This window comes from Poecile atricapillus, chromosome 4 (genome assembly GCF_030490865.1).
Source record: "Poecile atricapillus isolate bPoeAtr1 chromosome 4, bPoeAtr1.hap1, whole genome shotgun sequence".
NCBI lineage: Eukaryota > Metazoa > Chordata > Aves > Passeriformes > Paridae > Poecile > Poecile atricapillus.
The window spans coordinates 9,765,597-10,053,954 of record NC_081252.1 but is presented as its reverse complement, the minus strand read 5'-3'; the positions used below and the strand labels follow the sequence as shown (position 1 = coordinate 10,053,954).

At 42.0% G+C, this 288,358-nt stretch overlaps 1 protein-coding gene across 1 annotated transcript; it reads right to left on the bottom strand.

Moving 5' to 3' along the window:
• Positions 1 to 82,207: 82,207 nt before the first annotated feature.
• Positions 82,208 to 205,626, bottom strand: FAT4 (FAT atypical cadherin 4). The gene is made up of 17 exons (XM_058838096.1): positions 200,210 to 205,626; positions 142,984 to 143,115; positions 139,997 to 140,258; positions 137,968 to 138,318; positions 132,914 to 133,836; positions 132,019 to 132,193; positions 117,957 to 118,137; positions 114,389 to 114,639; positions 107,707 to 112,056; positions 102,507 to 102,611; positions 100,597 to 100,904; positions 96,331 to 96,416; positions 95,093 to 95,272; positions 93,910 to 94,034; positions 92,563 to 92,780; positions 87,669 to 87,930; positions 82,208 to 85,657 (listed from the first exon to the last, which is right to left on the bottom strand). The coding sequence occupies exons 1-17, from the start codon at positions 205,475 to 205,477 to the stop codon at positions 83,778 to 83,780; spliced, it is 15,057 nt and encodes a 5,018-aa protein (XP_058694079.1). The 5' UTR covers positions 205,478 to 205,626; the 3' UTR covers positions 82,208 to 83,777.
• Between the last annotated feature and the right edge of the window lie 82,732 nt (positions 205,627 to 288,358).

The window sequence follows — 288,358 nt, the reverse complement described above, 5'->3', positions numbered from 1 at the left end:
TATTGTTGATCTAATAGCGCCATGTCGTCCCAAGCAGACGGTGTAAGGACTGTGTGAGGTTCAATGTCAACAAGCCATAGGCTCAGAAAGACCGAGTTTACTATTTTATTTTATGTTTAAATGTTGTGCTGCAATGAGAGTGGAATTAGATGAAATTCAAGAGCAAATATACAGTTTGAACCCTAATTCATTTAGTCAGTTTAAGAAAAGGGAGAAATAAATATCAGCCCACTCAGTACAGCAGGCTGAGCTGGACAGTTCAACATCCACAGAGAGCATCAGCTGGCTGGGGAACTTGTCCTTTGGAGTTCACTTTGGTTTTCAGAAGGGACCTGAAAAACTAAATTAAAAGCAACAGAGCAATCCCAATTCAGTTCTTCATTAGCCACCTCTAGAGATGAAGCAGTTTATTGTTTGGTTTTTGAAAACCTGACAAAAATTGGGCTGTCTAGGTGTTTGTTTGTGGATTATAAGGTCTAACGTGTGGCAATGGAAGTATCACTTAGGATCCTTTCTCTTCCAAATAAACATAATTCAAAGCATCAACAAAAAACAAACTCAGGAAGGCATTTTGACCATGGCCAAAATGATGATTATCTCCAGTGTGACAGTGTGTTCTGTGGAACAGGCAGCTCAGTCACAGCTTTCCACTTGCCATACGTTTATTCAGTGGTCCTGAGAAAATATCTGGGGGGTATTCAGCATCAAAGACCTGTGTGAGAGTAATGTGGTCTAGCTGAAGATGTCCCTGCTCATTTCAGTGAGGTTGGACTGCATTACCTCCAGTGGTTCCTTCCAACCCAAACCATTCCGTGATCAGTGAGAACAAATGAGGACTTTGCAGTCTCCTGAGACAGCTTCATAAACTGCCAGTACATACTTCTATTTCCAAATTTACACATACATACATATATTAATATGCTGCTGCTGACAAACTAAAACCTATTTGTTGCTGCCAAAGCTGATTCCACACTGCACATACAGAGTTATACAAACCACTCACACGTCTAGGGCTTGTGGAATGTGTAGGAGGGCAGGAGTGCAGCCAGCTCTCCCACCCGGCCCAGCACACATGTGGAAAACACCCAAGGGACTCTTTGATTTGCACATTACCCGGGGAAAAAAATATTGAATTAGGGTGACAAATGGGATGAGTGTGTCTGAGCTGTTCCCCCTCCTTCTCATGTTAAGGGAACAAAGCAAAGCAAAACACAGGGAGGGCAGCCTCTACAATGCCCCAAATGCCTCTTGCCTGGAAGGATGTTTCTTCCCTCCAGCTTTTCCAGCCTGGCCCTTTTCCATCTCATGTGGAACAAATGTCAGAATAATCCTGACACAGAAACCTCTTAACCATGCTCTAAAATCTGTCTGCACATGGTGGGGAAAAAAACGCAAATATCTGATACCTGAATCAATATGGGTGTTCCCTAATGGAGAGAAATCTGTGGATCAGTGCTCTGCCCTGCCAGGAGTGCCATGCCCAACCCTTTGCTACCAATGTGACACGCTGCCTGCTATCAAAATCTATCTAACATGCCCCTTTTCCCTCTTCATATTTATTAATACTCAGAGCCCATAATCTTTTACTAAGAAGAATTTTTGTAAGAAATAACAGAAAAGTGCTTCCTAAGCCCATTTTATAGGGAAACTTACTTTTTTGTTTCCAATCGTTGCATATCTTTATCCCCTCCGGAATGATTTCTCAGTGATGTATGGTGCTAGATGCTCTTTACCATCAGTTTCTTGGCATAGAATTCCACTTACTTTAGTTTCTGACACATCCGGTTGAACAATAAAGTTCTTGGAAAAATTTGAGCCCTGACACACAGGAGCTGTACATAAATTTCCTTTAATGTTCCTAACGGCATCTTTTGCATTCAGGAGACCATTTAATATCAACAGGATTTTTTTGTTGTTGTTTTTTTGACTCTTCTGCCTTCTCCTTTTTTGGACCAGGTCCACAAGAGGAGCAGAAACCGTGGTAAATCTCTGGGTTACATTTCCTATAATGCCCTTGCAAACTAAAAATTTTAAAATGTTGTTATCTGAATAGGGAAATGGCCTCAAATATAGCTTAGAAAGCTGGGTTTAATCTTTATCCTTTGGTTTAAAAGTCATGGATTTAGTCCTGTTTTAGGAACAATTGCTGATTCATGTAACCTTGGGAATGACCTGAAATTTCACTCAAAGTAATATTTTCAAGTCTGATTACAATTTCAGTGTATCTCAATCTAGAACCTGCCATATTTGATGAATTTTGACAGAGAAATTAATTAGGCTAACCCTAGTTCAGCCCAAGCACTTGACCTAACAGCACAGGGCAAGCCTCTGAGCCAGATCCAGCTCCCACCTGGAAGATGTTCAATCATGGAAGATGTTCTTCTCACATGGCATTTTGCTCTTCTCTGGACAGCTGGCACCATGTCTTCCCCCTGCACACTGAATATTTTTAATATCAAAGATCCCCTCCTCCTTGTGAGATGTTGAACCGCGCAAAAGCCTACATTTGCTACGCACACTTCTAATGCATAATTTGAAAAGGATAAGCTAGCATGTTGCCCGTGAGCTGTAATTAAATCAGTAATTCCTTGTGGAGTTCTCATTAACCAGTAACAGTAGGAACAGCCATAGCCCGAGGTAGTCCTTCCTGCATGCAGTTTTATTTTGTTTCTCTGCACATCTGCTTCCTATTGTGCCTTTTAGTGCGAACACCTTGAGCATGAATGGCTCCCCTAGGCTTTCTGGCTGGCCACCTTGTGATTGTTTTTCTCCTTTAAAAAATGATAGTGAAAATAAAAATAAAAATTAAAAAAAAAATAAAAACCCCTGACCTAAATGATTCCGTTCTCCACAGAGCAGTACTGTCTTCACTGAATCGCTTTGATAGGTCATATCTACATAGTTAATCCTTAATGATGGCAGCTCAGCATTTCCTCATGAGTATTGCTGCACATCATACAAGAAATACAACCCAAGATTTTATTTTTTTTTTATGTATAAACTAAATTTTCTCATCTAAGATCCTCTGTGTGTGTAAATGCAGGAAGGTCCAGCAATAAAAGATGATTCCCAGAGATCTGGGCTCAGTTCTCTGCCCCAACACGGATCTTACTGGAAGGCAGAATGGCAGAATTTGCCTTTTTCACATGTTTAGGTCTGTATTCCCTGGGAAGGGCTAAGCTGAATTTTGGCACTGGTGGCTCAGCAATGAGAAGATGGAGACTGGTACTTCCCAGGGCATGCACAGGACCCAGCCCTCGGGGATGGCCAAAAAGGATCTGATGACCAAGGACACATCTGAGCAGCTTCCTCCAAAACTGGTGTCCAGACTGGACTGTAGGGAGGTGTTCAATGTATTAAATCAATTTCTACCAGAGATTCCCAACCTATCTGACCATCCACACTCTTCAGCAGTGGATAAGAAGGTAGTTCTGCATGAAGGTGGGTACGTTCCAAGGCAAAGCTCTCAGCAATTTCCCAGCATGTTGAAGATCCTCTGGCTGATGCTGTCCGAGCTCATATCAGATGTCCAGATGTTTTTGCTAACACCAAGAAATCGGCTGCTGGGCTTTCTTCACCTTACTATTGAGCAGTTTTTCGTGATAAGAAAGGTTTGTACCCAGAAAAGAGAGTAAGACTTGATAGTAAGGCTTGTGCCTCAAAGCACACTCACTAGAGAGACTAGAGTCATGAACAGTAGTTGTTACCCTAAGAAGTGTTTACATTTTAACTGAGAATTTAATGGAAAAATACATTGACCTGGTTTAAGTGCTTCTGCACCCATGTGTTAGATAAAAATAAGGCAACTTTGTATGTCCTTTCCCTTTTGCAGGAAATTCTGGTTTGCTTGTTAATTAAAAAAAAAAAAAAAATTATCTCAAGTCACTCTTCACATTTTTAATTTTGGCAGAGTTTGCACTACAGAGAGAGAACTTTCAGAATTTGCGAATAGCATTTCATAGCAACAACCAAAGCCAAAAAGGCTTTGCACTGTTCAGAAACTATTTATATTTTACAGATATGGTTTTCACACACTTACTACTTAATTGCATTATAAAAGGATTCCTCTTCTGTCAGGGCTGGTTGAAAAGCAGGCAGTACCCAGATGTTCTGCTCTCTGCCAGACTGTGATGCTTATGTGAGTGAAGCAGAGAAGCGCTTCACTTCCAGACAGGCACAAATTGCATCTGTCTTGTCTTTGTTTTTATGAGGTCTACTATATCAAACAGGATATGTCGGGGGCCCCAATTCAAGTACACAACTCACTTTATGCAAATGTTTATGAGCATGACTGAGTAGGAATGGCTTTGCCATATTAGGAGCTAGGAAAAGGGAATAGTTGGAAAAGTATATGTCCAAAATAATGAAGATTTAACTACAGATGTCTCAGCAAAACTCTTGAAAGGAAAACAAAAGTCCAGATAGGAGCAACGTTGTTTATCGATAAAGTTCATGAACTCATTTGTGCCTTAAAGGGAGACAAAAATAAAAAGGGTCAAAATATATTTAAGGGGGAAAATCTTTTACTTTAAGATCACAGTTGTCAGATTATGTGAAGTTTAGTAAGTGAGGCCCACACAATAATGTTTTTCATAAAAGGATAGAGTCTTTCTGACAAAGTGTCTCCTATAGCAGCTGGTTTCTTTTTCCGTCATAAATTCCTGGTAAATTTAAGCAGGCAAGATCTTACAGACAGTGTGGCTACCCAACACCAAGGCTTTCAAAATGGTGCCAGAAGTGCATGGCTTTCCAGGCTCCCTTTCCCCTTTGTTTGCCACTTCCTTCCCCACTGTCCTCTTCGATCTCCATGAGGTGCCAGAGCTTTGTGCATTCCACAACCAGCAATGCTGTGAGGAGATGGATAAAGCACAAACCCATGAAAGCAGCTCTCAGCTGCTTTATAACATTTTCTTGTGAAACATTTCTTGGTCAAGAAAGAGCTTTTCCTTGGTTAAACAGAGAAAGAAGTCAGGCTGTAAAACAGAATTCAAAATACACCTCACTTCCTAAAAGAATATCTTTTACATGTCCCTCCCTCTGTCAAAGTAAGAGACAAAGTGCCAAGGTTATGAAACCTTTGTTCAGAACACCTTGAGTCTGGCTGGTTTCCATTTGCAAATCACAATACAACCCTTGCAAGAAAGAAAGGGCCAACACGCTCAAAAATTAGAGCTGGAAGCTGCTAGGCAGTGAGTTCTGGTCCCAGTGGTTTTTGAGCACTAATCCAATAGTTCTTCCTTTTCTTTCCACCCCATTCCCAATTGCTTACTGCTTCCTCCCATCTGTTTAGTTTTGAAAACTAAACATCACCCACCATCTCTAGCAATTTAGCCCTCAACACTTTCTGCCTAACAGGCCATTCCTCAAATTCTCCATATTATGCAAATTCTCCAAAGCTCTTTATCTGACCGACAATTCCAGATTCTTACAAAATATCTTCTAAGAGATATTTGGCCTCTTCAGTGCTGCCAGCTCTTGTTTCTCTGAAGCTATTTTATTTAGTTTTATTTCCAATGCACTTTTTGAAATCTTTTAGTTACAGAAACTTCAGAGTTTTCCCGTTATGTTTGGTATTCAAGCCCCCAGGCCTACAAGTAAAACAATACATGAAGACATATTCAGATGTTTCCAGACTTAAATTCTTGTACAATTTCCTTCAGTTTAGAGCAAAAAATTATTTTACATACTTTCCTTCATTAATTTCTTGAATCAGCAGCTTGGCTACTGATTCAAGAAACTGTACAAGTGTTTCCCAGCAGTCTAATTTGTTTTATCACTTAAACTTGGTGAGTCACTATATAATTCTCTGTGAAATAAAGTAAAAGAAACCTACTCTGTAAATATGGCCCATAATGTGTACCTTGTTCTTTAGGAATCTCACAAACATTAATTATTCTGCATCGACCATACCACACTGGAGAAATAAAAACATTGTTCCAAGATTTTATTCCTAAGGCTTTCTGATTGTTTTAGGCATCCACAAATCATGTGACAGCTCTGAAGTCCTTCAAAGTCTCTCAAGAAGACATGTCAAAAGAACTGTAAAAAGTGAGGCTTCAGAAAACATCTCATTCAATGTCTTTTCATTTCACTCCTTATTCTTCAACTGGCCAAGACATCCTTAAAGGATGAAAACTGAAGATCAACCCCTTTTTCTTCCTCTGACTCTTTTCTAAAAACAGCACTGTAGTGTAAGCAATTTGGGGATGTTACACATGCTTCCCTTAAACTTTCTGCCAGAAAATAAATTTAGAAGTTATAAATAGCACATGTGTATATCAAAAGGAGCTTACACTATAGGATATGCTATGTACAATTTAAGTTTTTTTCCGTGTTTTGTGTGCAGTAGAAATCAAGTTCCACGCAGCGTGTGGCTGATATCCTCAGCTCTGATAATGTATGAGGAAACAGCACTAAATCATTTTTATTTGCTGAAATATCAAAAAGCTGACACAACATCAGGGAGGAAAGGCTCTCAGTGAGTTAAAAGGTACCATTCTCATGGAAGGATGGCAGAGATGAGAAGCTCTTTGCCTCCCTCACACTGCTTTCATTTTCCTCAGCTGCCTGACAAGGCACTTTTGTTCAGCTGGATGTGGACGGGGAAAGCTTGCAGGCTTGCAGAAAGAGTTGCAGACTTGCAAGCTTTCAGTGGGGATCAAGCAGCAGCGAGTGCTCAGCAGCACACACGCCTGGATGCTGACCTCAATCAAACTGCCTCCTCACAGGCAGCCCCCAGAATTTGGCAAGCCCTGCTTCCAGGCGCTAATTAAAGAGGAGCCCAGCCAAATGTGTTTGCACAAGTGTCACGGTCACACTTCTGTCTTCATGCTCGTTATGTGATCAGCATCAGAACTGCTCATTAGAAAGGCTGCTCGAAATGCTCCAGGAACCCAGTTCTGGCAATCTGGGAGACAGCTACTTCAGCTGCGTGCGCAATTAAGGGATGCACAAATGAGTAGGCGGCTGATTAATTTTCTGCGTGCCTGTGAAAGCAACGCTAACCAAGCAGATGATGGATGCCGAAGGAAAGTGACACCCACTGTTTATGTATTTCTGTCAGGATGAAAGATAACACTTCACAAATGCCATGACAGGTCTTGTTTTGAAAATCAGTCCTTAATTACGTTCCTGATGCTACAAACAACCGCAGATAGGCAGAGTCAACGTGCTGTACAAGAGGAGATCTTCAAAGAAGTGTTGCTCCAATGACTATCCCATGAAGACTTTGCAGGGGCTGAGGCCCACCAAGAAGGGTCTTGGCTATGCTAGATGTTCAATACCAGCAAGAGAAAATGACTCTGCGTCTAGTTTAGTAGCAGAAGAGTGGAGGTCCAGGTTGTAAGAAAGGTTTCTTGGAGCCTCCTGCCTGCCCCAGGTAATTTCACCTAACAGATGAAGTGTGAAATAAATGCCTAAATGATAAAGGGCATTATAAAATGTCACATCATTCTTATTTTCAGAAGTATTATGACTGGACTTGGATTTTAGTTGCAGATATCGTGAATTTCACTTACATTTCTTCACTAGTGTCTGCAACTGCTGCCTCTGTGCAGGGCACTTTGGGCAATTTCATTTTAAAGAAAGGCATTTCTGTGAATTACAAAAATCAAACCTTCATCTTTGTGACAGGCTTGTAAAGAGCTGACACCTAGCTGTGTGAGGAGGCTTGAAAGAAGCTCACTTCTTGCCACTGGAAAATGTGGAAAGGTGGATGGGTCACTGGTTGTCCAGTCCCATCTGACACCTCTTACATTAAAGCATATTGCAAGTAGAAACTGCATTTGATACCAAGATTTAAAAGCTGAAGGTAAATCTGTTGAAAGAGAAAACTACATGATAAATGCCTATTTTTGCTACACTAAGAGTGCAGACAGTTTCCTGATGGTCCTTACAAAGGTGAAAATTAAACTTCTACAACTCATCAGTTCTAATGAAGAAACAGTTAGGACACTGACCACCAGACAGCTCTGGGAAGAACAAACACGCCTTCCATCCATCCATCCATCCATCCATCCATCCATCCATCCATCCATCCATCCATCCAGCCATTCATCCATCCATCCATCATTAGAATTGCTAATTATTACACCACTGGAGATGGATAACTCTGACAATTGGAAATAAGGGGGGAGAGTAAAAGGAAATGAGTGATCAAAAGACAAAACAGCTCAAGGTTTTTTACTCCTTGCAGTGAATTTTGTGATTCTGTGGATCTCATGGCCAAAAAAAAAAGATTTACTGTGATCTTCACCTGAACCCCACACTTTTGAATAGCCAGATTTATGAAAAGATTTCCAGTAAGTACTTCTGTTGTCTCAAAATAACCTTGGAATGGGCACTTTATGCACTGTGGAATGGGAGAACAGCTTAAAAATACTTTTTGGTAGAATCTGTGAAGTTGCTCTGAAGAGTAGACATCCACAAGGAGTTTGTACGAACTGGCTAAAACAACTGCCAGTAAAACTGAAAGCAAATGAGATCACTCTGCCTTCTGTATATGGCACTTATTTTATAGAACCCTTATTTTGGATGTTCCTTAGAGAACTCAAAATACATTTTATAGGCTCCTGCTCTCCATCCTTCTTTTGTGAAGTCCTGCACCAGAAAACCATATGAACAGACTTCAGAAAAACACACAGAGCTGACGTGAACAAGCCCCCTTTCCAAGAAGTACTTAGTAATTAGGAGCACCACTGCACGGATCATTAGAACAATGATTGAGATTGCAAAGAACGATCATGGAAAGACCCAAACTATGTGGATGAGAACCAGGTCAGGATGTAACACATTCCTAGCACTGAAAGCAATGGCTTGTTGGATCCGAAACCTGTAATAAACCCAGCGCCAACTGTTGCAGCAGACTCCAATCTGGAGCAATACATTTATCTTAAATAAATACCTTGTGTGGGAGGGGGCAACGCATGTGTTTTGGTTATTTTTCCAAGGCAGCTGTTGTTAGACAGAGTCTCTGAGTGTCCTGAGAAGTATCCTGGTGCAAAAATATTTTGTAGGTGAAGAGGTCAAAAGTGGGGTGCCCTTTAACAGAGGAGGGCTCAGTTTATCAAGTGACCCTGCAATTTGTCACAGTGACATCACTACCCCATTATATCTGTCTCAAACCCTGACATACTGTATATAACACATCTACATGCAGTGATTTTTCCTCCCCCCAGGATTTTGTACTGTATGTGCATGTTTATAAACTTGAAGACAGACTTGCAAGGAGCAGTCTGCTCTTTCTCTCTTTCATTCTTCAGAATCACTCCCATCAAGCACACAACAGGCACTGGCAATGTTTGTGTATAGATCCAGTTGGAACACCAAGAAATTAAGTAAATTGATTGTCATTTCACAGTATTCTTAGATTGCCTGAGGCCATGAACGTTTCTCCTGGTTTGTATTGAAGCATCCGTGTCCACAAGCATAACTGGAACTGAGATTCTCCTTTTGGCTCTTTGTCTCAGGCGTCTAAGACTGAGAAGCCAATTTTCCCCATAAAATATCTCAGATCATCACAGAATCACAAAATTCCCTGGGCTGAAAGGGACCTTAAAGATCACCTACTTCCAACCCCCTGCCATGTGAAGGGACACCTTCTGCTGGACCAGGTTTCTCAGACCTCCATCCAATTTGGCCTTAAACACTTCCAGGGATGTGTAATTGTGGATTGATAATGCCTGCTTACCGCAGGAAATTCCAAGAGAGGGGACTTTGAAAGGAAAATGGCTCTTTCAGCTCTCGGTGACTTTGCCGACTTGCTGAATGTGCTTTTCTTTTATGAAGCAAATGGACAATAATAAGAAATTACCAGATGCCACCGAGTCACATAAAACCCACTAACCCAAAGAAACATTGGAAGACGTTATTTTCATTTCATTTGATTACAGGGTGAACTTTAAAATGTGATCTGCACAGAGAAAAGTCGTCGCTAGCCAGACGATCACGGACGAGTGAGAATGTTTGCTTCAGAAATCTGAACCCAACAGAGCCCTCTGAGAGGACATTTTGGCCTTTAAATAAATGTAATTTGTGGATCGATGATAACTAGGCACAGCACTGACATGAGCTCCCAGACACTGCTAGACAATAGGAAAGTACAGGAAATCCATAAGTCAGATCTTTCTCCTTGGGGGCTACACTTTGTCTGACCTGGAAACCACACACTCAGCCCTGTCCAAAAAGGAAAATATTAGTCACTGCTAGGTGGGCTCTCAACCCTACCTTGCAGGAGCCTGATGACAGCCTGTCAAGGATGGGTCCTTGTCTAGAGGGACTTGGCTTCAAAATAAAATACTACAGTGGCAACATTACCATTTGAGCTCCTTCATGCTTTCATTCTAAAAGCAAGACCACATACTCAGGCAGGATGAAGAATTGGCATCAGTGGAAGCAACATTCCCCACTTTAGCCATTAGTATGTGACTGCAAATTTGATGATCTTAGTAATCTATACCTCATCACATTCTCATTAACACTGAATCTGAGAAATGGAGAAATAATAACTGGCCACAAAATTACTGTGAACTCCTAAGTGCTATGCATTTGTAGTGTCTACTTTGCCTCTTCCAAGTTTCCTGTTAATGGAGAAGAAAATCCATCAATGCATTAACCGGGTTAGCTCAGTCCCCAGATTTTTCCACTTTGGCTGTGTTTGTGTAGTATGGTTTGGAGTTAATAAAAGTAGTTATTCTTTGAATTTCTGGTCATCTCTTTATGCTGGGTACATACCACTGGCCTCAAAAACTTCCAGTATCACTGCTTCAGCTTCATTGCAGGAGGGAAGCATCAACACACTTTGGGAAGATCAAACCATTTTTGGTTTTTTGGGGTTTTTTTTGCTACACAAGGCTTCTCTGCTCCTCACCTATATTTCCCAGCTATTCCCTCTGCTCATACACATTCTCCATCCCACAGCACAGTAGTCCCAACTCTGCATAGCCAAGCAAAGAGGCTTTTGGGGGTCAGAGTACTGTGCAAGAGAATCCAGTGTACTGCAGTGACAGCAGTGAAAGCTCCAGCACAAAGGAGCCCTGACAAGCAGTGCTCTCCCATGACACCCCTCGTTCTGAGGTCACTCACCCACAACCCTGTGCCAGAGGGGCAGCCAAAGGCATGGGGTGTTAATAAAGTTAATTACCAGCCCATGTCCTGGTGCAAGTGGCTCCTCATCCAAAATTCTCTCATCGAGCAGGGTTAAGACAACCACTGAGACTTAAAATGGCAACTTGGGTTTCTCCTCTGAGATGTTCATGGATTTTATAGCAGTTTTCAACCACCACTTCTCCTTTACTGGAGTTTTCCTGTTTCTCACTGCTGGCTTTCACACTTTCTTCTGTGCTTTGGCCCATGAGCTCTTTTAAAGGGACTGAATAACATTTCCCACATGACGAATTGGCAGCACTGGATCATTATTATTCTTTAGGTTAAACAAACAGTTTGGGTAGGGAACAGGTCTAGGTTAACTGAGGTAACAAGAGGAAGGAACAGAGCTGCTGCTGAGACCAAACACTTGGTGGGTGGCATTTGCTTGCTTCACTATTGCCGCTCCGAATTGCATGGAATTGGCAAACCAAGTGTTTTGCAATCAGCAATCAGGACCAAAATTCTGTGCAGTTTTGGCACTGAGGCCACAAGTTAGAGTTTGGATTGGTTTTTTTTTTTATTGCTTTCCTCCTTAGATAGGAGATCTAGCAACTTATTTCTGCTTTTTGTTTTTCTTTCTTAAGTGGATCTGCTTTTCTGACAAACCTTTGGCTTTGCAAGTCAGAGCTTGTACAGAAACACCCACTGCAGATGACCTGTGATGCCACCAAATGTCCCAATCTGCTCTGAAGGGGCCTTTCCACTTGGCAACTTGGATAGATCTCCATGGAAGGATGAGCCATTGCCTTGTTTTCAGGACTGCTCTGATCTCACCATCTGCTTATTTGGGGGAATCTCACAGGATTCATCCCAGTTATTGCTTTGCACAGGGACCAGTTAATAAAAGGTATAGCTCTCATATTAAGCAAATCTTGGTGTGTGGTATGAGACCTGCTGCAGTGTCTGGACTGGAAGGCAAAATTTCATCTTAGTCAGGCTTTTCCAAGAGACAGGTAAGTCCCTTGGTAACTGCAAGGGGGAATGGTTGGATTTCATTGTTTGTGCAGAAGCCCATACCCACACTTTTAAAGTAAACCAACCTAGATCCCCACAGGGTCCCTCAGACTGTTTACCTTTAAACTCCTGGAAAATTTGGGATGGCAGTTTAATTGACTTGTTACCTTACTCTCCTGGCAGCTCCCTCTGTACCTTTATTCACTATAGCGCTGCAAAAAGGAAAACAGGAAAGAAAAGGAGGGGGAAAAAAAAGGGGGGAAAAAAAAAAGAAAAATTCAATCCCATAAAGATAACACAATAAATGTTGCATCAGCAGTTTTCTAAAAGGATTTTGTTGTTACCAAAACTGGCAGACATTAAACAGACAGTCTCAGAATAATTGATATGGGCAAGGGGGTAAGCATTTAGTCTCCCGGTAGGCCAGCCACCTGTGCAAACAGCACTTCCAACTTCTATTTCGCCTCCTGGCTCCTGAACAGTCAATTATTTAGGGCTTTCCAGAGATTTCAGTGGTAGAGCAAAAAAAAATATGCAGGCTTGTGTTTGAAAGGTAGCTTTATCAGCATAGCTCGGTTGTGCAATTACAGCCTGTCTTTGTCCCTCTGTAGGTGACCGCAGGTTCCAGCCAGACCACTCTCTTTTGTTTAATTTTTGGGGAGCAGTGACAGCACCATCCATAATGTTCCCATGTTCCTCATACCCTGCACGGTCCTGTCTACCTGCAGTCTCCCTGCACACACTGCAGAACAGGATGGATTCGGTGAGACACAAAGCGTTTTAGTGCTTCCTTTCCTCCCAAGAAGAGATAAAAATTCCTGAATAACTTCTGGGTGGTTTCAGTAATGACTAAATACCATGGAAAACAAACTCCTTGGAAAGACCTTTTCCTGTAGTTGAAGCTTTCCTGAGACATCCTTCAACAATGCACAATTAAAAAGTGAAAAAGATGAACAGGTTTATCTCACTCATCTGGATTAGACATTGGTGTACATTATACATATTCTAAGGTAGGGATAATAATAATAATAATAATAACAATGAACTAAAAGGAGCTACATATCATCCTGTTTTGGGGAGAAGTAGAACCTCTGACTGCTAAATTTTACATTAGTTAACCTGGTTTATGATTTCCTAAGTGTCTGTTGTAAGGTTTCTTGTACACATGGCAAGGGAGGATATTTGATTTCAGAAACCTTTGATGATCTACATCGTGCCTTGTTGTGCACTCCCATGGGGATTTTGGAAGAAACTGTGCTACTTTTATTTAATGAAATGAACCCTTTTCCACAAACATAAAATAATACATGTGGGAAAAACACATTCCTAAAGTGATGTATAAAATATTTGGCTCTGATCTGCTCATTAACACCCAGGAACAAGGTTTAACAGTCAGTGCTGACAGCTCAGTTTTCAGTAGTGGTCAGGAGATGAAATATCAAATCATCATATATGCTCATGCAGGCAAATATTTTCCCTGTGTATTCTTCCCCTTCAAGTGTTTATAAGCCATGTATTTGTAATTCTACCTTCAGCTTTTTATTTGCTGTCTCTCAGAATGAATTGCTCCAAATTCTTCAAGTGGTTAATACACTGATGCCCAGGACCCAGCATTGCTTGTTTCCTTCCTGTTTTATTTGCCCAGTAAGGTACATGCACAGCCCCTTTATGTCCTACAAAGTTAATATTTTCTTGCCAAGCTTTTGACTGCAATCACAAAGTTTCCTTAATGAGTATTTTGGGATCAAAACTGATGGCAGTTTTGACCAGCCGGCATCCTATTACCCTTCCACTATATTCCTTAGCAGATTATTCACAGCTCACTTAACAAAAGAGATTTATCATTTTGTCTTCCTATTAGGCTCCATATCCTATTCCTTATTTCATCCTGTTATTCCCAGTAACATTTCTGTCAAATGGCTATGTGCCATGTTCTTCTGGCAACGTGGCATTTACAAGTTTGGTCTTAAGGCATCTCCTGTTATCACCAATGAAAGAGATCACGCTGCGTTATGCAAGCAAAGTTTACACAATAATGAGAAGTTTAAACGTCATTTAGCCACCTGAAATTCGCTTGTTTTTTTTAATTGAAGTATTTTTCCCTTGAAACACTGAATCCCTCCCAGCCTAGGGATGTTTCTGCACCCTGGATGTATTTCCAGTCTCCAGGGGTCCTACCCAAAATTCTGCTGGGATGTCCTCCTCTCTCCTGGAGGTCTCACCAATTCCTTCTGCTCCGTGCCCCATCTGTGTAAGCAGTACACACAAAGGACCTGTGGTTCTCCAGCTTCCCAAACATTTCCCTCTCAACAGGGGTCTCAAGAGGTCTGTGCTAGCCACCGTGGCTGCTCTTCTGGGGGCTGTCAGGCCCAGGTGAAGTGCTGATGGACACACAGCCACGACGGCAGGCAAGGAGCTGCGAAACACCACGAGGGAGTTAAACTCCGACTTTCTGCTTAAACTCAGCACAGTTGTTTTCAATAAGCAAGGAAAGCATCAGCTGAAATATCTGTTTTCTGCTAAGAGAGTAAACTAAGATAAAGCCTTTCCAGCCAAACTAACCATTATCCACAAAAGTAAAGGGAGGCCAAAGTGCATCGGCTTTGTTTGCTTCATATGTCTTTTTTTTTGGGGGGGTGGGAGGTTTGGAACATCAGGCAAATGCTAAAATATTCACAAAGCCCAGTGTTAATAGACATTTGGCATCCATCCTGCATCAGCTGGACTTGTAATCACCGAAGAGATTTACATGGGCCAATCTGCCTGGCTTTGATTGGTCAACATCAATCTTAATACAGGGTGCTGGTTTCTACAAAGTGTCACTCGTCCCTAAAGTACACGGTTCTAGGGCAGATATGCTAGGAAAAATCACAGTAAGATGAAGATCGGAAATGCTGTTTAAAAAAGAAATAAAAAATCGCCAGTGCAATGAGATTCAGTCTCATTTAGATTCTTCATCTCATCACTGCTATTGCCCCTCATAAAATGACAGATATTTTAATCACTTTATTGATAACATTTCTGTGGTGCTTTGCATTTGTCTGCTGGGTAAACAAGTAGTCCCCTATTCACTCCCTGATGTTTTTGTAAGGGCCTTTTTATGCGTTGATGTATGTTGTAAACTTAGACAGCCTGGCCCATTTTAAGCTGTGTAGTGAAAACACCATGGGTTCATTTCAGAGGCTACCAAATGGAAAGTACAGCTTTACAACAGATTTTATCTTACACCCTACATTTCTTTTACCCCCTCTTAAAATTTTATTTTAATTTCAAGACTTCGTGTCCCTTTGTTGATTTTAAAGACAGGGTGTGTCACCTCTTACTCAAAACTCTTCTTCTTACTCAAAACTCACTTTCATGAAGATCCAAAATAATATTTGCCATTGTACAATTTGTTTTCCTTTATACCACCAAAACAATTACAAAAAAAATTAAAGCCTGATGAAGATGAACCAGTTTTGCATCTGTCTTGTCAATGGCAAAACTGAGAAATTCACATTAGTGATGCGTACAGTTTTCTAATTACTGGAAAATAAAATGGTAAAAAGCATGGGAAAGAAGGTTCATATGTGGAAGGATTAATTTCTATATGTGCCAAAGTATTTGATTATACAAAATTGCTGATATCCTACTCCATATAATGCTGGCAGATGATAAAAGCCTTGTGTTTCTCGTAGTAAATGGGACCCTTTGTCTCAGGTGTACAAGACTTCCAGCCCTTCTTCCAAAAAATGGAATGGAGGACCTTAAAAGACTTTTCAGGATATTTGCTCTCAAGCTTTTTGTGTCTTATGTGAACGCTGACTGGGAACTGATGTTCCCAATTCAATCAAAATGTCCTCCTCAGAGGACTCCAAGTGCATATGCAGAAGCCTTTGTGTCCCCAATAATTACACAGAGAGACCAGGCATTCAAATTAGACTTTGAGAATTAGACTTCATGGAAATCCTTAGCTCCCAGATAAATATTACAAAATAAACAGATTTCTACCCCCCCCGCCCCCTCCCCCCACCCCATGCCCCAGCTGAAAAATTTATTAATTCGTCTTCTTCCATTTGGTAGGCAAGACTCACTCTTTCAGCTTTATACACATTCCTCTGCCACATCAGGAGAAAAAGACATTAGAATCGCCATTCTGTCATGATTTCCTGTGAGAGATATTTTAATTGGATTTAATTGTCATAGTATATTCACTGTGCCCCCAATCTGAAATGGGGGGCTTAGCCCCTCCCCCAGGTAGCTAAAGTTAATAAAATAAGCAATCCTTTTCTGCATCCTTATCTGCCATCTGGGCATTGCTAGGGTCAGTAATTCCCTGTACCAGTGGAAGCACAGATGGATTTGGGGAATTAGAGCTTCACACAGATTGTGATGTAGATTCCCTCAAAATGGGAGCTTTTGTTTTTAAACAAATTAAGAACCTCCTTCTCTGCTTGGTTACAAAGGCTCTTTTCCAATATCCAATCACAGATCCCTGTAATCCTTTTGTTATTTCAGCCTCAGTAACTACCTCACAGGGAGAAATTAAAGCAAACCTCTGTCTAGAAATGGTGGGCAGCTTCACCAACTCACTGAAACACCAGGCTGGGAGCCTTTTGTGCAGTATCTGACTTGGGATACAACACCCAAAAAGACCACAGATGCAGTATTTGCACTATTTCTACCTTTCTGCCATTATTTCCTCATCATTTTTCCCACTTTGCCTCCTTCCCTGAGTCTCTGGAAAGTGGTTGAACCTGGGAAGGGCTTTTGGAGCAAGATGACCATGACAGAAAATTAATCCTTTGCCAGTCCTTCAGCTGGCAGCTGTTTGCCATCAGTTCAGCTTGCACACCTTTGAGTGGCCTTTTTCTTTGTGTTCCTTCACCACGGAGCTCCTGAGTCCAGGGAATGTCACTGGGAATGTTGTGTTCCTAAGGGGCTGATTTCAGCCAGTGTGTGATATTTGCATGGTTTCCAGAAAACACATGGAACAGAAAGTTAGCCATCTTTTCCCTGATGATTTAGAGCTGCTATTAAATTCCACTTCCATTTCTAATGAATGCTGAAAAAAATCAGCCTTTTTAAAACTTTTTTCTTTATATTTTTAAATTGTTATTTATGACATCCATGGAACAGAACATAAGCCCACCAGACCAGAAACAATCTCATAGTCTTCATTCAGGTTACAAGTTTAATAGCCAAAATGTATTAAAGTCATTAGAAAGCTCGGTAAACTGTTTTTACAGTAAGCTAAAAAAGGTTACAGTCCCCAAAGTTTGCCTTGTTTAAACTACATTCATCACCAGTTTGGAGACAAACATGCATTTAGACACTTTGTCTGGCTGCAGAAGTATTTTCCAGCATCTATTATTTTCTGTCAGCTGACAGGACTGAATCTTCTCCAAGTATTGAATTTAATGCTGGAAGTAGAAGCACTATTCCTGCTTTCCTTTTGCTGTCCCAGTGCACCCTCCAGGCTCCAGCCATGCTACTAATCCTGGGCTGGGATTCCAGTTGGTGTCTTGGGCAGTGCTGGAGCCCCAGGGAAGGGAAGGTGGTCACTCAGATGCTTGTGTTTCTAAATAATATTGGTCTCCTGCCCCAGATGGCTCCTCGGTTGGTATGACAGCAAATTTAATTTTCACCAGGCCACAACGAGGCAAGGAAGTGAGCAAAGAGGTCATCTGTGATGTCCTGGCCTTGAACTCTGCAGACATTCAGATCTGGGTGAGCATTGCTATGGTGATCCAATTGCAACTTATAAAGTTAAATGCTGCAAATTATTTAGCCCTACTGTCTGATCTATTCCTAGAAATCTTATTCAGTATTCTGGGAAGTAGGGTTTGGGGTTTTATTTGCCTTTTTTATGCTTTTCCATTACCTGCTGAGTAAGGAAAGGATTACAGTAATGTCAGATTCCTCACATTTATTTCTATTGCAGAAGGCTGAGAAAGAAAACTCACCATAGGTTTTTAAGAAAAAAATCCTGAAAGATACCTGTGAAGCAGAAGTCCAGGCTTCAGCCATGGGAGATGATAACTTTTTTTTGTTGTTGCTGCTATATTTGAAATATATAAATGAAACATTTTTTTGTATAATTGAAACCCCTTGATTGAGAATGCAAGGCTGAAATTTAGATTACCCTGATAGTCATCCACTTTAAGAGGTGGGGGAGCAAACCTGTACAGGCATTCCCTAAGAGGGATGCTTTAGGTGGTGGTAAACTGGAAATTTAAGAGGATGGTTCCTCTCTGTACATGTCTGTGCAACAACTGTGACTGAATCTTGTTCATGAGAGCTCCCTGCTGAGGCTGAGAATTATTTTTGCTTGGGGAATGAACCTGCTTTGTCCATCCTTCCCCAGCATCAGCAGCAGACAGCAGTAGGGGACGAGGTGCTGGGCCCAGGGGCCAGGGTGCCCTGCCATCACAGAGAAATCCCCTCATTCCACTGAACATTCCATGCCTCTCTCTGGACCCCACCTGCCTGGGGACAGAACAAACTTTCCTACCAGAGATGGGGAAAGATTTCTGGCTTTCAGGTTTCCCTACAGCATGAGGGTGGAAGAAAACCCTGCAGAGGACCCCTGTAGCCATCCAGTCATCCTCCCAGCGGGGTCTTTGCCTGCAGAGTCATGCTTTATGCTTTGGACACCAACACACAGACTGACTGAAGCCTTTGGTCTCGACACAGAATACTTGACAGATGCCTAATGGTGTGTTTTACAAGTCTGTGCATGGCGATCTTTTGATCTCTCCTTGGCCTAAGGAGCAAATATTTAGGTATGAAAACCCAGTGACTCCCCAACACATACCTCCTCCAGCGGCCTACGTGCTGTGAGCAGAAATACCCCAGGCTCTTACTCTTTATGAGCCTTCCAGCAATTTGCAAACATCACCTACACGGTTTTTCCAATCTTTACAAAGAGTTTGAACCCAAAAAAAGAGGCAAGGGGATCGTTACTGGAAAATAAAGCAGGCGGTGCTTTATGTAACCGCAAGGTACGCGGTACCGCTGCTCTTCAGCTGCGCGGTAATTGCTGACTGCTCACGCTCATGGAAAATGTTTGGAGCCAAGCTGCATGAACATCTCGTGTTTTTGAGAGGCATCCATGCCAGTGCTTTCACTTGCTCTACAGCAGCATGGGTGTTTCAGCATGGTCTCCTCTGCCCCAGTGGCAGCCCCAGTGGAGAAGCACTGCACGTTTAAAAACATGTGGAATGCTAAATGTGGAAGGCTGGCACACGAGCATGTTCACATGGAATCCGTTTCAAACACTGAAATAGGATGCCCTTTCCACTTATTTTTCTGTAAGGAGCTTGGATTCTAAGGGATTAGGGTGCAGCAAATATATTCATCAACTCAGCCATTTGATTGGGCTCCTCACATGATCACCAAGTGTGCTTTCCCTACGAATAATGAGAGAAAATCACTTTTAAAGTGAGCGTGAGTGTATCTAGTATAAACCTCAAAAAATGAAGTCTGTTTCCCCAGTCTTAACATGCAATGAATTTGCCTTTTCTTTTTGAAAATGCTTTAATTATTTGTCTTTCCCTCCCCACCCCCTCCCCAAAATTAAAACTTGGCAACTTGATTTGAAAACTCCTAATATCCTCTCCTTTTTCACAAAGATGTCCATGAAATTACAGGAGTTATTTCTGCCTACTTGGTGCCCTCAAATGATTTCTGTTTGATTCCCATGAGCAGTTTCAGCTGCTAGCTCTAGTGTGTAAATATCCACCCTTTCAGTCAGAGCAGAGGGAAAGCAGTGCAAAGTAGAAATGATGTTTGAGGTCTGTATGATTTTCTCTACTACCTAAGGAGCAGTGAGAAACAAGAATGATACTTTTATGCCCATTAATTACTCAAATGCTCCAATATTTTCATTCAGGCTAGGTTCACTACACGCTGATGCAGTCTAATAATATCAACTGGAAAAGGAAGGCTTGTAAATCATATGCCTTTTTTCAGCTTAAAAAACTTCTTGATTTAATATGAAAAACCTACAGAGGGCCATGCTTTCAAAAACAGCATCTTAGATTTACATGGGTATAATTTAACAGATTTTAGCCAGGAATTGCAGCATACAAATGCAGAGTCACAATTCAGTTACCTACTCTATGCCCACAAACGCTCTTTGTCCGCTACAAACACTTAATTTTTAATGTAAGTGTACAGACAGAATGGTGTTTGGAAGGTGAACTGATATTTCTTTTCAGTTTTTTCACCCAGCTGACATGGGTGACATTTCAAGATGATACAGATGACCTCTTCAGTGAACTGCAGGAAGGTTTTTTTTCAGGTTAGGTTTCAGATACTGTGTGAAATGCTGGTCTGGGGCCATTTTCTTTATCTGACACAGCTCAAGCCCATGCAGAAAGGTCAAGTAACTTGCCCTAAGTGACAGAGTGACTGAGTGGCTCCTAGACCTCTGCTCCCAGCTCCTAGACCTCCCACGCTCCTCAGCCACGCCACACAGAAATTCAACAGCCTGTGCCTAAAGTGTTTCTGCCTCAAGTCATGCCTTGCTGAAACCATGTCTGGAGGGGGAAGTCAGTATCTAAAAGTGTAGAAAAGCATGACTTTTGCCCTCATCAACAAGCCTGCAAATGCCTGTTTTCCCCCTGTTTTCCCCCTGTCCCACCTGGTCCAACAGCCATCAGTGCATCTCCCCTCCCCTCCCCTGCATCAGCACCTTTCTGAAGAGGGCAGACTGCAGAACACACTCCTGCTGAGGGGCTTATTTCTCCTCAGTCATAACCTCCTGACTTATTTAATAGACTAAGTATCTGGGATGGAGCCCAAAACTTTGTAGCTGGATTCTGTTTTCTGTCCCTTAGGGCAATTCAGTCCTCCAAGCAGTGTGAGCTTGAGACCCCTCTATAGTGTTGCCTGCTTGATCCAGGCGAGGACACTGAAAATGAAAGAAAAAACCCAGTCTGTTGAACCCAGCTTATGTTCCCGGCAAAATACTGTCGCTTTGTTTTAAAAAATGCTCTTAAAAGACCTGCACATATGAAATAAAGCAGTCAGCCATCCAGCCCCAGACTTGAAGTGTGTCATACAGACAGGTTGGCCACAGAGCTCCCATTGACTTTAATGGGAGTTTTGATACAAGATCTGTTTGCTGGGTATTGGTAATCTGTACATTCACTGCCACTGGAGAAAGTTTTAGAGAAGTAAAATGTCTTGGGCGGTTCAAGCTAATGGAAAAACTCCGTGATGTCATGACAGCATGGCTCAGATCTTATTTTACTCTTGAGTGTCTGAGTGGATTGGTGATGCCATGATTGCAGAGCTCTGGTATGAGGTTTTACATGCTGTCTTATTTCCACATGTCTGAAGAGCCCTGAAGTTTCCCCTGCAGTATATCACAAGTCTTTGTAAATACAAGGATACAGGAGAAAAAATTCCTTCTTCTCTCTGGAGCTAAAATGCTACTTTTTAAATTAAAGCTTTCTTTGAGGGGATTTTAACTTTTAATATTATTAACTTCTAATAAGTTTATATGTTTGCCACATATAGATAGAGGCTGTTATTTTTCTAAACCCCCTGAATATTTAGTATTCCACCAGAGGTATTTTTTTTATTGGCTTGTGCCATAAATCTCAGTGTCATGGGTCTTTTGTGCATACTAAAAAGTTAAAGAGGTTCACCAACTCAGCAAAACCACGCATAACTGCAAAGCTACAAAAACAGATTGTTTCTGAGATTTTAGGCAGAGGAAAAAAAAAAAAAAAAAGGAAAAAAAAAAAAAGGAAAAAAAAAAAAAAAAAAAAAAAAGAAAGCCCAGAATTATGGCTTGATGGGATAAATCTACAAGGAAACAACTGCATTAGCAGTGAATACAAGGTATGCCTGTTAGAATGATCCTATGGAAGCCAAACATATTGCAGTGCACCTCTTTTTCTCTCAGAGGATTTGTACCTTAATTTTGGACCTGACACTTTGAGTGGATCAGCTCAAAGAGCACATAACTTTTCTCACTGAGAACATTTTAGCAGCACCACTGTTCTTCCTATTGCCCTCATTCCCTCTGATTTTGGTGATACTAAAAAAGCAGTAAGTTTTTCTGTCAGTGCTCTTGAAAGAGAGGGGAATCAGTGAGTGAACTGAATTTAGAAACCATTTCAAGCAGTCTGTCACCCTCAGACAATTATGAAGAAGTTGCTGTACAAGGAAGGCAGTCAGCTATACCATGTCAGTCTAGATTGCATAAGAGACAAGAGAGGTAGCTGAAATTTGATAGTGTGTGAAAAAAGAGCTCGTAGATTTCTTCAAAATGTGGAGCAAAGTGGCTACACAAAAGTAGGGAGAATAATTTTAACAGATGGTTCTTCAGGAAGGCTCTAAAAAGAGAAGGTCACAAATATCAGAGTGGGAGATGCCCAGGAGATAAATAGATTAAATGGAAAGAGAATATGGAATTTGCTGCTCTGTAAAAAAAGCAATGAAAAAATAGTCTGTGTCATGTAGGAGCGGTGAACAAAAAAAGCAGATGTCAAATGGGATCATCTGGGAAGAGTGGAGTCCGTTCTAAACACTTGGGAGTAAATAAAAAATATATATATGGTTTATATGTCTGTGTCTAAACAACTGATATAAGGAGCAGACTTCCCCAAGATTCTGTTCACTGATTATCTGGACAGGAGACCTGGCCAAAATGTACTGTACTGAGTACAATACTTTTTGGCCAGTATTTCTGCACTTAGTTCCATGGAAACTATGGAACGGACAGGTAGGAGGAAAAGACCTCAAGTGCACATCCAGATCCCATCCCAGCATAGATCTGGGATGTGTCCAGGACCTGCACTTGGATCCAGAAGCCAGCAAGCACTGCCAAATCCCCCAGTATTCACATTGTCTGAGCAGAGCACAGGAGGATCGTGAAACCATCAGTGTGATGCAGCTGGGAAAGAGGCAAAGCACCCTCCAGGGATGGAGCAGAGGAGGGATTTCCAGCGGAGATAAGGAAGCATTAATGCCTTAGAAGGCCCTTGTCTGGCACAGTGTACTCAGTGTCCTCCACTTTGGAGGAAAACTGACTTGTGCAGGAAGATGCGGAGTCAGGAGCTGCTTGGGGAAAAGAGAGACTGACACTGAATAAATCAGTGAAAGACAGAGCTGGGTGGTTTATTTTCCTCGCAAAAGAGAAATAATCACTATATTTTGACACACGGGGACATAAGTGCCAGCTAATTCCCATCCACTTACTCCTCAGAGCTTTCCAGCATTGCCTGCTTTGCCCATCTGGAGGGTGACAGCATCACCACCGGTGACAGCTGTAGCTTGCTGCTGCTCTCCCCTCCATGCCACAGCTGCTGTTAAGGAGGAGCAGAACTTTAAGTTTTCCCCAGGTGGAAGCATTGCTGTCTGTCCAAAATAGCTGTGTTTTTCAGGCCCATATTGCTTGCTCTCTCCATAAATTCAGCTACTTGACCGTGGGTTTGGTTTTAATTTTATTTCTTTTTTTTTTTTTTCTGGCACATGGCATTTGGTCCCACAACACACCCAGTGGCTCGGGCCAAGAATGACACTTAATTTTCGAGCAGCCTTATTGATGGTATTATAGCTAATATAAATTATACTGAAATATTTAAAATAGCAGCAAGTTCATTTTGTTGCACAAAAATAGTATATGAAGGGCTTTGTGTTTTCTTTTAATCATTTTCGTTCAACAGATAAACACTTTGCAAGCAATTGTTTCTAATGCAAAGCCAAGTCAGGTATTAGATAGCAGGGGTAATTAAATATTTGAGTTTGGGAACACTGAAACACTGAGAAATGCTATGTTTTCACTCAAAAAAAGAGGCAAACCGGCCAAAACCACCCCTCTCTAATGAGCCTGACAAGAGGTAGACAGTTTTTAGGAGGAGGCACATCTGGGGCAAGATCATTGATTTGGGCACCCAGCCCAGGCTCACTCGGGGGCCTCCAAATTTGCCCATCTGTGCACACTCTCTGTGAAGCATTTGCCCTGCACAGAGAGCCTTCAGCATAGAAACCACCATCCAAATTCCACTTAAATCCTCAAAACACAGCCCAGAAACAGACTTAAGTGACACAGATCCATGTGCAAACCCTTTGTGGAGGAGTAAACTGGGTCATTTTTCAGGCATTGACACCTGGGTGCACAGCTGATAGATTCTCACACCTGGCTAAACAGATGATTGGATTTGCACCTGGAAAATCCATTTTAGAAATGATTTTTGCATGTATAAACTGTATGATGTTACAGCCTCTATAGGAGCTTATGCTTGGAAAAGACCATGCATAAGGGCTGGTAATTTGAGGTAAAAGTTGCCTCTCAATGCAGAGAACAAAAGAGAAAAAAATGGGGATAAGAAGCAGAATTCTTATCCTGTGCTCCTCAACTGTTATTAAAAAAAAGTCTGGAAGCATGTTTTCCCTCCTTAATTCCATCAATACTTGAAAACCACTTAAGGCTACAGCCTAGCACAGGAATGCATTAACCTCTCTGTCTCTTCCAGGCTTTGCCAAAGTTTTTAGAGTCTTTGCACCCTCCAGTTTTGTATCTCAGATTTCTCAGTCTGAGTGGAGCAGACAAAATTACAAGCACTCTGGTCCCTTGCATCCTTCCCCTGACTGAGCAGCCCCAATTCTTCCCCCCCAGATCAATGAGCAAAAGTCAAATGGGCAGCAATCCTGTGGCCTGCCTTCCCTGCTGCTGCTGGCAGCAGAGAGCTGTGATGGGATGCACAGGCACATCCCCAAAGTGGCTGAGCTGCTGGGATGGAAAACTAATCTCACAAACACCAATCCCAAAGGTACTAACTTAATAATCATCATCCATGTGCTGTGCCCATGGGCCACGGTGAGGAACCATGCCTACTCCCAGCTTGGATCAGAGCACCCAGAACATCCTCCTCTTACTTTGGAGCCATTCTTTTCCTCATCTTCACCACAGAAGATGAGGAAATTTATATTTCCATCTGTCAACAATGCAGTGCAGATAATACCAGATGCCTGCAGGATTTGCACTGAATAACTTTGAACTTGAAAACACTATCCAGAACATGCTGCTGGCAGCAACGCCTGTAAATAGCCCATGCAGGAGGTCCAAATAAAGCTGGTGACATGTCAGAAGAAGGAATCGATGTGTTTCTGCCATCACTGTTGCTATAAGAACAGTAGGAATTAAACAGAAATGCAACAGAGCAATCAAAGGCTGTGGCAGACAAGGGGTGGCCTGGAAAGGCAGCGAGCAGTGCCTCCAAGAATAATTGGTAAGTGAGATGACTATGCCACACTGGAGAGCTGTCACCATCCAGGACCTTGCTCAGCAAGCTAGGAAATGCCTGGGTGCAAGCATCAGTTTGGAAATGTCGATGGAATTTTGCTCAAGCAAGACAAAATAGGACTGACCCGTTAGGTGTGAGAATTGGCAGCCCAGCTGCACGGAAAATGTGGAGCTGGTGGAGGCTGAGGATGAAACAGAAGTTTCTCTGCTGTGCCAATCAATCATTTAACACCTTTGTCAGTTTGTGCTGCCCACATAACTTTGGTGGGATATTCAAGCACAGGGGCTAAATATACATTTACAGGAAAATGTGATGCCGTGTTCAGCGATGTGTCACTTGGGTCTGGATAGATCCCTCATTTCCAGAGCTCTTCCATCTAGTTACTTCCCAAAATAACTGTGATCATGACAAAGGATGAAATAGCAGAGAAGCTGGAAGAAATGGAAGAACACAGAAGAAGGAAAAGAAAAATGTTTTGTCATTTTTTGGTTGCAACCACAGGAAGACAAACAGAGCTCCTTTGTCTACCTGTGAGCCTCATGCCCAAATTCCTAGAGACTGCAAAAAGTACAGTGAAAGACTGAAAGAAAGAGACAGAAAGGAGTTTGATTCCTTTTATTTCACTACATGAAATGATTGTACAGATCTGTGGTTTGAGGGGAAAGCAGAAAAACAAAAGAACCACCATATCCAGGCCTGATACAAAACCAAAATATGTATTACTCTGAAAAGTGACTGCAAATGGAGTGAGTGCCTTGCGAGTAAGCATTGCACTCAAAACTGTTTCTATCTGCCATTCATTACTGTGTCAAAATTGCTGATTTCTGGAGCAGTACCTCCTGTCAGTCCCGAGATGCATCCAGAAGTTTCAAAGCAAAGCTGAGTTTATTTTCTCTAGTGAGTGCAGCAGACTAAATTAAGTCTCCAGTGGATTTGCAGAAGGATAGCTTACTCACATCTGTAAGTGGCTTTATTGGTATTCAGAAGAATTAGAATCATCTCCCCTGCTTTTCAGCAAAATCCGCAAGGCTGTAGGGGAATAAATGTCACACCTCCCTCCCCCAAAAGCCAGCAGCTGATTTTGAACAAAACCCAGGAACAATTCTGCTGACAGAAGTCTCAGTGAAGCTCAGGGTGTTTACATTTGCAACTAGATTTGTGTCTGAAAACAGTAGTTACACTTCACTGAGGTGCACTCTCCGTGCCCTGCCCCTTGAACACTGAGCCTTCTACACAAGATCTGCACCACATCTGCATCAACTCACACCTTGACCCCTCTCTGGGGCAGGAGAGATCATCACAGTATTTCCCAAACAGCCCATCAAACCTGAGTCCTCTGCAACCTCACAGCACTCAAACCAGAGGGATCCCGTGACTCCACAGTTCCAGTGTTTGCTTTATCTAAAGACGGGAACGTCACTGGCTTTGCCAATGACAGTGGAGGCAAGAGGCTGGGAACATTCTTCTCCCACCCCCTTATTACCCTTCCCCCAGCACCTCGCTCGGTTTTGGCATCAGAGAATCCGACTGCATCATCAGCTTATTACACTTGACCCCTTGATTTTTAAAAGTCCACAAACATGAAGGGCTGCTGAAGTTTTTCCAGCTTAGCATCTGTGCCCATCAGCTCCTGTGTTTCTTTGTAATAAAGTTATTAAAACTGTGTGTTTTTGTTCTGTGGATTTATTACTTGGATGCTTTTCAAAGTCTTAATCTTGGGGGTTTTTGAGACCTTAAAATGTTTGAGAGTTTGGGTTAATCTTTTTGCCTTTTATATTCTCATCATTTTGGTGCACTAAAAACAAAGTATAAATAACTGGCTTTACTCCTATCTGCTCTGCTTAAAGTTTTGATAACTTAAATGCAGGCAAATTCTTCTTTGAAGACAATTAAACTGAAGACTTCTTTAAAGAACAGGATGTGAAGTGGAAAAAAACAGATATCATATATAAAATAATGCAGGATTCCATTCCTTTTACCACAATAATAGCCTTGAAGGGTTTGCTTTCACAAATAATTCAACTCCAGTGAAAGTGATATAAGTCAGCTGAAAACAGAGGAGCAGCCCTGAACTTTGATTCACTGTTTTGCTCAAATAGTTTAAACTTTCAGCGACGTGTGATTTAATAAAGACAAAATGGAACCGTCTACCCTAGCTGCTACCAAGTAATTTAATACACCCTCTTCTCAGCTGTAGATAAACAGAAAATACCATGACAGGGCTACATCAGCTATGGAAATATTCACTTGGGAAGGAGACTGATCTTGGAAGTCCTTCTGAAATAAAGTGAGTGCTGTTGCTCCCATGAGCTCATCCTGGCCAGCTGCAGGGCCAGGAGGAGGTGTAGGATCAGCTGTGGGGACCGGAGGGACACAGGGACATGCCAGCCAGGAGTGTGCCATTAGTTCTGTTGGAAATGTCTGTGGCAAAGTATGTGGCTCAAAATATAGGAGGAGAATAAATAAAACAATACAAGAACGGAAGGAGCTGAAATATTAATATTTAGATATCTCCGAACTATTGATATGCGGTTTATCCCTCTGTGTTTATTTGAAGCTCAGCAGACAGCTAGAGCACACTGACATGCCTTATTCCCAGGTTTTATACCCAAGGCTGACTTACTTGGGAATTGTGATGTCTCTCAGTCCTTCTGCTCAGTCAGTTCCAGGCTGGTGCAGAAAAACCTGGAATAAATACAATTTTTTTCTTTCCTCGGTGCTGGTTTGGTTTTCAGAGTTGTGCAACAGTTTCTGTGCCTTTTCCATTTCAGAGAGTAACTGATGCAAGCAAAGGGCTGGTTATAAGTTTATATTTGATATTCTAGGTATAAAACACTGCCTTCTCACATGCCCACTGCTAGAAATCAGACCTTAGGTGTTAATAATGAAAGAGCCAACACCTTGGGGCAAACCAGACATTACCAGGAATAAGACGTGAACTTTCTAGGAATTTTCAATTTGAAAATGCCAGCAGTAACAGAGGGACTATTAAATACACCACACTTTCTCCCTTGCTGCTGCCTTTACTCAAAGAGAAATTCTAGAGGTATTTGGAGAAATTAAATTTAGTTTTGGGTTTTGAATATTAAATTTGCATGTTAGTTTTAAGAATGTGCATACACAGGCATTCTGGTCAGCAAATCCAATAACCAGTCATTTTATATTTCATTCAAAGGCATACCATTCATATCAGAAATATTAAAACCAAGAAATAAGTTATTCTTTTTATTCTGGGCTCTGTCAGCAAAATTAATTGATTGATTTTGATGGACTTATGGTTGGCACAGGAAACATCAGAATCAACCCTTAATTCATTTTGTTTTTCAGCATATGCCTTTATTGGTTATTTATAGCTGACAAAACTACATATCTATAGTCATTTATTAAACAAGTGTCAGAACTCATATGAGGCAATTCCTAGGAAATGGCACAGGGGAGAGAGGAGTCCTTCAAAGGGCAGATAAAAATAACCAGTAGGCAATCCCAACTGTGATAATAAAATTGTGCAGAAGATTCTTCAAAGAGCAGTATTATTAAAGGTTTCTCCTAAATGACCAGAAGCAAGACCCGGCCATTAAGACTGCAATTATTGCTGAGATAATTAGCTCCTAGAAAGCTTCTTGGAGTCCATGTAACTTCCTTCCTTCTAAGGAGAAATAACATTATTTCCTCTCAGAAATTAACTTCATTTGCCTCCTTTACATTAGGGCCAAAGTAAATATATAAGAAACCTTGGGGCCAAATAATATTTTGTATTATAAAAGAATACAAAGGAAAAAAAGACCCTGTTACTTTAATGGACTTTTTTTTGCATTTAAGACCATATAATTCACCATGTTCTACTCATGGACAAAGAGGTTCTATCTAAGCAGAGGGGGTAGAAGTTGCAGAACCATATTTTCTTCTACTGCTTTTAGAAGACATATTCAAAGACATTCTTCAGACCTCAAGTTCATTAAAGGGTTGAGTCAAGTAAGAGAGAAATGAAGTTTTACTTAGATATTAGGACAGTACCTGGGAGAGAGGAATTCCTCCTCAGCCCCAATCCCTATTTTAAGTTCAATTTGTTCCTTTTACCCACTAAATGTGGAAGATATGTAGGTAAATATTTGCACACTCACTCAGGCACGGTAATTTAAGGAAAAGGGGTTTCAAATACTTGCAAGGTGAAATCAGAACAGGAGCTTCCAAAACCAAAGTACATCTGGATTGCAGAGGTTTAAAGGGCTGTTAAGCAGTCAAGTCTCTTTTTGGAAGGCTGCAATTTCAGGTTTGGCTACTAAGTCATGCTTTTATCTGGATGCACACATCTTCTCTCTACCTGGAAATGTTACTTCAGTGCATGGGCGTTAAGCTGGCACTCAAGCCTTAAGAGAGACATTCTATTTCAGAGTCCTTTACTTAATTTTCCTTGTCTTGTGTGAGGATGTTTCTCCATTTCAATCCCTCTAGGGCTGGTTCACCCGGGGTTATTTGCTCTCCAAACTCTCTGCTTGGAGAAGGTTGTCCAAATCCCTGTCTCTGGCACGCTCCTCCTCAACCACCTCCCAGCTGTTGAGGAAGCTGAAATCAAGGAGAAGCTTTTGCCTGAATGTCACCAGAGGAAAAGTGAAAAATTATGTAGATGTTAAGGGTGAGGAAAGGCAAAAATACTGGGGAAGAGGGGCTAAGTCAAACTGCAGGGAAATGAACAAGACAGCCACCTCTGACCACTCAGCTTTTCCTGTGGTGAGCCACAGGCAATGCTTGAGGCTCTTCAGAGCAAGAACAAGCCTCAGATTGTCCTTAATTTTCATTTCTCACCTCTCTCATTTCTTTTTAAATCTATATTTATGTTTTTGTAAGGGGTGAGTGCAAGGAACAGGCAATCAATTGATAATTAATCTCCCATCTTAGTGTCAGGAAGGAAAAACAATCTTTCGGCAGTTAATTTAATTATTTTTATGGGAGATTTAAATATCATTAAGAGCATTATTTAGTAACAGTGAATCCCCAGGAGTGGAGGCACTGGAAGGCAAAACTAAGACTGTTTTCACATGAGCATTCTTGACCTTCTCTGAGCAGGACTTGCACAGCCACTGCCACTTCCAGGGACAAAAATCATGCCAGATGAAGGAAAAAAGAATGGGGTGCTTGAAAACGAAGCAGCAGAAAGTGGATGTAATTTAACAGCCATGTTACAAGTTTGTCTGCCTGATATCAACTAAATTTGCTTTGTCTGGATGAATCCATGGGCTCACTTGTATGGGTTTTCCAGGTGCTACAACCCTGTCTAAAAGCCCAAGTGCCTGTTGAGGTCCACGTACGTGCAGAAGACAACGAAGAATCTGCAAGTTCTGGGCTGCTGGGAGTCCTGGAAACACAGAAGTGATGACATCCTCCAGTCTTCCAAGGGAGTCCTGACATGGACACCCATATCTGCGTCCTCTGAACATTTGCACTGAGAGGATGAAGAGTGTGGGGAAGGCACGAGGGCAGTGGGGAAGCACGGCTGCATCCTGTTAGGATCTGGTGGCCAAGTGCTGAAAAGCAGAGACATAAAACAAGGAGTAATGTGCATGAACAAACCAAACCCTTCTGGAGGAACAAAGGAACCTCTGCCTGGAATCTGGCCCTTATAACAAATCTTTAATCCATAATGCTTGCCTCAGCCGTGTTCCAGAGCTGGGTTTATTGACCTGAAACTCTAGGCACATGCGAGAGCGTTTAAGAGAGGCATGTGCTTCATGTCACACTTATCTTTCAGAACAGGAAAAGGAGGACAATTGGTTTTCCTCCATGTTTCAGTTTCAGCCAAAACCTGAAAGGAATAATAGGCTAGTATAGAGGTCTGCGCCTTTAGGCAGTTTTTATGCTAGATAAAATTCAAACCAGAAACTGTCCTACCATAAAAACAAATGCAGAAAGATAAAAACTTTGTAGCAGAAAGTGGAAAATGAGGGTAATACACTGGATTTTCCTGTAGCTGTTTGAGTATCGGTAGGAAAGTCATGAACAGAAAGAAATTGAGCTGTAACATTTGGATCTGGATCGACTGCACTGAAAGTTTAGATTCGGGCCCCGAAATTCTGGGTTGCTAATAAAGGATATTTTGAGAAAATCTCACACTGAAAGAATGTGTGATCAGGTCAGTGAGGGAACATTTCCTCACATGGCACGAAAGGTTGAATCTGGAGGCATTAACCAATTCAAACACAGAGATGAAGTGGGGCTAACATCAAAGCCAAACGTGTCCTCTTCAAAACTAGTTGCCACGCTGAAGCTTTCTGTTCACTATTTTTAATATGAAGAAACTAAGCTGAAATCCAGAGCTATGATGTTTGGTTTATCAATTTACTCTGCTTTACTCAGCCTCATATGTCAGGAATCTCAGAGCATCACCAGGAGTACAGATGTCAGCAGTTGGCAGCCAGTGATTTCTGGCTGCTCAGAGGTAATTTTTCTCTTGGATTCCCCCTGTGAAAGGTTTCAAATTCACCATTAAACAATATCACATTTCATGCCTGCTTGCTACTTCGGGCCCAGGAACCAAATTTCTTCTGAACAGTGTAACAGTAAAAGCCAGAGAGGCTGTTCTCTTTTTGATGTTGGATGTTTGTAGGTATGACTGCAGTGCCATAAACTGTTTGTACCTGTGATCAGATCACACATTGTAAAATAGCCAACACACACTTCTATCCACAAATGCATCAGAAAAAGGGAAAAAAATAAAAAAATTGAACAACACAGTTTTTTTTTTTTTTATCAAAATAGGAGAATAATGAAAAAATATTTATTGATTTTAGATTTCATTTCTCCATAGTATTTTGTGGTGATTTTATTTTTGATAGCAAACACAGGGTTGCTGGATATTCCCAACGAAATCTTTTTCATCCCTGTATTATCACTTCATTACATTTATGTACTTGGAGCTTAGCTTGAATGGGCAGGATTGAACAGCAGTAATGGTACTCTCTGTTCCACATTTCAGCCTAGCTATAAAGTTAGGACATTCTGGATTTGAAGGGAGTGAATCTGGCTTATGAGACAAAAGGAAAGTTGGACAGAAAAAATATCCTGCTACACATTGAATAATTTGCAAAAGATGAGCAGTTCGTGCCACAGACATGGAAAGTTGAAAGGTCTTGTTTGTGCTGCTTTAATAGCAAGCAGTGATAAGGCAAGAACATGCACAAAAATTGTTAAACTTTGTTTTACAAAGGAAAAGGAAAATTGTGCTTTTAGCAGGAGACGTACTGCCTTTCCTAAAGTGCTGCTACTGGAAAACCCAGCCTTTTGAGAAGATCCCACTGCATGTCAGTGCCACAAAACCAAGAAATATAAAATAAAATGTTATACATTAAGTAGGCCTGTGTGTCTAAATATCAGGAATGACCCTCAGCTCCTGATATAAAGTTCTTTTCACTCTGAAAATCTGCTAGCAGGCATGCATTGAGTGCACCAGAGGTCTGTGATATCACCCAGACAGAAATGCAATGGCCACTTTTCATCTGTTCTGGAGACATGTAAAAGAGCAACATTATAATTATGAATTTTTTTATTATTTTTTTTTTCCAAAGGGTGGGATAATCCACAGTCACTTTTCTGACATTTAACCAATGAGTTCATTGTGCAGATGAGCTGAATAGTATGGGGCTAGGAGCTGATCATCTGAGTTATTATTGCTGATGAGCACATTCTACGATCAACAGTAATTAATCAGTTTCATTAAAAGAGTTGGTGTACAGTTAGTCAGTATACAGTGGGCTTCACCTCCAATAAATCAAGCTGTATGAAAGCATAAACACACAAGAGAATGTTTACAGATGGAAACTCTGACCCAAGGCTTTAAACAGGCTCAGACCACCGGAGTTTTGTCCTCTTAGGGGTTCACATGCCCCATGCAAAGAGCTGCCTGCATGGCACTTGGGAAGCCTTGGAGCAAATCCCAAGCAAAGCCCTCTGTGTCAGGAATCTCCAGCAAGGAGAGTGGCATCCAATGTGGCAGTGATGAGCCTCGTGTCAGCCAGGGAAATTTTGGACTCCAAAGGGCAGTGCTGCTCAGTAGGTGCCAGAGGTAAGTGCTTGTGGGTGGTTGCACAGGCAAATGCCCACAACTGATCTCTCAGCAGCAGCACTCATCCCAGCAGATGTTTTTAACTGAAAGAAAAACAACAATAAAATAAAATAAAAAAAAGCAATGGAGCATTTTTCCTACTGCTATTTGTTGGGTCGTTATTAGGGATGAATGGAGGAGGAAAATGAGGGTAAGGCCTGTAGCAATCAACTAAACTGAGCTGCTGAAGTCAGAGTAGACATTATTGCAGGGGGGAAAAAGCTTCCATCCAAGCAACACAAAACCGCTTTGCAATTTAAGTAACACAAAATGCACAAAAGAGCAGCAAAATGTGATAATTTTCTCAACTTCCTTTGCAGAAGGACAATTAATCCCCCTGAAGGAGAGGACAAGCTCAGCATACCCGACCTTAAGCATTGCATTAATGGGAAGAGAAGGGGAAGGAGAGGTGAGGTGAAGCTGATGAGTCCATTTACTATTTCAAAATGCCACGACTGCATTTTAAGAAGGTGTATGTTTGCATTTCTCACTGGAGAATGGCTTATACAGCAAGTTTCAAGACACACTTCCATCAAGGCAAAGCAAATATAAAAATATTTTTAAAATCTGAAATAAAATAATATATAAAATAAGTATTAAATAAAAAATAAAATAAGAATTAAATTTAAAAATGAAATGAAATGAAATGAAATAAAATAAAATAAAATAAAATAAAATAAAATAAAATAAAATAAAATAAAATAAAATAAAATAAAATAAAATAAAATAAAATAAAATAAAATAAAATAAAATAAAATAAAATAATAAAATAAAATAGTATATTTAAAATACTGTTAAAAAGAAAAGGAATGGTAATTCCACAGATGACAAGCTACCTCAGTGCAAAGTGAAAGTATTCTATATTCATTCATTCATTATGCAATAAGTGTCTCTATATGATCTTATGTTTTCTCAGTGGGCCTTCTACCATAACCTGTATTACACAGGCTTTCTAATAATGATCTATATTATCATATACTCTAATAATAACATATGGGATTTCTAATAATAATCACCTATATTATTAATTCATTGCAGAATCATTCCATGATTCTATAATATGTTTTCTCAATGGGCCTGTCAGCCTGTTAATGCAAATTTTCACATCAAGTGTCTCACCGTGCCACTGAAGCCACAAAAATCCATTCCCACCAGGTTTGGCTTAGAGTGGACTGGTTAGATGGGCAGCACTCCAGGGGAGGATGGCTGCATCCAGGGGACCCTCCATGGGCTCTTGGAGCAGGGTGACACCAGCCATCATCTTGCTGCTGATGGCAGAGGCAGTGGCACAGGCACCTGCCCACACACACCTGACTGCAGTGCCAGACACAGCACGAATCACCAGCTAATTCTTTTCCCCTCTGGTCCATTTATAGAAACATAGATAGGTGATTACAGGCCCAGTAAAAGCTGTTTACATGGCTTTCATGACTTTGGTTTTTAATGGAAATGGTATATTCTGTCATTTTGGCCAAAAAAGCTCAAACATTTACTTTGGAAAGAAATCATAAAGAGCCAGAGCTGCCACTGAAATGCAACAAAGATAAACATTATATTATTATAATTAATTGATATGACAGATTTAAAAAGTTTAAAACAAAACAAAAAAAAAGTCTTGCAAGCCTGAGGTAATTTTAACTTATTTCTCTGCCATGAATTACCTCTTTATCCTTTGCACAGAGAGAGAATAAGTGGATTCTTTTTTGGTCTCTGGCACAAACACATGTTATAAACACTACTTTTTTACAGTCTTTTTAGCTCATTAAGGTATCAAAAGTCTCCCTCAGCTTCCTTCAGTGTAGGATGCTGGGCACTGTTGGAGATGGGATACTTGGCAGAGCCTTCACGTGTTTTACTTGCCAAACCTCTAATGCCCAAGTTTGCCTTTGAAGTCTTTGCCTGCTTGCCCGAGGACCACTCTGTCCTGTGGTAATCCCATTTCCAACCAAAAAGCTTAACCATGAAAAGGTTCTTTGACCCATCTAATTCTTGGAGGCAGAGATTTTGTAGCCATATGTCAAGGAAAAATAGTCCCCAATATGTCTTTGATTAATCTGATACCTGTGCTGGGGAATGGGTGGGTTGCTGCTCTTCCAGCAGCTGTGGAAAACAGTTCTAAACCAATTGCTGACATGAATTTACTTTGTTCCTGCTGATCTGAAAAAGGAGCAAGTGAGAGATCCAGGTTCATAGCTACACCCTAGAAAAATCTAGCAAGACTTTAATTACAGGGAGGCATGTTCATACAGTCATGACAGAGCACTGAAATGAGGATCTTGGAATCATGCTCAGTGGACAAACATGGATTACAACTTGGAAATTTTTTTTTTTTATATTTTTCAAGGAAAATCTTTTCATTAGGTTATTCACAACTAAGTTTCAAATATTCGTGGCCTAGAAATGAGCAGTGGTATTTCATACTTAGCCAAAAGCTGGGGGAAAGCAGTTGGTCTTTGCGCGTGCTGCGAAGACATCCAGGAAGGTTTTTGTAAAGGTTTGTGCTTGAGACCCAACAGGAAACCCTTGGTGATCCAGACTAGGGGCTAAAACACCATGATGTTGCCTGAACAAAACTCACATGCCAGCTCATTTCAAGGAAGTCCATGTCAGGTGTGTCTACTGACTATGTTAAGAACAATTGCCCTGCTGGTTTGTGCTGGAGATCTGGGCCACTGCTCATGTCAGACCTCAGGAGCTGCAGCCCAGGAAGAGTGGACTGCAGTTATCCAAGAAAAAGAAAGAAATGTGCTATCCTGTGGGACCATCTGAAAGCCTTTAACTAGCATAATTGAACTTTTAACTAAAAACTGTTAAATTGAATTTATGAACTGATTATTCCTTCTCTATTCTGGTTGGCCTTACACATAAATTTTACCTGCCTCCTCTAATCATCTCTACTTATTTCTTCTGTTGCCCTCCTTTCAGTTCATTATAAAGCCATCTCATCCTTTTTTTTTTTTCTTTTTCCCAACACTTTAGATCCCATTCTTTCTGCAACATACAAACCTGGCTTGATTTACTAAATATGAATATCCACTTATTTTTATGCTTCTGGGTAATCTCATGCTGAAGCTTACTGAAGATCCATCCTGTTTCTGTGTGAGATTGTTTCACCTGTGTTTATGATTTTTACTTTCACAGTATTTGAAGGCTCTAGCAAAAAATCACATTTGTAACAAATAAGACTTATTCAGAATTACTGAACAATGGAAGGTAAAGACTCCACTGTTTTAAACTGTGAGATTTCCCTTGAATTAGCAAAAGATTTTGTGCACTGCAACTTGAGGGACTTTGCCATGATCTTTTTTCCCAAGGTGTTGAGTATGGAGCCTTTGTGTATTTTCTTTTTGAACATACTCTGAGGCCTCTAAAGAATTTATCTTTTAAAGACTTCAGGCTTCTGCTGTCCTGATCCCTCTCTTTGAGAACAGAGCAAGCATTAGCAAACTTCTCTTTAAAGCTTTATGTCAGTGAAACCTGAAGAAATTGATTTAAATCATATTCATGGGAACGACGTATTTCAAATGGAATTTCACCAAATTAAAGACCAAACGTTAATAAAAGTCACATGAAACTGCAGAATCAAGAACATTTTGCTCTCCTATTCATAGAGGGGATAACAGAAAAATAAAAATAGAAGAATAAAGGTTAAAATAAAAAAACCAAAGGTTTTGTTTGCTCTCAAATTAGTGCACAGATTGATGCACAAATTTGTATGAAATCACGAATATATATATATATATATATGTACACACACACACATACATACATATCTATATATAGTGTCCTCAAAAGCTATGGGAAAGCTGTACTATAATTATTATGCTTCTCATGTAGCAGTTAACCTTTTTCTGTTTCACAGACAGTTAAACTTGCAGTTACTTCTCAGTCATCACATTAACATTACTGTTCCTTCAGAGCTTTTCCTCTGGCTCCATACACTTCATGCTCCAGATACTGCAGCTCCCAGTACTTACAAATGATTTACACAGATTACACAATGCTTCATTTATGTATAAAAATTATACAAATGCACTGGAGTATGAATTGGCAAAACAGAGTCAGCTTTATGCAGTACATTTTCCAGTTTCCATCGTGTTTTCCTAATTCTGTCAAGTTAATTCACGTACTGCGAGACACTTCACTTTAAAACAGACTCTGATTGTTGGTTCCAGAGCATCATAATGAATGTTATTTGTTCCCCTTCATTATTATGCATTTGTAAATGCCAGTAATTATATTCCACCAAAGGAAAAGAGTTTCCTACCATAGGAGAACCCTGTTTCTTTCCCTCAAATCAATTAATTTACTTCATGAAGACAAGCCCCATAAAACTTAACCATAAGATGGCACCAACACATACCATGGAATTTCTTACACTGGCCCTGATGCTATTGTTGATACACATTTTTATTCTTCTGTCATATCTTTTTTGCAAATCCTTTCCTACTCTTCCATTTCACCTCCTACCAGAGTGGGTTTTATATTGCTGCCAGATGGTATTTCAGTTTAAATCACTGAACTAGCCAAAGATTTGACCATCCAGGTCATGCTGAAAAATACCAGAGGCTGTGGTTCACTGGGATAAATAATCACTGAGAGCTGCACCCCAGTATGCAAAGTAACAACCAGCAAAGGTCTTGGCAGCTGCCAGCCCTGAAAAGAAAAAAAAAAAAAAAATTGGAAGCATATCCAAACTATTGTTAACAGAATCTGAGTATTTTCCAGCTTTTCTTGAGCGATTGTTGCAAAACTGAATATTTTCCTGAGTGATTATTATAAAACTGACACGTCCCTGGGTATTTCTGCCCCCTCTTCCTCCTCTGGTACACCAGGAGCAGCAAGATGCTCACCTGGCCACCAAAGCACCACACCCTGAACAGCATCAGGACCAGAATATTCCTCTTTCTCCAAAGGTTTGGCATTCCCTGTCTGCTAAAGGCAGCTGAAGATCAGGGTTGGTGGTTTCACCACAGCTTTTGCCCCAGCTTCTCATTAGCTGCCCTCTCCATTGGTCCTTAACTATGTTCACTGGTTCCATCTGTGGAAAAGCACCCTGGGTGCATTTTAAAGCATTAGAGGAGTATTTGGATGAAAATATTAGCAGTGACCTTTTTTTTTTTCCTCTCTCTAATGGGTGCTATATGCTATTTGCACTTTTAAAGCAAAGGCTATTTCAACTTTTTTCCATTATATAATTCTCCCCCCCCAATGGTTTATAACTGTGCAATAAAAATTCACTCAGTTTGAATCTTGGCAAAAAAGGTTTTAAGTTGGAAAAAATGTCACTAAAGCCAAGTTGGAGTTTAAAGAGTGGAGGGGACTGAATTTCCTTAGATACATTTTTGTGCTTACACAAATGAAAAACAGATTAATTTTTTTATATTTATTGAATTGATTGCCATACGCAAAATAAGTTCACTGTTGAGGGTGTTTTTCTTGGTCCAAAAATGCAGGCATGTTAGGTACATTATTTATTGACAGACTATGAAAAGGAGAAAGGTGGTACCTGGAAAAGAAAAATAATCATGTATAATTAACCTAAGCTTGAAATAAAGCTCATAATATGAGGTTTTCCCGAGGTTGTCTACTTAAGTAATGAGGCAAAACATTCATTTAAATGCAATGCAAACTATGTACCAGTCTCAAAAACTCTGGGGCCCATTTTAACTCACCATGGACAATGTGTCATATTTTTATCTGATTTTTATTCATCACTAGGATTCCTTCAAGGAATCTACTGGAAGAAAATACTCTGATACATCTCTTGGTTTTATTAGACTTTTGAGATTGGTGACACAGACTGAAAACATCCAACAGCTCTGGATGAGTGCAACAGAATACTCAGAACAGCAGTGTAACTAAAAGGAAACCTGGAATACTTCATGCTGTTCACAAAACCTTACTTTGTTGTGACTAAACGAACCCCTTATCGATACCGTGAAAGGCAGAGTAATTATTTTATTATTGATTTATTTATTTAATTTATTATTGTTTTATAATTATTTTGATCTCAGTGAGGGAAGGTGCTGTTACCAGAAAAGCATCTCAAAGTGCCCAGAACCTTGTCACTCAGCTGTGTGGAACAGGTGAGTGATGTTTTCAAAGCCAAGTAGATAAAAAGGAGTCTCAGTTTGAAAACACATGAAAGGCGTCTCATTTGATATCCTTCCACAGTGATTTTTCTTGTTTAAGCACAAGGAGCTATGAGCTCTGGAATAATACCTGAAAGGATTTTAGTTGCAGTCATTGTAAAAAAGTGCCAGAGCAGGGGCTTAATTAGAATGAAAATAGATTACATAATTATAAAGCATTTAGTTCTAATAACCTTCATATATGAAAATAAAAGTGCCTGAGAAGAAAGATGAGAATAAACAGGAGCAGAAAGCCAAGATCCTAAGCGAATCCAATGGTGACAGGTCCCATACTGAACTCCAGAAGTATTTCTCTTGTGAAAGATGCTCTGACCTCTCCTCTGAGTGCAACAAGTTCTCCTCTGCCCAGTCAAATGCCAAAGACATAAAAGATTCCCCACCCATTCATTTTCTCGCCTTTATCAACTAGTTATATATGTATCTGGTGATTATATGGTTCTTTCAATCAAAATACCTCAGACTTGGGAAGCAGAAAAAGACTTCCTTAATGTAGTTTGATTATGTATTTCCTCCCCAGAACAATGCCCATGTAGAATTGAAAACTAGCACTTAATGGTTGGAATAAAGGTCCAAGAGTCACAGTTTCTGATTTTTATTGCTAATGTTTCCACCCAGTTTTTCTCTGGCTTCGGCAAGTCATTTACTTAGTTTCTCCTGATTTCTAACATTACATTGATGCAAGATGTATAACATATCTAATAGATATTATGCAGCAGATATTATATACTTTCTAAGAATAGACTAAATGAACACACAAGGCAGACATTGTCAAGAGCTCTGAAGACCTTCAGTAGAGGTACATAAATGACATATTTAACAACCACAATTTCAATAGCTCATCAATGTATTTCAATGCATTGAGTGCCATGGATAAAGGAGAATTAAAGGACTACAGTAAAATTTCTCAAGAGCTGCAATCTCATATAGAGATCTCATAGGTTTGGTTTAGCTGCACCAAGGATAAGCTGGTGGAATATAGTCTGTACTTCTCTTCGGAGATTAGTATTCATAAGAAACTAAGAAATGTATTTCATTTTGTGCTGTTTCCCACAACATTCTGACACAAAATATATTAGGAGAACTTTGGCAAGCGTCTGATATCATAAAATATTCAGTTTACAAAGCAGAAAGTGTGCCCCGCGCTCTTCCATAAATCTACTATAATAGGCACTTGTGGCAAAAAATACATTTCTGAACACATAGAAAACACAGATTACCGCATAATCATGATGTAATTGGTTGAAAGCCACCACGGCTGTTTTCTGCTGCAAGCCATATAAAAGCTTTTTGACTATTTTAAGTTCAGGGCGGAATGAAGTGAGAGGAAGCCTCTGCAGATTTGACTTTGCTGGAAGTCACATGAGCAGATGAAATGAGATCAACTTGTAAAGAGGAGGCAAGCTGTGGCTGGAAAGGTTTCCTCATGGCTGCTGTGTTTGTAAGCTCAGAGGAGAGCTAAAGCCATGTGGACCATTACTGTGTAGTCAGTGAGCACATCATCCTCATTTTCTACCGTGCTGCCCTCTAACTCCAAGTTAATAAGGTATGGATGGGCTCCTTCGCTGATCAGCACAGCAAAGGTAAGCCTGAAATGTCCAAAATGCCCCCACACAAGTTCCCAACGAGTCCTGTACATCTGGCTCTTTCTGTGAGCAAACAAGGGGATTTTCTTCCAGGAAGAAGTATTGGAAATCACTCACAAATGTGCTGCATCGATCCAAAACATTTATAATCATTTGACTTTGGGTTTTGGGCACATGATTTACATTTGCACTTGAACACAGGCAGACAGATCCTCCCTGTCTCCCTCCCTCTCATGCTCTCCTATAAAAGCAGTTGCTATTTCCTGACTGGCTTCCTTCCAAATTTGTGAACTAATTTAATTTGGCACCTTTTAACTCACTCTATTATGCCCACCACAAACCTTGCCTAGGGGAAAAAAAAAAAACAGAAAAAGAAAAAAGGGAAAACCCCATGGGATCAAAGAAATGAAGTGGACAGAGAAGAAAACTGGATGACCAGGGAGCCAAGTGTGTCAAGGCTGGTGCATGAAACATATGGGACTACCAAAATTGTGCATCCTTTGTGCCACGTGCTTTTCAGAGCCCAAGGTGTGAGCTAGGAATGAGAAAGTCTGCAAGCTTCCCAGTCTGAGCCCAACGTGGCACCTGTGTGAGATTACTGATTTAGATGCCAAGTCAGCATCTGCACACAACCCTCTCCAGGACTGACTCCAGCCTCTCCAAGCATGGTTTTGTGGGGCGGATAAATCCCCCGCCAGGAGACTGTCCACACCGCTATGGGACACTGCCATGCTCCTGTGTGAATGGGTGGGAAATCCTGGCACTTTCTGGAGGTTTCCAGGTGCTGTGGGGAGGCAGAGGCACACACACACCTCTCTGCCAGGTGACGGCATCCCCCTGAGAGCAGTGAGGAAACGACAAGCAAAGTGTGGCTGTCACAGCTGGGCTCCGGCGCCGGTGCACAGCTGTGCGCTCCCCCCTCCCCACAGCCCAGCTGTGTGAGAGAAGTGTCCCAGCATCGCCATCGAGGAAATGTGTGTGTGGCTGCACTGAACACACACTGGGCTTCTTCCCCAGGAGCTCTCAGAGCACTCCTCCAAAAGGTGTAAGGCATTTGGTAACTGCTATGAATAGCGCAAATTTTTCTCATACTACCAGGAAGAAAATAACTCAGCTTCTAATTCTTGACTGTGTAAAATCACCTCAAGAGAAAGATTCAAAATACTTAAATCAACTCAACTGCATCCTCTCCAGCTAGTGAAGGGTCAGGATCCCTCATGCAGCAGATGCACAGTTTATGTGGAACATCCACAGATATTTTATTCACCTCCAGGGTTGCTGATGCCAGCTCCTTCCCTGGGCAGCCTATTCCAGTGCTCAGCAATCCTTTCAGTGACGAGATTTTTCCTAATATCCAATCCCAACCTTTCTGGTGAAGTCTGAGGCTGTTTCCTCTTGTCCTGTCACTTGTTACTTGAAGGAAGAGACCTCTCCCCTCTCAGGGAAGTCTGGGACCCAATTAGGTGGGTAGTATTTGGTTTCTCAGAGCTACTACAGCTCTGCACTGAATTTTCTGCACAGTTAATGGCTTTGGGGTCAGGAGTGGAGTCACTTAGTGTGCCACATGGCAAACTCAGGATTTGCAGCTGAAGTGGCAAAAATAACTGGTCCACCCAGCAGAAAGTGAGGCTTACATGAAATTGGCCACGAGCCCCCACCAGGATGAGGCCAGTAAAGTGTGCACGGCTGCGGAGGGGGTAACAAGAGTCCTGATGTCCTGCAACAAGATTATCTTGTATAAACAGTCACTTGAGCTTCATCTCTGCATGTTATCACTGTCAGTCTTGTCAGAAGCAGTGTCTGAAGACTACAGTGATGTTATACAGGACTTGCACATTTTCACAGTTCCAAGAATTCGCCTCTCTCACAAGGATAGCTCCTAAAGGAACTAAGATTGTTGTCACAGTAAACCAATAAAAAAACCTAAACAAAACTCCCCAAATTACCTCTGCCTTGCAACCAGAATTTCCCAGCATTACCTATCAACATAGGGGATGGAAAAACATGGAAGATTTTTTTCTTCTCCATACTGTGCTAAAGAAAGGTGGGAACGGTCCCACCTCACCTGCTGAGCATACAGCCATCCCACCTCCTGGTGCATCAGCCTGACAAGAGTGTTTATCCTTCTTAAAATGAGGTCTTCTTTCTGTTTCTATGAATTATTTTAATGAATTTTTATTTTTATGAATTCAGACTAACAGAGTGGACAGGCAAAATATCTCAGGAAAGACAGTGCAGCCTCTCTGAGAACACATTTTCCTGCTTAGAATATTGAGAGTTGGAGAATGTTGGTGAGAGTAGGAGTGTAGGAAAATGGTTTTCCACTCACCCAGGAGAAAAAGAATTCACCTTTCAGTCAAATACAGTACTGACACCACTATAACTAAAAGCAAAAGCTTTGCTAATTGTTGACTATAATTTTTTCAAAATCTTGATTAAGCTCGATTGTCAGATCATCATTCATTGAATCCTAAGCCTGTGTAGGTTATCTAAGAAGGGAATTTCATACCCACTTGCAGGAAAACAAAAACAAGTGGAAAACTCATGATGCCTTACTAGCAAAGATAAACAAATTTTTATTTTTTTTTTCATTGTCTATCTGTAAATCTTAAACTCACTTAAAAGACATCCTCTTTAGGGAAGTAATCTGAAGCTTACAGAATTTTCTGATTTGCTTTCCTCTGGAATGCCTCTCTGAAAAACAGACTAAATAGAAGCTCAATAGAATCTCTAAATAATGTGTTGGTTAGAAAAACCAGTTGGATAATTTTGCTAACTAAGCACACTAACACTTTCATGAGAAGAATTTTCTCTTTCTTACCTACACTGACATCTCTCCACTTTAGCAACACATAATTCTTAAACTTGAAAAAGAAATCCCAATTCTAAAATGTCTCTTCAATAAAGCAAAACCCACCATATGTCTTAGGCATCTCTTCCAGTCACCAGCTCACAGTTGTCTGAGTCCACTGTAACCAACTCCTTCCATTAACCCAGTGATCCTGGTTTAAATGTCATCATCAGGAAAACTTTGATTTTTATCCTTAGAAGGCAAATTTTAGAAACAAAAGAATTACAAAAAAATTTACTGTTAAAGTAATATGTTACTACAGTGCTATCATCTATCAGTTTTAAATTGTATCTTGTATGACTGTGATATACAGAGGTACCTCCTGATAAATTTGTTAGAGGTAAATAATAATCATAAAAGAATGCCCATCTGTACATAAGTACACAAACCAGACAGCCTTCTCCTTTTCCTCCACTTGCCAATGCCTTTCCAAGCCTTGTGTCCAAAGGAAAACCTCTATACAGAGTATCTTCATAATGTTATATGACTAATAAACTTTTTCTGCCAATTTTGACATGTAAATAAATTTAAACTGGATTTCACACATGCATGTCTCCCTTTGAAATGAAAACTGAAATTTATTCCTCTCCACTTTATGATGAAACTATATATTTTTTTATTATTATTATTTTTACTGTGTCTAGAAACAATTCTACTTGAAACATACAAAGCACAAGGCTGTTTTCAATAGATTGCTTTGGGGGGAATTCTCTGCCTTTACTGAAGCCTGGTAGGGCTGGCAAAAGAAATTAGGAGCAGCTGCATAAACTACTAGTGCAAAAAAGAGGCAATGCACCCTAGAACAGGGAGGCAAATACCCCCTCAACTTGTCAAAGTTGAGAAAAGGCACCAATTCAGCCACACCTCCTCCAGACCAGCTCTGAGAGAGGTGCGAGGGCATCACACGGACACAAGGGAGATGGGAGACATGAGGTTATAAAAGGGAGGCATGATCACTTTTCTCTCTAGTCTGAGTAAAGTCTCAAGGTGTTTGGTTACAGCAAAGAACGTGCCAAATCATCAGAGGGAACAGACTATGATGAGAGCCATAAATCTATTTAGATTAACTGAAATTTTCACCATTTGGCTTCAAGTAGAAGAACTAAATATTTTTTTCTTGCAACTAATCTGTTTTGACTCTATGAAAAACATTTTCATTGCAACGAAGTTATTAAAGTCTTAGCACTTACTGTTTTGTATTTAATATAGGAACTTTTTTCTCCCTGCCTGCTAGTTCCTCTGCAATAAATTTCTTTGCACAGGTCGGCTCTTCACTCTACTTCTCTTATTACTTCATTTAAGAGAATGATTTATTTTAAACCCCAAACCAAACATAGGATTGAAGAGTAGAGGTTAAGAAATGAAATAAAAAGAAAACAGACCTTCACCTTTCATTACGCTTGTCTTAAGTATCCGCTTTATTAAACTTACTCAGTGTTTAAGTCTGGTTTATTAAAAACCATCACTGTTTAGCTTATGCTATTTTTGAATCCGTCTGCACTGAGTAGTGTTTAACAGGCTATCCAAAACCAGATTTTTGCTGTTGTTGTTTGAAAAGCAAACAAATTTAGAATGCTCCAAGATATCCATTTGTATAATGCAGTTAGCAGTCACAAAAGCTTGACCAATATCAAATAAGTTAATTTTATAAACCTAAATCTGAAGTGTGTTTATTGCATCTTGTAGGGCTACTCATTAAAGATATAATCTGGTTCCCTTTTGGAAATCTAAGCACAGATTCACACACAAGTGTTTATCCAGGCTCTTTACCCATATGAAAATCTCTTTACACTCTCAAGAGCATGCAAAAAATCACTTGTTAGTAGGAACCTGATTTTCTGTCTCACCCCTAATGCATCAAGAATTACTTAGAATCAGCTGCATTTTACTATTTATAATACATATAAAATATAATTATGTATATATTGCACGTGGTGCAATCAGCAGGAACTCCATTCAGGATCAAGCTGAAAGGAGGGTTGATGTACAGTGAATTTAGATGCAGGATCCAGTTGCAGACAATACATTTAAGATGTTATGTCTGAGCCGCTGCTCCCATGATGTCCACAGGGAATTCTGCCAAAATAAGGGACAAGATAAGACTGCTTAAAACATGGCAAGAGCAGCTCTACATGATACAAGCAGCGTCAACCACAGCTGAAACCTGTATCCACAGGAGCCAGACAGCTCCTCCTGCCCTGGACACGCGTCCCTCCTCAGCCTCTTTGGCCTCTCAAGAGACAGCCAACAGTGTCACCAAGGACACCATGGTCCACTGTCCTTTCCTGTAAGGAATGAAGCACAGCTCACTGAAAGGCCCCTTCTCATACCCAGTAGAAATATATCGGTGTTTTGCAAAAGCAAATGAAAAGCCCCAAACTTTGCTCAGTGTCAGAATGAAAAGTGGACATTTTTTAATTCCCAGTAGATAAGGCTGTGTTTAAGCAAACCCAAATTGCTGGACCTCACAAGCTGCCACACAGCAGAGCTGTTGTTGCCTTTCAGTCAGCTCTAATTATGAACTTAATTGAATGAGCTTTTGCCTCAGACATTTCTGCGAACAGCCTTGAACTACAGAGTCACAGCCAAACATCTTCATTTAAAAGGCTGCTCCTGCCTCTAAACTCAGATGTATTGCACACCCCTTTGGAATGCTCTGGAAAGCAGGTAAATAACTCAAAATTTGTGGCTCTCCAGCTTATCCCAAATCTAATGTCCAGCACCTTATAGAAATAACAGTGAAAGGAAATAAATGCAACAGAGAGAGAAGACATAAAAACAAAGCTCTAGGAGGTTCCCATGTAAGGTCACCAGAAGAGCTGAGGGGGTTGTTTTTCTTCTCCCTAATAGAGGAGCCTAAATTTAATTTCTCTTCTAATTTTCTACTTTACTCTCCTCTTTTCCTCTCAATCTCTGTCCTACTCCTCCTCCTTTCTTCTCCTCCAGTCTGAAATTCCATTCCAAGCCATATGTTTCTCATTGTGATCCACCTTCCATTTTTGGTCATACAGCAGAATGTGGTTTGAAGATCCAACAAAGTCAGAGCGTGTTGACACAAGGACTCTGGATTCTAGGTTTTGTCAACACTGAGCTGAAGAGCTTTGGGCCTTGAATCAATTTTAGCCTCCTTGACCAAGGAAACCCTGCAGAGAGTCAGACTAAGATCAACGAGAACAGATTTCCAAGTGAACAGAGCCATATAAGTATATCTTATTTTCCCTATGATCTGCCCTTGCTCCAATATTAAATTCAAACACTACTCAATTTTTCTTGGCATGCAGCTCCTTGCAATGAGACACTAAAGTTTTCTTGCAGGTGATATACAGTAATGAGAACCCTAAGACAAACGTGAACTTCGAACATCGGATAGATTTCTTCTAGAAACTGAGGTACATAATAAACCCAAAACTACTCTGAGGTCCCACTGTGATCTATTCCAAAAGCAAGTGATGGAGAGTCCCACTCTTTTCCCAGATGACCTGGGGGATTTCCTGCTAAATTCCTGTGCTTCCAGACGTCTGGGCATGTGAAGTGGGTCCACCAGCTAAAAAGCCATCCCCGACCTTGGGCCTTGACTAAAAACATGTGTATAGGGCTGGGTAATGGAAGAGAGTGTAAGGGAAGGAGAATTAAACTGATGTTGACATTATTTGAAATGCGCTTTAATTCATGCTCTGCCAGATAGCTGAAGATTAATCTCAAACTGTTTATTTTAATGTATCGTATTTCTGACTTGCAGCTAGCTATCAGCTGGTGTAATATAAGCTTTAATTTTGGCACCAACGAGTCATCATTGTGTTTACATTTTCACTCACACTTTCTTTGGTTTTATCATAAGCAATTTCATGATTTAATGGCACTTACTTTCCTGAATAAAAACTGGTGTAGTTAATTTTTGGTGATGGGAGAGAGATTTTTCATAAACTACCAATTTTCCTTGTGTAGTTGCTTGTAACAACAAGGTCTTGAAAGATCTCTTAGTTACACAGCCATTTCTGAGGGAAAATGAAAGCAAAACAGGATAACCTGTTTTTAAATTCTGGATTAAGGCTCAGGCTGATCTGAATAAATCGGGAAAGTTTTAGTCATTTTTCTAGCTAACACTCCAAACTCCACATTGAAAATATCATGGTTTCACTGAGCCCAAACAGAGCTATATTATAATCCAGAAATAACCAGGAAAATGCTGTCTGTATAAAATCATAGCAACTAGAAAAAACAGCTAGGTATTTTGCTGAACAGAGTTACACTCGCACAACCCAGTCTGGGAAAGAACTTGCATTAATTTATTTGATCCAAATATTCTTAACCACTTAAAAATGTTGCTTCTTTAAACTAATGTAAACTTGGACAGGCAGACACTTGCAGATCCTGATGGCCACGGACAGGAAAAGGCTCACTGGATGTGTAGTCAAGAGTTGCATTCCCATCTTCCCTAGGACAGGACTGGGTTCTTGTTCCCTTCCTCCTACCAAAGGACAACCCAACTCCGTACTAAATTTACAATGGGTGGTCTGCTTTTAGGATCTTTGGCAGGTTACAGGATGACATAGTGGGGTGCTCAGATGCCTCCAATGAGCGGCAGTGACACGTCTGAGAGGAATTTTTATAAAACACATGGATATGAAGCTCAAGGATTCATGCTTTACATGAGGCAGCGCAGTCTGAAGAGTCAGCCTTTATAACTGAGAAATGCCGAATAGTCCCAAGCTATGCTCCAAGTATTACAACTTGCAAAACACTGCAAGACCTCACAAGTGTGGAGAAACACAAGCAGGAGGCGAAATACATCATGACTTGTAGCCAGATTTCTTGGCTTGAGAAAATTTCCCAGAGAGAGAAAGTTCCTCTGATTCTGGTGCACTCTAGAGAAATTCAAACAGGAACCATACATCTTGAAGATGCATAAAACTGTGAAAGCAAAGACAAGATTTTTGTACCTGTATCTGCAGATTTTGTCCTCTTGGGACAAAATCTGCATATAGCCTCTCTGGGAGAAAATGGACTGTGGAGGGGTAGCAAGAACAGAGAATGAGAAATTATAAAGAAGGCAATAAAAAGAAAAGAATAGGAGACGACTCCTAGACCTCACACAGCCTCTGTTAAACAATGGGGAGAAAATCTTCCAGGAATTCAGTAAGACCTGAGAAGAAATAGAGGGACTGCTGGAACAAATGGCTGCTGGCTCCAGTTCCACTGAATGACCTTGACTGTGCACATTAGAGCTAGCTGTTACATCAGGCACTGAAATAGAGAACAGACCATAAAAAACTCTGAACATTTCCTCCCATAAGATTCCTTTGTTATAGGACTCTTTTGTAGCATTTAGTAATAATTTCCTCTCTGACAAATGTTCTTGTGCAAATTATAATGCCATTATGCTCTGATGCGAGCTTTTCCCTCATTTCTTAGTTAATTCATCTTTATGGAAGTTCTTCAGCTGCCAGCCAGTACTGGAAAGTTATTAATTCCAAGTGACTTTAATAATGCATGGGAGCTGAGGAGAAGTTTAGCAAACTCTCAAAATATTTCTTTACCAACATTTAACTGAATATTATATTTGCCCTCAAATTTCTTTTTCTTTGCTGGAAGACCTTCAACTGGATCTCTGCCATGGTTCATGGTTTTTCCAGCTCTGACAAGGTGGGTTGCCAGTAGGAAGAACAGGAAAGATGGGAAGCGAATCATCTCTTTATTCCCCATTTAGGTGGTGGGTTGATCATAGAGTTTCTGTAAAACCTCTCTTCTGTTCCTTTCTGCACAAAATGTGAATTTTGCTACACACAGAGCAGAGCCAGGGAAGTCAGACAGAGCACGTGAGAAACAGAGCTGCTCAGACTATTCCTTCCTGTGTGGCTGGCCACAGACAGCCATCAAGGCAAAGGTGTTTCAAGACACCATGGACTTATTGCTCAACCATTAATCCTCTTCTGATTGTTCACATTTTCTTCCTCTATACTCAAGTATGTCCAGAAGCCCTAATGAGCCCCCTAATTTGCACTTCAGTGGCGCCAAAACCTTCACAAATTATTATTTTCTCTGCTTCACTAGCAGGTAACCTATGCTCAGTCTGATTAAAAACTTGGCAAAAGATGTAAAACGACTGATGCACCAGAAAGATTGACCTCGGGAATTCGTCTAAAGCTCACACAAAAAGGCGTTAAAAAGACATTTATAAAATAATTTGCAGGAAACTCAGATTGCAGGAGGTACCACAGTTTTGCTTTAGTGACATTCAGTACCTGGCAGCCACTCAGCTGATCAAGGAGAAAGATACTCTCTTGTTCTGAACAACCTCAGAGGAACCCCACAAATGGGAGCTGACTCATCCTAAAGAATTTTTTCTGGGGAAGGTAATATTTCACCCCTTTGTAAGTTTCCAGAAGGATTCTTCTGACTGGCTGTGAAAATCAGCATGATCTCTCTTTTCTTCTGTTTAGCTTTGTTGAAGTTTAACACAAACAGCTTAAATTCTGTGTGGTTACTGGAACAAAATATACTGCCAAGGACTGAAACTATTAAATCTTTTCTTTTATCTGTTCCTCATGGATATCACATGCCCAGACAAATTAGACTGTTCATAACAGACTGAGCTTAATAATATTTTCCCCATTAAAAGGGAAGTCCTTGTGATAATATATGCAGAGATGAACTTCTCCACAGTGATTTTATTGTATTTTTTTCTCAATGAGGCTAATGAAACAGATTCATAAAGCTGAGTACTTTCAGTGTTGCAAGACAGAGGCATTTGCAGTCATGCTGTGTTTAGAAGCTTGCTCACATTTGCAGTCATGCTGTGTTTAGAAGCTTTCTCAAAGTCTTCACATCATAAAATTATGTACCTTCTTTTTAAGAAGCACCATGGGACAGTTTTGGTAGAATTCAGGTAAAAATACAGTATCTAAATGACCAGTTTTGATGAGGAAACCAGGAAGGGAGAGGGAGGAAACTGAAATGAGAAAGCTTGAAATAAAATAGGTACAAGCCACTGAAAAACATTATGGGTAGTTCATATGGAATACCAAAAGCTCAAAGTTTGCCTCTTAGCTGAATTATAGTTCAGTCTGACTGACTAAAGCCACCTTCTGCATACAATTACTCCTTGACTACTATTCATAAGACATTATCATGATCTTGAAAACCTAAAGGAAAAATAATTGCCTTTAGCATTTTCTCTATTAAAAAGCTAATTATTCAGATTCTTTTTAAGACTTGTCACTCCAGCCAAGCAACTTGTTTTTGCTGTTATTTGTGCAGACATGAAAGCCATCAAAGCCTCACAAAAAGCTGTAGCCCTTAATCATCAGTCAAACCACAGCTGAACTGTATCCTGACACACTGATCTCCTCTTTCCTCGCTCTAAACTGTGATTAGAAAGGACCATCTTGCTGTTTCTTGCTGTTTCTCTTTCTGTGCCAGGAAAAAAAAAATCCTACCATCTAACCTGCTCTCTGCTGGCAATCCAAGAGTGGAACAGACCTCTTCCTAGCAGGACAGCTGTCGTTTTTAACAAGGAAAAATCAAAGTGCAAATCTGACTGCTCTGAAGCCACAGCCGAACAGAAAGTCTGTTTATGGTATTTTCTGTGTTACATAAGCGAATTCAGGCAATCCTCAAATGTATTTGCAAGTACCCTGAAACCTTGTGTCACCCAAGGTTCGACTTGGTGTCATAATAATGGTGTCAGCTCCTGTGCCTGGATTCCTCTGAATTTTATCATGCCATTGTAGAGCCAGAAAATCATTCCAACATGCTGAGCCATCCCTCCAAGAGGTCAAGGCAATAAAATATTGGGGTGTGGCCACACAGAGGAGGGAGGGGCAAATCTGCTGATGAAGGAGATACTAAACTGCCCCCTCTTACCCCAAATTACACCAACATCTGGAGCCCTGCTAGTCACCCCTGTGCTAAAAAGGACATATTTTGAAAACCTGAGCTCTGCCTTTCGATGGTGAAGTTGCTGACTTGGATCATTTTAGGCTGAACTTTGTGGAGCAGAGAGAATATCTGCTGTCCTTGTTTAATTTTGTAGCATTTGGGTTTTTTGCATTAAAGCTTTAACTTTACAGATCTTAACATGTATAATTTGATATTTATAGGGTGTTTCATTAACATTTCTTAAAGACCACTGACATTTGCTTGCACAAATTAGTATGAAATTCATTAGCCTTTCCTAAAATGGTGAAAAAAATCAGAGTTAAATTACATGAAATAACAGTTAAGTTACTACCTATCCCCAGAATTACACTTTCCTAAAGAAAAGTGTGTTTACCAGAGCAAACACTAACTCCTTTTGAGAAAAAACTAGTAAGAACAACAAAAGAGATTGATGTAAATATTTTAATAGCAGTAGTATTGTTGCAGCTGTAACAGTCTAAAGGCATAGGAATCACTAGTATGAAGATTCAATATTTTTTTATTAGACTGACTGACACAGCAGTAAAACACTGGGAAATAATGGACAAAGCTGAGAAGAAAAAGAAAGCCCAGAAGTACAGTAAATCAAACATAGATGTCCCCATGCCTCATAAAGGACATCTTCAGACAGAGCTCCATTGAGGCTTCCAGCACCGTAAGGTTTCATTCCTGCTGGGGTTCAGACATTGCACAGAAAATGTGACAGCAGGGACCTAACTAAATACAGCTGTACCTGGGCATGCTTATCAGCTTAAAAGAAACATATTGATATGTCTGTTAGAGAAGGTTATACATCACCAGAGGCAGGACAATGAACTCCAGGGAACAGGCTAAGAGATGTCACTCAACGTGATTTGTTCTCCTGGAATTTTATTTATGACTGCTGCACTTAAAAACACACTGAAGTGCTGGCCAAAGAAAGACTTAAATTTAAATTTGGATTAACCCTGACTAAAGTTTATCCTGAAGAGGATGAATTTATATTTATATCCAAGGCTCAAGTAAACTGTTTTCTCTCTCATCCTATTACTGCACTTGAGCTACATGGAAAAGAAAATGAAGTTTGCTCCTCTACTAAGGAAGGAAAAGATTTGCAATGATTTACAATCAGACAGTCCTGTTAACTTGTAATGAAATGTAGGTGCTTATTACTGACACAAAATTTAAAACCTGAAACTGAGATTAAAAAAACACTAGGGCACATCCAACAGCTCAAGCAGCTTGTACACTAAATCAAGATGCCACGCTACAAAACAGTGGCCAAAATCAGGATTCACTGTGGAAGAAAAATGTGGTGAGGGATCTCTAGTCCATCAATTCTGTCTAACATTACAAAAAGTCTATCTTTGAGTTCCATTGGCCTCTCCTTCCTACACGTGACTCCAGCAGGACCCAGCTTGCAGCTCCCAGGAGTTTTCCAGTCAGTTTGACATACATAAGCCAAAACACTCACAGTATAAAATCAGATGTGTCTAAACATAAAAACCCCCAACTTTCAGTCAGTCACATATTCATAGCAATTTGTTAATTTTGCTATCTCTACATACATAGGTTCAAAAACCCTGCCCCACTTCACTGAATTATACGGGCCCAGATGCTCTGGTGCTTCTACATTTCTGCCTTTAATTCTGGCAAAGATGACAGAAGAAACAAAAGAAGATGAAAGACTATTCTCCTTTCGAAGATCCAAATGAAAGAAATGCCTCTGAATACCAGGATTAATTTAACCCTAATTGTTTGAAATGCTCTTCCCAAGCATCACGTTGTCCCCAAAGAAACAAACGGAATTGGGATGCTGCCCTGAAGCACTTTATTTTCCAGCTTACAAAACCAGAAGTTACTGAATGCAATTGAATGTGTAACTGGTCACCAGGAAGACAATGGAAACCTAAAACCAGGCTAGAAATGGAGAATTCAGCTGGGGAATTCCCCAACCACCCATTTCCATACAAGAAGGGAGGCTTCAGAAAGGTTTTTGTTAAAATATAGGCTAGATTTGGCCTCAGTGTAAAGAATTCTTTTAAAAACATATTCCTACATTTCTTGTTGAATCCGTGAAGACTGTGTTGAATAAGAACAGTGCCCAGGAATTTACCACACCTCTAGGAATACCAGGTGTTAATAGGTATTGAGATCAAGGCATCTTTTCAGACTACTTTACACCATGAGCGCTGAGAAATGGCAGAATATTAAGTTTATGATTTTTTTAATAGTCTTGGGTTTTGCTTGTTTTTTTCCCAAGCTGAACAGAGAATAGGAAAAAAAAAAAAAATATTGTTAGAGATGAAAATAAAGCATTTCCCTCTGTCTGAGAATTTTCAAGCAACATATCTGACTGAAGCATTTAGATTCATGCTTTTTTGTGCGTTGCAGTGGCCATTCCATGGAAGATAAATGAGTTTTTTGCTTTGTCAAATCATCAAAAATTTTGAAGTTTTTCTCAAAAAGGAGTGTATCACAGTAAGAAACTTTGTTGTTTTCTCTCTCTTGCCTTAAACAAGTTTAAGTAAATCACAAATTTTCTTGTTTTATTATAGCCTCCTGTATCAAGGAGGGAAAACAACAGAGGATAAACAAAAAAAATTCTCATTTTTGTATTCACAGGTGGGTTTATATTTCAGCTGTAATATACATTAATGTAGTTTCTGTGGAACAACATATTAACAGAACTTTTCTAACAGTCTTTTCTGTCAAAGAACTACAGCTGTAGCAACTTTAGGTTTTATTGTTCGTGACTATGCAAAATATGACTGACCATCCGATAAATCTTCCTTTCTAAACCTCTGAGTTACAAAAGAATTGTTTAACTCTGTTACCTTCCTCTTTCCTACTGAATGTGTTATAAAATGCTTAAAAAAGAATTACTGTGTAAATTCTCAGGCTGAAGTTTTTATGTAAATAGTCCACGCACAATTTATAGCATTCTTGTTTGTGTAACAGTCTAGCTTATTGGCATTTGTCCTATGAATATACTGTTTTGGAAATTAGGCACTAGGGTTATAAAACATTGTTTTCCCAATCCACCATTTTAAGAAAAAAGAAATAATAAAAATCAGCCTTGAAAGACTTGTCTGGTAAAATATTTTAAATTTAAAGATCAGGGTGAATATGTACTTTCATGAGGCAAGGAAAGAGTAGCTCATTATTAGAGTAATGGCCTCTGCAATTGTTCACATGGCTTTGGGACAGGACTGGGTATTATTTATAACACAGAGACCTTGGAAGTGCTGACCAGCTCATACTGACAGCAAGAACAGCCATGCCCTGAATAAACAGATTCCAAGGCAGGAAAAAATGGGTGGTATTGAAGGAACCATCCTCAGGGTGCTCTCTGTGAAAAGCAGAAAACTTCTTCATTCATATAATGATTTTTTTTTTCTTTAATCCCTCAATCATCCTTTCTTTGTATTCCCTCAAGTGCATCCCAGGCCCCAGAAAGATGAAAAATACCAGCAGACAGCCACACCTTCCCTCAGGAGCAGAAGGTTGAAAGGGAAAGAAAGGAGAAGCCCCTATACTAACTCAAACCTGTACAAAAAGTGATAAGAATGAAATTATTCCATATACACAGAATAACAGGGACCCATTTTTGCTCTGTTAGGTTGAGATTTGGCCACAGACTCCAACTGGACTGACAAGAGGTAATGTTTTATCTCCCCAGTATATTAAAAACACATGTATCAGACTTAAAAGCACACAAATCAACTCCAAAAAAACAAGCTAAATAGTGGATGAAAAAGAAGTAAATGAGGGAGAACAGCAAAAAAAAGGCTCAACTAAACTTTACAGTAATTATAAAGGCCATTGCTATATAAAAATAATTTGTCAGTTTCAAAGTCATATCAATCTCATGATTATTAATATAAAGTTTAAAAATATAAATTATGTGGTGTCTGTAATTTCCATTTGTTGGTTGTTTATTATTTTGCATTTGACTCCTGCTTTAAGTGCTCAGTATGTTCTTGATTCTGCAACAGCAACAGCAAAATAAACAGAGAGACTTTCTCATTCTTTGCTGATTCCCTCCCACCTCTGCACTCCACTGGAGATGGAAGATGTCAATTTGGATAAGGTGTTTTCCCCCAGAAAATATAAATTTCATCTGGACACCGGAGAACCCTATAAAACCACGAAACCATTGAAACATGTCGTGCTCCAGATCCTCACTAATGCCATGGAACTTAAACAACCCAGGCAGAATCTGAGTGGTGCTACAAGTCATGTGCTGAACACATCTTAAGCCCCCTTGGCTTCAGTGACACTCCTCCATCTGCACCAGGCTGGGAGGGAGCAGGATTTAATTAGGAGTGCAGCACACATCGAGCCGGCATCACAAAAGCATTCGGGCCCCAGGCTCCCTTCGATCACCTTTTCCCCCTCCAAATCTAAGCCTTATGTCTTGAACTTCCCAAGTACTGACACTGCATTTTCCACATCCCATAGCCTGTTGTGGTCTCTTCACATAATTGCTTACCTGAAGTTCATAAGGGAGAGCTGCCAACAGGATGTTGAGTGAATGAAAGAGAATTCCATGATCGTGTAATGAAGGAATTATGACAGACAGGCATAGGAGGAAGAGTGTGATTTAGATCATTACCCCAAAACAGTAATTTGTGTTTCCTGACAGGTTTCGTGCTGCAGTTGAGAAAGAAAACCTTGATAACACCAACAGACTACATGTAAACAAGTAAGACTTGGAAAATCAAGTAGATTTTCTTTACAGAATAACAGACTGCTTCTGATCTCAATAGTGAGGGAAAAGTGTTTTGTCTTGTACCCCAAATCAGAATTTCTTTGGGATTAGGTCTGCAGTTTAGGTAAGAACCTTCAGTTTTAATCTAGCCTAGCTTGCTGCATCCATTTGCACTCAAAATGGATGGTACTTGGTGCTCTTAAAAATTTCCTCAAACTTCTCCAGTTTCTATTGATCAACTATTTATTGCTTCAGTACTAGCTGGGATTTCACATCCATCTGATATTCTGAGTGGTGAAACATTAACTCTACCTTCTGAGCAAACCAGAGTCATCAAAGTGTCCCCAGTACTAAATTACTCTAGGAAGTCAATTTAAAGTGTCACCATCAGATCTCTTTTTGCAGCCTACCATATCCATAAATTCTCATTCCTCCCTGGATCTCTGGGATATTCTCCTACACTGTGACCATCACTTCCCATCACTTTCAGTGTGGCTCTGTGCCTGTAGCATGGAGCAACTGGCTGCCAGCTCTGGAAAGAAATTATTTTAGATAATTTCTCTGAGATAATCCTCACCTTGAGCTAAGCCTGACCTACTGTGGCCTGACTTGTGTCTGCCTTCACTTTCCTGGGTAAAACACATTTTTCAGCTCATACTCTTCACAAATATCAAGAAACACAGAATGGTTTGGGTTGGAAGGGACCATAAAGATCATCTCATTCCACCCCCCTGCTATGGACAGGGACACCTTCTTCTAGGCTGAGTTCCTCAGGGCCCCATCCAGCCTGGCCTTGGATACTCCAGGGATGGGGCATCCACAGCTTCTCTGGGCATCCTTTCAAATATAAACTTTGAAGAAGTGGCTTTAAAAACCCTTCCCCAGCAGGCAGGGGATTAGGCACGGGAGGAAGGCAGGCAGACAGCAGCACGCCAGGCATGGCACAGCACAGCTCTGATCAGCAGGCGTGTTACAGACATCTGCTCAAAGGCTTCTGCCTGAAAAGAGAGCCACAAACTGGGTTTTTCTCTCTTTCAAAGTCAGCTGTTCCTACTGAATCCAGACTTCATGGCCTTATGCTCTTTGTGAGTTTTCTGACTGATGTGATGAGGCAATGTGGTGCCTTCTCTGTTCACCTCTCAGAGCTTAACGTCTGAATAATCAAATTGAAGAAGTCATCATTCTTCCCAGACATCAGACAAAATGATATCACCTCCAGCCCATGTATAAACAGATTTTTTAAATCTATTCAGAAATTAATCAGCGTCAGCAAACACTTAATTTCCTTCCTCTAGGAAAGCCCCCTATCTCAGACTATGCTATTTGCAATGGGAAAGGCAGCCAAACATTTTCTTGGGTTTAGCTTTTGTACTATTTTGTCTATCCAAAGGCTATCTGGAGAGTTTGCTCTCTCCCAGCTCAGGAACAGCAGCTCTGGCAACAACCACAGCCCTCAGCAGCAGATTAGAGACAGCCAGTGCTCCTGCTACAGCAGCACATTGCTGCCTCTGTGGCCTGATTCCTCAGACACAAGGTGAAGGCTTTGAGGCAAGTGTCTGATGTGTTTGTGAGCTCCTGCTCCAGAGATTCAAGTGCAGGGCCTCATCAGCACCTTTGCTTGAATTGATCAAGGCACACCAACCTTGGTAGCTAAGATTAAAAATAAGCTTAGCTTAAGTCAGGCACTGTGAAAGACTGTATTTATGCTCTCCTTCAAATACCCCCTTGTCCAAGGTACAGAGGTAAAAATCCTTTTATTTTAACCTGTTACTTAAAAAAAAACCAAAAAAACAAAAGGAATTCTGGAAGGGAAGAAATGAGGAGGAAAGGTGCTGGAGCTCAAGAAAATTCCTAAAGTGGAAATAAGCAAGAGATACATATATGTAAAGAAGAAATAATAACAGTAACAATAACAATAATAATTTAATAATGATAATAACAATAATAAAGCCTCCTTCTTTGTAAAAGCTTAAGCATGAGCCTCTCCCTGACTCCTCCTGACTCAGCTTCAGAATCTCCATGGAGGTGCAGCTTTTTGACTCTTCTCAGAAGAGCCACTTTCCTTCATCACCCCTTCCCTCCCATGCTGATGGGCTGCAGGTGGGTCTCCTCCCTGCAACAAAACAGGCAGCTGTTGCAAGGGGACTTTTCCTGGGAAGCGCTCATTTCTTAACCCTGTCCCTGCCAGATCCTTCTGCAAAGGAATTTGACCCACCACTTCCTTAGAAGCCATGTAGAGCCCTTAAAGGGGAGGCAGAAACTTCAGTCAAGTACCTTTCAGTGTTTGTGCTGCTCTCCTCAGTGGCAAGGCCATAAAATGACAAAAAATTACCCCAAAAAATGGCTTTCAACTGAAAGGGGGTGGGTTTAGATTAGATATTTGGAGAAATTCTTTACTGTGAAGTGCCAGAACAGTTTGTCCTGAGAAGCTGGGGATGCCCCACCCCTGGAAGTGCTCAATACCAAGGTTGGGCAGGGCTTGGAACAACATGGTCTCCTCCCTTGGGACACTCAGGGACAGCAGGGTCCAGCTGGCTGGGGGTGTCAGCAGGATTTATTTCTCTCCACCCCTAACTTTATGGATTGGTTTTAAATTTGGCCATGCCACGTACCATCACTTGGGCATATCTGACCAGGACTCTTTATTCACTAAAGCGCAAAGCTGTTTCCATCCTGTTACAATTCCTAGGTTTGGGCTGGCTCCTACAGGGGTGAATAAAGCCAAGGTATTTTTAATTTAGAGAAAAAAGGCAGCTGTGCCCACTTTCCCTTTCCTCAATTAACTGAGGAGCTCCCATCCAGCTTATGAAACACCTAGACAAATTTAGTCTTCTCCTTTCCTGATTCCGGAAAGAGACTTTTTGGTAACACCCAGCACTTCAAATCTGGTTCCTCACAGTCAGCAGTGATGGTAGAACTGATGAGGAATAGTCAGGAATCAGCTGAACATGTACATCACCAGGCATCTCAATTCTTGCATCCCAATATTCTTCCCACAGTCCCATAAACTCATCTGCAAAAGCTTATCTGACAGCAGTGCTTTCACACTGAGCCACTGGAAATCAAAATAGAACAAGGCCCTTCCACTTGACATGAAATTAATTGTACCACCAGAGGATGGAGTGCGGCTCCATGAGGCAGGTGTCATGGTAGATCAAGGCAATTCAATCCCTTAATCCAGCAATTATTATTATTTTTATTGTATTCAAAATTTATAGGGAGAGCTATGCTGGAACAGGAGCTCCTGACTGGGCATAAGAGAAAATCAGTGTGTGTTATCAGGACTGCAGTGACTGGTCATGCTTGCAAGCATCATTTCAAGTATATTGGGAATTTAAGCCTCTGAAAATCAAATGAAATTTTCAAAACTCTACTCAAGGTGGGTTAAAAATCCACTTTTATTTTTTTTTATAAAGCAAGTGATTTTACGAAACTGGGCTCTTGGCAATGGTATTTCTCTGCAGGTTTGGAATATGTTTGGTCTGGAGTAATTTGGAGGATCATGCAGCCCACAGCAAAGTCCCTGCCACTTGTTTGCACCATTGCTGTACAGGTGCTCCAGGACAAGTGGAGAAGGAGGCTCATACCTGAAAATCAGTATTGCCTCAAGGGGTCTGCTCAGGCTGTGGAAGTCATTCCTAATATAAACCCCAGTGCCTCTGGAATTGCAGGGAATGGGACCAAACTCTGGGAACCTTGGCTAGAGCTGATTGCTCACGTAGGTTCCTCCCACTCTCATCCAAACCAGGAGAGTGGAGAGTGGGAGAAACATCTGAAATATAAGCATAGAAATTTCCATACTGATTCAGAGGAGTGATCCACGTTATCCTTTCTCTCAGAAGAGAGACCGCAAAAGGAGAATAAAAGTGGAAAAAAGGTCCCCATGGAAAACACTGTGAGTAGTTGGTTTATCTCACAAAGCATGAAAATCTCTTATTCTTTTTTTCTTTTCATTCCCACAGTACTGTTTAATCCTGCACATTACAGATGGGAATTTAAATAAATGTCTCAATTCCTGTTAGATCCTTTATATCGGGAAATGACTTCTGAGAATGACATTCACACATTTCTCACACCCTGCCAATACATATAAGAGTATGTTTGTGTGTGCATATTTTCTAAGTCTTTTAAGTGCTGTCATTGTGTTCTGTAGATTCTGTTAAATAAGCCAAGAGAAACAGAGATAGCAGCAACCAGCTATTTAAGGACAGAACATGAAAAAACACCGTCAATATATAAATTTGGAAAACAAGGGGAAAGGATTTATGGTTTTATGCTGCTATTTACAGAGCCATACACCTTGGAGGGAATATAAATATTAACACCATTCTTTCAGCAGTAAACTATCTCTCCCTTTACCATTCCTCTGGTGACTGATCAGCCATCTCTTCTCCCTGCACTCTTTTAAAACTTGGGTAGAGTGGACATAGCCAGAACTACAGAAAATTACCTGCATTTACTTTTCACCTCTCAAATTCTGAGGAAGAAAAGCAGGAATTTAGCTGGGCTCTTTCTCAACACTCCTAAGGGAGCACAACACCAAAATCTCTGTTTCTGAATAGGTGTCCCTGTCTGGAGAGAATTCCTGCCTGCCATTCCTGAGCAGTGGCTGAAGCCTGGCACATCAGCATATTATCAGTTTAAAAGTATTTCAAGGCTTACTTTCTCTAAGGCTTTAGGGGGATTGTTACTGAAAAATCCTTTGCCAGGTTAAATATTTGTGTTTGGCTTTGTGAGGCCAGAGACCAAACTTGCTAATGTTTTATACTGATCCAACTCCCATAACCAAACAGAGATTAGATTGGGACACTCTCACAGAAATATCACTAAAAATTTTCTGGTTTCTCCTTTCTTCTGTTATCTTTAAGGATAACTTTTCCCATACAAATGAAGGCTACAAAAAAAAAAAAAAAAGAAAAAAAAGAAAAAGAAAAAAACAACAAAAAACCCCCCCCCAAACTCACCCAAATTCACTTGAATTTGCTGTGCTTGAATAATTCCTATAGAATGAGCATCCATCAGAGAGCTCCGACAGGACTGGCAACAGCCACTGCTCTCCTCCCACTGGGAAGTTAATGCCAGATGAAAACTTCTCTTTATCCAAAACTCAGATGTTCAGCTAAATCATTACATATGTACTTTATATTACCTATTACACACGACACAAAATATTTGCCTGATTTTAATTAGACCTATGTTATTTGACCATCAGGGGGAAACCAGAGTGAGATCAGAGGACAAAAAAAGAACAGGTAGCATTTAAGTAATATCAGTGTGGCTGTGCTGTGGCTGAAGTGTCTGTCACAGTGGCAGTGCAAAGATCCACCCTTAATATCTTCCAGCAATTTTTACATTAAGTTTCCTTGCTCTAAAGAGGCAACAGTTAAAAAATAAGCTACCAAACTGCTTCTAAAATGGACCTGGACGTGCTCAAGAAAGATATACTGATAACCCAACCTTATGACAGACCATCCCACAGTTTGAGGTGGTCCCATAGCCTGGCTTTGCCAAAATCAATGGGCTAGCTAAAGTCACAGCAGGAAAAAAATGGCCACATACTTTCTCTAATTGCCAGGTTTTCAAACTGTCCAGCAGCAGCTCCGTTTCTGGAATCAGGCACTGATTATTGAAATTTTATTAATATATATTCATGCTGTGAATTAATTACTTATTCAGTACCTTCCACGAGGGAAGCACCTTTCTTTTTGTTTTTACTGCTCTGGTGCCTTGTCTTCCAAATCAGGAAGACACAGCTAGGATGAATTTACTTAACAGTAAGCAATTCTCAGTGGAATTTCAGCCCATTCTGAACTTGACAAGCACAGAGACTTTCATCCAACAATTGCCAAATTTATCTCATCCAGCAATTGCAAAATTCTGATTTGCAATTACCAGAAAAATATGTTCCCAGACCTTCCTGCGTACTTCAGTGATTCCTCCTGGATTGGATGTAGGATGTGCTTTCCTTTTCGCCTACAGGTTACAGTCACTTTTATTCTGTTTAGAATTGAAGCACTGACCTGCAGTTAAGTGCTAAACAATAAAGGATTATTTTTGTTAGGCTTGAGATTCACAGATAATTGTTTTACACTGATCTGTGGAAAGCCATAATGGAAGATGAGCTGACTGGGAAGGAAGTGCATCAGCATGAGGAGCGTTTGGACTGTTGACAGCTTTTGTCTCTTCTCTCCTACTTTCTCACTCTTTTTCCACTTGCTTTAAAGCTCCTTCTGCAGACGATCAAAACACCAGCAGCTGAAATTATGTTAATGGGTTGGGTCACAATTTAAAAAAAAAAACCAACTGAAAGCTTTACTTTGTTTGTTTGTTTGTTTTTTCCCCTCAGAAGAGAGCCCAGATGAAAATGTATTTGACACTATTAGCAGAAATTCCATCTGCTTTCCTAGCAAACCCACTTTAATATTTGTCAAATGTCCACCAAACACCTCATTACACAATATCCTTGAAACTATTGCAAAGTGGGTAGTCCAAAGCTGGGAGTTTCCACAGGATTAAAGTAACATTGGAGACATAGGGAGTTGGTGCCCAAATCCATCTGTAACCCTCCATCCCCAGAGCCCCTCCACCAGGAACAGCCAGGCCAACCCCCAGCTCCCATTTCCTGCTTTTTTTCCTGCATTCTTTCTTAGGCTATAAGCCATCAGGTGATGTTTCTCACGTCTGATCCTGATGGACAAAGCCCAGTCTGGAGAGAGAAGCCGGGCTGAGCGGAGCAGGGAAGGCGCTCGGGGTCAGGAGGCGTACGAGGAACAGCTGGATCGCACACGCAGGACAGGCTGAGACTGAGCTCAGGCAGCTGAGCCCGGGGCTGGGCAGCTCTGGGGCTGCCCAAAATGCCACTGCAAACAAACCCTCTCCACTCCCAGCTGGATCACAGCTGTGTGCGTGGAGAATGTGGGAGAAATACGAGGGACTGCACCAAAATGAGCGGCTTGGGTCATGAAATCGCTGCAGCATTTCTGGATTCCCCCTCCAGGGCAGAGCACCTTGGCCCTGCATCCAGATCTATTGCACATGCAGTGGGGTAAACCTTCAAGTGATTTGTCAAAGGTTTAGGGTTTACATTTGTTTATAGAAATGGGTAAATGCTGGAAAGTTGGGAAATTCTTTCCAGTCTTATCTGAAACATCATAAACTTCCTTAAAAGGTAAGTTTGGGACTACACTTTCATGATGGATTCCTGGGATTTTGAAGATCTTATTCTGCTTGGAAAGGTCCAACAGCTTCAGGCCTTACTGAAACATGGCTTTTCTCACTGTATTTTCAAGTATTTTCAGTAAGTTCAAGTAATTTCAAGCGATGCTGTCATGCCAGAACCTTAAATCACTGCAAATGTTAAAGAAGCAAACCCATGCTTGTTCAGAGTGCATATATATACAGGTAAATGTACAGATATTTGGTTTTATAACATATCTGCCTATTGAGCAAAAGCAGATTTTCAAAATAAAATAACTTTTGGTATTCTGGTTTTAAAACATTTATAACTCGTTATTCCATTCAAATTATCTGTTTTCTTCCCATGACATTGAATGAGCACAAACTGAATAAGCAAAACAGCACAAATTTTACCTGTAGCCTAACTAAAGGTTTTTGAATTACATTCATAGCTGCACTAGTGCAACTATTTTTATTTCACTTTTAATTTTTAAATCAGATTCTGCTCCTGGTTACCTCTGAGCATGTCTGAGATAGCACAGCCTGACACAGAACTGTAGAGGGACAGGTTTAAGCAAAGCTCACACTGTGAAAATTTGGCTGCCAGCTGAGAGATTTTGGAGCTGCCACGGAGCTGCCTGTCTTGCTGTGACACGCTGGCTCTATCAGGTTTCATTTCTTCTGCCTCCTCAGATTCTGCCGGTTTTCTCTCTGATTAAAATGCAATCAGTGAGGTATCAGAAAAAAACTAGAAAAAAAAAATGAAAATAAGGAATGGCAAAACCTCAGTAGTGTTTGGTCATGTTTAACTGGTACTGACTGAGAGGAGTCAGTGAATCTCTGCAGAGTAAATGCTGTAGTGAAAAAAACGTTGGAGGGAGAAACTGAGCCTCTGTCACTTCAAATGTTATTAATTATGAGCAGAAGCTTGGCTGCTGAGTGAAGATGCCATTTGGAGAAACAGGGCTTGCAGGAGCAGCAGTGCAGCTTGTGCAGAGCAGAGAGACTGAAACAAGTACAAATAACCATGGCAATGCCGGCCTTCAGCACCTTCATCACAAACTATTCATCAGCAAACTGCATTTAGCTGAATGAGCAGTTTCTCTTCTGGGTAGAAGACCTCCCAAAGCACAGATTAATTCTGCTGATGGACCTTCCTCACCTCTGTGAAAAAGGCATCGTGTGCTTGATGGTGATGTCCAGCAAACCAAGGGATGATGCAAAATCACGTGTGAGTGCTTTGCCTCTCTCTTGTGGGCAGGGTACCGTGCTGGTGCTGGACAGTGCTGCCAGGCAGCCCAGCAAACCACAGCATCCTCCAGGCTATTTTCACAGATGTCACACAACTGAACACACACACAAAAAAAAAGTTTCAATGCATTTTGCATCTGATTCTGATCTCAGTTATCTGGGTGTCAATCAGAAATAACTCCTGTGAAGCCAATACAATTTAAAACTAATGAGAACGGAGACTCGAGCTGAGCTCTCACTCTGCCTTGTTTTTTGCCAATTACTGTCTTCCATTGGGGCATAGTTTTCCATATGAGGATACATTGAGGTGGATTCCATCCACCAGCAGTGTTTCATCACTGAGAGCACCAGTGTGGCTCTGCAGCCATGGCCCCATCACTCCTGCCCACTGCACCAAGGTGCTCTCAGCCAGGGGACACCTGGAAATGGATGCTCTCAGCTGGGAAGCATCTAGAAATCGATACCACCTCACACCATCCAGATAACTCAGCCCAAGAAGAAAACCTGCAAGCACATTTTCCAAAGCACTGGGGTCTGGGTAGGTAGTAGATCGTTCCCTTCACTCAGTGCCAGTATCAGTTTGTCTTTCTGAAAAGGATTTTTTCACTTCTGTTTGCATTTCAGGACTATAGAAATGCAAGGCAATTTGGGATGATTTTAGCTTGATTATCTCCCTCCCTCATAAAAAATGCAACCAAGTGTTCTGTGGCCCGACATGATGCCAACAGATGCAACATGGGTTAAGAAAAATAAAGGAAAGGACATAGGAGAGGAGAAAGTCACAAAAAACAAGGGAAAATGGAAAAGAAAGGGACCATCTGAACAAACTCACTGCAGCTTGGTAGTTCCTCGAGAGACAAAAACAGCTTCAGCAAATACTGTTTTGGATGGTTCAGTGCTGTTTTCTCTCAGCAGCATTTTGTGGAATGGCTCTAGCAGAGTTTTGCTGGTCAGACTGTCAATATATACAATGCTAATACAATAATAAACATCCAGAGTCATGACTCCAGAGCCAGGCTGTTGATAGAGGAAAGCTTTGGAAACACAATGCTTTACTGAGGGTAGTCCCCCTTCCTCCCCAGTCCCAGCAAGCTTATTTATTTTTTCAGGGTCTTCTTATCATGGAATATTAAAAACAACCCTTCCCCTCCAAATAAAAGAGCCACCCAGCAACACAAAGAGGAGTGTTCTTGTAAAGACAATGTGCAGATAACAAGAATAATATTGCTATTTTTTTCTGCTTTAAGGTCGAGTCTTTGCTCCCACTTAATCCATAATAAGTCTATCTTTATTTCAATGAACTCATTCACCGTATAAATGCCGGCAGACTCTTCCAACAGTATTTACGGAAATGAGCCACTTTGACAATGCTCTGCTACACTTCCTGTTATTATGAAAGCAAACTAAAGTAATTAGGTCTTGATAACTTCATACTCTGGAATCACTGGATGCTGAGCTAAGTTTTTTTTTTTTATTTTATAGAAGAAAGTTCAGCCAGGAATGGTATAGCCAGTAAGACATGGAAGGGCCCTGCTGTATGCACAAAGCTGTGGATGCCCCATTCCTGGAAGTGTTCAAGGTCAGGCTGGATGGGGCTCTGAGCAACCTGGTCAACTGAAAGGTGTCCCTGCCTAAGGGGGTTGGGATGAGATGGTATTTAAGGTCCCTTCCAACCCAAACCATTCTGTGATTCTCTACGGGGTCCATGTGGACAGAGCACAGGGTTCACGTGGGGCTGCACTGAGAGGGTTACATTTTAGTTTGGCCATCCCTCCATCAGCACTTTGGCAAGTGCTGATGTTCTCTGAAGTTTTCCCTGGATTTACGGCTTCTGGTTATAACTGATCATCCTTATATAGAGCACATAAACTGCTAAAAGAAGTGTGATATTAGCATAGGGGAAAAGTCGTGCCAGGCCAGGAAAGTCTGAACAACAAAATGTAAATCAATTACCCCAGTTCTGTGCAGACTGTAGCACCAGGAAATGGGCCTAAATGCTACCCACACATCACTGCTTATACCCATGATTTGGAGGATAATTCTTTAATTTGAGGAGAAACCAGAAGGATATCCCAAAAGGGTGCCATAGCCTGAGTTCTTCTAGATGAAACTTGCTTTGGCAAAGGCTGCTACATCCTCCTGATGTATTACTAAGATGAGACTCAAGCAAAGAAGCTTTGGTAGCTTTTTAAGCATCAGGAACTAGTGATTCCCTTTGCTTTGGGAATGGAGTTTTCAGCAAGAATGTAGCACTTTTAAGTAGGGAGAGGAGAGGAGGAGAGGAAAAACCACAGCTGGTGTCCTCAGAGGAAAAAAAAAACAGAGTGGCAAGTCTGCAGTGGGGAACTCCTCAAAAGGGTCTTTCATGTGGTTCTGCATCAGACAAACTCATTTACTGAGCTATTTCAGCATTTTTGGTTAGTGGGTGACCAGGTCATTAGGGTGTAAAACATTGCTTATATATTTGTTTCTCTTTGTTCTTTATTCTTGACCCCAAATCCCCACGGGCCCTGGAGAAAGCTAATTAGATATATTGGTGAAGGTTACTGCAATATTTTTGTGTACAACTTAAAGAGGGGAAAGTTTCAGTGCTATAAGCTGCATCCTACTGCTTAACTCAAATCACTTCTTGTGTGCTTCCAATTCAGCCTAAGAACTTCTGTAGGTTCTCTTGTCTCGGGGAGGATGTCTCAGCACTTATAAGTGATTCACCTATCAACACTACCATGGGAATGCATCTCTGTTTTCTGTGCCCAAGAAACATCACAGGGTTTCTGATGGGGATTAGAGCTGCTGCCCACGGCAAAGACCCCCAGCCACTACAGCAGACCCCAGAGAGGCAGACCTTGGTAGAGCAGGCACTGGTTTGTGCAATAATCCGAATTTCCATTAAGGTAAAAGGCAATGGCATCTGGATTATTTTTAATAAACAAAGCACAGGTTCACCTCTGCCTGTTTTGCACGTGCATGCTGTCTTCATGCACACAAACCTGGAGCACAGCATTCGACTGAGCTCTTTTTATTGCAGCTGCTCATGGAGGAATAGCACCAAATGAAAAGCAGCCCTCAAAGACACCCATCAGCCTGTTCTGCAAGGCTGAGCGTCCAAAAGAGACATTTTCTAAGCGTGGTGTGTCTTTCAGCACAAGCCATGTGGAAACATTAAAGCCAGGATCAGCAACTGCCATAAACACGTTCCTTAAAGCATCCCAAGACCAGCAGTGTGTTTGCTGTCACTCCCAATGCTGGAAGGCCTTCCACAGACACCACTTTTGGGATAGCAGACAACCCATAACTTCAGGAACCTCGTGTGGTGTCTTGTCCTGAATGAGATCCCCGTGGAGGCTGACTGCGTGTGCACCTCCCTTAGGTGGTTTCAGTGCCTTATCACGCTCCAGCCTCACCTCTGCTTTATTTCTCACCTTGTTCTGCTCTGGTTGCACCCAGCAGTGATGCCTCTGCTGTGCTGTGGCTCTCCCATTAATACAGCCTGCCTCTTCCCACCAACCTGGCACCCTTTGCACGGCTCTGAGGTTGGATACGGCTCTGGGCAGCTCGGGTCTGGGAACGAGGAGCCCTGCTGGTTCTAGTCTGTGAGCTCCACTAAACACCCAGGGTTGTTCAAGAAGCCAGGTCTGATTCTCTTCTGCCTGATTTGATCCTGGGAAGTCAGCTGGGATATGGGGATGCAGTCATGTAAATCAGCTCCAAGTGGGCTGCAAACACAAAAGTCCTGCCCTGGCTCCAAAGCATCACAGAGGCTCTAGATTGCCGGACTCAAAATGTCAGGGATAGCCTAAAACACCTGACTGACTCATGGAAGTTCTAAACATTTGGGATCAACATCGTTTGGAAATGACCTGATTTTATAAGAACAACAGAACATCCTCAAAACACAGCATGGCCTTACCAGATCCTCAGCAGCAGGAGACCTCACAACTTGGCTTGTGCTTATTGTATTATTACTTTCATTATTACTCCTATTAATTGCATTGCCATTACCTTTATTATTATTACCCTTATGATTATTCCCTTTAATTCTGTGGTGAGCAAGTACATTTGGAGTGCTAGTTTAAAATGTCCAGCTGAAGAGCTGCAAGGTGATCCCCAAGCCCCAGGAGCACCCAGTCGCACTCTGAAGGGCCATTTCCTCACTATAAATGCCAGAAAACAGGAATAAAGAGGAAGGAATTTGTCCTACCGCAGCCGCTCCCAGGGCAGCAATCCTCAGTGATGTATGGAGTGGAAAATATGTCAGAGCAGTTTAGCAGGAACGAAAAAAAAAATCGTGATGAAGAGAAGGGCGGCTGAGTGACAAAAGAGTCATGAAGCAAACATCCAACCACAAATAATTTGTTGGTTTTATTTGTTCACATTATCCTGCTGACACGGCATGTTTTCCCCTGCTGACTGTGCTTGCCATATCGGCACTGAGGCCTGGCAAGCTTGGAGGCTGCTTGCTCCAGAACAAAATGATCCTAATCCATAGGCAACTCCTTGTGTGTCACTCATGTCTACACATCAGATCAGCATAACCAAGGAGAAGGGACCCCAGGATGAAGTAAAAGGATGAAACAGAAGAGATCTGTGTGACGATGGATTATTTCAGCAGCAAATTTGGCCTAGAAGAAAGGAAAGCAAAAGGAAAGCTCATGCTGGAAGCTGCACCCTTGTGCCTTCTCAAAGGTGGACAAGGACTTCTCTCCTTCATGTGGGTTATGTCAGTGTGGAAGGTCATCTGCAAGTCACATGTGACCCTCCTGATCCTTAATCCTCAATAAGCAGAGCAAAGAGCCCACGAGAACCAAAAGAAAGTAAAGCACAACCGAGCAGTTAAGACCATAAAGGGCCACTTAGAAGGAACCTTAAAAGTTTTGTTCCACAGAACCCTTAAGAGTTTCGGAAAATGTAAAGGACCCCTTGAAAACATTAGGTTGCCTGCTGCTTTTTGTTTAGCAATCTCCATCCAGCCGTCACAGGAAAGATACACAGGCTCTTGGACGTTTCCCTAACAGTTCTCATTTTAGGTAATGTAAATAACATTTTTTACATTAACATCTTATTTATGTAGGATCTTCTGTCTCAGCAGATGTCCTACAGCTGTAGGTGTATAAAATAGAAAGCAGGGCTGGGGGTGGCAGGGGAGGATTAATCTCTTCCTTGTACTCAGGCAGCTGAGGAGGCAATCCAGTGGTGCCATGGAAGTGTTGCCAGCTAATAGCACACAAGTTGGATATCAAGCCACAGCTGACTAAAACACAGGCTGTCTCATCCCTTGATGTCCCACATACTGTCTTTTTAAGTCAAAGATGTAGAAGAAGTGTAATTCTTTCTAGAGAAGCAGTTTCTATTCTTAGGTAGAAAAGAGTAGGTAGAATAGAATCACAGAATCACAGAATCACAGAACAGTTTGGGTTGGAAGGGACCTTGAAGACCGACTCATTCCAACCTCCCTGCCATGGGCAGGGACACCTTCCACTATCCCAGCTTACTCAGAGCCCCATCCAACCTGGCCTTGAACACTTCCAGGGATGGGGCAGCCACAGCTGCTCTGGGCAACATGTGCCAGGGCCTCACCACCCTCTGAGGAAAGAATTTTTTCTATTAATGCAGATTTCCCCTACTGCAACTACTCACAGATGTCTGTGGACCTGTGCTGCTGTTCTTAACTAACCAGAAAGAACCAGCTCTTCAGCTGCTATTAACCAGCCAAATGCCCTGTTTTCAGGAAAAGGACGCTAGTTTTGCACTAGGACTAAAAACCCTTCAGAGCAAAAAACACCATGAGCAGGCTAGACCCAGGACTCTGCAGTATTTAATCCCATTAAAACCATTTATCAAAGGCAGATTTTAGCTTCACAACCTGTTGCCTGTTGTTCAGGAACCCCGTGTTTCTGCCCATTGCCTTTGTCTTCCAGGCACTATAAAGTCTGCAGATTTGTTTTCCACCAAGGGAATGTCTCCTGCCAAAGGGCAGGGAAGTGCTGATCAGACAAATTGGAAAAGGTTCTCTTAGTTGTCTATACCACAGCTTTTCTCTTGTCACTGACATTTTCCAGATTAAAAACTCTCAGGGTTCTAAAAGATTCATTTCCAAGTGTAAAAAAATATTAAAAAAATAAATAATCTCAAAACTAGCTACAGAGAAACCCTATTAAAAACCCAGGACATGGTGTACTGCATGAGCAGTACAGTTAGATATGTACATGCCTGGCTATTTCATGGATGGAAAAAGAAAAATTGACCCAATTACAGACTTGTCATACTCCACTTCTCTCTTCAGAGTATTGAATGTCACTTAAACCAAAGCAAACAGCCAAACTCATTTCCCGTGACAAACATCCAGGGACATCTTAAAGTCAAAACAGAAGCAACCAAAATGAGAAGGCAGAGGAAACTTTGACAAAGCTTCAGAACCTCGTCAGATGTAATTATTCAGTGACTGCACTCAAATCAATGAAAAAGAAGGGCCCCCTCTGCCACAGAAATCATTGAAAAGTTTCAGGGGGATGCTATTTGCAGCATTAGCTTCATAAAAAGCTGCTGTCGGTTCTAAGGCTGAGAACAGGTGAATAAAACCAGCACTGAGAAAACCAAATGGGGTACAGAACAACAAGCTACAACAGAATTTCTGGTAACAGCGGGAAAAGGGTCAAAGTGAACAGAATTTAATATAACATCCCTCGTAATAAACACCCACCTTACTGTAATTAAAAACTTCAATCAAAAATCAGTTCTGTCGAAGTAACAACAACACTTCTCACCTCGTTCATACGACTCGAGCTGCAAACTACTTTAGAGAAAAAAATTGATCAAATCCCTAAACATAACAGGATTAGAAAAGCTCCAAGTGATACCCATACCTAGTGCATGATTTGCCCCAGCTGGAACGGAATTTCCTAATCAAATGAAGGCTACAATTTTCAAGCATCACTGGCACTTACCAGGAATGACCTCCCTCAGGAGTACTAGAGAGCAATTGTCATCCTCAGGGACCTATTTGTTCCATCAGGATCTCTTTTCTACTTGTGCTTTGAGTAATTGCATGGTGCTGTAAGTGCAGGCAGGGCACTGGAGACTCTGTGGGTAATTTTAACAGAAGTGTATTTGACATGGATAAAATAATCTGGTTATTTGGATTTTCTGTGGCATTTCTGGGAAGCCAGAGTTTTACGCAATTCCATAAAACAATTGTTGAAGGGGTGCTCCATTAGATTAGATACACTAATTTTTGGCTTTCAAAGGATTGCATTCTTATTTCTTGCTGTTACTTTTGAGTGCTTTCAGCTTTGATAAAATAACAAAAAAGCCCCCCTCCCCCGTCCCCCTCCTCCCCAGTTTCCAGTCTATGTTGCCTATATGGGCTCTAATTCAAAACCAGAACAGGAGTTAGATGAAACCATACAGGGGTGATATTGTGGATGTCCCAACCCTGGAAGCCAGGTTGGATTGGGCTAGGAGCAACCTGGTCTACTGGAAAATGTCCCTGCCCTCGGCAGGGGGGCTGGAACTGGATGATTCTTCAGGCCCCTCCTAAACTAAAGCTTTTGCCTGTCCTTTTTCCTGGTGACAATAATGGGCTCAGACTGAAATACCAATCAATTTCCCCTCACAAAAGCATTTCATCCATTTCAAAAGAGCATTTAGGCAGAAATTCACAGGCAGTCAGGAATGTTGTCCTGGCAATATCAAAAGCCATGGCTGCCTTGGGACACCAGCATGGTCCAAGCATTCCGAGGCTGAGGGTGGGTTTTCTTTATCAGAACTTGTTGCTATATTTTATATATTAGTAAAGGCCTGTATGCACAAACCAGCCTTTGAAATAAGTCGTGATATTAAGGGCTAAAGTCCTTGAAACCTTCATGCAGAAGAGAGAGTAAAGTAAAACAATATCCCTGTGTGTAAGAGAAAAAATGTAAACTGTGTGTGTTAGCCAATAGTAGCTCGTTCTGCTCGCAAACCCTGTAGAACCCTATAAAGGTGTGCTAAAGATAGAAATAAACTGGCATTCACGATTACTTCTGTGAAGAGTGGTGAACAGCTCGGGGGTCTTCTCAATATTTGGCGCACCGACCAGAGACACCCTGCGGGCAGAAGGACTCTGGAGTCATCGGAGTGGATCTGGGCTCTACGTCGAGGGCTTGGATCGGCACCAAATAGGCAGCCTGAGCGCGGTGAGACGCGGAGCGGTTGGACGTGGAAGTAGGGCTGCTGGGGGGGGGCCCAGAAGGCAAGGGCGTGTGTAGAAGGGTCGCAACCTTCCCTCTTGCGGGTGCTGTCAGCATGGATGTGAATTTGCGGCAGTAAATCAACTGCTTCTCAGCATCCTCGTTAAACGAGGCGAAGCAGCCCAGGAAAGGGACCTGGATATGCTCATTATATGGGCTAATTGTCGTGAGCATTTGCAGTGCTCACTGCTTCTTGCGGGGCAAGAACGGACTGATATCTCGGCTCTGATATGGGAAACGGCAATTACGGAAAAGAGCAAGGACACTGTGCTTCTCGGTCGAACTTGGCAGATTGTAATTAATACCTTAAAAAACAGAAAAGTGAGATATGCTGAGGATGTGAGCCCTGTAATTCTACCTGCGTCACAGTGGCAGATGCCTTTACCTCCCACTGCTGGGCAAGCTCTCCTATCTATATTGCCCATGGAGAGAGGGAGAGAGAGTTAGGAAAAAAAAAATAATGAGAAAAAAGTTCCACAGGGAACGCTGAAACAACGAACAGAATCTGTTCAGTTATGGCAGGATGTGATACATCCAGAACTATTTGCTTCATTTTTGGAGTCACTTTTAGCACTACAACCTTATTTAAGTTCCATCTTTACCACCCTGGAAGAAAAGAAGCCAAATTTAAATTGGTTTCCACCCAAACCAGGAAGATATGAGGGAGCGAGGTGAGCGCAAAGAACAAAGGTACCCTGGGGGTAGAAGCAGCGCAAGAAAAGTTCCAAGGCCTCTGATCGCCGTTGTTAGCACCTGGCCGTGAGAGACTTTTCGTGTAAAATCGCCTGCTTTTGCATAATCGTGCCCTTTTTTCCTCTATCAGCAAACAACAAGAGAGATTGAGAGAAAAAACTGCATTTGTTAAAGTTAACTTTGTGAGGCTTTTTTTTTCCTTTCTCTCCGTTTTTCCTCGCTGCGAGAGTATGTGGAGAATGTGAAGAAAGATAAGAGCAGAGCTGCAGCAGCAGCAGAGTGGGCCGTCCACCCCCCCGCTCCCTCTCTCGGGGGGGGGCACTGGGATGGTGCCTGGTTTGTTGCCGGTCGTGATTTATTGAGTTTTCAAAATGTTTTTATATACCATTGTAGAGTTAATTTTGTGTTTTAAGTAATTATGAGTTTATGCAATTGCAGTTTTTAGAGTTTTACTAGAGAAATTATTGTGGTTCTTTGAAAGTTAAGAAAAGAAAAGAAAAAAAAAAAAAAAAAAAAAAGTGTTTAAGGTGAATACTAACAGAAGTTGCCTTGCAATAACTGGTTTTAGAATCCAAGGTTAAAATATGGTGTGATTTACAGCTTTTAGGAAAACCTTCTTCCAATTAGTGTTATCTACAGAAGAGATTTGTGGTTTAAAAAATAATTAGTCAAGAGAATTTTACTGTATAAAACAAAGTTAAGTTAAAGTATATATTATCCATTTGCTCTTTTTTTCCACAATTTTAATAAGGAATTTATGTTATTGTTATATTGTGTTTAAAAGGTATATATTAAACTTTTAGTTGCTTTTTTGTAGTAACAGAATAAGATTAAGTTATGTTTTCATTTAATATAGATTAAGTGCCAATAGAATTAAGGATAGTCAAGTTTTATAATGTTTAGGCTTGAATGTTTTTAGGTTAAGTTTTCTAACTTAGATATTCTTTTAAGGTTAAGTTTGTTATTTCCTTTTGTCATATATAATTATTGTGGAGTTTAGAACAGTTTGCTATGCTGTAAGCATCTCATAGCTGCTACTATTGAGAACCTTGTTTTAGAAATGAGTTAAGAGGCATCTTTCCAGTTTAAAGCCTAAGGCCCTGGCCAAGCCTTGACTTTACCTGGACAGAATGTTTGCCGACAGATCCAGATATTTTCTGTCCCAAATCAGTAATTGAGTCACTTTTTGACTCAGCAATTTGACCCTATTAATATGACAGCTGGATCAGTTTTGAAGTGGGCTTGGAGAGTCATTTTCCGGAGGTGATGATCCAATCCTTCACTGATTTTTGTTTCTGTTTGTTTGCTAACTATGGGATGCTAGTGCAGTGTTTTAGTAATTAATAGCAGTTTTATATTATATATGTTATTAATAATGTTTAAGATTTAATTGATTTTTAACTAGTATAAGTTCTTATTAATTGTGTATATGGTTTTGTGTTAATGTTGAACAGAAATGCATCTCATTTTTATTTTTTTTTTAAGAAAAAACGGGGGAAAATGGATGCCCCACAAGCATTTAATTAGTGTAATTCATTAACTTCAAGGAGAGAAGTGTCCGTGTTTTGTTGGCAGGTTCAAAAAGGTCACCTGTCCATCTGACCAGACTGTGTGCCTCTGAACACATGAGATCCAGTGAACAGAGAAGTCATCACACAGCCGTGGTACTCCAGCCATGGATCAGAAGTGGACCTGTCAGGACACAGTTGTGTCTGAACACTATATAGACAGTTGCCAACAGAAATTCTATGTTGTTATTATGATGTTGTGTCTCTACCAATTTTTCAGGTATCCTTTGTTTTAAGATTTAGAAGGATCTGAAGAACAACTTGAACATCAAAGCCCTCAGTCACCGATCAACTGCCAGCTGACATCACAGGAGCAGTGAACGTTCCAGGACTGAATCGTGCTGGAGAAATTCTGTAGAAGATCTAAGAAGTGTAGAGACTCCATTTAATTGTATATAAAGCAAATTGTAGTTGTGTGTTTACCCTTTCAGCAAATTGCTTTCATGCTTAGACTACATATATACCAGAGCACGTGTGTTAAAAGTAGTTAGACAATAGTTTAAGTGTTTAGCTTGTGTAGTAATTGTTATGTTAGTATAAAGTATAAGCATTCCCTCTTTAAGAGGTAGTGTAACCATCTTTGAAAGTTCATTTAACGATTGAAGTTCTAGCTATGAGTTTGCAAATATGGTGTCATTTACATGGTAAAATGCTTATGGTAATTGTGTTGTGTATAGTCATGACCAACTGTCTGCTAACTAACATCCAAAAGTGACAGAACATATGGGTCACTCTGGCACATTGAACTGGCCAAAGGTCAATGTGTTTGAGCCTAGCCACCCCTGGAGATCCTTTCGCACCTGTCTCCCAGGAGTCCCTGAATGGGATCCTCAAGCATTTAAAAGTTTAATTAATAACGAGACTTGACTGAATCGATTGGCAATGTTGCAAGAGTGCAGTCGCACTGCTGGCTTCACATTAAGACAACTTGAAGCCTGTTAGCAAGCAAAAATTACCAAAGTTCTTAATGTTACAACCCTCAGAAGAATTGGATTTGTTATGTTCCACCAATACCTCGGGTGGATGGATAATGTTTGAACCCCCGACAAAAAGTCATTCTAACAAAGTAATACAGCACTGGGTTGCAGTCAGCCCTATAGCTGATCTCGTTACTACCATTGAAAGTAAAGCCTTTATTCGTGGTGCAATCTCACAGGACAATTACCAAAGCGATTACCTAGTTCCATATTCCTAATCTGTGGAGATAGAGGATGGAATTAGATTCCTGCTAATCCACATGGAAGACCCTGTTATCTTGGGAAACTCACTTTGTTCCACCCAAGCTTACATCTATTGTTGAATATAGCTAGCAAAATGAAGAACATCAAACAGTCAAAGCGAAGCCTGAATGAATTAAAGTTTAGCCACTCTAAAAAGGCTCGCTTGCTAGACTAGGAAAGAATTAAACTTAACATCCACAATGTTAAGTGAGCTTTCAGCCGATGTGAGTAGTGTATATCACGCAGTACTATGAAATCAAGTTGCAATTGACCTTTTGCTCTTAGCACAAGGACATGGTTGTGGAGAGTTTGCAGGCATGTGCTGCTTGGATCTTGCTGATCATTCAGCTTCCATCCATGAGCAACTACAACAGCTACAGGATGGGTTGCATGCCCTGAAAGAAGATAGTGATCCCATTGGAAGTTGGTTCGCCAGCTGGGGCATCACTGGATGGTTGAGGTCTCTTATGCTAGAAGGGGGACGGACTTTACTTATAATGTTAATTGGGATGACAGTCTAAGTTGTATGTTATCTTATCCAAAGCCTGGTTTGTGCAAAAGAGAAAGGAGGATTTGTTGCTATATTTTATATATTAGTAAAGGCCTGTATGCACAAACCAGCCTTTGAAATAAGTCGTGATATTAAGGGCTAAAGTCCTTGAAACCTTCATGCAGAAGAGAGAGTAAAGTAAAACAATATCCCTGTGTGTAAGAGAAAAAATGTAAACTGTGTGTGTTAGCCAATAGTAGCTCGTTCTGCTCGCAAACCCTGTAGAACCCTATAAAGGTGTGCTAAAGATAGAAATAAACTGGCATTCACGATTACTTCTGTGAAGAGTGGTGAACAGCTCGGGGGTCTTCTCAATAAGAACTCACTGCTCTCCCTCAAAACTAGCAGGCTGCCTCTGGCAGGAGTTCAGAATAACATGTCATGTTGATTACAGCTCCTCCTGCAAAGCAGGGAGGTGTTGCCATCACAGAAAAGGCATTCCCTGCCACATGGGGTTACACATATCTACAAAGTCCAGCCTGTTCTGATGATTGTGATAAATTCTACAGGTGTAAAAAAACATTAAAACATTACACATTTTCCTTTTTAATATGCTTTAATATGATGTTTTTAAAACATGAGTTGTTTTAAGGCAGACAAACCATTCCAGCTCTCACTTAGCTTTCTATGGACTACAAGGAATTCTTGTAAAACGATGCTGTCACATAGTTTCTTTGCCAAGGTTTAACAAATTGTTTTAATAAAGACTTGCATTATTGAATGAGAGTTGTATTTTAAAGGAAATTACAATGCTTATTTGTAAGGATTCTAGATTATTGCACCAAAATGTGCTTTTTGAATGATTCATCAATCCCCTTTCTCATCCCCTATGTTCTTCTGTATTAATGTTTGTTTTCTATATTAATGTTTATTTCTTATTCCCTAATTTGCTGTTATAGCTAATTGCACAAGATATGCAAGGAGAAACACTAATTACTAAATCAGACTCTGGCTTTTAAAAGGCTCAGGGGAAATAAACCAACAAATGGGAAGACAGGGACCTGTTTATTTTCCCTGCTCCTTGTCTGACAGGCTGCACAAGGAGTCACTGGGCTTTAAGGGAGCACACGGAACAGCGGCTTGGGCTTTTTTATCTGGGGTGGGGGGGAGCAGGCTGCTAATCTGTTTTCCAAACCTGGAGTCCTGACAGGGAATTTGCAGGGTATTAATTGCCATGGGGAATGAACATCCACGGGTGTGTGCTGCCACGCACACGTGTCACAGAATCATTTAGCCTGGAAAAGACTTCCAAGATCATCGAGCCCAGCCATTAACCCAGCACTGCCAAGTCCACCACTAAACCACCTCCCCAAGTGACACATCCTCCTTTGAACATCTCCAGGGATGACGGCTCCACCACTTCCCTCAAAAGCCTGTTCCAATGTCTGCTCCACTTTGTTCTCCTGGCTGATAACAAAACATGTGAGCAGTCTGAGATACCACCCGTCGTCCTTGGGGCTCACTCTAGAAAGACTAAAATGTTTTGAACCTCTTTGCTGACAATTTGTCCCGACTGACACTAGTTTTCTGATGTGGGGCTTTCATCCTTATTTTCTTCCAGCTGACACTGCTTGGTGACTCCCTGAAAATGCTCCCTCTGAGAGGATGTAAATTAGAGGGATAGTTTAGCATTCCTGTTTCCCAGAGGTTAGGAGGAGCCATTTCCACTCATTCTCCATCTCTGGCCAGGTGTGCTTGCCAGCTGTAAGGGAGGAAGGAAAGCAACGCCTTGCTGGACCCTCATTTTGCCTCTCACTGGAAGCAGAGGAGTGGGAAGCTTGTGGAAGATGGGGATGAAGCCAAGCTCCAAGCAGGCACAGTGTGATCCCTAGTGATCCCTACAATGCCAATGGAATGCTGCCATTTGACTGCCTCAAGGCACCATGCAGGGTCTTCCCTCTGAGGGTTCTCATCAGAAATTTGGCTTGGTGCATGCCACTTCTGAAAATTCCAAAAAACTGCTTAACATTTCTGAAAATACCTCCTTAGAATGACAGATGGAGAGTCTTCTTCTTCCTCAGCAGTAAATGACAACTTAGAAGAATAGGTATTGGTCATCCATGTGGGGAATTACTATTCTGGGGGATTATTTTGTACATGTTCATAAATTAAATATATGTGGCCCTAAAAGAGAAGAGCGAGTCTCTTGAGGATTTACTTTGTGAAGCCCAGAGATAAAGGTGCTTTTAAACTCAAAATGCAACTCAAGAAAGACTCTATTCACAGCTGATCATCTCAGTACAGGATGATGAAACCTGAAAGCCACTGGAAAAAGGCTGTAAAAATTACTAAGAATCCAACCATATTTTATTGCTGGAAAAAGCTCTTGTAAGATTGCTGAATGGAAGATAAAGTCCATACAAAATGTAGGAAAGGCCAGTTGAGTGAAAATATCTTAATTTTTTTAAGACAGGCTGTGGTTCTGACAACCTAAACACAAGCTGTCAGTCATCCTCATTAAGTGCTCTTTGGAAAACCAAAGTGAGCCCATTGGGATGAACAAAGCACTAATTTCACAGAGCAGAGGAAAGGATAGTGGAATTAATATATAGATGGTCATAGAAAAGGATAAAATGGTGAACAGTAAAATTCTGGGATGATAAAGCAGAGAGATCAACATTTTTACTTTCTTCCCTCCGTCCTATTTCATAAAATAGCCACTTTTTCTCTTAATCTTCTTCCTCTAATTATCCTTCCCAATTTCAAAGGACCCATAACTCCAAGTCTCTTCTAGCATTCAGTTAAGAAAATACCATTTACACATCCTAACACTGAAGGCAACTTGAATTACTTGAATTTTGTGCTTCAAAAACACAGTCTACAAGAAAAACACGAAGAGTCCCCCCAAAGAGCTTCCACCAGGTCTAATTTACCTTATGAACACTGGCAGCTCGAGTCCTTTGGCTGGCTCCATCTCCTGCTTTTGAAGACATCAGTGAGATACCACACCCCCTTCCAACCCCAAGCCTTCCCATTCCCAGACTGGAGTAATGTGGCTCCAGCTGGATTTTGCACTGCTAACCGATACTCCCTGACACAGGTTGTGGTCTGCAGCATAGACTCTCAGTCTGATCCTTGATGGGGGATGTTTTCACCAAAATATGTGTCTTTACGTTACTTTTCAATGTAATGTGTTTTACTATTAATTCTGTGGTTTTAAAGTTAGAAAACTCTGATGAAAAGTACTGAAAAGTCTTAAGTCAGATAAATCTAGATTCCTCTCCTTTTATTCATTTGTCCATCTACCACAAATCACAGTATTCTTATATTTTCCTTTTCATGTTTTCCTTTTCGTTCCCTAAGCAAGAGAATGCCAAGTAAATCTGCCATTTCTCTGTGCATTTTCATCTAATTAGTAACATCATCAGGAGAAAACATCTCCACCTGAGCTGGCAAGGACAGTTCAGCCCTCCACCAGCAGCAAGACAGGTCAGAGACAAATAGCTGACATGAGATGTGTTTGGAGGCTCCTGTGCACTGCAGTGAGCGGTGCAGGCTGTTTTCCTTTCCACATATTTATGACTTATAATACGTCCCAGATCTTGAAACAGGACCGCGTAGTTCTGATGATGAACCAGGGGAGTTATGCAGCTCACTCCCTCACAACTGGTAACTTTGGATGATTGCTCGACTTGGAACCCTTTAGCTGATCCTCATCATGAAAGAATTATAAAAAAAGGGCAGGAATGGATCGTATGTTTAAGTGTCAGAAACATCTCCACGCCTTTCAGAAACAGGGAAACAAGGAAACCAGTAAAATATACATTTGTCTACCATAAAGTGTCAAAATTTAGAGGAACGCACTACCACTCGATAAATTGTAAACTGTGCTAAAGTTATGACATGTATTTTGTGTATTTTTTGCATATTATTCCCCTTTAGCAAAACTTTTTGATAATTTCAAAATGCTTAACTGGCATAACACAGCCCTCAATATGTTTGGTGTTACATTTAAAAGCTTTCATTTGTTAAAGTTTTCATGTATTATTAAAATCATTGCTTGGATGTGGTACAGTTTGTATTAAAGGATAATATTCAAACTAAACATACAGCTTTTTAACAGATGTTTAATTACAGCAGCTCCTCAAATGCTGAAATCACTTGTGGAACTCATGTTATTTCAGATGAAACTACTTACATACCAATAAGGGCTACTTTGGCCCATTTTCTTTTCTCTTTTGAGGGGCATGATGAAGTTGGGAGCACTTTTAGCCAAAAAGAGCTGGTTCCTAATGGCCAGTTTTGAGACAACCTCTAAACCAAACAAGTAACACATAAACCCCCTTGAACTGTTGTCCTTTTTCTAAGTTCTTTACACTTAGCACTAATTCTAAGTGTAACCTCAGAACTCACCTCTTGCCTGCAGCCTTAACTTTTTCACTCTCTGCATTCTCCAAGAAGTTGTCCAAGCGTGATTTATCCCTTTGTAAGTATAAAAGAATGCAGTTATTTATTGTTCAACTGCTGCTTTATGACAGAAAGCTCTTGTTCTCACACTCCTCACTGTCTGTGTACTGGAAAGCTCCAGCTTGGAGCCGAGATGGAAATCATGGTTAACAAATGCGAAACCAGGTGCTGCTGATAAAACCCTATGGACTAAAATACAGTTTTTATTGTTTTATTAGAAATATGAAAGTAGATTTGGCACTTTTTGACATTATCTTTAGGCTCAACAATCTCGTGATACTCTTCTCCATCTTCCTGAGATATGTACTTGCTTCTTAAAGCCTGTTTTCTGATTAAAAAGTTTATGTGGCTTAAAAACCTTACAACTTAAACCCCAAAAGTGAAGATCAAGGAGTGGAAATTAGAGAGAAAAGACAAAAGGTTTCCAATAACACACACTAAAGATTTTAAATAAATATTTTAATTCTATTATTGGCATTTACAGGTAGAAAGCATACAGTATGTTACAATTTTATCAAAACGTGAAAAATATGGATGTTACATAAGTAACAAATGTAAAAAAAGTATTTTTCTTACCTTCCCTGAAAGTAAGAAAACTATTCAGCATAGGAAAATATTGATATAAAAACACAGCTTAGGTAAAAAAAAAAAAAAAAAAAAAAAAAGAATTGAAGTTTTTACACAGTACAATAGGTTCATCAGATCTGCATGAAGATGTAAGGAGTTTGTGATATTCTATTTTACCTACAACTTTAGGGAATTGGGAACAACTGGTAAGCTACGTTAATGAATCTACAAGTAGTTTTCCCTCATATCTGCTCAAAAATGCTAGAGTGCAGTAATTTTCTATACAATAAATAATTCTTCAAAGTTTCCATCATAGAAAATCACAGAATGCAGAAAATGCCACTCCAAGGTCACAGAGGCTAGGCAGTGCTTTAATAACAATTATGATAATACTTATTATAGTGCTTTATAATGTTGAAGCACTTCAGACGAGTTTAACTAATCAGCCCTCACAACACCCCTGTGAGGCAGGGAACCAAGTGTTTTTCCCACCTTTCCACAGTACAGATGGGAAAATGGAACCAGGGGAGAAGCACAGGCTGCAGCAGCAGCACAGCCAAGCTGAGAGGCCACGAGATGTGGGGATGGACAGGTTTGTCCCTCGCTGCTGTGAGCCAGAGGGCTGGGCTGGGCTGACAAATGACCATCAGGAATCACAGGGGGGGCAGGGAGGGACCAGGATAAAGTAAGCATCCCCAAAAACATTTCCTAGAGATTCAGAAGCTCTCACACAACTTTGTCAAAAAAACCCAAACCAAACAGAACAAAACAAAAAACGAAAGAAGAGATAAAGAAACCTGAAACAAACAAATAAACAAACTGAAAAGAAAAAAACAAAAAACAAAAAACAAAAAACCCAGAAATCTCCTAAAGTGCTGACTGGCTTGAGCTGCTTCTAGCACCTCTCGTATGGAATAAGACTAACAGCAAGCACTGTTGCCAGCAATTATTCAAGCTGATTTCATCCATAAAGTCACATGTGAGCAACCGCAGGATATGGTAACTACATTTTCTGAGACACCTCACTACTGTACTTCCTTCATTCACCACCTTACTTCCACGCTCTTCTTAAGGAAAATGGAATCCTCAGTACTCTTGCATTGTAAAACACGTTAGTAGCTGGAGACAATACGCACATCCTTCACAATTGAAACAAAAAATTAGTTCCTTTTCAGAACAAAGCATTATTAATTTAAGAATCACGAACCAAACAATGGTAATAGGAAAACCCTTTCCAAAGGCTGCATGCCGAATATCTGGTTTGCAAATACAATGCATGCAGGAGAAATAAATTCATCCAAGCATAATTAAATTAAAAATGTCTTAAGTCTCTTTCAGCAGCATAATGGTTATTATTTTTAAAGTCTCCTCCAACCAGACTGGCCTGGGGATCAGATGCTGACCTTGGCTTTTCTACAACCATATAATGGTTTGAGCAGTCCCCGTGGCTTTGCACTACGGCAATACCAGGAGACAAAGCCTATACATACTGTTCTGCTTCCCCCTCCTTGGAAACAGCCTTCGCTGTACCACCTTTGCTCTCTTCACTCGCTGCTGCTGCTGCCGCTGTTTTTTCAGGAAGTGATGCCAAATCTTTGAAAACATCCACGTAATGCCCAAATCCCGGGCCCCAGTTCAAGAGGTTGTCCCAGTTGAAGCTTCCCGCTTGCTGCCCCAGCTTGCCGGGCAGGGAGCTCTCCCCGGCCGCGGTGCCAGCCGCCTGCGCCCCCACGGGCCCGCCCTCGCCGCGCCGCCCCGGGTACCGCCGCGGCTTCAGCCTGGAGCCGTAGTTGTCCTCGTCATCCGCGTCCGACTCGTTCACCTGGGATAACTTGGGCATCCTGGAGGTGTACGCCACGGGCTTATCCCGGTCGTACTCCATCTCGGAGCAGGTGAAGGACTCGTGCGAGTCGCTGTCGGAGGAGGACTCGGGCGCGGGAATGCCGTCGGCCGGGTTCCTCGTCCGGGACAGGGGCCTCCTGCAGTCCTCCTCCGAAGAGGAGCGGCCGTGGTCTGCGCTGCAGATGCTGGGGTTCCTGGGGCGAGGGGTGTTCAGTCTCTCCACCTCTTCGATGGACAGCCCCACCGGAGGAGACGTCTCCAGCGGGATCTGCCCGATGGGCTGCTTCAGGCGGCTTCCCGGGCGGGAGCTGTGGCTCGCCATGGTCTGCGGGCTCTTGCTTCTCCTCCCCAGCCGGGCGGCGTAGTTAAAGATGCCGGGCTGGCAGACATCGCCGTGCATCTCCAGCGGGCTCCCTTCCCTGATGGCGAGGTGCAGCTCCCTGGCCGGGCTGTGCCTGTAGAACGTCGAGGATTTGGAGAAGGGTGCGGGGCTGTGCCGGGACAGGGGGTTGGGAGTGGGGCACGCCGAGTGGCTCAGGGACGCCGTCCTCAAGGCCTGCCCGTAGGCGGGCTGGTAGGTGAGGCTGCTGGCTCCCAGGGGCATGGGCGACTGCCGCGCGAAGCCCAGCGGGCTGTGCCTCTGGATGGAGAACTTGGGAGTGTGGCTCCGGAACTGCTTGTAGTGCTGGATGATGTCGGCGTCGGAGGGCGCGATGCTGCTGGCGTTGTCGATGTCGTAGTGCTCGATCTCGGGCTCGGGGGATGCCAGCGGGGCGCTGGGGATCGTCTCCGTGGCGTGCGGGATGTCCGTCTCGTCGTAGATGAGGTAAGGGTTTTCCCTTTCGATGATGTCGGGTTTCGGGTTCCCTTCGGGCTGCTTCCTGACGGTCATGTCATCGCCGTAGGGCGGGATGTTGTCAGGGTCATCGAACGCCACGTTTTCGCTCCCTTTTTTCTTCTTCTTCTGCTTCGTCTTCTTCTCCGCTTTCGGCCCCTTGGACTTCTTCCCTCGGCACTGGTTGCAGAGGATGAGGCTGAGGACCAGCAGCGCCAGGACCGTGGCGCAGCTGCCCACGATGGCCGGCACGGCCCAGAGCGGCAGGGCCAGCTCTGTGGGCTGCGGGGACGGCAGGCACGCGTGGCCGCCGCCGGGGCCCGCCCTGCACTCGTGCCCGGGGGCACACAGCACCCCCAGGCAGGCCACCACGGTCTCACACGTCCGTCCCGCGTAGGCCTCGGGGCAGCTGCAGGTGAAGCCGGCCTGGGGCCCCGGCTCGCAGCTGCCCCCGTTGCGGCAGGGGCTGGAGGCGCAGGCCCCCGGCGGCACGCACTGGTAGGCGAACCAGCGGTTGATGCACATCAGCTCGCCCCAGCAGGGATTGCTGGCGCACACGTCCGGGCCGCGGCAGCCGATCTTCACCGAGGGCTCTGTTCTGGACAGCGTGGCGAGGCTGTGCTTGCCGGCGAAGGGAAGGCTCTCCCCGCCGTACTTGATGTAGGAAATGCAGCCGTTGAAGCCTGAGAAAGGGAAGAAAAGGGACAGAGGTGTCGGGGGCTGAAGGCCGAGTACGCGCTGTCAACAGCGCGCTGCGGGCTCCGCTGCTCACTAAATAAGCCGTGGTTACCATAGGGAAACATCTATTCCAACAGTGCTTAATGGCTTTAAACGGAATTTGAATAAATATGCCTTCTAATGTCTTCATTCGGTTTACTGAAATGCTTTTGTCTCCTGATTTTCCCGTATTTCTAAAACTTCTTATCTTTTCCCACAGAGGATCCTGTGGGCAGCTGGCATGGCTGTGCTAGCACCAAACATTATTTGAGTTTGCCTACTGTGCTTCAGCTAAGTCTCCTATCCCCATAATTCAAGGCAATGCTTTTGTATCTCTGAATCGTTTTTTCCCAAACCCCCCACACCTTGGTTGCAGCGCTACCCTACAACAAGTTTTACTGCTGTGAGAGCCCAGGGAGATGGAGTTACCCCCAGGCTCTGTGCAGTGGTTGAGTGAGGCCCCAGGAAAATCCAGTCTTTTGCCTGCCTAATAGTTCTCTGTGTTCCCCTGACTAAATCTGATGCCTAATGGACCAGGCTTTTCTGGAAGGGTTTTGAGCTAGTGCAACCTTACGGTGATCTCTGCTTGGAGCCATGGCAAAATGGTACACAGAGGTGGATACCACTCTGTCATGAAACAGCAAATATACTTGAGTTGCATGAGATGGTATTGAAGGTTTATAATCCTCAGGGCTGAAGATTTAGGTTCAGTTGGGAGCCCAAGCAAAAGTGATCATCACTTTTGTACTCATAGTACTGATGTGATGTGATGTGATAAACAGCAATGGGCAATTTGTCACATCTACCTGGCTTTGAAAATTTTATTGGACATGGCCACTTCACAGCCCTGTCACCTTGTGCGTTGTCTTGCCTTTAACAGCACTGAAGACATTTTTGACTCTGAGTTCATGAAGAGTTTTATACCAGCACCATGTAAATCTTTGGTATGTTGTACCCTGCGTGATCCAATATTAAAATAAAATAAAATTGTGTGAAAAAGGGATTTTGGACTGTGTGTACTTAATGGAAGCCAGACATTCCTAATTTGTCTGCCACAGCATCAGGCAGTGGTGAGAGGTTAGTGTCCTCAATTTTCCTTGTTCCAGCTTTCCTACAAGCCTTTGCTTTTTCCATGCACATGCTGCTCATAAAACATGCATGTAAAAAGGATAAAGGTCAGTACAGCATCCACACGATTTCGTACCACATTTCATACATATTCACAATACACAAGTGTAAAGTGTGAATTTACTCCACTCGAAAATACTTTATCTGGTCACAATTCATGAAGCCAGGAAGATTTTTCAATATAGAAATATGTGAAAAATACATCTGTATTGTCTGGAGTATCTCATGTTTTGCAGCTAAAAATCACTTCCATCTTTGCCTAGTGCTTGGGAAATGATATCAAATACATGTTATCTACTTCTTTTGCCAGGGTTTGACACAGATACTTTAACTCTTAAGGGAGACTGATTTGCTCCTTAACAGCTAGACATCAGTCAGAGGATGGTTCTTTATCGTCCTTGCTCAGAAATAAATCCCATTCTTCATTTGACAGCAGGATAAAGCAGGAGGACCTTGGAGTTGCAGAAAATATTTAAATCATATTAATAACAGGGTAAATCCTGCAGCACTTACCAAATCCCTACAAAGTTTTTGTTTAGCATTTCTGCCCAAATGAAAGATTTGCCTTGATTTTCCAGATTATGACTCAGGTAAAGAATGCATCCTTTCTTCACCATTGGGGTAACAAAAATACAGCAACTGAGGTACAGATAAGCAACCCCCTTGTCTCAAAAAAGCCCTGCAGAGGGAGTGCCTGATTTTGGAAACAAGAAGCCTGCAGGGTGTACTAAAGGAACAAAGTCTGTAATCCTTACTCACTCAATTAGCATTTTTTCTAGCAAAGGATGGACGTACACTAATTACTGATAAAGAATTACAGTACTTGGGGGAAAAAATAAAATAGAATACCTGCAACTGTGCTCTTGAAGGGTTGGCTGGATGGAATTCCTCCCAGAGAAATGGTGAGGACGTTCAGCCCACCAAAGTCTTGGGTGGCATGGAGAATGTCCCGGCTGTGAGTCCTGTCCACCGACAGGATGGTGGCAGAGCCATTCTTCTCCAGGAGGACTGAGTGCCACTGGCCATCTGCAGCATACACCTCAGGGATGTTCCTTTCCACTTTCCCAGCAACTCCAGCATCAGATATGTAGTGCACCTTCCCACCTTTTATCTGCTCAGAAGAACACATGATGTGAAATTTTAAAATGCTGTCACATAACTCCCACCCACACATAACTGGTATGATGCCTACTCAGTACAGCTACAGTAACATGTAGCTTTGGTGTAATAGAAAGCTGGGGTAGGCATTTTTTTTCCTCAAATAATTGTTTTATACTAAAAAGGCATTAATTATTTAGTACGAAAAAATTGTCCAGAACTAAATGCATCACATGGCAGAAACTTAAACAGAAAATTTGCATCTCAGAGCTGCCACCCATTCAATCCCTGGCTAATCCTACTGAGGAACCAGCTATAGGTCATGCACATGACAATGCATTTTAACCAGAGAAAGAGTAATTCTTCCTCTTTCTTCAAGGCAAGTGTGGAAAATGTTTTGGAGAGTGAACAGATGTTGTCCTTGCCCAAGCAAATTGCATCCAGTTTTTATTACGACACAGTAGGAATGCATAAGGCATGGCAGGGCTTGAGCAAGAGCCCCATTTCATATCTGCTTTTTCTGCTAATTGGTATTTTGCAAAAAACTTTTGTTGTATTTCAGAAAACTTTCTGAAGAGTTGCAAAGTGTATGATTTTGTGAGAACTTTCAAATAGTGCTTTCTTGAGCAAACTGCTTTAAAACTTGTGAACAGCTAGGAAAAAAAGGAAGAATATTTTGTTTCTTTCTCTTAAGAATGATGCCTTACAATTCTACTGAATCATGAGATGCGGGATTTCAAACTCTTACTATGATCCCAAAATGAGATCAGTGCAAATTCTGCACTTAAGGTGTAGGAGCTTAAAAAGAATCCCCAACATCCAACCTTGCCAGTTTCTCAAATATTGCTTAAATTTGGGTATGTCAGATGACTTCCTGAGGGTGTACAGAACTGCATAAACTCATGTAGGATGGCTCTGAAACTTGCTGCAAGTTTCCTTCGGTGCTCTGCATGTTTGGTCACACTTATTAAATTGAACAAGAGCTCTCCATCCCGCGTTCCCCACTGCGGCTCGGTCGGTCCGAGATCCGTACCCGGAGCGTGTGGGACGTGCACAGGCAGAGTCCAGGAAAGGTCACAGCCCCAGGTTTGCTGAAAGCTCTCAAAGCCTTACTTCCTTTGTTAGAGGAAAAATAAGGTTCACCTGGGAAGAACTGTGAGGTGACACACCAGCTACAAGAATGCTGCTCTCGTTTCCAGAAACTGTTAAAATGTTCTGGATTTGCTTCTCCAGTGATGCAAGCTGAGGACTTTGTTCAGACACTCCAGCTTTAATAAGGCTGTAAGACCACGCTCATGTCTTGGCAGCTGCCTGAATGAATGCATCTAGCACGTATTCCATTTGGATGGAGGACACAACGCTTAATATGTGCATCCACTTCATTTATGAAGGCAGTAATTCAGACTATTTGAAAATGCATTGTTTGATAAAGCTCGCCTCGTAGGCAGGATGCTTTTGTTACTGATAAAAACACAAGTAGCATGTGTCTAAACTATCACAGAGCCCAAGGAAAATCCCATCTTTACAAATGCAGCCCACAGACTATTAAAACATATTAAACACCATTTCCCACAATCACTTATAAAAAGGCTGACTGAGCTGAATATGTACATATATTTATGTCTGCAACCTGTAATTCGTTTGTTATGTCTTACTCTTTTGTGCCCCATAAAAATACTGCCTTGTATTTTAGTCTTTATGTAAACAGAAAGGAATACACCATGCCAGACAATACCCTCCAAGCTTAAGGGAAGACTGAGCACAGAAGCAAAATCTTTAATTTTACCTTAGAAAAGACCTGTGGAATTATTTACCTGTCAGCAACTGATATTTTCCATAGTAATTCATGATTCTTTAACCCTATTTCTGTATCTTAAAAATTGCACATGAGTAATGCTAATAGATTCATAAATAACGCACTAGGGGCATTTGGAAAAGAAAATTTCCAGAGACAAGACTGGCCCATGGCTACCTCAACCAGGAAAAGATATGGAATGTTCCTCTTGGTGCCTTGAGGCAGAACATGTTTCTAAATTTGAAACAAAGGCTGAAGTCGACAGTATTGAGTAAAACAAATTTCTGGGTTTTATTTAAATGGCTGAGCAACTGACAAGTAGAATATAATGAAAAGAATGAACCCCTAAAAACAAACATATTCCTAACTACAGGGCTGATTCAACTTTACTAATTTTTCAAGTCTCAGTTGCTGAAGAAATTGGGTTTTATTTGTCTTAAAACTAGCCATGGAATGGGATGTCATTTAAAAGGGTTATGTTCTGATTAATTCCTACAGCTTGATATATGCACAGAATCATGGAATGGTTTGCTTAGGAAGTGATCTTAAAGATCATCCAGTTCCAACCCCTCTGCCATGGGCAGGGGCACCTTTCCCATCCAGCCTGGCCTTGAGCACTTCCAGGGATGAGGTATCCACAACTTCTTTGGGCAACCTGTGCCAGGGCCCAACTCCCCCTCACACAGGAGTATGTTAGCTAATAGAGGTAAAATGCAATCCACATCCTCTACCTGTACAATTCAGAGATCCTTGAGCTCCATTTATGCTAATTTAATCTGACTGCAGATGAGATTTCTAGATAAAGCAAGACAAGACAGGCAATTTCACCTTTAACCCTCAAATGTTTATCCCATTGCTTCTAACTGAATTACTTGCAATGTGCATTTGTAGGAAAATAAGCTACGATAAAGACCCCCAGTAATAAGCAATCCCCCAGCCTCTTTGTTGTAGTGGATTTTGGAGGAAGCATTTTCCATCTGAATTTGACAATTATTTAATGTAATCTGCAAAAGTTTGTATCTTTCCTGGGTTAAGGATTCCTTTATGTCATAAAGACCCCTCTTGGGTTCTTTGGAGGGAGTCTGCATCCATCGTTTAGTGAATCAAGTGCTCACAATCTCAGTGGGTCTGATTTATTGCCACTTCTCTAGTTGTACCCCAATCCCAGCCACACCAAAACCGATTAGCTGCAAGAGGAAAAATGTGAAGGCATGGAAGTAGCCATAGGACTCATAGATTTTCCCTAGCATGGTTTAATATTAAAAACACATGGCAGGTTTTCTCTGAATGCTAATACTTTGGATAACAGGCATATTAAAAGACCCAAAAATCAAGTTATAAAATTGTCTGTTTTGAACACTGACAAGAACTGGGGACTGGCAGGTCCCTAAAGCCCAACTTCTGCATGGCAAGTGGATGGAGTGACATGGAGACCTTTGCTGGGTTGGCTTCTCTGGCATCTTGGGCCACCACTGAGGGGATTACTCATCATGATACCTATTCTGGGAATGAGGAGCAGTGCAGAGGCCGTACTGCACTAGCTACGGTTAAATTACTACAGTTTTACTAACTAGCATCACCTGGGAACTGCTTGGCAACAACCAGCTCGGCTCTCCTTCCTCAAACTTCTGCATCTGGTACTAGGCAAACCTCTGCTCTCTTCCCTTGCACAGCTGGGGCTGGGACTTGACACCCTCAGCTTGCTTGTATAACTTCACCAATATTAACAATAACAAGAGTGTTTGCATAAACACAGCACCAGTGCTTTTAGCCAAGAAAGGCAACTCTCTCTCTCTTTTTTTTAGCAATGCTTGGAGAGCTCACCTAGCAAATTCTACTAGGGGGTAGAAAAAGGTTTTTTCTCTCCAGAAATCAAAATAATGAGATCTTATCTGCTAATATGAGCGAGGCAGAAACTTCCTATGAAATGATGTGGTAAAAGCTTATGCCAGGGAAGTAGTGCAGACTTGCTTCCTAAATGCAGCCGGTGTGTCAGGAAAGCTTCGTAACTCTGACCAGGCAGGTGGAGGATATCCATGGGGCTGAAGCTTAGAAAGTGTGAATTTCTGTATGAATTTCTCTAGAAGTCAGGGAAGAAAAACTTGGAAAGCCTTGCAGCAGTCAAGGAAACTTGGAGCTTACACCAACCCAATAAAGGGGCTTGCCAACATCACTGCTGTACTCATTTAGAGTTATGAGTAAATGGACTGAGTCATCGCCAGGAACCAAACCATTGCTTTCTCTTGAGAAAGGTAACTCCTGCAGCAATAAGCTCTTAGAGGAAAGAAAAAAACAACAAAAAAACCCCAAACAGTGTGGCATTTGAGGCATTAATTCAGCTATGTATGCCAAAATAATTTGATATTGACATTGGTCTGCGAGTAACCTCATGAATTTGAGTTATCCCTCACTTCCTAGTTTGATAAGCCTGAGCCATGTTGGTAGGAATTAATGAAAACTTTTTGGCAATCGTTTCCTAGCTTAAGGAGGGTCTGGGTTCAAGGCTCAAAAAATCAGAAGATAAAAGGCCAATAACACAATGATTTGTTCTGTAAAGTGTAATGACGATAATAACCATGGCAATGAGCACCGTTCTCGTCGCCTTAGAACAGTCACTATTTGGAGTCTAGACAAAACTGATTAGATATAAAACCATCAAGATCTTCTGATACCTTGGCCAATAGGAAGGGAATTGTTGAGAAGATGAATGATACTGGAGCAGTGCCTAGTCTCAGTTAAAGACCCAATGTTTTATAAAGGAAACAGAAAGAGTAATGGAAAAACGCGATTTTGATCACTGCACACGAGGCAGTCCAATCAAATCAAACTCGGCATTAGCTGTAATCTTACCTTCACGGTAGTGAAGTTGCTGCTTTCTTGGACGTGGAGTAAAACGCCGTTCTCGCTCCTTGTCATGAACTTCACCTCCAAGCGCTCCACGCCCGGGCGGCCCGCGCCAGCGCCCCGAGCCCCAAGTCTCATCAGGTAGTCCCGCTTCTTGTTGGGGCTCATGTGGTAGTCGAGCCTCCCCTTGCCTTCCAGCGACAAGGCCGTGTCAGCAGTAATATCTGGGACAAGGACAGGGAGGCGTTGAGCATGCAGCTCGTTACCGCTCCAGCCATCATCTGCCTCACCGCGACCGCCTTTCCCTCGGAGCAGAGATCAAGTTCAGAGCAGGTCAAGGGAGGGGAGCAGGAGTGAGTGGCAACTGCAGCCCCCCTATTCTTTGGCTTCCACCAGAATGTGTGTTTGAGAGTGGGAGTGTGCGAGTAATTTACTGCTGCTATCAGTCACTGGTAAATTAAAACTCGCTAGGGAACAAGTGAGGGAGTAGGGAAAAAAAATTTGGCTCTCAGAACTGTAATTCCTTCCCAAGGATGTTACTGTTTCCATTACTGCAAGCAGGGTTTCATGATATATTGAACTCTGAGCTCTTCAGGGCAGAGATAATGACTTTCTATTTGTTATGGCATTAAAAAAAAAAAAAGTGAATAAAAAAAGGCAGAGCACTGACTACCAAATGCTGTTAAAATTATGGCTAAATTCTTTTGTAAACCGGTGCAATAAAAGCATATAAATCAGCTAAACAATAATGGGACATGTAAAAAAACAAAGCCCAGTCATTATACTACAACTACACGGAAATAAATCACTTGGCCCTCCTGGACAATCCTATATTGATTTACAGGGCTACTCCTATGACAGTGAATCACCCCCCAGCGTAAATGCCTTGTTTTCATTTACATTTACAATACTTTCTTGCATATAATCCACAGTCAATTTGATGAAAAGGACTTTAGTTTGGAGAATTAGGCACACGAACTCAATGTTTATGGGAAGGGGTTTTCATTTACCCTCTTACCTCCCCATAGCAGACAAATCCCTCCTATGGGATACCTTTATTTTAGTTACGGATTAAATGTTATCAGGAAGCAGGACTTTAAATGAGTGTGAGTTACCTGAAATGCGATATACAGACCAGAAGAAATTATGGATTCAGTTGTTGCCATTTTTAGCTCATGAAAGGACAAGAGTCCATTGTCCTTTCATGTGTGGACTTTTAATGTACTTAAGAGGCAACACGCTGCTTGTTTTCATTATTCTATAAAATTCATTATCCCTCTAAATAACCTCTTAACGGCCTTTGGTTGAGCCACAGTTAGGTGTATGTTAAAGACAGTAAAACCTCCTCCTCACATTTTTCACAGTGCTTTCCCGTCAGTCCATCCTTGCAGTGACACTGCTGCCACGACCACTGATCGACACAAGTGCCACCATTCTGGCAGGGGCTGGTTGTGCAAGCACCTTCCAGTCTGGGACACCTGAAAGAAATCAGAAAAGCGGGTGCTGAAAAAAATGCACACGAATAAGCAGAGCAAATGTGCTGGGAAGCGTGCTCTCTTTAAATGGTATTCCCTTTCTTCCCCTCAGAGATGCAAAAATGGCTCTTTTTCCCCATCCCTGGAAGTGTCCAAGGCCAGGTTGGATGGGTCTCTGATCAACCTGGTCTAATGGAAGGTGTCCCTGCCCATAGCAGGGGGGTTGAAACGGGATGATCTTTAAGGTCCCTTCCAACCCAAACCATTCTGTAATTCTAAGAATCTCAGTAGACAGCTCAAGTTTCTAAGCAGATCCCAATTTTCAGCATCGGTTTATAGCAGTCTTATAAAAGAGGAAGGAATTCAGAGACAGCCCAACTCCTACTATCTGTTATGCAAGAGAGAAAAAGCCCTTTTAGGCATTTTTTTATGCTGCAGACTGCCAGAGCCTTTGCATTACAATGACCAGCACAAACACGGGGGTTAGGAGAGGAAGTGAGAATGAGGAAATCTGGATGGAAGACTGACATTATTGCTACAACTGTGACTTCAAACAATGAGATGGAAAAAACAATAGAATCGGATAGCTCTTCATTTCTGAAAGACCACTTGGAGGATATGAGGGAAATTCAGTGATACTTGAGAGGCAAAGTGAGAGAACAGACATGGTGGATTAAGAGGAAACAAAAGGGAGTCGAGGGTTAGCAAACGCTATGAGTACAGTCAAAACCAGGTGGAATTTATAAAGAAACCCAAGAACAGGGGCTACTCAGTTTCAGCCTGCAAAGCAACTTGAATAACCACTGACAATAGAAATGAAATGATGCTGCTTTTTTTTTAAGACTCTGTAATCTTCAGTGAGCCTTTAATCCAAATTCACTTTCTTCCTACATTTTTCACATTTTACAGTAGGTTCTACAGTCGTTTTTTTTCCTAGCATGAAGTATCTGTTGGTGTCTGAATGGAATGGCATTCATGAGAGCTTCCTTTATTGCATAATATATATATTATATATTATATATTATATTGCATATACTATATTGCATATATAGCAGACATACTGATCTAAGATTCCTTGAGCTGCCAGAGCCTGGCTGGGCTCCAGGGGACGTCCGTTGACAGCAAACTCCATTATGCAGCCCACAAAGTCATGGCTTTCCACCTGTCCTCTTCTCTGAAGGATGGGCTCTATGGACCTGATGCCACCAACAGTAACTCGATTTGGTTGCACATCGAGAGTCCTGTAAAAGAGGAGAAATAACCTATTGGTACCAGACACCAGGATAGCGACGACAGCACGGGAACTGCCACCACCAGCTACAGCCTGCGGCTAAAATTCTTCTTCCCAAATTGGTATTTTAGTTTTAAAGGGGAGACAGAGAGATCAGTAGCACTTGAACTAACAGTTGTAGTGAGTATGACTCTAAATTCACACTCAGTTGGCATGTCAAAATTTCTGTTCAGTTGACTGAGCAGTGTGCTTGAGATCACAGGTAAGGTTTTTTACCCAAGTATATAATTGAGATTGTAGATGATACTTCAATAGCAGGAAGATGGGCTCATTGTTTTACAAAGATGTAACACCTCTGCTAGCAGGGAAACCCTGTGTGGCAGGAAACATGACTGTAATTATTGTAAAAAATAAGCCAAAGTGATTTGGATTAAAGTTATTGTTATCTCCAAAGATGTGACCCAAAGACTCTTGAGTTAGTTATAGTAAACACCAGAAATAAAGTTTGCTTTCTTTACTGGACACTGTTTATGAACTCAGAACTGTAACAGAAAATACCTGAAAACAATGTCAAAGATTGTCTGACAAATTATAAATACTGTTAATATTTTTTTTAACGACAGCACTAATCAGGTGATTTTATTTCCTATGTCTTTATGAGTAAGAAGAGGTGCAGTTTAAATAAATACATGACCCCAAATCATTAGGCAATAGCTCTGACCCTCATTTATACCACAGGCTTACTGACTACTTATGGCCATGCATTTCCTGACTGCCACCAGAGGCTGGGGACAAAGATGGTGTCAAGAGCTGGGGATTTCTGAGAAAACTCCTTGTTATGATCTAGTTCTACGCAGAAATTAAGCCTGACCTAGCAAGCAGCAGCACACTCAGAAAATCTGATTTGCTTCTACAAAGATGGAAGAAACTGACACTTGGGAGCCTTATCATTACTCCAAGTTTCTCTGGCTTTACAGGGAGATTTCTTCTTAACTTTACTTTTAATTTTATTCCAAAAAAAATCCCACACAAGCCCCAAAACAACCCCACGAAAGAAGAAATATTTACCAGTCAGTTGAAACAGCAACGTTGCTGACAGTGCAGTAGCCTGGCTCCTGGTCCTCAGAGCAGGAATCCACCGTCAGGGATGCTGCCTGCAAAAGGCATGCACACAAATATGCTGAATATTACAAGGCTTTAGTCCCTAGCCACATTAACTATTTATGCTTAAGTGTATTATTATCAAGAACTTGGCTAGAAAGGAGAACTTGTGTTTATCATGGTGTCTGAAGCAGGGTGTTTTAGAGCCACTGCTCAACTCCACACTTGGCCGGCACTGCATGGACACCACCAAGGCATGGATACAAACAGAGAGGGAGCTAATTGGTTCACACAGAGAAACAGTTAAACACCAGTTTTTCACATTTGGGCAGGGTTTCTTTCATATTTGTTTGCTTTACTCATTGAAACTGAAGTTATTTTGGCTCATACCATATCCTATTCCTGATATGGTTCAGATAATCTGAGAGAAAAGCTGCCCCCTCCAATCACAAAGGGCGTTCCTTCAGGGGCTTTACCGTGACATTAAACATATTGAACTTGATAAAAAGCATGTTACAAAATCTGGGAGTACAAACATTGAGATTCCTAGTTAAAAATAATGACCCTGGGAGTAGAAACACTGAGATTACTAGTTAAAAATAATAACCAACCTCTCCATAAAACTCAAAAAGTAACCAAATGGACCGGCTTAAGGTAAGAGGTCTAAGAGGTCATGAAGGATCTCAACTTTGATAATGGAGAAGCATCTGGACACCTAGAGTGGGACCAAGCTGATATTTGGGGAAGTACCAGGCATTATCAGTTATTAGAGCAGTCTTACTCTTCATTATTATTATTATTATTATTATTATTATTATTATTATTATTATTATTATTATTACTATTATTACTATTATTACTATTATTACTATTATTACTATTACTATTACTATTATTACTATTATTACCATTATTACCATTATTACTATTATTACTGTTACTATTTTTATCTCCAAACCATCAAGTCCCAGACAACAAGGTTGCCTCAGCCTGGTCTAGTGGAAGGTGTCCTTGCCCATGACAGGGGGGTTGGAACCAGATGATCTTTAAAGTTCTTTCCAACCCAAACCATTCTGTGATTCTGAGACTTTCCATACAACTTATTTACACTAAAGCTACTCATGGCACTTCTACTTGTGATCTATAAAAGTCCAACCAAAGCTGTCACTAAAATCATGAAATAACTCCTGCTGGTTTTAAAATGAGTTTTTATTTTATTCCTTATTTAGCAAAGAATTGTCCCCACAGTGATTTATTAATAACAGATGCGCTGAAAAAAACCAAAAAACCCAACCAACCCTGAAGGTTAGTTATTCCTCAAAACAAATTTTCAGAAAAATAAACATAATCTCCACATTGTACATTTCCTCATGTTTCAGCTAGATGTGTGGTACAGTTTTACAGCAAATTTAAATCAAACGCCACCTTTAAAAATGCCTGGGTTTATATTTTGATTTAGATTGCTCTGTGGGAGCTGAGCAAGCAGCACTGGCTATCAGTACATCATTACTCTGCAGAGGTTTTTTCTACTGCCTGCAAGTAAGTTTGGTAACAACAGCCTGTTGAAATCCCCACAGATTGTCCATGCTAGTTCCAAATACAAGCTGCACGCTGACACACTGTATTGACCAAATAAATTCAGAGCTCTTAGCCCTAAATCATGCCCTACAGTACGATTAAATTGTTCAATCTGCTATTTTTAATGGAAGCTTATCTTGAATTTCTTTCCATACAAATGAGCAAAGTGCTTCTCCCAAGAAATGTCAGTCTGCAGTTCCAAAGCAGATTATAGCCCTGCATAAATGAAACAATTCAGAGAAAGAATAATAAGCTGGCTGCTCTGTATGCCACCACATGCATACATATTTTTCTTCAGAACATCAACAACAAAAACTGAAATGAGTTTTTTGTTCTTAGCTCAATCAGCATAATCTCCCTAACTTACATCGCTATGTGCTCTGCAAGCCAAGCTCCAGCCCCAGCTGAAGGGCTGGATATTTGAGAATATATTTTACTTGGACCAGAGTTCATACAATTTATTTTCTAATGTTAGTCAAATGTTCCTGCTTGTTACTTAAGCATTACTCTACAGTTACCTTGCCACATTATGAGCCTTTCTATCCTGTCACTTTGCAATAGCTCAGGACTGACAACTTAATGATTTTACCAGTTTCCGATAAAATCCCACTGTGCTGTAGGAAATGACAGATTTGGAATCCTGAAGGGGGCCTATTTTATACAGTTTTGGACACCTGGGAGACATTTTTCCTGCAGCAGAAATATCTAAGACAAAGGCAATTCTCTTCACATACTGTTTGTAAACAGCTGACTTTACTGAATAGGTTTAAACATTAAAAACAAACAAACAAAAAAGCCCCACACAAAGGTATAGGTTGTCTTAAATATTTGCTTTTAGCCTGAAGCAGTCGTAGCTGAAAATATTTCTATAAATAGCCCTTTTTATGTTCTCTCTTCTTCTATAGTCCTCTGGCACACTGACAAGTAAAACATTTTCTTTCTCTGTTTTTTTTTCCTTCAGTGTATTCATTTATTTGTTGCAACTTTTACTCTGTGCCCCTATACTTAGCCATTTACATCTTATTTATAGAAGTAACATTCTACTTTAGTTACTAAAATAGGAACCTTGTGCATGTCAAGATTAAAGTGCACCTTTGGGCTTTACCATTAGGAAGCTGTGATGTAAATTATTAAATTTGCAAGATGCAAATTGATATCTGATATCAAAGCACATTAAACCAAAGCCATTGCTCAACATCATAATAATCCTTCATCTTGTTTGGATATGTAAGTCCTAAAAACACACTCAAATTGGATTTGCAAATCCAGCTGAAGACGGGATTTCACAACCATAGAATCTTTAATGTTGAAAAATATCTGCAAGAGTCCAACCACTAAGCCAGCACTGTCAAGGCCAGCACCAAACCATGTCCCCAGGTGCCACATCTACACATCTTTTTAATACCTCCAGGGATGGTGACTCAACCACATCCCTGGTCAGCCTCTTCCAGGCATTGACAGCCCTTTTGTGGAAGAGCCCTTTACTGCTATTCAAGCTAAGCCTCCTCTGCTGCAACTTGAAGCCATTTCCTCTTGTCTGTTGCTTGTAACCTGGGAGAAGAGACCAACACCCAAAATAAATGAGATCTTGCACTGTGAACTGAAATGGAGTTTCAAGACTCTGCAAGGGCTAGAAGGGAGCCACAGTGGGTAGAAGAGTTTATCACTTTTATTCCCTTCATCTCTTCTAGCTTGAAATATACAAAACAAATTTGGGAACCCCACCATATATTACTGTTCTGTGACTTTAATTTCAAACATGGGAAGAATACGGAATTCCACGTACGCCATTTCTGCCCGAGAAGGGAACTGTTGGGCAATAGTTACTGATTATGGATGGTAAATAGATTTGGTTTCATTTCTAACTCAAACACTGTGGAGTCAGAAAACTTGGCTTAGATTCAAAGACCATTTGGTTTATGTTCTGCTTTGGAAGTAGTATTAAAAAATGAGAGAAAAGGAATAGAAAATGTTTTCTGGAGAAAAAAATGAAGGCAGGAAAGGGGTCAGAGTGCCAGGCACACTGGCAATCAATTGTCCCAGTTTTTAGCAGAGTTCCTCACCTCATATGCATTCTGGGGGACAAAGAGAGAAATAACTTCCCACTTTCCCCTCAAAATATTTTCTTAATGTAGCACCTTTTAACTCTTCACATGTGTACTACAGAGGAAAACCAGGCTCTTATAAGATTGCTAAAATCTCTGAATTAGCTCAAGGAGGTCATGGATGCTTAGAATTTTAAGTTTGTCCACTTCTATTTTCCAAATGTTGAGAAAAACTATTTTGAGGCTTTTTGCAATTATTGTGGTTAATTAGCATTCCCTGATAATCATCCCCGTAATCTACACCAGTTAATTAGCCTGGTGCGTAGTCATCTATGTCATTAATTATTCCTGGCTCTCATTTTTCACGTTGAGAGTATGGGGGCACTTTGCACATGCTTTTTTCATTATACTTTATCATCATCATACCAAACAAACCACCACAGGGCTTTGTGTCAGTCGGAACAAGGCAGAAACGAAGGAGGTTCTTCCCAAAGTTGGAGTTTCTGCTAGCAAACGCAATGCCATTAATTTTACTTTCCTCTGAGTCTGCCTGGAAGCCAAAGCAATTTGGCTGAACTTGCCTTAAAATCCTCATCTTAGCGTTTCTTACCATTCCAGCCCGGCGGGCAATGACGGTGTGGAACTGTCCGTCAGACACCTTCTTAGCTGTGGTGAGCTTGTAGGTGCCACTGCCCAGGTTGTAGGAGAACCTCAGCCTCCCTTCCGCTATCTCCAGGGCCAGGAATTCCGCCCGCTCTCCCGTTTGGTTGTCGTAGTTATACAGCAGCAAGGCGTTACTCTTGATGGTGGCAAACTTGATGTAGATGTAGTTGTTGTTGGGATCCATACTGGGGAACTCCATGTAGGACAGCTCTTCAAATCCGTAACTGTTGAGCTCGCAGTGATTCCCAAAAACACCTGAAAAATGAAAAGCGAAGCCCGGAATTGGGGATTTTTTTCCTCACCGCACATTCTCCCAGGAGCGAAGTATGGATGTGCTCTCGACACAGTGGTGGAACCTCTAATGTACAATTAAATTAATGCACAATTAAAATCACACAACCAACAGAGGGATGCTATTACCCACAGCTGGGTGCTGAGGTACATTATATTCAAACTTAAAAAATCGAGTTACAAAGGACAAAGATCTATTGGAAAGCTTTTCGTCGAGCTCTGTGGCTTCTTTGGAAAACACCAAACCAAGCCAGTTTGACAGTTCTGTCAAGACATGGCTGCTAATTATCATCAAGCATTTATTAATCCAGCTGTGGAAATCAATGTGCAAGTTGAGTTAATTTTTCGCTCTGCGGCTATTATCCGAACTGTTTCTCACTGGGTGGTTCATTTGTCATACTTATGAAATAAGGATATGTGTGATTAAATTATTATGTCTTCTCATGTTTTTACTGATATGAATATTCTGGTGCATTCTACATACCTCTTTTCAGATCTCTGTCCCATAATTTCCCTTGATTTTTCTTTTACTGCAGCAACAATGGGAAAAAAACCCTGATTTAATTTATGAAGATTAGTCAAATTTACAATGGGAAATTAATAAACCCTGAGGAAAAGTACAATGAAGGAAAGAAATGGGAATAGAGAAATTATTCCACATGTTAATAGAAAAACTTATTCAGCATTACAAATGTATATTGAGAACTATACTTTTGTGAGAGGGTTTTCAGCAACGTTAAAACACTGTAGATGATTTCTGCACATTTCTGGGTTTTTTTATTAATCTGTTACATTTACTTTCATACTTTTCCATATGAAGCATGGCAGTTCTGGATTAATCTGCATTCAGAATCAATCTTGCTGCAATTGTGTCATGATGCCTTAAAATATCCATGTTGTTCTATGTTTTTATTGGGTTCATTCCACAAACCAAATCTGGGATAATTAAATTCTAGAAATTATGAAACTACTTTGGCACTACTATATGCTTCTCTGATGTAAAATACTGATGTTATTTACAGTGGTCTTACTCTTCAGCTCCACTAAAAGTGCCTGTTATTCATCAGGAGAGCCTTGTTATCATCATACCTCCTCCTTCAGACTGAACTTTGGATATTCTTGGTTGTGAAGGTACTTTAGCCTTGATCCAGCTGTGGTTGAGCTAAGTTTCTTCTTTAGGAAGCCAATGGTCTTGATTTAAGTATTTCAAGCATCCATTCTTACTTCTGGACAGTTATATCTATCTATCTGTCTGTCTGTCTGTCTACCTATCTATCTTATCAGAAATATTCTTTCTGATTTTTAGGCACTGAGTTGTTTGGCTGGGTCTTATGTTTTTGTGTGAGAGAGAAAGGACCTGCTACTAGCAATGACAAATACGTATTTGTAGTGACCACATCACTTTTTAATTTTCTTTTAAAGAAAAATGAGTTAGATGAACCTCTAAATACAGGCAGTTTTTCCAAACCTTGAAACATTTTCAAACCAGAAATCACTTATGCAGATAAAAATAAATAGAAATATGAACAGGGAAAGGGGAGACAAAGAGGAGAGGAGGGTACTTACCGAAGGGACAGTGGCAGAAATACCCCTCCAGCCCACTTTGGCAGGACCCACCATTGAAACACGGGTTGCACTCACAGTAGTTGACAGTGGAGTCACACGTTTTCCCTGTGATGAGCAAACAAAAGCAATTTCCAGGTCAGACTGTTCAGGGAAATAGGAAAGTCAGGCTGGAGCTGTAGGTAATGAGGTTATAAACCAATGCTGAACTCCCAGCCAGGAGACAGGGTGCCAGGGACCAGCTCTGGGATGGAGAGAGGAATCACAGACAGGATGCTGGGCTGCTCCCAGCCCTGTCATAGGCATAACGTGTGGCCCAGAGAAGGTAACCTTGTTTCTCAAGTGTATCATTGTGATTATAGGTAGTAGCGGACTGTTGTTTTAATTGAATTGAATTTTATTATTTATTTTATTAAATGGTGTCTATGAATGAAAGATTGCGCAATTAAAGGCAGTGCTGAACTGAAGAACTGCAAAAAAAGTATCTTTTTTTCTCCCCATTGATTGCCATATGCTCATGAGTGCAAAGGAGATACAGACAGCCCTTGGTAGACCCTGCACAAGCAGGTCATGATGAAGAGAGGCTGCTATTGTACATTATATGACATCTCTTATTTTTCCTCATCAATTACAACCTCCTTCCTGACTTAGACCAGAGTCCTCTGGAGCTAAAAAAAGCTACCCTGGATACAGTCCTTTCCTAAGCAGACACTGTCACATGTGGTAAATATTATTCCCCAGAGAACAAACTAGAATCACATAATTCATTTTAGCAAGGAAGGGAACTAAGAGAAGAAGTGAAGATTTTAACAGACACCAAATACAGACACGCATATTCTTTGTACGAAACTAAAGTTTTCTTTGTACAAAACTAAAATTTTCTTTGTACAAAACTTTCTTTGTATGGAAACATTAACTACAAAAATATTCATTTCTAAGGTTTTTCATTGCTTGGCTTTGATGAGTACAGCAACACTTCCACTACATCCCGCTCTTGGAACCTTTCTCCCTGCTGCCAGCAGTTCCAGCCTTCACTGCCTGTGCTCAGCAAAAACTTAAAAAGTATTGTTATGTTTGTCCTCCCTGCTTCACTGCAAGAATTCACAAAACCAGCCACAGTCCTCCAAACTTCTGAACTTCATCTCAGCCAGTCTATATGCACAAAGCAAGGACTAAGATTGTCTTAAAGCTTTTTTTTGCCTTGATAATTAATTATTTTATTTCTTACACCATATGCATATGTTTAAGTGAGAAGTACAACATGAGCTTGCACAGAGGGTGTCCGTTCTTGTATGTCACATATATCTTGTAATTTTACATCTCCCATGACAGGAGTGCACTACAGGCAGTCCTTAGAGGTTGCTGGTGCTTAAAACTGTAGAAAAGCAGGAGTGTGCTTTAAGAACTCTGCTACCTTTTTCAGGGTTTTACAACTTGAGTCACCCAATGAAGAAAACCTCTTGGTTTTTCCCCCACTCTTCTAGTTTTCTGTTTAACCTACAGTTTGCAAGCAGCAATTCCATGTGAGCAGCAGCCCTCCATGTGTGACTGCAAGCAGGATGGAAATGGGGCGCTGGAGGATTCCTGCGGTTAATACGTCACTTGTAGATGCACCATAAATCCAGGAAACTTTTCCAGTGTCTGAATCTAATTATGCTTTGGGAGCATTTATTTATGTTTTATTCTCTAATGGGCATGACTGAAGGGTGAGCTAACTTTTTTTGTGAGATTTTGCTGTTTTCTTTGTTTTCAATTTATGGTCCGTAGTAGAGATCCTTGACTTATGAAGGAGAGCACATAGCAAGAGTGAGACAGACATGCTTAAAATAGCTCAGCGATGCTGCTTAGTTTTCCCAAAAGTCAAGTGTAGCTAATAAGGCTTACTCAGATTTTTGCAGTTCAGTCTAACTAAACACTCCTCTTTTTCTCAGCTAGCAGTAAAGCAGGCACATTTGCTGAGTCAGCAAGAGAATATGGATATTTATTTCAGCTGCACTTTAACCAGTGAATAACAGCATCTTCTTTATGCTTAACTATTGTTTGAAGAGTTCTTGAAACCAATAGAAGTGTGCTTAGAATAACAGAATTATGGAATCCTAGAATGGTTTGGGTTGTAAGGGGCATTAAAAACCATCTTGTTCCAACCCCCTACCATGGGCAGGGACATCTTCCATAAGACCAAGTTGCTCAAAATCCCATCCAAATTGGCCTAGATGAAAATTGAAGTTAACTGAGTTTATAGATCAATTCTCAGCTGAAATACTGAAAGATGCAAGGTACTCATTTCTGCATCAAAAAGATCTTTTTCTAAAGACCATGAAAATTAGGAGAATGCTGGATAATTGGTAACAGACAGCATTCAACATTTATCATTCATCACCTCCAGCTGATGCTATCACAGGCAGGGGCTTATGTAAAAATCTAGAGTTCCTCAGACTTTTTTTTTTTAAGTGAAAAATGTAACAGGAACAGATACCAGCTGCATGCTCTGGAGTTAAGATTTCAGCTGATTTGAGAGTTACCATTTTTGTGGTTCTCTGTGTCCATCTTTTAAAGTGGTTGTTCTAATATTCTAATTGTTTTTGCATTTGAAACAACTTCACAAACCTACATTCCTTCATCTTAATGAATCCTGGAAAACAGGAAATGAAGGGTTCAAAGGAAGGGCAGACAACTACTGTAAATCACCAAGCATATTCCCTCCAGAAAGTGATTGTTTTAAAAACAAAACCTGTTCATCATTAAGAGATATAATTATAACAGATTGTTCAAACCCTAATGATGTTGCTCTGAGGTAATCAGTCTTTATAATCCTATCCAGCACAAAGAATGTCATTACCTTTTGCAGCATGATGAAGTGAAATGCAGCTGACAAAACACAGTAAATCAAGGAAAAGTAAGACTCTCAGTTTTCAGGTATGCCATTATAAAGGTCTACAGCTCATGTACTCTAATTTACAGTGAACAGAGAGTCTATCCCAGAAAATACTAATTTCTACTTGCATGCACTACCATGTAATAGATTTTTTTTTTTTTTACCAAGCATGCAAATACAATTATGAGACTGTATTTTCATTCCAGCAGAAGCAGCAAAGCTACATATATACGGAACTGAATTAGAAATCCACTATTTTGGATGCGTCTTTTTTGTTGCTGTTGAGGCACTCAAAGCTTATATTCATGAAGAAAGAGTTTGAGGCTTTATTTTTACATCCACTGTGGCTATCTTTAATCACATATGAATGCAAATTAAGAGCCCAAACAGCTGTGTTCTCTTTGTGTTGGCAGTATAATAATGACTTAATAGCCTCTATGTCAAGCATTCTCAAACAATCAGTACACTGATATTTGTTTGCAGAACCTATTGAATATTTAATTTGCAGAATTTCAAATATGCTTTTGCAGACATAAAATGTCTAAATATACTGTGTGTTAATTTTGATCTTATCTAAGAAGCTCTGTTCATATTAAACTCCAAAGATATTTTGTCTTTTAATTACACTGGTGCCATTTGTTTTCTGTCTTGATCAATTAATCTCAGGACACTGTAATAACTCTTGATTCTGCAATGGCCAACTGATTAAACAACATCTGACTCCCAAATAGAAATGTCTGCCTCAGTGGCAGTCTATTTTAAGGTTATTTGTGTTGACAAGGAGTTTAAGAAAGCTTCTATCAGATGCCAAATTTAATTCATGGCATGAAAGAAATCCAACACTTCAAACTCTAAGAGTCTCTCATCACATTCTCTTAGTAAAAATACTCATCTTTTTTTTTGAACTTGTCACATGCAGAACTTGATTTTTAGCTGACATAAGGGTTGAGCATTAAGGTGCGAGATTGAATACCAGAAGAAATCAGCTGGATGCTTCATAAATGTTTCAAATTACAGTCCAGAGGCACACACTGTAGTTTGCTGCTAGAGTTAATGAAGTGTTTTGCTTCACTGCAACAGCAAACACATGCCTGTGTACTCTCTGGTGCTAATGACTTCAAGAGTTACAGGGCATAGGTGCCCTAGAATTATTTTGCCATGCTCCTGGCAAAATAATTTGATGTGCTAATACAACATGAAATAAGCTCCTGGATTGGTAACTTAATTAGAACTGCTTGTCAATTAAAAACAGTTGCTCCTGACCTGAGGCTCAGGAGCGTATTTGTGAGGTTCATGCTGAAGATCTCATCAGCATCCTTGATGTTGCACTCAATATGCAACCACTTCTGCAGCTGTGGTTTAAATTTACTGGTTAAACCTTTACTTTTAAATTAATTAACTTTCTCCTCCATTCTCTCTAGCACATATCTGCTTTAAGTAAAAAACCCAAAGGAACAGCAGATCCCCTGATCCCTCCATGGATTACAGGTGAGTTGTGGTGGTGGCAAGTCCCACAACAGAATGGACAACAGCTGTGCTGAGCTGGGCTGCCCTGGGGCTTCTGCTATACAGAAATACTCCTTAGAAAAGGCACTGAAAGCCTTACCTAATCTCCTCCAGTTAGGATTTTTTTTTTTCTGATTTCTATAAAAAGTGGCTATAAGCACTGGTTAAAATTGCTCAGACCTTCCTTAAATATCCTACTCATGGCAGAAGCAAAGGCCAGCTCGCTTTTCTAGCATTACAGTGCTGTTGTATTTGAATGTGTAATAAATATCAGAGAAGAAATACACAGAAGGGGTAGGAATGCTGCAGACATTTCTGCGCTTAATGAAAAAAATAAATGACAAAGGGACAAAATACAAAACAGAGAGGTTGACCATTTTGCCCAAATTCTTGTTTTTCCCATATCCTTCATCTGTTTTCTGTCCTGCAAGTAATTTGGGGCAGAGGCTGATTTTCTTGCTTGGCACACTTCTAGCAGACTTGAAATGCTCCCACAATATGCATAACAATAACATGTACAGAAAAATCATACTTAAGCACTGGAAATGGTTTCCACACATTTAAAAAATGTAAATAGCTCTTGCAAAAAACTTTCTGTTCTAATGCAAATCAGGTAAGTAAGATTTGCCTTGAGAGAGAGCTAAAATAAAATAATACTGCAGGCACCCGGTCTTCTGAGTTTTCACACTATTTACACCTCATTTTGCATGACCTCTTCATCTACTGGGGAGGCTTGTGTTCAGACAATCTTGGGTGAAGAAGGCACATCTCCACACTCAGTATCTTTTCTGGACTGTAAGGTATAGAGGAGTAAAAGCGTACCTGTGTACCCAGTTTTACAAACGCAGTTGAAGCTTCCTGGGAAGTTCTGGCAGGCAGCACCATTTTTGCAGGGGTTGGAAAGGCACTCGTTGATGTCCCTCTCGCAAGCCATGCCGGTGAAGCCCTCGGGGCAGCTGCAGGAGAAGCCCCCCACCAGATTGTGGCAAGTGCCGTCGTTGTGGCAGGGCGACGGGAGGCACTCGTCAATGTCGGTCTCGCACAGGCTCCCGTCGTAGCCCGGCAGGCACCTGCACACAAAGGGCCGCAGCGGCTCGTTGGCCACGATGATGACGGGGACGCTCTCGTGGGTCCTCAGGGCCGGGCTCACCGCCAGCCTCCTCAGGCAGCTCCCTCCGTTCTGGCAGGGGTTCTGCAGGCACCAGTCGTAGTCCACAGCCTCGACCCGCACCCCACTCTGGCGGAAGAGGACGTCCTTGATGCTCTCAAAGAAGGTGGCCACCCCGCTGGGGTTCACGTACTGGTTGTTGCCACGCTTGACGGCCGCCATCAGGAAGGTGTGGTTGCTGTCCTCATACAGCCCGTAGAGCTGGATGGCCGTGCCCAGCCCCGTCAGCTGGGAGCTGGCGATGCGCAGGAAGTGCAGGTAGTGGTTGTTCAGGAAGTCCCGCACGCTGTGGGTGCTCAGGCGAAGGAGGACGCTGTTGTCGATGGTGGTGTTGCTGAAGCCCGCAAAGAAAATTCGGACGCTGCTGGTGACGGCTCCGTGTAGCCCATCATTGCTGAGCACGGCCAGGTCAAACGTGCCATCCGTGGACCTCGCCTGCGAGTGCAGCTCACAGGTGCCCCCGGGAATGCTGAAAAGGCTGGTGACTCCTGAGGTGAGGGAGCACTGGAAGCTGTCTAGCACATCTGGATCCTGCGGCTTTACGTTGCCTAAAATTCCACCTGGGAAGAGGTTGCCATAATAATGAACAAAGATTTCCACTGTTCTGGGCTGAGACGGGTTGTCGTTTTGGTCTATTACCTTGATCTGCACAGTTCCTGTGGACGACATCTGAGGAACGCCAGAGTCTCTGGTAATCACTGAGAGGTAGAAATCGCTGATTTGCTCCCTGTCAATCTCCCTCGTCGTTGTCAGGACTCCAGCAGTGCTGAGGCTGAAGTAGCTGGTGGCAGGGCCAGTGCTGAGCAGGTAATATGTAAAAGGACCTTGGTTGGGAGGGAGATCGGGATCTGATGACTGAAGCGTCATCACCAGAGTTCCTGCGCGGTTGTTCTCCAGGACTTCTCCTTGGCTGGTGGACAAGGTAGGGCCATTGTCGTTGATATCTTCCAAAGTTACCAACAGAGAGGCACTTCCTGTCGCAGACGGCGTTCCCGAATCGATGGCCAGCACGGACAGGTTGTAGACAGGCAGCGTTTCTCGATCCAGCTCTGCAGTGACTGTCACCTGTCCCGTCTGTGGGTTGATGGAAAAGGCGCTGTTCTCGTTGCCAGACCCGATGAAATAGGAAAACCTGCTCCAGCTGGGGACAGAATCTGAATCAAAGGCACTGACAAACGTGACATGGGTGCCTGGAGGAACACCCTCACTGATCCGTATATTGTAGGTTCCCAAGGTAAAGACAGGAGGATCGTTGGCATCCAGGACTGTGATATTAACAGTTACTTCATCTATATCTGCACCACGAATGCTCCCCAAATTTTTTGCAAGGACTTTCAAAGAGATTCGTTCTTCTTTTTCTCTGTCAAGAGGTCCTGAAACGTAGATCTGGCCACTTTTCTCATCTATCTGGAAGCCCTTCTTTCTGCTGTTGCCAAAGATGAGGTAGTGGACTTCTCCATCAATTCCCATATCACGATCACTTGCAAAAACTTCACCTACAACAGTACCTTTGGAGGCTGCCTCTGAAACCTCAAAATAATAAAGCTTGGACACAAAACGGGGCACATACTCATTTGTCCCTTCTAACTGGATGTTGACAGTAGCAAAGCTGCACCTCTCTTCATCTGGAACATTAAAAGCCTTTACCGTTAAATGGTAACTCTGCTTTGTTTCATAATCTAGGAATCCCTGGGTGGTGATGGTTCCCGTGTTGGGGTCAATGACAAAGAGGTCGCTGTCTGAGGACTGGATGGCATACGCAATCACAGCGTTAGATCCAGAGTCAGCATCAGTGGCGTTTAAACAAATTACAGTTGTCCCACTGGGGGCGTTTTCTAACACGGTGGGAAAGTACTCCTCAGGGCTGAACGCTGGGGAGTTATCATTGACATCAATGACATTAACAGTGACGCTGCAGTAGCCTGTTCGGGACACCCATCCTCCATCCGTGGCGGTAACAACCAGCTCGTGCTTTTGGTGTAACTCAAAATCCAGTGTTTTGGCTAGTGTCAGTGTACCGGTGGTTGTATTAATAGCAAAGATTCCAGCTTCATTTCCAGAGGAAATATTGTAGCTGATTAATCCGTTCATGGCAGCATCTCTGTCTCGTGCTGAAACCGTCCTGACCACTGTTCCAACAGAGTAGCTCTCCGGGATAGTAACGCTCATGCGGCTCTGGGAAAACTCAGGTGTGTGGTAATTTTCTTCTGTCACCACTATTTCAACAGCTACCTCGGATGAGAGTGGGGGATTACCCTTGTCCTTGGCTTTCACGTTAAACAGGAAGTTTTTGTTCAAATCAGCCATTAGTGAAGATGACACAGAAATCCAGCCTGTACTCCTGTCCAGTCTGAATTTATTAGTTTTGCCTTCATCAGAAATGAAGTACTCCACTTCAGAATTCAAGCCAAAGTCCTTGTCATCCACGGCAGTAACTTTAATTAAATTTGTGCCAACCCTCACATTCTTAGTAACAGGAGTGAAATATTTAGGAGCGAGGAAGAGCGGAGCGTTGTCATTGCTGTCTACTATGTTTATGGTGACGGTGGTCTCACTCACTAACGGGGGACTGCCCCGGTCTGATGATGTCACGATGAAGCTGTGCCTGTTGATGTTGACATTGCTGGAACCGCTGGAGTTTTGGTACCTCAAGTACTGCTTGTTGAAAATCTCTCCAGTGGTGGCGTTAATGCGGAAGAACTCGGACTGGGATTTTATGAAGTAGAAGACTTGGCCATTGGACCCTTCATCTGGATCGGTGGCTGACACCTGGGTGACCTTTAGCCCAATGCCAGGAAGCTCGGGACACTCCAGGTAATAGGACGGTTTTGTAAACCGTGGGGCATTGTCATTGACATCTGTGACAAATATGGTGACATCTGTGCTCACCGTCCAGCCCGAGTCATGTGCAGAGACCCTGATTCTGTAGCGGTCGGTGTCCTCCCTGTTCAGTGGTCTGCTGATGGTGATGTCCCCGGTGCTGGGGTTGATGGTAAACGGGAGACTCGTATCCCTTATGGAGTACCTGCTGACGGCATTCACCCCAATGTCCTCATCTGATGTTGTGACTCGCGTCACTGTAAAACCCAGAGGTGCATTTTCAGGCACAGAAGCACTGAATATCTGTGAAAACCTCGGAGCATTGTCATTTTCGTCTAAAATATTAATGATAACTTTGACAGTCGTGCTCTGGAGCGGAGTGCCTTTATCTGAAGCTTTTATGGTTAGTGTGTACTGAGACAGTTTCTCCCTGTCCAAGGGCCGGACACTTCTGATCTCACCAGTGGCTCGACTGATACTGAAACTGTTCTCGGTATTGCCCTCAATTATTTCATAATTTAGCTGTCCATTTAGACCACTGTCTCTGTCGACAGCAGCCACCGTCAGTATCTTCCGTGGGGACAGGTTCTCCGCTATTTCCGCAATGAAAGGATCTTGCTCAAACTCTGGCACGTTATCGTTGACATCAATCACCGATACTTCCAACTTCTTGTATGAGGAAAAGGGGGGGAAGCCCGTGTCTCTGGCCTCAATCCACACCACGTATTTCTGTACGGCTTCGAAATCTAAAGCCCGCCCGACAGAAAGCTGTCCTGTCACCTGGTCCACCAGGAAGGTGCTGCCCAGGTTACCGCTGGCGATGTAATAGGACAAGGAGCCTCCTCTGGCTGAAGATCCAGAGATGGTGGTGACAAGTGTCCCAACTGCTTGATTTTCAGGGAACGTGAAGGTCTCCTGCTCCGCCTGAACACGAGGAAATTTGGCTTTGTCCACAAACCTCACGGTGACGGTGGTAGAGTCTGTCTTGGGGTACCGGCCGCCATCCCTCACGTGAACAGAAATGGTGACTTCGGACTCTCCCGCCAGTGGTTTTGCAGCCAGGATTGCCCCCCTTGCTGGATCAATGTGGAATTTCTCAGAGTTCTTCCCCACGAGGGAATAATGGAGCTCGGCATTGGAGCCAGCATCTGCGTCGGTGACAGTCACAGCAAACACGAATGAGCCTGAAATGGAGAACAAAGCTAGGTCAGTCCCTTCATGAATGTACTGACTGTGAGAAACACGATGCCAGCCTTCCACTAGGAAGCACATGCAGGAGCAGCACGCTCTTCCTCAAACTGCCCTGAAAACGAACTGCTTTTTTCACAAAAAAAGTGAGTTCAGCAAAGGGCAGGCGAGTCTGTGAGTCCACAAGACACACACAGAGCCAAAAAATGTTGAGTTGAAAAATAGGACACTGCAGTCAGAGTGATGGACGTACAGATCTCATGAACTGGGAAACAGACCTGCAGCTTTTTGGAGGCCTAGCATCCTGCTTCTAGAACATTCACACAATAAAAACCAAAAACCCAGCAAGATTGAATGCTATTTCAATTTTTAGAATTACTCTTAGCCTATTTATCCATGAATAAACTTCACCCTGGAATTCAAGGACTGTTAAGGTTACATAAGTGAACAGGCAGCATCCACAGACATTTACCCTACACCATCATCCCCTGCAATCCCTTCTCTTCCTATTCCCCAGGTGCTGCTCCTTTCTCCCCACTGGCCTCTTACTTCTAATTTTCTAAGAGTATTCCAAGGACAGTAACTAAGAGGACTGCATTTTTAAAAACACACCGTTAAAACAGAAATACAAAACTACTGCACACTAGTTCAATAACATGATTACACTCAGACTTTTCAGTCTTTTCAGAACATAAATCTTTTGAATTTGTGCTTCACAACAAGCTTGACTGTATGGGCACCATTTGCACTATCCTCTACATTTGCCCACTTTCAAGGAGAACCCAGGGTATTCTTCCTCACCAGACTTTACAGATGTAATGTCTTTCAATTTTGACACTGTCCAACCAATTTGCAGAACACTTTTGATGTTTTACTGTTACAAAAATTTAGGAAATGCCCAGTTTTGTATAAAAATCATGCTGTTTTCAACCTCTTAAGGGAAAATCATTTACAGGCAGGAATGACTTTGACAGCATCCCTTAAAACTATACTTCATGTCACTATTTGTCATGTGCAGCGATTTGTACTCCAGGGGCAGGAATATTTAGACAAGAACAGTATTCAAACCCCTGTGAGAAATGGGACAGGAAGAAATAAAGATTTTGTGCTTCAGTTACTCAAATTATAATATTAATATTATTACTGATTCCCCTCTTTAAACTCGATTTAAAAATGCCAAAAAGAAATGAAAGTTGTAAATAAGAAAAGTGGATACATCCCTAGATTTTTGCCAAGTTAAAAACAGAATAAACATAGCTTAGGTTTCTGGTTATAAGGGATTTCATACAAAAAGCACCCCAAAAGATACTGCCAGAAAACATCAGGTCTACTCCTCGTGAGAAGAATTTAAAGAAACACCCCAAAAACAACCAAACAAAGGCACTAGTCAGATTACATGAAGTTTCACCAATGCAATAATAAAACAATTTCATAATGTTATTCTGGAAACAGAGAAGAACTGTAAACATATTCATTCTTCCATAAAAAGAAGTATTTGCAATTGTTTAAAATTAAGAGACAAAATCCAAGCCATGGAAATAAGCTTTTTATTCTGTTAAAAGAAAATTTATTTTGTAAACCATTCATCATGGAATCCTCTCTGTAGGCATCACATATCCATGTACGTGTATGTATGTAAAAACATGGAACATGAATTGAACCAGAAATTACCTCCTGTGCTGAGTGAAGTAACTTTAATTTGGGCGTAGGCTCCACAAAAGGAAGATTGCTGCTTGATTACTTTTATTTTATTTTACTTCACCACTTGGCTCAAGGAAAGGCAACATAATTAACATCTGACACAGACACAGCATTTTTGGAAGATGTTGTCAAAATCCTCTTTAGGAATTGCTCAGAGGAGACTTTCAGAAATAAAACAGGCCATTGTCTTCCTAACCCCGGCAAAATAATAACTTTTTGAGTGGGCGATCATTTACAGTATGTCTACTTTACATAACTACAGGAACATAATTGAATTTGGATGGGAGGAACACGATAGAAAAAACCTAGCTTTGTTATTCCTAATTCCCAGTGCAGATAATACCAGGCAAACTGCTGCAGAGGAACATCTCAGGAACACTTCTGGTGGCACAGCTTTGCATTTCTTTAAGATGTTGCCCAGAGAAGCTGTGAATGCCCACCCCTGGAAGCGATCAAGCCCAGGTTGAGACGGGACTTTGAGCAATCAGATTTAGTGGAAGATGACCCTGCCCATGGCAGGTGGGTTGCCACTAGATAATCTTTAAGGTCCCTTCCAACCTAAACCATTCCATGAGTCTCTGTTTATGGAAGTGCTCTTATCCCAAGCAGTGCTGGTGATCAGGTTACCTGAAGTGGTGGGCGATGGGACGTGGGTGACGTAGGGGTGGTGCTGGAATTTGGGCGGGTTGTCGTTCACATCGGCCACGGACACGAGCACGCTGGTGGAGCTGGAGAGAGCCCTGGGGAAGCCTCCATCGCTGGCCACCACCACCAGGGTGTAGTTCTCCCTGGCCTCTCGATCGAGGAGAGCGCTGGTGATGATCTGTCCCGTAGAAGGGTTGATGGTGAACTGTGAATTACCGCCCATAAGCCTGTAGCTGTTTGAGAGGAAAAGCAAGGAAGGAAAATTGGATTAGTATTTCCAAAGGCAGCCTGCTGCCTTAAGATAATAACCATTTCCTATGCTCTTCAGACCACCATGCTGATGGGTATCAATACAGACAGATTTTCTTCCAACTCTCCATCTGTCTTCACTGCTTTACTTTTTCAAATTTCAAGGCCTGTCATAAATGACACTTCTGGGGATTTCCAAGCATAGCTGTTTAACACAGATTTCTAATATCGTGAGCTGACTGAGCCTTTGGATGTCTGAAGATACCAATGGACATACTCTCAAAACTGCCTACCAGAGGCATCCTGTAGTGCTGATTTCCCTGGGCTTGTGCATTAACTGTTACTCCAAAACACTGATGTACCCCTTAACTGAACCTACAGAATATAATTAGAAGAAGTTCTGGTTTTCGAAATAAAACAATGACAGTTTTACAAAATAAAATGAACATTTAATATCCATATTGTTTCCTGATGCTAAGTTTTGCTATTCAGGATTTCAATGTTAATTTATAGTAGCTCATAGCAAATTAGTAAGCACAGAGCTCTGTTAACAGAGACTAGCTGGGACCAGAGTTTGACCCTCGGTGGGTGTACAAATGTGTGGACACATCCCCATGTGATCTGGTAAGAATTGACGTGTGTTCACTGCAGGCGCCTTGTAAGAGGCCACCTCTGGCTTCCTACCACCCTGGAAGTCTGTCCCTTCTCTTGGAATGCCTATCCAGCTTGTGTTCATACAGAATGAATCTCAAAGATGCATTTTTAAAGGTACTTGGCTAATAATACCTTTGTTAATAATTCAGATAATGGATTTTTGAGAAAACAATGGAAACAAAAACTGGCTTAGATGCACAATTCTCATATTCAATATCATAGCCCAACACAGCTGTGGTTAGCATTGCTCCTCTGCTAGAGCACAGCAGCAGCTTTTCTGAGGTATGTTTCTATGAAAGATTCAGAATAAAGTGGCTTTAATGAAAGAGATTAATATTCCTATCTTCACCTCTTTAAGACCAGAACAGGTTATGACAGCAGTAATAACACAGCCCAGAAGCTGCACTGAGAGGGTTGAGAGCCAGCCTGTGTAATAAGCTGTGGCAACTTCTCCTGCTCAGTCATTAATCTCTACACAATGCCACAAGCATACTTTAATTGCTTAATTATGATATAATGTGATGGCCATATGCAATTATTCTCCAGCCATAGCAATGTGCACCTAGAATAGAAAGAATGTGCACAAAGCCTAAAGCACCACTTAAATCTCCCTAAACAGCAGCACCAGGCACACTTCATCTGTGATTTGCAGTGTTTTAACCCTGAGTGGGGTATTGCAGAGACAGAAACTTTCTCTAATGTGTTCACACATATACATGGCTCACATGTTAGCACTGGAAAGATAACATTGCATTTATATTTTTTTTAAAAAAGGAAGTAATAAAGACATGTTACATTTGTTGTAAGATATTCTGAATTGTATCTGCATGCAAACCAACTGGACAGCATACATGTGTTTCAAGGTAACTGCGAAAAATCTAAATGCAACCCAAAAAAATGCTAAACAAAACCAAAACCAAAAAACCTTTGAAACTCTAATGATGGCAAATGGTGTAAAAGGAGTTTGATCCAAACAGTTAAAATCTGGCCTCTTGACTCTTATATCTGCTGTCTTTAATGGGACAGATCAAGTGTGCATTGCCATTTACAACCCCATCGCCCTCCTTTAATGACTTCACAGGTTCTCACCAGAAACAAGAGAACAAGAGTTGGCACGTATGGACAGGTGACAGTTTTGCAGAGGATTAAACACTTCTTTCAAAACACAGCACATTTTTTCACTTTACGTGAAAATGTTAGCCAAGGATTTTAAATGCCCCTTTTGGACAGCAAAGGTTGGATTTTGAACTGACTCTTACAAGACTGAAAAGGAGTTCTGAGTGCTCAGCACCTCTGACAAGACAACCCTACATATTCTGGTCCTTCTGGCTTTCACCAGTTTTGTAATACCAGTCATACTTTAAGATCTACTTTAAATGCTGAATCTGGAAAAGTTCTGTCCAAGAAAAACAAAGCCTGTTCCTGAGCCTAAAGAGTGTAAAACAAAACCTGAAAACAATGTTTTAATAACTACTTATGAAGGGAAAAAATATTTTTATCAACCAATTCCATGGTGCAGTACTGAGTGAATGACAAAGACTAATGGCAGAGATATTAAAGCAATTTAACCACACTAGAGAAATCCAAGAGCACCCTGATAATTTCTGATTACGGGACACAATTATTACAGTCATTCCTGCTTTGCATGGAATTCTTTTTTTTATAAAGGAGCTTGCCAGAAATAGTTTCTTAGATTATGAGTGAACAGAATTAAAACCTTCATTGTTTCACAATTTAATAAATGGCAACTTTGGATTATTTTCAAATATCTAAAGATGTGTAAATGTCAAGCTTCTATTTTTGGCTTGTAGCTAGGTGGAAAGAAAATATTTCAATATTTTATAGACATTGCTTTGCCATAACATAGTTCTGTTTTATTTTACTTCCTTTAAAAGAAAGTGACACAGTGGTATTCTTAAGCTCCTTGAAGAAGGAACTGAGGTGAATTAACAAAGGTAAATAAGGAAGCTGCTTTTCTATCCTGCCTTGTGAGTTTGGAAACAGTGATGTTTGCAGCCACAATAGTTAAATGTGGTAAGATTAGGGACTAATGGAAATTTGCTTTGCATTCCATTTGCAATGTATCTGTCCTCAGTGCATAATCTTCAGCTTGTCACTGCCACTCAGCATCTTCATTCCTCTTGTCTGTGGAACTGGGAATGGCCCGTGTTCCATCAACTGAGCCCTGCAAACCCTTTGGCATGGAGTGCAAAAATGCCAAATTCCAACTTTTTACTGGTTTTCTGAATGGAATAAGCTTTTCCTTGGAATATGCATTTCCTTGGGTAATTTTCATGCCAAACGGAGAACTTTAATTGACCAAAGCTTTACTCAAGGAGCACATTTGCTTTCAGTGAAAATTGCTCACTGCATGGAAGGGTGTGAATGCAGCAGCAAGGCAGGTAGTGGGTGCGGGTGCAAATTAAACTGGTTTTCTTTTCACTCAAAATAACTCCACAACTCTATTTGTCCTCAAAGCCTATAAACAACAAAAAGACAGATTCACCCAAGTAATTTAGTTACACACACAAAGCCGTTCTATTTTGTCTTACAGCTTTGAGGCATGCTGGTGATGGACACTGGGGAAAAAGAAACCTTCAGGCAAGACATGAGGCAGTATTACACGGAGCAACAGTAATCGACCTACCTAATGACAGCATTTGTAGAAGCATCAGCATCCGAGGAGTTTACGAGCAAAATATCTGTCCCCGTGGGAGCATCCTCCGGAACAGTGGCAAAATACATGTTAAAGGCGAACGTGGGGACATTGTCATTGACATCATCCACTGTGACAGCAATGGTTCCAGTGCCAGTGAGGGCAGGAGATCCTGAGGGAAAGAGGGGGATACGAAGTGCTAGAGGTTACAAACACCAGCACTCTAATCGGAGTTCTGCCAGCCCCGATTTAGAGCCGAGCGCTTGAGCATGTCACAGTTCACAGAGCAAGAAAGCCAGCTCAACAGAGAGGACAGGGTCAGGTTTGTTTCAAAGTCATCTTGACATAACGTACAAGTTGTGAAACACAAAAAAAAAAAAAAAAGCTCTTATTTTTCTTGCTTCATCTAATTCCAGAAATATTTGGTAACACAAGCTCAGTGGAAAAAGACGGTCTTGGAACTGCTCAGAAAGCCTTCCTGTAACAATTAGGACCAATTTGAAGATGTGGTTGACTTTCCTATGTCTCTGTGAGAAGACCTTCAAAGGTGGCACGCTGACAGACGTGAAGACTCCAGCCCTCAATTTATTCATCCGCAGAACAAATAGAGTGGAAACAGAGGCAAAACCCAAGCTTTCCGTGTGGCTTTTCCACTGCCGGTCACACCCCTGACCTGGGGAGACCTTCTGGGAGCGGGTGAGAAGGTTGCAATGAGTCTCCAGCCCTGTTCAGACTCATTCTCTCTGCAGAAGCAACCATCTATAGCAGAAAATAATGCTCGCTCCAACGGGATACTGGCTTACGGGAAATCAGACTGAACTTATTTAACCCAGGGCTTTAATCCTCCTTCTTATTCTAAACTTAACTCTGATGAGTAGCAACAAGCATGAAATAGCATGTTTATTCATGTGCAATCTCTCAGTATTTGTCCTCTTAAGCTTTTCCTTTGTCAATTCCAAAAAAAGACAATGAAGACTTTTACAAGTTCATGTTAGTTTTGTCAGTCCATTCATTATACTTCTTTTCAGCCAAGAATCAGCAAGACATCTTCTGCTGACCAAATTCTTCCCCTGGAAAAAAGGGATCATTCCCTTCTTTGAAGAGATAAGAAGGAGAAGGAAGAAGTGATAGCAGAGCATAAAACACTTAAGTTATGGCCCCTTTTACTCCAAAGACAGATGATAACCATGCCTGTTTTACCCAAGACTGCATGGCTTTCCCCTTCCATCTCAGGTACAACAATTCAGCGTTTGCTGGACTGGAAAAGAGCGAGGATAATGAAATGCTTTGGGCCAGAGACTGGTGGAGTCCTTGCCGTGAGGCAGGCATATTACACGGAGCTGTCACTTGATGGAACACAGACCGCCCCGCGTGACCGCCCCAGTCCTTCCAGCCCGGCAGATGATTGGGTCACTGCTATCCAAGGTTATTGCTGGAGCTCAGGGCTGGGAAGGAGGCAGGCTCTGCTCTTGGGTCTCATCTGCTCCTGGCAAGGGCTCCAAACACAAAGTTCTTATATAAAAGGAGAAATAACAACCGTTTTCCCACGTTAACCCTTGAAGGCTGAAGAAGCAAGGCGGGAAGAAACTGGGAGCAGCCTCAGCAAGGGAAGGAAGATTTTTCACCACAAAGTGCTTTGCAGTAACGTGGTTTAATGCCCAAATGCGCTGAATGACAGAGCTTCCAATTGAAAGGTGTTATAAATCTCGCAAGGCTGGGTTTGGAGGCTGCTGATCAGAGGGGAAGGATCACTATGCCGAGGAAAGAACGTGCAAGCCAAAGGAGTATAGGTTTCACATCACACAATAGAGGCCTTTCTCTGCTCTGCTCTGAGGTAATTCACCCTGCCAATTAATACGCTTTCAGCCAGGAAGGTTACATTAAAGCAATAAGTCTGACTCATTTTTTAGCTTTTTCTTTTTTTTTTTTAACTCACGTTTTTGTCATTTAGCCAAACACATATAGATAGAAAAGCCTGCAAAAGTGTTCTTGATTGCTGAAATATTGCCTGTGAAGTGTTTATTATTACTGCATTAAACGAAAGAGAGTCCTCAGCGGCGTTTGCCGCGTGTGTCATCAAGCTCTGGCCTTCCAAGCGCATTTTATTGACATTCATCTCGCAGCTAATGAAATGAAAGGTTGAAAGTTGTAAAGTTTCGCAGCTGATTAAACAATTTATATATAATTCAGAAATTAATCTTGGGTAAGTCACATTCAAAGAGCATCAGTAATGCAATTCAGCTTGGAAAAGAAAGCTAGCTCACAGCTAAAAACTCAAACTTGCTGTTTCAAATGTATTCGCTAAGACAAAGCCAAGGCCAGAAGATTCACACCGTGGGTTTAGTCACAAAAATGAACAGCGGTGGCAGCGCCTTTAGATCCCAACCTTTGCCTCATGCCCCAATCCCTTACTCTCCAATTCCCCTTCCTGCATGGAAGTGTCTGAGAGGCACCACGCAGCGCAGTGTGGGCTCATTTGTGTCAGCCTCAGTGAAGGGACTATACCAGCCAAGGCTGAGCACCACACCAACAAAATTAGCTGGGGTAACATAAGTAACCCAGACCTCATCAACGTTAGCTTGTGGCTGCAGAGTGCTCACAGAGACATCCCAGAAGTCCCATATTAATTCAGCTGTTTGTAACATCCCAAGTCACTGCTCCTTGGTTCAAAACCCCAAACCTTTCTCATCTTACTTGGATGGAAAAACTCACGTATTTACATTGGTTTCCTGTCTGTGTAGCTATCCAGATATGTTTTTCTTCCTCTAAGTAAAATATCACGTCCACAAATTTACTCCTTTCTTCTATTACACCGAAAGACAAAGTTGCAATTTCACAGAGAGTCCTCAAAGCTTTTACTCAGTTGAAATTAAATGACTAGCTCACATTTCTGCAGTTACTGAGAAATATAAGAAGAGGAAATTACAAATGAAGTAATTTCATATGGAAAAGAAATAGCTCGGGGCCAAATTCTACCGTCCTCAGTGAACTTCCAGTGAAAGCTGTGCTTGCATAAGGACCACAGAATTTGGCCCTTGGTAATAAGCAGGTTTCATAAAATGTACATGTCATATTTGTGGTGAGAGAAGTAGTTTCCATGGTCAGGCTGAGTTCCCAGATTTCTTACTTTTGCTTCAATAGCAAATCTTCCCCAAGTCAGTTAATGCTTATTATGGTAGAGCATCACCCCTATTTTATTCAAACTGCTTTTAATATTTTGCATAAATAAGTGCAATAAATTTAGTGTAAATTCTGCAATATTAGCCAAACACACAAGATGACCCCAAACCATTCTTAATAAACCAGACATGTTACAACCTATCTAAAATTGCTGTACACAGCCACACAAGCCTCTGAGTACTTTTAAAAACAGCCCTGAGGGATAAAGCCACAAAGAAACATACACTTCTCCCTTAGTGAACTTGCATTAAAAATTTCTATGATTTTTCACAATAGCCTGAACTATTTTTCAGCAGAAGCAGCAAGTATTTATTTGTCACTCCTCACTTAGAACATTTCTCTAGTGTTATACAACTAGTAGGGTTTTTTTTCAAATCCCAAAATGCTATGTCTCACAGAGTCCTAGAATATCCATGCTGGAAAAAAAGTTTTCTAGGAGGATGGAGGAGTGAAGGAACCAAATGATGAATAATGAGAGATCATAAAATTGACTGTGTGAGCTGAATGGGAGAGATTGAATTGGCTGTTCCCGTTCAGTGAGTATCAAATCTTTAAAATTTATAAGATGGTGCCATTCATATATTATTGTCATTATAATTGTGAATTTCCCATCTCTGTGTGCTGAGGTCTGTTTCTATGAGCTGCACAGTTTACTTTCTAGGTGGCAGCTGTACATATACACTAAGCAGACAGTCCCCCAAACGTCCACACACGTCATTGTTGAAACAGAGATTAACCTGGGATAGTGTCAAAATAGTAACGCTGGGTTCAGGGGGGGAAAATGCTTCCCACGGATGTCCTTCCAAAAATTTCAGCTTTTTCGCTTACATCTGCAAGTAAACATGTGTCTGGGGATGAAGAGAAGGAGCAGACCTTGGGAGCCTGCTCCTCGGAGGCCAGTGGTGAGGGATGAGTTACAGAGAGGTTATGAGAGGCCACCTTGGGCTGGGCCAGCCCTGGGCTGTGGCTCCCCTCTCTGCACGGGACACTGGGGGAAGCAACATGAAGGAACAGCAGTGTGGAATGTGGGGCAGACAGGCAGCTGCAAGGTGGGACTGGCAAAGAATTACCAGCAGATTTTCTGCTCCATTCACCCACCCATGCTTGCTTGAGGCTGATCACCACAAAAAAAAATATGATGATGTTTGCAATGTTTTACCTTTAAAGTTGCAACAGGCGCTCTCAATTTTTTTACTCTACCTGTCCAGGAGAGGTGGGATGAGAAATATTGGCTCAGTGCAGTAATGCAAGTAAGATGAAAGGAAATGAAATGCAGCACGGTGGCAGTGGGGAGAAATACCATTTAACCTGACAATCTCAACTTTTCAAATGCTGGATAACCAGCAAAGAGAGATCAACACACCTTTCTGTATGAACTCATCCTAAGCCACTCACTGCCCTAACCTGCGCTGATGCTTCAAAGACACAAAGTCACCCACCAGGGATGCACCTGAAGACTGCTTTCCCTTTTGCCTTGCTCTATCCATGCACCCTTGGAAGAGGGGAGTGCCATGTGCTTGTCCCTTGTTCTGGGAATGGGGCAGGTGAGCTCTTTGGGCTCCCTGGAATCTCCCAACACATGGCAGCGTCTGCTCTGGTATGTGTTCATCTCTCCGCACCACATCTGGGTGACTGGGGAATGATGAGAGCACTTAGTGCACTGGAGCAGCACGAAAAAGCCATGAAAGGAAAGTTGCAAAGCCATTTAGGTTCTTCAAGAAAGCTCAGGAAAAGATTATGCTGTTGGAAATTATCTCGGCTGCGTGGTGCTGTTTGGCTCACAGCAAAAATTAGAAATAGGAGAATGTGTCCAGCACACCATCCACATATTGTTTGAAGCCTTAATGGTTTCTAGGTCCTGTCTGCACCATGCTTAGCACAGCAGATAGTAAAACTATCATTCTTTTCAGAAACCAGGAACTCAGAAGTTTTTGCCAGCATTAAAATATCAAAATCACGTGCTAGAAAACAAACAATAAACTTAAGCAAAAAACCCACATATACATTTCACTAAAATAAAAAAAAAATAAAAAAAGAGGGATTAAAATTAAATAAAATGAATCTAAATGACTAATCAAGACTCATCCTGCAGGCAGTTTACCATGTTTTATGGTAAATTAAACACATCATTATCCTGAAAATTGGAAAACGATTTAACAGAAATGGAATTTTTGCCTCAGTGAAACGTGTTGCTTTGCAACAAAGCGGATTTCACTTCTCCAGTCAAACACTCAGTGAATGAGTCCCAGGGCCAGGACTTGTATGTGTTATCACAAAGAATTAACTTTTTAACTCAAGTAAACAAGCCCTTTCTCACAATAAAGTGGCCAATCTTTCTAAATTAATTTAAATGCAGACGGAGTGTGTTGAGCCTCACTCAACTGGTGAGTTTTAAAATAAATACAGAGCCAGATTAAGTGAAAATGCAACTAGCCTGCATTACACTTTGAATTTCCAGTGCACATGAAACTTGATTTGGAACATGGATGACTTTAACTAATTTTCCAAGAACACAGAAGAAAGTGCATCTGTGAAATGAGAAAAAGTGGGCCTTTTAATGAGATTGCACCACAAATATTTGTCCTGGCTGGGTATGTTGACTGTGCTTTGTTTTCTTCTTACTCAATTTCTTACCACAGACTGTCATGCTGGTAAAAAAAACCGGCAAACCTAGATTATTTTGAGACAAAAGCTGAAATAAGTGGCTAATAAAAGATATTTAAAAGTTTGAAGCAATCCATACTGTCAATCAGTTCAGCAGGCGACTGAATGAGACCATGCAGGAAATTCAGATTTTCAAATTTCCAAATTTGAGTTTATCTCATAGTTAGGTACAAAGCAGTAGCTGATCCCAAAGCTGATTTAACAGAACTTGAACTTCAAAAACCAAGGATTTTATTGATGGGTGGGACAGATCTGTACTTTTGCAAGGATTATATAACAAGGAAAAAACTCAGGGATTTTCTGTGCTACATCAGGTATTAGAAAAGTCAGCATCATCCCACATATAGCATCCTAAATAAGCTGGGAGCAAACAGAATTAAATTTGAACATAAAAAGTCAAAACAAAATAATAAATTAATCACTAGACCAGAGTCCAACCTTGCTCAAGCAACAACATGTCCAGCCACACTTAGGCTGGTGCATGAGCACAGACACAGATAACTCACACCTGCATTGAGAGTGAAAAAGAAAACTCTGTCCCAAAACAGTGATGCACGATGGGATCTCTCATCTGGTTTTATCCACATGGGTTTTAAATTTGGATAACAAAATTCCTGGCTGACTGCATCCTATGAATTCATTAAGCTTTGGAGCTTCAGGACAGGGGCAACATGACATTGCAATAGATTTAATATGCTGTTGAAAGAACAGGACTTGCAGGCACACAGAGAGGCAATTTTGAGGCCTCTGGTGTATATACATATTTCCCTATCCCTGCTCTCTTTCTCTGATCAGGAGCAGTTTCCTGCAGCTGTTAAGCCAGAGAGGTAAAAAAAAAAAAGCTGGAGCAGCACTGTTAAAGACCTACAGGAACACAGAAACGGACTGAGAACAAAACATGTGCAACAAAGAAAAAGGATAATATATATTTAGCACAGCTTCAAGATACTCAACAATCTCACAAATATATACTGCATGTTTCTTAGCCAGAAATGGTTTATATCCAGAGCAAGAAGTTGCCTTCTACCAAATGTTTCAAAACAAGGACAATTAAGGAAAATGCTGAACTTAATGTTCATAAAAATCGTGGCACATGACAGGCTGTAAGGGTGCAAGGAAGAAATTGTCCTCTGTGAGGGTGGCAGTGCCATGGCACAGGTTGCCCAGGGAAGTTGTGGCTGCCCCATCCCTGGAAGTGTCCCAGGCCAGTTTGGATGGGACTTGGAGTGACCTGGTCTAATGGAAGGTGCCTCTGACTGTGGCAGCAGGTTGGAATTCGATGAGATTTAAGTTCCCTTCCATCCCAAACCATTTTATCATCTCCCTGTGCCTGCAAAAAGCAGGTAGTGCTGGAAGAGTGGGCATGGACATGTGCCCCACCCAAGGCCTCTGGTGGCAGAAGTGAGATGGGAAGAAAGTAGAACTGCAGCTCAGAAGAAGGGCAGAACCATTAAAATAATTATTTTCTTAAAACCACCAAATTACTCCTCCTTCTTATAAGTTATTGCTGTAAACAGAAAAAACAGAGAAGCTGGCTCCTGCAGGGACTGCTGACTATGGCAATTTTTGACAGCTTGTGACTGACTCCTGAATATCCCACTGCGAAATTCCTGTAACACACAATACTGAACTACACTTTAAAAAAAACCTGTATAAATAGAGAAGATTAACTAGCAGGCTAAGTGTTCAGGCCATATGTGCATGTCATACCTGTTTTATTCTTGCAATTAAGGCTTCCTGAAATTGTAGCTTTATATTTGAAGATTGAGCTAGCAGACTTATAATTTATATGGTGTAATGTTTAATTTCAAAAATGGTTTAAGATCACCAAGGCTGGAAAAATCTTATGATTTCTCAAAGGCTGATAAACTGCTTAACAACTACTCTAAGTATTCTTCTGCAAAACAGATTACATTCAGAGATCTCCTTAGCAGATATGAAATAGAATTTCACAGGTTAGTGATGTAAGCAGAAGAACAATTTAAAATTAATTTTGATGTAGAAGTCCCAAACTAATCAGAGCAAGATGGATGAATGAAGAGGTGAAGGAGGAAGTGTAACAGCTCAAAAACTGAAAATCACATAATTCTTTCTAACTTGAAAATTTTTAAATATTAAGCATTATATTCCAGCTTGCTTTCAGTTTAAATCAATGAACCTGATTTTTTCTTTTTTAAGAGATATACCTGTTTTTTTCCCCCAAAACTAGTTTGAGCTGGTTTGAAAACGAAGTGTTACTCATTATTTTAATCTGAGTGAAAATCTTTCATTGTTTTCACAGATACTTCAGCTTGAGCCAGCCAGCCTGAGCCCTTTGCCAACCTGAATATAAGCTTCCCCTGTACCCCACCCCAGAGGAACTTAGATGCCTGGATTTAGCCCACAGACTCTCATGGACTATTTAGAAAATAGTGATCTAATAATGAAACTTTAAGTCCAAAAAGGGGACTAAATGCCTCAAATGGCATTCAGGGGCTGTACTGTGAATCTCGTGGGGCAGTTCTCTGAGGGATGGCCTGAAGCCCTCATCTCCTTTGGGAAGGAAGCACGTCACATCCTATAGACACTGACACGCTCTCTTCCTTGACAGTAACTCCCCAGGGGACATCGGACTGACTGCCACGAACGCTCTTCCTAAATAGCTTCTGGAGCCTTTGTCTTCTAGGGAAAAATGTCAAAGTGCTAACAGCTTCTAGGTTCTGTGAGGGCGAGACTCTGCTATTAGATTCCCACAGCCACAAAATGCTGCTCTCAAATTCTCTTGTCTCCTGATTTTACAGGATGGTAAGACAATATGAACACTGTGAACTCATTGATGAGTGTCACCATCTCAGTTCTCCCCAGGTGCCACTTAGAAACAAATTAAAAAATCATGCAGAACTACTGCATCAATAGTTTCAGTACCAGTAATAAAAGAGCAAAAATAATAAAGCCAGTGGATTAGAAAACCGCTAAAACTAGTCTAGAGCAGACAGCATTTACACAAGGAAGCGCTTCCATGAATACAAGGAAAGAAATGGAGCTGGACAGGACCCAGTATCCATTTTGAAACCCATTTTGAACCCAGCTGGGACAGAACCCAGTATTCATTTTGAAAGAGCAGTGCCATAAAACAAGACTACAGAAGAGAGCAATCCTTCTGTCAACTGCTAAGCACCAAGGTGAGCAGACATCAGCTTCATTTAGCTCACCAAAGCCTCAGCAATGGGTGTATTTAGACATTTCACAGAAAACCTGTGCAAGCAGGACATCTCTAGCTGAAAAAAGTGAGTAGCTTGTTCTTTTTGACAGCACAAAAATTTAAAGATATCTAAATTTGTTCTAAAAATAATATTAGTTTTTTTCAGGCAACATCATTTCACACTGCAGACTCCACGTTAGATGGAAATACAGTGTCTGCTAGGGAAACAGGATGAGTACAAATGTCTTTAAGCCTAGCCACTTAAATCTCACACAGTGCTGAGTCTTAAGACTTTCTCAACATTACTAGAAAATACAGCTGTCCTTTTGTTGTTAGGAAATATCTTGAAATGTGTTATAAAGCCAACACAACTGCACTGTCATCTTTCATTTGGTTTTAGGATTGAAGGGAACCAAAAGCCTATCTCAGAAGAGAGTTCCTGAGAAGGATATAACCTCTCTGCTTGGTTGCCCTCCTACATTCTTGAAGGAAAGAATGCAAAAGTTGGGGAACAACATTTTCTAAAGAAAAAACGTATGGTTGTTTTTCATCCAGGCCAGGGATGTATACAGAGAACAGCTAACTAAATATAATAACCAGTTCACTCATTCATTGCTTTCAGGACTATTTATCTAAATCAGTAAATAGATTATTTAAGAAAATTAAATTTTAAAAACCCCAAAACACAGGAACACAGCTTCTAATTAGAAACATCACAATTTGATTTTGGCTTTATTGTGGCAATGTGCCATTCTGACCAACCCAATCAAGAGATGGTGGCTGCAGTTTATTTAAACAGTAGTCCTGGGCAGTGAGCAGGTTTCCAGATGTGCTACTCCACATCCCTGCAATCAATAAATAAAAGGAGGAGGACTGTTGGAATGCTAACATTTGTCCAGAAAACTGCTCAAAGAGTTAAAGACATGGATGATAAAAGCAGCTGCACCAGCTCTTGTCATGCTGCCAGAGTTGAATGTTTACCTAGTGCTGCATCCCCACCAGATGGGGTGAAAACAAAATGTAGAAAGTCTCTTTTCCCAACCATTTTGCCATGAAGAAAGGTACAGGAAAGCAGAACAGATTTATGTGGTAGAAGCAGACCCGTGAAGACACATTCAAATAGTTGTGTGTAGGTTTCTTGGCGTTTATGTTAGCAGACATTCTGGGGCAGCATCTGCAATCTAAACACTATCCTGTTATTCCACAGTCCATCACTTTGCCTGTCTCTGGATTTATAATTCATGCCCTCTGGTCTCACAGCTTGCGCTGCAAGAGGGTCTCTAAATTGGGATGGCTAAGCTTGGGGGTTGAATTATGTTTTATTTCTCTAACCAAAGCCACAGGTGTACAGCTCTGGAAGATGCTGAATGTTCCCAGTGATGGATGCTTTGTGTGTCCTCATAAATCCCCGCTGCCTAGAGCGGCGGCCCAGAACGCAGGACCCAGCCACAGCGAGAGCACGGTGGAAGTGCAAAAGTGAGGGAAGAGTGATGATAAACCAAGGTAGGAATCAAAACCCTTTGTGCAGCCTGCCTTGTGGAAACTGGGCATGAGGCAGGCTGCATGGACACAAATCACTGAGCCAAGCGCCAGAAGTAGTTTTGTCTGTCTTTTCCCTCCCCCAGCACGGAGGGAAGACTCTCCACCGACCCATGATCCACCCTGAGGACCGGGCGGAGGATTAGCAGCCAAGGCCAAGGAATAGTTGGGCCAGGGCCAGGACAGTGCATATATCATGACTGACTTCTCTGGGCCTGAGGGGAGCTCTTGCTTGGGAAAGCATTTCTTCAACAACCGCCCGGATTTCCATTGCTGGCACACGTGGTCACACCAGTGGTCCCTCACCTGACCTGTCCCCAGTGCTTATGAGCAGCTCAGCTCTTCCTAACTCACAAGGCTTCTCCTATGCCCAGGACTAAGATCTGGTCTCTGGAACAGCACTCCTGTGTGCAGTGAAAGAGTGCACAGATCCCTCAGGGCACAGGCACTGTATCCTATGCAACCCTGCTGGCTCCACACTTTACCACGTCCTAATCCTTCCCTTGCTGCTGTAGTCAGTGTACCTGCTGCCAAAACATGCTGTAAATCTATAAAGGTGCATTGGATGGACACCTGGAGATGCAAATAATGAAAAATTACAAGTGATCTTTCTTCCAGCAACTTCCCTTACACAGGCTAAGGTAATGGAGCAAGAATCCGGTCACAACTTGATGAAGTCAAAATAAATGTAAGAAAAGCAAGAAATCCTTGATAATGGATAAGGAGACCAGGAAGACAGCCAAAACTAAGTTGGGAATCCATTAGTTCTTATGTCTAATGGAGCTTCTAAGTATGTATGGTGTCTGCTTCCTGGAAAGAACAGGAAGATTTGGCATAGTCTTCTATAGGAGCAGGATATCATCTCTGAATGTTTTAAACCAGTCAGTGCAGCCCATAAAAATGGAGATGCAGACCCTAAGAAAAATGGGAAGAGGGCTGGACAGACAGAATTTTGCTCTTGATGGACTTTTCCAGAGTTAACTGCATCTGGATGTGTACCATGATTTTTATCTGTAAAAAAAAAACAACAAACCTTAAATCAGATGCACCATATATGGCAAGACTGTTCTTTGGGCTGCAAAAGACTACTTGAAGGACTGTTTATTACAGCTAATAAATGCCAACCTTAAAGTGCAAAGGATAATACCTTTTCCTTGATGCATTTTCAAATGTAACATGGATGTGGACAATTTCAGACAAGTCTGCTTTTTTCAACACTTTGTCAGACACAGCTTCCTTACCTGTCTTGCGTGCATATTTCTGGATGAATGGTCCAAATACAAAACCCTTCTTACTAAGAGTTACCAAACAAACACAAACTAAGAGACTCAAAAGAAATGGTTATGTTAGGCAAAGAGTTGGACATGCCTGTGAGAGTTTGTTTTATAAACATTTAGCAGCTGCTCAAGGACATAAATACTCCAAACGCTTTTATGATCCATTTCAAGATTGTGTCATTCCCATCTTTTTTTGCTAGTATGGCAGGACATAGATCATTTAATGAAGCAAGCACTGACTAGCAGCAGCCAGTGTGGTACCACCTGGATATCTACTGTGCCTATGGTTCCCATCCCACCTGCAATTTTTGCCACTGACTTCTACTGAAAACTTCTTCCTTCCTGTGATGTTTTAGATAAATCATGACTAGCATAGTTTTCAATGTATTCTTTGCTGGCATGAATTCAGAACAAGTCTTCAGTGCAACCAGAAGACGATAGCCAATGCTGTTGTTCACCAGCCTGGTTGAAAACTATCCCAAATCACACCAGCTGTGGATTAGTCAGGTTGTAAAGGGAAGCACAGTAGAGCAGTTGCATTTAGCTTAAAGTTACTCCTGAACAGCTGCTTCTGAACACACTTGCTAGTGCATTTTAACACTGGCAAGAGGGCATGGGAACTTGTGAGTTGGATTTACAAGAACATAGCAAATTTTAAAAGGAAGTTTCAAACAGTGTTTAATCAGTGCGATATCTACATTTTTAAACACAGGAACTCATAAAACATGCTGCTGTTCTTGTCAGCCACTTGTGGCAAAGGTCCCATGCACACTTCATGTATTAACGTCTCCCTGGATTACCTGAAACTCAGAGATCTCCCAACACAAGTAAATATTTTCATTTTGGACTGCTGCATTAAACTGTTGATTAAATCTCCTGGATTTTGTGGGTTTTCTCATGAACTGGAATCCAGGTAAAGCCTGTTCTCTGATCAAATTCTTGACTTACACACAGCGCTAGGTGTGGGGTACAGCTGAGTTCTGCTCCCCTCCCTCTTACAAGAAAGACAATAATTTTTGGCTGCATGACACTGTTTTTATCAGTTCAGTCTTTGGGTGTTTTGTTCTGTACAGCCCTCACTGACTTCTGCCAGCTTGGACTGAGAGACCAAGGAGACAACAAGACAAATCCGGCCTCAGCTTCTGATGGAGCGTAAGGATGCTCAAGCCCAAGCGAGTCCAAGCCACAAGTGAGCAGTTTGAGGCTACAGAGTAACAGATTTTGTTTTTTACAGTGTAAAAACCATAAAGCACACAGCCATCTCCAGACAAAGCACAAGACAAATGATACCTCAAGCCTTAAAATTGTGTTTTCCAGCTTCGGCTGTGCTCAGACTGTGGAATACCTGAGCACTGCTGCAATAGGAAAATATAAGCCATAGCTGTTGTCACTGGCACAAGACACTGCACACAGCATGGCAGAAAACAAAACTGTATTCACTTGTCAACAAGTCGGCTTTAGTTCTATTTTTACTGCTAGAAAGCAGGAACAAGTTCTGCAGTAAATTAAATCCATCAAACCATGGGAGACCGAAGATCAGTCCAAAGTATGATGCAGGATGTCTCTGTTAATAATACTCACACCAAAATCTGAAACCAAAATTTTGGGCTTGGACACCTCAAGTGAAAGTGCAATTAATCTTCATAACAAGACTTCATGTCCTGTTTTAAATGAAAGAACTTGGAATACATTTGGTATTGTGGAACAAGCATATGACTGGATGCTGAGCAAAGCAGAATATTAAAATATTGAAATGCAAACTCTTATTTCCTTTCAGGGCTAAGATTTCAGTAAGATTAACTGGGGAGTCCATAGCTGTTTTCTGGCCACTGATGCAACCTCTGCACATTTGTGATGACATTATAAAGGGTTTTATTGCCATTTAAACTGTTTCTTTGTAGTCACACATGAAATTCTTATGACTTAGGTAGGGCCACTTATTACCGCAGGGCAAAAATTCTACCTACCTAAATCTGTAGTGAGTACTACCAACAGCAGACAACTGGATATAGGAATAAAATCCTGATTTCCAGAAACCAAATTCCCTTTGACATCAGGTAAGCCCAGCTCTCCCCGCAGAGATCTCTGTTCAGCATGGCTACCCAATCTCCATCCACTAACATTTGGGACCACCACCAAAACATTTATTTTCTGTCCCAAATGTGACATTCTCCTCACGACCACAGCAGAGGAGATGTTCTGGCTGCCTCACCTGCATCAGCAGCTGTGACCAGCAGCAGGTACTGCTCCTTGGCCTCCCGGTCCAGGCTCCGCACCAGGCGCAGCTCTCCGCTGCCCGAGAGGGTGAAGGCTCCCTCCTCATTGCCAGCCACCAGCACATAGGTCAGCTTGCTGTTCAGCCCTTGGTCGTCATCCCTTGCTACAACCTACACAAGCAATGCAAGCAGAACACATATCAAGGACTGTAAAATTACATCGGGTTGGAGGAGGCATTCTCTGTGATAACAATCCAAATTAACGGGTTGAACTAATGCAAATGCCGCAGGTATAAATTAGCTGTAATTGAAAAATGAATACTTAACACGGTGGTGGTGGATTTAAAAAGCGTAGTTTGAAAATACTAAGTAGTTGATTATTTATTTTATTCAAGTGTAAATACAGTAAGACTGTGTTGGGGCTCAGTGAACACCACAAACAACCCGGTATAGGCTAAGCTCTGTATGAGAACAAGCACTGCATGTCCTGCTGTCAGAATCCATTTAGTTCTCTCTCAATATTTGGCATACAGCCTCATCCCATGCAGGCAACAACCAGATTGAGAGATTTGTTGCATGGAAGTTGAGAATGAGATGAGAGGATAGAGCAGACACCTGAAGTCCCAGTGGAGGTGTGAGGTGTGAGGATAGGTAGGGAAAATACAAACAGAACTCCAAAGCATAATATTACCTTTTGGTAAAAAAAAACCTCACCCATACAAACAAAAAGGAAAACAGGACAACAAAGACTGCAAATTCAGTTAAAGCCAAGAGGCAACTTTTCCACTGTTTTGCCCCTTTTTAATTTTGGAGGAAGGACACTGTGCCTTAATACCACGTAGGCACGCTACTGATTGTCAGAGGCACATATTTATTGCTGAATGTACCCACCTGAAGAATAACTTTTGGCAGTGTCTCCAAATTCTCGGGGACGTTCACAGAGTAGGGTGAAAGCTCAAAGGTGGGAATGAAATCATTAACGTCCTTCAGAACAATACTGACTGTCGTGGTGTCGGTCCTGGGGCTGCTCCCACGGTCAGATGACTGAACAGTCAGTGTGTAGGAGGGCTTCTTCTCTCTATCCAAAGGCTTGGCCACAGTTATCACCCCCGTCACAGAATCGATCCGAAACTCACTGCTGGCATCCCCGCTCACGATGGCGTAGCGGACCTGCCCGTTTGTCCCTTCATCTCCATCAGCAGCCAACACCTGGACTAAATCCGTCCCTGTCAAAGTATTTTCCGCCACCTCCACTTGGTAAAGTTTTTGGGCAAAGAGCGGGTTGTTGTCATTAATGTCCAGGACAATGACCACCACATCCGCCGACGAAGAGAGGGACGGCTGGCCCTTGTCTGTGGCTACCACAGTCAAGGTGTAGTTGGCCACGGCTTCTCTGTCGAGCTCCCCGGTGAGCCTCACTTCCCCATCAATGGTTCCGATGCTGAACTTGTTTCCCAGAGGCCGGAGCAGGCTGTACTCGATGTAGCTGTTGGGACCGCTGTCGGGATCAGTCGCCTGGGCTTTGAACACCACCGTGTCTATGGGCGTGTTCTCCGGCACGTAGGTCAGCCTCGGGGAGATAAAGCTCGGGGGGCTGTCGTTCACGTCCAGCAGAATGATGGAAACTTGGGCTGTGCTGGTGTACCTGGAGGCTGGGACTGGGGCCATGTCGTGGACTTGCACCACCAGGCTGTAGAAGGACTGGCTTTCCCGATCCAGGGGCTGCCGGATGCTCAGCACCCCGCTGTTGTCGATGCCGAACTGCCCCGCGCTGTCCCCGGACGCGATGCTGAAGGACAGCTGAGAGTTGGGGCCTGGGTGGGGAGGAAGAAGAAAGGTAGATAAATGTGACTTCATCCCACTGACCTAAGTAGCAGTATTTCTGGCCTCATTTCCACAGGAAATTTTTCTTAATTTTCCTACAGAAATGAGGATTGTATAATCACGTTGAGTGTTCAGCCTCCTCACCACCATTTTTGAATCCATCTGCTAATTTCGGCCAAGTTTCACAGTGGAACAGAAGCCTTTGAAATTATTATTTTCTGAGAAGATAATATTCATGAAAGAGAGAGGGAGAATGTTAATTGGAGAGGCCACAGAGGGAACGACTGGCAGGGTTCATCTCGGCTTTTCATTCAGCGGGAGCTGCACCGTGGCACCAAAAGTAATTTTTCGCCACCTACAAGGGCTAGGGAAAAGGGTTTGAAGGGTTTTCCATCAGAAACCAAGACTCAGTAGCTCTGCTGCTCATTGAACATCTGGTTTCCTCTGTTCTTCCCAGTTCAACTAAGCAACATTATTATTAATGTAATTATTTCTTGAATTTTTCCACTCAATTAGAAAAAGCCACAAGCAGAAACTCCCAAGCCTAGCTGCAGCAAGCCAAGAGTGAATACTGGGGAAAGGTATGCTTCCCATATATGGCATGGTATTCCAAAATATCAGATGAACAGCCCTCACTCATCTCATGATCAAAACATAACTAGCAATTATGGTCAGGGGAGAGATTTATCATTCTGCTAAGGGAAATGCATCCTGAACCTGGACAGGGCTGTGAAATATCCTTAAATATTCCTCGCAGGAAACAATGTGTGTTACTGCTTCGATTCCACAGTTCACTCTAAACAACTAATTATTGGGAACTTCCAAATGTGAAAAAAGTTTTATCTCCTCCCTCTATCTTACTCCTGTTTTAATTAATTTCAAAAATTGTCCTTTCAAAATCTGTTAACTTCAAAAATTGTTTTGCATAATCAAGAATGTGCTTAGGGTTAGTAAATTAACCAACCATTAGCTACTACTTTACCCCTCAAACTAGCTTGTTCATGCAAAGAAAGCTGCCCACTTCACTGACTGCTGTGCACTTTGTCATTTTTACTCAGAAGCTCTTTTCTCTCCGAGTGAATTGCTTTGATAATAAAATTATCCTTGCATTAGAGTTATTAATCTCTGCTGTTTATTATGCTCAGACTTGAGGAATCTTGTCCAATGTGTCTTTCCCCCCAGTGGCTACTGTAATTGGCATCTTTCCCTCTCTCTTTTTCCTCCTGTAGGATTTAAATTATAAAATGAATAGAACCAAACATGAAAGACAAAATATCTGAATTAGAGAAATTAATACATTTATCTACCAGATATTAGTGTTTCTCCATTACTTTGATCAAGTGAAGGACAGTGAAAGTTTAATGCTACTCTGCTTTTTGTTCAGTCGTATTTTCAAATGACTAATTATATGGATGAAAGACTTGATTTCAGTAAAGTACTTTCTGTAAATTCAAGATTTTTAGAGATGGGTAGGATTTGGGTCCTGCAAAGGAAAATTACTTCAAAAAATACTCTGTTCCTCCCACCCTCCCTCCCAACCCTGCTTCTCCCCAGTGTTTTCTGTGGTGTTTATTCCTAAGAAAAATTAGCTTGTTATTCCTTATCTCACTTCCATGAACCTTTCATTCTTTTTCCTGTATTCTCATAGGTTTTCATGCTGCTAAATCTTATATAAATTAAACTATGAAACAGAAGAGTTGCCTAAATATCAGTGGAGCCAGGAAGGGCAAATAATGAACCATTCTCTTTTTCAAACACAGCATGCCAAGCTGGCATTGTGCAGCTCGTCCATCCCCCCGCTTCCAAGATTTGGAGCTGGGCTTTTCTTAAGGAGAATGTAGAGACATCCTCTTTGCTGAACCTTAGGTTTATTTAATTGGAGGGTTCATCTGATAAAACACTGAAAAGACAGACATGGAGTCACCAATTTCATGATAACACTCTTCTAAAGGGTTTTGTTTCTATTTTTATTTATTTACTAATAAGCCTAAAAAAAAAAAATTAAACAAAAAATGAAACTTCTTTCCCCCTGCCATTCTATAAATACCTGCAGAGTTTAACTGGGAAATAACACCAGCTTTGCCTGGAGGAATACCTAACTAAAATTTTAACAAACTGACAAACATGCACGTGTTTTCCTCTCAGATTTTTCCTGTTAATTCTTTGTTGGAAAAATAAAATCTGAATTTCAAAATGAATGTGTTTAAGTCTTTAGTATATATTATTATATTGCTATATTATTAAATATCCAAGAGCTGTAGCTGATATTTGCTATGGGCCTGTATATGAAACCGTCCAAGCTGAGATAAACAGCTGCTGTTTCCCAAGGGGTGTGCTGAACAAGAAAAATTAAAATTGGAGCAGCTTCACTATCACCATGTTTCTTTCTTTTATCAGTGTTTATCCTAAAACAACAGCCATACCTCATTATAAAACAATGTCTTTTTCAGAGCTCTTTCAAACTATAGGATCATGTAACATAAATAATCAACGAAATTGTATTGAGTGCATTATCTGGGAGCACATGGAGAAGAGTATAATACTAGCACCAGCTATTTCTGTGCTCTAGATAAATATAAAATGACGCAAGATAACAAGTTTGGGCTTGAAACAGAAACAACAATAGATCATAACATTTGCTTAAGTTACAGTCCTATGGGAGAACTCAACCTGGCATGCTCTTGGAATGATATTTCTGCCCTATTAATTTTAAATCCAGCCTGCTAGAAAAGCAAGTGTGCCAGAAAATATAAAAGGCAAGATATCTGACTTCTCATTGCATTGCTCCTCAAATACTCATTTGCCTCCTTGATAACTGAGTGTGTGATGAATGTGAGTTGATATGTCAGTGCTATGATAGAGTTCCCATCCTGCGCACAGATGGAAATTAATGTATGAGGTGCAAGAGAAAAGGAAAACAGACTCATAATGGTGAAGTGAAATTAACTTCCAAAAAGGTTTGAAACCAAGTGCTGTAGTCCTGACAGGAAAATAAGAAATAGAAGAGGAGATAGACACAAACCCATTTATCTGCAAGTCTGGAAGAGCAATCCCCTCCCCAGGTATGCATGATACAAGCACAAGCTCCTCCTCAAACTTATATTTAGTATACATAAAATAAAAGCCTTAACAAGTGTGGTGAAAGAGAGATTCATACAAAACAGCCAGTATCACAAAGTTATGACTTCTGACTTGTTGGCTTATCTCGTGGAATCTCTTCTCCCTTCCTCAGTTTGATCTCAAAACCAGTCACACAATTTTTACCATGGAAAATTCCATCCATCAGTGCAAAATTTATCTCCCCACAAAAATGCTGGAGTCCAGCAACTCAGCATTTCCTGAGGAAAAACTGCTTTGCTGAGCGATCCTGATAGGTTCAGTCAATTTAGGTGGACAAACGGGGATTCCTCGAAGCATTGTGCTTTGTCCTTGAAGCACATCTGAGTGTGAGACACTTCCACGGGCTCCACTGAGCCCCTGTCAGGTTGAGAGGAGGCAAGGTTGCTAAACATGTCACAAAAATAACCTTCACCTGCAAAGTCACTGTGGGTGTTATGAAGAGCTTTGCATTTAGTCACACCGGGTAATGTCTGTGGACAACAGAAAATGCGGTATGTGATGGAATGCTGTTTATGTATTTCATGGTCATATTCTATAATTATTCTTGCTCAGGCACAAGCTGTGTGGCAAAATGGTTAAGCAAGCTATAAAAATTGTATCTTTTACACTCAACACATTAACACCCTCTAGATGCCATAAATAATCCCAAAATTAAAGCTTATTTCAATGGGAAATTTTCCTAAGATCTCTTTCAATACGCATTTTAACGTCCACTATCAACACCTTGAAGATGACAACTGTCTTCACGACAGACTTAAAACTTATAGTACATTTAAGATGACTGCAGGTAACATCTGATATTACCACAACCCTCTTTAGAACTTTTAATAAACTTTCAGAAAAAAAAACCTCGGCAGACTTAGGTCTAAATTAAACGTGAACTTAAGCATTTGAGAGCAGCAATTGCCGGGTAGCCCTAATTTCCCCTTTTTTTAAGTCCTCTAATAGGTTGTGAAGGCGAAACACAGATTTATGATCAGGGGATGTCAGGGAGCTCCTACCATCATCGGCATCGGTGACGCTGAAGTTGAGGATGGGGGATCCCGGGGGCAGGTTCTCCATCACGGAAGTGCTGTAGGAGGCCATGCCGAAGAGGGGCGGGTTGTCGTTGACGTCCAGGATGTTGAAGTACACCCTGATGGCCGTGGCCTGGCCTCCCCCGTCCTCAGCACGGACGGTGAGGATGTAATACTGCTGTGCTTCGTAGTCCAGGCCCCGCGTCAGGTTGAAGACCCCGGTGACGGGATTCAGGAAGAAGATTCCCTCCTCATCATCCTCGCTTATGGTGTACGTGACCTCCCCATTGACGCCCGAGTCGTCGTCGGTGGCCAGAATGGCAGCCACCAAGGAACCTGCGTGGCACAACGGCAGGGCACCGTCAGGCACTCGCAACAGGGAGCTGCCCACAGCCAGCGCAGCACCAAGCACATCCACAGATGAGAGATGCCCTCCCCGAGAAACCCAAGAGCCCCCAGGCTGTCTGAGCAACTATTGCAAAAGGTTTTTCAAAGCTTAAAGGGACATCATATTCTTGCTTTTACTCAAACACCGTAAGAAAGGGTCAAGAATGTTTTTTATCTTCATGCAGATTAGGTATCAGCAGGGGCAAAAGCACCTTTTCTCCTGCTAGGTATTGTCTTCCTATGACTCAGACGACCCTCCCTCTGCCGCAGACAATCACAAGTTCTGGATATTTCTTTCCAAATGCAGAAACCGATATGTGAGTACAAACCGCACAGCCCAGCTCTGCTTTTTGAAGCAGTGCCTTTGCAGGGTAACTGCGGTTAGAAAACTGGAAACCTTATAGGGGTCTGTTCTCTGCTGCTTTCTGAAATTCAACGCCCTGTGAATTTGTGCCAGTGTTTTCATTTCTGCATAGCTGCCCTCGCATGACTGACCTATCTGACTAGAGTTTGGAAATCAAGTGTCACTTTTTAGTATTTTGAACATTAATTATAATTAAGATCAGCTCAATTCCAAGAAAATAAATCATTAAATTTCCTTTCCCTGGAACCAGATGAACTACGTGCAGCACAGTTGACTACTTGCAAGCACTGTGATAATGAAAACTGCTTGTATCATCAGAACAAAGAAGAGTGCTGTAACCCCCTTTAATCCAGTTGGATATGCTGGTATCTTTCACACCCATTTAATTATCTCAAACATTTCTTTAACTGCAAGGGGAACAGGGATTACTCTCTGGGATAGAAAGTGGAACCCTGAAGGGGAAACCCCATGGTCCTTCCCCTCTGGGTGAGCCTGCCAGCTGCTCCTGCACTGCTGGAGAGCAGAGCAGGAGAAGATGCAGTAATTTAACACAAAATCAGCCAATTTGTTCCTTCAGCATCCATCACTGCTAAGCTGGGTATAAAGCACCAATGTACACCCTATAAACGATTAACGAGAGAAGTCTCATTTTAATGTGGAAGGAATTAGGCTTGCCTTTTCCAGGGTTATTCCTGTGGAAACAGACTGAGACTCAAGGCTCTGAGAGAAAAGAGCATGGCTGAGGATCAGCAACCAAAGCACTCTGTGTTATACAGACATCTCAATTACTTCCAGATCAGAGTCCCGAGGCACAGCTGATTGCACTGTAATCCTTTAATGCAAAACACCACCAAATTTTGGGAGAGGGACTGTGGGGCAGAGTGCAAAAGTTTGAGCCATGGGGGTAACCTTAGTTATCCCAAACTGAGACTCCCATGCTTATGAAAATCCTAATGAAAGCTTGAAAGCTATCACCTTGTAATTTGCATCTCCTTGGTTTATTCATGTTTTGGAATAAGCTTCTAAGATGCTACTGGCAGATACTGCTTTTGTAAGAGCAATCTGTATAAAATCTTGGAAGCAATATTCATTTCTTACCTGGAGACATGTAGTAGAGCACGGTATTTGAATACTTTTTTTGATCTAAGTACTTTTTAGTTTACAGCCCCCCTTTGAAGCAACACTCCTGCATATGAAACCAGCCTTAAACGAAGAAAACAACCACTTGAGAGGCCAGTGGTCGTATTTCCAAGTCCTATTTACCTGGAGTGGCATCTTCTGGGATGTCAAAGGAGTACACTGGCTTGGAGAACTTGGGGATGTGGTCATTGACGTCGCTGACGGTGATGTTTATTCTCATGTCCGAGGACTGCAGGCCGTCGTCGGCGCGGACCAGCAGGGAGTACTTGGAGCGGCGCTCGCGGTCCAGGCGCTTGGTGGCTATCAGCTCCCCCGACTCGGGGTCGATGTGGAAGCTATCATCTGCACCACTGATAATGGTGTATGTCACCAGGGCATTGGCTCCCTAAGTCAAACCAGAAGTGGTCAAATCACGTCATTTGCCAGGAAAACCACATCACAGCTTGCAGTAAGACAAGGATTGTTCCAGTAACTGAGCTTGGAGATTGTCTTTCAGAACAGCTTCCTTTAATAAACAGCTTTCCTGCCCAGTCCCTGCTTCAGTCCCACAGTAAGGACACATACCCACACGGTTTTTATTTATGAGATGTGAAACCATGAGATTACCCAGATACTTTGTGCTCCACTCCTCATAAAAGGATTTCATCCAATCAATACCAAAAAACTCTGCTACCTGTTTTCGTTTCAAACCAGCATCACCGAGCAATGTGACATCTTAATAAGGATCAATGTTTACTCTCGTTTTATCTTTAAAGGTTAAATTAAATCTCTGCCAGTGGGATCAGCTCTGCCTTTCTTGCTCTCTGGAGATGGGATGGAAGGAGCAGGAGAGGAAGGGAGGGAGGCATGGAAGCAGGGGGGACCTGGGGCAGCTATGTGGCAGCACTTCCAGCCACCACGCATGGCAAGAGCCTCAGCTCATGGTCGGGAGAAACTCATGGAAGCCATGCTTGCAGCAGCCCCTCAAAGGTCAGTTTCTGCATGGAAATATATTTATCCATGTAAATAAAAAACCCCAAAGTGACAAATCACACATCATTAAAATCATAGTTCTGAGCTCTTGGGGTGTGCTGCAAGTCAAAAGCATTTGCTTTTGGGTCAAAAAACTTAATTTGTTCTTGGGGGGGAAAAAAAAGCATTCATGTGGACTTTGATCATTTTGGTTGAAAGGAAAATTAAGGAAAAGTAATACTACATAGGAAAATGTCCCATACTTCTTTTTCCAAGACAGCCTTAAGGATGCTGAAGGTTTGGTAGCCTTTAACGTCAGATAGAGAACCTAAACCCTGCGTACTGATGGTGCCTGGAAATGCAGGCAGGTATTTACTGTGCCCTCCTCTGGTGCCAGGCCAGAGCTCAGATTTGACAGCTGAAACCTGCTGCTGACATGCCAGTGGCACTTCTGCAATGAACAGAAGATCAAAGAGATGAGGCAGAAAGGAATTCTCTGGCTGTTTCAAATACTCCAGCCTAAAAAAGCAAATTAACAGAGATAAACACCCGGTTGTATTTGTGAGAGGAGAGACAAGCATTAGTTACCTGACCTTACCAGAGTGCCCATGCCAAACTTTCTCTCTGGGGTGTTGTTTCAAAGAGTCAGAATGAGCTGACTGACAAAAGGATATTTGGAAAGAAAACAGGCTTCTGCAGGTGCCCAGCCCTGCAGAGCTGCGTGCGGCGCTTCGTCTGTGTGCTCAGGTGTGCCATGGGCACGTCACACGCTTTCCTCCAATTGTCTGGCTTAGCCATCACATCTCATGAGAATTTTCAGAGGTGACCACATTCTTCACCCTGTGTTTGACCAGCCAGAATCCTTCTAACAGAGTGCAGCTAAAACCAGAGCCACGTGTGATACTGGTTTATACTGTGCCCTCAGCTGCAAAAAGCACGGGGGAATAAAGAGGTATCTTGACCCTAAGCTGCACATCGCTAGGAAAACTTGGGCTCTTTGTAAAGAGACTGAGTTACAAATGTTGTAACTCAATCTGGTGGGGAAACTGAAATCATTCCTTTTGATAAAAAGGCTGATTTCTCTCTAAGGTAATAAATCACCTCCCACTGGACGGAGTGCTTCAGAATGGGTAACAGATTAGGTGCAGTTCAGGAATGGTTAAAAAGGAGCATAAGATATTGCTATGATCTTAGATATATTTTCCATACCACACCACAGAGTGGTAGTTCAGTATTTACTACTTCCTAAAAGAAAGACAAGCAGCTAGAATTTTTGTTACAGAAGTGCACCTTTCCAAAATCCTGGCTTTTGTCTGCGTATCAGGCTACTACTGGAAAATAAAGGGAAACCAAAATATTTGCAGTCACATTTGCACCATTCCCGGGGGTGTTCCCGTGGTTCCCTCTGTAGTGGCGAGATTAAGTACACCAGTGAACAATCACAGGAAGACTAACCAAGCTAACACAAAAAAGGCCAGGAATAAAATTCTCTTGAGGAGCTTGAATAGCCCCACTATTTGAAAGCAAGAACTGCTTATTACTGTCAAGTCTGCTATCTGCACTTTAATGACAACACAAACTTTTTGTGTTAATCTGTTGACTTTTTAGTCATTTTCTTCACGGAAAGAAGCAGTTCAAGTAAGCAAAAATAACATGATTAACATTTTTATAACTTAAGTTTCTAAAATAAATGAATGCATCAATAGCACGGTAGTTTCTTCATAGCACCTTAGTTGCAGCATTCTCATCGTAATGAATCTAAGAGGGCAAAATTATTTTGCAAACAGATTAATGCAGAGTACACATTTCATCATTATTTCTTTTCCCCTCTTTTTGGTAAAATAAAACCTTCTTTTGGAAGGGATAATTTTGATCTTTGTTAGGTCTAGTCAAAGTGAAAGCAGGCATTATCAGAATTTTTCTTGTTCTCCAAGGTTTGTTTCAAATTAATTTCATTGCACATCTCAGAACTGGGCTCAACTACAAGACCTTGGTTTCAGAGTTAGTGTAGACCTCCACAATAGTGGATAGAACTTTGTGAATGACTGCCATGATTCCTAAGGCCAAGCTCACACAAAGGGATGAAGAAAACAGGAAAAAAAACATGTCCAGAATGGCACTTCTACTACCAACACTCAAAACTGAAATTATGCTCCTACCTCATCAGCATCCATGGCTGTCAGCTGCAGTATTTTAGATCCATCTCCTATGTTCTCCTCTACAGTCAGATCGAGCATGTCTGTGGGGAAGACTGGTGGGTTGTCATTTATATCTTGAAGTGTTATTTCTACCTGTAAAAAGGAGGAATAGGAAAAAATTTGAGTGAGCACCTGGACACTGATTGGACCTGAATGTTACTAATAACATAATTCTGAAAGAAATCAGGTAAATTGCTCTTAATCACATGAATTAGCACATTCCCAAATCACACCAGCATTAGGAAAAGCCCGTCCGGATATTAAAATTCCACGTTGTTATAAAATACTCCTAGGAAAACCTCTAACACAAATAAAGTTAATTTGACTTGTTGATAGCGACTGATTTTAAATGGTCCTAGTCTAGTTTATATTGGAAAAGATCCACTGATAGACTGTCATTGTAATCCTCAAAGTCAGCCCCTGGAGAATAACTGCCAAGTGCTGGGGCAGGAGATCGTTCAACCATTAAATGCTGCCTGACATAAAGATGAGGTGGTGTAAAATTCTCTCTGAAATGTTTATATATTGGCAACTCTCCGTTCCGAGAGGGGGAAAAAAACACCCTTGCACTTAATATATTTTATATCAAATAATCTGCTTTTCTCTCTCCCTCAAAACTCTCCTCTAATTGCAAGCACAAACGTTACTTTAGGAGCACCCACTAGCATCTACTCTCCCTGCCTATCCAAAACTCAACAAATGCTCTTTTCACATGCCATATTTGTATGCCTTTCCAAGAATGATAGCTCCTGAAAGGTTTTTTTTGTGATCTTTATCTCTAGTTTTTCATAGGCAAGATTGCTGCCCTGCTGATCCTAATTCAAGAAGATGCAGAGCTACGTTTTCCCTGGTTGCTGGGTCTGGAATGAAATAGAAAAAGAAGACACAGCTGTTTTATATTTATCATGGAAAAAAATGTATGGTTTTGGACCCAAAATACTGAACAGTCACCAAACGTTGAAGACCCACCAAAGAGAAAAGGAGTAGCTGAAAGAACCAAGGAACAGAGAAAGGTAAAATGCAAAAGTATGGATGACTTAAAGAAGGTGCCTGGATTGACAGATAAAATATCATTTACACTACAGTATCTGCTATGCCCGTACCCACGAGGACTGTCCATGCACTCAGCTGAAAATATATGGATTGGGCTGCTCTGGATATAACCAACACAGACATTTCTGGTGATCCAAAGTCTACAATTTCCACTGTTTCTAGTCCCCTGTCGTAACATTTTCTTCTCTGTTCTGTTTTCATAGGGACCTACAACTGCCAAGCTGTTCTGTCTTGATCACCATGATGATCCCAAACACAGAGGAAATATTATATTAGTATTAGTGCAGTATTAATACAATAGCTATGTGTGATGGAAGTGGAGGCAAAACCAGGGGTCTTTTATAGCAGGCCACTATTTATTTTTCTATCCCCTATTTCATCCCTTTGGTCATTCAGAAATGGTACACAAAACAATTCACAGCCTGACCCAGATCAGCCCAGAAGGTTTTATTGTTAAATTTATATCCCTGGCAGCAGAAGCACGAGGAGTGCTGAGCAGAGCACCACGAGCAGTGACTGACAACCACCTCACCAGACACAAACTTTGGGAGAAGAAACCAGCCTAGGCTGGTTTGCAAGGAGATTGGGTGACAATTTAATCACAGAAACGGGAGGGACGTGGTAGAAATGACAGACGAAGGACTTTGCCAGCCCTCCTTGCCTGTGAACTGGCACAGCACACTCTTCCTGCTTTCCTCCCCGAAGGGCAGCACTTCCCCAGCCAGGCTTTCAAGGTAAAGCAGCTGCACAGCTCTGCAGTTCATTTTTCCCTACCATACGTGCCATTCACAGCTAATGTTTCAGCTGCGGGTGATGCCTCACCACCAGAACCCATTTTCACGATGAGAGATTACCCTTTGTACAAATCATATGAAAAATACATGACAGCTTCTGGGGGGTTTGGGGTAGGAGCTGTGCCTCGCCTGCAGCTTGGATTATGTGAAATAGTGAGGATCCAGGAATACTCATGGCTAAGGATCGGTGGACAAATGAGTGAATTACAAAGTCAGATTCCGGAGAAGTGAAAAAAGGAAGAATGAAAGAGGTAATTTTATTCTGAAAAATCAGTTCAAATGTAAGCAAAGGAACTGTATTTTATACCGAAGACATGCTTTAAATGGTGGAAAAATAAGAAATTCTCAAATAAGGATAAGAATTTTTTAGAAAAACACAACATCTTTAAAGAGCGTTTACACCATGAAGTATTACTCACCCACAGGGCTTAGATAATGTGTATTGCTTCTTAATTCACCATTGGCTAAGTCTAATTAGCATCTGTGTCTAAAGCTATCTTTTTACTTCTGCTAGAATTTACTACTTCAGCTTACAAACAGAACTGGGAGTAAGATCTCTAGGTGCACTCTTTTGCAGAAATTTCACTGCAAGAATCATAGAATCACAGAATGGTGTGGGCTGGAAGGGACCTAAAAGATGATGTAGTCCCACCCACCCTACCAGGGACAGGGATGCCACTCACTACACCAGGTTGCTCAGGGCCCATCCAGCCTGGTCTAAGACATCTGTGAGAAAGATCTGAGAAAAAGCATCACATTTTCCCCAAACAAGAGTCTGCTACATTTCATTTAAGAGAGGATGTCATACATCCTCTGAATGAGATCGGATGTGAATTGAATGTCCAGGAGCTCACAAATTAATTTCACTTTGAAATTATCCCATAAATTTTGACATGAAGCAGAAGCCCACAGGAGAACCACAACCACAAAGTCTTCCATTGCCACAGGGTGCTGGAAGATTGTATCTTATCACACAAAAGAAAAAAAAAAATCACAAAAAAACCACAAAGCTTTAATCAAAGATCTAAATGAAACCTTTTCCCAATCCACTGCTTCTGTCTTTCTAATTCCACTTCACATTTGCATAAAGAAATCAATGTGTGTCTCTTTAGGAAATACATGGTTTGATTTCTATCATATGCTACCAATTAAAAATTAAGTGTAATTCTGCCCCGGACTTAAGGAAGGCAAGACAAGGTGGTCATGGTGGTGTCACCAGCTGTTGGCACCACAGGAGTCACATTCAAAAGGGTCTAGAGATCATCTGCTGTTCTCCCAGATCACACTGGTGGCAAACCACCCACCAGCAACAGCAGCATGTACAAGAATAAATATCTAGGAAACCAAAGGCCTGGAAACCTCAAATACACCACAGGGAGCTGAAGGGATTTATCCAAACCTTGGAAGCAGGGAACCATTACCCGCCAGTGCCTGTAGAGCTGTAGGAAGCAACACGCCCAGGCTACATGGAAAGTGATAAATGCCACCAAAATCTGGGCAATTTTGTCTCCAAATCTATCCAAAATGAGGATTATTCTTCCCTGACCTCGAACTCGTCATTCACTGCAAATCTAGGATGCAGAGGCAACACAAACCAAGCACCTCACAGCACTCAAAGTACTGCACTTTGCAAGAAAAGTTTCTGCAACTTTCCATCTGACAAAGCCTCAATTCCTATTTGTATCAAAAGCAACTTTAATACAAGACCCAAAAGTTGTTGCTGCCACTCAGAGGGCTCAAATATAATAAAACACAGAAACAGCAAAGATAGTTAAGCGTCTTTCCACCTTTTTTTATTCTCCAACTTTCCCTCTCCAGTGGTCCAGGTACTGATGGGGGCTTTGCTTCTCTGAACAGCCTTGAATTTCTGCAGAAGCCATGAGAACACAAATAGTTACAGATTCTCCTAAATCTGTTAAGACTGTGATGGAAAAGTGATTAATAGATTCATAATATTGTCTTGCTTTTGTTGTTCAAGGGAAAATGAAAAAAAAAAAATCAGAAAGTTTTGGTCAATCCATATGCACGTTAATCTCCACAAAATCACTCTACTTTTGTACCAAGTCTAGTACAGGGCTTTTCCTTCACACATTTAATACATCTAGAAAAAAAGAAAAAAAAAAAAATAAAAAAAATCAAAGCTTTCCCTCAGAGCTTATTCTTCAGACAAATAAACATTGTTTATTTACCAACCCTCGTAAAATAAACACAGTAATTTTACATATCAGTTTCAATGCAAACCATCTTTGCCTGGTTTTTTTTTTTTTGTTATTAGTTTTGTTTGTGTGCTTGTTTAATGTTTGACTCAAGCTAAGATGCAAAAACAGAGGCATACAACAAACCACAGAGCCCGGCAATATAGAAAGCCAAACAATACCACAAATTTCCCTGTGCATGAATCAAATTTCTCCTTCACAGGCTTAATAACATTCTCACAATAATGCCCTGCCCTTGCCACAGTTACAGATGGCCAGCCCATCCTCATCTGTGACAATTTGATTGCTGCAGCCTGTTGTCACAAACATTTTCAAAGCAGGGGAAGTATTAATTGCCTTGATCTTGTTAGAATTCCTATTTGCTGCTCAAATTAGCCTCTTGTGGTTTTTTTGTTGGTTTGTTGTTTTTTTTTTTCTCCCTCAACAAATTCAGAACAGATTGAGGCAGGGCAGAACTCACCTCAAACAGTTCTGCTTCAATTTACTCTGAATGTAGATGTTAGAAAAATAGTTCTTTCCCATTCAGATAAACTTCAGCTGTTAACAGATAATAGGAATCATATCAAGACCCCAAGTTTTAAAGCACACAGCTCTATTAAAGCATTTAGGACATGAACTACTCCTAAGCTTATTCAAACTAATTTGTTGAATTAAGAAACAGCTGCTAAAAGATGAAGTTACACTTCTTAGAGCAAAAACTCCAATTCCACTTCAAAAATACTAGTACCCCAGGTAACTATTACTGAACAGGCTAGACAAGTTCCACGCTCAACATAAAAAGCTTCAAATGAGAGTTTTATTCTGGAAAAAGAAATTATTTTAGTGACTGGGTTTATGAGCTACAAAGGTATGTAAAATAAAACATCGCCCTGCAAGGCAATGTGCCAGATTCTAACCAATCATAACACCTTCCATAAACCAATGGGCTCACTTGGCCAGACCCTACCCTTCTGTTTTACTACGGTTATTAACATTTAGTTTTTCTTTTAGTCCAAAGTCAGGAGGGTTTACAGACAGAACAGTTTCCTGAAGTTCTTCCACCTATCAAATGACAATGAGAGGAGGAAAAAAAGATGACACAGGAAACATGAATGAGCTCTCATGGCAGCAGCAAGTTTCCCTGGGAGTCCCAAAAGAGTAATTCTTGCTTGGAGCCACGCTATCCATGGCACACACTGGATCAGAGATCTATAGATAGAACACGATCTGAGAAGGGAGGAACTCCCAGATGCCTCACGCGTTCAATACCTCTTCAAACGCTGCAGCTATTTGATTAAAGATCAAACAGAGTGCAGAGGCAACAGCTTTTCTTTCAATTTATATGGTGTTGAGTCATCCCTTTGCCTGCTGCCGTGACGTTCACTGCCTCTCTCAGGAGATACCATCTAAGAATCTATGAGCAGCGTGGCCACAAATCACACTGAAGACTTTTGTTTATGCCCAAGTCATTAGATGATCCTTCATCTTAAAACAAAATTAAGGAGCTTTTTCTTCTTTGCTGGAGACCATGGCAGCACATTATCAATTTGAACTGAATGAAAGTGAAAGGGTTTTATTTCCCCCTCCCTTGGTAAATATTCTAAATAATATCATTCGAGATGATAAAAGCAAAGAATACAACTATTAATTCACCCAGTCCATGTCACTGGCTGAAGAGCCTGGCCAACAACAGTCATTTTATTTTCTTGCCTTCATCACTTCAGCCTTCTTCCTTGTGCAGCATGCAATCATTCCCTAATCCTGGAAAACAGGCATGCATGCGTAGATTCCTTTTTTTAATTGACCTTAATTTAAATGACCTGGGTGATCAGATTGGCCACTCACACCAGCGAAGTTGGGGTTACACTCAGTGCTTGAGGACCAGGGCATGGGTGCTTCCTCCAAACTGGAGAGGCAAGGGAATGGGGAGATAAAGGATCAGAGTATAGCACTTTTCTGGAAGTACATTTTCAGGGGGGAAAAAAAGAAGAAAAATCCTATTAAAAAGAAATAAAATTGTATATTAATTAATTAATTAATATTAAAATCCCCATAGCCCATCTTGAACCAGTTTCCCACCTTGCTCTAAATCACTGGGAAACAGTAAGTCTGAGGGTGAAAAATAAACACTTATGCTTTGAAATTACTTGAGTACCCAATAATAGCAGAGCTCAGGAAGGTGAAAAACCTGAACTACTGATCATGCACATTTACAATTCTCACAACAAGATGGAAAGCCCATTTATAAAGAAAATACCTTGGGACAAGGCAATAGCTGATGCTGAATGAGGCATCTGAATATCCCATTTTCCAGGAGGCAAACAATCCCAGCGCACGCTAGCACAATAAAAATCACATTAGTCTATTGTGCTGCAGGCCAGCAAACCTGCTAAATAGAAATGTAATGTTGCTAAGAATCCCACTATTAACAGGGGGAAGACTGCAGCTGGGGAGAAAATGTGGGGGGAAAGTGCTAAAAAGGCACTGTTTGGGAAAAAAAAATATTTTAAAAAGCCAGGTTTCAAAGACTCAATTCCAATGTCTGAGGTCAAGCTTAATGAAAGACAGCATGCGAAAACTGTCCTGGGCCCCACCACTGCCCACTCCAGTTGCCTCAAATCAAATAAAAGATCAACCCTGCACAAGACAACAGTAATTTAGAATAGGGATTATAGAAATATTCCCTTTTACCTCACAGAATCAGGAATTACTACTGATTACCAGCCTTGAAATTGTTTTGGAAACCAAGGGCTCAATGCACTTTGGAAATATGTTTTGCTTTGTCCATGAGACAAACATGTGTGGATCCTTATAAATGGTGTTATGATTAATCTGTAGTGCTGGAATTTCCCAGGTAGTTTTAATCTGTGTGCTCCAACTCTGGTATTTTAATACTGCAGAACCTTCCTGGAGTTATTATGTAAAGTTTAATAGGGTGATTGGATGATTTTCAACCAAGACCCTTTTATAAAGCATGGCTATAAAATGCTGGGAGACCAGAGTGTTCACAGGCACTGTGATTTAATTGACATTATCAGAAAAATCCTAGAACAATAGAAAAATTTGGGTTAGAAAGCAACCTTAAAGACCATCTAGCCCAGGCTCTCTGCAATGAGCAGGGACATTTTCACCTTGCTCAGAGCCCCATCCAACCTGGCACTGAATGTTCCCAGGGATGGGACATCCACCACCTGTCTGGGCAACGTGTGCCAGCATTTCACCACCCTCCTCGTGGAAAATTTATTCCTTACACCTAGTCTAAATCAGGTGTAAATCTGCCTTCATCATCACTTAAAATTAAAATTCAAAAAGAAGCTACTTCCTTCTGTGGTCTCTAAGAAATATTGATCCTAGTGCTGGAAAGAAAAGGTGCCATAATTGTTTCATTTTCTCTCCTTTTTTTTTTTCTTCCTATCTGTTAAGGTGACCACTGGGAGTTGCACTGCCTGGAGTCTTGATTAAATGTTTCACTGCATCCAGAACACTTCATCATGCAGCATAGCCAAAATCTATTATGGCTTGCAAGTGACTCATGCTTTAGCTATGAGAAAAGCATAATAAAGAGCATTTTACATAAAAATGCCCAAAAGGTTGGTAATTTAATCTTGATTCTAAGTAGTATGCAAGGTCTCTGCATCCAGCTTGTGCAGACAATAAGGCATTGTCTGGAAATGCGTTACCTACTGTGGTTACATCTAACTTTTTTTGCCAAAATCCAGATGAAAGACACTGAGAAGAAACAATCTTGTCCCAGCAGAAGGCCACCAGCCAGGACAGGACACTGACATATCTAAGCCAGAAGATTAAAAAAAAAGTTTTCCTAAAGACAAAGCAGGCAATGCTAAAATTCTCATTCTTTCTGAGATTGGTATTTTAGGGCAATTTAAGCACGACATCATTTTCTGCTCCCTCGAAAGAGACACATGCAGCAGAGGGAATTAAAACTGGATTAGGGAAAGCGCTACTCAAACCTTGGCTAATTTAACAAAGTAACAGCATGCTGACTTTAAAACACACATCAAAACAGAATCATCAACATGGAAACCCAATACAATCCAACTTCACAGCAAATGAGAGATACACATCAAATTGGTACAAGGGATAAAACTGATAAGAAATGCCACAAGCAGTTCTTCTTCCCCTGCCTTGACCACCAGAGCCGTAACAATCTGCAGGTTATTTTGTCAGTACTGGTCGAAGAGTAATACACATAGGTCAGTCAACATTCATAGTTTCAAAAACAGACTGATTGTAGCAATGAGTTCTTTTGAACTCCACTTCAACAGGACTAATTAACACACTCATACATCCTGAATGATGACCTCTCCCAGGTCTGCCCAGAAACTGCAATCCAGTGGCACCAAGGTAGAGCTGGGCTGGCACTAAGGATCGTGAAAAACTTCTCCAGCCACCCATCCTTTCCACAGATGCTGGATATGCACACAGGCATGGCCCTTCCGCATTTCCCCAGATAAAAGGGGTGACTTTCTCTTAAAGGCATTACTCCTTCTGCATCTAGTCCTACCTCTGGTTACAAGCTCAATTCCAAATACCTGCCAAACCAACACAAACACTTGGCAAACACTTGCTAGTGAGTTTTTTTGGGTTTTTTTCTTTTTAGATTTTTTTTTTTTTCTTAAATCAGTATACATTTGGGAACCATTTGGCTTATAACTTTGTATTTAATTAAATGAGGTCTACTGCCATGTAATAAGAAATGGATTGAATCGGTAAGAACATTTCAGTCCGTGCCAGAAAGAAAAAAAAAAAAAAAAAAGGATAAAGTTAGAAAATTCAAGCATTAGAAGTTCAAGAGTGGGAATGTCACACCTCTAAATTAAATAAATCACCTAATTAAACTTACAGGTGTGACATTTAAGACACATGCAGCCATCAGGACAATGTGATAAATCCATCCCATCACTGAAAGCTGCCCAAACAGCAGAAAAAATCCCTCTTTACCCAGAGCCATGGCAGAAACATGGTGTAGACACTAAAGAAAGCACAGACTTTTTCTGAGAGTGCAAGGGAATTAAAGATACAGGACTGAATGCTGACTGATGCTTTGCAGTTACGAGGATTTCATATGTGGCACCTTTCCGAGAAGAATCTCTATAAGAATCTAAATAGACTTTAGCCAATAAAACACACAAGGCCAACACTCTGCTTTCCTGTTTCACGTTTAGAAGTACAAACCCATTTTATAGAAATGCCTAAAGGTTTCTTCCCCCCACCAGCATCAACAGACAGCTAGCAGGGAATGGTCAGGGCTAGAAATTCCAAGTATTTCTGCATCCTCCTACAGATTTCAGGGAGATGCCATCTTCACCATATTCCTCTTTTGCAGACTGCAGGCTTGTGCAGCAGCTTCACATCTGGTGTCAGATCTGGAGGGCCCCTTCCCGGTGGCCACAGGCCACTTGAGGCCAGAAAGGCTTTTTTCTGTGGCCACAGATGGACCTTTTCATGTGGCTGCCCTCAGCAGAGCCAGCTGACAGTTGAGGCTACGGTGGCAGGGTCAAGAACTTCAACTCGCTGGGCACACCAGCTCTCCTTTATTCTGCTTTCCTCCCATGTATCAGGATTTTTATTTAGGCAGCTGGATCTTCAGGCATTTCTTTCCCCAGTTATCTTTTTGGTCCACCATGGCTATGGAACCTTGAGTGCAACTATTAAGAAAGTCCTACATGATAACCGTAGGCTGATGCACTATTAGACCAGCTCCTACACCTGGACGAAAAACAAAGTCCTACATGCCTCCAAAACCCAGTTTTTCTGCCCAACTAGATTATCCTTTCTTGAAAAAATTGCTGTTTCTGGTGATGAGGTTTTGCAATAAAGCCCTTCTTGAAGCTGAATAAAAACCACTATTTTAGTCCTTTACCAAACCATGAAGATTCAAATTTGCATATAGCTACAAACTTTCATCTCCAAAAATATTCTAAATAGCTGAATAACACATTTCCTTTGGCCTAGGAATGTGAAAGGTGGCTGAAACTCCATTTATAGAATTCTTCATGTCAGCCAACAATTTAAGTTTCCCTCACTTACCTTTTGAATTTTCTTACTCAGCTGTTGGACTTTGGATTTGACACAGCAAATTTAGAAAATCAAGCATTAAAGACTAATTAAAAAGTCTTTAAAAAGATCTTCCCCTTTTGCAGCATATCATTTCACCATATCTGTAAATACACACATGACCTTGTGCACTGAAGAAAAATCAAGTAAAAAAACCCAGACCTTCACAGAAATAGCTGGAACAGTGTGCTTATGTGGGATTCTTACAGTCATCTTCCTTAATAAAGAATATGGAGTGTTTTATTTGAGCATAAATTCAGAGATTTGACTTTTATTGGTTCCTAAATATCCACTACATCTTCCCTAGATGCAGAACCTACATCAAACTATCAAGTTAAGCTCTCTGGCCGCTACAATCAATAATGAGATATTTTAATAGCCCAGATCCTGACATATTCCTATATTACATCTCTCTCCCCCAACACCCAGACTTTGCACCACAGACAATCTCTCGCTGACTGGGTTTTATTGTGGATAGTCCTAAGCAAGCCCTGATTACTGGGTCAGAAATATCTCCAGCAGCTGGCAATTGTGACAAACCAAAGCCTCCCTTCAATCGAGTAAAAACTTTGAGTTCTGATTATCTTAGTAGACCTTTAAAGGGGAAAAAAGAAAGGAGAAAGGAATACACTGGCACTTCTGCATATCTTAATTTCAGTGTGGCAGAAAGCAGATATACCACAAGAGAATGGTTCCCATGGTATTTCAAGCATAGGAGAAACCAAAGAACCTTTTCATGCTCGGGTCCCTGTCTGATGTCCCGACTGAAGTGACTCAGCTATTCCTTGTTTTACAGCACTTGGGTTTTCCAGTTATTATCCTGATTGTGCCAGATCTTTGATCCTTTGGGAAGTTCACCACCACTGGTCATTACTACAAGTCTCTGGATATTTAAAATGTATGGGAGGAATTTTAGAAGAGCTGAGAATCACCAGTTCCCTTCTGAGGAACACAGAAAAAAAAAAAAAAAAAACCAAAAAAAACCCAAACCAAATCAGAATAAATGTTCAAGTGTAACCATAAAAGATTCAGAAATTCTTCACAGGGTTCAAGAACCCCTAAATACACAACTAAAAGATATAATTCTGTCTTTTGAAGACTGAACCTAAGCTCAATTTCTTTGTGTTTTCGCCTTGTTTTACTTCCTTTGATTTGTGTCTTCAATAGGGTGTCTATGATGTGGCATGGGAATTTTTTTTCTTTTTAAAAAGTACATTTTTTCTAAAGATCTTGTAGGTTACAACAGTCTCAGTCTTTCTGGTTTTAACTGAATTAAGGAGTGCTGTGTACTGAATGTACAAACTGGCCCACCATCCATGTGGAACAGATTAGAGGATGATCATTCATTGTATGCTCACAATTGAAGCATTTCAATAGTTTTATAGACAATTGAGAAAAAAGAAAAAGTATTTTGAGGACAAAATCGGAATGGCTTACAGTTAAATGATTATATTATATTAAAGGGCAGGAAAACAGAAACAGAGTAGGCAAAATTTAATACAAAAAACCAAAGAAAGTTAGAAATTAACTCTTAGTAAGGAAATTACAGCAACAAACCTGGGCATCATGGAGAGGTCTAAAAAACAGTGCTGAGGGGTTTTGTTTCCTCTTTTTTTTTGTATCATTCCCTTTTGTACCCTATCCCCCTCAAGACTCCTAAATCTCAGCCTGGTTTGATCCTTCCATAAGGTGCAACACATTTTATTTTCCTAAGTGTAACACAGAGGAATGACAGAGCGAAACTTTTCTGTAAAAGAAGTACTTTCTAGGTACAAGTGTAATAAATCTGAGAGCTTTCTGAGAAAGTCATCAAGCAGTTGAAAGAAGGAAAATAAGGCAGGCAAAGACTTCTGAATAATTAAAAAAATGGCACCAACTCAAATGCCTCCACTAGCTCATCATGTTAATGGTGACAACAACGTAATTACCAACATAATTTCATAATGAACAGCTGGTGATAGAGCAACAGGGACAGCATCATGTCCCAAAGACATCATGGTATGCTTTACAGGGATTTGCTTCTCTTATGGCATAGGAAGTAGAGATGCAGATGTTCTGTTTAAAAACACTCTATAGCTGAAAATACCCACACCCATCTAGAAGCATACTGCTTGAAATATAAGCATTTGTGAGAAATGAATTAAAACTTCCAGCAGACTTTCCCCAACATGATTAAAGGCATCTTCGTAGTGATAAAATATTATGGTATCTGTCTTCCAGAGGGGAAAAACAAGGGACAGAGGTATAAAGTGATGTGATTGGTACAGTGCAGCTCACAGCAGATCTGGCTGCCAGCCTAAGCCCTCATCACTCCTCACTTTCAGTCAGAATGTGACATTATCCAAAAGCTATATGGTCACTAACAACAAAGGGGAGGAATGAAACCTCTTGCAAGAAACCTCAGTCCCCAAAAAGCACGTGTGATCTGAAGTCACCCCTTTGGCCTTTCCTATGACCAAACCATAGTACAGGAAAGCAGAAGCTGTTATTTACCTTTCCTTCATGGTTTATTAATCACTGACACACTCCCTTGCTGTCTGCCATTTGGTGACATGTCATATTTTGTCTTAGAAGAAGACATTGTTCAAAATGGTGAATTGCTGGTATATTTGACTATTAATTGTGCATTTTTCCACACCCAGAAGAGTTTTCTTATTTCTTGAAGTCCAGTAAGTCACAGGTGCCCTCCAAAAAGGCCATGGCCATTCCCTGACATGAGATGGTATGCAAAATGCTGTATCTATTTGCAACATGCTCCAGGGAGAAAGTTACAGTTATGAGTGCAGTAATTCGGGTTAAAATAACAACAGTAAAAAGAAATGAAGGGGGAGTATTTGTAACAATGCTAACTGATGGCTGGACTCACATTTTGATTTCAGTCACCCCAAAACAAATCCCCAGAGGCTCCAGCAAGGTTAATGCCTTCATTTGCACATATATACAGCATGGACTAAGGTACTTGGCAAACACTGCTGAGTGAATTAGAATGAGCCTATGATACAAGCAAGTTAGAAGGGTTAATTGAAATCTCTTTGTGCAGCAATGCAAACCCCTCAAATCTGTCAAAATTAATGAGAAAAGCCAGAAGAAACATTATGGTCCTGTCTAGACTGCCAGAACCTCCAGTCTGCCTTGTATTAATACATGCTATAGAAAAGAAACTCTACTGTGAGGGTGGTGAGGCCCTGGCACGGAGAATCTGTGGGTGCCTCACCCCTGAAAGTGTTCAAGGCCAGGTTGGACAAGGCTTGGGGCAACCTTGTCTAGTGGAAGGTGTCCCTGCCCATGGTTTTTATGGTCCCTTCCAACCCAAACCATTCTGTGATTCCCTTTATATCCAGCTCTGCCAGCCTGGTCTACGGGGCAACAAAAGCTCAGGGAACCCTTCTGTTTCCCTGGGCTTGATATCAGCGTTATGTTTGGATGGCAGAGCAGCTCCAAATGGCCTTGTGATGATGTCTGAGATACAGAGCCACCTCTCCTCCCCAAACCCATCCTGCCCACAAAGCCCTCACTGCACACTGGGTCTGACCCACAGCTGGAGGGAAGCAGGCTGAGCCAAACCCCCTTTCATTTCCCCCACAGCCTGCTGACTTCAGAGAGCAATACAACTGAGGCCTTTGATAATTATACCCTGTGTCGGCTCCACTGCTTCTCCCATCTTAGCCCTTAGAGAAAAACAAGCAAAAGCAAAACTAAAAATGAAAAAAAACCAAAAAAAACCATCTTACAAAGAAAAACCTCACAAAGCAGAATGAGCCTCCCCATATGGCTTTGCAAGCCCAGACCAACAGCACAGCTTGGAGGGGATAAATCAAGCAGAGGTGACCTGGAATGTGCCAGAGGGGCCCAAATGCTCCAACATTCCTTCAGTGTTTTGGGGTCCCCAGGTCTCCTGGACATTCCCATACCCAGGACACATGAGCACCTGTTGGCACCTCTGGTAAACCCCCACCTGCTGCCTCAATCCATTTCTTACTTTTCAGGCTGATGAATGTATGCCTAATAACCAGCAGAAATGCAAACAGGACTCCCAAAACAACTTCCTAGTGACCTAAAGTAGTTTGACACTTAGGAAAAAATCCTTCTTCCATTTATGTTAGACAAAAGTCTTTTCCTGTGTTTCCAGCAGCCCCTGGTAAAACACCGCAGACATCAGAACAGCATTAAAAAGCAGCACACAAAGCACACTATCACTACTTTCTTGGCACAGAAGGACATTAAAAATATGCAAGTAGCATCAAAATCATATTTATTCACTGCATTTCAGTACAAGCACGATGAACATCAAACTTTCAGTTCTTGGGCTTAGTATATGTTGGTTTTTTATTAATTTCCTACTTTGCAGGTTTAGAAAGTGTGCTGCAAATCATGATCACCAGTATTTGTGGCTCTTTAGTTTAATATAAAGCTACAACATTATAAATATGTTGCTGAACTAATAAAATCATCACAAAACAACAAAGAACATCAAATTCTGCACTAATTTTTATACTGTACAGTCATTGACCTCACCAGTAGTTTCTAATCAAGCTTCCTGTACCACATTTGTATCATTGCAGCTCATCCAATTTTCTCATTTATGTACAAGGACAGCTCAGCTCCTCTGGTTTTTGGGTACATTCATGTATGCATCTTATTAAGACTAACTCGATTAACACCACATATTTGCTAATCAGTTTGACAAATAATAGCATCAGACTACACAGAAACAGAGCAGCACTTTAATTTTATTTATTATTTTTTTTTAAATTCTTCTAAACTTGAGCTTATTTCCTGGTATTGAATTCATAATTAACTTACATCAAAAATCCTGCTGCTGTAAATCCTACTGGCTTCAGTAACGATGCCAGAACGTGGTCCATTATTTGAGTCATCTGCTACAAAACACAAAACAGCAACCATGCAACAGAATAATGCCGACTGAAAAGATTTATGCTACTCTCACCACACGCCCCCCCTGAGTTGTGTAACTCTGCACAATGGCTACGATACCATCTTGTTTCTCTCAAATGTGACCAAGGAAAGGTGACTGACCATTTCAATTGATGTGTTTTTCCTCCCTAAAAAGCTGCTTATTTGTACAACTCAGGCACCACAGCAACGAAAGTTGTGTCTTACTTGGCACAGGGCCAGGTAATGCTTGCTGTGTGCCAAATGCTCCAGTAACCTAGATAACTTATACAGAGCTGATGCACAGAAGAAAAAAAAAAAAAAATCAGGTTATTACTGCGTTTACTACCAGATACAGCCTTAAATTTCATTGTATACAGGGCTGTGCTTTAGAGTGAGCCATCCTCAGCAGACACTCTTGGAAAATACACTTGGCACTTACAGAGAACCATTTAAAAAGGGGGAGAGATAAAAAAAAAAAAAAAGGGAAGAGGTAAATTTAAAAACAAGAATTAATGAGTACATCTGTAATTCTGTAATTATGGCATCTGCTCTTAAGCCTTTGCATCTGCTCGTGTACAGCTGCCCAGCAATGTCAACAATAACCTTAAACCCATGACAACATATCAGCTCACAACTGCAAGCCAAGCAAAAAAAAACAAAAAAAAAAACCACCAAACAAACAAACAAAAAAACAAAACCAAAAGCATAAAATTCACATAGTGGATATGAACACACTGATGTGACTAAGCTAATGATCCACTGGACAACAGCTCAGTTTTAAAAGGGTATGTATGTGTAGGGTTTTATGTTTTCAAATACAAAAATGTCTGTGTGAAACTGAAGAGCTGCCTTCCAGGAATTAGCAAAAGGAATAATCTCCATGGGAGATGCTTCATCATAAGAATTCATTGTCTAGCAATTGTGTTTGACAAACCAGGACTTTAATAAAAATGTTCTGTTAAATGTATTTTAGCAAAAATCTCCTCAAAACAAAATGGTCAGGACAAACAAAGCACCACATTTTAACACAAAGAGAGCTGCCAGCATCAACCCTCCCTGATATTTTAGGAAGAAGGTTTCTGAAGGTTATCACACCAATACTTAGCTCAGAGGAAGCCTTGACCAGTTCCTGGGGGATTCCAGTAGGAGGGATGGACAAACAAGTAATTTTAGGGGGAATTCAAAATGGGACACACCTCAAAGCGACTGAATATCCTCAAAGCCTACAAAAAGTCTTGGAAAGTTGATTTCAAATACAAGGTAAAAAAAAATTCAATATTTGACAGAGACCACCTCTTTATTTTCTGCTGCTAGCACTGTGCAGAGCTGCACCCTCTGGGAATGGCTGCTCCCTCTCCCAAGTGTCCACTGAGATTATTCCAGGCCTGGCAAACAAGGTTTTTATCTCAGTGTCAGTCTCAGTTCTGCCAAGCACATGAGCACCAAGTGGAAGAGGCCCAAATATTTTTGTAGATGTGCAATTTGGTCTGTGCTTTCCTGTCCTACTGAAGCAGCAGTGACACCCACGTTTGGGGTGCAACTTCCAAGTGCTAATATATGCCAACAAGAGCACTTGTTGGGTCTCTTCCATTGTTTGTGGCTGCACAGTTATACATGGGTTGAGTTGCCATGATTATGGGTGTATTAACATAAAAGTATGAATTAAGCATGATTAATTCATGAAGAGCTTAAAATTGCTTTCCTTGGCAGAATATTCGCCTGGTGGTGCTGTGGGATTTGAAAGATCTGTCACTTCCTGAGGGGAAGAAGAGTGGGTCACCTGAGTTATCATTCCCAACATCACCCACAGTTCATCCCCTCCTGCATGAGTTACTGGGGCAGTGGTGGTGCCACAGAAGGCACAGTTTTCCAAAAGCCTGCCTATTTTCCTTTCCTTGCTATTATGATTGCCCTGCTGTTAAGATCTGTCTCTCCCTAATCAGGTAAACCAGGAAAGTGTCTGTCTTCTAACCCCTGAAGAATTTACTCCCACAGGCTTTCCTCGCTGGCCTTATTCTCTACCTGCAGTCTTCTCACAGGTTTTACTGCTCTTGTGTGCACGATCCAATATTCTTCCTGAGCAGGCAGGCAGCACCGTGGGCGAGGCACAGTCAATATATTCTGATGTTTTACCAGCAGCCTCCCAGCCCTGTTTGATCTGTCCCTTCTGGAGGGCACTTAGGTTAGGACACATTGTGCTCCGTGTCATCATCACTTCTCATGGAAAAGCCAGGGGGTTAAGGAGGAGGGACCATTCCAAAGCCATTAGTAAAAGGTTTTGTGCATGTTTTTTTCCCTAGAGGAACACAAAAGGAGAGGGACACCACCTTGGCGGCCAAGGAAAGGGTTCACAGGCACCCAGGAGGCAGCAAGGAGATAAAAGCCAGCCAACTGTGTACAGCAGACCTGATCTCCTGCAGCGAGGGAGCAACACTTGCCACAGGGGAAGAGCCACAGATGTCACCTCTCTCTGTGAGAGGAGGGTCTTCCCATGTGAACACAGGCCAGTGACGTGCCCCAGATACAGGACAGGAGAGCCACATGCCATGGCATGGAGCAGGAGTGCCACACGTGTGGCACAGGGAAAAAGCCTTCTGTCCTGCTGCTCACAGGCTCACCCTAGCTCCAACCCCTGGACCAAATTCCAGTGCAGGAATCCAGTGTGGAACCAAGGGAAAACACTCAGGAAAGAGGAGCAATGATGACTACGGCCACTGAACATGACCCACTGATACTGAAAGAGATGAGATTCAGTCTCGAAAATGAAGATGGGGAGAAATTATATTATAGTAGCCTTAAAGCACAAAAAGAAAGGTAATAAGCTGTCTAAAAACCGAAGGACTTACACAGTACTAGAACCAAATTAGGTTAGCACCTAGGAGGAAATGCTGCAGCGCTGGGAGGAAGGAGAGTCTAGGAAGAAGAAGAAGTCACTGCCAGGAACACAGAAGGCACATGAGGCCCCACCTCTCTGCTGGAAAATGTGTGGGCTCCTCCCAACCTCTCTCTGTCAATACCACAACAGTTTGGGAAGCAGTTTAGGTGAACAGTGACTGCCAGTGGTTGGTAAGGCCTGGCAGAGACCTCAGTGAGAAAAGAGGATAACCAAAGTGAAGCCTCAGACTGCAGCTCAGCACCATCCATGACGTGCAGGGCACGATCCTGCAATCCTTTTTAAATGATCCCCAGTGCAAGCCTTTTTTCAGGGATAGGAGAGCATCAACACCACCTTGAGCACTATCACCAACAAAAGTCAGGCCTTCATACAGGAACCATCTGCATTTGATTTGCTCTTCCTGCTGCTCTGCACATCACCACCACAATTACAAACAGGAGTATCTGGCTCCCCGCCTTGCCCTTTTATTGCTTTACTATGCTTCACTGCCAATCCTTATGGCAACAGAACTTGCAAAGTCATGGACTCTTATAAAAATCTTATAATACTAAAACCCTTGTACAGAGATATTTCTCCTACTCTTGGACACCGTGGAGTTTCCAGGTATTGTTTTTTGCTCTCATCTCATTTTATATTTAATATAATAGCCAGAAATATGAGTCAACAATAATAAGTTGAAGATTTTTCTTTTTTTTTTTTTTTTTCCCCCAATCTTAGGTATTTCCTTTCTGCTTTCCTCAGTGCACTCTGCTCTGATTCTATTTGTACTGCAAACTCCTTGGGGCAGAGGCAGTCTGTACAGTACATTCTGAGTTTACAGAAGGTAGAATACTGAACTGTGATCCCTGCTAGCAAATACTGAACGTTTCCTCATCATTTGACCTAACTGTTGTCCAGTAAGCTGAGCCCACTGGAGTAAAATGTGTTCCTACAACCACAGTCTGAGAATAAGATTACTGTATTTATCAAGAGGCAACAGAGTTTGCATTAGTCCCTGTTCCTGCAGTCATTCCTTAAATCAAAGAAACAACACAGAATCAGCAAGATAGGAAATCTATGGATCCAGCTTTTTCCTCTCAAGCCAACATGCCAGTTACTACACTTGGTTTGGAACCTGAAAGTTAAAAGGTGTTCCCCCAGGTGTGTGCACGAGCAATACAGCAGAAGTGTGAACTGGTGTAAAATTAAACAATCTGTTGTTCCACAAGGTGGAAATAATCAAGGCAGCTCCACAAACTAACTGGCCACTAGGTTTACAGTGGTGGAGCACACAGGGATCAAGTGGACCTGTGCAGCACTGGGATGCTATTTCTGATGGTTTGTGATTATGGGATCCTGGGAGAAGGAGAGAGATCTGTTAATTTTCAGTAAGTTTCCATGAGATCACATTTTGGAGTGTTTCTCACAGCATTAGACACGTCCCAGGAACTCACCTGCCCCGAAGCTGCTGCCTGCAAGCTGCCTGCAATAAGCTGGGTTGCTTAGTGCAACGTGATGGGAGGAGGAATAATAATAATATTATTAATAATAACTATTGTTATTATCATTATTATTATTATCATCATTATCGTTATTATTATTATTATTATTATTATTAGTATTATTATTAGTATTCAACAGGTTATAAGCACACTCAGAGTGGGGGGATAGACTGGGTCAAAAGAAAAGTGCAATAATAAAATTTGAAAATTCTCCTTAACTTTACCCAGTGCTGCAAAATGAAAAAGGCTGCCTTGTGCCATGCAGTGTTTACTTTCCAAAAAAATGTATCTTAATTGTTGAAAAGCTGGACTTCATGGCAAAAGATATTTTTTTTGTTTGTTTGTTTGTTTTTTGGGGGGGAAATCTAATCCTTATGCACGCAATTACTTAAAAGATTTAAAATAAATAAGGAAAAATCTACACGTAAGAGAGACATGTAAGAATTTATCTATTCCTCACATTCTTTTTACTCAAGTTAAACTTGAATAATGAGGAAGCAGCAATTTAATAAAAAAAAAAGGCAAACCTCAAATAGGCAAAAACAGTTTGGAGGGCTCTCATACAGATTTTTCACTGTGAAAAACAATGAGATTCGGATGGCACCCCAACAAACAGGAATGCAGTTTCTGGGAAAGGAAAATCACCATTTCCAGTGTGTTGGCCAAGAGGCAGGGTCCAAGGGCAGTGCTCCTCATCAGGACCCACCAACACCAAGAACTGCCCTTTTTTAGCCCAAATAGCCAATTTCCTTTTCTGAAAGACTATTTTGTGCAGCGCTGAGAACCGATCATCCCCATCACCTGAAGGCTCTGGAGAGGAAAGCACGGTAGGTAAATGCTGCCATCTACACATGGCCAACTGAAGGTGGCTGTGCCAGCCTTGGAAGGGAAAATGCAGGGAAACACTGCTCTGCTGCCCACCACAAACCGTGTCAGAGGGTTTAACCAGGCTCTTGCTCCAGCTCAAACCAGCACTACAGGCAGGAGACACGTCCTGGACAACTTAAGTCCCATAAGAAAAGCTAAATATTACCTAAATCTGTAAGCAAGAAGCACGCAGAAAGTTAGGATTTGTGACTACTGTGTCAAAAAAGGCTCGTCATTGAATTATTGCTTTCTTCTCCTGACCCACATGCACAGATTACATTCTGCAATATCTCAGCTGTCAATTAGACGTTTATATGACACTCACAATATATTTTAAAATAACATTTCATACAGCAGCTGTGTTTACAGAAGGAAATATTTTTATAGGGCTCTTAATAACAAATGTCTCCCCTTTCTGCAAGGCTGTCCTTCATTCTAATTACCCCTTTCACTCTCTTGATGAAATCTGTCTCTGGTAGACATATTATCATCTGTAAAGTTCAGAGAACATTAATCATCTATTTTGGCATGCCACCTGTAAAGGACATTAGGATTTCAAGCTTCAGTTACATCATGTGACAAAACATTCACAAAAATACAAATCATTACCTAAGACTGAAGTTATTAACCCTATTTAGGTGACAAAGTACATGATGGAAGACTGCTTCTTCAACTTCTAATCAAAGAAACACACCAAAGTACAATTTAAAAATAGTAACTTTTTAAATTTTAAAAATAATAACATGATATGAATCACAGTAATATCTCAGGTTTGGTTGGGCTTTTTCCTTTATGAGGTTTAAATCTATTTGCTGTCTTTCCCTAATGTATGTATACATACCTGAAGGTATTTTCAAATATGTGCTTTAAAAGCAATATTGACACCGAGATCTACACACTGCTTTAATACTCTTATACCAAAAAAGACAGCAAAAGATGAAAGCTCTCCCGCCTTAGACTTGACAGATTTGATAAGAAACTTCACGCTACCTAAATAAAACCTATGGCTTACTCAGCCTTTACTTAATGCCCACAGCTTCTGAATGTGCATTATTTATTCATTTAACCCCACTCTGACCTTCTTTGGGTGACATCTCCTCCTCCCTAGTGTTACAGTGGCACGTGAATATTTTAACAACCCTTGGTGTCTTTTACACTGAAGATGCTCTGAGAAAGGCAGCCAGCTAACCAGCTTCTGCCCGGGTTTTTGAAATGATGGATTTCTGTTGGGCCTCCCACAATGCTGTAAAAGTCAACCTCTTCCACCCATGCAGCAGCTGAAGAACTGCAAACTCAAATCAAAAGAAGTATTTTTGAGAATCTGTCATTATTAACAGAAATGATGGCCAAAAAAGAAAAGATTCAGAAATGAACCCAGGGGTCAGAAAAACACTGCCCTTCCTGAGACTGTAAGACACATCCTCTTGACTGAAAAAGGGATGCACATCAAGAAAGCAGCAGTGGATAAGGAATGAAGCTGAAACCTCAGCTCAGTATTGTTTTTGGCAGCCCTTGTTCTTGCCAGAACAATGCAATGCCCTGGGCTGCATGTGCCTTAACAGACCACCAGAATATCCCAGGTAAGTGTTTGCTAGCACAAGTGGTTGGAAGCAAGCCATTCCTTCTTTTTCAGTCTACTGGAAAAGAGGGGGGGGTGAAAAAACCATCTTGTCTTTATTTGTTTGAAACCTACCCAGAAGGTTTATAGGACTCACAGTTATTAACAGGGAGAAAGGTAATCCACTACAAAAAAACCTCCTGCAATTGACAGCAATTCATTTGTAAACACCTCAATTGACTTTCCAGCTTAGAACACATTTCTTCCTATTTTAGGGCACTGCAGCTTGAATTGCAGTTTATTAACTGCACTATATCATGGCTTGGCCTAAAATTTGGGTATGTCTGAGTTATCCAACCCTGCTAGGATTAGCAGTCCTCAAAGCAATGCCAAGGCCTTCTGTCCTGCATTACAAACACAAAAGAAGTAAGGCTGGAAAAATCTGGAAATCAGCTAGCTGGTTCATCCCCATGCCCAAAGAGAGGATCAAGTGTACCTGTGGTATCCCAGACAGGCACTTCTGTAAGCACTCTGAGAAATGTATATGCTAAGAGCTGCTTTACAATCTCCCTGGACATGTCTTTACAAAGCATCAGTAGCTCTGCCATTTAAAATTTGTCCAACTGACTAAGCAATCCCTCCCTTGATGCTCCAAGCCCAAAATAACATTTATTTTGCTGTCCAATAACGAGATGGAGCTGCAGAAGCCATCCTTTTATTGCTTTTACTGCTGTGCAGCAGCATGAAAATGCTCATATTTAGTCAGAGCAAAGGTTCACCTGTGCAGGCCTTCACTAGTGCAGTAAGAAGAGCCCAATTTCCATTCCATACAGCTGTCATGTTGTGGAAGAACTTATGAAAAGCATGCACAGAAAAATTCTTTAAGCAAAATGTATCATATTGCTGGGGTTTGGGTTTGTTTGGACATGGCAGTGCTGGGTTAATGGCTGGGCTCTGTGATCTTGGAGGTCTCTTTCAGCTGAAATGATTTTGTGATTCTGTAATTCTGAGTGAAAAGGCAAGTGTAAAACCATGGAAATAAAAAAAGCACTGGGACACATATAAGAATAAATCCCCCCACACTCCCCAGCTCCCAGCCACTTTCAGTTCAAGGATTTCTTGAGCAGGATGTGGTTTCTATACATTGTCCAATGTTCCCTTGAACCCATCTTGACTTCCAGCACATACAATGCTTTTTGGCAGGGAGCTCTACTGTGCAGCTCCATCAATTGTGCAGAGAACCACCTCCTTCCAGCTCTTCTGGAGACAAAAGGGGTTTCTAGCTTCTTGTATCACTATTTTCTCTTTAAAATGACATGGTATGTGCAGTTTCAAGCACTGCTCTGATAGATCAAGTAGTCCTACTCTCATCTTGATTTCCCTCAAGACCCGGGAAAATGATTTTGGAAACAGGATCAATGCCTCGCAGCAGAATTTACTAACTGAACACTGGATTAGGGTAAAGTAAACTCTCCCTGGATCTAAGGAAATGAACAAATGGATCTGCCAGGTGTACAACTGCTCAACTCCTCGCTGTTCCTTGCAACTGGTCCCCTCCCTGCATCCACAGCCTCAACAGAGAGGCCAGCCTAGGAGCACTTCACACCAGTGAGCAGCACCAGGAGGGACACTGCCAAACACTGCCCATGGGCACAGCCCCAGAGGCCAAACCCCGCTCCTCAGGGCCAAAAAAAGGAACATTAAAAGAAATGAGAAGTGCCAAACCCAATTGTCATTGCCTCGTTATTTACAGAGAGGTCTTTCAATTGCAAAAACGTCTGCTTGAATCCAGTCCCAAAGCTAAGAGTTTGGTTTTTTTTTTAACAGCTGCACAGGTGGGTATGCTCATATAATGCTTTTTGCGCTGTCAACCTCAAAAAATAACTTAAGGCACAAATTACAGTGGTTTTCTATTGCAAATGTCCATTTTTCTCTCCCCACACAGGATATTGGTAAGACAGAAGCGCATATGAAGAGAACTGCCTTCACAGCTCACTCACACAAAAATGCCACAGATTAATCTCCAGCTTCTATATTAAGCAAACAGGAAAGGTTAGAAGCAAAACCAGCCAGTGCTAGAAGTTTATAGATGATGCTAGAATTTCGGTCTTTGGGTGCTACTTCTGTCACTTCTGAGCCCTCCTGCTGGTGAAACAAGATCAGCTTTTCAATAAAAAACAGCTGGCTAAAGCTAAACCAAGTCATGACAAATCATATTCACACTACCAACATCATTATAAAGGAGAAGAATAAAATCTATCTCACCAATATCAGCATCTGGAGGTTTTCCTTAAAACTACTGTGTTTAAGAGTATTATGGGTAAAGTACCAACACTGGATAAAGTCACCTTTCTACCAGTGGTTGGCAACAGCAAAGGCCATGGTGATGTCAACTTGTGGCTTCTGACCTTTAGTTTCCTGCTTCTGGAAAATGAAAGGGAGTCATGTAGAAACACAGACTATAACAGGCCACCGTGTTTTGTAGCAGATATTCAATGCCAGAGGTCTTGCACTAGACTTTCAATGTTTTTATAAGTAGGTGCTTCACACAAACAAGCCTGGTAACTGGATCTCACCATGTTCTAACCTATTATGAGACTGCCCATAAGGAAAACAACTGACATGAATAAAACCAGGCAAGGTTTTCCTACTGGTGTTGGAGGTAATCAGCCTTTTAGAAAAGATGAGCTATCTCAGGGACACATTTCAATAAGCAGAGGAGCCCTGTGGCCTGCGAAAGCCAGGGATCAGGCTGGACATCACAGTGGTCTCCTTGGCCTTTCAGCCTGATGCTATTCATTGCCCAATCCCCTCCTCATGGCCGTGGGAGATGGGCTCCTGGGCAGCTGTAGACCACAGAAAACCCTAGATAAATTTGGGAAGAGCAGCTTACATGCTCAGAGCCCAGCTGATCCTTGTGGAGATTCACGGCAGAGCTGTGAATGAGATATACCAGGCAAGCTTCCCCGAAACCCTAAAATCAATACTTAGGAGAACAAACAGCCATTTCCAGAAGATACTTGAAAGCAGCCATCAAGGAAATTACACATTAAAAATCTATGAAGCTGGTAATTAATTTCACAGGTAACAAATACTGTAAAGGCCACCATCTGTGCATCCAGCTCCTGAGCATTGTGCAGCTGGGTGTTGGACGAGTGTTCCTGGAAAACAATGTCCTTGCTGCCTGACCTGCTCAGATAACCTGTGCACTCTTAGCAGCCCATGCCTATCTGCAGAGTACACTCAGCAGTGGCCTCAGAAACAAAGCAGACTGCTGAATAAAACAGCAAGGCTCAAAGGGTGAATTTGTCCAAGCACACCACTGCTTTTATTTTATCTGCACAAAGACAATTCTGTTCTCTGAGAGCAAAAATGGCTCCTGCCCCCAGTGCTGCCAGGGCTTTTTGAAGTTATTGCTCTGGGTCTCCAGCCATCTATCTGTGCACGTTTCAGTAACCTTTACTTCTGCTGAATAATTCAACAAAGCAAAGATTTGCTATTGGCAATTTCTAATCTAAAGGAAAAAAAACTAAAGCTTGCATTTGGTTTATTAAAACTCCCAGAGGGAGAAAAAAAAATAATTTATCTCTCCTCTTTGACCTTATTTGGGACTTTGCTTTGGGAACTGGCAGGAGGAAACCCAAAGCTGTCCAAAGTTTTGATTATGGGGAAAACAACTGACAAAATTGCACGCCTAAGGGTTAAGACAACAGTGAAAAATAAGAGTTGGTGACATTGCTGATGACAATCCACTCTGAAAGCCCTGGAAGGATGGCAAGGACTGCATGGACAAAGAGAGCCCAGGTCTGAAAGGACACCACGGACTTCAAGAAAAAGATAATTAATTTTTGTGCATGACTGTAAACTCAACCAAAATGGAGCTCTGCTTTCAATCCTGCCTGGAGGCCAGGCCAGGCTTCAGTGTGCTGAAAGAACCTGAGCAGCTCATGGCTCTGATCTTACCCACCAAAGACAACTTGGCCAGTTGTTTGCCATCATCGTTTTCCTTTCCAATATCTAAAATTATGAATCTGCTGCTTCAGGTCTATCAGGAGAACACCACGAGGAAGGATGGCACCATAGCCCTCCAAAACCACACTGCATCGATCTTCCCTCGGCTGCAGCCTGGCATGAAACTGCACTGACATCATGCAACCTGGAGCTTCACAGAGAGAATAAAATTTAAAACAGAAGCCGTAATAGGATACGTTTCCATTTGCTGTATCCCTCTGCATTTAATATAGGGGATATTATCCTCCTATCCTACGGCAAACTCGCTAGGCTGGGGCTTTTTTTTTCATTCTTGATCTTCATCCATCGAGCAAAATGCCATCAGTGATGACAGTACAGCTCTTGGTAAAGGAATGATGTGTTAGCTTGTGCTCCCTCTGCTGCTCCTGCTGCAGCACAGCAAAGCACAGCTGGATCCGACCTAAAGATCCCTGGAGCTTCTGCCCATCGCTTCAGTCCACCCCACTATTTTTTCTGCACGTTTCTTTATTCAAAAGGGGGAGATTTTAAAACAGAACAGTGAAGTACACAAATGTGTAGGGTTTTAAACAAAGTGATCTCTGAGATGACAGATCCAGGTAGGACTTGAAGCCCTTTGGGGTCCCAAAATCCTCATGGCCCTGCTGCACAGGCTCGAGGTATCTCCTCCCAGGGGGATGCAGAGCCAAGGGTGCATGAAGGACCAGCACTCAGAAAGCCTTCACCCTCCCCAGGCTGTGCCCTGCCAGGGTGGCACATTCCTAACATGGCAGGGCAGCCCAACTCTGCCTTTGCCAAGGACGTGGTCCCTGCAGGGCCACAGCACCTTAGGGGCAGCGGGGAGGGAAGAACGAGCATGAAGCTTCAGACAAAGGGAACCATAAAACTGACAGTGGCTGTCCATTAAAACATGAAGATTGGTTACAAAAGTGTAAGAAGAGAAACATTTCTCCAGAATTACAGCTCTCTGAACCCAGGTACAAAGAAAGCCTTTGAGGAGATGGTTTAGTCATTGATGGTTAAGCATGTCCTTGGTTTTTACAGCTTGAACACCACCAATTAAAACAAGTGGTACTCACTAATCACCACCAGCATCACTCAGACTCACAGGAAGACTAAGATCAGTAACTTTTTTTCCCCTTCACTCATAGCATTTTCTCTAAAAGTAGCCAATTGTGTCAACTGTCATAAAGAAATTAATTTTAGGAGAAACACTGAGAAGGAAACAGGAAGCATGTCCCCGATGCAGAAAGGCTGTGCAAGCATACATACACACATTCATTTGCTTGAAAACTCACATCCTGACTGTCTTGGCAACTTCAACAATATAAATAGCTTAAGTCTAGTATTTCTATACATATATTTTTGCTTGGTGTAGGGAAAATACTTCCCTCAGTAGCTAGAATTTTAGGATTGCAAGTTGGATAACCTTCATTTTTTCTATGTTTGCTTGGATTTTTTTAAAAAGTAACTCTAACTCACAATTCTGACTAGTAGCTCATAACTCACGAGGTATTGTGATGATGGAGAAGGCAGGAGAAGACCTGTTCATGCTGCAAGGGAGTGGAGCATGACAACCAGTCCTACTGCCACTGTCACACCATGAGCCTTACTCAAGTAGAAGCAGCCAAAAAGCCATAAAAATGGTCAAAGTTACAGAGCTAAGCCAGCCAACAGCAAGGAGCATCCTCTGCAATTAGTGCATGTTAAAATAGACAGGAAGAAACTGATAACGCAAACTATCCACAATAAAATGTGAAATTCGCTTTATCCATCTTCCCTTCCTGGAGAGAAATTGTGCTGACAGGAAAGGCTGGAGGTTGTGCCTGAAGTTTCCTAATCTCCCACTTTAAACTGGATGCTGAGCCCTTGCACTGACCCAGTGATGCTTTATATTTTTAAAATGGAAGTGCATATAAATAATTTCGTTAGAAATCTATTTGGCGGACAAAAACAAGGGAAGGAAGCCTATCATTTACTGGCCATAACTTTAAAAAAGAGAGGGTGTGTGAATATATGCTTCTTTGATAAATCTTCCTCCCAAGTATACACCCATATCAGCATTTCCTCCTCCTGCCGATTTCAGAACAAAAATGTGCAGTCTAAGTGAACTTCTATTTTATGCCACAAAAACCTATCATTCAGTGGTTAACAAAGACCACTCGGAATTTGTTTTTCTAAAAGACAGCTAACCAATCCCTGTAATTCAAAGAGACTTTTTCTCATCAAAGCACCACAGGAACACTGAGGAAACATTTCAGAGCTCAGCATCCAAGATGTGGGCATTATGTGCGACACAAAAGTATTCTGGAGGACTTGAGGCTCTGGTATGACACTGTATGATTCAACTTCTTGGCACACTCCCCTTCTGCCATCATCTGAAAACCATCTGAGATAACCTCTAAAGAAGATCTGGGCAACGGTCTCCCCTTCCTTTCTCCCTACAGAGAACTGTAATCTGCTCTTTGATTTCTTTTATAAAGCAGGACTACAAAGGAGCAGCAAGGGAAAAAAAGAAAAAAAGGCTGTTTGAAAACAAGGCAGCCAGACATCCAGCAAGAGCTTCTCATCCAGGCTTGAGGGAATCTCACAGCTGGCTGCTGCCACATCTCCCTGCAGATAGCCGTGGCTTCCGTCTGCTTTTGCCATCACCTCCATCTTCTGGCTTGGACAATAGCAACAGGTGCAACAACACCAACACATGAACGGGACAGCCCACGGGATGGACGTGTTTTCTGCTGCAAGGGTTTAAGTGATAGCACAGAAGTAAGTGTCTGATGGATATCGCAGCCCAGAGGCACAGGATGACGTGTGGCCTCCCCACACAACAATCCATGCAGATTTTTGACCGTGGTATTTGGTAAGTGCAGCCAAAATATCACACTCGGGGCTTGACAGTGAGCACAGGAAAAATAGTTGGGGTGTAGGACCAGGCTGTTCCAGGGGGCCAAACACAAACACAGACTTCAGCTGTTCTGTTTTCCCACCTCAGGATAACCACCCACCTCTGAGTAAAATATCACCTGTTGTCCCTACTCTTCCCCACAGAAGCATCTCTGACAGAAAGACCAGACAGAACAACAGCTGGGGAGGACCCACAGCCTTTCACCTTAAGGTTACCACCTGGAGACACCAAACATCAGTATCAGATCACTGGAAACCACCCCCTCTGACACATGGAGAGAGGGGTCAGCCACAGCAGGCCAGTCCTTAAATTCTGGGAGAATTTAAGGACTTACACAGCTTACAAGGAGCTCTTTTGTACTTGGGAGAAGAGCAGAAGATAATGTGTGTTTGCATATTTTCCATAATTCAGTTGGCTAGTTTCTGTAGGTCGTTTGTTGCCTCTTTCCATCATCCCTGATGTGGACACAGCAGGAACATCTGCAACCCAGGCGGTGAGGGCTGAGAGTCGAGAGAAGGGCTGGAAACACAAATATGAACTCATGCTTTGCAATTAAAAAGACAGATGATACCAACTTCACTCCTATATGAAAAGAACTGGTTATTACCAAAAATTTTTTCCTGTCAATCTGAATTTATTACTTCATATTTACTTTTGAACTATGGTATTTCCAAAGGATATCTCACAAAAAAACCTTGCCAAATATTTTCTGTCTTGAATTCTTGAAAGAACACATTTCTGTGCTTTCCAAACTACGGCCCCTCCTTAAAAAAAAGCGGCCCAGGCAGAAGGAGCAGAAGTGCCAAAAGCACAGAGTGGCCCAAAGAGAGGAAATGTCCTTAAAAACGAAGACACAAGACTCTGGGATCGAGAGGGGGACAGGACTGGCACAGCCACGAAGAGGACAGTAATTTATCATATTTTTGATAATGGAGCATCAGATGGAATAGCGCCGCAGGGCCCTGACCTCTCATTCCAAGCATTCATTTTAACTTGGCGAGAGGAATTTGTGTCCGGTTGTATTGTCCTGCTGATGGAGCTCAGCTCTACATAGGAGCTCTCCGCCTTTTTGGCAGCCGCTAGCAAGTCATCCTGATTTGTCATTTTCCTTAAGTGTGCTGTCAGCAAACAAAAACAAGCCAAAAGCCCAAGTGGCAGACTCTGTGGAGTAACGTGGAGGAGCGCTGGGAAGCCAGCTCTGCTCAGACCACCACACCTCACTCCAGCCTTCCAGGACTTAAAGGGGACTTCCCCTGGAAACAGGGACAGACTTTTAGCAGGGTCCATTGTGACAGGACAAGGGGCACTGGGTTTAAACTAAATTAGGGTAGATTTAGATGAGGCATAAGGAAGAAGTTTCCCATGATGAGGAGGGTGAGGCACTGGTACAGGTTGCCCAGAGAGGTGGAAATATTCCATCCCTGGGAATATTCAAGGCCAGGTTGTATAGGGCTTTGAGGAACCTGATGTACTGGAAGGTGTCCCTGTTCATCATGACTTGGCAAGATGACCTTCAAAAGGCCTTTCAAACTCAAACCATTCTGTGATTTTCTATGAGCTTGTTTTGTGGGAATGGCTGAACTCCTCTTTAACCCCAGCAGGCTTACTTTACTTAAGAGTATCTATAAGTCTCCCAGGAGCCCATTTATACCTGTTATTGACTTTATAACCCAAGCTTTGTTGTTTTTTGTTTGTTTGTTTGTTTGTTCTTTTTGAAGAAGAAGTAGCAGTTCTGGCAGGCCTTTAGCTGCCTTTCACTGTAGTTCTCCTCAATTACCTATTTCCAGTAAAGCCACATTTCTGGCTGGGCACAGCTCACCCAGGCATCCAGCTGGCAGCAGCTAACTAGGAGGGTCCTCGATGATGCCAGGGTGACAGGGGTTAACTCCTGTGGCCAGACCTCTTTTTGTGAACGATCTGTCACAAGACTGCCTCTTCCCCACTGTGCTGCTTAAAATAACTTTTCTCAATTTATATGGGGAGGCCCAGCAAAGATTAAATGACTTCAAAAGAAACTAATACTGGCAGATGAAAGGAAATAATCTTATGGATACGTGAAGGAACTAGCTGTTTCTTTGATTACTGCAGGGAAGGAGGTCCCTAGTTCCATCACTTCATTAACATCTGAGATTTAACAGTGTCTAAAGGCCTCCAAAGCCTATTCACACCCATCCCACAACAAACCCAGTGGTAAATGACAACCCCCCACAGGAGGAAGGCACATGCCTTTCAGAACCCAAGATGCAAACAATATCCACAGGATCCAAACCCTCCGTCTTCTACCATTTATATTTTATTTATCATGCTTCCAAATCCCAGCTGCAAAGCTGAAGAGAGATGTGATTTCTCATTAGAGGAAGCAGTAAAACCTGCAAGAAGGAGCTGTAAAATAATGTCCTACATACCTGTGTGGAAAACCCCTGGGATACCACATAAACTAGGATTGGCTGGTATTTTTCATTTAGCTAAATATGAGTATGAGTTTTCCTGATCAATCTTAGTTGTACCCTTTTGTTTTACCATCCCAAATTCATTCTTGCCTCCAAATTCTTTCCCCCTGGGGAAAGGTTATAAACTTAATCCTGGAGTTTGCTTCACACATCATTTGCAGCTTGTCAATGGGCTTTTGAATGTCACTGTGTGCAGAATAACATTAGCTGGGGAAAGGGTATAGAGAGTTTATTTTGTTAATGGAAAGAAGAATGATACGACTGAAAACAAGTTTTGTGTTTTGCTTTGTTTTGTTTTGTTATTTTTAATCAAGTTAATAAACTTTTTAGTATTTTTTTTCCCCTACAATATAAGTGAGTGTAAGTTTTTTTTGGTCCACTCTTAGTCAATTCTTCTGTTACTACTTTCTACCTGGGGGACAGAATGGAACGCCATTTGTTAAATTCCAGATTTTTCTCCATTTCTGACTCAGTTACACGGTAGGTTTTACTTCAGAACAAACTACCTCATGGCTCAGTTCAAAACTGACACATTTGCAATTCGGTCTGCAAATACAATCTGCTATGGTAGGGAAAAACACCCTTCCTCAGAGCTTTAGCTCTCAGGATGTTGCCACCTGGTAGCAGTTGCCTGATATCCCTGACTACAGGCAGATTACTAACTGGGCTTAAGAAACAAATTCTTACCTAAATTGCCTGCTAGTTACGTGATTTGGGGATTTTTGTTTTTAATTTGTCATGTCTGAGAGCATTTGTGTGCCTTAACAGTTTGCACTGTTAAGAAACCTCCTCAGGAGCAAACTTTTCTCCACAAACATTGACTGCTTAAAGCTGTAATTTCTCCTAACATCACACACACTTCCTATCAAACAAACAGGAATTTTTCTGGCACTCTCTCAGGAAACACCTTCCTTTAGGGGGAGTAGAAAAAAAAAAACAAAACAGAAGTTATCTTAATGCCATTGCTCCATGTAATAATTTAAGGAAGCGCACATCACATCACACAGACCAAAACCAGAGCAAGTGGCATTTGATAAAGCTTGAGGGGCTGGATTACACTGACTTGCTAAACATCAGGCTTGTTTGAGCCTTCAGGCTGACTCCTGCTCTTGGGACCACAAGGAGCTGCTCAATTTACAGGAATTCTTCAGTGGGATTTTCCCAATCCTCTCTGCCCTCAGTGCTCCCAGGCTGGGTACCAGCCTGAGGGATACAGGGACACCACTGGGGGCCACCTCCAAGGCTGATGGGCAGGGGGAACAGGGCATCCCTCTCCCCCACAGCCCTGCCCTGCACCAGGAAGGAGCTGTAAGCCACACAAAGAATGCAAGCTTGATCTGAAACCCCATTAAAACAGATCCTCTGGCTATCATCGTTCCCTCCCCCAAAGCTGTGGCATTGCTAAAGATTACACATGCAAGTTCTTGTCTTTTATTCCCCCAAGCAAGGCCAAATTACCCAGTAATTGGTATTTTCAGTTCATTGCTGGATAAGACAGACAGGGAAGATCCAAGTTATGGAGAGGAGAGGGTATGGAAGCAGTACCACTGTGCGTGTCGGCAGCAGCACCCACCTCATCTCCCAAATAATTCAAGGACAGAGACACTGACTAGGAGGCTTTTTATCCACTTGGGGAATGCAGCACCCACCAAGGAGAGTGTGTGAGACACACCACAGACCAAAAACACTGCGGAGTGCAAGCAGCCAGGCTGCTCCTCTCCGGATGCGGCCGCGTCAATCACAGGAAGCAGCTGCGACGCAGGCAGCTCTTTGACAAAGCAGCCCCACTCTTGCCTGCTCGCCTGTGCCAATTTTAGACTGGTTTACCTTCACAGGAATAATGAGACATGAGGATTGTGCTGGGCAAGACCTAAAAGCTGCTTTGATTTGTAAGGAAAGCCGCAGTGGGCCATCGCTCACAAAGCACAGCCAGGCCCGCCATCCTGAGCGCCTTTGGTACTGCCATGGCCAGACCTGCAGCATCCACCCAAAACACACAATACTGCAGACTGCTCTGCACTAATGCATGCCTTCTGAAAGGCAATTTACCCATCTAAGCCTTTCTGCGAAGGAAATTGGAGCAAGACACGGTTTGTTAGCTTTCCCTTGTCCATTTTTGAGAAAATATATTTCCCACAGAATAAGTGCGTGTGTGGTTAAAGACGAGCTCTGCAACCACTGCATTAGGACCAAACATGGAATTATGTACAAGCCTGACAGTGATTAATTTCAGTCCTGAAAATGAACAGTATGCAATGAGAGCAACATTGTAGAACTACGAGGTGGCTTTTGCAGCTTGAAATTACCCTGCCCATATTGGACCACACTCTACTGGTCCACAAACGCTGTCAGTAAAAAAGTCAGTAGGAATTTAAAATTATACAAACCTAGGGGCCAGCACTGGAGCGAGACTCAGAAGACTCATTTTGGTGTGCCTATGTCTTCCCATGCAGCTGCTCATCTTGTCTTGTGAATTATAGGGATTTCTGGACCATAATCTGTACTGTTTTTCATAGGTGCAAAGATCTATCCCTGCTGCCAAGCCAGCACTGCAAGTTTGCTTCCCAACGACTCCAACAAAGCACAGCCATTCTGTACACAAACAGGCTGTCCCATGCTAAGTGACACTGCCAGGGAGAGTTTGTCTCTTCTTCTTGAAGAGATAACACTAACAACTTAATCCAATTAACACAGCACAAAGCAAGAGTCTGTAATTCCAGGCTGGATGCGCTCTAATGCCTCCCATGGCTTTAGCGAAAGTTTGCACCAGATTAAAGAAAATACTCAACGTTCATTTTCGCTTATCGTGGAGCAAAGCAGCATATAGGAATGCATGAGCCAGCAGAGGCCAAAAGCAGGGATGGTGTCTATCCCTCGTGCATAACATCTTTGCCTGCTTTGAAAGAATGTTATGTTTCTCAATGATATCACTAAATTACTGGCTTGTTTTCCATTTGAAAGATACTGCGGAGCTGCGGTCCTTAAGCAATCACTCTGACCAGCTGCCAAGCCACTTAATCACTTACATGCATTCGAAATAAAAGCTGTCTAACTTACAAGAACTGCATCAGCTCATCCAAATTGCCCATCCCAAATTGCAAGGAGCAATGTGTGCCTTTTTTCTAATAATGCACGGAGAAAAAAGGTTGAGAAACTACGAGTAGAGAATCAGCTTGTTCATCACAATCGTGAAATCCTAATTGCAACCAACAGAAATGGGATTTTTACTGACTTCAGAAAAATTACAGTTCTGCAATATCCAACCACACAACCACGAAAAACAAAGTGCCAAGAAACTTGGGAAAACTATTAGTAATAAAAGCTGGAGATAGAGAATAGATATATTTGAGGTCTAGCATGATACAAACAATGAGAGTGATAAATCAGAGATTCCACCCTTTCAGTGTGCAAGAGATTAGAAAAGGGTAGAAATACAAAATACCCAGGATTTCCAAAAAGTCAGAAAGCATGGGGTGGAGAAAGGCCAGCAGTGAGGTCTGGAGCCTGGGGGCTGGCAATGAAAACGCTTTCACTTTTTGCAGTGGGACAGAAATGAAGGTGTGACAAATATTTGTAAGTCATGTTAACTAGGAATGTCTAGGAATGACTTTCCACCCCAACTCTCCTGTTGGAATAATTTCACTAAATATGCACAGTGGGTTGGATCAGAAATTTTTTCATTCCACTTCAGACAAAAGGGCTACAGCTTAAGAAACACACTGGGTAACAGCCGCAATGTTATGAAATATCTTGTTATGAAAAAGGCAGTTGCCTGCAGAAATACAAAATCTTCAAGAATTAATTTTTCACTTTTTGTGCCTTCAGTTCTTTTCAGCTATTATTATTCAGCTGTATGTTATGCAGCATCACTGCATCACATTTGTCTATCTACAGCATGGAGCACCACGATTTGTCATCTTAATACATTAGCTCTGGATTCAACGAAAGCAGATTTTCTTCCTGCTTTTTGCTTGAATGAGTAGCAATAATACACAGCTTTCTCTGAACACTCGAACATCATCTTTTCCTGACCTGATGTTCCTTTTTCAGCCAATTCTTCTCAAGACTTTAGAGAGGCACTGAATTGCCAGAAAGGAAGGAGGCAGCTATAGGGGCACTGCAGGCAGGGGGAGTGACCTGAGAGCACAGGTTTGCCAGGACGTGCAGGTTGCTGGCCCTCAAATCAGCTAAAAATGGATAATCTGCCGGACGAGGTGACAGAGATTACAGATCAGACTGATTACAGCTGGAAGCTGCTTCCCAGGACTAATTGGTTAAGACACCTCAGGTCTAAGCTGAGGACAGCATTTGATCTGGTGGGTGCTACAGAGCCTATGGGATTCACAGAGCTTTCCTTATGGGATCCAGGTTTGCTCACGGATCTTCTTGCTGGAAGATCCCCAGTAAAGGGGTAGAAGACACTTGCTGTCAGAGCCCTCTTCCTGTGGTGCCTTGAGCTTTCAGTGCACCAGGGCCTCCTGACACCTGATCCTTCTCCTTCCTTTGCATCCTTTCATCCCCACTACATCCCAAACAGAGAGAGATCCCCACTCCCACCCAGACTGAGGAGCTCGCAAGGCATAGCAATGTTCCAGCACTCACAACAGCCACTTTGTGAAACAGAACAGTCATTAAAGCTCAGAAGCCCACATTCCTGCTTGATTTTGATGAAGCCATGTATGCCTATTAAATTACCCATAAAGCTCTTTAATTTAGCCAAAGCAATTCCCTACCCTCTGCTGCTTGCCTTTTTTTTTTTCTGCTGCTGCTGGTTTTTTGTTTTGTTTTTTAACCACCATTAAAACCAAGACAATCTGAAATAAATGTTTTTCCACAGCACCATCCTCAAAGCAATTATTCTGCTGCAGAGATGCAGTCAGGAAGAATAACCTCCCCGCGGTCTCTTTGGGAAGGCAGGAACTGAGCGAGGCCCTTGGAAAGCCAATCTTTCAGCTCCCATTCTTCCCACACACATCTCAAATCATCTACTGCATTTCTTCTGCTCATTTGACTTCTAAAGCTCAAGCAAAGCGGGGATTCAGATAAAAGACAGCGCAAGGAAAGAAAAGAGAAACAACTCAGCCACTTCCTATAGTGATCTTTGTGCAGCGCTAACCCCAGGGTTTTTTGGATGCTGGGCAGTGTGGGTCGGTTTGCTTTCAGCCAGCATCAAAAACCATGGACTTTGCCTTGGATTGCTCTTCTGTGCCTTTGCAGAGAACAGCTCCAATTCAGAGCAACTCTGTAAATTAAGGGCTGCATGTGCAAAAGGAACCCCAGCTCTCTAAAAAGGGAAATTCGGCTGATGGGCCTCACAAGAGTTTAAAAAAATAAAAAAAACCCAAAACTTTCACAAGACCAGCTGAGCAATTAATGACAAAAATTATTTTATAAAAAGACAAAAATAAACAGAGGGAGGTATTGCATATTAAAGGAGGTAGCACTCCTCAGAGGAACATCAGATACACATCTAAATAAAACAAACAGCTTTTATATGTTTGCACATCTCAATACATATTCACAAGCCCACTACAGGCAATTCAGAAGAATTAATGAAGCTTTGGCTGTAAGATAAGGCTATGAAGATGTACCTAACTTTATTATCATCATCATACTCAGGGAAACCATGTTAAATTGTCTGAAAAATATTGAGAAATGTGAAAAAAAACCACCACAGTTATTTTTATGCGAGTCAGAAAAAAGCTACTATAAGACAGCTCCTGCCTCCTTGCCTTTCCTTTGGCCTCAGAGACTGGAAGGAAAAACCCAGCCATCACCTCTTGTCACCGTGCTCTCCAGGAGCACACAACTAGCAGATCTCATTTCCTCACAGTTTCTTCATTATTTTTGGGTAAGGAAACTATTATTTCTCATTTTTTTTCCAGCTTCCAATCAGTTTCCCAGCTCTAAGTGACCTGCATTTACTGAATGAAGAAACGTCTGACACAGCTGACAGAGCTTTTGCTGCCAAAACTTGGTTAAGTGGTGAAAACCAAAAAAAAAAAAAAATAATAAAGAAAAAGAAAAGAAAAAAAGGGAAATGGTTCTGAGATTTTAGGTGGTGTTTTTTCTGTGTGCAGTGGTGAAACCTTCACGACTGGGTCACACAGCCAGCTGTGGGACCCTGAGCAAGGAGAGGTGCTTGCTCAGCTGCTCCAAAGGGTATGAACATTTTGGAGCCCAACAGAAAGCCTGGGTGCCAAGGAAGAAGCCTAAAGAAGGGCAGAGAGTCCTGTCTTAGGAAGCAATTAAGGGCCAAACTTTGGGCTCTTTCCATGCTTCCTTTACCTGCACAACCACAAACAAATTTAATTTGCCTTGAAGTTTTTTAATAGACTATGAGGTTAGGCTTTAATGAATTGCAACTTCACCTGAAGTGTGGACTTCTTAAGGGGGGGAAAAAAAATATTTACTTTGAATAACAACCTTGTATCCCACACGTGATGCTCAAAACTGACCAAAACCTTCCTGAGGAAAAAGTTGGAAAAACCACTGCAGAGAGAAAAACTTGGCTGGGGATAGAGCTGCTGGCACCCAGTGAGGGTGGGAAATAATGGCAGAGGTAGAGGGAGGGACGAGAAAGACACGGGATTAATGGGATAAAAGGAGACAAATGACGACTCGAGGTCTTGCGGGCTGTGACCGTTTTGGGAATGAGCACGCACAAGTGAAGGGAGGAGGAGGAGGAGGAGGAGGGAAAAGTCTGGGACATGCTGGCAGAGGCAAGAGGGTCACAACAAGCAGAGGACAGGGCGTGCATTTTCCCCTCTGAGGAGAGGGGGTGAGCAGGCTGGATGAATATCCATGTGTCCACACCCAGGATCCAGAAAGATGGAATAGACGGACTGGTGTATTTATGCCAGCACACCTCAGCATCCAGATTATTTCTAATCACAGAGTACGAGCAAACCAGGTGTCAGACGAAAGAAATATTGAAAATAATAATGAAAAAAACACCTTTAGTTATTGTTCTTAGCCTGTAGAACTTACTAGGACACCTTGGCAAAACACACCTGGATTCCCAGATTTCTTTGGCGTGAGCTGCTCCTCGGCAGTGAGAAGGTCTGAAAGGGCTGACTGAGCACCACAGCACGCATGGGGAGACACAGCACAACTTCTCCAGCCTCTTTTACAGCAGGCTGTTCCCCACTTAAGGGCAGCCCCTCTCATTCCACTGATATTTCTCTACCACAGCTCACTGAGTCCAAGCACAACACGCAACCACCACCAAGGAACGGCGGCCCCTCAGCCCGGGACACTGCAGCTACTGTTCCCTCACTCTGGGCTTTGTTTTCCATCTTCCCTTGTTTTTCCCCAACAAGCCATGGCACAATCCCTGCTCCTGCAGGCCCCCCTCCCCAAACCCCAGCTGTCAATACCCCCTCGCTCCGCTCCTGGATATGCGAGCGCTCCGGAGTCAATCTTCCCATGAAAATCAAGTCAATGACCTGCCCTTCCCTGTTCCTTAAGAATCAGAAAGAAGAAAAAAAAAGGAGCAAAAAAAGCCATAATTTTTCTTCCCCTCAGTTCTCACGTGTTGTTAGTGTTCACTCAAGTTGTTAGGCAATACAAAATGCATTAATTCCTCCAAAGTGAGTTCCCCATGAAAGATTTAATTGTTGCTGATTAGGCATAGTTTTCTCCTTTGCCACCCCCCTTTTTGGGGGGGTTGGTGAAAAAAGAAGAGCAGAATGCAAAGATATTTTTCACTCAAAGACCACGTTAGCCTTATTATCTAATCAAGTGGAAAGGCCTTCGTCTGTCCTGGCCCTGCCAAAAAAACAAGTGAGGCAATAAAAACCTTTAAGATTTTTCTCTATCCTTTGTTATCCCAAAAGACCCAAGTTTAGTCAATTGCTGTCACATCACTAGAAAGAAAGAGAGGAGGAGAACAGAAAAGAAAGAGAAAAGACACTGCTGTAGCTGTTTTAAAAATAGGGGGGCTTTCTGTAACCCATGAAGAAGCTTGGTACACAAAATTGCACAGTAACTTTCAAAAGATTTGCATTTAAAAGATTGAATACAGGTCGCTTCCCTGTGACCATAGAAACATTAGAAAAGGTGGAAAATTCAGTCTACTGAACTTCAAATGACTTTATTAAAGTGTCACTAATCAGAACCCAAGGACACAAGGTTTTAGTGTTTGGGCTAACAACGTGAATAACCCTCAAAAGTCAAATGACCTTCTAAGAGCATTATGTTTAAAAAAGCCACTTGTCGGCAGCAAGTTAAGTAAGAAAAACTTGATTGCCTTTAAGAAATGAGTAATCCCATGCAGCTCACAAGAACACAACTGAACTACGTCTCTAAAAGCAGGCTCATATAAGGCAAAAATCTCCAAAGCTCTTAAAAATTATACTATGGGGACAACCAAGTATTTGCACTCATTGGGACAGTTTAAGACAAATTTTGAATGAAATATATAAATTATTAATTCGAAGTTAATATTCACATGCAATGAAACAGGGATAAGGACAAATTTCTAACAAGCGGTGTTAGGAGATGGTCTTTATACCAACAGTGCCAAGAACTTAAAAGACACTGAAAATAAGTTACATCAACATAACATCTTCTGTAATTAATCAGAAGGCTACCTATATCATAGCTCAGTTAACATATTCATTCACCTGAGGCACCATCACTTCTATCCAACAGGCATCACCTCCAATTTGGTTCTGTCTCCAGAGTTACACCAAGTGTTCTGCGCCTGAAACTTGTTGTTCCACCCACTGCAACCCCCTGCAGCTCTGGGCAGCTCTCCTGGTTCACGGAGCAAGAATTCCTCTCAGGCATCTTCTTTTTGAATCTTAACACCTGCATCTTTATTCCTTTTTGCTTATTCAAGTATTTGCTGTGTCTTTTACTTGACCAGTTTAAAAATCCTTTGGGTGTAGGAACCACCCGCTAGAAAAAAACACTAATAATAGGAAAGCATCCTGTAATAGAGATTGAACAGTTTTAGAAGTTAACATTATGCTTCAAAGCCAAGCAGGCAGCTTTCAGAACTGAGTAAGATCATCTAGAAGGCAGCTAAAATTTAGTTTGCTTATTCTGCTGTCTTCATTATGCTTCAAAACAGTGCAGTACAAACATTACCCACACAGATGGTTCTTCTTCAGTAGCGAGGTTATAGTCTTGTTTTGTGTGCTCTTTTAACTACACTGAGCAGCACTCAGCACAGTATTTAACTGACAGAGTCCCAATCTTTAGCAATCCTTTAGTTAAAAGTAGCTATTTCGAAGTCAAATGGATAACAAAACTTCCTTTAGACATGACCACGAGCAGCAAACCCTGGGGCTCTCTGACCTTTAGTGATCAGGTCCCAGCAAATAGGGCAGATGCAGGGGTTTCAAGCGCTGGTATAGATGAATTCCCCACAGGGTGTGCTCCTAGGTGACTTACCTCTCAAACTACAGGGAAAAAAACTGGCAGCACCTATTCCAGACCTGCCAAACACAAGTGTGTAAAGCTGATTAATCTGAGCTCACAGGTGACTAATATTTCCGACACAATTTGGGCGAGCCGTCACGGCACAGGCTGAGTAATCCCCTTAGCGTGACAGAGCCCAGCTGGGACTCATGCCCAGCACTGTGGACCTGCACCAGACATTTATCCTTCCCTATGGTGGCCTTTCCCTGCTTCCTTGTTAATTTTCCTGGGCTATGACACAATGCTGTGAGGAACACATCATCAGGAACACTCAGGAGTTACCCATACGTTATCCTCAGGGAGATACACCATCTTTTCCAGGGGCACAGCAGCAACACAAGCTCCGGTGACAGCCATAAAAATATTTCAAAGATATTTCAGAGGTAATGATACAATGATGATACACATTTATACCCGTGCCTACAGTCTTCCACACTTGATACACCATTTGGATTGAGATGTTTATCCACATAAAAATGATGTCTCAGAAAGTAATCTGTCAACATGAAAACTTCTGTAAGCCTGTAAGGAGAAGTAAAATTCCTTCTCCTCTACACATATTTTTAGCTGACACAGGGACACTCATACATGACAGACCCAAATGCAATGCTCTCATAAAGGTTCTGCTTTCACAAATGCATAAAACAGCTTTTTAGTTTCTTCTTCCACCCAACATGCATGTTCTTACCCTGGCAGGAATGTCCATCAAACCCCAGTGAAGGGAGAAGTTTAATTAAAAAAATAAAATAAGACTCTTAATACATTAATCCAAATGCAGACAATTCCATGCTCTCTGTCTTGCATTATATTTGAGTGGCTGGATTCAGTGCCCATTGCCTTAGAGGCAAAACTTGGGAGGTGCACAAACTTTTAATAAGGTATAATGCCACTAATAAAGGCAATTGATGCAGTTTTATTATTACTAATTATTGGCATAGCAACTCCTTTTAAAGTTTCATTGTCAGTAATCCTCTACCCTAGCAATTAAGGAAGTCTTAAATATCAAATTAGCTATCATACATAACTTCTCCAGAATTAATCCTCTGTATTACACACAAAACAACTGGTAGTTAAACAAGTGTTAAGTAGCTACAACATAACGAGTAGCTCCAAGCTATTTATTTCTTAAATGTCAGGGAACAAAGGTGAATTTTTTTCAACTGACTCATGCAAGTAATCTCACTGGAGATGAAAGCTCTTTAAACATATTTTTTTTTTATTAGATCACTTATTTCATGGGTTTACTTAATGAATACCCTTAATTTGGAGTATTTGGCAATTAGCCTGGACAAGGACAGTGATTATTACTACCCCTTACCCAATAAGAGCTGTTTTTAGTATAAAAAGCCTAGATTAAACTAATGAATAAATAAATAGGTATTTTCTCTGAAAGGGTGGTGTTTATCCCATAAAGTCTCCAAGTAGAACAAATGGATACTACAGCAGTTTAATGCTACAAGTGCTAATTCTAAATTCAGACCAAAGTAGGAGGCCAGTTATGGGATTAAATTACAGGAATGAAACAACAAAAATACAACATTATCACTGGAAAAACAATGTACTTGTTATTGCAACTGGAATGTGCCTTTGATTAATGTAGAGAAGCTCCACAGCTCCAAACCCTTGATTTTGTAAGATTTACAGTGTAGGAACAAACCCTTATTCATGCCACTGAAACATCAGGCAGAACTTCCAGGAGCAACAAACTATTTCCCTGCTTGCAGTGGAGGCCAGATGTGACACCAAAGGTGGGAGATGTCTGGCCAAGACCAGCAAATGTACAAGAATAAAACAAATGCTGAACTGATTTGGATATTCAGCCAGGCTGAATGGGGCTCTGAGCACCCTGGTCTAGTGGAAGGTGGGAGCTGGAACTAAGATGGTCTTGAGGGTCCCTTGTGACCCAAACCATTCTATGGTTCCAACCCATAAAAATCTTTGGTTGAATACTTGCCTTTGCAGTAGCCAAACACTCGGCTCTATTTTTAATTTTTTTTTTTTTTTTTTTTGCCCGTGCTCTTTCCGTGTCAGCAGGACAGTCCCACCGTGGTCACTCCAGGCCCTGAGCAGCAGAGTTATGAATGTAGCACACAAAGGGATAACAGCTAATGCACATAATCCCTTGGGTAAGAGAATCAGCCCACTAAAGGAGACCTTTCTGCTCCGCCTGTAAGAAACCGCAGGGATGCCCTGCGCCGCTCGCTTACCAAAGAGATGCCAGGCAAGTTTTGCTGAGAAAAGAACCCTGGTTCTTAAAAAATTGCACTGCTTCAGCAGTAAACTCACAATGAAAAGAGAATTCTCATTTGCATCAGCTTTAAACATCCATGTTCTGGCGCTACAAAGCCTATGGCTGATAAAGTACTCTTTCTCCTTAGCAATAATTGTAGTGAAAATGCAAAGATCTGGCAAGATATTTGCTTCTGAAATACTTCTCTATTACCATGGAGAATTTGGAATATCCACCACTGCACTGGAACAAAATGAAGATAAAGGAGGTTGAATGCTACTATTATTGTTAGGATTTCTTTCTTCTTTTTTTTAAAGGCTCTGTGGATTTCAAAGGGGCAAGAATTAATCACAGAAATAAATCAAATACTGCTGCCAGTAACAGAGCAGGAAGAAGTGTTAAACAAAAACAATAAATACAAATGATTACTCACTCAAACAAATACACACATAGATAATAGTAGTTAATTTGGAAATTAACAGTGGGGTTTAAATCCCATGGGTGCCACAAATGACAGAGAAAACTAGAATAAAATTTCAAGAAAAAAAAACAGTACCTGTCTTCTACAGTAAAGGTATTTAAATGGATCAGGGCCATGAGTCCTCCATGCCTGGGGAAAATCCCTTTGCAATCAGCCAAGTGCTCATCCTCAATGACCACTGTGACTGTGGAGAACCCTGATTTGTCCTGGAGCTCTGGAATGCAGCTACATTCCTTCATTCCCCTCATTCCTGGAATCCATTATCCACCCAGGCTGGTCAGTAATGAGGAAGCTGTTGCACCCCTAACTAAATCTTCAGAAATCCTTCCTAGTTTTTGGCAGGTTTGTTGCAAGGCACAAGTAAAACCCAGCCACTGCAACATTTCTGGCTTCAAAAGAATATCTACTAATATTATATAAATATTATAATATTATATAATTAATATAATATTAATTATTAATTATTAATTATTATTATTAATTATTAATTATTATTAATTAATATTAATATTATATAATATTATATAATATTATACTAATATTATATAAAGAAGTTATGTTATTTAAAATTAAAAGCATGAGTTCCTGTTTGATTAAAAGTTAATTATGAAAAAAGATATAAGAGCAGATAGCAGAATTTTATAGACAGAACAAGAATAGATGAAGGGTCAGTATAGAGAAAACTCTAAAGAAAATGGGTTATTCTTTGGCTCCAGTTCCGTCAAGGATACAGTATGGTGGCCAGTCCCATTGAGGGCAAGGTCCACCCTTCCCACCCCAGAAGAGGCACACAGGAAAGGAACCAAGTCCTAGGAGACTGTCCAGATGCTCCAAACCTGTTGAATGCTTTTATACCAATGTCCAGTGCAGGCCACTTTCAGAAAATAGAGCCACTGTCATCATAAAAAACTAATGAAAACCAGCCTGGACTAGAATTTACATTCCTCAAAAGACAGTAAATCCTCAAGACAAGAGACCACCAGACCATCCTGTCAGCGTGTCACCATCCCACCAATGTTTTCAAAACCCAGGGGAGCCAGACAAAACCTATCAGCCTGTAACACAAACAATCCCTCAGAAGTGTATGTTAGGCTCGGACTTGAAGCCATAAATCCTTCTGACGAGATATTCACACACTGTAAGAGACCTGATTCCATCCTTTGTCGTGACAGAACTAAATTTCAAATACATAGGTGTGCACAAGCTGGAAATTGGGAAACTACCACTGACTGGGCTTAATATCTTAGAGGGAAAATTACTTTTAGGGGACTTACCAGATGAGAGCATTGATCTGGAAGCTGCTGACGGGCATTGACTGTGTAAACCTACAATGGCATATTTATAAAGTAGTTCAACATAGGATATATCTTTCAAAACATATAAATTAAAGTCATCCCATTGAAGCTAGGCTGGTGTAACTTTCACCTAAATCTATGCATAACATCTGTTAAATGGATTCAAGACTGCCACTACATTACATAAACTTTGGTACTTGTAAAGCTGTGGTGAATCACACAGCTATATCCTACTATTCTCCTTCACACGACTGGGGGGGAAGAAAGAAAGGAAAAACCACAGCAATTTACAAAGTGCTATCAGCTAACATAAGGACAGCTCTTCCCTAAAGGAGCAAAGTTTCACCAGAATAACTTCTCTCAAGACCCCTGGTTTAAGAGCAGAGAACTGCAATTGATGTTATTGAACAGGAGCAAAAAATTGTGGTGTCCCACATACATGCTGGTATCTCCAGACCCCTGGGTATGGGGCAGGATTCATTCAGGAGGTACATAATTGCACTTTTCAGCAAGATGCAATCATTGCTGGTGGAAACCAACAACATGGAATTACAAGTGGAATATGATAACCATTGTCAGTTATGTTAGACAAGGTCACAATTCCCTTACAGGACAAAGCCCTCATCTCCCCAGATGACAAAAACATTTCACATTCCAAAGGGCACTTCTCGAGCCTCCTTACTTTTCACCAAGCACTTAGAAATGTCAAGCCAGAGCAATGTCATTTGGCTTAGAACTGGTAAAAACTTCTTAAATCCCTGGTTTGCAATTCCAGCAGAACAAAACACAAAAAGAAGTGTTGGTAAATCGTTCAATGTAGGTGTTCCTTAACCTAAAATCCACAGATTGTGACAGCTTTTCTCTCCCAAAACCATCAAATGACCTGGAGCATGCATGATTATATTAAGATCTTGATAGCTATCACATGGAAATTAATGTTTCTGGCTACATTTAGTATATTGTGAAATATTTGCCTGTGTTTTTATTGTGCAGAACAACAACAACTCCAACTGTGCCTCTTCTACATTCTTTTATAACCATTTTATATGCTCAGTGGGGGAACAGAAAAAGAATTTTGTTAATCATTAAGCTTTTTCTTTCTAAAAGCAAGCCATGCTGACTGTCCCAATTAATCAATGTCTCTGGAAGTTGCAAAGGAAATTTAATGCACTGTTTCTGTTTCAGAATCCTTTCTACTAAACACCAGCCCTCTGTTTTTTAAATGAAGAAATACACAGACAGATATTTGCTATAATCATAATAAAATTGATTTTGTAGGGGTGGTGAAAGTTATATTTCAGCCCACTAAAAGCAATTCTTTCATTCCAATACAACCTTCTGAAATGAAAATTAAAAAAGAAAAAAAACAATGAGTAAACTGAATTTCTTATCAGCAGATTGCCACCTAAACTTGATTAAGTATTTATGAACCACTGAATTTCACACAGTCTGTTTCGTACCCGTCCATCTGCAGGTGAAGTTGGAGCCTCAGAAAAGTGGACCTGTCACCGCCAACCTGCTCTCAAGCATTCCTGAAGGATTTGTGGGTTGGTATTCCCAGCATAAACAGAAACCTGCATCTACTTTGGGATCTACTACTGAAATTCAGCCAAATCCCAAATATAGTGGCTTGCTTTAAGCAAGGCATGCAGGTCCCACTGTGGACATCAAGCACCTACCCCAACATAAGTCAGACAACACAGCCAATTTTTGTCTTTTTGAGACTATGCCACAACAGAGAGCCTTTAAATTAATACTCAATTATTTTTAACTATACGAGGAGGGAGCAGTGTGTTTGTTTACAAATTATATTATAGAGTCTGACTTCTCAGCCCAGGCTCCCACAAAACTGGTCCCCATTAAGCTGCCCTGTCGCCCACTTCACAGCAGAATTTATCCCTGGTTCTTTTCCTTGGAGTACTGTGCTAACACCATTGTCTTCTGTTCCTTTTTACAGAGCTCCAGCCATGTAAAGTGCCTAATTATAGACTCCAGAACGTCTTGATTTCCTTATTTCCTTGGCAAGGGCCAAGCTTTTTGTTAGATGTTTAGTGTTTACCCCGTGTCACTTTCAATATAGATTTGAATTTACACAAATAGAAGGTCCTTCTCATGTACTCGGGGCCTTATTTTCTGCTTGGTTATACCAATGTAAATTAAGAGCAATTTAACTAAATAAAATAGAGTTACAGTGAAGGAAAATTAGCATCACTCAGAGGAAAGCCAGTCCACTGTTTAGTAATAATTTCTTTCATTTACTCCAGATTCTCATGCTCATACATCCTTTAGAGAGCTAAAGCTGTAATAACAATATTATATTTTCACAGAAAAAAAAAAAAAAGTAGCATTTTCTTACAAAAAAAGGCTTTTTTTTTTTTTTTTAAGAAAGGGGAATGTAGCTGGGCTGAACTTATTTTTCTGTTTGTATAGCAGTAGCCACAATTAATAATCATAATATTGTGGTGTATTTTTGGAAGAGACTGTTTTGCACATGTGAGACCTCATGGCATCAGAAAAGCACATTCATTTTTATGGCACTCAATCTCAGAAGGAAAAGCTGTCTCACTCCATCAGCTTTGGGCAGCCTTAGTGTTGTAAATTGTATTTCCACAGGTGTTCTAAAAACAGACACATGTGGGATGATCAAGGAAGGATGAAGAGTGTCTAGATGACAACAGACCAAAGCAGCCCTGATTTGGATGAAGCTTAGTAACACCATTAGGAGCGTGACTTTGCAAATAGTTTTTTAATGCAAAAAAATTCTATGCAAAACAAGGGTGGTATTTCAACTTAATGACTGCAAATTGAGAAAAGACTTTCAAAATGAAATTTACTTGCCCTAGGGTGAAGTCTCATGTGCCATTTTTCTTCCATGCTCACCGGGAAGAACATCTTGCAGATTTCCAGCAACACTAGAGCCATCATTTACAAGACAAGAATCTTAAGGCCCTCTAAAGAAATTGCCTCTTTAAGATTTTGCTTTAAATAGATGGAGGAGGAAAAAGGTCTTGCTTCTACCCCCTTCTCCTCAGCCTCACCCTGATGGATGGTGCTGCTCATGGGTGGAACAGCTCTGACAGACTTGGAACAGCCACCATGTCTTGTGGCAGTGATTTATTCCTGCAAGCAGCTTTAAAGTTCAGACATGACATTTCCAGATAGCAGTGACCAGTTAATTTCTGGAACAATAAATAACAAATGCTAAGAAGAACTGGGCTTTGCTCAGATTAAGAGTCTGTGGGACTTAAGCTATTCCTTAACACATTCCTGTCCTGCAGTGGGCTGGCTTCCTCCTCCAAGCAAACCACCTTCTTGCAGGACAGGACATTATTCATACATGTGTGTCTTTTGTATACACACATATGTACCTGATATTTATACACAGACAGCATAAAGCATGGCAATAAATAAATAACCACAGTGATAAATCACCTGGGGCTCCAGGAGACACGAGGGGGCCACGTAAGAGGAGAGCTGGTTATGAGCAGAGGCAGCCACGTGCTTCCAAGGCTTCTCAGTCCAATTTTTAGGAGCTACTTTCAGCAGTGGATGGGGATTTTTCTATTAGCAGATAAGAACTGAAGGTTGGACAGCACGACATAAATCCCTGAAGATCCATTATTGTTCATTTGTTACAGAAACCTAAAAGGAGGGCTTAGCTCCAGCCTTTGGCGTCCTACCGAGAAGGAGTATTGAATTTACACAACTCCTTTCCTACCCTGTAAAATGTATCAAAATAAACATATCATACAATGCAGTTGCCTTCCTCCCCTCTTACCCGTCCCTCACACACAAACTCAAAACAGTGCTGAGGAGAAAGAAAAAAAAAAAGAAAAACCAACACAATAAGAGACACCTTTATCAGCCTCAGCCATCTGTGTTCCTCTAGTCTGATCCAAGCATTTTGGCAGGCGTGTGTGCAGCTTGCTCCTACTCCACATCATCCTGCCCTGCAAGAAGAAGTCCCCTCCCTCTTCCTCCCCTCTCTGCTGGCGCAGGTCAGGCAGCATTCTGAGTCTGCCCATTCCAGGACTTGAAAACACAAGGTATTGGTGCATATGTTTAATTAATTACGGTCTCAACACAATCACCTAACCTCATTCAGAGGAGCTTCAACCCCACTTGGTAGCTTGGCCCGAAAAACAAAGAGATGCCAAAAAACCCGCACAACTTTCAGTGCTGACCACAAGAATTACCTGGAGTTTAGAAATTCATAGGTAAAGATAAAATAAAACAGGCTAATTCCTCATTAGTTTGAAGTGCAGGAGTTAAGGGCATTGCCAAAGAAAGAAAACAGTGGAAAGAAAAATCACCACACCATAAATTAGTTTCCAGACAAACTGACATGACCCTACAGGGGTTAAAAATCTGGATTTCCATTAATTTGTTTGCTGAAGTCATAAAGGTTCAAATTCTTTCCTCAAAACAAGTGGGCATAAGGCAACTTTCAAAGGGAATAGAATCATGCTCAGGAAGACAAAAAAGCCATTTAAATACACTCAGAAATGCAGGTCTCAAAAGAATAAGAGTACAATAAACTACTGAGTTGGCCTTCTGCTTCTGAACAGCCTTGTAACAGCAATGTGTCTTCAATACTTTGGGAAGCATGACATTTTGATAGATTAAAAAGAAATGTTGTATTAAAAAGAATAAAGAATGAAAATGGGGAAAGCACCAGGAACCCTGAAGTGTAACATTATAGAAGAAAACCCCTATGGAAAAGTCAAGTTTTAAACACATATACTACAGATGTGCAGCACAGCTCTGGCATCTTATTTATTCCTCTGAAGTGTTTCAGGAGAATTCTCTTAATTTATCAAAAATGATCCAGAAAGGAGCTGACAAGAAAAGCACTCAGCTCAGCTCTCTCTCCTGCTCTCCAAGGAACAATTTATCTCCTAGTACACTCTGAGGGAAATAAAATCACATATTTCCCCATACATAGCGCCCATGGCAAACACACCCCTCCAGCTTAAAGAAGTGCTTTTCCTGTCTTAAAATGCATACATGCCCTGTGGTGTGGACTTGGTTTTTCTGCCTCCCCAAAGGCTTCAGGGTGCTGCACATCAAGTTCTTGTTTTGAAAGCCAATTAGCATGGCTCTGTGTAGTTCAGCGCTATCTAGTGTTGGATGCTACTTAAATTAATTTGGTACAAGTAGGATATAAATTCTGTTCATTGCTTAGAAAGAGGACTACACATCTGGGTGGATGAAACATCATATACATGTTCTTAGAACTGATAGTCTTCTCCTGGATTATACTGCAGCTACCAAAAGTAAAATGTTTGCCTTAAAACCCAAAGAGGTCTAGGTATGAAGCACTTGTTTAAAACCTTAAATTAATGGTCTTCTCATTTATATTTTAGACAAAAAAGATCTGAAAAAGGCTTCAGAAGCATTAAAATTAAACAAACTATCTCCAAAGAAATCCTCGAGGAAAAAAGCTACGATTATTTTATAACCATAACTAACACTCATTACTGTAACTCATAAGGTTGAAAGTTGTCTTTTATTATTTTCTGCTTCAATAGCAGATGATAAACTTGCATCAGCAGCATATCAGAGCAGAGTTATGACCCAGCCCAGAGCAGCTCCACACGTGGCACCTGGCAGAAAGCCCCTGGCAGGACTGCAGACCCTGCTCCCAAAGACAGGACACGCACATGGGTGCTGCTGGTCCATCTCTGCTCTCCAGGAGAGAGCACAGGCATGAGTCATGATGCTCCATCTGGTGATGGAGACCTCCAAAAGTGGCTGCTGTCCTAACCCAGCTCATAAATCCTCTCCTTGTTCCCATCAGCGACAGTCATGCTCCGTACTCTTAGGATGCCCCATAAAAGAGAGATCCAACTAACGGCCTGGAAAGCAGTCAAGAGTTACTTGTAAAACACAAAGCCTCCAGCTCATCAGTTTTATCAGTGCCATTCATACAGAATTTAATAAGAAGTAGATGATATGAGGGCTGGAGCACCTCTTCTGTCAAGACAGGCTGACAGAGCTGGGGCTGTTCAGGCTGGAGAAGAGTCCAGGGAGACTTCAGAGCACCTTCCAATGTCTAAAGGGGCTAGGAGAGAGCTGAAGAGGGATTGTTTACAAGGGCCAATACATAAAATACTTATTCCCATTTCTTTCAGTCAAAGATCTGTGAGAAAAAAACCTGTCTTTGTGTTTCAGCTCTATTAGAGAATCTGAATCGGCTTCAGGGCTCTTAGGAGTCATATTCCCTCACATGGCCACTGCAGGGAACCCAGACTTGGCCATGGGATGATGCCACCTTTGGGTCAGAGTGTGGAGGGCAGGAAGGTGATGAACTGCAAAGAAGATGCTCTTCTCCAAAAGGAGCCTCCAGAGTTCCTTCCACCTGTCTGAGCCTCAGAGCTGCTGAATGCCTTTCTGTCTGTAGGTCTGGATGTCTGCATTAATTGCAGCAGAACCCTTACACACTTTATTTAAGACCAAAATCACTTACTAAGACCGTGTCAATACAAGCCACAGCCTACCTACCATCAGCATGCATGTGTGATGGCTGCAGGACGTGAAATGCTGAAGCAAACTCGTATTTTCATTACTTTCTGCTTAGCTGTTGGCACATAAATTACCACTTCATAACAAGCCCTCTGGAATTCTTTTGCATTAACTAATGCAACTCGATGTATTTTTACAGTGCGATCATGGCTATCAGTTTCCATCTGTTCTACTGTCCTTTTGGAATGTTTTCGCTGTGAGGAAGTAAACAAAAATAGATCACTGTAAAAACAAACCTGCCTGACAGTCTAGACTGAGGGTCTAATTAAAAATAAGATTTATTAGAATAGAGAGAAATGTCGCAGTAAAACAAAGACACAGTTTCTCTATCATATCTGGTATTATTTTTGGCAAAGCCGAGCCAGGCTATAAATTCACTGAAACAAACCAGTATGGCACCAATGCACCATTCTGATCTAGCATCTCTTCTCCAGACTTGGGGAACGTGTGAGGAAAACTCTTCATTTCACTTCAATTTTAGTCACCATAAATTCCTTTTTTTTTTTAAATTGGAACACGAGCATGCTAGGGCTTGTCTCCACACAAGGTCTCGCACAGAGAAAGAAACCAAACTGAGCTAACAGTAATGCTACCCCCTAGCCTAGACACAGTTAAAACAAACTGTACCAGCAGAACTATGCCATGCCAAGGGCTTGCTTTGATATAAATTAAATGGACACCTTGCTCCTGGAAGGGTGGGAAGTGGCAATTCAAGCTCGGAAAGACTCAGAACACAGAAACCTCTGCCAGTCCAAAGAGAAGGAGCAGCCTTTGGTGAGGTGCAGTCTCACAGAAGCTGCACAAGCAACAGGACAGGACAAGAGCAAAGATCTCAGACACCACCACCAACACAGTCTCGCCCCAGTAAAGATACAGTAAAGATAAAGGTGAGGGCTGGGGACACCAAGAGGGGCAGCAGCCTTTGGTCACCAGCTTCTGGAGCAAATGGGCAGCCACTCATTGTTTCACCTAACACATGGAAAGAGCCCCGTGCTCCCTCAGCTCTGGGGGTATCATTTTACACAGAAAAGGACTCCCTCATTAACATTGATAGGACCCAAGAACCATTTGGAGATTCGTATGCAGAATTTAACACTTAGCAAAAATAAGCAGATGAAAATTTTGCCCTGTTTTTTTGGCCATTATTTCTAGTGTTTGCACTAGAGACGGATGAAAAATAATATTTTCCGTAATAAAGAATGTTGTTTTTAGAAGTCTAGTGATTTTTGAGATAAAAATTATTAGGTGACCTCACATGCAAAAATGCCCAAAGGCTGCTAAAATTGCAAAGAAATGAGAAATTCTAGATATTAAGAACGTGTAGCAAGGTGGAATCATTAAAGAAATTAGAGAGGATGAAAAAAGAGCCTACTTTGAACCAAAACACACAAATTGGTTTTGAATCGTTTTCCACATAAGGAACATTCATCTCCCACTCTAGTTCAAGATCCTTTTTCAGATTGTGCAAACGATAGCAGTAACTTAAATAATTACACATTTCTCAGAATGGGCAATATCAGCTTTAGGAAGAAAAAGAAAGGTGTCTTTGGAGCTGGGACAAGGCAGCAGATTTTCATTGTTTACTCCAGCATTTCATAAGCAGTTTCCTTTGTCAGGCAACAACTGATGTGCCATGCATCATTAAAGAATGAACCGATTTATAAATAGCATGAATACAAGGAGAACCCCATTGTTCTTCTTTGTGCTGGTAAATACGAGACATGCCAGATAAGACTCCTCTGAAGTGGGTTTCAAATTCCCCTACTAAATTTAAGGCCTTCCATCAGCCAGCTTGGCTGATGAAATGGCACCTTCAGTGTCTGGCCCCACCAGGCCACCCCTTTTCCTCTCCAATGGGATGATGAGTGACACCACACCCCTGCAGCAGCACCCAGCCCAAGGGATGCAGCCCAAGGGATGCAGGAGTGACATACAGCTAGCTCAGCCACAGGACACAGCCTGGGCAGAGACAAACAGCTCCACCTCAGCTATTTACACCAGGCAATCCCAGGTTTATGGCCATGGCTGCAGTTCCTACTGACTCAAGGCAAAACGTCCTGTGATTGTCTTTCCAGGAGGCCAGAGCCATTCACTCTGCCTTTCTTCATTGACTTCCACATCTTTACTAAGCACTGTCTGAAATCCCCACATCTTGCCCAAATAAAGAACACTTCCCCGGCTCGGAAGTCCAAGATCCCCAACAGTGTCAATCATGAAATACTCACAAGATGAAGCTGCAAGTGCACAAGCACAAAAGAAAACCCAGTGTCTCATTTCTCCCTGTCTGCAAATGAAGATTACCCCCCCCCCCCCCCTCTTTTAAGAGGATATTAACATTGCCAAGCAAAAAGCTCCAGCAGGACCACAGATCTGCCTCTCCAAGTATTTCCATTTTTAAATCAATAAATCTTTCATTTGAGTACCCTTTCCTCATTTACACCCTTCTTCTCCCTTCCTTGGGAGCTATGAACCTATTTAAAGTGTATTAAAGATGCTGAACTGAACCAGGAGTTCCCCTCCCAAGGTGTTACCCCTTCTCAATGGGTGTAGGTGATATATACATCACCATAAATGATACACACAGGGACTAGTAGTTCCTAGCAAACCCCTCAAGGAAGCCACCCACTGAAGGGTTAAACATGCAAACTGGAGAGCCCATCTAATTCCTCTTAATCCCTGGTAACACAGCACAGAAGATGAGGTATTGTTCCTGTTATTGCTGCCAGACACAAACCAGGGTGCAGCACACCGCCACCCAAAATATCCCTCAGCACGAGGTCATTGTGTGGGGAGGCAGGGCTGAGGGGACTCCTGTGAGGAGTGCAAGTGATGCCAGCAGGCATTAGTCATTCCATATTAAATATAAAATCATATTAAATATAAAGCCATATAAAAGCAGGGTGGTGAAACCCTCAGCCCTGCCCAAAAGGTTGAAAGAGAATTTATGTTGGAAAGCCAAGCAAAAGGAGTTTAGCTGAGGGGCTTTTTCCTAAGAGAAACATTTAAAAGGTATAGAATTGCAAACTGAAGGGACCCCTTTAGGAGGACACCTACATTGTTCTTTTTCACATGAGATCAACAGCGATGATTGTACTAACTTCATGATTAATGCAGCAGGGGGAAAAGCCAAGACTGATCACAAAACACATTAACACAGTGTCAAATCATCTTGTTTGTCACTGTAGATTACAAACAGGATAAAAATCCAAAATTAAATTACAAAACAAGCTTTCAGATTCAACGACTATCATCCAAAATTACACCATCTAACTGTAAAATATACTGGAACAAGCACTTGCATTTTCTTGACAAATCTCAAATATTTGGTACTTGAAGAAAGCTTTACTTCACCACTTGCACTTTCCTGATACACACCCCACCACCACCACCTTTCTCTCCATATAGTAATAACAAACACAGAAACACACACAAGATAAAAGCTAATGCTAAGAAAAAACCCACAGATTGTAAACAAACCCCTTTGTTTCCTAAAATTTTGTTGTTACTTTACTGAAAATAACCCTTCAATGTCAAGGTATGTCAGCTGTTTTGGGTTCAGCAAGGGATCCCCCACAGTCCTGTGCAAAATTCTGCCCTTGGACACTCTGTTCATAAAGCACCTACACAGAACCCTGGGATCTGTGCAGTCAGTGGGTCTTTAGTCTGATCCCATAGGGCAAACCCCAGGAATGGGTGAGAAATATTGGAAAGATACTTTCTTCTTCAGTTAGGGCACTAGGTGGATCTTTTCCATATTTTTGATATTATTTTAAAAGATAAATAGAATAAAATAGTGACAGAATTTGGGGGGGGGGGGGGGAATCACACCACTTCCCAAGGACAAGGGTTAATTCACTTCTGGAGCAAGTGGTTTCACGCAAGTCTGCTCCTCTTTTATGCTGCCTGCTGGCAAGACAAAGCTGGGTCACTGTTTCGAAACTGTAAATATCTCTATTTCACACCAGGTATCTGTCACCCTGGAGTCTGTATGAGACAAAAGATCTATTAACTTCCTTACTCCCGCTGCTCTCCTCACCAGGCTCAGACAGCAAGTTTAGCACTGGGCAGCTCCCCATGCTCAGTGGCTCACTCACATGCCACAGTGCAATTAAGATGATTTCTGGCATCAGGGCAGAGAGCGTAGCAGGCAATGAAGAATAATCATGTAGACATTGTTCAGAATATCCCATTACCATTTTTCCCTTTGCTTCAACCATACTGAGACACAAAACCCAACACACTCTTCATAAGAGAAGGAAAAAAGAAAATATACGATATTCACGCTTTTCCCCCACCAAAAAAACCCACCCAAGAAAATCCAAACCAAAACCAAGAAAAACAAATAGAAAAAAAATATACAAATATATGGGAAAAATGCTGTGTTGCTTATTCAGCACCCACTGACAGCTTGCACACAGAATGTCACTGCAGTAGTTCTTGTGTTGGACAGCAAAAGCCTTCCAGAGAAATCCCATCAGTTAACAGGAAGACTGCATATGGTTATGTTTTTAAAAGTTGAAAGCTGATTATAATTTATAATACATTTATAAAGAAGCACAGTAAGCTAATTACATTTGGGAGAAGACACATTTTAGAGGCTATAAAGATACAACCAGTAATAGGAAATTCTAACTACAATTATGCCTCTCAGGGTTCTTTACAGAATAAAACATTTGCTTGTGATTTCAGACGTGGTTTGCATTCAACAATGTAAAAGTTGTTTGAAGTTTCAATGGTTGTTCTCTTCCCTGCTCAGCAAATACTCATGTATTTTACAACATGTAAGAATATTACAGCCATAGGGTTGGGTCTCCTATGAGTCCTTCTTCCCCAGCTCAAGAAACTCTTTGCTCTAACTCAGAGCTGAGGGGTCATGATCCAAGTGCCCAATGACAAAGGCCTGACCCTCAAAACAACTTTCCGTCAAGAAAATATATGACACAACAATAAGGAAAAAATTATAAAGGTGTGTCTTTTACAAATTGTTAGCAGGGGTACAAAGACCTGCACAACAGGAATATTCTCACAAAAATAGCATTATTTAAACCAGCAGCACTACTAAAACAGGTCATTTTCCAATATGCTACTGTTGGTCAAAACGTGGCCATCAGCAGCACGCTGCACACACACCAGGACAGGATCACATCTCTGAGATGGAGCAGTGCTCAAATTCCCTGACAACCACTTCAGAGAGGATCTGTCACTGCCAGCATAGGAGAGAAAAGTTACACACCTACACAGATCATCCTTAGCCTGCAGAAGAAACAACAAAAGCAGCTGTGAAGAAATCCACAGCTGTCAAGTAAGAATTGGCGATACCACTTTTGATAAAATCAAACAAAAAAGTCCCCCAAACCTGCAAGCCACCACAATATCAAAACTAGGACTTAAATCCCAGAAGGAAGCATGGCTGTGGGATCTGTAGGGCCATGCAGTACTGAGTATGCTCAGCCAGAGAGGGAAATGGTTGAACCACTACACACTACCACCATCCTCTGCTGGCTGAACCACTCAGTGCCAGCCCCAAATTTCCAGGAGAGGCTGCAATTTCAAGCAAACATAAGACTCCTTTTCACACCTGGCTTCTCGGTATTACCGCAGAAGACAGCATGAATGATCAGCTCTGTGACTGAAGGCAGAGCAAGTAAAACACTTGTATTTCACAGACGATGCTCCAAACCTGGTTTCCACCCTTTGCTTTTCAAGCTAGTCAGGCAGAAAACCTTTAAAGACCCTTCAGTCAAGGCAAATGGCTTTGTGATAATGGATGTTTCCAGCTAAAATGTTACACTTTTACCAGCTGTCACATCCAAGAAGAGAAACAAAGCCATTTTCATGCTCATCAGTGAGTTACGTAAAAAAGTAACCTAAATTGGAGGTGTGTGAGGGGGACCTGTCATCCCAGGGATTTAGCCAGGCAGAGATGGCAAGAACTTCCAGGAGCTGTTCAGAGCCAGTTCTCCTGTCCAACACTGACACCACAACTTCAGTGAAAAATCAATCACAGTCCTGGAATTACACAGGAGTACAAAGACAAAGAAACAACTACTGAATAAAACTTTACCTCTGCTCGCTGGGTGCGGGGCAAAACGGACGACTTTTCAATGGCGTAAACATCCACCAGGTAGAGCCGTGCTCCTTGCTCCCTGTCCAGAATGGCAGCGGTCTGGATGACCCCGGTGTGGCGGCCGATGGTGAAGAGGCGCCCGAGGCTCCTGTCGTCGCACCGAACGGACACGATGTAATATTCCACCTGCGCCTCGGAGCCCCGCGGGCTCGCCGCTTCCAGGGATATCACGTTCGTCCCGATGGGCTCGCCCTCTTTCAGGATGGTGATGTATTTGGGCTGAGTGAAAACAGGCCCATCAACCCCTTGCAGAATTATAGTCATCTCAGTGGTGGATTTTCTCCTCTCAGGGCCCAGGTCGGTGGCAGAAACTATGAGGTTGTAGATGAGCTGAGAAGGCACCAACGCTGAGGCTACTCTTAAATCTCCGCTGTAGCGATCCACGATGAAGGTTTCAGTGTCTCCATTGACTATCTCATACTCCACCTCTCCATTGGCACCCTCGTCAGGATCCGCAGCCATGATTGTGGTTAGGATTGAACCGATCACAACCGAGGGGTCGGCCGCCAGGGCGTTCTGCGATATGAACACGGGGACGTTGTCATTTTGATCCGTCACCAGGATGGTCACGTTCTTGAGAGCAAATCGCCTGGACTCCACGGGAACAGCCTGGTCGGTGGCTTTGACTGTTAACTCAAAGAGATTGGCAAACTCCCGATCGATCTCAGCATTGGTAAATATTGTCCCTCTCACCTCATCTATACGGAAGTGATTCCCCCTTGGCATCTGCTGGATGATTGCATAGGTTAGCTGCCCGTTAATATCCGCATCCGGATCGTGAGCAGTCACAGAAATGACAGAGCTACCCACAGGAACGTTCTCGACAATTGATTTAAAGATGTCTCCCGGAGGAAAATGAGGAGGGTTATCATTGAAATCCCTAACGTGTATCACCACTGACATCGTAGAGGACCGTGGGGGCCTTCCTTGGTCTTTTGCTGTTATATTTAGCTTGTACAGAGACTGTGTCTCAAAGTCCAGTTTCTTGGCGAGAAAAATACTCCCGGTGTTGGGACTGATGCTGAAAGTCCCGTGATTGTTTGTCCCTGTAATGCTGTAGTGGAGGTCAGCATTGTCACCTGAATCAGAATCAGTGGCAGTGACAGATGACACAAGTTCACCAACCCTCATATTTTCTAAGACATCCACTAACAAGGTTGATTTAGGGAAGGAAGGGCTGTTGTCATTTTCATCCAATACGTCAATGCTCAACATGCAAGTTGAACTTAGGGAAACAGCTCCAGAGTCCACTGCTTGGATGACAAGGGAATATGAGGCAGTAGTCTCATGATCTAGTCTGCCTACTAAGGTCACCTGGCCTGTGCTGCTGTCTATTGCAAACTGATTTTCTTCATTTCCCTTGATTACAGAGTAGTGAATCAACCCATTAACCCCTTCATCAACATCCGAGGCAGAAACTCTTAGGACCTGTGTCAGATTCACTGCCAATTCTGATATAGTAGCTTGGTAAAGATCTTTCAAAAATTTGGGGGCATTATCATTGATGTCTTTCATATAGATCTGTACAGTTGCCTGATCCTTCAGAGGCTTTGGCAACCCCTGATCTGTTGCTATGACTGTCAGACTAAATACTGCAGCTCCCCTCTGTCTCATGAGAGCTTCTCTGTCAAACTGATGAGTGCTTCTGATTTCCCCAGTTACTGTGTTCAGCTCAAAATCCGGCTGCATGTGCTCAAATGAATACCTGACCTCACCATTCGGCCCAAAGTCCTTATCTACAGCATTTATTTTACCCACATACGACCCGCCTCTCTGTTCCTCTTCAAAGTAGAACACATAGTTGGTACTATTGAACAGGGGCCTGTTGTCATTTACATCCTCCAGAATCACGGTAACGTTCACAGTAGCATTGAGTGGTTCTACTGCTCTATCAGAAGCAACAACCAGTAAAACATATCTTTCCTGAAGTTCACGGTCCAGTTCACTTTTTATATACAGCTGACCATCTGGAAATATGCCAAAGGCATCCCCAGCATTTCCTTCAATTATACTGTAAGCAATTTCACCGTTCACTCCCGAGTCTTTGTCAGAAGCCTGTACCTTAAAGAACCTGGAATTCACGGGCTCTGACTCCAAGATAGTAATTTCATAGGAAAGCTGGTCAAACACTGGCGGGTTATCATTTACATCATGGACAGAGACAGTCAGGATAAAATTGGAGGACAGCTGAGGCACCCCCATATCCGAGGCCAGGATTTCAACCTGGTAAGACCCAGTGTTTATGTCAAGCGGCCCCGTTAAGCTTACAGCACCAGTTTCTTCATTGATTGAGAACAAGCCCTTTGGGTTTTGCTTAAGGCTGTAAAGGACCATGCCATTAACACCTTCATCGGGATCAAGAGCTTTGGCCTGGAATATGGTATGCCCAGCCTTCCAGTTCTCAACAACATTTACACTTTCCACCACGTGAACAAAGTGTGGGGAATTGTCATTTAAATCTTTGACAGTTATATTGACCACAGCATCCCCAGTTATCGCCCCACCTCTAGCAACCACCTTCAGCTGGTAAAATGCTTGCTCCTCCCTGTCAATAATACTGGCTGTGGTGATCCGCCCCGTCTCCCTGTTGATGGCAAACACGCCCCTCTGGTCACCCGTCGTAATGAGGTAACTGATGTTGGTGTTGAGGTCCATGGTGGAAGCAAAAACAGTACCTACGTGGTAACCCATGGCAACATTTTCAAAAACAACAAAACTGTACGTGCCCTGGCTGAAAACAGGGGGGTTGTCCTGTGTGTCCAACACAGTGATGGTGACAATGGCTTGGTTCTGCGACTGAAGGTGGCCACCATCAGTGGCCACGATCTGCAACTGGTAAGCAGTTTTCTCCTCCCTGTCAAGGGCTATTTTTGTTGTGATGACCCCTGTCTGCCCATGGACCTGAAACCTGGAGGTATCTCCAGCTGAGATGCTGTACTTGACTGTCCCATTGGGTCCCAGATCGGGGTCCGTGGCAGACACGGTGGTCACGTAGGTTCCGGCTGGCTCATTCTCTTGGATATGGGCAAAATACTGAACGGGGTAAAACACAGGGCTATTGTCATTCACATCCAGGATGGTCACGTTAACTCGGGCTAGCGACGAGAGGGGAGGAGAGCCCAAATCAGTGGCCAAGACCTGCAAGGAGAAGTGAGACTGCTCCTCCCGGTCCAGCTGCGAGACGGTGCTGAGCTTGCCTGAAACCGGGTCCAGGCGAAACATCTGGCGAGGGGTCACAGAGGAAGGGCCAACTGCTGCCAGCGCTGGCTCGGCTTCCTGCAGGGAGAAGCGGACAGTCCCATTGTCCCCCAGGTCCCCATCGGTGGCACTTAGGACAAGCAGCTCAGTTCCTGATGGCGAGTTTTCAGCCAGGGACACCTGGTAACCCTCAGGCTGACCGAAGCGAGGCTTGTTGTCATTGACGTCCAGGATGGTCACCACCAGCTGTGCGTAGGAGAATTTGGGCTGCACCCCCTGGTCACGGGCGCTGACGTTGAGCACCACCTGAGAAGCAGTCTCCCGGTCCAGCCCGCTGGAGCTGGATGTGCCTGCAGCATGCCCGGCAGTGCCACCCTGGGGGACAGCCGTGGTGACCAGCCCGCTGTGCTCGCTGATGCGGAACCAGCCCAGCTCGTTGCCCGAGACGATGCTGTACTTGAGGTTGGCATTGAGGCCCGAGTCGCGGTCTGTGGCGCTGAGGCCCCGCACGTAGCTGCCCAGGGGCACGTCCTCGCTGATGTTCACCCTGTACACCGACTGCCCGAAGACAGGTGGGTGGTCATTGATGTCGTTCACAAAGATCACCAGGCTGGCTACCGAGGAGCGGCTCACGGGAGCTGCCAGCGCCCCGTCGGGGGAGCCTGGAGGTGGCGGTGGGGCCCCGTAGTTATCTGCCACCGCTACGGTAAGGTTATAAGCCGGGATGCGTTCCCGGTCCAGCGCGGCCGCTACCTTGATAAGGCTGAGGTTGGGTACCTTACTGCTGTGCACCTCAAAGTGCCGCTGCTCGTTTCCCGCCAGGATGGACACGGAGATGTTCCCGTTGGCCGCGGGAGAGTCGGCATCGCTCACCGTCAGCAGGGCCACCACCGTGCCGGGGGCCGCGTTCTCATCCACAGAGGCAAAGCGGGAGGTGGCCGGGAAGTAGCGGAACTTCACCCGGGGCTCGTTGTCGTTGACGTCGAGCAGGCGGATGAGGGCCTCGGCCCGGCCGCTCAGCGCCGGCACCCCGCGGTCCATGGCCTGGACCGTCAGCGAGTACTGCTGCCGCATCTCGTAGTCCAGGCGCTCACGGATGCGGATCACCCCGCTCTCGGGGTCCACCTCAAAGGGGAGGCTGCCAGCCCCGTCCCCAGCGCCGCTGCCACCATCGCCTCCCTCCAGGCGGTAGCGGATGTCGGCATTGGTGCCCTCATCGGCATCAGCCGCAGTGACCTGGAGGACGCTGGCCCCGACGGGCGCATCCTCGGGCACTCGTGCCTGGTAAAGCGTCTGGCTGAAGATGGGCGGGTTGTCATTGATATCCTGGACGGTGACGTTGACCTGAAGGTACCCTCGGCGACGGGGCTCGCCCTTGTCCTCCACCTGCACCAACAGCTGGTAGGTGGGGGTGGCCTCCCGGTCCAGCCCTCCACGGGAAACCAGGTGCAAGAAAGCTCCCTCACCGCTGGGGTTGAGGGTGATGTTGAGGCGGAAGCGGCCCTCCTCGTTGCCGGCCACGATCCGATAGGAGCCGTGGTCCACGCCATTGGTGCCACTGTCGGCGTCGGTGGCAGTGTCCAGGATAAGCTGGCGCCCGCTGCCCGTGTCCTCCTTGAAAGTCACCACGATGGAGGGGTCGGGGAAGACGGGCGCGTTGTCGTTGAGGTCGAGCACCAGGACGCGCACCTCGCTGGGGTAGGTGGGCTGGCTGGAGAGCACCACCAGGTCCACCACGTCGCTGGCCAGGCTCTCGCGGTCGATGGTGGCGCGGGTGTGCAGGGCGCCCGAGGTGGCGTTGATGGCGAAGAGCTCGTGGTGCTCGCTCAGGCGGTAGGTGAAGCCGGGCCGGGTGGCGATGGTGCCCACCCAAGTGCCGGGCGGCTGCTCCTCCAGCACCCGGAACACCTGGCGCGGCTCCGCGGCGGCGCTGCCCAGCGGCGGCAGCAGCGGCAGCAGCAGCGACAGCAGCAGCGGCGGCCCGCGGGCGGCGGGGGGGCGGCCCATGGCGAGCCGGGGGCGCAGCGCCCCGAGGGGGCGGCCCGGCGCCGCCGCTTGCCCCGCTCCCGCTGCCCTGCCCTGCCCGCCGCCTCTCTCGGCACCCGCGGACGCTGCGCTCCGGACGCGGACGGGAGCGGAGCCGGCGGCGCTCCGCGCTCACGGGACGCTCCGGCTCTGCCTCTGCCGCCGCTCCTCCCGCCGCCGCTCCGGGGCTGGGGGGCGGCCGGGGGCTCCGCGCCGCATCGCCGCTCAGCAGCCGCCGCCGCTACCGCCGGGGCCCCCGCGGCCCGCCGCTCCCGCGCGGTGCCCGCCGCCCCGCTGGCATGCCCGGGCGCACGGCGGCCGGGCCGGTCCCTGATCCGCGGCCGCCCGGACCCAACTTTGCCCGGCGCTCATGGATCCCGGCCCTCTTGACGGCCGGGCCGGCTCCCCCCACGGCCGCCCATTGGCCGCCCGGCCGCGCCGCCCCGCCCCGGCCCGCCCCCCGCACCTGAGGGGCCGCCCCGGCGGGAGCGGGACGGGCGGGGAGCGCGGGGGGAGCCCCCGGGAGCGGGGCCGGGGGGCCCCGGGACGCTCCCGCCTGGAGAGGGGAGCCAGCCGGGAGCCCGGCGGGCCGGGAGGAGCGGGTCGGGCTGCCCCGCGCAGCGGGGGACGCGGCTGCGGCGGCCGCGCTTACTTTGGATGCAGTTCTGGAGGGAAGTTGCGGGACCCGTTATCCCGGGAAATGCGGCGCTGGCAGCGCCTCCCGCGGGCCGGCAGCGCCCTCTGCCGTCACCGCCCGGCCCTCGGCAGCGGGAGTGCCGGAGCATCCCGCGGGAACCCTGTCCTCCACGGCCCGAGCAGCGCCCCGCCCGACAGAGAGCCCCCTCCTGCCCAATAAAAAAACAACCCGAGGAAGATCCTGCTGGCAGCAAAAGTTTTAGTTTTGTACGAGTTGATCTTTAAATACGAGCAGAGTCGTAAACGCAAATCTATAGATAGCACCTAAGGTGGCAATGTAAATCTAGCAATTAAAGTGGCCAGGTGAATCTCGCAATTAAAGTGGCCAGGTGAATCTAGCAATTGAAGTGGCCAGGTAAATCTAAAGTGGCAAGGTGAATCCAGCATTGCCGCGTAGCGGATCAGCAAATTTCAGGGTTTATTTATCCCTGTGACAGAGTTAATGAACCTGGCAGTGTATTTTCCAGCACGGAAAAGTCGGAAAAGTGAGAAAAGAAGTGGGAAAAATAGTAGGGGAGCGTAGAAGCATAAGGTGTCAAAAGCAGTTTGTTCCCTGCTAGTACCCTGGATATAATTAAAGAAAGGGAGATCAAATAAACATTAGCAGCAATCTTGACTGGAAGCAGCAAGGAAGAAGAGGTGGTTCCTGTTCCCGTATTGCCATCTAACACAAAGGGATACCTCGGGCCAGTAATTTCTGCAAATCCCTGTTTCCTCCAGGGGTGGATCCTCACCCCAGCGAGCAGCCCCGACCCCGAGGCCGAGCTGTGAGGGACGCTGAGCCCAGCACCTCTCCCTGCACGGCAGCGCTGTTGCCTCAGTTCATCTTTCCTCTGGCACACCGCTGCCCTCAGCCCTTGTTTAGTTATTCATTTTTCAGCTGCCGACCTGCAGGAGAAGGGCTTTTCTGCCTCGAGGCGCTCTGCTTCTCCTAGCTGCACTAGTTCGGTAGGAGATAAGTCACCCAGAAACTATTCTGGGTGTAAAGACCTCCTCCTCCTCCCCTCTTGCGGGAGGGATAAATGAGTGGGACAGCTGAGAAGGGATCCCCGGCGCTGCCGCTCTCTGCAGCAGTTCTTTGCTATTTAACTCCACCTACAGGCGTGCATCGAGCCTTGCCTGCAGCTCGCTGGATGCTCTCGGAAGCTGTTCTCTTTACTGCTATTACAAGAGTGCTGGCACTTTGGATGAGCCGGCAAAACCAACACTGATAGGCTATGCACGAAGAAATAAGATTATATGGGCTGGAGGGGGAGGATTACCAACATAATTTATCGTCAGCCTTCGCTACAACATCTCTTCGAGCATTCACCACATCTTAATCACTGGAGTTTTTTCCTCACTACATGGGATTTTTCGCATCTGGCAGGTAAATTTGACCTCCAAGTCCAAAACACAGCACAGAGAAGCATTCTGCCCCTGAAAGGAACTTTGGTTCTTTCCCTAATTAATAGGTCAGAATGAATCACTAACCAGCTATTTTTCATGTGGAGCAGGCATAAATCTCGTTCTGACATTGTTCAAGCTCTTCTGTGCCCATAGTTTGTGCTTCCCTCTGGGCTCTTCTCTCAAATGTCAAAATAAGAAATGCTGCTGCAAAGGTATGGAAATTCAAATGTATGAAAGCAAAACATCAGCCTTTTAAATACTGTACATCAGAGGTAAGCAAAATGGCTAAAATTCTGAGCAAGAAAGAATATCCAGAAAACAGGAGAATATCTAGACAATAGGTTTTATAGCACCATTTTGTTGCTACTCTAGAAAATCATAACTAATGATTGTCAATATTAGATCCCAGCATGTGCCTCTTGCATTATATTAACAGAAAATGATACATTGCAAAGCCTTGCAACACATAAGAATGCATCAAACAAAATCTATTTGCCATTTTACAGGCCATGTGATTTAATACTTTCAATTATATCAATGACCTGATATAATAAATGTAAATATCTCAGAGTTTTTTCAAAAACACAATTTTCTTAAGCCTTTTGTACCTGTAGATGTAAAAATGTTTTTCTAGATGAGTCCTTCACAAAAGAAATAGGGACATCCTTTAAATTCCTGAAGTGTTTCAATATATCAAAATTCCATTTTGTAGGATCCAGGAAGTTGCTTTTTTAAATCCAAATCTTTACAAAAAGGTAAATAAAACTTTACAGACAATCTCCAGCAACAAAAATAATGACAGGGAATTTAGGGAATTTTTTTCAAAATAATTTTCTCATTGCAACTGGTTTGTTTTTTTGGTTTTTTTTTACTGTGAGCTGTTTCTAATGTAGCCAAACTTAGAAGACGTTTTAAAACCAACTGTACTTTTTTAAAAGTTATTCTAATGGCTAAGAAAATGCCAATTGAAGTTGGAGCAGCTTTGGTAGGTATAAAGTAATATCTTTATTATAAAGTCTGTACATGTCAGTAGAATTACTCTGGTGGTTCACCAGCATAAGTGTGGGTTGAGTTTTTGACCCCTTTTAGATTAGCACAAATACATTTAGACAGAGTTAAGACTGTGCTAAGAAGCACTGCACCACTCATAACTTGCAGGAATGGAAATAAAGTGAAGAATAGGTCATTTTTGCACTTTCTGTCTTGCCTCCAGCTCTTGATAACACCTCCCAACACTTCATCAGGCTTTCACCTCCAGATATGGAAGAAGCAATCTAATCCCAACACTGTCCAGCTCACACTCCACTGCAAAATCTGAATAACGACCTCAGTGTCCATTGTCAACAGATCAGCACATCTGGCTGTCACGTTTAATGTGCTTCCAATGCTGTTTTTGCCTGAAGTGGGCCATGATGCTGCTGAAATGTTGTGCTGGAAGGCACAGACAGTACAGAAGCAGAGAGCTGATGAATGAAGTGAAAAGCGTTATAGGGGAGAAAAAATTTCTAAGCAATGTTTTTCCTTGGGTAAGTCTAAGGAAAATTGAATACATACCTATTATCTCACACAGCCCTCAGAGGTCTCAGGGTTGCAATTGGATATCACAACAGGGAGAGAATTTCATTCTCCATCCAGAACAGGAACTGGTTATGAATTCAGCAGACCTGGCAGGTAGGTTTCTGTGTTTTATATTTGATGAGCTAAAGGTAAGAGCACAAAAGCTCTGTTTGATGCACCGTACTCCTGAGTGATGCAAGACTTGGCACTAGGCATCCTCATTATCCCTTGAAGGCAGCTGGAATTCTGCCCACACTTGCATCATTGCAGTTTAGTCAATGATCTTAAAGGTCTTTTCCAACCTAAATCATTCTGTGATCATCTACGGACCCCAACTTCATTGAAGTCTTCATTGATGTGAGACATTTCTTTCTTTAGAGGGTGCAGCATGTGTTTGATGAATGAATAAATCTATTTTTCTTTGGTTCTCTTACTGAACTTTTTCACTCTTGGTCCCTTTTACTAACTGCATTTGATTTTTTAACACCACTTTATGTTTCAATTAGGGACAGATAGAGTGGAAAACACCTTTGCTCCACCACTTTCTCATTTGATGCTCCAGAAATAAAGTATTACTATAGCATTTTCCTCAGGATGCAATTTAGCAGTCACTCAGGATGCAATTGAGCAGTCACAAATAACACTGATTTAAATCAATATCTGTTGAACCCTACCTTTTCATTATTAGGTGGATAATACACCATGAGTCCTGCTCTTGTTATGAGGACTAACAGGGCATATCATTCAAATTTCACTTGCTGTGATACTAAAAAATTCAGACTGGGGTAGTCATAATGTGTCACTGAGAATGACATCCTCCCAGACAGGGACAGCAGCATCCGAGTTTTAGAGCCTGGTTCAATTCTCAGTTCCCATCCCGGTCACATAATGAGAGCTGAATTGGCCTTTTGATATTTATTACTTAATAGACTCGCTCAGCTTGGAAAAAGAACATTAAAGTGTTTTTCCAGCCATGTTTTATAGCCCAGAAATATACTGGTCTGAACTCAGTAGTTTAATTTTTCAACACCTGCTCTGCAACACCATGTTTTCTTTTCCCTTTAACAGCTAGAGCACCCCACAGTGCCCTTAACTGTATATTGTGGCTGTGGGTTTTGGGTTTTGTTTTAATTAAAGTTTAGGGGTGTTTTTTAATAACTCATGGCCTGGCTGCTGGCAAAACCCTGCTGAAGTCAGGCACTGCCACATTTTTAAAGGTTTTGAAAAATATCCTCTACAATTCGAGTGTTAAATTCAGCATTATTTCCACTCAAAGTCAGATTCCCATCAAATGAACAGAAGAATCCCATCACACCTGAACAGAAGAAGAAAGTTAAAAGTTATGGTCAAAAAACCCTACCACATAAAAAGTAGAAATCCTGCAGTTTAAAGCCAAAACTGTACTGATCTCTGACACTTAAGGATAACTTCATGACCAGGAGAAAGAAAGAAGAATCCCAAAGCAAGTGCTTGTTTTTGGTTCACTTTTGTTTTAAGTGCTCTGATTTCCTTGTCACAAGGTGCAAAAGCCTAAATTGCAACCAAGGGCTTGTATAATTAATTCTCTTTTCTATTGTCACAGTAAAACTTCCATGGATCAAATCAGGAATTTGTAAAGTAACTGGGAAATATTGAAATACGTGGAATGCATACATGTTGTCATGACTTGGAAAGCCACAAATTGAAAGAGTAAATTTAAAAAAAAAAAAAAAAAGCTTTAATTTTGTCCATAATATGTTGTTTAGTCATAAAAAAACCAAACAAAAGCAGTGCTGTCAGCTGTTTTAGGTGGAGAAACTTATTAAGCTGATTTTAAGACTGAAATTGTAATTTCCTGGGAACCCACAAGATGGTAGAGTTCAGCTGAGGAGAGAAACTAGGCTGCATCTTTTGCCTGGACCATGAGCACATAGTTAGTAACCAGTTAAAAGTGCTAATTTTGCTATGTCCCAGATACTCAAACAATTCTGACCTTTTCCTGGTTTGTTTGTTTTGTTTTTTTGTTTCTCATAAACTGTTTAAACATTTGGAGAGCTTTTATTTTCTGGCTTAGTCTTTGTTTTCTGTTTAAAGGAATGCACCTCATTACTTCTTCAAGCATCTGTAGTCCATACTCTTGATGGAGTTTAGTAATGGGGTGCAATTATTGACAGTGAGACACTGGGAAAATGAACTGTCTGGAATCCAGAAAATTTGAAACACATCATCGTGCAACTGTACACAGTCACTGTCAGGCTGCTGGGCACTTACTCAGTCTTCATTAAACAAAGCAACCTAAAATCTCTAAAACCTAAATCTCCTAAAGTCTCTAAATCAGAAATACCACCTATTATCCAGTAAAAGAGCTCAGCAAATCTACAAATCTGGAAGTTAAATCTGCTCACTGGAGCCCAACAGCTTTACTGGTAGTCACCCTGATGCTAAGTGGGGCTTCACTGACTCTCTTGTCATGATGCCAGGTGCTCAAGGAAGAGAAATAAAGTACCTATAGCATCTCAAATGCAGTTTTTGGAGAAGAAAGGCCATGAATGTCCAAACCACTTGGCGCTCAGAAGAATAAAATTTCGGTATGAACTTGGTTACAATGGCAGCTTAATTCAGCATGGATAGATTAGAGGATAAAGCAAGCAAAGCTAGGGAAAAGTGTATTTTGAAAGAATTTAACAGTATCCGCATAATATTCAGAAATATGTACTCTCTATAGGGGAAGAAAAAAAGCCCAACAACCTCCCTCAAGTTTTTTAAGAAATGTTAAGAAGAATTATGAAGCATTCAAGGACAAACAGCACACAGGCTCTGTACTGAGTAGTGTGAGATGTAAGTAGGCCTTATATTACATAACCTTAAAGTAAATTATTATATTTCATGCTTGATAATAAAATTAAAATCCCATATTTAAATCAGTCCCAGAAAAACACAGAACAAGTTTATTATGTCTTTATTTTAGTAGCATATGGTGATTTATTAGGGAGCCTTTTTGATACGCTGAGGAAAAACCTTGGAGCCTTTAGGCTGTGCAGAAGGGGAAATACATCATGTTTTATGTTAATTAAACATTTAGTCTTTCACTGATTAAGGAACTAAAGGTAGAACTTTATTTTTATAAAAATTTGCAAGTAATGTTAAAACTCCAACACATTATGAAGGGACCCTAAGGGTAAGTCACAGTCACTTTATATCACTACTTAATGTCATCCTGAAACGTACTTTCATTACTCTACGGTGAAATATAGCACACTAAGTGCTGAATGGGAATTGTCAGAGAAGGCTGGGACTCACATCAGGTGACAATAAATGAGGAATGATTTCTTGTGGCTGGAGAGGCAGCTGTAATGCCCCATGAAGGGGAGGCTAAGTCCTGAGCAAAGGAATTTGAAAATACCAAAACGACAGGTTAACCCAGAGCTGGGCCAGATAAGGACTTTCTCTTGAAATTTATTCAAAATGTTGATCTTGAAGGTGGTTAGAGGGCTGGAGCAACCTGGGTCAAACACAGAAAGAGTCAAACCCTCCCCTGAACAGAGAGCAAAGTCCCTCCAAAGCTCTTTGATGTCCCGGGCTTCAGGTTGTTGGAAACTTTAATAATAAACCTCTTTGGTATGCATAATTTCACATAGATATTTATGTGTGTGTGTCCGTCTGGGAATGAAATAGCAATAGGAACAGACTGATCACAATCACAGTGATCATGAAAGAAAAGGGAGAATGACCCCAGAAGGTGTTTTTTGTACACCTCTTCAGTATTTGAAATGGTCTTTGACTGGGAATCACTAAAATTTCTGCCATGATTTTCCTTAGGGAATGCTTTGTTTACAGTCTGCAGTGTATGCTCTGCATTATTCCAGAAGAGAATCCTAAAACATGCTGAGTTGGGAGGGTCCATCAGGATCACTGGAGCAAATAAATTCTGGCTGGAAGTATTTGCTGTAGTACAGATCACTTATATTAGCAAGGGGTGGTGGGGGAGTGTATTTATTTATTTTCATGCAAGCTTCATTTGAGGCTAAGCTGCTTCACTTTCTTGAGGAGTCATTATCCATATGGAAAAGCCACTGCCCATTCCATTTGACCCATTCCTCTGTTTTACAGATGACTGCTTCCATTTAATTTTGAGGTAACAAGCATTTACCACCCTCCCTCCCCACTTAAATGGTGCTTCTGTCAATGTTTCTGGTTTTGTGATCCTAATGAGAAGCTGAAAGCCGTCCACTAGTCACCATTCCAGAGCATGGCAGGAAAGAGGCACAACAGTGATGAAACTAAACATAACCAATACAACTATTCAAACTAATGTAACTAATTCCTTCACACATAGTGCACTGAATGCAGAGGACCCCAGAGCAGGGAGAGCACCTGCTTGGCCATGGGGAGGCACTGCAGGTTTCTAAAAGTGGCTATTTCTGCTTTGGCAGGAGTGTTCTTTCATTTTTAGGGCATTTATTAGACGAACTCTCATAATCACCTGTTCTATAAATCCTGTTATGAAGTTAATCCAGTGTGCAACCTTAACTAAACAATTATTTGCTCTTAAAATGCTTGTCTTTATAATCCAAGCCACATTTTGAAACAAATATATGAAGACATTAAATATTAGGAAGCCTGGTATTTTCACACTGAAATAAGCATTTCCATCACTCCAGTTTTGGTGTCTCTTGAAACCATCGCAGCGTTATTGTGAACCAGATTGGCTTGAAGGTGTATGCTTAAATAAGAAGCAAAATCATGCTTTCAGAAAGGCAGGTTTATCTGTCTGTTTACAAACAAACCTTTCTTCGTGTCTGAATTTCTGTTCTGCCAGCCCAGCTGAGGTTTGCAGACAACAGGGTTGGTGCCCAGCAAGGTTAGTACCCCAGGTGACAGTGCAGGTGACATGGGGGCAAACATTATTTGCCTTAAATTCTAACTACAATTTTCCTTTATAATTTCCCTGACAGAGCACTGACTTTAAAATAGGAGGCAGAGCCTGGAAGGGATGAGAAGACCTGTGAAGGCAGAAAGCTTTTGGTTTAGCGCAGCTTCCTTGCCTTTGCCAAGGAAGAGCACGCTGCTGACCTGGTGACCTTGCAGCAGCATGACCCAGGCCTTGACCAGGGAACAGCCCAGCTTCTTCCCCCAGATTTCTCTACATGGGAATGTGGATGCTGGGGAGAGGAGTGGAAGTCTGCTGGGGCAGAGAACCAGGAGCAGAGCCATAGTAATGAGATTATTCCCTTCCTTGCCCCGCAGTTTCTCAGCATTGAACTCTTCCTGCTGCAGGTCATGTTTCCTTAAAATTCACAAAAACTAACTTGACTTCTCCCTCTGTGTCGGTTTCCATATTCCTCTGGGAGTGTGCAGCAGTAATTGTGCTTGGTTGGTGTTAGAGGGAGCTGCTGTGTTTGTGTTTAGGGTGTCTCAGGGTAAATGGGTTTGGCAAGTCACTGCTCTGGGCGCGGGGGGCAGATTGTTCTTAGGTGCAGTCTGTGCCCACGGAGGTTCTCGGGCTGTTGCAAACCTGGACTTGTATGTAGATACTTGTACTGGGTTTGACAGCTTAGAAATGTTGTAAAATCATTTCCTAATATTGTGCCATTAATATATGGCACTTTTTTGTTGCTTTTTTTAAAGTATACGCCAAGGGGTTAAATCTTGGCAGGTCAGATTTTCTGTGTGGCAGGAAGTGTCACATGCCAACATCTCAGACTGAAGAGGGTACATGCTTCCCACACCACACTTTTCCTTAGCGTTGCCTCCACTCATCACAGCGATCCAAAGCACTGCCAAAATCCCTGTGTGCAAAAGCACCCACCTGTTCTTCAGCCCTCCCTCCTGCAGCACAAGGGAAGGCACAGGCAGGCACAATGGGTGCAGGGAAGGAGAACCACAGCTAATCTCTCTGTTTGCCTGGAAACCTGAAATTGTTGGTGGGCATCTCCCAGGGGGAAAAAAAAAAAAAAAAAGTAATTTAATAGATGTATGGACTTCTGTTTCTGCTGTTTCTGTGGAATAATGTGTGCACTAGGAAGCACATACAGCAATTAGCACTAAGAGCTGTTAATACACAGCCCTGGGTCAGAATAATTTCAACAGAAAGATTTATTTATTTATTTTTGAAGCAGAAAGTTCCTACAAAAAGGTGTCTGCAATTGAATATTTTTATTTCTTCTTCCTTTTTCCTGTCCTTTCTCACTGCTTACCTTGTTCATTGAGATTTTAAACTACAAAGAGCAGGGACTGAGCTCACTCCACATTTGAACCACCTATACCACAGTGGTGTCCTTCCTTGTTGGGAGTCCTTCTCTTGAGTACAATCCTAGGTAAAAAAAACACTTTAATTAGTGAAAATACCTTGCAAAAATATTCTGCCCCACTTGCCCAACTCTAGCTAAGCAACAGAAAAAGAAGAAGAAAGCAGAATGCTGTGTAATGAGCTCTTGGGGTCATATTGTGAATCAAGTTTTATAAATCATTTCCTGTGAAATTTGAAGAATAAAACCCAAGGACTTATTCAGCTTCTTATTCTGTTGTCTTAGATCTGGCTTCCTACCAGAAGAGGTTTACAACAAAGATGTTAGTGCTGTATTTCAGAACCAAGTGCCAATATCAGTATTTTTCAGAAAATAAAACTGCATTGTTAACCAAATTTATTTAAAAACAAATCAGCAGGACCTCTTTGTAATTATGTATGTGCCTAGCTATTTGCAAAATCTTTTCTTTATCTGTAATCCTTCAGAGGATGTAGTAGAAAGGGGCCAGTTCCTCTGAGTTTCCCCCCTGCTCAGAGTCTAAAAGGGTTTAATTGTCTGCACAGATGTTGGTCTCAGCAGGGTACAGTAGCTCTCTGTTATTTTTTAAAAGGGGGAAGAAAAAAGTTAAAGATTTTGCGAAAACTAATACTCTAAGTATTTTCTTGGAGCATCTATGTATATCCCCTTTTGGCTGTCTCTGAGCATATGAAAAGATGGACTATATTTCCAAGCAGCTCTGGACACAAAGCCAGCTTTCTGTGTCCCCCATGTCCCCCCATCCTGCCTGCCCTGCCCAGCCCAGCCCTGGTGGCTGCCCCTGACCTCCAGCACCACCAGCCTGCCCATGTCTGCCCAGTGCCCGGGGATGCTGAAAACAGCTCTGGGATGCTTTGCCTTTGTGCAGGTGTAGTCTCCCTGCCCTAAGAGGGACTGTGTTATGTGGATTTGCATGATATTTGCATCCCTTTCCTAAGAGAAGCTGTGGCTGCCCCATCCCTGGAAGTGTCCAAGGCCAGACTGGAGAGGGCTCTGAGCAACCTGGTCCAGTGGAAGGTGTCCCTGCCCAAGGGGTTTGGAGCTAGAAGGTCTTTTAGGTCCCTTCCAAACCAAATTGTTCTATGACTGTGATCATTTTAGAAAGTGCAAATGGTACTGTAAAGAAGTATCTTATTTCTGTTGCACATGTATGAAGGAGCCTTGAACAAAGTGAGAATGACCATCTCGCAAATGAGTAGGAATGAAAACTGCTAATGAAATGATTCTCTGAATTTGTCCTAACATATTTTTTTACATTTTATATACATAATTTTGCTTTCGTGTTTTCTCTTAAATTTAATACATATCATGACTGGAAGTCATCTGCTATTATATTTTGATAGTATCAAAACTGAACAATCTTGTTAGTTCTACCACAGTTATCTGAACCTCATTTACCACAATCTCCTTCTTTTTCAAAATAATTGTATCCCCAGAAAGCTATTAATTGTATTTAAAAGCACTACCATTAGCCAAGGCCTTAATTATGCAAACATATTCTGTGTCCCTACGATGTTTGGATAATCAAGGTGGCACTGTCTAAACAGCAGCTCTGTGCTTAGGTCTTTCTGCCCTTGGATGAATAATCTTCCCTGCACCTGTTGTGCATCACAAAAATAATTGGATGTCTTATGAAACAATAAAAAAAAACCTAAATGATGACTCCGACTTCAGTTCACTCCCTGAAATAATATTCAATTTTTTCCATCAGAAAAAGACATGATCCAAGATATCGAACGATTATTAGTCGGCTTTTTAACAGCAGAATTTTGAAAGATGAAAGCTCTCTTTGCCTAGTCTGTTTTCTTTCAAATGCCTGTTTATAGATCAATTATTTAAAAAAAAAAAAAAAAAAAAAAAGAAAAGAAAAGAAAAGAAAAAGGTCCTCCAGTTATATGGATCAATATCCAACAAATCAATGACAGAAGGGAATCCCCATAAGGCACAATTAAATCCTGCAGCCAACAAATTCCGTGCACACCGGCTTTCTGACCACTGTCAGATGGGATATTGTGGAGGATATGCTGACTAAATGTAGGAAAACAATAATTCATAACTGATTCCCAGAACAATAGCTCCAATCCTTGATTAGGATCCTCCCACTATCTTTGGATTATAGCAGTTTGCTGTAGAGCAAACTGCCTCCTTTTTCACAAGGAATTGCTGCCTGAGTTCACATGCATTGCTAGATCCACAAATAAACTTGTGGCATAAACATGAAATGATGCAAATGGAGCTGGTGTTTTGCACTGGGCTGGTTGCTGAAGGTGGATTTGTGTGTGTGAGGTGGACAAGGCACCCCCTGCACTGAAGCAGGTGCCCATATTTTTGGGAATGCCACCGAGGCTTATCCTGCCCTGCTCCACTGGGGACTGCTGGGACCCCATGCTGCCTGGCTGGTCCTGCATCCCTTTGTTCCTGAACAAAGGAGCCTCAAGGTAAAAACAGCACAGATCCTTGCTCTGCTATCAGCACTGATTACAAAATCAGTTCATGCTACTGAGAAAATGCTCCATAAATTGCTTTCACTGAGGTGCCTCCTGTTTATCGTCCACCTGCACTATTCTCTCGTTTCCTACAGCATTTGTAAAGGCTGTGCTCAGTACCCCAATACATCTCCACTGATTTCAGTTTCCCAGGCTGTAGTATTTCCTTTACAGCCTTGCTGATGCCACCTGATAAGCCTGTTCTTTAATAAAAACAGACATCAGTGATCACGACATGTCCTGTGGACTGTATGTTGGATCTGTGGAGCAGCACCCTGCTCATGTGCCTCCTCCTTCCCAGCTTGTGTGCCAGCAGCACAGCCACGCTTTCATTCTTTTACAGAGCTCTCTTCTCTCTGTTTCTGCTAAGTGGACATCACTGCATTGCTTTCCCATTCAAGGTTAACCCCACTGAGCCAAATTTCCTCTTGGATTCTGTTACTCTCTGGAATTCTGCACCACAGAAATGAAACAGCCTGTTATATTCACTGCTAGCTCAATGTTACCCAGTATTTTAGAGCAGAGCTTTGTCATCATTCCTCCTAGAGCCTAAAATGATGTCTGAAAGCTTGGTGTATGTCGACTTCAGACAACACTTTTCTCATCATAGCCTGAAGAGCATGTCTCTATCCTTCTTCATTGGATACCTGGAAAAACTGAATTTCTTTCTATCCTCTAAAAAACATAATTTTTTACCTTCCTATTAAAAAATGTGTGATTCAGGTGATGAGGGAAAGATCTCACCATTGTTTATACTGACAGTTTTTTCTCCCTCCTTGGGCAAACCTGATTTTCCTGATTAACAAGATGTTGTCAGTGCTGCATGGAAACATGGGAACCCGTGAAAAATTTAATAGAATTGGCTGTTACACACTCAGGAATATCAAGTGCTTTTCAAGATAATAGCATCTGGTACCAGAACCTGGAACACAAATTGTACTTGGTAATAGAGGAGGTAAGGATAAAATAAAATCAGTGTCTGTACTGTGAACAAAGAGAAATCGAAGCGTTCCATTTTTAAATTTAGTAGAATACCAGAGACTATTTGAGCATGAAATTCCCTGGCATATTTACTATCACTTTTTAGGTAGAGAAAATCCGATCTTATGCAAATTCATCTGTTTCCAAGCTTTCCATGTATCCAGTAATTGTAAACTAGGAAAAAAAATATAAGATTAATCAAGCCAGGAGTTTACCATAAAAGGCTGCATATGTTCATATGTGAAATATACATGCAAGAGTTTCAAAATTCTGAAAGATGCCCAAGGAGATAAAATGTTCATCTCACTTCTACTGGATCAAAGTCAATCTTGGCTTGATTTGAATTATTGGAAAAATTCCCAGGGTTTCACCTTGCAAGTGTGTCCAGCAGACTCTTGTAATGGTCAAAATATATTTGTAAGCCAATAAATCAGCTAGTATTAAATTTCCATGCTAATTAATCAGCAAGAAGGATCCTTTACCCTATTTCATGCAAACACTGGATGAAATTTGCAGTATTTTAGTTCATAAGCCATAGGTAGAAATGAGATATAGCCTGGAGTGTGTCTTGCCCCACCTCCTCAGTAGGGGCACTGAAGGACAGAACTATCTTTGGATGGGATGAAGCACTTGTAATCAGAGTTGCCCTGATCCTTTGAGCTGTCCACATCATCTGAAACCTTCAGTAATATTCATTCTGTGATGATTTTCACACTGTCCATGATGAGTTAGTGAGAGACAATGATAAAATTAAGCCAGTTTTATCTGTCTTGCAGAGACTGATGCATTAAATTTATTTATGGCCAGTGAAGACAGGCAAAAGCCTGTCATTAAAGATCAGAGAATCATAGAACCATTGAGGTTGGGAAAGACCTCTAAGATCTTTGAGTTCAATCATTAGCCCAGCACCATGCACGCCACTAAATCCAAGTGCCACATCCACATTCCATTTGAAAAATTCCAGGGATGGTGAATTCACCACCTCCCTGGGCAGCCTGTTCCAATGCCTGGCCACCCTTTCAGGGAAGAAATTGCTCTTATTATCTAATCTAAACCTCCCCATGTCATTTGGGAAACTCTAAGCCTGACAAAAGCCTCTCATCATTCTTCAGGGTGCATTCTCTGTGTCCAGAGATGGTGAAGGCACATTTTGGATTCGGGCAGGAGCTGGAAGAGGAAATGAAAGGAGTTGGCTGCTGTCACAGCAGTTTCAGCTGGCTAATGTGTCTCCTACAGCCAGAGACTGCAGCAGCATGTGTTTACCCAGAGAACTCTTCAATAATGTATGGTCGGCTGAGGAGCACATCATAATTCTGTCAGGATGGAAAGAGCAGCAGAGAGGGGCTGCTTTAACATCCAAATTGGCTCAGGAACCTCTGCTGTGAGGGCTTCCCAGTGTGGCATTACTGTCACAGCAACCCTTCCATTTTGTACCCATTAACGCTCCCCGAGAAGGAATAAAAGATGATAAAAGCTGAATTTTCATAGAAAAGGAGCACAATTCATCTGCAGCAGTTCATAAAACGCCATAACAATAGAATGGAAGCTGCAAGAATGAAAAAAAAAATTAAAAAAAAAAAATGCTTTTTCCAGCCATAGCTGTAGCTATTCCTGGATGCAGTTTGGCTGCTCTGGCTGGTTGGCAAGGCAGGGACACCGGGTGTGCTCTGTCACTGCAGAGGAAAATGCCCACCCTGGTCAGCACATGCAGTGCCACTTGCCAACCAGGAACTGAAAAGTTCCATCTCAGGTACAAACTTCTTCTTTAAATAACCATTTCTGTGTCCCAGGGATCAGATTGTAAGTAAAAGATGCGATTAAAGGATTTCCTCTCTGTTTTCTCTTTTTGCTGTTTCTCAGTGCAGAAACTGCCATTGAAAAAATCCCTCAGGGACAGAGAGGAAAGAAATGTCTAAATGTTATAATACCTGTTCTCCTTGACTTCTTTTTGTGGTCATAAAACCATAGCAACATATAACTCACTTCTATCTCTCTGTTTGTCAAGTGCCAAGCATACTGGAGCTACTGAGGTGCAACTGGTGGCTAGCAAGGAATTTTTTCACGGCTATAAATTTATTAATTAATTTATTTACGACAAGGAAACATATGCATGCCTGACAATTTTATAATTTTAAAACTGAAAATTATGTTGGGTTCCACAGAGGCAATGAACTGTCTTCATTCTGCAATTTGAAACTTGAAGGCTCTTCCTGTGACTTCTTTCACTTCTGTCTTCTCATTTTTGGCCATAATGTGTGTCCATGGGTGCATGTTACAGAGAGGGAAGGATTCAGGGAGGGGGCAGGGGAGAGAAAGAAGGGGGGGAAAGGAGTTAGAACAAATATGGACATAACACTGGATATTAGGCAAGTGCAAGATATGGCCCAAAGAACATGGGTGCTGTCTCCCCTGTAGCAGTTAATAAATGTTAGCACTAATATTGAAAAAACTGAAGAATATGAGATATTTTGGCTTGGTCTGCAGGTCTTTCAGACTCTGCTTTTAAGATTCAAAATAAAGAGCTCTAGGGTAGAGACTGAATATCTATGTGTTTGTGTATTGGAGATACTTGTCTGTACAACACTTTTAATTCAGCTGTAGGTTGTTTTTGGGCTTTTTTTAATGGCTTTATTTTGTCCTTGTAAATTTTAAAGAACTTGAGAGGTATAGGGTGATTTGGTGAAAGGGATGTTTGCGTTTAAACCTAAATATAAGTATTTTAAAGTGAAAGTGCATCACAGTATTCTGCATTACAGTCATCGCTGAAAAATATTCCTACAGCTCTGCTCCCATGAGTGCTGGTATTTGCCAGGATAGCCTGATCACACATCTTCCAGAGGAGAGGAGACACCTCAAAGGGAGCCTCTGGCACTCATATTAACACCTTCAGAAACATGACCCTGTTCTACCTACAGACACAGGGAGATTTGCTGAATCTCTTGACTCTTTTTGGAGCAGAAGGATAAGAGATTCCTGATTTGGTTTTGTTTTTTTTTTCCCCCCTTAGACCGTAACAGTGAATTAAATAGATTTTTGTTTGCCGATGCCAATGACTTCTAAACAACGCCACCATTGTGGAGGCCTGCCCTCCACACTGCAGTGCCTGGAGTGGCTTTCCTTTCGAGGAAACCGCTCCCAATTATCTGTCCCCCTAATGAGCATTCCTCATTTCTGAGAAGCTGTAACCTAGAGGCTGAGGCGGTATTGTTATGACAGCACAACTGTGTATTGATGTCAAGCTTGTAGGTCCCTTATCACTTGTCTGCCCCAGCGCATTCAGTCCAGGACAAACAGCGCTGAGGCGGCTCCATTTACAAGGAGTCCCTGCAGCGCTCAGAAACCCCAGATGCTATCAGGGAGTATCGATAGACGGGGATATAGCGTGACAAAGTGAAACCTCATAGCCCCTTGTGACTCCCTGAGGCCGGGCCTGGAGCTCCCCGCCGGACGCGGCTGGAGGCGCTGGGCCAAGCACGGCACTAAAACTTCCCCGTCATTCCCCACCTAAATCAACTCTCCTCACGAGTTTCCAGCTCTAAACTGTGCTCACCTACCATGGCAGAGATGGGTTCTTCGAGGCCCCTGACAGCCCCAAAACATCCTGTGATGCTGTGGCCAAGCCCCGTTCACCCAGGCCTCATTGGTACCATCCTGTATCCAGCATGCCGATGTAACTCTACAAATATGGCTGTGTTGAATACCAAAAGTATATTTTTGCATTTCCCCAGAATATCTTCTCATCAGTGGGAAAAACAGGTTAAAGCTCCTAGGCATTTTGTGAAATAACGCTGCAAAATTGTATTTGTTCGGTCCCCTTTTTTGAATTATTTTTTTTTACTTAAAGGGGTTTATAGTATAAATCCCTTTAAATATGGCATAAAAGTACATTTCAAAATGAAAAGTGACTTTGAAAGAGAATTTCAGAATCATCTGAAGCCATCTGAAAAAAATGACTAGTGACATCTCAAAAAGAAGGTGTTTCTATTTTTTTTACTCTAAATATAGGACTGTTGTAGTTAATAATTTCAGGTAGGAAAAAACCTTGGAGGTACCCTCTGTTCCTGACAGAGGACTAAAATATTTATTCCTCACTGCCTTTAGGTGCATGAATTTACATACATCATATGTTGTACTAGGCTGGGTTTATAAGGCTGATAAAAATGATGTATGAGGGTCACATTACATTTTGAAAAGGCTGCGTGTGGAAAAACAAAAAGCTCACAGAAGGAGAAGGGGACAAAAAGGAAGTCATTATCTGTGAATACAGGCCCAGATTTGGCAAACAAAGCTCAGCCCAGAAAAAAACATGTACTGCTGCCTATACAGAAGCATGTGGCTTAATGGGGCTCATGTGGGCATTAGGCTGGCTTGGCAAGGAACGCCGCCAGAAGATTGAAACTGGAGCAAAACAGGAGGCAGATATAAATCAACTTCAAAAGTGGAGTTGAAAGAAATACTAAAGAAAGAAGTGTTTGTTATAGGCAGAATTAAAACCTAGCGCCGGGGAAGTGGTCCCTTTTATCGCTGGTACATGTCACTCTACACTCACGAGTGTTTCAGAGGGCTCGAAAAACCCCAGAATCGCACGTGAAAGTCAAATATTCCATCCCAAGTGAGGAACAAAGAATTAACTTAGTTTGCTACCAGATATTCATTATTTATTACACAGGTTTTCCTCACGGTGGCCGCCGGACTGGGATGTGCCAGCTGGAGCACCTGAACTCACATCCAGTGGGGATGTCCGTCCATTCCCACCCATCCGAGCGGTCCCCATGAGGGACAGGCTGGAGTCAGGGGCTCTCTTTGAGAGTCTTTGAGGTCTTGGCAGGATCCTGGAGCTGGCTGTTTCCATCTGTGCCTGTGTGGGTGTGAGATGGAACACGCGGGGCTCCCGGTGCTGCGGGATGCTGTCCAGCACTCCCCTGGCCATTTCTGGGCTGGGAACAATAGCGCTTTATGCACGCAGGGGCTGACACAGGACACGGGGAGAGGCAGCCAGGAGCAGAGCAGCTGCAGCTCCTGCTGTCCAGCCCAATTCTATCCTCTCTGGCAGGCAAATGGAACCCCCAAGCCACCCCTAGAGCTTCCCTCTTACTAAATAGCAATTAATGCGAAACCAGCACGGTGGGCTTTGCTTGTGCCCCTCACCAGCAGCATGTGAGGGACAGGCTGCTGTGCTCCATGTGCTGGCATTCCCCGCATCCCATTTTCCCCCTGGCACCTTGTGCAGTTGGGATGGCAGCAGAGGGAGGTGATTTGCAGGCACACGGGACTCCTGCTTTAGTGTTTTAGCGATGCTTTGCTGGCTATTAGCGGCGAGCGACAGCTGCATTTAAATGCAAGTCAATAGGGCTTTTCTTTAAGATAGTCACAGCTGGCAGGTTTTTCTCCTCTAGGCTTTTCCCGGTGTTAAATATGTATTTATTAATTAATTAATTAAAAAAAAATAAAAGTGTCACTACCTGAGAACTAATAAGTGTCTGGGGTCCCGTCTTTCCAGGAGGAAGAGGATGTGCTAAAGGGACACAACCTCCCAGCAAAACCCTCTTGAAGGTCTCATTTTCCTTCCATATGCACCACTCCAGTGGAAATCCACTCTCAGCATGAAGATTCAGCTTCTCTCGCTCTTTTATGTAAGTGGTGTGTTTTGGCTGCTCTGAAAACCTCAGGAACTGCAATCAGAGGCGTTGCAGAATCTGTCTGTGCCTCAGTGGGAGCGTGCAAGAAGGAACTCGAGTCCTTCACCTCCAGGGCTGCCTGGCAGGTGGAGACTTGTGGCCTCACCTCCATCTCCTGGGATCTTGTGTCGCTCCAGCTCAGGCTCCAGACGTTTCTCCTCCTCCTCTGACAAGTGTAACAGCTACCACAGGAGCTGGGGAAAGCGGCTGGTGTGGAAAGATGCTGGTGACTCATTTTTGGGGATTTTACCTAGCTAGCCTGCCTTTCACAGCCCTGAGTGTCTCTGGAATTGACTCCTCTGGCCAGGCTGCTCGAAGGTCCCTCTGAGGCTGATCTGGCTGGACTCTGAGGTGGGGCATGGCTGAACCTGTCTCTCTGGTTTGAAACAAGGGATGGCAGGGCAAGGTACGGGAAACACAGCAAGCTCAGGCATAGATGGCAGAGAATAAATGAACAGGGAGGTGTGAAATCTGTCTCCGTCTGAAAAAAATCCCAGAGAGTAGCCCACATAAACGTGGTGGCAAGCCCACATTTACTCAGGTGTCACTTAACTGTCACCATTTCACTCCTTCTTACGTAAAATCCTTCTTTTTTCCTTTTTTCTTTCTCCTATATATATCCAGCGTATCAGCAGCTCTCAGCTGCAATTCCCTGAAGTCGGTGTGGGCTGCCGGGGGCAGGTCTTGGGATGGAGGGAATTGAGCGCCACTGATTCAATTAGCCTCCTGTGACTCATGGCTCAGGGAAGTGCCAGGAATTGATGGGCTTGGGAAAGTACTTATTTTTTTTAATTTTTTTTTCCTAATCAGGAAGGAGCAAATCCCAGGAAGTCCAGCAGAGCATGTGAACATCAAAGAATCCAAGAGAGCCGGGCCAGCCAAATCCCAGTACTGTGGAGGCGAGGCCAAGCTGCCTAGCAGGACACAGTGGAACCAAGTAAACCTCATGTTATTTTCAACATCTGCATAATCCAGTAAGACAATAAATTATCTGTCACCTAGCTGCAGAGAGATGATTTGAAGGTTGAGGTCTGCGAAGTTGCTGGCAAGTTTACAGCTTTCCAATTTGCTTTTTGTTTTTAAGGATGTGGATTCAAATATTGAAGGAACATGTGAAAAACAAAAGCATCTGAATAAATACAGCTCTTATTTTTCTTATTTTAATACAACTGTTCTATTTTGAAAGTCATAGGCAAAGCATCAATTATTATTTGTCTGCTGTCAGTGTAATGTTTAGCTGAATTGCAGTAAATTTTATTATTTCCATGCTAAGGATATTCTTTTGTTTGCCTCTCAACAAACACCTCTTTAACTGCAACAGAAGCTATGGGTCTTGTATTCATGCTGCAGAAGACAAGATAATGAAGAAGTCATTATCAGAAATTACCATTTTTGTAGCTACAGCTATTCTCTCATAATTAGCTTCACCACTTTCTGTAGTTCCCCCAGAGAAGCAAAATCAACTCTTGCAGGCCTGAGAAAGAAGGAAGGGAAAAAAAAATCATAGCAAGACTGATTTATAAAGATGAGTAGCATAGAAAAATAAATACTGCCAGTGTATATTACAGAGCCAGAAGTTTTGATGTGGTGGTGATAATAATTTTTTTTCTTCCTACAGGTTTTAGCTGAGGTCAAAGGTAGGACAGAATATATTAAGTCAGCAAAAAAAAAGTGAGTTCACAAGTGGTCTGCCCCACTCTTTGGCTTCTTTGTGTGCATTAGTTGGTGTAGAAGGTGACAGATGGAGAGAAGTCAAAATCTATGACTATAGTAATAGTCAAAATAGTGAAGACACCACCACCACCAATTTCATCAGCAGCACTGTAATTTCAGAGCATTCATTTTCCCCAGGTATTCTAGCAACTTGTTTTGAGATCATTAAGAGGTAAAGCTGAGGTTATCTGTGCTAATGAATGAATCTGAGGAAAAAAGTAAATATAATAAACCCAACAGACTGGAACAGCAAAGCTGTCTTGCTGAGAAAGAGGGCAGCAGCTGTGAAGGTAAGAAGTGTTCATTTCCCTTTGGTTTAAAGTGACTTTTTTCCCTGTTAAGAAGTCAAATATGATCCCATTTTTCTGTGTCCTCATAAAGATTCCACAATAATTAGGACTGTGAAAAGGAGACCTGTCAATCAATTCCTGTTTCAAATAACTACCATATTAAATTGACGAGCATAAAACACAATGGCAGCCACCCAGAATGGAGGTGAGAGCAATTCTGTTCAGCTTGGTGCTCTTCAATAGCACTGGTGTAAAAGTGACACCCAGGGTGAGCCATGCAGGTGCTTCCTCCTCATCTTCCCCTCTCCATCAGATCCAGAAACATCCACCTGCATTCCTGCTTTTACAACTGCTCATTTCCCCAATAGACACTCTCCTTGTCCCTCTTGCTGACAGACCTCACTTGTGGGTTTTTTCATTAACATCAGGGAAAACATAGGTCAAGTATCTGTCAGTCCAAAACCAGCTTTAAGGTTGATTTTTGCTGAGGCAGTTGCATCTATTCAATTATTCTTGCACACTTCCCAAAGATTAGCAGTACATCTTGGTGTCTGCAGCTGTATTTTTAGCTGTCATGCAGACCAGGGGGTTTATGAATGGAAAATATTAATAAAACAGGTTGGGTTGACCTCATTTGGAAGGCAGAATGGGCCCTCACTGTCTCTGCTGCTTGATTTGTTACAGGCTCAGTCGTAAGCTCGAGTCCGAGTCCTTGGATGACTCCAAAGGCAGCGGCTGGCGTTTGACAGATTTGGATATATCAAACGTGGCACGAGGAAATGAGACAATGAGACAGCTGCATCTGCAGGGCTGCAAAGCTCTGGTGGTGCTCAGGCTGAAGGGCACGTGGGGGATCAGTGCACAGCGGGTCTTGCACCGCCTGCGCTTCGGGGCTGCCACAGCCACACCAGAGAGGGGACACACAGCTTTGATGGGCTGCCAGCGGGGCATTCTCCATCCAGCAGACGTGGGAGCTGCCATCTCACATCATCCTGGGGCCACAGCAGGTTCTGACTGCTGGCCTGCTGCTGCCTGGCCCTACTGTTTATTATGTGGGACAAACAAGCCAGGAGTGTAAACCAAGAGTGTGGCGTAAGGACGAGACATGAGTGGGAGCAAATATTCTTCAAAAGGCTCATGTCAAAAGACTAGATTTATTAACTTACTCCTTAAGTTTTCCTGCCAGAATAATATTTGGTTAAAAAGGATTGTCCTTTAAGTTACTGCATGAACGCAGCATGGCAATATCAGTTTTGAAAAGACTTTTGAAGAGCAGCCCACTACTTTTTCAGTTGTGCTGCCATGGCTTTCTTGTTTAATTTCTGCTGCCAGGCTGCTCTTGATCTGTTTGGTTTGGGTCATTCGACCTCATGCCATAATAATTAGTATTGCTTGCTAACAAAACACATCATTAGGAGGAAGTGGGATCAAAAGGATGATATGGAATTAGCAGCCTGGAGAACAGCATCATCTTCCTTGCAGAGATGATAGCAGAGCCTGATCACATCCCCTGTATTGGCCACTGTGCCCACAGCTGATTTTTCTGATTAAATTTTCACAGAAGACACCTCAGAGAGAGTGAGCAATACCTGAAGTGGAACTCGGCTTCAGATGGAGTTTTCTGAATGTCTCTACCCTTAATGCAACCCCGAGCACATCCTTGTCCCAGTTTTTGGTGGACAGCAGAGTCATGGCTCAGAAGTCACGCAGAGGCAGGACTAAAAGTTCTGAAGTACAAATAATAACCAGTTAAATTATATGACTGCCTGGCCCAGAAGCTGCTAATTAAGACAAGGCTATGCAGACTGTTTAGCAAATTTAGGTATGTGGGAAATAAATCAAATGGAACAGGATGATTAAGGCTGAAGGAGCTCAGCAATCCAGAAGAGTAGAGGAAATAAGCAGACCTGCACTGAAGGTATGTGCTCTTGAAGGTAAAAGGAAGTAACAAAAAGACTCTTCTGGTGATCCTTAAATATGGTTTTTTTTAAGATTTCAATTAAACAATCTAAAAAAAAAAGCCACAAACAACAAGAAAAGCCATTGTAGCCCTAAAAAAAAAAATTAAGGAAGCCCATAGAATTGCTGGAATTTAAGTAAAAAAGCTGTGACAGGAGCCTTAAATTCTCTAGAAACCACTAAAATTCTTTCAGTATGATCTAGGAAGGAGAAAATTTCCTTTACAAGTGGAACAAAGATTCATTTCCTGAAGGAAGGAGACCTTATAACACACAAGGAGAATTAGAGTGGATTTAAGGAAGAGAAATCATGCATTTCTGCTTCTGATAACAAAGTTGAGCAGAATACTGAGTAGCAGCCAAAGCTTTTCATGAGGTTAAAGCATTTTTGCAATGTCATTCTGTCTCAGAAGTAATTTAGAAGCAGCACATTATTTGCAGTATTGTTCAATTTTTCAAAGTATTATTAAAATTGTGGAGAAAAAAATTGTCATGTGTTTTTTATATATATATATATATATGAACAAAAGAATGAGATGGAAAGAAAGGTAACATTTTAACTTGTGCCAAGTACTGCCAGCAAAAATAGAGGATCCTTGAGACGCTAATTATCCTTGCTCTTCTAAATTGCAAATCATTTTGATACAGATGCAGAATGGTGAATGCTACATTTGAAAAGAAAGTCTAACAAAAATAAACCAGCAGAGCCAGATAAACCTCAGGTCACCTGAAGGAGTGCTGGAGGTTGCAAAATTTTACCTGCCCAGGCTGGCAGCTGTAGGTTTCCTCCCTCCAGGGTGCTCCTCCAGATCCTGTGTGGGCTGTAGTCAGTGGGAGTCTCACACATGGCAGTGCCATGGACATCTGTGCTTTCATGATGGGGTTTTATGATTGAAAACATGGATGTTTCAGCTTTTACTCAGATGCCATCACCTTATTTTGGCTTTATGGAAAGCACCTAACAGCATAAATTTGATGCCTCGATTTTTTAAATTTTTTGTTTGTTTGTTTGTTTTAAATAATACATAATTAGGTGGTTTCCTCAAATTTTCCTTCCAGTCTCCTTTTGGACATATTTAACCCCTTTTTTACCATCCACTGACCAGTATAGTGTGTATAATAGGAGCTGGCAGATCTTTGACTGTCGTTTTCCAACTGAATTCAGGCTTTCACAGCAGGAAGAGTGTTGGTACTTTTGGAACAGGCAAGAGACAGCAGGTAAGGTGCAGGGACTGCCAGCAGAAGGGTTTCCTGCCAGACAGGGCAGAGAACAGGAGGGAAATGACGAGAATCATGTTTGCTAGCAGTGATCCTTCTATTTCCAGCAGTGGATAAACTGGGCCACTGTCTTCAGACCTTTACAAGGTCAATGCCAGAGGTCAGCAGGGTAGCCAAGAGACTGATTTCCTTCACCCTCATCCCACCAGCATTCATTTTCCTCATCATCTGTAACCATTAAGGTCTGAAAAGCCCTCTAAGACCATCTAAGACCATGTTGTTTGCCCACAAATTCTGCAAGAGCAGAGCACAGGCAGAGAATCTGAGCTTGGAGCTCTCCCTGTTTGCTACAGTGAGTATCCATGGATGGCATGGGTTGGTTTTTATACTCCTTGGGTATAATACAATGAGATATTATTCACTTTTTGGATATCGTCTGGGGCTACAGTAAAATCTGTCACTTGTAGATTCACATGCTTGCAAGGTGACTGGTTTGCTTCCCTCCTGGAGACTGCTGCTTCATCCAAGATTACTGCAGCTCCCTCAAAACATCTCCTCTGCCTACTTAATTATACCATTTTTATACCCTCTTTTCAGAAAGGAGTTGCTTCATTGTGGTTCTTTGGCTTCGCAGGGAAATGACACTTCAGTAATGGATGAGTCCCAAGAGGAAAAGCACAGAGAGTTTTTATTTCTGACCATAAATTCAGGCAGATAGGCAAATCTCAACTCAGAGGAACATTTAGCATTTTTCCATGGTTCTGGCAGAAGAATTCCTCAGATGTGAAAAACTGCCTAGTAACAATAACTTTCTGTTATTACTTTCCTTAATGGAAAGCTGTAGCAACGGGCTCTTCTAACCTCTAGATATCTGTACCTATATATTTAGAGCTTAGCTCTAAATAGAAGAGAAGCTGCAAATCAGGAACAAACTCATGTGAGATATTAAGCCATGCATACACTACCCGGCTGAATGAAGACAAATATTTAATTTGAAAATGATTCCTTCTTAAAATTGGTGCATTGGCAGATAGAAATTAGAACACTCTGCCTTTGCTGTCCAGAATTCAGGTTGGGTAACGAGCACCAAAGTGTCTTCACTGACAGCCCTCCTGAAAAGTTTTTATGCTGTCAGAGAATTGGGATCGTTTTCCCAGGTTTCTCCAGAGACCTGATGGCATGTGAAAAACAAAGGCAGCAGGTAAAGAAAGCCCCTTGAGGTAGCGTGAAGTTTGTGTGGTATTTTCTTCGGAAAGTATCTCTGCAAACAAAGGGAGTGAAATAAACATGCAACTTCCAGGCAGTGGAGATTGCTTTGTGGAGCCTAAAAAACCTTGCTTGAGGGAAGCACCTTCTGCTGCAGACAAAAGAGTTAATTCATCAAAGCTATGGGAAGAACTCTCTCTCCCCCAAAGAAAAGATCTAATGACCCCTATAAAGAGAGCCATATTGTGACTGCTGTAACCTGATTAGAGGGAAAGAGGGTCTTTGTGTCTTTTAGCCTCACAGGAAAACAAGGTGCTCTGCCATAAATAGGAAACCTTTTTTTCTAAAGCTTTATGGTCTTCCGTGCTATGTCACAAAGTACCCTATATACTACTCACCTCAAAAATCCACAATTAAAGTGAAGTGATTCTCCTCTTTTCAGAAGTCAGGCTGGCTGGGAGAGAGGGGCTAGGAAGGAGAAAGCCAAGAGGCTGCTGCTTTGAAGCAAGCAAATGCGATACTGTCATTTTAGAATAATTGCTGTATGTTTTGGGCACAAGGAGATGGGAATGTACCTTGCAGCAGGGTGAGTGCCTTCAGGTCAGCCCACAAAAAGCCCTTTTGTGAGCACACAGGGGCAGGGGTGACTGCTCTGAGTGACTGAGGTGGGTCCCTTACTTTATGCAGGAGATGGCTGAAAGCAAACATGCAACCAAGCAGAATAAAGGAGGAAATAAAGGAGGTGAGCTAGGCTTGCCACACTTATAAACACAAAAATAGTAATAGAATGGGTTTGGGTTGGAAAGAACCTTGAAGATCATTTACTTCCAACCCCTCTGCCATGGTCAGGGACACCCTCACCAGACCAGGTTTCTCAGAGCTCCATCCAACCCGGCATTGAACACTTCGAGGGATAGGGCAGCCCAAACTTCTCTTGGCAATCTGTGCCAGGGCCTCACCACCCACACAGTAAAGAATTTTCCCCTGGTATCTAATCTAAACCTACTCACTTTCAGAAAAGGCAAGGGCCACTCAGTGACAGGGGGTTTCTGTTTGCCGTGTTTTAAGGAAGACACATGTTCACTTAGTGAATGCTGGAACTTGCCCTGAGGCATTCTGAGAAGTTCAGCATGACTTAAAAAATAGCAATTTTATTTTTTTTATCTAAAAAAACCCCAAAATTTTAGAAAAAACCCCAAACAAACAAACATCCCTCTACCTAAGAAAATAGGTACAGAAGGGAGCTGTTGCATTTAAGAGTGCATACTTAGGAAAAAAATTGTCTTTTGGGAGAGCAGTTCAAGCAAACAGCCTCTGTAATGCACGATTCCTAACTTCCTGCTCTAATGCAGTTCCTACCAACCACTTTTAAAGAAAATTAGAGCTGATGGACTATTATGTTTAGTCTGTATGACTCCTGGGAGCCAATTTGTGTTACACTATCCGAGCTGCTTTACAATTACGGACGGCAGCAGTGCTGTACCTGGTGGCTGCCTGTTGTTTAAATGGAGGCAGCTGAGATCTGTTAGAGAGACCTGGTTTGGTTTCATGAACCAAAGAGGTGGTGTGCTTGCCAGAAATAAAAGAATTCCCTATATTCCACCTTTTTCAATTTGCTTTGGGGTTAAAAGGGAAATTAGGAGGCTGTAAGGAAAGAGCTGTAAACCTGGGACAACGCTCAGCTAAGCCGTGGTTTGCAGGGACTTACACAGCAGCAGCTCCAAGTTTCCCTGTGGAGAGCCTTCCTATATGAGCATTTGAACACCAGTGCTGGGCTGAGCAGGTGCCTTGAGAGGGGACAGAAAGAGCAGGAGCCAGGGCCAGGTGCTGATGCTCTTCCTTTGTAGGTGACTTTAAGAGTAAGAAACCTTGGAGGACACCTTGAGCTTGTGGGTGGTGTTCTTAAAAATGCAATTAATCCCCATAAATGCTTTTTCTCCAAGCACTGCCTAAGGGTGGCACATGGACAAGGGTAAAGAGGAGAAAGTTTATAAACACTGTGAATCCCTGCTCCTTGCTGCCAGAGACCAATTCTGCCCCCGGAGTAGGTCAGGGAGCCCTGGGATGAGAAAGGGTGACTGACATGCAACTCCTCGTGGAGGCTTCTGTTTGGAATTTGGCAGAAGAATCTCCTTTAGGTCAGTTAGGCTTTCCCTTAGTGATGGGCAAAGCAGAAATGCACTAAGTTCCTTTTCTAGTGACATTTCTAGCAGTGAAGTGGTCATTCAGAGGGCTGGCTTGTCCTGGTATGACAGGATGACCCTGCCTTCACTTGACCACCTCGATATCTAAGCTAGAAATCCACCTATTTCCAGCTGGTGAGAGGAAAGTGGAAAGAATAAGGTCTGGGAGACAGGTTCTGCTGGTTTTTGAGTTCTTGAAATGGTGCAATAACTGTGATTCATGGGGATGGTTAAAGGTGTAATTTCTCTTTCTTTTTCTTTGCCTCCTTTGGGCTCAGTTCTCTGTGAATACAGCTTTTCTCTAGTCTCTCAGCCTTCTTTGGGCTGAATTCTTCTGGGATCCTCCCTCGTGGGGAGTTCCACTTATCTCAGTCTTTATGATTCGAAGAAAACTCCTGAGCTCGTTAGAATCTTGTTTCTCGTGTTTATTAACAGGTGATCACAAAACTTAACAGGTCTCTCCAGGCTGGTTACACAAGGTTAATCTTTGCAATTTGGAACATTTCTTTCTTCTGATGGTACAAACAAGGCCTTGTGGCACACTTCGTGTCTGATGCACAAAATGGCCCCGAACTACGCAGTTCTTTTATCTTTATACCTATTTTTATCCAATTAACAATAGACACGTATATTATTTTTCTTAATGACCCAATGACCCATCACCTCTGTGATGCACTGCGGCATTTTCTATCCAATCACTTACTATTACCCAAAAACCTCTAGGAGAAGAACATGAAGAAGAAAGAAGAAGGGACAAGGGACAACACCCTAAATCCTCCATCTTGTCTCCTGTTCTCTAAACTTTTTCACCCAGTGATTTAAGAAACTTTCTAATCTACACACCTACACTTTTAGCTTTTTCTATCTAACTTTAACATTTGTTTTCATGTATCACCATGAAAACATGCTCATGAATTTCATATTATATGAAATTCAGTGTTCTCTTGAATCTCAGAACTAAACACTAAAAACAAGGGCACACAGTCTGCATCTCAGACTCCAACAAAAGGGGTTTAGGTTAAAGGAGATGCCTGCCATGAATATTTGTCTGATAATCCTTTTTAACAGACCCCACTAAGCCTCTGGATATGACTATAAACACAGACACTAAAGTTATGTATTATTTACTTATGCTGCATGAGATTTCTCAAATATTCCGGCGTGTTCATATACATGTTAAAAATAAATAATATTAAAAAAAGCCCTCAAACTCATGCCATTCTAATTCAATCCCTCCAAAGCACGTTCAGAGGAAGCAGATAGCAAGCAGTAAGGGAATTCGGGGTAATACCAGAAGGGAATAGCTTGAAGAAAATGAGGTCATTGAACAGTACCTAGCAAAATGCATGTTGATTGTTTTGTGAGTGTTCTCCACAGATAATGAACAAAGAAATTTTGACACAAAGTTAATTACAAAAACAGGACTGCACTCTAATGGCTAATTACTACCCGTGTAGGCTGACAAATGGCAAAGCCTCCCAGTTTCACTATTAATAAACAGCATCCAAGATCCTGAATTTTGATAGCTGCTTGAGAATGAAGCACATGCAAATACCTTATCACTTTGAGCAACCCTCTCTGCACCCAGATTTAGCTGGTTAGTTTTGCCCTTGTGCCTAAGCTACCCACTCATCCCCACATCAGCAGGCAGCTCATTAATCACATCTCCTGCTTTGTTTTCTTCTCGTTTGATATCACAGCAGGGTATTTTTCTCAGCAAAATAATCTGAGTGAACAAGAATATTTCCAGGGCTGGAAATGTCTGCCCTTGGAAGGAGCTTCTGTCAAGCACGTCAGATGCAAAGCAAACCCAAAAAAGGGGGGTGGGAATGGATGAGCATAGCACCTCCTGCTCATGCGGGAGTGCCCTTGCTTGGGAATGCAAGAGTTGCAAAATGCTCACCATAAATACCCATAAATATTTATTCCAGAGCTAAGGTAAGGATCACCTTCCAAAAATATATTGTTGGGTGTGTGAATGTAAAACCAATAAAGCACTTACTCTCAAGGGAAGATAGTGTTAGCCATTTTAGGCTCTGCATCTCTTCTCAGCAGTCAAAGGGGTAGGAAGATCAGCTGCCCTTACTGCTGTGTTGCCTTAGGAAATCCTTGATAATACTACAAACATATGAACTATAGTAAAAAGCACAAATTGCTGCCAGTGCCATCAGGATTGTCTCTTTCCCTCTGTGAATGTTGCTCCTTATTTTCTCTCTCATCTGTTCCTTCTGCTTACCAGACACAATCAACAAATACACATTATCCACAGTGAAACTGAGGGGGATGAAGCACAAGGTGCAAACCCACCCATATTAATAATCCCTTCTGCTTCAGTCTCACAGGTGCCTCAACCAAAAAGTAAAAATCCCACCCCAGCTGGCTCACTGAAGGTCATTGCCACATCCTTCAAGGGCTGAGCCTGGCCTATCAGAGACTTGATACCTCTGGAATCTGTCAGCAGGCAGAAAGGGCAGCTCCTGTCAGGCACCCCTGATGTGCAGCAGCAATCCCAATCGAGCAGCTCACGGCTGCATTTCGGATTAAATCGTGAGAAACGCTTCTCCCCCTGCTCTGGCAATTGTAGCTGGCCTTTAAAGCTCTGCAAATGGGCATCACAGCCCTTCCCAGTAGTAGAAACCAACATTTTCCTCCCCAGTTTAAGAATTCCCTGCGGCCAGTATAGCTTTTAGACCGAGGGAGTTTTTTGGGGTTTTTTTTGCTCTGAGCAGCATTAGCTGCTTTAAATCCCAGTCTTGCTCTGGCTTGCAAAAACTTGATTTTGTTAAATAGGAGGGAAATGCTGGGTAATGAAAGGAGGAGAAAGAGAAAGACTGCACTAATAATTTCTGGGTAATTAAACTGGCATGGTGGAGAACTGAAGCACAAGGCAGGTGAGGGATAATTCTGAACCATTACCAAAACCTATTTTCCACAGCAGCAGGAAGTCAATGATGTAAGTGGAATTTCCTACAGCCTAACAGGATAATGTGGATTGGCACATACCTGGAATTGCCTCAACAGCAAACAAGAACTTTCTTAGGTTTAGCCATGGATTTATAAGGAGGATTCTCATCCTTTCTTTTAAATGTTTTTCCTATTATAAGTAGAGCTATTATGTTATCTTGGAAGCAATAAAGCTTTTTATATCTCATTTTGGTTTATAATAACTATTGATGTTGCTATTTGATCTGGTTGGAACTCAGCATGGTGATTTTGTAAAGCCTTTTGTGAACTGAGAGACTGAAACAGCAAGGCAAAAAGAAGCCATAGAATTTCTAGTTATTAAGTACAACACATTCTACATCTCTTTCAGCATCTAAAAGTAGCCTGTCCAGCTTCCATCAGAGTAGTCTGACAGCCTGAATTTTTTACCCTGTATTTCCCTCTTGCACAGTATACACACATCTTAAAATATCAGAGTTTTCTATGGTGACTGAGGGCATTAAGCCCCACGATATTCGGAATGGGTATCACAGGCCAAGTGTTTTATGTATAGGCTTTAATACTACCAGACATCTCTCCTTGGGAATGGCTATGACATATGGAGGCAAATTCATTTTGGAAGATGCAGTAAAACATTCAAAAAGGATGTTAGAAACAGGAGGAGGGTGGGCTTTTTTAAACACCACAAATTAAAACCTCTTCTCCAGCCACATTAAAAAAACAAAACAAAACAAAACAAAAAAAGTCACAAGCTTAATTGCCGTGGCTCCATTTTGCACAGACTGCATTTATATATAACTGTTGTGATTGCTGCCTGGTGATGAATTAGGCTTTTCTAAAGCTCTGCTTCTTTCTTTTTTTTCATTTTTTTAAGCCTTGCAGCTGCCTCTGCAAGTTTTCCTCATGCTGACCTGCCTTGCTCTGTGCCTGTAGCCCATCAGCCAGTGAAACCCTGATGCTGGGTGAAGTCTCTGAAAAATGAAGCAAACAAATCCACTTTTCCACAGAGGTTTTATACCTTAAGGTTTTCGTCACTAAAGCACTCTGGACTTGCACCCCAGAGGAAACGATGACTTCCAAGGGCTGGAACTGGTCATTTGTATTTAGAGGGAGAGAAACTCCCTCCAACTCCAAAAACATCCCCTGACCCCCAAGTGCCAAGAAGAAAGATGAGTTTTGTGAGATGTTCTGTAGCCCTCTGGGAAGTGGTGCAGCTGATCTTCATCACAGAGAGGTGCTGATGGAGTGCAGGGAATGCACTGGACAGCTTGTAGTCCAACAGGAGATATTCTATCAAATCCAGAGTGCATCTGCTAAAGGAGAACACTGCAAACACCATCCTGCTTGGGGTTCACGTATCAGGAGGAAATGAGTGTGAAATCAGTGTTTACCTGACTTTGACATTTCACGTTTTTCAGTAGTACAGCTGTTCTTCCAAATGGGGAAAACAATATTAGGCCTGTAACTACTTCTATTTCTCTTGCTGCCAGTTTCCCTCTACCACAACAAGCTAGGACCTCTTGCTGTTCCCCACATTTATATCTATATATCTATATCTATATATTTATATTTTGTTGGTGGAGATACCACCAACAAAAGTTATTAGACTCCTTATGCCAGTGACTTTTCCCCAGCTATTTTTTTAATCCATCCCTGCTTGCACACAGTGCTCTAGGATGCATTCCCAGAGAGAGCCATCAGATGCATCTTGCAAGACCCTTTAAGTGCATCAAAATAAGAGCTTGCAGAAAGTACCACTTCTCTGAGCTCAGGAGCATGGTTTGAATATGCACACAAAATTACTTTGAAAACATGATACAAGAGCTAGGCTTTGAAGTTTCAGCCTGTGGTATAAAGGGTTAGCAAGAACCAATATACCAAGCAGCATTCTGCAAATTATTCTTCTGGATGCTGTTCCCTGTTTCATTCAGGATCACTAAGAAGCAGTGGCCATAGCCCACATTTACTATGCCTGACCTATCATAAGAATATACATAAGAATATAGTGCTGTGCTGATGCATTTCAAAGACCTTGCAACTTTTACAAGAAATTATTGAGGAAATCTGACTGCCCCCAGTATAATTGTTCTCCTCTACTTTTAAGGAACAAAACTTCCCTATAGTGTATCCTAGAATGACAGAAAATAAAGACATGAGCCAATAGATCACCATTTTCCCTTTCCTCAGAAACATAACACCCATAAAGCATAATTCTCTTTAGAACCATGCTGGGGCATTGTCTGGAGATTGGTACAGAAACGGAAGTTCCACCTCTTAAATCACCAAAGTCACTCATTTTAGCACTTACTTAACTTTGCTTTGGAAGTTTCCCAAAGGCTGACCAGCCCTGAAAGCCTCATTCCTTTAAGATGTGGCAAAATCACAGCCTGAGACAGGATAGCTGCAACTCTACAACCCTCCTTAGGTCACACACACACACACACACACACACACACACACACACACACATTATAACATGTAGGAGGGCAGAGGGCCATTCTCTGAATGTCTTTCCTTTTGCTTCAGCCAGGTTTAAATCAAAAACTGATTTTTGACTGCAGATTCCTTCTCCAATCTGAATGCCATGAACCTCCAAGTTGTTTCCTGTGATGCTTTTTGCATAGGGCTAATGTAGGAAACACTGGACCAACTAATCTTAAAGCAAGAGGAGCTGTGAGGGATGAAACTTTACAGGTTCCGGTCAAATTGAGATCTTAACAGGGTTAATGCTCTGTGCTTGACCAGCTTTTGGGGGACTTTTAAATTAAAGTGAGCAAAGAAACCAAAATTCCAAGTGCAAGACAGGAAACCAGAAAGGGCAGTGTAAATGGAGAAGTTCGTGCTCAGAGCAGAACAGGCTAGGACAAAATTTTTCCGTGGGATAAAGTACAGACATGCCAGCAATGTCATCATAATGCAAAACAAAGCTCTGGAAGTTTATTGCACTGAAAACAAACAAACCAGCAAACACAATGTGCTTTATTTCATAATCTCTGCTATCCTCCTCCTCCAGGGATCAAATCCACATCTGGTGTAAGATATAATTTGATTATCACAACTGAGCTACACTAATTCATTGAAATTTTGCATCTGTCCTTTTATGCTCAGGAATGTTTTCAGGGTACAGGCTACCCAAGATCTGCTGCAATCCTCACTGACACCCACACCTGGATCACCACGGGCTGTATGGATTCAGAACAACGCAGCAAACAACAAAAACATTTTCTCTGTCTTCCAATGCTTGGCCTTTTTAAGAGACTTTCAAAGCACAGCTCCTCTATTTGGGGTCTGGCAGGAAAAGAGCTCTGGGCAGGTGTAAAGGAAGCTTGGACAGGGTCAGGAGAAATATGGCCAAGAAAGGAAATGAGTTCAGTCTGGAAAAGAAATTAGGACAAGGACATAGGGATCAGTAGGCCCAGAAGTGGGGCTGAAGCTGAAAACAAATGGAAGGGGAAACCCAGAAAGGATGCAGCAGAGATGATGGGGGGGTGAAGAGGAAACACACATGTACAGGGAGTAATTAGGTGACCGTGGTAATGAAAAGGAAACAAAAAGAATCCAAAACAACATGAGAAAGATGTAAAACTTTTCTTTTTTTCTTTTTTTTTTTTTTTCCCCCTCTCAGGCCTAAGCTGAAAGCTCTTTTTCCAAAGAAAAGGAATAAAATGCATCTGAGCCAGACTATCTGAAATTTCCTGCACACATGAAATTTTTATAAAATTGTCCTCATTTGCTGCCTCTGGTCTGAGGCATTTCATCTTTAGTGGCACAAATGTGAGAATCCTTTAAATGATCACTAAAATCACAGAATATTCTGAGCTGCAAGGGACCCACCAGGATCATCAAGGCCAGCTCCTTAGGGAATGGCCCATATGGGGATCAAACCCAAAACCTTGGTGCTGCCAGCACCATGTCCCAGCTGAGCTCATCACACAGGATTTAGACTTATAATCTATTGTTCATAATAAAACAATTATTATATATAAAATATTATATATAATAATATAATATAAAAGCAGTTAGATGCTGCTCTCCTGGGTGAAGAACTGAAACACTGCTCCCCAAGCACCTAGGGAAAGGCTTGTTTTTAACTTGAAAATAAGCTTCTTCACCGGAGTATTCTTCATTCTTCTGAGTGGTACATTTGACAGTGAAACATCTCCCTGCAAGCATCATTAAAATCTACTAAAAGTGATCACCTCACAAGCTTTTGTTCATAAAAATGAGGAGGCACTGGGGGGAAAAAAATGTCAATTTAAGAAAGAAAAGACCAGAATTTAAATTCAATTCACAGTTTTATAAAGCGACTCTTAGTTTCTCAAGAGCAAAGACTGTCTCGAGTTTCCAATTTCAGCTCAAAATGAGCTTCAAAATGAAGTTAATACAGTCATCCTCTTGCTTCTGATCAATTGTTCCCTGGCTCTGATGGGAGACAGAGGTGTAGGAAAATCTAAAACAGGCAATTACAAAATGCCTTCAAGGCAGCTTCTGGTTTAGAGGGAGTTCCTGAAGCAAAATACTCGTACATTGAAACTCTGCTTTTATATATATATATATATATATTTAATCCTTGATATTGTTGCACTGTTAAGAAACTGCACAGGGAAGAAGGAGGCTGAAAATCTAAGGCTGAAATGGAGAAAGTCATGTTTGAAGCTGTGCCTTACAGCAAGAAGTTATTTCCAATTTATGATGCTCACATGCCATGTTTCCTGGTGTCTCTTTGTCCAGAAGAGGATGAAACAGGAAAAGAGAATCAGAATGGAAATGAAGTAATATTTATTTTTGTGCCATTTATTGTGTCATGACACAAGACAAAAGTTTACCATGTTGGGAACTCTTTTACTGAGATAATTCCCTTCCCAAATATAAATGTTCTGCCTCAAAATGAGAACAGTTAGGGAAAAACACCAAACAAACAAACAAACAAACAAACAAACCCAACAACATAAGAGACACATACTAAGACAACATACTAAGAGGATTGCCAGAATTATTTAATAAGGAAAAATACTCTTTTTTTCTCCTGTTGAGAATTAATGAACTGTTTCTGGAATAAGCAGTAAATAAAGCCCACCACAAAGCTGGCTTCCAACAAGGAAAATTTCAGCTTGTTATTTATGTTTGGTATTTGCAGAAGAAATGAAAACCACAAGCACAGAGGCACATGGCAAGTGCATGAAGAGTTGGTCCAGCCACCAGCCATCATTTTCTGCCCTGCCTGGAGCTGCCTCTCAAGACACAGCTTCTAATTACATCAGTTCACAGCCTCACTGGTTTAGAGGGGACTGCACTGGGGAGCAGGGGCTACACCCATTTTTACATATAGCAGATGGATGTTCATTTAATTTTAGTGATATTGGGATGCAGCTATTTATTTGCTAGCAAAAGCTACAGCTGATTTCTGATGCAGGTTGTTTTGTCAGGATATCTCCCTGATGATTACCTGCCTCAAAAGGTGCTGTTTTATCCAGGTATTTTCCCTGAACAAGGCTGCCATTATTCCCAGAGAGCACTCATAGGAAGTCTGCAGATGACTATCTTGTACATAGAAGTATTTTGACATTTTATCAGATTAACTGGATATGTCTACTTGAGGTTTGTTGTTTTGTTGTGTTTTATTTTTTTTAAACAGGGCTGTGAGACATAGCCATAAATAGGGCAACCTGAGCACTGGATGGCTTAATACAGGGTGCAGGGGCTGCAATTTTAAAACAACCTCCCTCAACTCAGTCCAGTGGCCAACTCTGATAAACAAACCCATTATACAGACGTGCATAATATACATACACGTGTATAATATATAATTTTGCATCCCTAACTCTGTAGTTAGGGATATGTCTATCCCTAACTTTGTAGTTATCCAGCCCCATCCTGTCTGAAGTAAGAGCAGTACCAGCAGCAATGTACCTGATTAAGGGCAATGCTCAACCTCCTTTGTCCCAGGAGTGTGTCTGACCTGAGCACTGCACAGCACCTCCAGGAACAGCAGAAACATATAGGTTAGGCACCTCATTTTTGCATTTTTGATGAGAGTAGAGGGTCCCCAGGGATCCCATGAAAAGCTGATGGAAGCAGCAAGCTGGAAAGAGAGATAAAAGCAGAGGGCATCACCTGGAAAGAGCACCTGGGTGACCTGACAGCACCAAGATCTGAGGTGGCAGTGGCAGCAGCACTGACCCCAGCACAACCCAGGCTTCTCCTGGGGTAAATTACAACTTTCAAGAGAAAACTTCAGTCTCTTAAAAAGAACTTGATGCCAACTATCTCAGAAAGCAGGCCCTTGCACTGGGCAGATTAAATGCTACTTGAGTTTTCTGTGTGCTTAAGAAAGGAATTTGATGGATCTTCATTGTACATAAATACACGAAAGGCATAAATAGAAGGCTTGGTTAGTGATGATGCTTAAGCAGAAATAGAAAACAGTCTTTGGAAACACAAGGCTCTTGGATGGATCTACATCCACAGGTATTTCTGAACCCGGGGACTGAGAAGCTGCCACAGCAGAGCTGGCTGCAGCGGTTTGCCCAGGGGTGGGCAGATGCTCTGGGGAAGGGATGTCAGACAGATCCAAATCTACATGTTAGCTGTCACACACAGACCTAGCTAAGAACAAACCACGTTACTGAAGCTGTCAGAGTCACACACACATCCAGGAACACACAAAAAAAGATGTCAGGGCCGAGCTGCCTGACTGCACAAACACCACACGGTGCAAGGTGGTGGGGCTGCAAAAGCAAACGTGCACCAGAGCAGAAAAGGGTCCCAGAGAAACCCCCTGCATGGCAGCAAGGTGGGCCTCTTGGCAGGGTTTTAGAGGCTGCCTTTGAGGGCAAAGTTCCTTTGTGTTAGTGCAGAACAATTATCTGGGGAAGGCTGGCTCGGACGCAGGAGGTGACAGCTGCTGTGGCAGCCCAGGGGATGGAGGCACAGCCACAAAGTGGCCTGGCTGCATCCCTGCAGCTCGCCTCAGGGCTTTCAAGGAGGGTTTTGTCTCTTCAGTGCCTCATACAGAACACTGACATAAAGCCAATTATTAGATGGGGTCTTTTGTCAGTTTTCCTGTATGCTTTCAGGGAAAGAAAGGCAAGGAAAAAAGATCCAATTATTAAAACGGTACAGTTTTCTGCAGCTTTACTTAGCACAGACCAAATGATTTTGTTTTCACCTCCCTTGTGTGGCTTCCCTTGTTAGAGAAACCAATTGGAAATCATTAGTGGAAATATTAGCAGGAAAAGCTAATGGGTTTAGTCATTCATATGCATCAGTCACTGGCTATTTCACAAACTGCTACCTGGAGCACTGTTAATGCAATTTCCAATACTTTATTTGATGTTGTCAGCCCCCTTGGATTTGCACAAGATGGTGAACAGCAGCAGCTCCAAGTGCACCAGCTGGTGAAGGCTGAGCCTCCAGCTCTGCCCTCCTGCCCAGGCTGCCCTTCTCCTGTCCCACTAAGCACTGCCAGAGAGAGGACAGGGACCATGGGGGAGTGAAAGGCTCCCTTTGGGCACACTGGTGTCTAACACCATTTCCAAAGCAATTCCCCCATCGGGACTAAGTGCAAGCAGGGTGCAGCAGGATCTGCAGCAGCAAGCTTAAGGCCAGAGCTTTCTCCAAGAGCACTTGGAGACCCACTGGAGCATCATCCTCCCTCCAAGGTCTGGGCATGTTGTCACTATTTGCTCTGCTGACTTAAGTCATTCTGGAATACAAGGGATCCCTGGGCAGGAGAGCAAAGTCTGTGCTGGAATCAGTGCCAGGGATGCAATCCCAGAGTGGTTTGCTCCCCTTTCCTCACAGAAGGCTGCTGATAAACAGCACCCTTGCTATGCATACAGATGTTCAGAGAAAGCCTGTCACAACAACAAAGTGCTGCAGCCTTTCCTAACATGTTTCCTTAATCCCATGATTAATCTAATCAGATGGGATAAAAGTCAGAAGGACTTCAAATGTGTGCACCTCAATGCCCCATCACTGTTTATCAGGGCAGGGGATGAACATCTGTGGAGGCAGTTTGCCTGCTCTTGGTTTAATTTCAATCCTCTGGGGATTACACCTGGATCTTACCTTCAGTGAGATGTTCACATGAGAAGAAACAGCTTTGCCAGAAATAAAAATAGACAAACATTTTTCCTGGGTATATTTTTTCAGGGAATCTAAAAGTTAATCCCAAGCAATTAACTCCTGAGAATTTTAATTCCCCTCGCTGACACACCACCCCATAAAGTGCCTGGTTCCTTCTGAAACCACGAAGGGATAATTTCTCTGAAATGATAGTGACTGATCTGCTTTCATGCATATTATTTAATCCATTGCTTTAAATCACGAGATTTAAAGTGCAATTTTTTTGCTATGAAATACAGAATCTATGATGCAGATGTAATTTTCTTTCTTTGTGTGATGCTTTAAAACGCCACTTCCATGTAAAGAAAATATAATGTATTTTTCTCTACCTCACTAGAGACTTCCACTCCAGCATGAATTGACTGCACAATTAAAATTAATTTAGAAAAGCCAAAAAATTTTTTCAGCAACACAAATGTATATGAGGCATGCTTTTCAAAGAACACTTTTCCTGTTTCATCCTGTGTACTCTGTGCATAATCTGTATTCAAGATGTAGGATATTTTTCAGTGCCTCGGGATGCATTTGAAGTATTTTTAAAGTAATTATGCATTATTATGGGATAGGAAATGGCAGTTTCCTCTCTCAGAGCTGTCTGGAATTCAGGATTGAAACATTACAGTATCTTTAAGTCGCTGCTAGTCTGATCTGAAAGATCATCTGTTTCCCCTCAATAGTACAGGCTCAAATACTACCCCAACAATGTGCTTTTTATTTTCTAAACTCATCACCACTGGCATTTTTTCCTCCAAGTCGTCTTCATTGATTTAAGAGGGTAGGTCACTGCCTGCAGCAGCTCATCACTGCTTTGGTAAATGCAAAATTCATTCACTGATGCACAAGCTGTTGAAGGATGTCGCTGTTGCCTGACAGCAACAATTTTGGAGCGGAGCACTGTACAACAGACTGTAGGTCGAGTGAACAGCCAGCCCTGCTCACAGTGAGTCCCACACTCACTGAGTGTCCTGGAGCTGGGCAGAACTCGAGGGGTTATGGTCCCAGACAGGTGAGAGCCAGCTCCCCCCTCAGCTACGCAATTCAGAGGACAGGTGAGGAAATAAGGGAATACCTTTGCAGCATCGTTTTGGGACTGTGATCTGCATGGTCTCTCTGTGGCAGGGCAGACAGGAAGGTTGCTTTGCTGTCTGAGCATTTGAAATCCAGACTGTTATCCCAATTACATGCATTTTTAAAAGTCCATAGGCTTCTCACAGGCAATTTCATGGAGAGGGGATATAAAAGGGGAAAAAAAAGCAGGCTAATAAAATACATTAATTGTGACTCTTTTACCAAGCATCACTAATTAATCCACTCAACAACCCCATGGGACAGATCACTGTAATATCCCATGGGTAATTTGTCAGTACATCTCTGCTTTTCTCCAGTTGTCTGCCCAATCCACAGAAACAATTGGACTTGAGCTTGGACATCGTGCCTCTCCAAAGTGATTATTGATAATTCACCCATCCCCATAGAATGATAATGACATAAGGGACTAAAGAGTTCCACTTCAGGAACATCTCTATTCCTTCAATTTCACAGCCCTAAAACACTTCCCTCATTACACTGAGGAGAAAAATGGCCTTGGAATTCTTTTCTTTCAAAAGAAGCTTTTCTGTTAAAAGCACAGGAAGACAGAGGTCTTGTGGCATTATGAAATACAAGAACAAAATCAGACCTTAAAAATGTCTTGTTCCATTAAGACAACCCTGACCTCACCAAGATTTCTCTCACGATTAGGGGCTTGCAGGAGTGAGGTCAAAGCAAGCCTGAGCTGCATTTCAGACTCTATGCTCACATGGGCTCCTGCATCAAGCCTGCCCTGTGGATTCCACGCCATGCAGGGCACCAAGGAGAAGAACTGCAGCTCATTTAAACAGTTGCACCAAGCTTGGTAAGTCAGCCAATGCTATTTTGCCATGGAGCAGCAATGTGGGATTTTACCCAGTTCCTTCGATGCAGGCTTTTCCTGGGTAAAACTCCACATTATTTGGCAGAGACTGATAACAGTGTCCCAGCTAATTAGCTTTAAGCAAATGAGCTACAGTTATCTTGATCAAGTATGATTGAAACAGCAGATGCTTTCATGTAAGGTTCTGAACACTAAGTAAGCTTTTTCGATATAGCCTTTATTGATTCAAAAGCAATATGCTCACTCTGATCTGGGTGGGACTGGAGATCAGAGTGACATTCAGCACTGAGAGGAGCCCAGTTTGCATCTCCCAGGTTCAGGGCACCTGTTTCTAGCAGGAACCTGATTTTACAAAAAAACATCACTTTATTGTGGTGCCTCTAGCTCAATTCCCAGAAGATTTCAGCATGCACATTGAAGCTTCATTGAAATATCCTTATAACTCATATTTGGAGGGTTAGCTTGAAGCTCTGAGGATGCCAAAAGAAAGACTGGGCTATTCATCAGCATCTCTTGGTACTGCTCTCTCCAGCAGATGCAGGAGCTCTGTATGGAAATGCTGGAAGGGGGGAGGAATGAGGGGGGAAACCACTGCACCACAACCTTGCTCTGGAGGAGGATCAATGCCGGAGCTGGAAAGCAGTTTACATCCAAGTATGACCTTCCAACCTTTTGCTGCGCTGGCTACATCAAAGAAAGATGCCGTATCTATGATGATTTACACAAATAATCAAATCCCTAAATTTACTGGGATGTTTTTTTCTCCCTTTCATGTGTTGCCTTTGATGTTGCAGCCTCCCTATGCAGGTGCACTAACAGCCTTGGTCAAAGGGCTGGTGCAAGAGCGCTGCATTGCAGCTGAATGTCCCAGCTCTGGCTCGCCCCTGCAGGGAGGCATGACAGGAAGAGCCACATGAGCACCTACCCAGGGCATGGAGAATACTTTTTAGACCTACCCAGGAGGCCAGGTAGTTTTTTAGTCCTTGATATTGTCTGCTCCTTGCTCTTTTTCGGAGGTTTTTTGGCACAGCTGAAAAACACAAGCTCATGGCTGCAGTACAGCTCAGAAGAATGTCCCTTGCCAATTCTCTGCCCCTGACCTCCAGTTTCACTTTCACCTCAGTACTGATAATTTTCACTACACGATTTGACAATGCTGACTATCACACACAAAACCAGACAGTTGCTGTGTTTCAAAACTAGCACAATGGAGTAAAGCTTCTCTAGCTCAGAGAGCTATTGCAAGGCAAGTCCTGAACAATAGGAAGCACCACAGCAGGCAGGAACCTGGTCCAGATGCCCCAATGAAAATTCTAAGAGCTAAGCTATTAAGACGTTTATATATATTTTATGTTAAATTTCTATCTGCCAGAAGTCCCCTGGGAGTTTGTCTTTGTTCTGGGGGTTTCAGGGACTAGCTGGGATATACATTATTTATTAGACATGCAAATCATGCATGATAATCTCAATGAACTAAGTATAATTGTTCCAGACAAACAATAAATTGGTTTTAAAACTGGTCTAATATAGCCATATTTCACCCTGAAGAAAGACATTAAGTTTTCTTATTCTTTATGTAAAATGCAAAGAAGGGTTTAGAACAGCCAGCTCAATGGCATGGTGGGGTGCTTTTTAAATCATCTTAAGAATAATAAACAGCCTGTGACCTATGTTTAAGAATTGGTAAAAATGCAAATCTAGGTTTGTTGCAGCAAAAGAAAGATCAATGAGCATTACTCATACTGCTAGTCCTATGAGATGATATTTATTCAATCAAATTAGGATCATTTAGGTGCAAGAAAATCATCACTTAGGAGTATTTCTAAATGCATAAGCAACACCACATACAATTAATAAAAATAGCCTACCAGGAGCACACCCCCTGATGCCAGCACTCTACTCTACAGGAAGCAGGAAGCAATCAATAACTTTTACATTCCTTTTAACCACTTAGATTTTGTCTACATAACATATTTTGATTATTAAAAAGAAAGATCTTTACCTAGCATTTTCAATACAACTGCAGTTTTCAACTTTTTCTGTAGGGCACGTTTGTAGTGGTGGTTTTGTTTTACAGAAGCAGTCTCTCCTTAGGATGAGGAGCTCCACACCTCTCTGGCCACAACTAATCACAGTCCTCAGCTAATACAGAAATATTATAATATAATAATATTATAACAGGAATCCCCTCAGAATTTCTAATTATCAGTAGTGTCCTGCCAAAACTAGAATAGAAAAGAATCTCCATCAATAGATTTTATAGACCCGCAGTATTTATGGCAATTTTCTTGCTGTAGTGGGATTCTACTCATGACTGATTTCACTCAGTGTACTCCAAAATTTACTGGAAGTTGGCTAATGTTTCATTAATTTCAACTCAAAACTTATGCAAAAATAAATCCTGCAAAAGATGCAGTCTCTGTAGCTTGGAGACTCAGTCACCTCAGACTCCTGGGCACAGCTTTGGGGTTACATTTCTGGATTTAGCCATAGTCCCCCGTGACATCAATGCATAATATATAGGGATACCTGATGCAGCATCAGTTCTGCACCAGCTCCCAGTGGTGGTTGGTTGTTTATCATTTTACATAACACTCATATGCAAAATATGTTGTCTGAAGCCCTCTTCATTCTTGCTTTTCTTTTTCCTCGAAAAAGATTTTATCTTTCTCAAAACCATTGAAACCAATTTAAAAAAAAAAATAAAATAAAACAACAAGACAAATACTGAAAACAAACTGTCCTTGACCCTTCCTCCCTGCTTTTAATTCTTCTCCTTATTTAAGCCTGCAAGAGAGTGAAGTGGCAAATCCAGTCCTAAATGTTTTCAGATTTTCAGGAATCAGAGCTAAAGTAGAGAGTAGTTCATGTCACAGTCCAGGAAAACACCAGCTCACCACAATACACAAAAAGTTTTGCTCCCTATGCCTCAGTCAGCAAAGCAGCAACATTTTCCTACATCTGTTCTTAACCAGAAAGTGCACGAGAGAGAAATGGCATGGAATCCACAGAGTGCCAGCTCAGTTTGCACTTCAGATTCAACAGCGTGCCCAGCTGCACAGCCCTGCCTCCTTAAATGACTTCTCGGAATATTCAAGCCATTCCTCACTGCTTCTGCTCGTTCCCTTCAGAGAGTGCTCCCATTTAATTTCTCCTCCCTCTCTACCAGAGCCCCTAATGGCCCTGCTGTTTGCCTGCCCCCTGCACCATCCTGCTCTGACCAGCCTGAGATGCTGCTGAAAGCCATCAGCTGTGGAAATCACAGCAGGATCAAGGCTCCTGTACAGCATTGCCTGGCAACATGCTGCTGGAGCCCCATCCCATCCCATCCCATCCCATCCCATCCCATCCCATCCCATCCCATCCCATCCCATCCCATCCCATCCCATCCCGTCCCGTCCCGTCCCGTCCCGTCCCTGCATCCCGGCTCCCAGGCAGAGCTGGGGAGGGAAAGGTGCTATTTGCTGATAGCCAGGCAGGCAGCAAAGCACAGAAAGCTCCTCCACCTCCTGGGGAGGTTTTACAGCCCATTAGTGACAGCTGCAGGGCAGCAGGTCCTCAGTGCCACTTGCTGCCCTGCAGGAGCCCTTAATACAGGTGTGGAAGGGCTGGGGAGCCTGGGGCTTGGGCTCATTCCTGGTGGGAAAATGTCACTTTTCTCCATCCCAGAAGGCAGGCAGCAGGAGAAGGGTGTCTGCAGCACACACACCACAGCCTCCAGACATCCACTCACGGTCCCACTGATCCTCAGCCTTGGAGCCGGGAGCAACAAACGCATCCCTGGGTGCTGCTTTTAATCAACAATTACATCAAACCAAGCAAGCATTTTTCAGGAGCTGAAAAATACCTGTTGGCTTATCAGCTCAGCTCTTTTCCTGATGTGTTTCTTATGGCTTTCTCTCAAGGGCAAAGAAACCCCACCAGCAATATTAGAGATAACCTCATGTCTCCACCAGAGTTCTAAATCAAGTTCAGCTGCTACCCTTTCACATATTTGCTGCTAGCATTAGCACAATCCAGCTAGAGCTTCTTCTGCAAGTTCATTTCTATTCCTTTGACTATGAACTTGGAGAAAGCATACACAAGATAAAACATATTAGGTTCAGCTTTTGCAAAGCCTTGGAAGCAATTATGGAGGCATGGAAGTGTAACACCAGTGAGTTAGACAAGGCAAAGGGAAATGCTCTACTAATAACAAATGTTGAAGGGACTGGAAAATAGGAAGAGCTTCAGTAGATTTTATTTGACTACACCATACAAAACTCATCATCAATATTCCCTGTGTAGCACTACGACTCACACTGCAGTGCAGATGGTTCACATATTTTAAATTGTAATTTAATTACACTTTTCATGATCATACTGTATTTGAACTCAACAGAATTACTATCATGTTTCTGCAGATGCTTTATTGCAGAAATATTACTTTAACCGCCAAGCCCCTTCTCATAATTATCTTTTATTTTTATACATCTTTTGCATCATTAGAAAAACACAAATTAAGGGCAGAACATAGGCTTTGGAAATTTATATTTGCAATAAGCCTCTGTTGCATTTTTTTAATTCTATAGGCTGGTTTACTAAAACTGTTCCATGGCTTATCATCATTAAGTCGAGACCCTGTAATCAGTAGCAAGACAACAAAGCAGCTGTGCACTTTTCCTTTGTCTGTGAAACCCTGGATTTAATCTTTTCACGTTTTAACTGCAACTTTAAAAATTATTACCTGGTCTGAGAACCATTACGGTGGGTTAATAGACATTGAAGGGGTTTGCACTGCCCTCACCTCTTCCCACACCTCGGAATGAAACCTTGGGAAGTTGCATAAATTATCTCTCATGCCTCTTCTACCATCACTGTGCCTTTTATCTTCTTTCTTTTCCCTCATATGCTGTCACAGGAGACATTTCTCAAGGATAGAAACCAGCCTTCAGTCTCACTAAACACTCATTCCTATATTGCACCAAGAAATATAAAATCCCTCTTCCTCTAGGACTACAGTTCACTCCTAGAAGAAAAAGTAGTTTACAAGAAATAACTTTACATATTCCCTATTTTTGCTTGCTTTCTAACTAAAGGAAAATAAACTCACCTTCTCCCTTCCAACCAGTCCAACAAGCATCACTAGATATTGGCTCTTCCCTGCTAAGACCTCACCCCCAGACATAAATACTGCCTTTTAAACTCTTTGCCCAAGGTTTATATTGATATAAATTTATCCATCACTGCATCAGTGGCTTGTCTGCTGAACCTATGTCCTTCACCTGGGCTTGTGGGTGCAGCCCGGGGGAGTTAAAGTCCTCGAAAGGAGCATTCAAGGCAGAAAAGGCTTTTAGTTTGGGCTTGTGGTTTTTTTGGTTGGTTTGGGGGGTTGGTTTGGGGGAGTGTGGTGTGGGTGGGTTCATTTGTGGTTTTGGTGTTCTTTTTTTTTCCTTGTTAGTGACTGTGGAGGAACCTTTCACATTGTGGGGCTGTACTGGTCCTTAACATTTGGTAGTCTTGTTTCTGAGAAAATTTATCTCCTTTAGTTGCTTACGCTTAATAATTTCCTGGATACTTAAGAACAAAAAAACAGCAACAGGCAAAATCAAAACAGGGCTGTTGTAGAGGGCTTTACTTGGGCTTTGTGGCTGCAGAACAGCATTTTGTGATTCAGCTGCAGCTGAGCTCTGGGGCAGTGTACCTGCAGGAAAGGGCAGTGGGGACCTGGAGCATCCCCTGGTACCTGCAGGCAGTCAGTGGGATGCTGTGATTAGAGCATCCTTCACCAGAAACACGGGTTCCAGTCCCTCTCCAAATTTTCTATACACCCCTAGGCTGATGTAAAGGAGGACATTGAGAGAAAGCTTGAAAAACTTCAGAGTTAGTCCTCTTGTCAAAGCAGCTCTCATAAAAAGAACACCCTAATAGCAACAGCAAGCCCTTCCCTTGCTCTGTTCCCAGGACATCTGGAAAGGAAGCAAATAGGAAAATGATTTTGTATGTTACTATCTAGGTCCCAGCCCTCAGAGGGGATAATCTGTTCTTCATAGGATTTTTCACTCACATTCCAAGAAATCATCATTAAATAAAACATCTGAAAGCTTGTGGGAGACGGTCTGGGAGCCTCATTTTCAAACTGATAAGGGAATATCCTGTCATATGCTGTGGTTGTGCTTCTTCTGTTGCAACAGATATCTGAAGGCAGCACTTATTTTCAAGGTGCCAGTAAGCTCATTGACCTAACCTAAAACCTTTCCAGGATTTTCATTCAGGCCTCTATTATTTACCTCTAAACCCTTAGTTCAGGTTTACTTTAAAATAATATTTCTTATCAGAGCACATCAGGTTTTAAAGTTTTCCTGAGTAAAGCAGACTTTTAAAAACACTTTTGCCCATGATTATTATGTTGCTGGCTTAAAGGGAGGTCAAAACATAAAATAGTGTGTTTAATTGGTTTGTTTTGGTTTGCCTTTCCTATGCCCTCATTAATGCTGTTGTTTTAACACCACCTTCAGACAGGGGAGTTCTCTCATCTCTGGAGTGGGTTCACTCCTCTGCAGGATTGACTTCTCCACAGAGAATGTTTTGTTCATTTCTGCTTTCTGAATATGCTTCCCACTGTTTACACTTGCAAAGGCTGGTGATGACTCAGGTCTCCAGGAGTTAAAGTCCCGTTTCCTTTTTCCTGTAGCAGTGCACACCAAAGGGTTCCAGGACTATTGCGTACAAGTGGCCATGGAGCTGGTATTTATTTTGTGACAGCTACATAGGAAATAGGGAACTGAAGGTTAAAAGTTAATTTGGGAGTCACAGAGGAGCTGGTTATACTTCTGGCTGTTAATTTGGGAGTCACAGAGGAGCTGGCTATACTTCTGGCTGTTATGGTTTATGAGACACACACCGAAACTCTGAACAGAATTACAGATCACCACAGAGAAAAACAAATACACGAGCAGAGCAACTGCATTTGCCATTGACGGGAAAACAATGGAACATTTATTGTACAAAAGGGCTGTGTGCATTAGAGATGTGTAAATACTTCTGCCATAATGCTCTGTTCTTAATAAAATATAATATGCCATTATGCAGGTGGAACAATGAACATGTCCCAAAGATAAATGTGCTTGTCTTGGATGCTGAGTCACTTGGACTCCATTTCTGTGCTCACAGCACCCCTGAGGCGTATCATGCCTGCCTCCACAAACAAGCACAAGGGTTTTGCTTACCCTAATTTCTCCTGTTTTCCCCTTGTTTGAATGTTTTAATGCAGTGACTACACAATATTGTTTTCTGCTGTAAACTTCCACCTTCACCACTTGGAAGTCACGGAGAACTCTGTTGCCGTCAAAGACTCCTGTTGATTTAAATAGTTCAGGATTGTGAGTTTCTTGGGAGCTCTGAGACATGCTGGTTATGAAGGGCATTAACTAAAACTGTCTGAAATTACTTATTTTTGTAAATAGTCCATGGAAAACCAGTATAATTGAAAGCCAGTCTTTATTTCCATGAGTAGATTGAATCCCCCTGCCAAAGCAGCAGTTGCATCCAAAGGGCAGTTGGTGACCTTGTGCCCACTGATTTCAGCAGGACAGGGGATATATCCTGTTCTTGGGGCTCATTGATGTGCCTGCTTTGCCTCCTTGGTTTTTCTTCTATCAAAATGCACACCCCACTGTCCTTCTGAGGCTAAGCAAAAAAAACCCATCCAGCCTGGCATTCCTGAAACCTTTTCTTGTGAATTAAGATTTCTCCCAAGGAGCTGATCCTGCTTATCCCTGCTGTTGGACAATCTTAAGGTTGAAACATTGGGCAACAAAAGTGGTGAAGGGTCTGAAGCAGAAATTCCCAGAGGAGTGGCTGGGGAAGCTGGAAGTGTTTAGCCTGGAGAAAAAGAGTCTCAAGGGAAACCTCATCACTCTCTAAAACCACCTAAAAGGAGGCTGTAGCAAGTGGGGGTCTGCCTCTTCTCCCAGGCAACCAGTGACAGATTGAAGAAATGGCCTCAGGTTGTGCCAGAGGAGGTTCAGATTGAATATTAGAAAAAATTTCTTCACCAAAAGCCTGATTAAGTTCTGGAACAGGCTTCCCAGTGGAGCAGCTCAGTCACCATCCCTGCAGACATTTAAAAGACACGTAGGTGTGGCATTGAGGGACATGATTTAGTGGTGGCCTTGGCAGTGTTGGGCTGATGGTTGAGCTCAATGATCTTTGAGGTCTTTTCCAACTAAATGACTCTATGATTTTTATCTATAGAAACTACTGGGAGTTTGGAGAGTGGGAGGGTTCGAGGAACTGCCATCCCCATAGGAAACCTTCACTGGCACAGTACAAATCCCTCCAGAAAGATTTCTTGGGTTGTTCCTGAAACCTTCAGATTCCACAGTCCAGCACACAGCCCTGACTCACACACATCATCGCCATCAACAATTTCTGCACACTTCCCGTTTGGCTTGCACACTTCTGTCCCACATTTTCTTCTGTTACTTGAGACAAATTCTTCCATTTTCTCATGTAGTTCACTTTTGCATTGCATGATTACTCAGTAGTAGGTTTTGAGGTTGGTTTGTCTGAAAAGTGACAGCTTTCAGATTGCAAATCCAGTGCAGGAGGGCAGAGGTAATTACCAGGCAAGCAGCGCTCTTGCTGAACTGAAACTGGGCTCATGATCCCTTTTTTGTGCTATTTGTCATATCAAATACATCTGTGGCCTCTCCCATTTTTATTTTTTCCTCTCTTATGTTACATATTTATTTTGCTGCACTATTTGTCCTTTGGGGACAGCAGCCAAGAGATTTCTGTGGGCGGCACAGGAGCAAACCAGAGGAAGTAAACAAAACGCAATCCAAATAAACAGTTCAAATACACACAGCACCAAGGGCTGCATAAAGATAGACAAGTGATGGCAGGCAGGCATTTCTGAGGGTTTTCAAACACTCAGAATCTATGAACTGTCTCTCCTGAGCAAACCTACTCAGCAAAGCTACTTAGCGCACAATGATTGGCTCTGTTAACTCCTTGTATTCCTTCCCTTCCCAGTTTTTGCAGTGATGTTTGGATCTAATTCCAAGCCTGCACACGTGTGTGTGTCTGACTTTATTAATACAAAAACAGTAAAGCCACCTGCTCCTGTTCTCCTTGGGTGCTTCTTTTCTTTGCTGCCATCCATTGCATCCCACATCAACCCGCTACCTTTGATCTCTGCATCTGATGACGGCTGGCAAAACCAGCAGTGGATACAGAATAAAGGACATCCACAGTGAGGAAGAGGTACCACTTGAAAGCCCAATGCACTGACTCTTTGCACTGCAGCATCAATGTTTTTAGTATGTTTTCTTTCCTTATCTGGTAAACACATTCCCCACCCCCTTCCCAATTTCCTGCTGTTTTCCTGTGTTTTCCAAAGATGCGCTGTCTTTTTCACAAGGGGAGTGCTAATTGCTCCTCTCCACTGCTTGGACTAATTAACTTTTCCTTACTATTTCATTGCTATGAAATAAGTCATGGAATTCATATGAAATTAAAAACATAAACACAGATTGTGCAAAACTGCAAATGAATTTGTTCTCAGGGAGCCATAATGGTGGCCACAGTTTGACAGAGGAGTACAGTCATGGATTTTGATAGCACTGATATTCAGACATCTGCTTTGTAACAGAATATGGCTGCTCTAGATTTTATTTGGGTTTTTTGCAGCTGGGAGAAGAGAAGAATGCCATTTTCTCAGTTTACACTGTTTAGGATTCTTCCTTGGCAGTGGATTATATATTTTACAACCTCAGTAGAGATCATCCAATGCAAGACTAAAGAAACCCAGTTGAGTTTTAAAGAGTTTCTGTGTATATAACATGCTTGTGTACCAATTTTACTGCACTTTCTTCCTTTCAGGCCTTTCTGAATTACAATTTAGGGAACAAAAAAGTTAATAAGTGAGAAATAAAAAATAGGGAAAAAATAAATTATTGTATAGTTTTCTTAATTGAATGACAAATGAATGATTTTCCCAGCTTGTATTCTAATACACAGTTCTGGTTTCTTCTGTTACTCATGAACCCTATTTAGCTATTCTTTTATCATCCCTAATATTTTTTTTTCCATTAAAAAGTCTTACAGAAACAAAAGAGCGATCACTTGGCACTCAATCATGTAAGAAACAGAGAAAATTTCTTTGACAAGTAACATCTTACAAATTAAAATTTGTGACAGTAGGTTTTTTTGAATCGGTTACTCCTTGGTGGAGCTACATTTTGATTAAGGAGAAATGATCCAAAAGTGTGCTAGTGCACAAGCCAAACCAATCTTCATCAAACACACAGGCTGTGTCCAATTCCTCTGGGATGCAACAGGTGTTTGAAATTCCCAGTGAAAACATAACATTAAGGTTGCCTTTACTGATTGCACATTTGTGTATGGCAGTATAGAGGTGTCTGAAAATTGCTCATCTCTCCCCAGAGAGCACTCCAAAATGTCATTTGCTACCCTCAGCTCATCGGTATTTCATTGCTGTTACGCCTGCACCTCAAGTCAGGACCTCGGAGTGGCTGTAGCAGAGCTCAGCACGATCACTGAACGCCTTCTGAGTGTTATTTCATGTCAGCCCTGGCTGCCAAACCAGCCTGCGGGCTGGGAGAAGGGAATATTGACTTTCCTTGGCTTCAGCCATGCAGCTTTGAGGGTAAACAGAGGCCACAGCAGTGACTCATCTGGTCTAGGGGAAGGTGTCCCTGCCCATGGCAGCGGGATTGGAACCAGATGATCTCCAAGGTCCCTTCCAACCCAAACCATTCTGTGATTCTATGATTTTTGCCCCAGAGAAGGAAAGCAGACACCAGGTTACCTCATAGCATTTCTCTTCCTGCCCCAGGCAATTATGTCCTCCATCTTTGGGATAACTAGGTATTTCCACACTATATATCACAGATTACATGAAATTATCTATATCACTGTGTGTTACCAATGACAACTTCAGCTTGCTCTCATAGATTCCTCTCTGCCATTAATAATTAATTCCATCCTTAATACAAGGCAAAATAACTGCAGAGACACACAATGGTCTTGTACACAAACCTTACAAGGGAATTTTGTGGGATTACTTCCACACAGAGAAGTTCCTCCCCTCTTCATCCAGTGTGGAGTTTGTGCTGGATTTCAACCTCATTGTACTCTTGATACTCTATTTCTCTACTGTGTACATTATAGAATTCTCTTAATTTCATGCATGGATGGCTGTAGAAAGAAGAGATAAAGTTTCAAGTCTCTTTGTTTAACCCATACGAAATAATTAAAACACATTTTTCATCTTAGCATTCCCCTTAGGGCTTAACATATTGTGAGAAACACATCCTAATGTGAAATGAGCTTCAAGACAAATGGTCCTGGCTTTGGTTTGAAAGTCACCTCTGGAAAGAATGCATTTGTTCCCTTATTCATGCCACTCATTTCTTTTTAAATTCTGACACGTTAAGATAAAATTGTCACAAAAAAAGCGCTACTCTATAAATACAAAGCTGTACACTTTTATACAGGTATAAAAACCCTTCGGGGCTGGTTTGCTTTAGGCTTTGGCAGCTGTTGAAGGCTCCCTTCATCCAACTTGCTGTCAGAGCTGCAGTCCTCCAGGGCAAGGACAAATTCTTCTCCCCAGCCCCATGCCCCTCTCTTGGCACACACCTGATGGTGAACACAGAGCTGTTATGGTCTCACCCAGCTCTCCCAGGAGTCACAGCCACGCTGGGCTTGCCTGAGCTTGTCCAGGGAGCCACTGGAGCAATCTGTCATTTCCACGCTGCCTGGCATCATTGCATTCACCCAACACTTACAAAGAAAGCAGCTATTGGGAAATAAAACACAGCTGGTAATCAGAAATCTCTTTAACAGCCTAAAACATGACTAAAGGACACAGGCTTGACTTTCTAGCACATAACTATACCTTATCTTAGATCTATCTATCTATCTATCTATCTATCTATCTATCTCCACATTTTTCATGACTTATTATTTATTTTGTTAAGCATTGTTTAATGTAAGCCAAAGCATTGGCACCGAGCCCTGAGAATCAAATATATGTTCCCCCAAGTTGGGAAAATCGAGGCGTTTCCACCCAAAGTGTTACAGCTACTTAACGAAGCAGCACGACCACAAAGACCCACAGGAGAGAGGTTTAATTTGGGCTATGTTCCCACGTCTCCAAGAAATATGGGTTCACAACAAAGTGGTCTTTGCTCTTACAGCACTGAATAGGGCTGCCCTTCCCAACAAACCCAGGAAAGGCCTGTGGTGTCTCTTTCAGCCAGGCAAATGAGAGTCTATTATTGAAAATAGATCTCCCTCTCTCCCTCTCTGACTGACTTCTCCCATGTGCCTGCTTATAAATTCCCCCAGCCCAAATCCTTTCATCAGATACATACATATGAGCCCCAGTCATGGAACACTTACATTCATGGAAATGCATTGAGCTCCCCAGTTCCCACAAAGCCTTATAAGGCTTCTTATACAGCTATGAGCAGAGAAAATCACTCTAATGAGGAAACTACTTAAACTTAATTGTCTCGTTTAATTGGACTGTTTAAATTGCTAATCATTTTGTAAGTATTACTTTCTAAGTTGTTTCTAGCGGGTAGTTTGCCCTTTTTGCTGTTGCTGGAAAAATTCAGTAATAATTAACTGACCCAGAGTGTAATTATACCACTGAAAATAAGCTATGAGACATTTAATAAAAAGAGACTATTAACAGGATTTGAATTTATGACCTTCAAAATATGAAGCAAACACTTTATCCATGAGGTCACACAAGTTTTCACTACTGTCTGAGGATTTATGGTCAGCAGATTAGCCACAGAAAGACTTTGCTCACTCTTTGGATCTACTGAGAGCACGCTGGGAAACTGATTAAAATAATATTAGAAGAAATAGAGCAGTGGAAAACTGCTTGAGAAATTTTCCTCCTCTTAAACATCTACACCATGGCCTGTGGAAGGGGGACTTGATGTGGTAAGGCAGCAGATGCGATGGTGAGCACAAATTTTGGGGGTCTGAGGATTTCCCTCCCTGTGGGGTTCCTTATCCAGCACCAGTCCATAATGCCCTTTCCTCAGCTAAAATAAATGGTGGTGGTATTTTAATCTGCAGACTCTGCTGATCTCTGAGTCCTTTCTGTACCCAATTTATAGGACACAGTTTGAGATAAGAAAATTATCGAACATCTTGGCTCTCAGACAGCCTGGCAATTTGTGCCATGTTTAGCTTCTAGGACATAATGTATTTTACCGAGGCACTCACACAGAGCTACGACAGCTTTGCTGTATTTCCTTTGAGATCTCTGGCTATGTGAAAGACTGCATTACAGATGGAAGCATGACTTTTTCAGAATTTGCTGCCCCAGCAGCATCAGTGCAAGGAAAATGAGGCTGTTGTGGTTTCTGATCACCAGGAATTTGGGCAGTTTCCTCGGAAGTTATCAGGAGAGCAGAGCAGAGCACGTCCTGTGCAAACCTCGCAGGACTTGAGGAAGAATTTCCACACTTGCCTGTGAAATCCCACAGATCTTCCCCCAAACATACAGGATGGTTTCTGTCTCTTCAGGACTCTGAATATTTTGATATCTCATGCATTTCAACAAGACACCATGTACTTACAGATATGAGGCACAAGAAAATAATCCTGCAGCAGATGCCAAGATAGCTGATAGCTGCGAAAACATTCAAAAGCCAAGGGCTGCTTGGAAAGACCCCAGTTCTTTTTGCTGGCCACAAAATTTGGCACAGAGAGTTTGTGAAACCCAGGCTGGGGCCTGAAATTTAGGTAGAAAATTCAGAAAGCAGAGGTGGAATAAAGCAAAGGTGAATTGGAACACATTGCAATTGGCCATAACCAATTTCAGTGCTTCTCAGGTTTGTTCCCATCCTTCACCCTGTGTACGTAAGCACTTTAAAACTGAGTGTATTGAAACAAAAGAAAAACAGTTTGGGCCAGAAGAATACTTGAATTATTTCTTCCCTACAAACCAAAAAGTGTCATTGAGACAGATAAAGTGGAGACCCATGTCCCTTAATCCCTTTTGCATCATCAGTTATGTGCATGGCATGGTGGTGTGGCTGTGAACTGCTAAAGTCTGGGTTGTCTGTCCCTCACAGGCACATGGCTCCGGGTGCTGTGAGCATCATGACTTTTCAGAAAAAAAAACTGATTTGTGGGCTGGGATAGAAAATAAATATTCACTAAGTAGTTTTGGTTACCAAGAATAGAGATCACGTAATCAGAGTTTTACAGTATACCTGAGTACTAACATCTCTTGGTTGTTTGCTGATTTACAGGAAAGAAAACAGATTTTGGGTGCAAACAGATTTGCAAGCTCTGATTTCTAAGACAAGCAAACCTACTTTTCAGCTGTAAGAGGAAGGAATGATCTGTGTTATCAAATACAGGTCCAGTTCAGGCAAGGTTGATGACCTCAGCCAAATATTTATTAAAGGGGAAAGAAGTATTTGTAGTGACTTGTTTATTCTAGCTCTTGCTCACACTGATAGGATTTCCTCTTCAGTGTTATCGTGCCGAAACCTTCCTTGTGACTAAGTCTTTTGGAAATTTTTCCCATCCAAATCTGACTTTTCCTGCTTTTCTTCACTAGAAAAACAAGCAGGCCATTTCAGTGGTGGGTTATGTGGCTTTCCCAGACCCCAGAGTGGGACAGGTGATGGTGATGATGCTGACAATGGTGATGGTCGTGGGACAGCTCAGAGCTCAAGGATGACTTCTCCAGGCAAGGTGCAGCTCACCAGCAGCTCATGGCCAGTCTGCAATCCCAGAGGATGGTTGGGAAATCAGTTTGGTAATGTTTGAACCTTCATGCATGCTACAGATGAAACAGCTAAATACCTTTATCATATGTCTCCTGAGCTATACTGTGGAACTAATTGCAAAATTACATCAAATAAAAAATTTTAAAAAAGGCATGCATGAAAGCTTCATGACAGATATATTATTGCCTGTGTAATACGAAAAGGATGCAATAAAAATTAGTTTCAGGTCTGGCAACATTTTCTCCATGCAAGATTTGAAGTAATTTTTAATATACTTGTCTCCAGTAAGATAACACTTAATGCTTTTATAGTATATTCCCCCCTGGATCTGAAAGTACTGTGCAAATGAGGGTACGTGCAATTATTTCTGCAATTATAAGAAGAGATTAAGAAGCAGACAACTTGCAAAACATGCCCAGGATGATGATAGAATTCAGTCACAAGCTTGGTAGAGATAGTCACCTTTTCTGGTTTTTAAAAACTAAAAGTGATCAGATTATTTGTCACAATGATGATAAAAAATGGAATTGAAAGTGTTTTAAAATTATTCTGTCTGCATAAATTAAGCATCATTTTCATGGAAAAAAATGGCTTTTGGAGAACAGAATTTCTCTGTAGACACAGGTGTATCCTGAGAAGAACTACTCCTTTTTAAAAATTACTTTAAAATAACTTTTAAAGTTTTTCAAAATCATTGTGTTCTCCTCAGTAAGCAATGACAGGAAAAATTCCCCGTTCAAGGAGGAGAATAATCTTGATGGGCTCTACATACAGTTTATGTAGAGCATGTTTTCACCATATTTCATACTGTAATTGTAATTTCTACTTTAATAATTGAAAGGTTATCCATTCTAAGTTAAGGCATGCAATCTTGTCTTTACTGGTTCCAAAAGTATGAATGTAATTAATATACATTTATGTATATTAATGCCTTAGTTGCATTTTTGTAATTAATATTATGCATTATTATAGAATTATATGCAATATATAATTTTATATATTATGTATTAATATACATTTATAACTAATAATAAATAGCTGAAATTAATTTGAAATAAAATTAGCATTTTCTTCCTCATGGGTTTCTTCATCCTAAGCAGAGTTTAGAGGATAATTCATCATAATTTTCTTGATAAACACTGTTTTACTCTCTGCTTATTACTACCAATCCAATTTGTTTATTATTTATTCACTTTAATGGCATAAAAAGCAGTGGGATGAAAGGATGCCATGCATGACCTGTGTTCTATCAAGGAATTATTCAGACTAGGCTACTAGTGGGCTGGAAAACTCTGGGCTCCAGGAGGTACAAGATGGAGAGCCAAGGCTATTAAATTTCAGGGGCCCTCTTTCTGAACTGAAGCACATTCTGCACAGACCACACCTTACAACGAAAACTGAACTTTTCACATAGCAAGCTATTTTTAAAATGCATATCAAAAACTATCAAATAATGCCAGCAGATGAGAGGAAGATATCATGCTCCAAAATCAATTTTCCCACGCTCCTTCGTTCTAGCTTTCACACAAATCCCTGTCCTCACCTGACACCATAGAGGCAAAATTTCTGCATGCCAAAGCATCCCAAAGCATCCTCACAGAAGAAATGCATGCCAGGTGACCTCTTAGGCTGCAGTCCCCCTCCTTGTGCTGCCCCTGAGGTCCTCACCAGGCATCCAGCACTCATCACTCCTGGGCTGGATTGATTTCTCACACCTAGCTTCACAATCAGCAGCTTAAAAAAGTGACAATTTGTTTTCCTCACAGGCAGCTTACAGGCTCAAGAATTTTATTTATATATATATATATATGTACTGTGAAGAGAAAATTTGGAATATTTGTGGCTAGTCAAAAATTTAGACTTGATGCTGGGATTTATTTCAGTAATCTGTGAAGGATGTAAACCCTTTACAAATAAGAATGTAGTGGACAAAAGTGATTTAAATTTTGTAACTTGGAGGTGCAGCTGTCAGTTTTAAGACATAAAAAAAAAAAAAAAAAAGGAGAAAATGCAGAAGGTCATTGAGTGCATCACACAGATTGACCAACATTCGCATGTGCTGCTTCCTCTGTGCTGGTTTGCTGTGGTTGGAACAGATGCCCCCTCCAGCAAATAAACAGGGAACTGGGGGTGCTGTCTTCAGCTGCTCCCCAGGGATGGAGACCTGCTGGGGCTCGAGGCCGTGGGAGTCCCAGCCAGGGCTGCTCCGGCTTCTTGGCAACATTTTCCACTTAATCCCACTGACTTCAGCTTCAATCCTGAGGTATCATTCCCACTTCAACATTGTTTACAGCTAAGAGGGACAGGAGGATTCTGGAGCTGATTTAATCTGAACACAGAGAGCTCAAGGCTGTCCAGACCTATAAAGGAAATAAATAAACTCCTTTGAAGATGGGAATTGTGACAAGAACGGTTTTGTTTGGTCTTTATTTAGCTTCAAGGAAATTAAATTCCTGTTGTAAGAGCTAGTTGTGCTGTGTTTGTTCTTAATTAACTAGACAAACTTTGCATGTGCAGTGCAAAAAAGAAAACCTTGGCACTATTCAGGCTGCGTTCCTTATGTAATTTGTTTTGATTTGTTTCTCAGTAGCATTTGTAAGGTTGTGTTCAGGAAACAAAGCACCAGAACAACTTTTCTAAAAAATTAATGAAAACAAAAGACATCTGAAAATATAAATTATCATGTGGTTATGTAAATATCCACGCAGCTATATAAAGGGTATGAGAAGTATGAAGCACATGAAAATCTAGTGTAAGACAGGGAACAAGCTCAGGGATAAGCCTTTGAATCGAAGATGATGCATCCATGAGAAGGTGGTAGGTTAGGAATGGAAATACAGTTTTTTGTTTCCAGTGTTTAAGGGGAAAAAAAAGATAAAAGCCACATTTCCCATAGTCAACTAAACTAGTGCAGGGAATCCCTTGGGATTCAATGTGGGATGATAATTTTTCTCATCACGCCTCTAAAGCAGTCCCATCAGCTGAGCATCTTCCTCACTGGGCAGACATAAATAGTCAAAATCACACCTGAACTTTCTGTATTTTTATTTTTCCATCTATCGACTTAGGAAGAAGGAAAACACTGAGTTTTCGCTTTTGTAGCTGGAGCGGTGGAACAGTGTCCGTAATTTTCCTCTACAGGAAGCGTGCCCTGCAAGGCAGGTGATCAAAGCATCTCTGATTTTTTGTTTTTGGCCATCTCTGCCAGCAGTGGCTGGGAATTGCTGTGGCAGCGGAGGAATGGCTGCACCAGGAGACGTGAGGAATGCCAGAGTCACAGGTCAAGCCTTAATGGCTCACGGAGCCCAGAGTGAGATTCCTGCGATTCCTCCTCCACGATGACTTTGTCTGATAAAAAGAGGTGGAGTGGGCATGCCCAGGGACGTGCTAGGCAGCCTTTCTAATCTCAAAGCTTAAACAGAGGAGGCCAGGTTGGAAATCAGTGTGAGTTAATCGGGAAAGGCAAGATATGGTCAAATCAGAGCATAAAAAAATGCCACACAGAGGATCTGTGAAAAGCCTTGCTTTAGATATTGATACAGTAACTAAAATAAATAAATAAATAAATAGCCCCAAACTGAGGCTATTAAAAAAAAAAAAAAAAAAGAAAAAAAAAAAAAGAAACTTAAAAACTGGGTTTTGTTTTGCAATTTTTACTAATCACATTACTAGTACAATAATTTCACTATATAAACCCCATTGGTGTTAAAATATACATTATGTTGCAGCCTCTCCTGAATAATAATAATAATAATAATAACAACAACTGACTGATCATTACTTATTTAAATTGTCTTTCTAGGCCATTTTCTTTTGAAGTAGCAAGCCTGAATTTCAAAACAGAGCATTAAACATTAAATTAGATTCAGGTGGTCAGATCAAAATACAATACTGGGAACAGGTGCATCTCAAAATCTTAGTCCAAGCTGTTTTGCACAAACTTTTGTTACAAATTAAAAAGGTAACTATCTACTTATGTGAAGAACAGCTTGTTAGCCTGATCAATGTTTTACCGAACTAACCAATTTCTTACTTGTCCAGTCAAAATGCTAGGCCAGCACAACACATGTGGCCACTGAATAACAGTGGCAAAACTTTGTGTTTTGCACTCCAAATGCCAAGAGACATCCCTAAGAGATATGATTTGCAGCTTTTGGTCCTTTAAAACCTTATTTTTTTTTTACTTTTTTTGTACTTTCAGGAAATCTTATTTCATTTTTGATTAAAAAAAAAAGAAAATTCTTTAGTGGTTTAATTTATAAATTATGGCTGAGAAAATATTCTGAAAACTTTGGAGTAACTGTATCCCCAGATCCCTGCACTACGGACAGATAAAGGAGTTGGTAAAATGAAAGGTGACATTGGATCTCGAGTTCCCAGCTTATCAGATAGTTGGATACAGACAGATCTTATCGAAGCATTAGTCTCCAAAGAAAATAACTCTTCTTTCTAGTGTGGAACAGGCAGAGAGACTGAATTAAAAAGGACCTTCTCCATTTCACCACTTAAAATGATACCGTAATTTGTAGTGGGCTTGAAGGTTAAAACAAAACAAAACAAAAAAACCTCCATTTAATAACTTACCACAAGGATTCCCAAGGAGTATACACCTTTACATTACCTTGGGAAAAACGGCCTAAAGCACATAATGAAGTAGTGATACTGTGGTGCTTGGGATGGTTATTTTATAATAGGCATTCTTCAGTATATGATAAACATATTTCTGTTAATAAAACTTATGTTTTGCTGAGAGATCTAGTATTCTGCTTGATTACTCTCCTCTATGATAAAACTGGATGGTGCTTGGAGGAGCCTGGTCTAGTGGAACGTGTCCCTGCCCAAAATAGGAGGGACAGAACTATATGTTCTTTAAGGTCTCATCCAACCCAAACTCTTTTGATATCGTGGAAAAAGTCTTCAGTACGACACTGAATAAAATCCTGAGTAATATTTTGGAATCTGAAGGAATCTCTAAGTGAGATGCTAAGCCTCCTGATGTGTGAAACCACAGCTGGGTCCATGATGAGCAGCAGTCACGGCGCATGATCCTTCAGTATTGATGGAAACATGCTGGGAAGCAGCGAGGGTGTCCTTCACAAATCTGGAAGAGAAGAAGGCTAGTTTTGTCAGCTATTAAGTTTTTATAAAAAGATGAAACTGAAGAAAATTTATTCCTCTTGCTTATTTATGTATCTGGAACCACAGAAGGCCCTAAGTGGGAAACTGGATTTTGGTATCATATTTGTGACGGAAGAGATGAGCTGAACATGGCACAGTGACTAATTTTATTGAGCAACTCGAATGTTCATACTTCCCAGAAATAAAATTCCTAATGACAAGATGCAGCCACTTTGCCTTGTTTTCCCCAGTTGCCTTTGGGAAGAATAGTGCTACATGGCAGATGGCAATACTTCAATAAACCTCAATAAAACTGTTTAGAATTCACGGCGTGTTACACATTGAGGTAGGTACTGTCAGCAGCTCAGAAGTGACAAACTTCACGCATGACTCTAACCCATTTGACAGTATTCAATGGCATCAAAAGCAGCTGTGGTGGAGAGAAAAGTGGACTCTGTTGTTCTTTATTTAAATACCTGCTTGCTAAAGTCTTACTCATTAGAAAATGTTGGTTTTCAGTGATTTTCAAGTCGACGCTTCAGTGACGGCCAAAAAACCCATAGACAAATCCAGTCAAGCAGCAAGGGAATTGCACTTTTAAGACCATTTTCTAACAGATTCTATTGGGTTATGAACACTGCCAATGCCAGTGGAAACAAAAGCAGGGGAAAAAAAACATGATTCAGAGCCCAGTGGTTACATGTCTCCCCACTTATGTGGCCCTTAGATCCCCCTTTTATCTTTTACCAATGGGAGCATTGAGATGCAAAGTACTAGACCAGAACAGCAAAAAAAAAAATTGAGTAAAATAATTTCAAAAACCCTGCACAGCAAATAAATGGACCTAGTGGGTAATTTTTACAGTGCTCTGAAAGGTTTTAGGAATGTATGATTAATTTTATGGTCAGTTGTGCGGAAAGCTGATGGGATAGAAACACAGCAGCTTCCCAACACCAACAGGATTGTGGAAACATCCCGCCCCACCCCAAAGATGCCAGAAACTAAGGACAGCAACAAACAGAAGGAAATTAGGATTCAGCCCCAGAAAGAAAATATCTAAATTTGAGAAGGGGAGAAGAAAATAATTGTGCAGAAGGTTTTGACACAGCCAGCTTTAGGATGTAAATTTGGCAGCGAGCGTATGGAGAACACGACGTGCGAAGAATGGGATTGACTCAGATGAAATCAAGCTAACTTTAGGGACAACAAAAAAGGAACAGGAGCTTTCTCCTAACAATCTGGTCACATGCAGCCTTCAGAAAGAGTATAGCTTTTGATAGTACAACCATGCAGATGTCAAAGGCAGGTTTTAATCTTTCAATCAATGACTTGGTAAAATCATAGAATCGTAGAATGAAAGAATGGGTTAGGTTGGAAGGGATCTTGCAGAATATCTTGTTCAACCCTGGGGCAGGGACACCTTCCGCTAGACCAGGTTGCTCAAATCCCCATCCAAGCTGGCTTGGAATATTTCTGGGGATGCAGCATCCTCTGCCTCTCTCAAGGCAGCCTGTGTCAGTGTCTCACCACCCTCATCACAAAAATTTTTCTCCTTTCTCCCTAAATCTGCCCTATTATTCCCTGTGCTGTCTTGAATTGCCATGCTCAGTAAATGTGCCTTGTCAATGCCTATTTTCACAAGCTGAAGCAGAAAGCTCTCCATCCTTCCTGCCTTGCACACAAAGCTCTACCAGAGCTGGCTCAGCAGCTGCTCAGGCTGGGCAAGGGTGGAAAAATGTGACCCCCTGAAGTGGCATGTGAAATGATAACCCTAAATGCTAAAAACCCCTCTCCCACCTCCTCTGCTGCTGCCATCGCAGCCCATTTACCAAACTGCTCAGCAGAAAGCAAACCAAACCCCTGGCAGGTCAACCTAAGGACTGTGTGAGCCCTGTGGGGTTTATCCATGGGGGCTCAGATACATGGAGATACGGGAGCAAAGCCAGGGATTTAAGTGGCATGCACCGATGGAACATGGGAAAAAAAAACTTTTCCAGCCCCTATCAACAGCTTTCATCTTCTGCAACTGTTTGAGGAAATAGCTGGCTTCAAAACAAGTTAGTAGAGGTTTAGATGGCTGCATTTCAATCTCAGGAGGAAATGGGAGGATGGGAGGAGTGATCCCTCTCATTAGAATTTGGACAAGAAAAAAAAAAAATAAAATCTGAGAACTTGGTCTATTCCAAGGTTCACAAAGATGCAGATGGAATGTAAAGGTTGAGCCCATGAAGATTTGAAATGCTACCTACTGTGAAGTGGGCTTTAACTAGGATTTTGTGCTAAGAGACTGCTGGCAGACAAGAAAAAAAGTTGGCCCCTGCCACAAAAATTTTTGGTGGAAGGAGGGATGGGATTTGTTCATGATACTCAGTTAGAAATAAAGACAATATAAATAAATAAACTGAAGCAAATGTACAGAAAGATATGAAAAGTGAGCTGCTAGAGGAAAAAAGAAAATAATTAAATCACAGACATGGTGTTTATTTGTACAGAGCAAAAGCCACATACCTCAGAAATGCAAATGATATTGCTTTAATTAGACAACTGAAATTAGGCACTGGAGGGGGAGCAGAGCTGCTTCTTTAAGATATGTTTTGAATCAATTGATCAAGCGATGCAAGCATCGTGTTTTTATTTGCAGAGTGGATTGGGCATCAGACTGCAAAACAAATGAAAGGCAAACTCTCCTACAACTCATTACCCTTGCTGGAGAATTTACAGCCAACATGGTAGCTTTTTAGAGCAGTATGAAAATGTTATAATCCATGGAATTTGTCACAGCGGGAAACCCTTTTAAGTGGTCTGTCTTTCCTCTTGTTTTTTAATTATCGGGTGGCGTATGAACCCTGCCATCCTATTAACTGAGTGTCATCTCTTGCTCTAAAGACAAGTGACGTTATTTACAATTTGATGTTCTGTTTGAAGGCTAGACATCTCCATGGCTTAAAAAGAATGCATCCAGAGCATTTCCAAAATGCAGATTTATATTAAATAAAGCCTCACAGCTGTGCTGGGACAGCCGGTGCCGAGTGGCTGGATGCCATGAGGGGCAAAGACAGGATCTGCCTTCAGACAAATTTCAAACAAACCCAGGGAAGAAATGAGGCTGAAATCAGCTGTTTAAAGCAGAGCTAGCACTGAACCAAAGGTCTCCACCTGAATGAGCTGGGAGGACAGGCAGGAGTGGCACCAGCAGGGCACTGGGCCTTAAAAATGGACCTCAGCTCTTGGATGGATGGACCTTGCCACTCAACCAGAGCATTGTTCTGGGCCTGCTGCTCTTTGGAAACAGCTGTAGTCATGTTGGATCATCTTGCCAACTAGATTTGCTGTCTTCTAAGGTGTCCTTTGTGTCTTGCTGAAGGCCAAGAGCACCAGTGGAGCCATGGGAGATGCTTTACAGGCTGCTACCTCTTCCAACCACTCCAATTTTAGTGGCCACTGGGTCCTTTTGTATGACAGCAGATAATATTCACATTGATAACCCTTTCATGTCTTCAGGAAGATTTTTTTTTTTGTCTTTTAACATTTATTGCTTTAAAACTTTTAGTGCAAATCCATTCAAATCTGAGAAGCAGGAGTGATAATAATTGGATTCCACAGCAGAAGAAATTATATTGCTAAGAGATAGGAAGAAACTTTTGGAGTGAGTGAGCACCAGCTGTCTCTGCACAGTACCACAGAATCACTGAATGGTTTGTGTTGAAAGGAGCCTTAAAGATCATCTAAGAGGCATTGGGTTGTTTGATTTCCCTTTAATTCCAAATCAAGAAAAATGAAAGAGAAACTAATAATCAACTTGCAGGCACCTGTGGCAGTTATTTGAAGCCTCATCACCCTTTTGCTTCTACTTGTGCTGTCAGAGGTAGCAGTAAAAGTAGCTGTTCCCTGTTATATTTCAGCCATCAAACAGGAAACCTGAGAGGACGGCGTGTAGGACAAGGAAAGAGGATGGAAAGGATAAGATTAATGAACCAAACTAAGGGGGAAAAAAAGCAAAGTAAAGCCAAACCAAGAAGGAAAAAAATGACCTGTAATAATCTGACTGTCCTCAAAATCAAGTGCAATGAATTTTTTTGTCAGTGTGCACTTGTCAGAGAGGTGTAACATTCTGGAGATAAATTAATCTGCTCCAAGCTTTCATACAAGTGGAGTACGCAAAGGCAAAGCACAGCTTTCTCACATACAAATCTGTATCAAATCACACAATTACAAGGCACTAGAAGCACCATCTAATCACCAACATTAAACAAGAGACTCCTGAACTTTTGAAACTAGAAAAATGATTGAGTTAAAGGAGAGTTAGATTGGGAATAAAGTGTTTGTATTTTCATCTTTTATCTCTGAGCCTTTAAGAACAGCTCTTTGGAGCAACAACCATGTGGTTCTGCATTTCTGGTCCTTGTATTTCACAGATTTACAGAATGGTTTGAGTTGGAAGGGGCCTTAAAGATCATTTATTTCCAAGCCCATGCCATGCATAGGGACACCTTCCACTAAACCAGCTTGGTCACATCTCCCCAGGGCAGTTTTTCTCTTGTTTTATTTTCTTCTCTTTTTCTCCCCAGAAACAAAAAATCTGGAGCCTTCAAAGGGGCTTCAAGTGTCTGTGCCCTGTGTGATGAGAAGCACTGCAAATTTAGAAACAGGGGCTCTATCTCATTGTAAGAGGGAGACTTAAGGAGGAGACTGAATAAGGAGGTCTAGGAAATGGATCTCCCAAAATGATTCAGCCCTCTTTTCTTTTAGGAGAATAAAATCCCTGTAGATAAAGACATATGGGATTTTCTTTGAACTAAAAAGGTCAAATTCACACAGTCAAGATCAAGTCTGCACTGAAGAGCAGGTGACAGCAAGCCTGTACCACGGTGACATCGTGGAGAGGCATCATTCAGCCAGCCAGGGTCTCAGACTGCCTTTAGGACAGCTGGACATGGGAAAAAGGGTCTGTCCCAATGCCTCAGTTCCCAGAGAGATGGAGCAGGGTTGCAAGGAAGTGTGTCTTTACTCAGATCTCTCTCCCTCCTCTTCCACAGGTACAACAGGGAAACTGGGGTAGAAATTGCCTGTAAGAGAGAAACAGTGACAGGAGATCCAAACATGTGTTTGAAGCCTAATTATCGTGCATGTCAAGGGACAATAAATACATGGAGGTTCCCAAAGTCCTCCTGAACTTTGTATTGGCAATGGGCTGAGTCGAACAGACACGTGTAAACATCTCAAAGCTGTGTAGAAGCTGCACATCCTGGTTATTCTCTAGGAAACAAAAACCACAAACTTTCCCAGGCAGTTCTAAATGCCTCTAGCAATCTTTGGTGACAGACCTCAAAATACCTCTGTGAGGGTAAGCACTGTTGCCTCTGTTTATATGGAGAAAGCAGGGCACACAGGGACACAATGACTCCCTCCGGTCTCCGGCAGAAATGTTGCCAGAAATGAGAATATAAGGTAGCTCTTGTCATTCCAGAGCTCTGCCTGCTGATTCTTGTCTCTCTGTATTAAGATCTGAGGTCAGGCATAACTTTATTGTGCCAACAATTTTTTTTCCTTCTTGGAGGAAACTCAGATGGAGATTATGGATTGGGGTCAGGAGCTTCAGCACAGATGTAATTTCTACCTGTGTATGAAAGGCACCGTTGTGAAACACTTCACAGTCAATGTACACGTTCTGTCCCTGGTATCAGTGCCCTCGAGTAAGGGACTGAATGACCAAGCAGCACCTTGGCATCATTCCATGCCCACATAGCACAGCCACCTTCCTTCCGTCCCTACAAGCTGTGCCTGGAATGGGAATAGAATCATCACAGAATCATCACAGAATCACAGACTGGTTTGAAAGAATATTTAATATCATCCAGTTCTCATCCCTTGCCATGGTCAGGGACACCTTCCACCAGGCCAGGCTGTTCAGAGCCCCATCCAACCTGGCCCTCAACTCGTCCAAGGACAGGGCCATCTACAGCTCCTCCAGGCAACCTGCTCCAGCGTTACCCTCACAGTAAAGAATTTCCTCCTAAATTATAATATAAATCTATCATCCTTCAGCTTAAATGATTTAATATGGGTTTCAAGTAGGATTTCAAAGGAAAAAGCAGTGCCTTCAGAGAGACCAGATGACTGGGGCTTTGAAGCGCCATATCTTGCCTTCCTCAGAGGAAGTGGCGTATGGGGCTTGCTGATTTTGGCTCGCTCTGTTTCGGCTTGTAGGAGTTCCTGAAACAACATCATAATTTTCTGTGGGAAAAGTGCAATTATTCAAAATGAAGAAGTAATTTTATGACATTTCTGTACCTTGCTCCAAGCCCTACTTACCAGCTGCCCACTTCAAACAGCCCCTTGGCAGAATTAGGTCTTCGAGGAGGATCCCAGCCTTAATTTTTCCCCAAATTTCCCTCTTTGACATGGATTTTCCTTGCCCTAGCTGTCTGTAGTTTGGACAGCAGTTTGTACCCCAGCACCACCTTACAGTTCAGCTTTCATGTGCTTATGTCTGCAATTTTTTGCCATTTCCTTGGAAAATCTTTGCTGTTCCACTTTCCAACCTCCCCCATCTCCAAGTAATACTTGACAGCAAATGAAAGTAAATGGACTAATTTGTCACAATCTGCACAATTCTGTTGCTTGTCCACCATGTACGGACAATTTGCATGGAACAAATTCCAGACTGAATGTCTCAAGGAGTGAAGTGAGAGAGCTGAGGACACCTGGAATGTAAAACATACCATATTCCTGTAGATGTAGAATAGAGGCTTCAGTAGCTCTAGGAAAAAGTGCTTTGTTCTTTTCAGGGTAATGTGCAATTCTGGCTGGCATTTTCCTCCAGGTTTTTACTAAGATCAGTGTTTGCAGTTCCATTTATGAGATATTTTCCAGGTCAATTTTTTTTCATTCTGCCTCTCTGCATTGAATTTTTTCATCTGTTTACTTGAGCTTAAAAAACCCCTCAGCTCATACAGTATTCTGAAAAAGTCACCCAACCCAACGTGCTACTAAAAGAACCTGTGTTTTGTGGCTGCCTTGCTTAAGGTTATGCAGCTGTAGTCCTTAAATGCACCGAGACAAGTGGAAAATAGCTTATTTTCAATGTGTGAGGTTTGCTTTTTTTCAAAGGCAGGGCTTGTCTTTCAGGTGCTTTGCACTTCTCAGCATTGGAGCTCTGCAGATAAGGGCCCTGATTAAAAAGTTTCTCGTGCTCTGATGCATTATCACTTATTAGCTAATATCCCTGAGAAATATGGTACTTTGTTCATCCTATAATGTTTTGACTTGAAGAAGAGAAAAGAAAAATCGATTTGCAGCCTCTCTCTTTCCCAGGGTAGCTGATTAGAAGAGGAAGGATCCAGCAGTAGGGGTACAGCAATGCCTTTGAAAGCTCAGGAGTACAAAACCCATGAAGTGTGGTGATAAGGGCCATCCAGAAAGTCAATCTCTGGCAGATCAATATGAAATCCAAGCAGGCAACACCAATGCAGAGCAGAGAAAGCGCCATAGGTACCGCAAGAAAATTATAAAGGTTTTTGTTTCCTAGGAAATCTCATTTCCATTAAAATCAATTTACAGCCTGGTTTATCTACTGGATGTGTGCACACTTCCCTTCCCTGCCAATACAATCAGCATCTCCTGGGATGTTGCCTCCTATATGTTGTTTCCTCAGTTGTAAAGCCGAGGCTGTTCCAAACAGGAGCGTCACGATTCAATGGATGGTAATTACACAGCACTGGAGGATAATCAGCAAGCAGGCTTTCTTCTGCAGGGCATTTAGTTATTGTTTGGTAGAAATCCTGTTTAGCATTCCTCAGTATTTATTCAGACCTGACTTCCTTTCATCTCATGGACGACGTTTAAAGCAGAGCACCAGAAGCTTGAGCTTTATCTTGAACTGGAAAGATCCTATTTTGTTATAACTCAAGCCTCTTCTTGAAACCCAGACCAAGTTGGGTTGTTTTTTGTTTGTGTTTTAGGTTTGCTTTGCTTTGCTTTGCTTTGCTTTCACATCAGGAGCAAAAAGAGGCTTTGGAAAGGAACAGAAACTGCTGTCAGTTTTCTCCTGTGACAGCCCCCGCTGGCCCAGCAATTCTGTATTTACTTTATTATGGAGTCATTAGTGGGCTGTAAATCTCACTGATGAGCCAGCAACCTTTCTGTGGGCAACTGGCTTACCTTCAGAGTCCCATAAATTCTCAAAAATTAAGGCAGTCTCGAGGATGGTTGGGAAAATACCATCCATAACTGAGACTTCCAGTTATAATGAGCTGGATGTACGAATTGAGAGTTGGCTTATTAGATTTGCATCCTGCAATGTGCCAGGAAGGGCTGGAGATGTTTTAAGTGATGGAGCCAAAGAGGAATTCGGAGGGAAATGGGAGCCAGGACACACCCTGAAATGAGAGAAGGGGTGTTGAAAGACAAAGGGACAGAAAACTGAGGGTGGGATGGCAGTTTTTAATACACAAAGGGCAAAGGGAATAGGATTTATTGTGGATGAAGCACAAACTAATGTACCCAGCAAGGAAGACTTCTTTTAGCCACTTGAAAAGCACCTAAGAACAAAAGATAATAATGCTCTAAACCAAATATTTTGGGAGAGGATTCCAAACCTTTATGAAGAAGCCAGAATGTCACCTGTCAGGTCTGCCCCAGGCATGGCTGATTTCTGCCTTGGGTCAGGGGAAAGGATGGCTCCTTGGATCACCTTCCACCCCTGTGAGCCCTTGCTCAGCTCCAGGTCATACTTCCAATTAGTCTGGCCCTCCCAGGCTCCATCACAATTGATTGTATCTCTGCTTTCTTCCCTTTTCAAACAATTTTCCTCTGTTAAAAACACGGTCAATATTTCTGCTATATCAAAATTACCGTGATGGAATAAACAATAATGTTATTCCCAGGATACTCATGTTGTCCACAACTCACAACTGTAATTCCAGAAAAGTAGAAAAGAATGTTGATATCACTGCTTGCTTTTTCTGTTGTTGTTGCTGTTGGGGTTTTTTAATTAAATTTGAGCATTTCTCCCTTACAAACACCTTGCACAGATTGTTTTCAGTATGTTTCTGACATGGTTGGTACAATTTGAGCTTGTTTTCCTATCGCAGTCATATATTAAAGTCTAAACAAATACTATTTCCTTCATGTCCTTCTAGCATCGTTATGCAACAGTGTCATCCACAATTTTAATGATGACATCTCATTTCAGGAGGGCATGAGCAGAATCCCAATGAATAAATTCATGAAGTTTAACCTCTCCATGACCCCATTTCCAGTGTTGTTTTTTTTCCCATCCCCCCCCAGCTCATTAGCTGTCCTGACAAAAGCAGCTGAGATGGGATGTGAGTCTCATAGCTGCGCTTTAAACAAAAAGAAACAGTGGGAGGAAGCAGAAAGGTGGAGGGAAGCATCATGCTAGGTCTGGACATAATCTGCTGTCTATTTGTAAGCAAGCTAATTTTTGCTCACTATGACACGGTTCCTAGCCAGAAGGATGGATCTCAGACTGGAAACTACCCTGACATTATAATTATGTTCAACCCTAACTAATTTCTTTCTAATGTACTGTGAGTAGCACCCAGCTCATTGAGATGCAGACTCTGTTCCAAGGACATCCTGTGGCTATCGAAAAAAACCTCTGTCTCACACTCAATTTCAGCAGTGTTTCCACTGTCAACTGTCACCATTAACACAATGTTTAGGTTGCCTTTAAAATAAATCAGCCCATTTTGTCGCCCTTTTATTGCTCTGCCAGCAGCCTTGAATAGTTTTAATGCAGCTCTAGTTTGGTGCCCAAGTTGCTGTTGATGTTTGCCTCTGAGTATCTACTTAGTTTGTGCACTTATCCCTTAATGAGACTACTTAAAAACCAAAAAAACAGGTTTCTGAGAGCATTTATTACAAAACATTAGCTTATGAATCAAGAGAGTGTATTTTAACCTACACTTTGTAAGTGGCCAGTGAGACCCATTGCCATGTCCCAACCTCATACAGCTTCAAATCCATTGAGTGAGGATTTTTTTACAGTTTTTATGGCTTTCTTACTGTGTTGTTATCCAATATCCTTCAGCATAACAAACTAGCATGTAGGAATTTCAGCCTGTGTAGGATTAGAATTTCCACCTTGATTTGTTTTTCTTTTCTAACAGAGTGGCGGGGTGAATTTTAGGTTATTTAAATAGTTATTTAAATAATGTCCTAAAAGCCTGTTTTATCTATAGTTTGTTAGTACACTTCAGTAAACAGAGCTTCTGAGAAATTGCTTTGTATCTCAGGTATTAAATGTCTAATAACCTATCTCCATTTCAGTTTTCTGAAACACCTACAAACCACTTTTGCTGAATCCAATTGGTTCCAATAATAATAATTCCATTTAAAACTTTCCATTTACAATGAAAAGGAATTCAGTTGACTCCCAGAGTATCACCATTATTGGTAGTGTCTTCAGCTTTATTTAAATACCTCAGTCCGGGGACAAATAGCAGCAATTTTCTCCCGTTGTTCTACAACACGAAGAAGAAGTTAGAGAAGCACAAAGGAAAATAGGAGTGTGTTGATGTTAGCTGAATTTATAGTAAATTGTTACTGGATGAAATCTGTTTAGAGCAAATCTATCCTGTTTACTGCAGGATTTTATGGGAAGCTCGCAAATTTGCATGCTGATTACACGAAATGTAGGAAGTCCCTCCCAGCCGTACAATGGGAAAAGAGGATTGTTAAAATGTGAAAACCTCTGTGTGATTTGCTCTGGGAGATGCAGCAAGGGACATGGTGGGTGTTTACAGCAGGAGAGCAATCCCCATGACTAGGAATAAACCTGTCCAACCTGTGCAGAAGTTCCATTATATATGGGAAGTTTCCAAATCTGTATTTCACAGATACAGCGTCACATAAAGATTATTCTTGTCTGAGATTTCTGGGCTGTTTGTCTTCAAGCCAACACATTCTGAGCATGATCAATAAACACAGCAGAGTGGCAGAGTACATTTATCTCCTGTTCACCCTACAGTGAGCACTTCACCTGGCACTCTACCTCAGGCAGCCTCAAGCAGCAAAGCAGGGCAGTCAGGTTCTCTACCAGCCCTCTAAAACCCCTTTGAGGAGCCATGTGCCCAGAGGTTTTCCAATAAGACCACAGCAGACACACTAGCAGGAAAAAAATGGCATCTTGGGAGAATTGTTTTTACTTGTAGGTTCCATATCTAGACCTTAAATCATAAAAACCAGTTTAGGCTGGAAAAGATATCTAAGGTCACCAAGTCCAACTGTTAACACAGCACTGGCAAGCCCACCACTAAACCATGTCCCCAAGTGCCACATCTACACATCTTTTAAATATCTCTGGGGATGGTGGCTCCACCACTGCCCTGGGCACTCTGATAGAATGCTGGATCACCCTTCCAGTGAAGAATTTTTTCTTGGTGTCCAATGATCCACACAAGGCAAATATTTCATTCAAAAGTAAGTTGGGATCTGCCCCGATACAAGGCAGTGGCCGTGTGGGCTGAGAGTTGGTTTGGTTACCTGGTGTGGCACCATCTTACACAAAAAGTCACTATTTCCTCCAAGTGGGCACCAAAGGCAAAGGATTCTCTGAAGGTGATGGTGTAAGGAGAAAATGGGGCTTTTTTCCTATTCACTGACACAAAATGATCTAAGAGTGAGCCAGAGAGAAGTGGTAAATGAGGCAAAAAAGGGAATCAAACAGGAAAACCGAGGAGAAAGGAAGAGGCAGCGGAAAAGGTACAGGCAAGGGGAAAATGGTGTATGGGTGTGGAGCTAGCCAACACACAGGAAGGATATGGGAGCAACAGCTAACTCAGATGTTTAACTTCTAAATACACTGTCCCTTCCTGATAAGTTCAACAACAGCAGGAGTAATGACCAGGCTAACCAGCAGAATACAACCCTCATCTAAAATAAAGGTAATTAGAGGGAGAAAAAAAACAGAAACAATGAATGTGAAACACTAAAGAGCCTTTACAATATCTCTACAATGCAAAAATATTTCTCTTCATACAGGATCACACAGAATCACTAGGTTGTAAGACATCTTCAAGATCATCTAGCCCAACCCATGCCCTAACACCTGAACTAAACATGGCACCAAGTGCCACATCCAGTCTTTTTTTAAACACCATACCCTGTCTCCCCAGTAACTATTTGCATTTATTCTGCCATTTACCAGCACCTTGAGGACCATATTTTCTTCTGTACTGATCCTGAAATTTCTGTCCACACTCTGTTGTCATTTCACTGGTGAAGTGCCTTTAATTCCCCTGCTAAGAATGGACTCTGATATATTTGGCTCCTGTACCAGTGTCATAGGTGATGTCCCTCAGGTACCAAGGAGCTTTACAGCTCATCTTCTAGAGGTGCTACTGTGTGAACTGTAAGCTGATGTCAGGCACAGGTGACTGATATAACTGGTACTATAAAATCCAGATCCCCAAATGTGTCCTTGCTGTTCCAAGTACCCAAAGAGGCAGAACACTGATAGAAAAACAACAGATAATCATAAGTGTCCTTTTTTAGAGATTTAGAAGTGTTAAATACTTTAAAGAGTGAGACCAGAGAAAGTAACAACTCAGAAGAAGTGCTGAAGATCCCCATCAGTCACAGGATTAAATGGTGACTTAACAAAGCAGTGCTTTGACAAGGAACTGAACCCAAACAGCAAGTCTAAATTTAGTCACTGTGGAATGCTTTGCTGATCCCCTTTTCTCTGTTAAATTGACCTTATTGCCCACAGAGGCTGAGAAGTCAACTCGTTACCAGTTACTGCTGTGCTCTGTTCCCCTGCTCGGTCTGCAGCCGCAAACAGACAACACTGAGCCCACTGAGAGGGGACGCAATTCCCAAACCTCTCCTTGGTGCCATCAGCAGCGTGCATAGACACGGGTTCAAAGGAATGTGAGAACAAGCCCCGCTCCCCAAGGATGTAGGTCAGTCTGAAGGGCTGCTGTATAACTACAGGCACAATTTTCCCAGATAAATTATGGCTCCCGGTGTCAGGCACAGACTCTAATTGAGTAAAATGTACTGATCCTCTTACTCAACGAGGCTTTGTTTTCAATTAGAACACAGTTCCCCTTGGCCTTGAATTTTTCAGGGATGATTTCTGGATGAGAAGGAGAAATGCTGGGGTCTGAGAAGGCAAAGGGCAAAAGAAGCCCAAGGACACTCATTAATGCTGATTTCAGCTCTCCGTGTGGATGTGGCCGCATCACTGTCCCTCCCTGCTAAGACATTACCAGATAATCTTAATTACAGATTTTGCTACACAAAGCTGTCACAGCACTGCACAAACTGCTTGGTAAATCCGAGAATATTTATATGTTTTATTTTAGTATTAGAAAGGACCATGATGACCACCAAAGGTTCCCAGCTACATAACATGGGCCATCTGTTTTCACCCCGTAATTTCTGCAACAAGCCCTTTTCCTTAAAAGAAGGTTTATCTATAGAAGTAAACATTAGGAATGGAGAAACCTTCTTAGATATTTAGGCAATCTTCAAAAATCAGAATTTTTCTTGATCCTTTTGCAGTAAGGTAGAGACCATAGTTACTTCAAGCCATTCGTTGACTCTCTCCTGCTCTTTTTTTTTTCTTTAAACCTGAGCTTTTTATTTCTATTGTCTTATTAGTTTTAGCCCTCTGCTCACACTAGGAGATTTTAGTTACATTTTACTATTAGTAGGCAGGTCTGTAACGTAATATGTACAATTCTAGATATTATGGAAGCTGGGAAATGAATTTGCAACTGCTTCCAGCATATAGCACATTCCAGCAGCAGCCTGAGCTGATGAGACTTGGTGAATAATGTCTCTTCTCTGACTTCCCTTAATAATGATCATAGAAAGAAAAGACATAGCATTTTTCATGGGCAAGAAATGATGATGAATGACACCAATACAGAATGAAATGGTATTTCCACTAGTTGCAAGCAATTTTCTGTATCTTTCTCATTCTGGGCATTTTTGAATGTTCCATAACCAACAAATGACAGGAGAACATTGCAAAGGCATCATATTAAATGACAAACGTAATCGTGTGGCCTGATTGAAAAAGACAGTTATTGTTCAAATTAAGGGTTTCATTTCTTTGTAAGCACAAAAACCCAAATCCACAGCATGGATCCAGACATTGGGCTCTCACTATTTGTGCTGCTGCTTCTGCATGTGGGATTTGTACCAGAACATCCACAAAAATCGCAATGGGAACGACAGTGTCTGAAATAAGACTTGGAAACATATTGATTCAACTCACTGATGACAATGGTTTATTGCAGCAGCTTTACTCCTGACTGAAATAACATTATACCAGACAAATAGGAGCAGAATGGGAAATAGTTTTTGGGCATAGACTCATTCACCAGTATGTAGATCATATAAAAATTAATAGTATGGAACTTTATTACTTAGTAAAACATTAAGATCTTTAGAACATAAAAAATTATGAGGAAAATTTACATTTCTTCCCTCTGAAAACTCACATTTTGCATTTTGCTGCTTTTCTGACAAGTCTGCCTAGTGCCAAGGGAACTGAATGCTGAAAACTCAGTTCGACCCTGCAAAGGTAAACGAATAAAGTCTGGCATGCAACATGCAAACAGTTTTTCCCCTTTGTAAATATATCATTATTTATACACCATCAGAGAGGGCAAGAGAGACAGAGAGGACTTATAGTGGCATGAAGGGATAGGACATGGGGTAATGGCCTTAGGCTGAGGGTAGGTTTAGATTAGATATTAAGAACTCTGGGGGTGGTGAGGCCATGGCACAGCTTGCCCAGAGAAGCTGTGGCTGCCCCATCCCTGGAAGTGCTCAAGGCCAGGTTGGATGGGACTTTGAGCAGCCTGGTCTAGTGGAAGGTGTCCCTAATCATGGCAGGGGTTTGGAATGAGATGATCTTTAAGGTCCATTCCCAAACCATTCCATGATATGATGTTTTCCCCACACAGGAAACTCTTTGGAAACACCAGTAGGAGAAAGATGTTTGTGGCACTAAGCTGTGGTCAAAGCCAAGCTAGAGGTGACAATATGAGCTAGGGAACTTGCAGGCTGCCTCATACTTTGGGATCTGTTTGTGTTTCTTTGGGGACAGCTGTGACCCGGTCAACACCTTTGGAAGAAGAAGACTGCTGGGAGGAAATCACTATTTTTTGAGATCATTTTTCTGTTTGGAGTGGGCAAACTGGATGCTTGGAGAGGAGGGGATGAATTATTCAATGACAGAGTTCTGCTGCAGGAAGAAGTGAATAGTAAATACACTTACAAGTGTATTTTCTGTGATGTTTCCTTTTTGGTGCAGCAATTGGGAGATGATGTTAACCTTGAATTTTTATTTTAGGACATAAACATTTAATGACAGAGAAATATTATCTTCGCAATTTATGCTTTTGGGAAATGGTACACAATTCTGTGAATATTAAACAAGAATTTATATATAGCATTTAGGGAAAGACATACACAGTATGCTGAGCCAAAATTGTGTCAAAAATATTCCAGAGAACATATGTCACACATTTATGCATTTGTAGGATATTTTATACTGTCAGGTCAGCAGCTGCTTTACTTTGTTCCAGGGATCTCTGCCCAAGTGCTTTGTTTCACCCCTAAATTTAGTGGCACTGAAAATTTGTCCTGGTAATAATAAATTCTCTAATTCAGACTGATTTTCTTAAAAAAGGAGGGGTTAAATTCAAGTAAATTCTCTACAGCTACATTACATCAATTCCTCTCATTAGGAAAGAGTCAGTGAAATCAAAAATTAGAAGTGTACATAAGCATTTGTAACTATATACCTATTATAAATTGTTTTGCTGGTGACTAAACAACTTTGGATTTAAAGTATTTTCTCATAAACAAACCTTGTAAAGTTAAAATCATTTCACCTGAAATATGGAAATACTGCATGGACCAATCCAGATGAGGATATTTTAATATGGTGACAAGTTCTAGCCTTAAAATCCCTTAGTTTCATATTTTGGGGGTTGCTAAGGACTGTTTTCACCTGCTGTGTGACCCTTTCTGTACCTACACTCCATAAAAATAATTCTAGCATAGCTGGGTCTACACAGCCATGCCATCAAAAACTTCTGATTGTATTTGTAGTTATTCCATCTACACTCTTCCCACAGAAGCCTGTAGTGCCTTGTAGGTGGAAGTGGGATTGAATTAAAATGATATGTGTTTATAGTGATAGTGTAACTCCATCTAGGCTGGGCTCTTCAGCTGGTGTAAATCACAGCTTTGCGTGCCCGTAATGGACACAGATTTGATGGCAGAGGTGTACACAGAGGCCCTGGCTTAAGTGGGGTCAGTATTGATAGCTCCAGTACAGCTCTATAATTACAAATGGGGTCTCATCGCTGGCGGCAGCATTTCCTGTGGATCTCTGCAGTGAGCAGCCAGGCTAGAAATATTGGCTGTGTGATGCTTAGCAGTGCCCTGGCCAGCAAGCCTCACAATCATGGCAGAGCTGGTTCCCAGGTGGCCTGAGGGCTGACAAAGCAGTGGGTAATGAAGAGGTGGTGTCTGTCCCTCTGGTGGCATCTGGACTGCAGCATGGAGCAGGTGCAGATGGTAGATTTTGGGTGCAGAGGGTAGTTTTTTGGGTGCTGACAGTAGGTTTTGGGTGCAGCCAGAATGATGAAGTGCTGGGGTCTGCAGTGAGGGTACAGAAATGTGTTTTCCCCTGCTCTGGAAGATGTCCCTTTGCTTTTCCTCCAGCCAGATCATACATCCCAAAATACCCAGTGACACTGTCAACCCCTCCTTCTCCAAAACTTGGGTAGACAGATGGCTCATACTTGTCATTTGCACAAGTTAGGCTGGCTCCTTCCCAATGAGTCATATTTATCCCTCAGTGCATTACTTCTGTTTATAATGATCCTTTCACTAGTTTTCACCTCATTCCCATGAACAGTTTTGACATTTTAAAAGGGAAGAAATATTGTTTTCCATATTACCATCTTTTTACCTTTTTACACTATCTCTTGTACAAAATGCAGACCTCTAGTCCCTGTCCATGACAGGGATATTGGACACAGATGATCTTTAAGGTCCCTTCCAACCCAAACCAGTCTGTGATTCTTTGACTCTCTTCTGGCATAAAGCTTTTTGATACCACTGCTTACCCTATTGTCAGATCCCCTTCCCTAGTCGCCCACAGAAGATCTCACATTCTCTGCTGTGACCTTCACAGTGACACAAAGTGCAGTTCTGGTGAGTTGTGGAGACTTTCTTGCTGAGGTCTCTCCCTCCTGATGGACCTCCTCTCCAGGGAAAGCCTGGAAAAGGCAGTCAGTGGCATAGAGGGGAGAAGGGATCAGAGATTTTCACTCAGGGAAAGTCTTCTCTGCTGATCAGTAAACACTGGGGAAATGAGACAAGCTGGGAACAGGAAGAATAACCCAAAACTCTTTAGAAAAGCCTTCTGGAAGAGGTAGGAGGCTTTAGTTTCTGTGTCCCTTCTGTTTTAGTGTGATTTCAAGCAGATTTACTCAAACAGAAATGCTCAGGACCTCTGTGCAGCTCCCTGCTTGCCAGCTTGGATGTTCTCACTGGAATGGAGACCACATGCCATCATCCTAAAAGCCAGGAAGGAATAAATCAGGATGATGATGGCAATGTTTGCACATACCAGGACAAGTTGATTTAATGCTATCTTTTTTCCTTCTAACTTGCATTTTATTCCAAGCTTGTTTAGTGTGAAGAGAATATGAAACTGTTCCAGAATCATCCAAAATGGAAATCGTGACAGATGGCAATAAAAAAAAAATATCCATAATGGGTCCCATTTTGTTTTATACTCTTAGGGCAAGGTTATTGCTACAGTTATGATCTTAAACTCTGTTTTATTTTTATAGCTATGATAGTAGTTAACGTTGCCTTTGCCTAGCCAGCTGCCTCTACTGAATAAAACGTCTCTAACAGCTTTGTGTAGCCAACTGGGGGAGCAAACAGTGTGGGAACTGCTCCAAAGTGCTGGTTTAAAATCCAAAAGGGAAATAAACGGGAGCTCTCACAATACCAAGGAAAAGCACCTGCAGAATAAGTGGCAAAGAGGAGGAAACCCAGCTTGGAAAATCATATTTAATGGATTTATGCCTCAGCACTGAGGGGCAGGTGAGAGGGAGAGCAGCATTGGGGTCTGGGGGGAAGCAGCACCAGAATGTCTCTGTCAAAAAAGTCTGCGGAACACAGTGATTTTGAAGCTTTATCAGAACATTTACTCCATGAATAAAATTATTATTTTTTATTGAAAAGCAGCTTTGGTGCATTTATCAGTATTATCAATGGTGTTTATACATTCAGAGTGAATTCTCCTAGGTTTAATTATCTGTCTTGTTTTTCAGATACATTGGGAGTTTTTCCGTTCATTGATAAAATATTTTTAAAACGTAGATGTAATATATGGGCCAGAAAAAATTACACATTCTTAAATATTTTTAATTTAGAGTGAAAGTGTCCAGTGTTGTATTTACAAATATTTTCTGTGCAGCTATTTCTTAGCTCAGATTTTAATTTCTTTTCAGCAACTCCTAATCACCAAATTGGGAGCAAAATTATCTTTCTGAGACAGGCAGCGACCCCATAAACTAACAATACGCTTTCAAGAACATACTAATGTTCAAACATTCAATATTTATAGTGGCAATTGCTTTGCTTTCCTGTAGCTATGGGAAATTAAATCAAATTTCAGCACGCCGCCTCAAAAAACTTTTTTCTGTTTCCATCTGCAGTTTAATAAAATGCTTAGTACCTACCTGATACAAGCCACATGTGATTATATGGAAAACAAAACACTAGAAGTAATGAAATAGGTAAGTCTAAGTGCAAATCTCCACATACAGAAGAGGGGAAAGCAGAACCATCATGCCAGCCATATCACCTTTTACACTATCTCAGAATAAATGAACATATGGTGAATAAGGATGTGACTCCTCACCTACCTCTAGCACTCAAAACACTAAAAAAATAAATATTTAATCCAAGTTAGCTGTCTGGGCTCTCTGTCACCAGTGTCCCAGCTTTCTCTGGGATCATGGACAGAGGTAAGCACCTTGGATGTCTCATTTATGGACATATTTTATACACCCTGTTGGCCTTTAGAGGTGTCTGCCTCTTTCACTTGATTACAAATAAGTCTCACAGAGGTGTCTACACTGCACCAATCTGAATTTTGGGTGGCTGAAGATGGCTTTCAGACATATGTGGGCACAGAACCCTGAATTGCACACCACTCCAGAAAGCAGGTCATCCATAGACGTGACTGGTTTTAATATACCCACAAATACTCATCCAACCCCAAAAAATCTGCAGAAAAGGGGGGTTCATTTCAATGTGCTACTGTACATGGTTCACTCACTCCCATTTCTCTCCTGCTGAGAAATGTAAGAGTCTGAAAGAACTCAGATATTTCCATGGAACAGCACATTTCTGTCACTCATTAGCACTTCAGCTGTCATATTTTGTCACAAAAATCTGTACTCATGCTACTACATGTAGCATATGTTGCACAGCTCTGAGTAACCACATTTCAATAATATATTTACTATGAGAAATAGAGGAACTCCTCTTCCAGATCTGTGATTAATCATAAAATCCCCAATGTGAAGTGTTGCACAAGCATGATGCAAGTGGGGTATGTTTGCTGGAGAATCTAAGTTTAATTTAGAAGATTCAAGTATAATCTTTTGGTTGATTAGCTACTCAAAACACAACCAAGATTATCTCGAGTGTGTCTGAATAGTATAATGTCTGGAATTTAAAGCATGACTAAGGAATACCTTGAATTGGAGAGATTTTTTGTTAACTACACTTAAAGTTTGTTATTTAAGGTTATTTTCCTGATAAATACAGGTAGCTGAAATTATTTAAAGTACTGTATGTCTGTCTCTGTTTCTTGAAGTACTTCATGGCTGAACAGTGGTGATATAATGTGACACTAAATGAAGGAATTCAGAGATGGAGAGGATCACCTTGTCTTCTGAGGTTTCCACATACATGTATCACAGAATCAGAGTATTCCTCTGCATGACCCAACAAGGAGATTTTACTTTAAACTGCTGAATTGAAGTGTTTAAAATGTGACCATTTGATTTTGTCTTGTGGTCTAGCACTGTATTATAATAGATTCACTCTTTTTAACTAATAAATAAATAAATAAATAAATAAATAAAATTTAAAAATAAAGAATAAAAAAAAAAAAACAAAACACCAAAAGAAATGTGACTTTGGTTTCCCAGCAGTCATAAATTAGAGATAAGACAGACTTGAAAGAAAGCTCTGACTTTGGGAATGTGATGGGATATAACCTTCCTGTGGCTTCTTTTCCTGCTGTTGCTACTCACTGATATTTGAAGGTGAAAGATGCACGTCCTATCAAATCCTGGAGGGTCACAGGAGCTCTGTATCTCGAGGCTCAGTGTGATCTTTTTGCAGGCTGTGACTCTTTACTAGCTGTTGCTAAAGCTGTGCTCTGCATTCAGCCTGGCTGCCAGTGCCATTTGTGTGTTATTTATAACGGGATCTGCTGTGCTGCAGAACACACTTTGCATACAACAGGCATTCTTAACCAAATCAATAAACCCTCAGCCCTTTAGAAGATAACATTCCCCTTAGTCTGCATTTGTCCCTTGAAAAGATTTTGGGCCATTTCAGACCCTATTGCATTACAAGTAGTAAATAATAACTACTTCAAAGAGAACACGGGGCTGACCAAGCCCAGGCTGCTCAGCCATCCTCGTGCTGTCACTTCTCTGCCTCTCACCAAACAAACCACGAGAACCAGGAGGAACTGAAAGAAGGAAACATTAAAAACCACAGGCTTAATACACAGGTCTGAGCACTGCTCCTGTGGCTTTTGCCTTCCCCTGAACCCTCCCAGCTTCGCTCTGCTGTACAAAGCAAACAGCAGTGACATTCGGCAGGCGCTTCAACAGCAGAGCAGACTGCAGCTGCAGATATTTAGTAGACAATTTGTATTCCTAGGCACCAGCTAAAAAGAAGGGTTGCTCAGCACCATTCAAACCAAACCGTGTGGCAGATTTCATGTCTCTAAAGCTGATATGCCTTTATGCCTCTCCTGGAGTTGTTTCCCTCACCAGTGTGCTTCCTGAAATAAAAGAAAAATATTATGTTTTCCATATTTTGATTTTTTTTCAGGCACTTGTTTATTTTCAGCATCATGGGTACCACATTAATATACTGATTCTTCCCATTGCCTTGATTGTTTAGATCCACCACAATGGAAAGAGCATTTCATATTCAAGGCAGGGCAGTGGCAGCAAGCACGGCAGGTAACATTGAAGAATTCTGTGTATTTAGTAAGATTTAACTGACTTTTTCTTTACCAGTTAAAGCCAAACTATGGCTCTAGTAACTTTCAGAAGTTGAGTTTGATTTAGTCTCGCTGCAAACATTAGCAACTGTATTTTGTTTAGAGGTTTTTTGCGTTGTTGATGAAAATATGACCAGCCTTAAGGAGACAGAAAATTTTTTCAGCAAGACTGGAAGCACAACTTCTTGCTGGCTCAGGGGCTGGTTTAAGCTCTATGTGCTTCTCCAGATAGACTCTTTAAAACCCCTTGCTTTAGCCCCCCCATGGGGTGAGATAACCAGGTAGTTACCCCTGGAGAGCCAGGTGAGGTGCTGGCTGCCTGCTGCACAGCACAATGTTCCCACTGACCGTCAGAGTTACAAGTGGATTTTGAACACAGGGTTTTCAAAGGGGGGGATTTTGCCTGTTCAGGTCACAAAAGGGCACAGAGACAAAACCCCACAACCACAGATCCTTTTGGGACTGCTACTGAGGTCCAGCTTTAGCAAAACCACCTCAACAACATCCGTGCAGGGCAGTAATGTTGCACTGGGATTCAGTATCTTGTCCCATCAAGGACTTGGTGGCCTTTATGTGAAGGGAAAGGAGTGATTCTGTCATTCAAAGTGGTGTCTTTTACTAGCACCAGCATTAAAAAGTATCATGAAATTCAGGGAACTGTTAGAATGACAAAATGCCAGGGAAAGAATCCATTTTTTCTTTCTTTTACTTAAAATGTTGCGCTAGCACAAACCCTGATGTGCAAAACAAGACGTGCCTACTCAAAAATCTTTCACTGAATGGTTGATATCTGTCTAACAAAAGGGAAGAAACACAAAAGATGTGAAACTTCTATTTCTGAATCTGATTTTTGCATCCAGCAAGGAAATGTCATGAATTAGCAGCCAAAACAGCCCTGGAAGAACACACCTGCAACAAGTGGCTGTCTGCCTGCTGGCAAGCAGGTGTTCCAAACATTCCAAAGGCTGACTGCAGTCAAGGGACCCCTTATCTGGAAGATGAGCATGGGAAAGGGAAGAAACTTTATTTATTGA

Coding starts and splice junctions, on each gene's coding strand:
- FAT4 (XM_058838096.1), bottom strand. CDS start 205,477: ATGGGCCGCCCCCCCGCCGCCCGCGGGCCGCCGCTGCTGCTGTCGCTG. Junction 140,259..142,983: donor CAGCCATGGATGCTGATGAG/GTAGGAGCATAA, acceptor GGTTTGACTTAG/GGAGCCAATGCCCTGGTGAC. Junction 87,931..92,562: donor GCAACTTCACTACCGTGAAG/GTAAGATTACAG, acceptor TCTTCTGAGCAG/ATAAAAGGTGGGAAGGTGCA.